Source organism: Neoarius graeffei, chromosome 7 (genome assembly GCF_027579695.1).
Source record: "Neoarius graeffei isolate fNeoGra1 chromosome 7, fNeoGra1.pri, whole genome shotgun sequence".
Classification (NCBI taxonomy): domain Eukaryota; kingdom Metazoa; phylum Chordata; class Actinopteri; order Siluriformes; family Ariidae; genus Neoarius; species Neoarius graeffei.
This window is the reverse complement of record NC_083575.1, coordinates 43,667,693-43,911,485: the sequence shown is the minus strand read 5'-3', so window position 1 is coordinate 43,911,485 and position 243,793 is coordinate 43,667,693. Positions and strand designations below refer to the sequence as shown.

At 41.1% G+C, this 243,793-nt stretch overlaps 3 protein-coding genes across 7 annotated transcripts; all 3 read right to left on the bottom strand.

Moving 5' to 3' along the window:
* Window positions 1-6,894: 6,894 nt before the first annotated feature.
* Window positions 6,895-130,518, bottom strand: atrn (attractin). 4 transcript variants are annotated; one of them, XM_060925725.1, is made up of 29 exons: window positions 130,069-130,518; window positions 123,060-123,143; window positions 106,759-106,872; window positions 105,096-105,224; window positions 95,405-95,607; window positions 86,135-86,303; window positions 85,945-86,035; window positions 85,587-85,830; window positions 82,742-82,925; window positions 82,366-82,520; window positions 70,675-70,759; window positions 69,590-69,795; window positions 68,953-69,074; window positions 68,525-68,663; window positions 66,912-67,114; window positions 66,544-66,760; window positions 65,343-65,528; window positions 64,376-64,624; window positions 60,493-60,630; window positions 60,310-60,403; window positions 58,863-58,915; window positions 55,252-55,346; window positions 54,186-54,264; window positions 53,915-54,072; window positions 40,985-41,046; window positions 37,572-37,650; window positions 23,211-23,318; window positions 9,537-9,651; window positions 6,895-9,419 (listed from the first exon to the last, which is right to left on the bottom strand). In XM_060925725.1, exons 1-29 carry the CDS (start codon window positions 130,329-130,331, stop codon window positions 9,295-9,297), a joined length of 4,149 nt encoding a protein of 1,382 aa, XP_060781708.1. In that variant the 5' UTR covers window positions 130,332-130,518; the 3' UTR covers window positions 6,895-9,294. The 4 variants fall into 4 exon arrangements, with proteins under 4 accessions (XP_060781708.1, XP_060781709.1, XP_060781711.1 ...); XM_060925726.1 differs by having other exon boundaries at window positions 66,933-67,114; XM_060925728.1 differs by lacking the exons at window positions 6,895-9,419; window positions 9,537-9,651; window positions 23,211-23,318 and adding an exon at window positions 25,198-25,795.
* A 6,213-nt stretch (window positions 130,519-136,731) lies between these two features.
* Window positions 136,732-203,299, bottom strand: eif2ak3 (eukaryotic translation initiation factor 2-alpha kinase 3). Of its 2 annotated transcripts, none has more exons than XM_060925723.1 (17): window positions 202,843-203,299; window positions 182,447-182,576; window positions 162,455-162,649; window positions 161,133-161,263; window positions 160,758-161,040; window positions 160,415-160,583; window positions 158,690-158,830; window positions 158,465-158,587; window positions 158,132-158,352; window positions 157,576-157,685; window positions 144,121-144,243; window positions 143,884-144,033; window positions 141,308-141,989; window positions 140,970-141,146; window positions 140,710-140,811; window positions 140,535-140,597; window positions 136,732-139,008 (listed from the first exon to the last, which is right to left on the bottom strand). In XM_060925723.1, exons 1-17 carry the CDS (start codon window positions 203,094-203,096, stop codon window positions 138,829-138,831), a joined length of 3,234 nt encoding a protein of 1,077 aa, XP_060781706.1. In that variant the 5' UTR covers window positions 203,097-203,299; the 3' UTR covers window positions 136,732-138,828. The 2 variants fall into 2 exon arrangements, with proteins under 2 accessions (XP_060781706.1, XP_060781707.1); XM_060925724.1 differs by having other exon boundaries at window positions 182,447-182,573.
* A 17,077-nt stretch (window positions 203,300-220,376) lies between these two features.
* LOC132888857 (ribose-5-phosphate isomerase-like) lies at window positions 220,377-237,168 on the bottom strand. The gene is made up of 9 exons (XM_060924952.1): window positions 237,054-237,168; window positions 235,820-235,864; window positions 230,910-230,965; window positions 230,759-230,818; window positions 230,505-230,569; window positions 229,851-229,919; window positions 229,379-229,520; window positions 222,883-222,982; window positions 220,377-220,474 (listed from the first exon to the last, which is right to left on the bottom strand). The coding sequence occupies exons 1-9, from the start codon at window positions 237,166-237,168 to the stop codon at window positions 220,377-220,379; spliced, it is 750 nt and encodes a 249-aa protein (XP_060780935.1).
* Between the last annotated feature and the right edge of the window lie 6,625 nt (window positions 237,169-243,793).

The following is a 243,793-nucleotide window of genomic DNA, read 5'->3' as shown; positions in this document are numbered from 1 at the left end:
AAGCGCCCCTGCCGACATGGAGGAGACCGAGGAACCTGTGGTGGACGACCCTGCAGAAAACGCAATTTCTTCCAGTAATGAAGTGCACCCCTGGCCCTACATACGTGATCACTTCAGCTTCGTAGAGAAAAGGGGTGACAGTTTCATTATGCAATGCAGATTGTGTGCCCAAGAAGACAACCATTGCGGCATACAAAAATTCGACGTCTAATCTGTGCAAGCATGTTGAGGTAAGTATTGTCATTGGCATCATAATCACGGGCGCAGATAGAGGGTGGGACTTGTCCCACCCAGATTTAAATTCACCTTGTTCGGTCCCCCCCACTTATAGGGAGGAAAAAACGTCTATGCTGTCTTTCTTTGCATAAGGCAAACCTCACGGAAAAATCAAAAGACTAATTACCATTCGGTTTATTGAGGTGCACAGCAGTGTATACATAGTTGCAACAACTCACATAAAACAAAACAAAGACTGATATTCGGTTGGTTGATCTGCGCAGACTGCACAGGTTTCGAGCTCCAGCTTGGTTGCTATGGTTACCCACAACAAGTTTGACAGGCATATCGGGGTTGGGGTTGGTTTGCTGGCAGCTTTGTCCCCCCCAGTTTTTTGTCCCCCCCAGTTTAAAAAAGGTATCTGCACCCCTGATCATAATGTTTCCTTTCCATAGTAAAACCGACAATAGGCTGGTTATATTCCAAAAATAGTGGATGGCATTGCTAATGTTGAAGTAGCAACCTGTTGGTACTGTAACATAACGGTAACTAGTCTGTTATTCGGTTGGCTAATCATGCAAGCAAGTTAGCTCGCCAACCTGACGTGATCAGTCCTCCTACCATTCTACATCCAACAGGCCAGAAAGGAATACTAAGCAAAACAAATAATGTTTGAATTGAATTGTTCAATAACACACAGTGCACACAGGCAAGCTACGAGATTTCGGTGCAACATTTCACTTTCATATTTTGTGTACAATGCTTTGTGTGTGGTCAGGGCAATGTAAACAACATGACTGTGTGTATTGACCTTTTTTGTTTGTCTCAGTTTTAATGCAGCATTATCCTAAGCATTCAATTTGATACACTTCCTTTAAATAAAACATCTGGGTTGAGATGTACATATATCCTTGTTTCCTCCTCTTTTTCATTTTTGCACAACACAATGGAGGCAGAAAACACCCATTGTTAAAAGTAACGTTTTACTTTTACTCAGAATGTTAAATGATCTACTTTTTACTTTTACTTGAGTAGATTTTTTTTTTTGTCTGGTAACTTTTTGTACTTAAGTAAAATTTCATCAGAGTAACAGTACTTGTACTTGAGTATAATATTTTAGTACTCTTTCCACCTCTGGTTAAAAGTAAGGAGGGGTGAATACTTTTAAGTATTTTTAAAAATTTCTAAATAAGTAAATAATTTATTACTTTTTTTCTGTAGTGAGTCACTTCCGAAGGAGCACACAAAACTAGCCAATTCCAATATACTTAAATTTGATGTTGCACTACAGCATAAAGAGAAATAATCACTAGGAGTGAATATTTTATAGGAGGTACCATATGTCTTATGCCCAGAGCTAAGATCATATTAACCACAACCCTAAAATCAGAAAAAGTTGGGACTGTATGGAAAATGCAAATAAAAAAAATAAGTGGTGATATCTAAATTTACTTTGACTTGTATTTCATTTCAGACAGTATGAACACAATATTTCATTTAATATACGCCATTCCTGCGTTTCAGGCCTGCAATACATTAAAAAAAAAAGTTGGGATGGGAGCAATTTTGGGCTACTAATGAGATAAAACAATTAAATAAATGATATGATTTGAAACAGGTGATGTCAGCAGGTCATTAAAATCATGATTTGGTACAAAATCAATACCCAGGAAAGGCCGTGTCTTTGAGGAGCACAGAAGGGCCAAGGATCTCCAGTTTGTCGACAAAGGTGTGAGAAAATTACTGAAATGTTTAAAAACAATGCTTCTCAAAGAAAGATAGAAAAGGATTCGGATACTTCACCCTCTACAGTACATATTACACAAGTCAAAGAATCTGGAGGAATTTCATTGCATAAAAGTGCAAGGGCACAAGACTCATTCTCATCTCATTATCTCTAGCCGCTTTATCCTTCTACAGGGTCGCAGGCAAGCTGGAGCCTATCCCAGCTGACTACGGGCGAAAGGCGGGGTACACCCTGGACAAGTCGCCAGGTCATCACAGGGCTGACACATAGACACAGACAACCATTCACACTCACATTCACACCTACGGTCAATTTAGAGTCACCAGTTAACCTAACCTGCATGTCTTTGGACTGTGGGGGAAACCGGAGCACCCGGAGGAAACCCACACGGACACGGGGAGAACATGCAAACTCCACACAGAAAGGCCCTCGCCGGCCACGGGGCTCGAACCCGGACCTTCTTGCTGTGAGGCGACAGCGCTAACCACTACACCACCGTGCCGCCCCAGGGCACAAGACTAAGCTGCACAATTATGATCGCCGATCCCTCAGATGGCACTGCATCAAGAACTGTAATTCATCTATAGCTGATATAAATCACAAGGGCTCGGGATGAGTTTTGTAAACCTTTGTCAAGCTCTACAATACAGAGTTACAATACAGAGACTTAAAACTCGACAGTGCAAGCCTTATGTTAACTGTGTCCAGAAATGCTTCATCACTTAGGGTCTTCGGTCCCAAAACATCTTTTAAGTGAAGTGAGAAGAAATGGCAACATTACAAACTGGCAAATGCTTCAGTGTCCCAACGTTTTTGAAATGTGTTGCAAGAATCAAAATTGTAATGTGTTTATTTTGAAAAAACAAAATTCATGAGGCAAAACATCAACTAATGTGCCATTGTATTGTTTTGAGTGCAATACAGCTCAAAGATGATTTACAAATTGTTTTCAGTTTTAATTTTGGTTTCAACATACCATTCCAATATTTTCTGACTGGCATTGCAAGCTTAGATGATGTGGCTGTGTGCACACCAAAAGATTTAGTGCTGTTCTTTAAAGTGGACATGCCATGGAAAACTGATTTTTTTTCCCTTTGTTTTTAAACTATGTCAACGTGATTTGGGGACGTACTGGGCCTTTAAAAGTGAACGATTACCTTCCCAGTCTGTAATGGCCATAGAAAGAAAATATGTGGAGAGAACAGGACGGTTACAAAAGTGCATGCTTCTTACATAGAATCTCCTCATTTTTTTTTTTTAAATGGTACCACCCCATTAACACATAACTGCCCAAAGCAATCCGAATAAAGACGAATGAGCCGTGCAAACTCCGCTGGAGTCAACCGCCAGTCTGCAAACAATAAGTAAAACATTCAAAATTGGGGGAAAAAAAGTCAAATCATTAAATGCTGTATTGGATATTGTAATAGATTTCTCCCTTTGGACTGAACTTTAGTTTGCTTGCATGACCAACCAAAGCCCTCAGGTAACATTAGCCAGTCAGCTAATATTAACATACTTTCCATGTCACCAAATTTAGATAAAACATGTAGCTTGATCTACGTAGTTTACTAGGCTACATTATCTGAATTGACCATAGTATTGGCATAATAAGCAACTCTGTTTTGCGAGTTTGATAAATTTGTTAGCCACCATGCACTGAGGTGAGCTTCCATAAGCACTAACATTACTGAGGGTTCTTTATTACCACTTCAAACTGTTAGCTATTATTAGTTTAGGTTAGCTTGGCAAGGGAGCTTACCCAATGTTAGGGATGAGATAATATTTACCTACAGTTTGTGTACCAGATGTATATAGTTTTGGGAATATTTGTTTATGTACACAAGCATCTGGATATCATAAAAACAACGTGAAAACTAACAAAACAACTCTGTAGGTGTGGATGACTGGCTAGCATCTTGAAATGAGAACAATCAGAGCGAAGCTACTTACATGTTTAAAGGTCCCATGGCATGAAATTTTCACTTTGAGTTTTTTTAACGTTAAAATGAGTTCCTCTGACCTTCTTAAGTCACCCCAGTGGCTAGAAAATTCATAATGTGTAAACCAAACTATGCCCAACATTTGAGAATGGCGCGTCAAAACGGCGCGTTGATAAGCTCTTCCCTTTACTACGTCAGCAAGGGAGATGATCCCCACGCCCCCCCCTCTGGATTCCCACCCACTGTATGGATTGCCCGCCCAGTTGTAGTGAGGAGACCATAGAGGACACAACATGGCATCACCTAAGCGAGCGAAACATGGAAATTGCGCTGTACATGGATGTGACAACACAGAAAAGAGTCTGTTTTTACTGCCGACGGGAGAGCCCCTGAAGACGCAGTGGCTTAATTTTATTTACTTCAATAATACGCTGTCGAGTCTACCTAAGACAGTACATGTTTGTCGGAAGCATTTTCCTGAGGAATGCTTCCACAACTTGGGATAGTACAGGGCAGGTTTTGCACATCAACTGTCACTGAAGCCTGGGTCCGTACCAAGCATCCCTGCCGCATCAGCAACAAACACCGAACAAGTAAGTGTATAACTGGTCGTTTTGCCGTGTTTTAAAATCGGTGCGTTTGCAATGGCTACATTAGCTGTGCAGCTAACTGCTTCCTGCAGTTAGCCAGGTACTCTGCGCTACCTCTGTTATAATAGCCAATCAAAACAGTTTTTACAAAGACACCCACATTCTTTTTTTTAAGTCACTCGTTCATTTTATTTGGTTTGTTTGTTCAGTGAAAACCCAAACATTTGTTGAATTTATTTTATTTCCTCGCATCGCACCTTAATGACGTCAGCGCGCGGTATTTTTCCCTGATTCTGGGCCGGGGTGTCGTGAGTGGCAGAGCAGCTCCATCACTGCGATCCATTGAAAGTCAGCCCTAGATCCAATCTTTTGTTGGGAGCCGAGGTCGCGCGGGCAGCCCTCCAGCGGCACCGGCCGCCCGTGGAGGCAGCGGTTCTCCCAGGGGCGAGTTGGGGGGAGGAAACGGCAAAGTCCCCACTCCTCCATGGTAAAACTGCTCAGTTTTACCATGGGCCTCAGGCTGAAAAAAACCCGACAAAGTCCCAGTTTTACCATGGGCTCCAGTTGTACCATTTTTTTTTTTTTTAGACAGGGCGGACGGACCAGGGCATTTGCCCACCTGGCCGTGCCCGACGAGGAGCGCTCTCGGCCGGCTTGGGAGGCAGATGGCAGCCCCTCCCCCCATGGCACGCCCCCACCCTCTACCCTTCCCCGCCTCCATGCTTCTCATTAGCAAAACGACGCACTGGGAAAAGGGCTGAAATGGGGCTTTCTTCCAGGAGGCTATATCTACGTTCCAAGGGTTCATTTCGAGAAAGGCTGCGGATATAACATCCAGAAGCCTCCATGATCCTGTTTAAAGCATCAACAAACCACCATGCCATGGGTCCTTTAATATTTAAAGGCACAGTTGCAAAATCAGCCTGCCTTATCCTATGGGGTTTTCATACCATTCTAAAATGGCAGGAGAAGGGGGAAAAAGAAGAAGAAAAAAGGCATCATCAATTTTTTTTTAAATTAGCTAATTTTACAAAAGCATTTCAAGGAGTAATATAAAATAACTGAAAAGTGTATGGCATGTCCCAGGGATGAGACTGGGACATTTAAAAAAAAATCTGAAATGTCTGCCAACTTTCCCACATATACACACATATATATATATATATATGTGTATGAATGTTTTCAAATTCAATGATTGTGGTTTAAAACGTTGATAAACTTTTATAACATTTAATAATCCCTAGTACTTATTAATCACTAATTCATAAGTAGTAATGATTAATAATCAATAATAATTACTATTACTACTAATTATTATTAGTGGTTGTTAATATTCTTATTATATTAAAAACACTGTTGTAGACGATAAGTAATAAAACAACTTTTTGTACAAATTATTTATATTGTACTATATTTAGAATTATTGTATTTTCTGGAATTCTTTTTGAGTTTTGAAATAAAGGTTTATATATTTATATTAAACTTGGTACAATAAACAAATGTTAATTATGTAAAAAAATGATGCTAATCATTATTATTATTTCCTATAAGCCCCATATTCCACCTGACTTGTGCACATGCGCGAACCCCCCGTGTTTCACTCCGGAGTGCTTGACCTCTAACGCGCGCGCGCGCGCGCCTCGTGTCCGTGAAAAGCCAGTTTCCCAGTGGGCGTGTCCCCAGCGCTGTGGTACCGGCTTTAAACACATTTGTGCGATCCAGCGCTTTTTATTGCAAACGATTCTTCTCCTTATTTTGGGGGTATCTGTCATCCCCCAACCACTTGTCGTTAAACAGACATCTTCCCATAATTATCAACGCTTTCTAGCGCCCGCGTAAGCTACCTGCGCATCTCTCACTCTTCACCACCACCACACCGCACTGAACCACACCACCTCACCACACCACACCGCCTCCACACCACACCGCACCGCCTCCAGTAGCCTCCTAGCGTTAGCTCTTGATCTACAGAATGCACAGAACGCACAGAACCAATGCTGCCCCCAAAAGGTGCGCTGGTCACTTTTAAAATTACAGTAAAATAAATAAATAAATAAATAAATAAATAAATACCCCAAACCGGATGGAGACATTTCACTCGTTCGGTCCAATATTAAATTTAATACCTCCCTTTCGAAAATTCCAGTCATTCCAAACAATTTAAGACGTTTTTAGGCCTTGAAAACCGAAAGTTGTATTTAAGACTTTTTAAGGACCCGTGGGAACCCTGGCCTCGCCTCGCGCCGACCCCCCCCGAAATTTTCTCAACGGCTTTACACGTTTCACAAAAATGACATTTTCAGCGGGAAAAACTCGGAATTCCGCGGATCCGCGGAAAATTCTCATCCCCTTTAATCAATCAATCTTATTTGCTGGTTAAAGTAAAAAGACAGGACCCTTAATTTCAGCATTTATTATAGACAAAAATTGTCTATGTACATTTATAATTACAACTTCAGTTATAATTCCCAAGATTTATTTTACTGTTTTTTTTTTTTACACATATTTGTGCTTAATTTAATGTTTGTTCATGATGACATTCGCTATCTTACATACAAAAAGAAGCTGCAGTGATATCCCACTGTAAAAGCTAGGGATACTCCACCTGTCAAGCAAGTCATTCAACAGAAATGGCATTCACATTAATGTTTATCGTTATGTTACAAAAAGAGTGCATCGGCTGCTCCATTATACACATTAAACTATAGCTCCTGATATCTACAGTGATTACTGTACAGAAAGCAGGTGGTGGGATTGAGGCGTAGGACTTGAAAAAGATCTCTTTGAGACCTGAAATAATCTATTAATTGGCTCCCAAACCAAAAGACTAGCCCCTGTTCATGTGCGTTATACACTACGTGTGTCAAGGTCAGTATGAGAGTGCTTGTCATACATAGTTTCTTACAACTTATTATATGCTGCCTAAAACTGTGGAAATGAGCTCCCATGTCACTTCCCATCAAGCGGTTATTAAAGTGGACAGTCCTGTTCTCAATAGCTCCCAAGCTACTGGTGCTACTTCATTTTGATGTTCTTAATACGTAATCCATCAACCTGAAAGGCAGTTTCCCCATTACAATCACAGCAGTTCTCAGTTGTGTGTGATTTAGCTATGAAAGGTCTTGTTTGGTTGCAGCAGTCTGATCAACCATAATATTTGTGAAAGGCCTGTGTCACGTCAATCATGGCTCAGCCATTGCAAGGGAATTGACAGGTAGGCAATTGGAGATGTATAACCAATCTCAGTTCCATTGTGCAGACTCGTCAGAACTCGTTTTTTATATATATATATATATATATATATATATATATATATATATATATATATATATATATATTAAAAAAGTGCATGACAATGTAATGCACAGAGTAATAACCAAAATGACACTTCCATGGAACAAGCAAGAGAACACAAAACACACCTGCATCTGGACATACTCTAGTGGAAAAGAATTAGGAGTTGAGATGGAATTCAAAAATCTACATGAAAAAATAAACTTCTCAATAAACTGAGATATTAGTACACTCAGGTCATGTAGAAAACTGAACAGAAATCTTACTGAATTGAGACTCTCCTCTCGACACCCTCTTATTGTTGTTCTTGCTCTACCTAAAGAGAATCTAATGGAATGAACTCAGAATAAGACATGTCTAAAAATTCATTTTAAAATAAATCAGACCAAATATGCACTTAAACATCTAACAAAAAGCCCACTGCTATACATTTCATAATGTCATATTTGTCCATTTCTCATCTGCCAATTTTGTCGACATTAAAGCTTGCTCTTTAACCCTAACGATCACAAAAGCAAACACTCACATGAGTAAATGTAATTGCAAGTACTCTACCACCGTATGTGTGCAAAACAATGTCTAAAATGGCATTTGGCATTTTGAAAAACTCTCAAAGCTGCTGGTCAGATTTAATCCTGAGGCCTTCGCCTTTACACTCTCAGCTCCCTCAGGTTCTGTTTAATTCAGAAGCTTGAATGAGGGTAAGAAATGGCATGGAGTCTCAGAAGGAATACAGAATATAGGGTTGTGGGTAGCAAGAAGAGAGGAAATCAGACCGGGAAAGGGGGAGGCCTTCTGTGAATCTAAAACACCGATAAAATACTCCTGAGAAGGAAACGGAGCAATGATCTGTGTCAGAAACTATTGAAAATGACTGAAGTGAAAAGATGAGAATAAATCAGCTGCTTTTCACAAACAGAAATGGCATGACTTAATATCACTGTGAAAATGACCCGCTCGCACATGAAACTGCACAAACACGCACCATCAAAAACCTAGAACATCATACTGCATCTAGAGCCATGATTTAAGGGACACAGACAACCCGCTTCGTGAATGACCCCCACTTGTGTTTGTTTTGGCAAGTGTTGAAAGGTAAGTGTACATATAATAGCTAGCTCTGGGTGTACGGTGCCATGGAGACCATGGTGCAGCAGTGCAGGGGAACCTCCTCCTGAGCATAAAAAGGGACTAAAATCAGAATAGTAATAAGTTAAATATCACATAGCAGATACGAGTCAGAAGTCCTATCTGCAGTCAGTCAGTTAGAGATGAGAAAGGGTTCCTGCCATTTCCCTCCGTCTATATCCGTGCATCTCTCCCTCGCCTTCTTGGGTTTCCTTCTCCATGTGGGTCCATTTCATGGCCTGGGAGTCTCAGTTCTCCAATAACACTGCATCCTTGCTCCACCTGTGAGTATATGACCCCGCCATTGGGTTGCATGTGTCCGTGGCTTAGTCCTGGCGGAGGTCAAAGCTCAGGAATCAGGGGTGAAAAGTAAAGGTCAGATGCACGTAGCTGGCTGTGCTATCGGTTGCTGCTTACGGTTGCGCAGCCCACCAGATTTCTCCTTATATCCCACACACAACTGCTGAGATACGTCCACCAGGGCACTCGCTACCGCCAGGCCTGAGACAGAGACAGGATAGAGAAAAGGGTTTACTGTAACTATGCAGCATGTTCAGCAGCACAGTTAGCCACCTGTGACAAGTACATTAAAGAGACTTGGAGACTGCGAGACCCCACCTGATTGTCCTGGAGTTGGGATGCCTCCGGGGCCTCTGGGTAATCTGATAAAGATGGACAGCACTGCTGCTTTATTCCCAAAACATGGTTCCAAAGCTATGGGCTTTGGCACTGCCTGCAGACAGGATACAAATCAAGAAGTCTGATTAATTATTAATATGACATGATCTAAGTTCTAACACTGTAGAGACTGATGCCTTGAGTCCTCGCCTTGGGAGTACATCTGGTTACAAGGGGAGAAACTGAATATTTTTTTGGGAAAAAAAAATCAATTACCAAAAGAATATATATTTTTAATTTATTTATTAAAAAAAAAAAACACACAAAAAAAAATATCCACACACAAATTGCAATCTTTTGAATTTTACTGTTGACCTTAAGAAAAGCACTTGCTATAGCTCGTGGAGAGCAGGGAACCGAAACCCCGTTCCAAATTAGACCCAAATCCAAAATGCCAAGTGCTCGGTACTTGTAAAACAGTGCACTGCAATTTCTGTTCTGCTTATTGCTTCCTAAAAAGGATAATTTATTATTCCAAACAAAAGCTGCATATCTGCAAGGACATACATAGTCACCTGCAAGGATCTGTCTATATGACTGTCTCACACCAATGCAACAGCATGTCCATATGTTTAGATATGAGCTACCGTAGCAAGCACTTCTAATGCTACAACAGTGTCAATGTTTGGTTACTACTTAAAAATATCTTTTTTTGTTATCTAAACAATTTTAGAATTGAAACAGGGAATGGATGAGAACGAGAATAAACAAACATTGAGAAGAAACAAGTTAACAGTGATGTGCAGTGTTTTTATATCTGCAATAGTTGCACTGTGCACAGAGCTGCCTACCTAAGTGGAGAAAATTTTTTTTAAATTTAAACAACGCTGTAAAACCTGTATGTTTATTGTGCATCATTTCTAAAAATGATCATTCAGTATTAAACATGTTCTGAAACCTGCCATTTGTTATAATTTGAATGAAAAATTACTTCTATTACTCATAGCCGTGTTTTTTTCTCCAGTGTTTTCAGATAAAATCAGATAAAAGCATTGTGTTACACCCCCCTCTCTCTCAGACATGCACACAGCTCATAAACATACCCTGAAATAGCTTAATACAAGTTTAATTACTGTGGTCTCTTTAGTCAGTGGGTGTGCATCTTCTGGCCAAGACTAAAAGCACATGGCCTCTTCCTCATTTGGAAGCGAAATCATCGAACAACTTCAGTCTTCCTCTTAAACACATTCCAACACTCACCCAATTTAATCATTTATTTTGCTTTTAGTCCCTATGGCTTACTCACTCTCATTCACTTACAACCCCCTCCGCTGACTGCCATCCCCCAACTGCCTCAATCTTACCTCCATCCTTTCACGTTTATCCTTCACCCCTTAAAATTGTGTCTTATTCTATTGGGGACTTTTTTTTTTTTAAACTGTAAATGCAAAAGAAAAGCCTCTCTCGTTCATTTCTTGACCCTCCCACAATGGGCACATGCACATTTCCAATTCTGGGGTCACAGTAAAACAAGAAACACTTCAGAAAATTTAATTGCACCCTTTAAAGAAACGTGTCAAGAAGTGTGTGTGTATTCTGGACTAGTGAGATTATCCAAGGCAACCAGACTGAGCCAGCAAAACACAGGGTCTGTTCAATTAACAAGGGGATATGAGCCCCTTTTACACAGCCTGTTCAAGTTGGGAATCTTATTCATTTATTCTGCCTCATGTCCTGTATACAGTGTTTGAATGTGGAATGGGGTCTGTGTTATGCTGCCTCTGAGCCGGAAGGATTGGTAGTAAGAGGGCTGGAATAGGGACAGGGGTGCAATATTTTTGACACTGTCAAAAGAAATGTCTTCTTTTAGAGACCAGCGCAAACATTTCTGTCTTTGGCGTCTAAGGTCCATGTGCCTCAAATCTCTTCCTACTTCTCTTCACTTTCTCCTCCAACATATTACTGATCCACAAGCATGTTGCTTGCACAGGTCTCTCTACTTCTCTCTTACCTTTCACTGGGATATTACACACACACACACACACACACACACACACACACTTCCCTTAAAATGGAAATTATTTAACAGAAGTGATTACATATTGTGTACAATGTTCAACTTTGCTTGTGTTTGAATATGCTAGATATGCCATCCTAGATGCTGACGCTCTGTTGTGACATCTTGCCTCTGGTTGCTGAATGCCGGCTAATAATATAAGAACACACTGGAGCAGTTTTATTTGGTTCAGTGTAAACAACCAAAGCAGGAATAGTGAGTCGTCTTCTTGATGCCAATATTGTGGAATATGTGTAAAAAGGACGAGAGAGAACACATGAACAAGTGAGAGCAGGCAGCTAGAGAAAAGCAGGAGGGAACAGAAATGAAGCCTACAGAACAGGAGGATATAGATGGGTAGAGTCATGCTTTTTGATCCTTCAGGAATAGCCTAGAAACATTACAGAACTATTTAAGAAGAAAACAGACTGCAATATTATGTACTCCTTACAACTGTAAGGTTATACAACTAATCAAACAAGGGTTCATATGGCAGGACTGAGTACATCTGCCATTCGCATGTTTTGGGACAAACAAGGTGTAACATAATAATCCCCAGGATTACTGAAGAGGGAACACTTCATTCTGGCACTACAAGCAAGAAATAAAGCTGTCCTTCCTTTTCGAATGATCCCCACTGGGTGATGGTAACAGCTTGCTTGCACATGAGCCAGACAGTATCAGACAATGCACACTTATTTGCATTTTTCTCTTTTGTGATTTAATATCATGTGGAGGAGGCTGCGTCCTGCAAAACATACCAAGAAGAGGGGAAGGAACCCTCTTGAAATCTTGGTAGAAATTTATCTCCAAAAAAAGGATGAGGAAATTTAGAAAAATGCTGAGACTCTAGCATGAAATTTTAAATGAGATAACTTGGTAATTATACAATCTGCTAAACTGATGTAAAATTATTTGAACATTTTTAGCAGACTTGTAAAGATCCAGCACACCAGGAACGTAAACAAGCAGGAGGTTTGGAAACCATCCTTTAAAAAAATAAAAATCATAGCTTAGTACTATGACATACCACACAGTTGATCATTTAGGAAGTAAATTTTGCTCATTGAGCTTGTCTTAATATACCTAATGTGTGTTAATACAGGACAATACAATGTGCTGTGTTTTACAGGAACGCCTGAAAAAAAGTACATATTTGTCGTACATGACTGACATTCCTGATGAAGAGAACAATCAGCTCCCCTTTCTCCTGGTAGACATTACAATTTAAATTGCATTACAAATATTAAAATCACCTGAATAGGTTTGAAGTAAAAGTCTTGTGTCTGGAGCTCCATCACCCCACAGAGCTTCCGTACAACCTGAATTAAACCCCTTACTCTGGTTACAGAAATTGGTTTTCCAGCATTTATACTTTTTATATAGCTTTTTATTAGGAATAACACACACTGGGGTAAGCTAACAATTTGATGATAAACCCTCTTTGGACTACTGATTTGTCAGTAGTGACTAGAATTACACTCGGCAATATCAAGAAACCACAATTATCTGTGCATTCAGTCCTACATCTTTAAAAAATAATAATAAAATTACCCCCCCCCCCCCCCACACACACCATTTCCAGAAAAGCTGGGATATTTCCAAAATGCAAATATATTTGCGTCATTAATTTGCATGACCCTTTATTTAACTGAAAAGTACAAAGAAAATATTTTCAGTAGTTTTACTGACCAACTTAATTGTCTCATCTCATTATCTCTAGCCGCTTTATCCTGTTCTACAGGGTCGCAGGCAAGCTGGAGCCTATCCCAGCTGACTACGGGCGAAAGGCGGGGTACACCCTGGACAAGTCGCCAGGTCATCACAGGGCTGACACAGACAACCACTCACACTCATTCACACCTATGGTCAATTTAGAGTCACCAGTTAACCTATCCTGCATGTCTTTGGACTGTGGGGGAAACCGGAGCACCCAGAGGAAACCCACACGGACACGGGGAGAACAAGCAAACTCCACACAGAAAGGCCCCAACTTAATTGTAATTTGTAAATATAAACAAAAAAGTTAGAATTTGATGCCTGCAACATGCAAAAAAAAAAAGGGGTTGGGACAGGGACATTATTACCATTGTATTACATCACCTTTTCTTTTATACACCACTTTTTAAACGTATGGGAATTAAGCATTCTAACTGTTGCAGTTTTGCAAAAGGAATTTTTGTTCATTCTTGCTTGATACAAGACTTCAGCTGCTCAACAGTCCATGGTCACCATTGTCTGATTCTCCTCTTTATGATGCGCCACACATTCTCAATAGGAGACAGCTCTGGACTGGCAGCAAGTCAGTCAAGCACAAGCACTCCATCTATGAAGCCAAGCAGTTTTAGCCAGTGCAGAATGAGGCCTCGCACTGTCCTGCTGAAATAAACACGGACTTCACGGAAAAAGATGTTGCCTTCTCACACATGCAACTCACCCATACTATGGGCACTGATGCCCCCCATACCATCACAGATTATGGCTTTTGCACCCTTCTCTGATAAACTGGATGGTTGTGTTCACCTTTGGCACAAGAAGTCGATGTCTGGTTTTCCTGAAAACAAGCTGAAATGTGGACTCATCTGACCACAACACGTTTCCTTTGTCTTTCGGTCCATCTGAAAGGAGTTTCTGTCCAGAAAAATTGGCAGTATCTCTGTATACAATTGATGAATGGCTCTCTCTTTGTGTAACAGTTTCAGGTTGCATTTCTGGGTACAGTGGCAGACTCTTAAGTGACAACAGTTTTCTGAAGTACTCCTGAGCCCATGTGGCTATATTTGTCACATTAGCATGACCGTTTCTCAGGCAGTGCCGCCAGAAAGCTTGAAGGTCACACACATTCAACACTGGTTTCCAACCTTGCCCTTTTGCACACCATGTCTCCGAATTCTCCGAATCTTTTTCACAATATTATGTACTGTAGATTTTGAAAGACCTAAAATCTTGCATTGAGAAAATGTTCTTTTGAACTGACTAACAATTCTCTCATGAGTCTGTGAAGATTCTCTCCTGAATTTTGGCACAAGGGAGTGAACCATGATCCATCCTTGCTTGCAAAGACTGAGCCTTTGGTGCTGCTCCTTTGATACCCAATCATGTTATCAATTAACCTGCTTATTGTGGAATCTTCCAAAATGGTGTTAACTGAATATCCTACAAATTTTTTCCATTCTTATTTTGCCTCTGTCCCAACTTTGAGTGTGCTGCAGCCATCAAATTCTAACTCCGTTTATATTTACAAAATACAAAATTATGTTGATCAGTAAAACTATTGAAAATCTTTGTCCTTTTGTCAGTTAAAGGGTTCGCATGAATTATCACAAATTTTTGCTTTTATTGCATTTTGAGAAATATCCCAACTTTTCTGGAAATGGGGTTAGTATACCAAACATTTTTAAGTCTCACTATGTTTATCTATTGACATACTCTACTGTAACTATACATTTGCACCTGTCTGTGAATACACAAATTATCAGAAAGCACTGGGTTCATATGTTGAAACACTGAAACAGGAGCAATGAACCACTTTCAAGCTTAGACCATAACAAAATGATGCAGTGATGCAGGCATATCCTGCATGAACAAACACTGCCTTTATTATAGTTTGGTTGGTTATTCAATGGGTTTTATAAAGCTGTGTGTAAACAGCTATACCTAACCCATTCTTGTGAGTTGGCCTAGTGGTTAACGTGTCAGCCTCTCGACCGAGTGTTTGATTCAAGGTTGGGTCATACCAAAGACCATCATAAAAATGGTACCCACTGCCATTTGGCAAGGCACGCGGCAATACAGATGCGAGTTGGGAGTCAATTCTCGCGGTTACCAGAGGACTGCCCTGCCCCCTCGATCTCGGCTATTCTCCTCTTAGATGATTCATCTGATTCATGTCAGACTTGGCGCACGTGAAGTCACGGGTCACCTGATTTTATACTGTGAAGGGATTTCTGCCATGTTGAACAGTGTCAGGTTGGTCTAGACGCGCTTTTGTCATGATGTCGCCCTTTGTGACGATGCTCTATATAGCACGTTAGCAGTGCTGCTAATTCACTGGCTAATTAAATATGAACTCATAACTGTATAAAGTTGACGCAAGCATGCTATTGACCATTTCCTCAGAATAAATCAGGGCTAGATATTGGCATGAGGCACCAGGCTGGCTACAGGCACTAGCTGTGGGGCTCACTAACAACCCTAGCCATGGGGCTTGCTAGCAGAGCTAGGCACGCTCAGGAACAATCAAGTTCTGATTGGGATTTGAGGTCCACACTGTTTTATGTGACAGAAAATAATATAGCCACAATGTTTTCTGTGATTATTTATCCATTTTTCCATGTTAGCATAGTTGTTTGCCCTCTCATGAGGAGTCTGTTGACCAATCAGTGGCTCTGTTCATGACTTGGCCAATCAATCAGAGACTATGTACACATTTCCAGTTAGTTTTAGCCTGGTGACTGAAATTGTCATCTATAGATATACACTTAGCCCAACAGTAACATAATAGTGGAAAAACGCATTTGGATACAATGTATATTATTATTATTCACCTAAACCAACTAATATTTGTTGTAAAAGAAAAACAGAAGGACTTCTCTTGAAAAAATGTAAACAGTTTCTGTTGTGTGTGTTGGTTAGTGACAGAATGATGTAACTGTCAGTGTAGGTCAAGGTAAACCTGTAGATGGCAGTAATGCAACACTGGATGCCACACTGAGCCGCAAAACCCAAAAGAAGAAGGTAAACCTGCGCATGCACACACATACCTCCTCTGTCTGCTTGACTGCACGAAGCGAGAGATTTCAAGCATATTATTTGCTAAAGAATCCCTCAAATTAAATAATTTCACAGCCACAGAATGGCCTGATATTTTGAGAGATTACAGACAAACATGCATCACAATGACCAAATTTCAGAGGGAACTACATTTCACCGATTTTATGAAATCAAAAGGCCGTTTAGCTTTGAACTGCACAAAATTTTAGCAATATTATTTACACCTAAACGGTGTCCTTGTAATTGATGCACAAAAACTGATGCTTCCAATGTTTAAAACTCTTGACTTTTTTGCACACATGTAAAGGCAATGTCTGATGCCTGAAACGAAATAGTACGTTACCATTATATATGGAAGTAAAGAAAATGTCAGATGCATATTTACACGCATGTAAAAGGGTTATGGTAATATTGCAGGTTACATGAACAGGTGAAGTGTAAGGATTAGGTATTCGTGGATGCAGTTATGGAGCATAATGAGATTTATGTCAAAGGTTTTCTTTTTTCCTTGTAGTTTTAATTAGGATCATGACACTGATGTTTATATTGTCTAACGACATACATGAACAGTAATATGTATATTTGTTTGCCAATACTTCAGCAAGTGATTTGGGCATGTTGTGTGGATGGGAAAAAAATGTTAAGAAAATAAATCTATGCACTTTTATAAGCAAGAGAACATCAGGGAGTTGAACCCCATTCCGGACGAGGGTTGCCATGTTTTCGGTGATTAGAATACATTAATGGTGTCGTTCATTCATTGATGTCAGGAGGCATTTCACATGCTTCCTAAAAAAGGAACTCTTAATTGTTGTGTTAATCTGGTGATCACACCAGAGGTGCTAAGGCCCTTTGTTGCTGCTTGTGGCTATATTTGTTATTATTAGGGTTACATTTATAAAACTCCTGATTCATAAACGTATATGTACTGCCATCTAGTGCTTAATTCTTTATTTAAAACAAACAAAAACGTTAAATTCAATTCCAATCCCATGTTCTCTCCGTATCTGTTTATGTGTCCTGGCTAGTTTATTCTCAAGCTATCTGACAATCATGTGGAAATGCTCAGCCAACTCATCTCTTCTATGCATTTCTGGCACTGAAGCTGTGGGCTGCTTGGTGCTGAGGCAGGTGCTACTGTACATAGCTGCACCACTTCAGATTTCTGCAGCACAAGCTCACACATTCACTGATCAATGCCAGCATGGCTATTAGTCCTTTGCTTCCCAAAAGTCCATACATTCAGTAATCTTGTAGCTGTTGGAAGATGGCAATACTGTTTCTGTATAAACCCATGTAAAATTTCTCCTGGGTACGAAAATGTTTTGCATCCTATGTGAAAAGCACATAGGACAGCAAACATTAAAACTGTAATTCACTTCCTTTCAATCTAGTACTTCTTCCATTCTATTGAGCTTCTCTGAAACATCTTAAAAGCAGAAGCTACACAAAGTGTGTGTGCCCGTGTGTGATGACACTGAGGCAGAGGGGGAAAGAAAGAACATGGAAAGAGGCAAATCTAAATTGAATCTACGCTTCAGGGCTGTCCCACTACCCTGGGAGAAAATCTGACGAGTTCCAATGAAACCGTAGCCAAGATGGAGCACATCAAAAGCACACACACACCTAATTATATTCCAGTGTGATGTAGTATTGGCATACACATACACTGAATGCTCAAATGCAGTGCCATGTACAAAACTACTGTTTTATTATTCTTTTTTTAAAAACATAAAACTCATTTCATTAGACATTAACCAAGGTGAAACTGCTGGGCTCGGTTTAAATGCTAAAATTTTCAAATGACTGACAGCAGATTCTAAACAAACTATGCACTGCATGTTAAAAATAGTCATTTACATACAATCTGAATCACATGTACATGCAGGGACTGGCATTTAATGTCGGTGTTACCATAACAACAAGCTTATGAATCCTGTCAGAATATCAAGCAGCTGATCGTGCTTCAGAATGACAGCCATGTTTTCAACTGTAGTGCTTGAGTTTTAAACGAATGTCAAATGTACTCAAATGTCTTACAAGATAGAAGGTAATTATTATTGTCTTGCAACATTCTGCTTTGAAATACTAATTTGATGCTTTTCACGTGCAGTTTGTGTATAGTCTTTAAAATAATCTCACCCATGAACTTTCCTGTTCAGGTTCAGTTTCCTTCCAGGGAGGGAGATACCAATTCAATACTGAGTCACAGTACTGATGTCAATACGAACATGAAATTCTAGATCTGTATTGGTATGAACTGAACATGTTTTTCTTTTGTTGTGCCATTAATGGGTGCTGTGTTGATAGACAATACAAATCTTTCGTATTATCCTGGAAATGTCACCATCATGGCTCCAAAGATTCACATAATTTTGCAACAAAAGTTCCAAGTCAGCATTATTACTTAGAGCATAGGTTTCCAATTCTGGTTCTGTGCTACCCGCCGTCCTGCACATTTCAGGGTTTTCGCTGCTCTAACACACCCACTTCTACTCAGCAAAGGTTGCTAATTAGCTGATTAGTTGGATCAGGTGTGCTGCGAGCAGGGAAATCTAAAATGTGTAGGACAGAAGGTACAGAGGGTTGGGAACCTTTGACTTGGAAGTTAGTAATGAACATCAGCCAGTACACAGAGCTCCAATAGCGGTACCAATTCAAAGATGAAACAAGTAGAACTCTGCGCCAATAGTGTCGATGGGGGATTGAAGAAAAACAATTCCAAACATTTGACTTTTCTGTAACGTTGACATGGTTTTGAGCCATTTCAAAATCAAATCAGTTTATCTGTTGCATCAAACATGCCAATTTCAAAAAAAGTTGGGACACGGTGTAAAACGTAAATAGAAAAAGAATGCAATGATTTACAAATCTTGGAAACCCTATGTTTCATTGAAAATGGTACAAAACAATAAATCAATTGAGAAATTTTTTTTTTTGAAAACATGCTCATTTTGACTTTGATGCCAGCAACATTTCAGAATAGTTGGGAAAGGGGCAACAAAAGACTGTAAAAAGTTGTGCAATGTTTGTTTAAAAAAAAAAAATCCACCTTATTAGCTTAATTGGCAAACTGTTCAGTAAAATGATGGGGTATAAAAAGAGCATCCCAAAAGGCTGAGTCTCTCAGAAGTAAAGATGGGAAGGAGTTCATCGCTCCTGAAAGTCTCATCTCATCTCATCTCATTATCTCTAGCCGCTTTATCCTTCTACAGGGTCGCAGGCAAGCTGGAGCCTATCCCAGCTGACTACGGGCGAAAGGCGGGGTACACCCTGGACAAGTCGCCAGGTCATCACAGGGCTGACACATAGACACAGACAACCATTCACACTCACATTCACACCTACGGTCAATTTAGAGTCACCAGTTAACCTAACCTGCATGTCTTTGGACTGTGGGGGAAACCGGAGCACCCGGAGGAAACCCACGCGGACACGGGGAGAACATGCAAACTCCACACAGAAAGGCCCTCGCCGACCCCGGGGCTCGAACCCAGGACCTTCTTGCTGTGAGGCGACAGTGCTAACCACTACACCACCGTGCCGCCCCTCCTGAAAGTCTGCATGAGCAAATAGTGCAACAATTTAAGAACAACTTTCCTCAATGCAAAGAATTTGGGAATCACATGTACAGTACATATCATTAAAAGATTCAGAGAATCTGGAGAAATCTGTGTATGCAAGGGACAAGGCCAGAAACCAACATTGGATGCCCATGATCTTTGGGCCCTCAGGCAGTACTACATTAAAAATAGACATGATTCTGCAGTAGGGTTGGGCGGTATTACGGTAAGAAGGTATCCCGAGGTATCCAAAAGTACCAACGGTATCGGTCTCATTACCGTCATTTTAAAAAAATATATAATATCTAAATAAATATGGAGTACATGAGGTCATAATATAAAATAATAAATTGAAGATCATCCCGAATAACTGTGTGATCGTATTTTCACTAATTCTATCAATTTCCTAAAGAAGTTCTCATCGCGTGCAGGGTTGTTTGTTGTTACCATGGCAACCCTGCGTGACATTTGCAGTCTGACAGAAAGCTTCGCAAGAGACTGAGAGCGGGGGTGTCATGGCTCAGATGGCTAAGGCACCGTACCATAAATCCGGGGACCCGGGTTCAATTCCGACCCGAGGTTATTTCCCGATCCCGTCTCTCTCTCTCCCCCGCTCATTTCCTGTCTCTCTATACTGTCCTATCTAAAAAAAAAAAAAAAAAAAAAAGAGACTGAGACCGCGGTTGAAAGATGGCAAGTCAAGATAACGAGTTAGTGGCAAAAAAAAATAAATACAACATGGGCAGTGTGGCAGTATTTTGGTTTCAAACCAAATGAAAAATCTAATATGTCCCCTAAGGCACACCATAGCCTGGGGTACTCCACTTCCACGAGATCTCTCCAATGAGTTGTGTTTTGAGTAGGTTACATGAGTAACAACAAGGTAAAATAATATAACGTATGACATTTGGGATGTGGGTAATAAACGTTTGAAATGTCATCTACTGAAGAAACGGAAGAAAACATCATAGCGTAAACTGTTAGGTTTCTGGTGGGAATTAGCAATGCGCTTGCTATCTTTGTTGGGTGTGTTAAACCGTATGGATTTAAGTGGAATAATTGTAAGGAGTTATGTGATCAAGACAACGTTTTAAGCAAGGTAAGGCCATTTGATTATTAATTTCCCTGCCATGGCATGACGTGGGCCCATATGATTTTGCCTTGTGCAGCTATCACGCATTTGAATTAGGTTCGCCTCATTTGCGCTGAAGAATATGGTTTATCGCGCAGTCTAAACGGACTTGGGTGTTGGTTGATTCTTTTTCTTTTTTTATTTCCCATGCTTGAAAGGGTATGATCCTGCTCATCGTGTACTTTTTTTTGATGGAGTAGGTGAAATAGTGCTGCAAATGGCGTTTCAACGCAGACATGTGTAAACGACAGTTGAATGCTATTTTCAAGATGAAGGAAGAGTTGCGTGATGCTTTGAAATATCTCTTAATCCATTCATCAATGCACAAAATTCGCTTTGCTGCTTAATCCATACCACAATGCACATAATTCGCTATGCTGCTTTTAAATAGTACATTTGAGGCATAGGCGCAGGTCTGGACAAGGTCCGCCGGTATAGGCGCACGTTACACAGTAGGCCGAAACAAAATATTATTTTTTTCTCGGTAATACCGTATACCCCGGGAAAACACAGAGACGGTTTAAAGGTATCAGAATTTGGATACCGCACAACCCTATTCTGCAGTGGAAATTGCTGCATGGACTCAGGAACATTTCTGAAAACCATAGTCTTTGAACACAGTTCATCACTGCATCCACAAATACAAGTTAAAACCAAATATAAAACAATATTCAAAAACACAGTCACCTTCTTTGGGACCAAGCTCTTTTACGATAGATTGAGATGAAGTGGAAAACTGTCCTGTGGTCTGACAAATCGAAATTTGAAGTTCTTTTTGGAAATCATGGACACCGTGTCCGCCAGGCTAAAGAGGAGAGGAACCATCCAGCTCATCAGCACACAGTTCAAAAGTCAGCATCTGTGATGGTATTTGGGGGGGGGGGGGGGGGGGGCATTAGTACACATGGCATGGATAACTTGCACATCTGGGAAAGCACCATTAATGCTGAAATGATGTATACAGGTTTTGAACCAACATGCTGCCATCCAGACAGCATCTTTTTCACAGAAGGCCTTGCTTATTTCAGCAAGATAATACCAAACCACATTCTACATGTATTACAACTGCATGGCTCTGTAGTAAAAGAGTCCAGGTGCTCAACTGGCCTGCCTGCAGTCCAGACCAGTCACCCATTAAAAACATCTGGTGCATTATGAAGCACAGAATCCAACAAAGAAGACCCCAAACTGTTGAAATTATAAACTGAAATTATTTGAAATCATGCAAGTATGGGACAACATTTCCCTTTCAAAACTACAATTACTGGTCTTCTCAGTTCCAAAACATTTACAGACTGTTGTTAAAAGTAGAATTGATGCAACACGGTAGCAAACATGCCCCGTTGTACCTTTTTTTTTTTTTAAATATGTTGCTGGCATCAAAGTCAAACTTGGCATACATTTACAATAAACACAATTTCAGTAGTTGATATATTGTGGTTGTACCATTTTCAATGAAATATAGGGTTTCCATTATTTGCAAATCATTGTATTCTGTTTTTATTTACACAACGTCCAAACTTTTTTTGAATTGGGGTTGTACAATGGTAATTCCATTCTAGATTGAATTAAATCCTAGAAACAGGTCAAACGCACGTTTTTGAGACATTTCACCAACAAGAATCTTGGATGGACAGACGGACATGCAGAAAACCCAAAAATATAATGCCTTCATTACTTGGTGGCAGAGGCATAAAGAGTGATGAGAACATCCCAACATCCACGACCATCTACACTCAGTGTCACTATCCAAACACACGTGCAGAACTTATGCAAACATTCCAAGCATTAAAGTAAATACTTTCAAAAGGATTCTATTTAACAGATTATTAAATGCATTATCCAACTTGTTCAGTCAGAAATTTAATTCCATTTGCTCTCAATTGCTTTACTCCAGTTCAATTAAGGTGTGAAGATGAAGTGTGTTGTTTAAATTGAACCATCAATTATTAGGCTGCAGGCAAACAGAGCAAGTGAGACCTGTGGGAAACAGATGATGAGTAGCTTTGAAAGAGTACAAAATGGTCACAGTGGCCGGCTGACTCAGCTGGTCAATAAAGATGTGTGATGAGGTCTAGCCTTATGAAAGATATAATTAACAACACACTCAAGCCTAGCCATAATGCCATAATCTGGAAGGTCACACGCACCTTCATGTTTCCACCAATCAAGTCAGGCGGCTCCTCATCCGTCTCCAAGGCAACATTGATGGTGGCGAATGGCCGACTGGCCATCTGCTGCATCTCTCGTAGGAGTTGCTGAGAAAGTAGAGAAAGCATAAGATAATGCAACAGACTTACAAATACACACAACAATCCCCCCACACACAACTTTGTATGCAGATAAAAGCAAGAAACAATAATGAATCAACCACTGACAGTGAAGCAAACTGCTTGGGATGTACAGAAATGGACCTTTTGAGAATTAAAATGGAACAAAATCTTGTTTCAATAATAACAAATGACAAAAAAAAGACCAAGAGGGAAAAACTGACAAACACAAAAAGAATTAAATCTTCTGAAAGCTCTGCTGTGACAACTCAGAGCTCCTTACTTTTTCACTGCCTCTTCATGCTCACAAAACACACAGTAGGATTTTAAAACTCAATACTGTGCCCTCTGATGTACAACTGAGCAGTAAAGATGAGAAACTGATGTATTGATCCAGTATCTCAACATTAGAAAGGACATTTTTGTACAGGCAATGTTTGAATATCAGAAGGGAACTTGCATTTACTCAGGCGAATGTGCCTTTCAAATTCATTTGAACTACACACAGATCAGATTTTCCTACCTGTGAAAGCCAATTTGCAGGGAGTGGGGTGGGGGGGGGGGTAATCCACCTGCGGTCACGGATGTCAGAAATTAAACCTCATGGACTGAAGTGTCAGGATTACACAAGTACTAAACTGAAGTGGTTTGGTACGGGGTCATGGATTTCAACCTGCTGTAGATTTGTATTATCGGTTCCCAGATGCAACATACTTTCAGGAAAATACAACAACTTCACTGCAATTTTATTGCCAACACATTTAATTGTTTAGCAAATATTGCATCTTGGTGTTCCATTTGGTGTGTTCGGCCAAACTACCGCTTTGTAAGCTTCTAAAAATTGTAGCCTGTGATCGGTCCAATATATCAAATCACTACTAATGACAATGTATAAACTTTAAGCTCTACAAGACATGTCAGAGCTTACTCTCTTAGCTACAGTCCGAGTCCAAAGGAGAAAGATTATTTTGCCGATAGGCAATTTTGATTCAGATATTTTTGTTTATACCGTATATAAAACATTATGCTGAAGAGAGCTGGTGTGTGTATACACACATACAAAATATATTCATGTAATATATTGATAAGCTACTGTATGTTGCATGACAAGTTTTATACATTTAGCTTGAACAAGTGAGCGTGCAGAATTATCTGCTATATTCTAAGAAAATCAGAAAAGGGAGATACGTAAAGTTTACACAAAGATGGGAGATCTCTTCCATTTCTAATTCTACTGCACTTACTTCTCTTTGATATTTATATAAAATTCATGAGCTTAGCCATGTGACTCTCAAAAACAAAGATAACCAGACGCTGGTACACATTAGCCTAGGAGTGTAAATGGATTATTTCTCTAATGATGCTTAATTTGGATCTCTAATTAATCCAACTCTGCCCCAAAGACGTCAGATTAAAGGATTTAATATTATTGCCTCATAGCAGAGAGTGAGTGCATGCAAGTGAGAGAAATAGCCTTGCATTAGGTTAACAGGAAAACTGTTAACATACACAAAGGTTCTCTGAAAACTCTAATGGTCCAAGCATATTCTGAATGTGTGCACTTATCTGTGAATAAAAGGGAATGGGGGTAGGGAAGAGAGGGATGGATGAATAATAAATAAATAAATAAATAAATAAATAAATAAAATACCCTGCCCTTGAACAAAGATGCATCCAAAAGCAAGGCTGCATATACTTAGTTTTGCATTATTTATGTATTTATTAGCACATAAAAAACATATAATACAAAATAAGTAATACATGCAGAATTATTTTTTGATATTGAAAACATAAAATAACTGACAAATGTGCAGGAAGCAATAAAACCCATAAGGGCTACTCTATGATGAGACATTCAACATTTATTTCAAAAAATATATATAAATAAAAAAGCCCACACAAATACATACAAAAGCTAAACAAAAAACCAAGGTGTGGCAAGTGTAATAAGAATGGTGACAAATGTACCGACACAGAATATGATCACGAGAACAGTTATGATGTATTATTTAAGTGATCCAGCAGGAAGAGAATGGTTAATTTCTTACATTATTTTATACGTGTGGAATTTCTAACACAAACTGGTAATTGGGTTCAACAGGAAGGACCTCTGAATCTAATTGAAAATTTAAGGCCCGGTCCCACTGCACTTACGGATGCAAAGAGGATGTAAAACGTAAAAAAATCTTTGCCATCCGTTGGAAAACGCTATGCATCCGTTGTGTACTCATTGCATACGTGCTTCATACGCTCTATCCATCGAGCATCCGCCCACTGTGATTTCATCCGCGCAAAAAGTTTTGAGCTGCACAAAACTTTTAGAACGGATGAACTTTCCGCCGTGTACGATGTAAATCCGCGACATATACGAGCAACAAACGTTCTATGCCCGTTATCATCCGTTAAACGTCTGCTGTATCCTCTCTGCATCCTCTGGGCATCCTCGCAACTCACATCCGCTGCAGCTGAAAACGGAAAGAGGGAGGAAAGATAAGGTACATGAAACGTCTATTCATCGTTAGTAGCACGGAAATAGAAAGGATGTAAGCGTATGCATCTCGTATATAAAGTATTCAAAACGGACAAAGCGTTTATATCTGGGATGTATCTCGTATATTTAGGATGTCTGGAGTATGTCTAGAGTATGTAGAAGGACACCTAGCGGACAATCGATATTTTGTATAAAAAGGGGGAGAAAATCATCTAGTAGTAGAGATGTATCGATGTAGCCGCCAGCACGTCTTTCCGCTTTATGCTGACGGCGTGCGTGCTGCATCCCTTTATATCCGCGGAGCAGACGCAATTCATACCCCCCGCATGCGCAGTGAACGGTCTGCATCCGATATACATCCGCGCAACATCCCCTTTGTTTCCGTTAGGCGTACGTGATGCATCCCCTTCATCCGCTATGCATCCGCTCTTTCTGCTATGCGTCCGCTTCTCAGTTATCACCGGTAACCCCTTCGGAGCTGTCATCCACTTCCATCCGCTTTCATCCGCTAGGCTTCCTATGAACATGCGTTTAACATCCCCGCTATATACTACCCACGTCCGTTCTTTTCCGTTCTGTTTTCGCAAATTTTCGCCAATTTTGTCCATTTCTGGAGCGGATGAAAACGGATAGAGCCACCCCCGAAATTTTGCTCGTCCGCTGTGTCCTTTTTGCATACGTTTTGTGTCCATCGGCCAGTGGGACCGGGCCTTTAGAAAAAGTTATCCTAGGAAAGGTGCGGTGGAGATTGGCTGAGATTGTATTGTAATTATAAATTTGAAAGTCGAAGTAAAATAAATTTTGAAAAACATACTGGGAGTAAGTTGTGGATAGATTGAAAAAACAACAGAATAAAAATGGTTTAAATAAAAAATGGGGAGAATATAAAGAAGTGGAACTGGCAAATCTATTGGAAAATGTTATTCTGACAAAATGTTTTTGCAGAGTAAAAATACCATTGAAGTTGCTTTTAAAGGTGTTTGCCTAAACCATACTACAATACGACATGTACGGATAAATCATTGTGTAACAGGCATGCAAACTGGTCAGGGGTGAAAAAGGTGAGAAGGGTGCATGGACACACGGCACACGCGCAAAAGTACATTTCGTAGTCTACGTTACAAAAAAAATTGCAACCAGTGACATCTTGAATTTAATACAGTACAAAATAACTTTCCATAAACGTCTTAATAAGTTACTGTTGAGTGGCCGGTAAATTGTACCATTTATTTGTCAGTGGCCGGTAAAGTTTGATATTTTGTGAAGTTAATTTTCACCCCTGTGTACAACACAGTGGGCTATTTACAAAAAGGTATATAATGCTGCCTGTCCTATCTATCTAACAGACCTACCCCAGAGGACACACCTGGCCAATCCCTGGCTGTCAATTTTCTTAAAGACACCACCTATTTGAAATCGGGGCGGATCTAGAAAAATATTTATGGGGTGGCAAGAGGGGGGCAGGAATTTGAAGGGTGGCAACGTATTACAGACATATATATACTGAATTTAATCACAGTTATCACAGTTTGACGACAAATAGTATGTACACACTACAAAAGGGCACGGGCTGCCATTTACAAACTCATACAGACAAACGTAATCTCATGCTTTTATTGTTCACGAAGAACACACATTCTCAGATGAGGTCTATACCGTTTCTGGACAGTTTTAACATAGAAAGAAAAACACCCTTTTTTTCCAGAGTCAAGAGACTCCCTGTGACCCCGCTGTGCTATGTTTTCTGTGGCTGTTAGAACTAAAATTTCAGCTAATGTTTTAACGTAGTATTGATTTTAACAAAGTTATCACGTTTTTACAATATATTTATCATGTAATAACATAACATCACGTAATTTCATGATACAAAATTATCACGTTATGATATTTTCATGTAATAACGTGAGAACACCTCATCAAGAAATAACGTGAAAATATGGTTTAACGTCCTAGGCTAGAAAATCTACCATAGTTTACTATGGTTTTACCATGGTTTTTATGTAGTAACCATGATTCTACCATGGTATCTCATGGTTATTCAAAGTACCGGTACTATGAACCAACCATAGTATTACTATGGTTCATCCATGGTAGTAACCATGGTTCTACTATGGTATTTCATGGTGATTCTAAGTACTATGAACCAACCATAGTATTACTGTGGTTTATCCATGGTACTGCAGTAGCTGTGGTAGCATCATAGTTGTATGTGTAATAGGTCATAGTAACTACGAAATTAGTTTAAAAAGGGATAGTATGGTTTTTAAAAGGATGCACTAACTGTAGTATTACCATGCTTTCGTCCAACAGTCAATGCTGTAAAGAAGGATCTCGATTAACAGCCCAGATACATTAACATTTACTTAGAACCTAAAAATTTAAGTGAACATTGAGGTAAAATGCACCATGGTTTTCATGGTTACCCAAAAAACCATGAAAACCATGAATAACTATAAACCATGGTTAGTTTTCATAGTAAAACCATGGTTAATATTCGCAGACGGCCTAGCCTAGCCTACTGTAGAACTTGGGTCGAGCAAAAACACCGAGCAAAAACATGGCTGAATCCTGAATGACTCCTATTTGTATAAATAGGGGACTACATAGGCGGCAAAACGTAGTGTTTTTCCTGCCATGGAAGTGCACTTGTATATTGAAGAGGAAGCAATTTGCATTACAGCCTTGAATGAGGATTCAAAATGGCGGCTCGGCTCAGTTTTCCCTTCCTCCTTCAGTATACAAGTGCGCTTCCATGTTTATGCAGGAGGGCTGATAGAAGTGGCGAAACATTTTACTTTTTATCGTTTCCTTCACAACTTGAATACGTTGAAACAAAAAATTATGACTAACGCCGCTTACACTAAAATATCGAGGGAAATTTGTAATAAAAACTTTACGGTTGGCAATTTCGACGTGGAAATTCTCGATCGGTCGGGTTACCGGAGACACACTTTTTTGGGCCTTACATGTATAGTTGAAACAAAAAATTCAACTAAATAACCTTCTCCAACCTGATTTTTATCCTCTCAAAATCAGCATCGCAACTATGCTAGCACTGTTCATTCATTATAATTTCATTTCTTGATAGACAGTTAATCAGCTTTTACCTCTGTCCTCCCATGTCTCCTTTCCTCGCGACTCCTGGCTCCCTCGCTTCACGCCTCTCAATTTTCCAAAACAACCAATCTCTGGCGTTATCTCGTGCTGCATTCGCCGCAGTCAGACATTGGAAATTCGCGCACGTAAATGTCAAATTGGCCGTAATTTTTCTTTGAATTCGTCGCTGCCAACTGGGGTGGCAAGGCTTTCTTTTAGAGTGGCATTTGCCACCCTATGCCACCCCGGTAGATCCGCCCATGGTTATTCACCCCCGAGCAAGCTGGAAACTGTTCCATTGGTATGTTCAGATCTAGTCGCGAGATGAGGTTGCCAGATCTCTCTATAAAAAGGTGACTTTGCGGTCTGAATCTGTGGAATATTCGTAAGCGAGGACTGGCAACCAGCAGTGGGTTGCGCACCAGCTGATCAGAACTCCAATGGAAAAGAAGCACGTGTTAGTAACTGTTTATCTCGATTGGCTGTAACCTTGTAAGTGAAATGTCTGGTAACAATAACGTTGTAGCCTGCCTACCCCCCCCCCCAAAAAAAAACCCTCTTCGGATCTACATGATTCACACAAGTGACCTATTTTGGGACCAAAACGGCGAATTTCGCCGAAAGGTGAGGAGTCTGCATATGTGGTGTAATTATAAGTCGAGAAGAATTTTTCTATTTAACACGTCTTATTCTTCTGATGACTAACATTTTTTGCCATCTTGCTGGAAACAAAAATGTTATATAATTTTTCCAAGTGAGGTTTATCTATAAGAATTCCTAGAAATTTAGTAACTGAAAATTGTTCTAAAATATTGTTTGCCGTATGTACATGAGGCCAAGTGTTTGTTTGATGGGTTCTAGGCATGAACATGTATTAACTTGTCTTTATAATTGATAACTGGTTTAAAGCTAACAATCAATTTTCATCAACTCGGCATTCATTTCAGATACTAATTTTTGTCCATCTTTAATTGTCCATCTTTAATTTGTCCATCTTTAGTATTTCCATCAATAAGAAAATATTGGAACCATCAGCAAACAAAATGAAAAATACTTTTGATGAAGTCATGTATAGGCCATTTATGTAAATGAGAAATAATAACTGCCCAAGAACTGATCCTTGCAGCACACCACAAGAAATGAACCTATAATCTGAGGGTGAGTTACTCCACGATACAAATTGTTTATCTGATAGGCAGCTTTTAAACCACAACAATTGAATTTCACCGAGGCCATAGAGAGTTTCTGTAATATGTCATTTGTATGTATCATTTCATCAGATACTCTCACACTTAACCCCACAGGTGAAACGGTGTTGGCTAGCTGGAGGGTTAGTAAGCTGATCCAATAAAAATGTACACCAAATGCATGAAAATCACCTTGAGTCTTTGTTTTTTCCTCACTGCCCCAACTCCCCAAATGTGCAGAAACTGAGAATGCATTGTGTAATGACAATCAACAGAACCCAAACCCCCTTAATCCATGCATATACTTCACAACATTTTTGTGATGTCTAAAAATCTGGCGGAAAATTTATCTGGATATTGTGCTTACAATGAGGAATGCTTGACTAAAAACACCTAAATGCTACATGTAACCTTGTGTGTGTGTGTGTGTGTGTGTGTGTGTGTGTATATATACTTTATAGTGGACAAAGTACCCAGTACAGATCCTGCTGGTCAAATGCTACTCAGATACAAGTGAAAGTTGTCCTGTCTAATTTTTACTTAAAAGTACTGAAGTACTTGCTTTAAAAAAATACTTAAAAGGTCCCTTTGCATCGTTTTTTCATTAATTGTGCGGTGGTCTCTAGTATGAATGAATGCCCTGTGAGCCGGTTTTGGTGAAAAAAAAAATGCTGTGGTTCTCCTGTTCCAGGCTGTTCTAGTTTGGTGGAGGAGTGGGTGGTGGGAGAACAACAGGATTTCAGCTCTTACTCATTAATATTCATGACATGCAAATGTGTTACCTCTGATTGGCTAACAGCAATCAGTAAACGTGTTACCTCTGATTGGCTACAGTCCCAGCACTGTGACGCTACCTCCAGTGGGTCAGAACAAGCGGATGTGGGTGCCTTTGTAAAAACTGTTTCGATTGGCTATTATGGTCTCGACATCGATGTTTTGACCAATAACAATGTAGATGTGGCAACGGGGGCGTGGCCGAGCGTCAGTCTGTGAATGGAGGGTGGAGTCAGGGAAGGCAAGTGGCAGAATCACTGCACCTGACGGGAATTAACGTGTGTCTTCCCCAGTGACTGCACCCTATAAAAGGAGAGGGAGAGCAGAGGAAGGGAGCTCTCTCCCCAACCAGAACACGTGTGTGTGTGTGTGTGTGTGTGTGTGTGTGCGCGCGCGCGCGCGAGTGAGAGAGACTGGGAGAGTGTTAAGTAAAAGCTGAAAAGCTAAAATAAAAAGAGTTTTTGAGAACTCAGTTCTGGCCTGCTGTGCTTCTGTGCTCCACCCACCACAGAGTCTTCCTACAATAGATAACACGAATTTTACATCACATTCAACGAGATTTAAACAAGACTAAAGATGGCAACTTACAAACGTGTAAACATCGTTGGAGTTAATGAAGTTTGAACAGCATGAAGGAACAAAACCCCAATCCCCCGAAATTAAAAAAAAATTCTCAACAGATTTGGCATAATATAAAAAGGTCGGAAAAAGCAGAAATCTGCCGAAAAGCGGAAAACTCTCATCCCTGCCTAGCTTGCGACCATGTCATGCATGCTAACGTGGAGAATATGAACACGCTATTTTGTAACAAAAACCTTCGAACAAAAAAGTTCATGTTTTACTTACAGCTTGTGAGCTGGTGGTCGATCGTCTTGACTACAGATCCAGGTATTAAAAACAGCCTCGAAGCAAAACCACTACTGAAGGCACCTTAGTTTGAAAAAAGGTCACTGTGGTTGAAATGATCAGAACACAGTACTAACGTTGCATTATACTTCGCTGGTGGCATTCCAAAGATAAATTCCAACCATGTTCAGACACGTTTTCAACTTGCTGTTAGGTGCTCTTCGTGAGCTACTGACGAGATGGGCTCTGCTATCTCTCCTCGCGCTTTCTTCCCGTGGGCGGTCGCAAGCCAAGGTGGGCGAGGCCATGAATACTAATTTTCGAAGTGACGTCACTTCGTAGGGCTTTTTTAGATCCGCTCATTTTTCCAACTATTTTCTTTCATAAGCTAATACAGGGAATGGGAGTAGAATTACATTTTCACATGCAGCATGCATATGCAACTCAGTGAACTATGGTATTTCAAAAAGAGCCAGTATTAAACGTTTTTGGTGGAAGGGCACCTTTAAGTATTAAAAGTACATTTTGTCAGTCAATGCATCGTTGTATTATTGCCACAAGGCTTACAAAACCTCCGTTACCAAAGACAGAAATGTGAATTCACAAAATGAACGCATGCTGTGCCATCATGATGGTTTAACATTAAGCTAGCTAGTCAGTGAAACTCCACCTGATATGCTAGCAAACTCTTTTCAAACTCAAAATCATATTCGGTAGTTAATGCTACTCGAAAAGAAAACAATGTAGAAATTTTATTTGGCAAGATTATGCTAAAACATTTCTGAAAGGACTTCAGATAAGTTAAATGTTATTCATGTTAGCGTAACTCCATTTTTACATGCTAACTAACAGTGTCCAAGTTAACTAGCTGTGTGTTAACATTAGCCGTGGACAAGGCTATGGCAACTTTGCGGGCAAATCCATAGAAAGTCATTCGACTAACCAGACTGCATGGCTATTGTAACGTTATCGCTAGCTCTAAAAGCACATACAACTTTGTTGCAAGCTTTCTCTTGGAATAAAACGTTTATATCCCTCAATATGCTTCCACAGGTTGGATGGCAAGTTTTTGTAGGCTGTGATGTGGTTCGTTTTTGGCAAACAATGCAAACGATTCAAACAAAACAAATCTTTAATCCATTCAGAAAACTGAAACATGGGTTCATGGGCCATGGGTGTGTGTGCATTCCCCAGAAGAAATGCCTCCTTCCATTCAGCCATCAACTGATCATGTTAAATTACGCTATGGAGAAACCACTGAACTTGATTTTAGCCCAAAGGTGGGCAAACTACGGCCCGCGATCCATTTTCAAAGCTGCTTCTTAGTAACGAGGACCTTGATAGAAATGTAGTGGAGTAAAAAGTATGATATTTGTCTTTCAAATGTAGTGAAGTCCCCCCCCCGAAAAAAACAAAACAAAACTCAAGTAAAAGTACAGATACTCAAAGTGTACTTAAGTAAATGTACTTCATTACTGTCCACCTCTGGGTGTGGGTGGGTTTGTTTGTTTGTACGTACGCACGGCTCAGCATAAATGAGTACACCCCCTTTGAAAAGTAACATTTTAAACAATCTCAATGAACACAAACAATTTCCAAAATGTTAGGGTGGTGCAAAAATGAGTACACCCCACACCAAAAACTACTACATCTAGTACTTTGTATGGCCTCCATGGATTTTTTAATGATAACACCAAGTCTTCTAGGCATGGAATGAACAAGTTGGCGACATTTTGCAACGTCAATCTTTTCCCATTCTTCAACAATGACCTCTTTTAGTGACTGGATGCTGGATGGAGAGTAATGCTCAACTTGTCTCTTCAGAATTCCCCATAGGTGTTCCACTGGGTTCAGATCAGGAGACATACTTGGCCACTGAATCATTTTCACCCTGTTCTTCAGAAATCCAACAGTGGCCTTAGATGTGTGTTTAGGATCATTGTCAGGTTGGAAAAGTGCACGACGACCAAGGGCACGGAGTGATGGTAGCATCTTCTCTTTCAGTATAGAGCAACACATCTGTGAATTCATGATGGCATCAATGAAATGCAGCTCCCCGACACCAGCAGCACTCATGCAGCCCCACATAAGGACACTGCCACCACCATGTTTCACTGTAGGCACCATGCATTTTTCTTTGTATTCCTCACCTTTGCGACGCCATACAGTTTTGAAGCCATCAGTTCCAAAAACATTTATCTTAGTCTCATCACTCCAGAGTATAGAGTCCCAGTAGTCTTCATCTTGGTCAGCATGGGCCCTGGCAAACTCTAGGCGGGCTTTTTTGTGCCTGGGCTTTAGGAGAGGCTTCTTTCGTGGACGGCATCCATGCATGCCATTCCTCTGCAGTGTACGCCGTATTGTGTCATGGGAAATAGTCACCCCAGTTTGGCTTTCTACTTCTTTAGATAAGTGCAGTGAACTTGCATGCCGATTTTCTTCAACCCTTCTCATCAGAAGACACTCCTGTCGAGGTGTAAGCTTCCGTGGACTACCTGGACATCTCTGTGATATGGTTGCAGTTCCACCTTTCTTAAATTTTTGGACCACTTTTGCTACAGTATTCTGACTGATAAGTAAAGCTTTGCTGATCTTCTTGTAGCCTTCACCTTTGTAGTGTAAAGAAATTATTTTCTTTGGGGAATTCTGAAGAGACAAGTTGAGCATCACTCTCCATCCAGCATCCAGTCATTAAAAGAGGTCATTGTTGAAGAATGGAAAAAGATTGATGTTGCAAAATGTCGCCAACTTGTTCATTCCATGTCTAGAAGACTTGGTGCTGCCATTAAAAATCATGGAGGCCATACAAAGTACTAGATGTAGTAGTTTTTGTTGTGGGGTGTACTCATTTTTGCACCATCCTAATTTGAGTAAAACTGAAAAATGTGTAATCTAAGTTTATATTATTAACCTTACTTTCACGTTATAAGTTAAACAAATGTTATATTAAACTTTGTCTTTTCAACATTTTGGAAATTGTTTGTGTTCATTGAGATATTGTTTAAAATGTTACTTTTCAGCACTGCGTACAACCCCGATTCCAAAAAAGTTGGGACAAAGTACAAATTGTAAATAAAAATGGAATGCGATGTGGAAGTTTCAAAATTCCATATTTTATTCAGAACAGAACATAGATGACATATCAAATGTTTAAACTGAGAAAATGTATCATTTAAAGAGAAAAATTAGGTGATTCTAAATTTCATGACAACACCACATCGCAAAAAAGTTGGGACAAGGCCATGTTTACCACTGTGAGACATCCCCTTTTCTCTTTACAACAGTCTGTAAACGTCTGGGGACTGAGGAGACAAGTTGCTCAAGTTTAGGGATAGGAATGTTAACCCATTCTTGTCTAATGTAGGATTCTAGTTGCTCAACTGTCTTAGGTCTTTTTTGTCGCATCTTTCGTTTTATGATGCGCCAAATGTTTTCTATGGGTGAAAGATCTGGACTTCAGGCTGGCCAGTTCAGTACCCGGACCCTTCTTCTACGCAGCCATGATGCTGTAATTGATACAGTATGTGGTTTGGCATTGTCATGTTGGAAAATGCAAGGTCTTCCCTGAAAGAGACGTCGTCTGGATGGGGAGCATGTGTTGCTCTAGAACCTGGATATACCTTTCAGCATTGATGGTGTCTTTCCAGATGTGTAAGCTGCCCATGCCACATGCACTAATGCAACCCCATACCATCAGAGATGCAGGCTTCTAAACTGAGCTCGATAACTCGGGTCGTCCTTCTCCTCTTTAGTCTGAATGACACGGCGTCCCTGATTTCCATAAAGAACTTCAAATTTTGATTTGTCTGACCACAGAACAGTTTTCCACTTTGCCACAGTCCATTTTAAATGAGCCTTAGCCCAGAGAAGACATCTGCGCTTCTGGATCATGTTTAGATACGGCTTCTTCTTTGAACTATAGAGTTTTAGCTGGCAACGGTGGATGGCACGGTCAATTGTGTTCACAGATAATGTTCTCTGGAAATATTCCTGAGCCCATTTTGTGATTTCCAATACAGAAGCATGCCTGTATGTGATGCAGTGCCGTCTAAGGGCCCGAAGATCACGGGCACCCAGTATGATTTTCTGGCCTTGACCCTTACGCACAGAGATTCTTCCAGATTCTCTGAATCTTTTGATGATATTATGCACTGTAGATGATATGTTCAAACTCTTTGCAATTTTACACTGTCGAACTCCTTTCTGATATTGCTCCACTGTTTGTCGGCGCAGAATTAGGGGGATTGGTGATCCTCTTCCCATCTTTACTTCTGAGAGCCGCTGCCACTCCAAGATGCTCTTTTTATACCCAGTCATGTTAATGACCTATTGCCAATTGACCTAATGAGTTGCAATTTGGTCCTCCAGCTGTTCCTTTTTTGGACCTTTAACTTTTCCAGCCTCTTATTGCCCCTGTCCCAACTTTTTTGAGATGTGTTGCTGTCATGAAATTTCAAATGAGCCAATATTTGGCATGAAATTTCAAAATGTCTCACTTTCGACATTTGATATGTTGTCTATGTTCTACTGTGAATACAATATCAGTTTTTGAGATTTGTAAATTATTGCATTCCGTTTTTATTTACAATTTGTACTTTGTCCCAACTTTTTTGGAATCGGGGTTTTATATAACACACACAAATCAACATTTATATAACACACATTTTGCTACCATCATACCAAATAAATAAAACCCCCACCCACCCCCTTTTACACATAGTTCATTGGTGCACTGCAGCCTTTTAAAAATGTTTAAAGGGAACTTGAGTACGGATACGTTACAGGGAACCGGAGTTTGAGAATCATTAGTGTTTAAATTTTCAGTCTATCATATCAAACTGAAGTTATCAACTGCTCAGTGATTGAGACCCAAATATAAACTGTTCTTACTAATTAGTCTATCCACAGAAGAACATCAACAGATTCATTAACCCATCAACTGAGGCCACAAAGACTGTAAATAGAGGCCCTGTTACCCTAGAAAGAGACCACTCTGTTGAGGATAGAAAATGTTTCATCACACAACTCCCTGTGCTGAGAAGAGAGAGGTTGCCGTAGAATGATTCAGGGAGAGTCGGGGGGGGGCTGTGAAATTCAATGTACATTTTTTTCAGACCGTCACAAAAGGGATGAGAATGGCTACAGTAAGGAGCTTGATAGTCTCCTTTTTCAGGACTGAAATGTAACTGGCTGAATGTTTAAATTTTTACGTTTAATAGCAAGTTGTTTGATGAATTTAATAGACTACTTAGAAAGACCATAAATAAGTTAATCCAGGGTGCAAGTTCTAAGTGCATCTTGGCAGTCAGCAGGTTTGAGGTAATAAAGCACTGGGCAGGAGTTAGAGGTGCACAAAGACAACATGGTGAAGATCTACGATGCATCAAGGATTTTGTTCTTGATGTTGCAGTTATAAGCATCATTTTGATCAATTTGATGAGGAAGGGAAACTGGACAGCATTACGTGAGGACAGGGGCAGGAGATGGTCTATGTCTCACTATAACTAGCCCTCTGTAGCTATCTAACCTTACACCAGTCCAAGCTACAGGTGTGATGTAACATAGGTCGACATAGGAGCCATGTTGCTACATACATGGTTTCCTAAATGCTAGGTCAGCTGGAATTTCTTACTGAGGGAGAGTTTAGCAGTAGCTCAGCATTGTTTTGTATTTGTTTAGGAAATCCATCAGTGCTCTCTATTGCGCAGGATATCAAATGTAACTTGACAGACTGTGAGACAGAAAAATTTAATTAGAAATTCATATTCTTTGGTGTGTTAAGCAGAATTGTGTAGTGTGAACAAAAACGGAGTTTATATTCAGAACAGCTGTTGCTATGGCACTAACCTCTCGTCTCCGTGATGCCCAACAACTCTGCTTGATCTTCCATACAACTGCTGCCACCAGGAGAAGAGACAGGAAACAGCTGCAGCAAAACAGGACAGAAAGAGGAAAACAAAACTAATTCTTTTCGAATCCAATACTTTCCATTATTAATGAACTGTTTTAGTACTAAATAGGACAACTAAAGATAATGTAGACAGAATATGCACAACATGAAACTTTCTATCTTCTTTCTCAAGGCCATAGGTAATATGTAAACTTTGCCTGTGCGAGACTTTGCCTCACAAAAGCTTTGTTTAAATAAATATTTGTATGCTTGTGTATTAGTTTATGTATATAGGTGTATGTGCGCGCGCACAGTTTCTCTCTTTAATAACCTATATGTTAATCTTAATGCAAACTGTTATATTTTTTCCTTTTGCCCTTTCCTAACTCATTTTTCATTTAAAGCAACCAAGGGGAGGGGAGTATGAAGGATGACAGAGTATTCACCTTGGGGGCAAAAAAACAAAAAACCTTCAGTGGCTTTTGGAGTGTATCCAGATCTGATCCACCACTTATTTGTGCAGGCTCCAGTCCCTGTAGTGGAGACTACCACTATATAAACAGGTCTGTGCCTTGATTTAGAATCCCAAGCAAAGGAATCATTGTCAATGATGGAAAGCATGCTCATACAGTCATTTGGAGTGCCAACTTGGCATGCATACCCCCTTGACAGCTGATATGGGCCACTATTGCTTGAACAAGAATTATGTGCCCTTTTAAGAAAAAGAGAATATCTTTCAGAGCCCAAAACTGCTGGGAGTTCCAAACAGTTTATACACATGGGCTGCAGGTATGAGTTCTATGCTCCATATACTGACCTGCACTCGTGAGTGGCTCCGCAGCTCTGGAGAGACACAGCTGATGTGACCACCTGCTTGAACAGGATGGTGCCCATCAGAAGTCACTGCAAGAAAAAGTCTGCTGGCCATGACATGTTTGGTCTATTTCAAAGGAAGCCACCCACAGCTGAAGCCCCATCATACATAAGCAACCAAACTGGATTGTAGCCTCAAAACACAGTCATCAGAAAAACACTGCTTGCTTGTGAGACTTAAGTTTTGCTCTGAGGGCACCACTTAAACAATTTCTCCTTCTTTTTGCAGGACAGTGCAAAATAGGTTTCAGCTAAAGCTTGAGACACTGCAATTGGCTCAGGAACTGAGAGTTTTGAGAGAAAGGAGACACTAGTGTCTGGCCAGACTGGCAGCTCACGTCCCTCAGTGATGCACTAGATAAGATGTCATTTTCTTCTTCTCACCCTGATTGGATGGAAGCATAGACAGGCTGATTCTTCTGGGCCAGAATAGATTGGGGGGGGGGGGGGGGGGCGGCTTCTGTGCAGCCATACAGTTCCTGGGATCCTAAAAAGTACAGGTGGACCCCCTGCACAAGTCTGGCAATAGGCAGTGGGCAGAGCAGACTGAACCCATCTAGGGACAGACACGTGCACTATACGGCCAAAAAGTATGTGGACACCCAAGTGTTGAAGGCCCCATTCCAAAACCATGGGTATTAATATTAAATTCTCCCTTTGGTAACAGCATCGCAAACAGAAACCAACTACATTAGAAAAAGGATTTTAAGTGACTTCCAAAAAGAGTTATTATTCTTTGTAACAATTTACCAACTCCCTATACAGTATTTGTTCCCCCCTGAAACCACAATTCTTCAGTTAGGCACAGAATGCCAGCGTTCTCTGCTGACATGTCTGCACACATCCTGCAGGTCCCTGCTTAAAGATGAGGTCATGCCAGCATCATGGTCATCAGCCCCTGAAGCATCAAGCAGGCTGCCTGGGGATGAAGGAATGAAAGCAAGCTTATGGACGTCTTCATCTAAAAAGACGACATCCAATTCCCCCAAAATTCAATGAACTCTCATCCTCCATTTCATGTGGGAATTTGTGCCAAAGCCCTCAATGAACACCTACAGGGCACTGATCTTCCCATCTTATATGGGTTGTAGTCTCCAGAATTTCTGCTCCCAACATAAACCTGATGCAGCCACAAGCAACAGGTCTTACAAACTAGTCTGAACTGCTAGTCTGTCCATCGCAAAATTTCTTCTTTGTGAAACATCAGCAGCTATTTTGGATAACAGCATCTCAGTAGCCAAAAGCTAAGCTTGCTGACTTATTTACCAAGTTGAGGTCATCATTTAAAGCTGAGCAAGTCTGCTGCTGCTGGTTTGGTAGCTTCAACTGTTAAGCTAAGCCCCCAAAGCTGCCATGTCGAGGGAGAGCATTTTGAATAAAGTGAGAAGAGGTATTTGAAAGACATAATACATCAGCTATGAAATACAGCGTACGAGTGCCTGCTTCCTGATGCATATGTTGCAAATGTCAATCAAGAAGAGTTGGCATATTGAAATAGAGGCTTCTCAGTACTATACACAGTTGTATCCCCATAGTGAAATGAATGTTGAAATGAGAACTGCCAATCCTGGCACAAAAGACTGAAAATTGGATGCAAATCAATTTTGGGAATATCACTTAACTAGGGTCAGGAAAGAGATGCCCACAAAGGGCCTAATTTTGCAGTGTAATTTAACAGGATAATTCCATTAAATCTGTTACACAGGAACACCAGCTGTAATCGCTATGATTTGAGCACCTGATTTAAGCATTTAATTCTGATCTTTAGATATTTCATGAACTTGGGGTGGGGGGAATCCAAATTCATACTAGCTTAACTAACACTACATGAATTATACATATTAAAAGCAATGGCCTTTTGAATTGTAACAGTGCAGACATTCCCCATTGTATTCTTGTGCTACAAGTACATTAAAAAAATGCTAGAAATTAAAATCAGTGATTTTTCCCAGCAGTCAGACATCTAACCAAAAAAAAAAAAGTTCTAAAAAGGTTTTTTTAAAAGCCACATACAGTTATACTGAATAAAATTCACACACACACACACACACACACACACACACACACACACACACCATGAGAGAGAGAGAGAGAGAGAGAGAGAGAAAATGAAGTGTCAGTGTAATTTATCATAGACTGACAGAACCAATGATGGAGAACCATGGTTGACCACAGTGTGTGTATTGCATAGTATACATTCAAGTACTTTTGTTGTTACTGAAGAGAGACTATGATACAAACATCTGGGAGTCTTTTACATGAATATTAAAATGCCCCCCTGAGTCCTATGCTCTTATTCTCAACCCTAGAGAAGTAGCCTGGGTATAACTAAGCACAATACCACACCCACCCACCACCGAGGAAGTGCAGATACATAGATGCGCACCCCCCAAAAAAACACAAAACACACACACTCCTGTGTTGGAGATTTTCTGTTTGGAAAGTGATTACACTGATATTCGGGGGGGGGGGGGGGGGGGGGGGGGGGGGTTCCTACCTGAAAAAGGTAACAAAGAACTGTACCAGATCCATGAAGTTACTGTGCTGGGAAAATGCAATCTGAAAGGGAAGGAGAGATAACTAGATGTTAAAACTTGCGGAAAGCCATGAGAATTGTTACATACCCACACTCATTGTGTGAACAATCCAACATTAACATTGGGCCAACATTGCCATCTGCTGACGATATTCACCACCTTAGTGTTCTCTGAACAATTACTCCTCTAAATCACTTTAGCACCGTTATCACGTACTAATCACCCCCCCCAGTGAGATTTCTATTCGAGGTAGAAAAGGAGTGGGGTGTGTTGAGAAATGCTTATTAATTTCTCTAAATAGCCATTATGGATTTCTTCAAAGATGAAAGCCCATGCATTTGCAGCATTCTCTTGCATTTGCAGTCACTATATGATTTTCTTACTAATGCAAAATACAGTATACTGATAACTCAGACAATATTTGTTTTTATTTAACAGTCACTTTAGCATGAATTGTGCTGCACAGTGTCAAAGATGTAAACCACCATCATTTATTTTATCATACATTATACTGAAATGTTTTGGCAGGAATATCAATCCAGGTTCTGTTATTTTGTACCCCGAAACAGTTAAATCACACCCATATCAAACCCAAAATCCACTCAAAGCCCCATTTGCTTTCACTTCTTAACTTAAGATGGCCTGGATTTCTTGAATGTGCTGGTGCATGCGAACAGTGTTCTGGTGAAGAGACAGATCCAATAAGATCAGTGGACTGTAGACAAACATCTTTCTCTTCTTCTACACAGGGCACAGTCTATAGCCAGCACCTGGACACCAAAAGGTAAAACCTTGGAGGTTGAGACTGGTCAAGCTTATCAGGGAGTGTTTAATTAGGGACACCAAGTACACAAACTAATTATTCCACGGTCAATGAGCAGTGCAGGAAACAGACTTGTAGAATAATGAGTCATTATGTTAATTATATTAGTGCATCTCAAACAATTAGAATATCATGAAAAAGTTAATTTGTTTTGTAATTTAATTCAAAAAGGTAAGCTTTCATATATTCTACATTCATTACATGTCAAGTGAAACATTTCAAGCCTTTTTTATGATTATGGCTTATAGCTCATGAAAATCAAAAATCCAGTTTCTCAAAATTATTAGAATATTTCCTAAGATCAATCAAAAAAGGATTTACAAAAACAAATATCCAACTTCTGAAATGCATGTTCATTTATACACCTTAATACTTGGTTGGGGCTCCTTTACTACAAATTACTGCATCAATGTGGTGTGGCATGGAGGCGATCAGCCTGTGGCACTCAAAAAAGTCAAAGTCCTTCCCATGCCATGTGGCGCATAGGGCGGCGCTGATCTCCGTTTCCGTAGCCCTTGGCCTCTCACCCATTACATAGCTAGGGTTACAGGGGGGGGGGGGGGGGGGGGGGGGCTAGTCCTCTGGTAACCACAAGAGTTTGACTCCCCACTTGCATCTGTATTGCAGCATGCCTCGCCAGACAGCAGTAGGTACCATTTTTATGATGGTCCTTGGTATGACCCAACTGCGAGTAGAACTTGCGATCTCCCATTTGAGAGGCGGACACGCTAACCACTAGGCCAACTCACGGTAGCTTGTGGCACTGTTGAGGTGTTATTGAGGCCCAGGTTGATTTGATAGCTGCCTTCAGTTCGTCTGTATTTTTGGGTCGGGGGTTTCTCATCTTCCTCTTGACAATACCCCATGGACTCTCTGTGAGGTTCAGGTCAGGTGAGTTGGGTGGCCAATCAAGCACAGTAATATGGTCAGCAAATCATTTGGTAGTAGTTTTGGCACTGTGGGCAGGTGCCAAGTCCTGCTGGAAAAGGAAATCGGCATCTCTAAAAAGGCTGTGAGCAGATGGAAGCATGAAGTGCTCCAAAATCTCCTGGTAGACTGTTGCGTTGTCCTTGGAATTAACACAGTGGACCAACACCAGCCGATGACATGGCACCCCAAATCATCACAGACTGCGGAAACTTCACACTGGGCTTTAAACACCTTGGATTCTGTGCCTCTCCACTTTTCCTCCAGACTCTAGGACCTTGATTTCCAAATGAAATGCAAAATTTACTTTCATCTGAAAAGAGGACTTTGGACCACTGAGCAACAGTCCAGTTCTCTCTCTCTCCCTCTCCTTAGCCCAGGTAAGATGCTTGACGTTGTGTCTGGTTTAGGAGTGGCTTGATATTAGGAATGCGACAGTTGTAGCCCCTTTCCTGAAGACATCTGTGCATGGTGGCTCTTGATACACTGACACCAGCTTCAGTCCACTCCTTGTGAAGCTCTCCCAAGTTCTTGAATCGACTTTTGTCAATCCTCTCAACACTGCATTCATCCATGTTGCTTGTGCACCTTTTCCAGCCAGCCTTTTCAGCAATTATCTTCTGTGGCTTACCCTCCTTGTGGAGGGTGTCAATGATCGTCTTCTGAATAACTGTCAAGTCAGCAGTCTTCCCCACGATTGTGGCTGTATGTACCAGGCTTGTAGTACTTGAGTCCAGGACTCAGACCCGAGTCCAACTTGTGCCCTAATTTTAAGGACTTGTGACTTGACTTGGACTTGAGCACTGATGACTCTGACTCGTGCATTAACTGCATTTGGACTTGTAAACTGGAGACAAGGACTGACACTTTTTTTTTCTTTATTTTTCTATAACATGCCAATCATTTGGCATATTTATATCTACATTAATTTTTATACTAATTTTGTGCAAGAGAACGCACATTCATACATCATGTTCAGGAACAAATTAACATTAATGGCACTAAAATGCCTGGAGAGAATGCTCCTAGGATTGTCCACTTCGCTTATACAGACTTCTCGTGCAGTGGGGGAGAAAAATTGCACTGCTACGTATTCCACATGTAGAGAATTATCGAGAAGACGATGGGGACAACTTTGAACTTCAATTGTCATTTGGCAAGACTCCACCCAGAGAAGTCAGTGACACCATGTTCATTGCTCTGTTGATAGCGGGGCTTGCTTGCTGACCGATGAACTAGTTAGTGTTAACCCTCTCTCATGTTATTTGCCCTGTTGATAGTGGGCGGAGCTTGCTGAGCAATGAACAGGCTTTTTATCTGTAGCCTATTGACTAAAATGGGGAAGTTAAGCAGTAACGTTTGTCCAACATAGTAGCAGAGACTGTTTTACATAAAGGCAGCGACAGCCACCGTCAAATGGTGCAGTTGGAGTCTTGCTCTTGGACTCGACTCGGATCAATAGCGGACTTAACTCAAAATTTTCTTTAATGACTTGGACTTGACCACTGGGGACTCGAGACTGGACTCAGACTCGAGGTTTAGTGACTCGACTACAAAAATGGTATGTACTGAACTAAACCAAATGATACACAGTATTTATGATGATTTACTCAAACTACAAATTAAATATTCTAATATCTTGATTTTTTTGTGCTGTAGGCCATAATTATCAAAATTAAAATAAAAAAATGCTTGAAACATTTTAGTTTACATGTAATGAGTCTAGAATATATTCAATTTACACTCTTAAATAACTGATGGAAAATATTTAACTTTTTCACGATATTCTAATTGTTTGAGATGCATGAGTAATATTTTAGTAAACTCATTACTACCAAACTTAATGCCATCATAGAAATGTTACACAGTAAAAATTAAACGTGCAAGTCAATAGCTATGACTTTTACTGCAACACATGGTATTACCGAAATCCTCTTTAAGCAACTAATCTGACTGGGAAAACTGCCATTCAGAACAAGATTACACCTTGATGGTTTCCACAGCTTGAACAATACGATAATTAGAAGTACCTATATAAAACATAATTGAAACCTAAGAAAAAAAAAAACAGGGTAACAATACAAAGAGCTGCCTATAAGTAAGCCAAACAATAAAATCATATGAGAAGAAACAACTCTAGCCTCTCCACTGCCAGATCAGGAGAAAGTCAGGACTGAAAAGCCTATTTTATTGCACTTTCACATCTGCTAATGCTCTGGATTCAAATTAAGCTACAATACTCAAGGCTACATCTTTAAGCCTGTGGCTATCAATTCTTTGCTCCCATATTTGGCTTCCTCTAAAATCAAAAGGCTCCCACTGAATCAGCCTTACTTCCTTTCTCTTCCTCCTGTTCTCGCTTTCCCTCCCCCTATTGCAGATATACAACATACGGTATGAAACAAGAGGACATATGAATGTTCTCACATAGCACAAACACACACAAAGATGCTAGACAAAAACTACAGACGGCACTGAGCCTCTGACTGCATGGGGGGGGCACAAAGAAACAGAAGGCTGGACTCTTCCTGCTGCAGAACGAGATGAAAACACTTCAACTTTCTCATCTCCCTTTCTGTGCCATCTCCTCCGATTCTCCTCCTCACCATTTCTAATGTTCTCTCTCATTCTTTCCCTCAAAAAACAAACACGTTTCTACTTAACATTTCAATTGACTCACATTCCCTTTATGTTTACCAAGGACCTTTTCAACATTAGTTTTCTAAGGCCTCATTCAGAAGAATCTTTTCTCTTTCTTTCCATAAGCTTGCCCCTTTTCCCCCCCACAAAAGCTCCTCTGTCTTACACAAGCTCACCTTCCAACTGACTTCAGCTTCTCATGATCTTGCTCATCCACATACACTCTTCCTGAGAAGTAATATCCACAATTCAGACAGTCAGGAAATATTACTGTTTCGAAATCTAGTCATCTTCAATAAGGTAAAGCCCCTGGGGGGACTAACCCACATCCTCAGGAGTTCCAGTCCCAGTACAGCAGCTCTGTGCTTGCCTCCAAAAGCAGGGGAGGAGAGGAAGAGAGGAGGAGGGAAAGGAAAGCATAGACAAATCACTTCCAGACCAGAGAGTCAGGCCATACAGAAGATGCAAATGGAGAGAAGTAAGGAGAAAGAGAGTAAAACATTATCAGGAGTCGTTCTAGAAGGGGACTATGTGGGGCACAGCCCCTCTAAAATGTATACTTGGGCCTATAGTTCACTTGGACTATACTACTACGAGTTCGCACTAGATTTACATGAAAATGACATCCATGCAAAAAGAATAAAAGCTGCTTTGTCTTTGCCGAGTTACGGAGGCAGCAGTCTGAGCATGGAAGCTCAAACTTCCCTCTCCCCAGAGGCCTCAGCCAGCTCCTCGGGAAGAACACCGAAGCATTCCCAGGCCAGCTGAGAGACATAGTCCCTCCAGCATGTCCTGGGTCTTCCCCGGGGCCTCCTCCCGGGTGGATATGCCTGGAACACCTCCCCAGGGAGGCGTCCAGGAGGCATCCGAAAGAGATGCCCGAGCCACCTCAGCTGATTCTTCTCGATGTGGAGGAGCAGCGGCTCTACTCCGAGCTCCTCCCGAGTGATTGTGCTTCTCACCCTAAGGGAATGCCCAGCCACCCTGCGAAGGAAACTCATTTCGGCCGCTTGTATCCGTGATCTTGTTCTTTTGGTCATTACCCAAAGCTCATGACCATAGGTGAGAGTCGGAACATAGATCAACCGGTAAATCGAGAGCGTCGCCTTTTGGCTCAGCTCCTTCACCATGACAGACCAGTAAAGCAACTGCATCACTACGGAGGCTGCACCGATCCGCCTGTCACTCTCACGCTCCATCCTTCCCTCACTCGTGAACAAGATCCAGAGATACTTAAACTCCTCCACTTGAGGCAGGACTTCTTCACCAACCTGGAGAGGGCAAGCCACCCTTTTCCGGTCGAGAACCATGGCCTCGGACTTGGAGGTGCCAATTCTCATCCCAGCCGCTTTACACTCGACTGCAAACCGCCCCAGTGCATGCTGAAGGTCCTGGTTTGAAGAAGCCAACAGGATATCATCATCCACAAAAAGCAGAGATGAAATCCTGTGGTTCCCAAACAGGGCTCCCTCCGGCCCCTGGCTGCACCTAGAAATTCTGTCCATAAAAATTATGAACAGAACCGGTGACAAAGAGCAGCCCTGCCGGAGTCCAACATGCACTGGGAACAGGTCTGACTTACTGCTGGCAATGCGAACCAGACTCCTACTCCGTTCGTACAGGGACCGGACAGCCCTTAGCAAAGAGCCCCGAACCCCATACTCCCGAAGCACCCCCCACAGAATACCATGAGGGACATGGTCGAATGCCTTCTCCAGATCCACAAAGCATATGTGGACTGGCTGGGCAAACTCCCATGAACCCTCGATCACCCTATGAAAAGGTATAGAGCTGGTCCAGTGTTCCACGACCAGGACGAAAACTGCATTGTTCCTCCTGGATCCGAGGTTCGACTATCGGCCAAATTCTCCTCTCCAGTACCCTGGAGTAAACCTTTCCGGGGAGGCTGAGAAGTGTGATTCCCCTCTAATTGGTGCACACTCTCCGGTCCCCTTTCTTGAAAAGAGGGACCACCACCCCAGGCTGCCACTCCAGAGGCACTGTCCCCAACCGCCACACAAATGTTGCAGAGGCGTGTCAGCCAAGACAGCCCCACAACATCCAGAGGACTTGAGATACTCAGGGCGGATCTCATCCACCCCTGGTGCCTTGCCACCGAGGAGCTTGCAAACCACCTCAGTGACTTCGGCTTGGGTAACGGACGAGTCCACCTCTGAGTCATCAGCCTCCGCTTTCTCAATGGAAGATGTGACTGTGGGATTGAGGAGATCCTTAAAAGTATTCCTTCGACCGCCCGACAATATCCCCAGTCGAGGTCAATAGCTCCCCACCCGCACTATAAACAGTGTTGGCAGAGTACTGCTTTCCCCCTCCTGAGGCGCCAGACAGTTTGCCAGAATTTCTCCGAGGCTGACCGATAGTCCTCCTCCATGGCCTCACCGAACTCCTCCCAGTTCCAAGTTTTTGCCTCCGCAACTGCTCAAGCTGTGGCATGCCTGGCCTGCCGATACCCATCAGCTGCCTCAGGAGTCCCGGAGGCCAACATGGCCCAATAGGACTCCTTCAGCTTGACAGCATCCCTTACTTCCGGTGTCCACCACCGGGTTTGGGGATTGCCACCACGACAGGCACCGGAGACCTTGCGGCCACAGCTCCGAACAGCCGGGTCAACAATGGAGGCAGAGAACATGGTCCACTCAGACTCAATGTCCCCCGCCTCCCTCGGGAGCTGGGAGAAACTCTCCCGGAGGTGGGAGTTAAAGACCTCCCTGACAGAGTGCTCGGCCAGATGTTCCCAGCAGACCCTCACCATACATTTGGGCCTGCCAGGTGTGTCCGGCTTCCTCCTCCACCAGCGGATCCAACTCACCACCAGGTGGTGATCAGTTGACAGCTCAGCCCCTCTCTTCACCCGAGTGTCCAAGACATAGGGCCGGAGATCAGATGAAATGACAACAAAGTCAATCATCGACCTCTAACCTAAGGTGTCCTGGTACCACGCGCACTTATGGACACCCCGATGCTCGAACATGGTGTTCATTATGGACAAACCGTGACTAGCACAGAAGTCCAAGAACAAAACACCACTTGGGTTCAGATCGGGGAGGCCGTTCCTCCCAATCACGCCCCTCCAGGGGTCACTGTCGTCGCCCACGTGAGCGTTGAAGTCCCCCAGTAGAACAATGGAGTCCCCAGTCTGAGCACCTCTCAGTACCTCTCCCAGGGACTCCAAGAAGGCCGAATACTCTATACTGCTATTCAGCCTGTAGGCACAAACAGCAAGAGCCCTCTCCCTGACCCGAAGGCACAGAGAGGTGACCCTCTCGTTCACTGGAGTAAAACTCCAACACATGGTGGCTGAGCTGCGGAGCTATAAACAAGCCCACACCAGCCCGCCGCTGCTCACTGTGGGCGACTCCAGAGAAGTGAGTCCAGCCCCTCTCGAGGAGCTGGGTTCTGGAGCCCAAGCTGTGTGTGGAGGTGAGCCAGACTATCTCTAGCTGGTACCTCTCAACCTCCCGCACAAGCTCAGGCTCTTTCCCCCCCCAGCGAAGTGACATTCCATGTCCCAACAGCTAGCTGCTGTGTTCGGGGATCAGGTCGTCGAGGCCCCTGCCTTCGACTGCCACCCAATCCACACTGCACCAGCCCCCTACTACTACCTCTGTGGGTGGTGAACCCACAGGAGGTCAGACCCACGTCACCGCTTCGGGCTGAGCCCGGCCACCAGGCGCTCGCATACGAGCCCCAACTCCGGGCCTGGCTCCAGGGTGGGGCCCTGGCTGCGCCATACTGGGCGATGTCACTGTCCTTGTTTTATAAATTTCCATAAGGGGTTTGGTGAACTGCTCTTGGTCTGGCCTGTCACCTAGGACCCGTTTGCCTTTGGAGACCCTAACAGGGGCATACTGCCCCAACAACATAGCTCCTAGGATCATTCAAGCACACAAACCCCTACACCACAATAAGGTGGCAGTTCTTTATATATAAAAATATAAAGCCCCAAAAGCAAGAAAGTGGTGCCTGCAGCTGCTCAGTGACAACAGAAGCCAAGATGCAGAGTTCAGTACGTTTCTGATTTTATTTGGATTTCTGTCACTGACATTTGTGTAGTGAATTTGCTAATAAACACCTGTTTGACATTAAATTATTTTTTCAACTAAAATGAATGACTAAAACTGGACTAAAACCCTTTTTAGTTGACTAAAACTAGAGCAAAACTATCAAGGATAGAATTGACTAAAATGTGACAAACTAATAAGCATTTTGTCCAAAAGACTAAGACTAAAACAATCAAAAATGGCTGCCAAAAACACTGTTTTAAAGACAAATTGTACAGACAAATTGTGGGTGCCCGTGTCACATTGTATACACAAAAACTGGAGGGCACACACACACACGTCTGCATAGAGCCGCGCGCAGACTGATGATGAAATTTACATCACATGGACCTTAGTAAACCTGTGCACACTCGCGACATGGGAGATGAGACAGGCTTTAGAGGAATATCTCATGCTAAAGCTACTGTTTAGAGTTGTTTTATTTGAAAGTTGCTGAAAATAATCTTTGTTAAGTGCCCAAGTAATCATATCAGTTTGGTGTTTGTTCTTATATTTGTGTGACCGTGCTCTCAATGTTCTCCAAAGTGGATTACTGCTTATTTGGCATGATTCGACAGTTTCTGTTATCAAACAAACTTAAGCATTGAAATAAATGTGTGAGCTAGTTCTCTTACTGAACAGATATTGTAGTAGATTACTTTTCATACTGAGCTGGAGTCTGATATAAATCAGTGTTCATTTGTTTTGGAGGAACGGCTTTAAATGAATGAAGTAAAACAAAGTCTGGCACCAGTGGTTGCTAACATTAGCTAGCTAATCTGAAAACCTCACAGTATCAAAGTTTTTTTAATCAGTTCAAGTGGAGCATCCACAAGTCCCTGTGAATGAGTTGTTCCTGCCTGCTTCTGGGACCTGAAGGCATGTTCAGACCCAGAAATTGCTACTGCATCATGTGTGGTGTCAGACTGAACAAGCAGATAATTAAAAATTAGACTACAGAATCTGGATCAGTACATGGCTTGGTAACGTCACCGATACTAATAGGGTCCTATGATTTCCGCGATGCGGAAAACACGGACGGAATCACAGAGTCTAGACATAAAAGCGGATTTTTCTGATAAACACAGAATAGCGCGGGACTCGTTCATTTTTCTTTGCCTGAAATAAATTTAATCGCCCTTTTTCTAATTTTAAGACACAAACACTGTTTCTGCCCGATTTTGTCACATCTTTCACTTTCAGTGAGTCCGGGGTTGCCTAGAGACCATATCTTGTTAACCACGTGAGTTTGTTTCCTCACTGATGCGACTGCGAGGGAAATATGTCTAAACGTACAGCCCCCGCTGCAAAACCAGCAGTTTCTAAAAAGTTACGAAATACCCAATTAACTGCCAAGCTTCGAGCAGAGCAATATCCAAACGATTATTATGCATCTGGCCAACAACTTTTCTGCAAATTCTGTCAGCATATAATTGACTGGAGCCGAAAGGACACTTGTAACGATCATTTGAAATCCAAGGTTCATCTGAAGAACAAAGCAAAATCAAGCGGGAGAGCCCTCCAAGCGTCACTGGACGTAGCGACCAAGTCACAGGATGACAGACGGGAATTCGTGGAAGATTTCGTGGCTATGTGCGCAGAGGCCGATATACCTTTAGAAAAAATGAGGAAGATACGCCCCTTTCTAGTCAAGCACTACAAACAGGGAGGTACGCTGCCTGAGAATCCAAGCAGTCTTAAGGCCAATTTATGCTGACAACCCAGTCCTCGCAGACGGCGCCGCAGATAGCGTCTGCGTAGCCCCCCCCCACCTTCGCAGACGCTCTGCGCGCACCTCCCAAAAATTGTGACCACCGCAGAAGCCTCGCAGACAGCGTCGCAGACAAGAGGGCTCTGATTGGTCCACTCTACATCCGCTGTACACGCACTTCCAAAATTAGCTCATGTTTTAAGTTGTTCAAATTCTGTAAAGCTGCTTTGCGACAATGCTTATTGATAAAAGCGCTATACAAATAAACTTGACTTGACTTCCGCTTCCTTACTTTCCCGGTTTGGTTTGTTTTCACGACCACCATTTTTAAAAACACGAGCGAAGATGGAGCAGCACAAAGAGCGGTTGATCGAGGAAGTGAGGAAGTACGTACATCTATACGACTCCAGTTCTAGTCATTATAAGTAACCGGAGGATAAACACTCCACTAACCACACCCACCAACTACTCCTAGCGATTTCGCGACTTCGCGCCCCCTTGCGTTGTGGCGGTGAATAACATCGCGCACGCCTATTACTCCCCGCTCAACGATAAATTACAACTGTCTGCGAAAAGCTATCTGCGAAAGCCTTGTCGCAAGAGCATGCAGAGGCCTTTAGACAGATCCATCTACAGTGGGTGTTCAACGAGCACATGCAGACAGTGCTACAAGAGATCCGTGATAAGAAGCTCTTTGTTGTTGCTGACGAAACGTCAGATAACCAAGACCGCACTGTCCTCAACATTGTCATAGGTGAGTAGCCCCCTACCAAACCTACCCCCTCCCCCTTTTTTAGGTAGCCTGATAAAGCATATCCCTGTCAGTTTTTTAATTATGTTACAGGTACCAAAATAATAATATAAAAATAATATTAATAACAACAACAACAACAACAACAACAACAACAACAACATCAATTGAGGTTAATGTTAAGCTATTTGCAGTTTTATTACAAAGGTGCTTATTTAGTCTAACATGTAAATTAGGCTATTTCCTAAAATGCACATAGGCCTAATTATTTTTTCCTTTGTTTCTGTTTAATTCAATAGGTACTGAAGGCAAATACTATCTGACGGATGTCATCTTCATGGACAGCTGCAACTTTTCAACATTATCACAGGCACTACTACAGTCACTTCACAGCAGTCAGATAAATTTGAATGATGTACTGGCAGTAGTCACTGACAATGCATCATACTGCCTAAAGGCCTACAAAGAAGTACTGAAAGGAGTAATGCCAAACAGCGTACATGCAACCTGCTTGTGTCACGTCATCAATTTGGTAGGAGAAACCTGGCAACACTACAGCTACTTCAGTGACGTTACAAGTCTGGTGATGTGGATCAAATCTGCCTTCTTCAAAAAGCCTGCAAGGAAAAGAAGGTGGTTGCACTTTCTGCCTGCAAAGGATGCTGTGCATGTGAAGGTTCCACCTGAACCAGGTGGAATAGCTGGTTTGAAGCGGTGCGGTTCCATGCTGAACATGTCCACCTGTACAAGGAGTTTTTCTCAGCTGAAAAGTCTTCTGCCCAGGCTGTGAAAAACATCCTTGATCTGGTGAAAACAGATGACAAGCAAGAGACCCTTCAAATGAAGCTGACATTCATCTCTGAAGGGTGTGGGAAACTGGTCAGAGCCCTGACAGTTTTGGAGGGCACCCACACTCCTACAGCAGTCTCTGCTTACAACATCATGGAAGATCTAGGCTCCTACCTAGTCAATGTCACAGCCAAAACCTATGGTTTTGGAGCGAAAACCGACGAGTTGCTCAATGAGATGTCCATTCGAAAGAAGAAAACTGTGCTGGATTACTTCATGATGCATTTCACATTGCATTTGGGAAGTTTTCAAAGCACTGGGATGTCCATCCTGCCAAACAGGTCTACAAGATGATCAGGGTGTTTGATCCTAGACAGGCTCCAGCTATGGAAAGGCAGATTGAAGCCTATGGCACCCTGTCAGCATTGAAGACCCCATCTGCAGAGCTCAGTGAGGAGTGGGCTGCTTACCACCACTGTGTCAGAAATGAAGGCCTCTCAGAATCACTGGACCTTGCTGAGTACTGGAAAGGTACAACTCAGTGCTTTCCAGAGATTGCAGCCATTGCCAAATCATACATGTATTTCCCAGTCAGCTCTGTTGACTGTGAGAGGAGCTTTAGCAAATATAAAACACTGCTCACTGACATGAGGGAATCTCTGACCGAATACAACACCAAATGCCTCAGTCCTTTACTTCAATGGCGACGTGTCAAAAAGGTGGGAGTTGCCTGGCTGCTCAAGAGATGTTTAGAATGGACAAATGAATTTTAGCTTGACAGGAGTTGATTAAGTTAAGCTGTATTAAGTTTATTAAGTTATGCTGTATAATTAAGTTGATTACAGCTTTGAGTTGTCATTACTGGGGTCTTAAGTTGTTATGCATATCTACTTTTGAATAAACAGTGGCTATAACAAATGTTTCTGTACGTGTTAAAATAAAACTGTTAATTTGACATATATGTGTTTGTGTTTGTCATTGACTTTTAGAGCTAGATATTGATTAAAATTGTAAAAATCCGAAACAACAAAAAACAAATCAGAAAAATCAGAAAACCCAAAAAAATAAAACGGAATTTGAGAAAAAATAAAACGGATTTCATAGGGCCCTATACTAATAACGGATCGGCTCAGCCACAACTCCATCTAAAAAGCCCCCTTCCCCATGGTGTCTTGCACTAATGCATACCTGTATTTTGATTGGCCAGGTGAAGTTGCTGACGTAAACAAAGAAGGTGATATTAACATTGCTCCGAAAATCAAATTTTTCATTGGAGAAACTGTCCTTGAACTCTTTAATATTGCTGCAGGAGACAATATGAACCTCTTCTCCAGACTGCGTACCAGCTGAGAGTGAAAATAAGAATTAAAATAAATTTAGAGAGAAAAAAAAATGCAACTTGAAGTTACACAAAACATACACAAAAGTTCATGATCATGCTCAATTAAGAATTTTATACCTGCAAAGCTGGTTGCCCAGGTGACGTTGAGGTTAAAGTTCTTGGAAGCATTAATGATCATGTCCAGGTCTCGATTTTGCTAAAATAAATAAATAAATAAAAAGGCCCATGCACAGAGTAATGAATAATTACTCTACATCAGTTAAGTATAATAAAAAAAGATAATTTTCTTTCTTCTTAGCACTTGCACGAACACACTAACATTTAAAAAAAAAAGAATCTAAACTACATGATGTAAAAACAGTACTTTATAAAACAAAAGAAAGGCTTCTAAATTCAAAGTTTCAATGTTTAAAACTACAACTAAATTTATAGGCCACTGCAGTGAAGGGAAGTTCAGAGAAATTAGCATGTTGCATTATTATATGCATTATTACATCATCAAACAGGCTTAGGAGTGAACTTGTCAAGAGATGCAAACATGAATAATTCACCCATTGCAATCTTGCTAGTAAGCACAAGTATGAATGAATTTTCTGACATGCATGGAGGGACAGCTTTGAGACGTTGCTTTAGTAAAGAATAATAAAGCAGAGCAGAGGTCTGCGTAAAAAGTGTAAACCACATACACTCACTGTCCACTTTATTAGGAAAATCTATACACCTGCACATTCATGCAGTTATCTAAGCAGCTAATCATGTGGCAGCAGCACAATAAATAAATAAATAAATAAATAAATAAATAAAATCTCCTGCATGTACAGGTCAAGAGCTTCAGGTAATGTTTACATCAAACAGCTGAATGAAGAAAAAGTATGAATCTCTGTGTCTTTGATCATGGAATGCATGCTGGTGGCAGAAGGGCTTTTTTAAGTATTTCAGAAACTGCTGATCTCCTAGGATTTTCACACACACGTCTCTAGCATTTACACAGAATGGTGCAAAAATAAATAATAAATAAATACACTGGCTGATTGGCTAACTGCATAAAATGTGCAGGTATACAGATGTTCTTAATAAAGTGGACAGTGAATGTATGTGAGTTAGCAATAAGCTTCATCTCTTTGTATGTGGCTGGATGCAGGCATAGTATAATGTATACAACATGAGTGAGTTAGCAGCTCACCTCGTCTGGTGTGGCTACAAAATTAATGGCAGTATAGTAGCGGTCATCCTCCTGAGTTAGGCTGAAGGTGAACTGGTAGTCTATCAGCAAAGTGTCTGTGTACAAGAGGCACAGAATGATTAGCCATGTGCATTTATTAAAGGTCAGCTTGAGATATGGAATTTAGTATGCAAGGCTGGGGGGTGTTTCCTGCCACAACCTCAAATAAATAAATAAGTTCAGGGTAGGACAGTCAGCGCCCCCTTTCTTTCAGAAGCATATTAAATTGGTACATACAAACAATTTGGTGTTCCAAAATATCAAATTGCATTATGATGAATGAAAATATCTTATAATTATATCCATGATTGCAGGATTTCATTAAAATTAATACTTTTTGAGGTGTTTTCCTTTTGCTCATACACCAACCACGGCCCAATGTTTAATCACACAAATGCAACATCAAAACTTCATAAATGGTCTGCTTCACCAGTTCTACAATGAATGCATGAGCATGAAGTGAGAGAATATTTAAGTTCAATTACCCCTCGAAAATTATCACATTCAATAAATTTTAAAACACATTTTAATCTCCATTTCAGGTCTCATTTTAAAGTCACATGGAATGGATTCATTTTAAATATTCATTAAAATAACGTTTTTGCCACGTCTGCGCGCATCCACGCGTAGTCGCTTTCTCAACGAGCAGCGCACGCGTCAAGGACTTGCATGCACCTGTCCCGGATTAGAGCGCAATCAGCGCACACTTATAAGGACGCTAAACACAGACTTTGCAAAGTAACCAGTCAGTAGACTCGTGTCTGACCTTACCGAACCTTTGTGTAGTCAAAAACTCTGATATTTGACTAACGTTTGCATATTGGATTTTGCCTTTTGTCTCTGCCTCCACTAGCCTCTCTGCATGACCCTTGCTTGTCTTTGGATTCTGCCTAATTGTTTTTATACTAAAAACACACTCTTTCAGCAATAACATCCGTCTACCGCCACTTACAGTTCTATTGAAACAATATACAAACCTTTCCAGAAGATCGGATGTCTGCACTGACTTGAGTGCCTTTTTCAGTCGCAGTATAATTGCAGGCATACACAGATGCTGAGGTGTGATTTTGACTGGGATTTTGCATGAAGAGATGAGTCTGGTAATATATAGATTTAGGCACTGCCTAAAAGCGGAGCTCCCATCTGTTTCTGGGTTGTAGAATTTTCTTATATCATAGCCAGTCTCTTTTGTTTTATTTCTTTACTGGCTAGCACTGGCCACTAGGCGGTGTGTATGACTGGTAATTACCAACACTGACCACTAGGCAGTGTGTATGACTGGTAATTACCAACACTGACCACTAGGCGGTGTGTATGAGTGGTGGTACACGTACAAACCACAAAAAAAAAAAAAAAAAAAATCATCGACTCGATGGGTTTACCATTTTTTCTTAGGTATGGTGCTCTGCTCACGCGGGCTATAATTCTGATATTTTTTGATTGGTTTTTATACTGGCTATGACTGAAAAGTTTTTCATGTGGGTGTAGCAGATGCTAAATATCATATGCGTTTTTCATTATGTTTGTTGCCATTTTGCCAAGTTGCTTTTCCGCTAAAATCACGCTGAACAACTCCCGCATGTTATCACTAGTCTCGTGGTACATCATATGGCTGTGCCCATAGCAGCTATTGTTTCTGAGCAACAGTAAACATTTTCCATCATTTGCAATGCATGAAACTTTACTGAATAAAAAAATTAAAATAAAAACCCTGCTTATAAACACTTCAGGAATTAAGCTTTTTTGATCAGCCCAATATAAATTAGCTTATTTACATTATATTTACTTTTTAGGCTGAAACAGAACAGAATTTTTTTTTTAAAAAAGGAAGTTTTCCAGTGAGCTTCAGATACATTCAAAACAGATCTGCCTGAGCACACACAGTCAGTCAATTATTCATCTCAGCCTCGACAGCCACATCCTAGCTCAGCCTAACCCTCCCAGACCCCAGGATTCAGGGCAGTGTGTGTGTTCTGGTTAAGTTTTGCAGAGATGCCTACTAGTACGGATTGGCCGTATTTTGTACGGAAAAGTTACGTAAATACGATGTTACGGCAAACAGTGTTATTCTGTACGGAATTATAATAAAGTCTTAAAAAATTCCAGTGAGTTGTTTTTAAATGTCCAAGAGACTTTTTCAATCCATGCGCGATTCACGGCTATTTATTTTTACGACAACCACACATGCTGTGTGTGACGTGCAGATTCCGCACATTTGTTCGCGCTATTTTCGATACGGTAGAATGGCCGTGCATTACACCCAGTCAAAAGGGCAATGGATACGCGCACTGCAAACTGTGTAGAACTGACATTAACATCACTCATGGTGGTCGCGATGACTGCAGGCGGTATGTCAACTACAAAAAACATATGGAGTATGCTGAAATGGCGAGTCAGGCGGAAAGTAAATCTGGGGGTATCCAGCAGTTTTTTATGAAATCTGTGGATGAAAAGACACGGAACGTGACACGTGCTGAAGCGGTGATGGTTGACCTGTGCTTGGAGTTGAACTTGCCAATTAGTGCCATGAAATGTGAGTTAAACTTATTCAGTTTCTTTTTACATGTATGATTTTTATTCACTGTAATATCAAAACACTGGCTGTACTTCTTTAATTCAAAGTCTTTTCAGTGTTGCAAGTGCAAATGTACATGTAGTATGATTAAAAACAGAATTTTATGATTAGTGTTGTTGGGATTGTGGCAAAAAAATTGATCATTCCACTGCTTTAAATACAATTATAAATGCCATTTTATTCAATGTCTCTTCTGAAGCATTATGCTGAAGTATTTATATATTGGGACATTAAGATAACAATGTCGGACTCTCTTTGGCATGAAATAAGAATTTTTATTTTATTTTATTAGAATCCGTTAACAGGTAGAACATTTTGCCAGGCAATATAATATAATACTTTTGAGGAGTTACATTCAATACCAATGATTGGTAGTCAACCGTAATGTCTGCAAACAGGAAACACTATTGTATTTATAAAAATGTGATATATTGTATGCTCTAGAAATTTGTTGAGTGGAAATTCAGTTGAGACGGCTGCTCATGTTTTGTTTCTTCAATTCACACAAAACAGTACTTTTTAATAATTTAAATGTTAAACATATTGGTATATACACCTCTTTATAATGGAAATGCGCATAAATTAATGTTACTGAAAGTCATTCCAAAATACTGAAAAATGTTTTCAAGAATACTGAAATTCAAAATTTGGGGTAGGCATCTCTGGTTTTGTGACTGTTATGTAGCTGATGTTTGTGTGTTGTTCAGCAGGTTCAAATCAGTGGCCTCCCCTTCATTACAGGAGCAGCTCAACTGATGAGTTTATCCACCTTCTACAGTTAACAGCAGTGGGATTAACCAGACTTTATGACAACAGCTTGAGGAACCCCTCTGAGGAACATCCTCTAGAGTACTCAGAACTAAAACCACCCACTCAAAAAAAAAAAATAAATAAATAAATAAAAAGGCTGGGATGGGTCATTGAGAAAATGAGTAAAAGAGCCTGGAACTTCTCCATCAGCCTGTTTTGTGTAATTGCTTCAGTTTAGTACACTCACAATAACAGGTTCCTTTTAGGGGGTTGCCCTGGTAACGATTCTCCACTTCACACCTGAGGGATAAGCAATAAAATTAACAACACAAGTAACATGTTAAATAACATGTTAAGTAATAAACTACAATTACTCAAGGCTGATATAAGAAATATATCAAGTAGAGAGAAAACAAGAGTGGAGGTACACTTGAGAATGTAGGGGAGCTGAACTCCTTCCACAGATGAGTGACAACTGTTATACACAAACACTAGTGAACAGTATTCAGAGTTAGCATCCTGGATCTGTCTTGGCAGTTTCCTAAAAGTAGTTTGACATTACACCAGTAACAGCGTTGATCTTATTAGCCATTTTCAGGAGCTGCGGTGGGGTTGCCTGGTTTTGCTTTTATATCATGATGCAAGTAGATGTGAAGCTAAGCACTGGAATGAGTCAGTCACACTGCTTCAATAAAAAAATTAATAAATAAATAATAAAAAGCTGAAGTTTATGAAACCTCTTAAGTCCACATGGTTCATTTTCCCCCACCAACAAGGTTATGCCTAACACCTATAAGTACACTGCAACCTCGCTATAACAAACTTGCTATGAATTTTTGCACATAAACCAAGTTTGTGTCCCCCACCTATAGTAAAAAGGAGTTGGAGTCTTTATAAACATTACTTTGTCATTTCTATGTGCACTGGCGCTTGGAGCATGCAGCGCCATTAGGACTGATTACACTCCTATGTACCTGTTCCGGATTAGACCACAATCTCAGCATACACTTATAAGGACTCTCTAAACATACAGACTTGACGTATATGCACTGTATCTAGTGTCTCACATTACCAGGCCTTGTATCAGTGTATTGCCTTTCTGGTTTTGACTTTGTTTTGTGTATCTGGGCTCTACCTTTCATATTTGCCTCCACTATTCTGTTTGTGCCTCGCTTGACCATTGCCCATGTCACGACCCTGCCTTTGTCTTACATTTTTGAACTGTTTGGAAATAAAATAAACACTGTCTGCAATAACAGTCCTTTGCCTGCTTACATGACACACTGAGCCATGCACGCCTCTTCTCACCAGAGACGAACAAAGCAATCAAGTCTGCAATATGGGTTAACGCCATAAAACAAAAGGCTTAACTAGCCTTGCTTAGGTGTCAATCACTAATAGTCAAGAATGGTGATCAAAGGATCGATAAAAGGACTGCTGATATAGTGACTCCGAAGGAGAAATTTGTGATAGAGAATGTGTCTAAAATTTCTCACATAGCATGACTGGTCTGACAAGTGGGTTCTTTTCAGCATTATGAACTTTTCAGTATAACGAACTATGCGGACATCCCCCAAGGAGTTTGTGATAGTGAGGTTGTAGTGTAGTTGAAGGGAACACCAAAGCTGTTTTCCTCTTGAAAGGTCCCCCCCCCCACCCTCAAGTGCTTGTGTGAGGGCTCGCATGTTACTCACTGATGGCAGCGGTCTCCTTTAATGCCCTTGGTGGTGCAGAAACACTTGCCATTGTTTGAATTACACATGCTGGCATGGCCATTACACTTGCAGGCTGCAAAAGGCACAGAGACACAGTTTGCAATCTGTTGTGTGTACAACCTCCATAGAGTTTAAAAGTGCCATCTCCCCTCAGTCACTTACGCTGACAGGTGCCCCCATTGGTTGGGTCACCATAGTAACCAGATATGCAGCTCTCACAGTGCTTGCCAGTGGTGAGATCTTCACATTTCTCACATACACTCTCATTGACACATGCACTGTGACCATTACACTGGCATGCTGTAGGAAAAGACGGAGAGCCACAGTATGAGAAACAGCACAAACGAAAGATTCAGCAACACCAAATCATGAAACATTGGGATGGTATATTGAAAGTAAAACTGAAAACAAATAATCTTTGACCTGTATTGCACTCAAAACAACAGCACACTATTTTGATGTTCTCGCACGATTCTTTCCCCCCAAAATAAACACATTTCAAGTTTGATTCTTGAAGCACATTTCAAAAGAAGTTGGGATGGTAAAGCATTTACCACTTTGTAATGTTGCCATTCCTCACAACCCTTAAAAGATGCTTAGGGACTGAAGGCACCAAGTGAAGTGTTTCGGGTGTTAATTTGTCCGATTCTTCCTACAAGCAAGTCTTAAGGTGTGCAGCAGTACAGGTTCATTTCAAAATTTACCACATTCTCTATTGGGGACAGGCACCCTCTTCTTCCACAGCCATGTCTTTGTAATGTGTTCAGAATGTAGTTTTGCATCATCTTGTTGAAATATCCCTGGAAAAGAGGTCTTCCTGAAGGCAAAATATGTTGAGATTTTGGAGCAATGTACTTTTCTGCATTAATACTGCCATCACAGAAGTGCAAGTTACCTTTGCCAGGGACACTGACAACCCCATACCATGACAGACCTAGGCTTTTGGACTTGTTGCTGATAATTTGGATGGTTCTTTTTGTCTTTGGTCCGGAGCACATGGCGTTCATTTCTTCCAAAAAAAAAAAGACCTGGAATACTGATCCATCTGACCACAATACACATTTCCACTGTGTGATGGTCCATTCCAGATACCTCAGAGCCCAGAGAAGTTGACGATGTTCTGGACACCATTAACATAAGCAGGGATGAGAATGGGACATTTAAAAAAAAAAAACTCTGAAATGTCTGCTAAGGGCAGACATAACGCACGCAAAGCGTGCATTTGGGGGGGGGGGGGGGGGGTTTCCAAAGGGGGGTGCGCCTTATATATATATATATATATATATATATATATATATATATATATATATATATATATATATAATTTTTTCAAATTCAATGATGGTTTAAAACGTTTATAAACTAAGATAACAAATATATATCGTGAGCGATAATGGAGGTAACCATAATGATATTAGATTCCTGCTGACTTTGACAATTTAAGTAAAACGTACCTTTGTGCTTTTTTGTTTTGATGTGCTCCTGGATGTTTCTAGCTCCTCTGTTTCCATAATTGATCATATCTGAGCACAGAATACACATAACCTTTCCCGGCACATCCACTTTTCGGATATGTTCCGTCAGGCACATCGTCACAGTTTGTGTCCCTATCTGCACGGTAACACTACTATCGAGCCATGCCCATCGGAAACAGTTCTTTATCCCGTTTGATTTATCGATTTCCCTGGCAGAGCCCAGGTGGGGGCCCAGGGGGCGGGAGCTAATTATTTTTGGCTATTTTTTTTTTTTTACCCCAAAGCCATTAATTTTATCAGCAAAAAGTTACAATTTATTTGGAAATAAATTCCCCTTCTTGGTGGACTACCAGGTGAAAACAATTAATATGGGACAAGAGACTTGTTTTTAATCAATTCACATTCGATGATTTCAAAAAAAAAAAAAAAAAAAATCAATGCACCTTTTAATATAAACGAGCTCTATAGTATTATATTTCTGCATTTTAGCTATTCATGTCTTTGAATACTCTAATCCTTTAAAATGAAGTGCAAACCAGAAAAAAGTTCATATAATTCTCTTAAGCTTTCTTCTGATGTTATGGTCGCAGGAGGTCTTGCATATTAAGCAGGCAACATTCAACATCACTCATCACTTCCCTTTCAACTGTTGTGTGTACTAACTTGGTTTTATCTGGACAGGATCTTGTGTAATGTAATACAGATACCATATGGTCAATCTGAAGATCAAGATGGTGATTTTGAATTAAAGAACAGGCATGTACAATTGGCATTACATATTGGAATTTTTTTTTTAAATCAAAAACCAAGTTCATCTCGGCCTAAAAAACTTGGCCAGACGCTCCCGCGCGGCACATGCCAGCAATTCCCCCCGTCCCCCTATGAAATGAGCAATAAGTAGGAGAGTTATACACGGTATCATACCTAAAATTTTATCAGAAATATAGATATGATACTACGATTCTCCCCAACATGCTACATTAGATAAGCTAACCCCATTTATAAAAGATACACACTTATATATGACGTGTATTTGATATATATTTGATATATATGATGTATATTCATACATTGTTACTTTACGGAAATCTTCAGTAAGTTTGGTCTTTTCATGCCAGCCTGTTGTAGACCTAAATATAATGCACATGAACTGACACTCCTCACCTCAACATGTCCTTTACAATCATTTAAGCCACCATGGGCAATGCTGAAATCACTGTTGCAAACAGTACATCATGCGAAACTGTCATTATTTTTTACCCTTATTAGACACGGACATTCTTTTGTGTAATCTGAGCTGAAGTGGGTTTTGTATTTTGGTTTTTTGGGGCGCGCGCGCTCTCTCTCTGCCATGCCGATCCTGTAGGCTGCACTGACTCAACTGAAAACGTCGGTCCTCAAGAAAAGGGATAAAAGCCCGCCCACACTGAAAACTGATTGGGTTACTCAGCAAAATAAGCCAATCAGGATGCTCTTTGTCTAGCATGCGCTACATGAACAGGCACACACGCAGTCTCTCTCTCGCGCGCCGTCATATGCGCACATTCTAAGATGCGCGAGGTAGACAATGTTTTGCATGCGCGCTCTTGCTCCCTTGCTCTAGATTCCGGGAGATATTCTCCAATTTGCGGGCATCAGGGAGCCGCTATCGATATGCGGGAGACTCAGGATGTCTGCGTTATAAGGTGACCACAGATAGTTAACCATACACACACACACCCCAAACACCCCCCCGAAATTTTCTCAACGGATTTACACGTTTCACAAAAATGACATTTTCAGCGGGAAAAACTCGGAATTCCGCGGATCCGCAGAAAATTCTCATCCCTGCATAAGGCTTCCTTTTTGCACAGTAAAATCTTAACTGGTATTTGTGGATGCAACTCCGTATTGTAGCGTTTGACAAAGGTTTACCAAAGTAATCCTGAGCACATGTGGTTATATCAGCTATAGATGAATGACAGTTCTTGATGCAGTGCCATCTGAGGGAACGGAGATCATAGGTGCGCAGCTTAGGCTTGCACCCTTGCACTTTATGTACCAACATTCCTTGAATCGTTTAATGATATGGACTGTAGAGGGTGAAATATCCAAATCTATTCCGATCTTTCTTCAAGGAACATTTCAATAATTATCTCACACATCTGTTGACAAACTGCAGCTCCTTGGCTCATCTTTGCTCCTCAAAAGACGAGGCTTTTCCTGGATACTGATTTTGTACGAAATAATGATGACAATCACCTGTTGACGTCATCTGTTTCAAATTACATTATCATTGAATTCTTTTACCTCATTACTAGCCCTAAAATGCCCCCGTTCCAACTTTTTTGGAATGTATGCAGGCCTGAAATGCAGGAATGGAGTGTGAATAAAATAATATAAAACACACAAATGAGATGAAAGTTGACCAGACAAAACATGAGATATCTTGGGTTCACTGTCTGCAATGAAATACAAGGTCAAAGAAAATTGGGGGTGGGGGGCACACCTCTTTAACCTGCATTTTCCATACCATCCCATTTTTTCTGATTTGGGGTTGTATGCGTGTGTGTGGGCACTGGTATCCATACCTGGACACAGGATAAAGGACCAGTTGTACTTATTCTCGTGTGGACACCAGCTCACATTCAACAGTGCTTGAGGCGCTGGTATGAGGGAAGGTCTTGAGGATGAAGGGGCATGCAGGAGGTTTTGGATTGGTCCACGGTATGAGCCTTCCATGCACTGACCTCGCCCTGTATTACTGGGGTCAGTGCACCATCCACAACCAGGTTGATCCAAACACTGAGAACATGTCCTATATCCAGAGCAATTTTCTGCTGTAGACACAAACATTCAACACGTTCCAAAAATGTGCTTTCTGTGAATGCTGCAAGGAAAATTATGAAATGTTGAAAATGTTACAAGTGGTTTAAATAGTATGGGATTCCAGACCAGCTGAAGCCATAAAAAGAGAAGAAAATCTCATCTCATCTCATTATCTCTAGCCGCTTTATCCTGTTCTACAGGGTCGCAGGCAAGCTGGAGCCTATCCCAGCTGACTACGGGCAAAAGGCGAGGTACACCCTGGACAAGTCGCCAGGTCATCACAGGGCTGACACAGACAACCATTCACACTCACATTCACACCTACGGTCAATTTAGAGTAACCAGTTAACCAGTTAACTGCATGTCTTTGGACTGTGGGGGAAACCGGAGCACCCGGAGGAAACCCACGCGGACACAGGGAGAACATGCAAACTCCGCACAGAAAGGCCCTCGCCGGCCACGGGGCTCGAACCCGGACCTTCTTGCTGTGAGGCGACAGCGCTTACCACTACACCACCGTGCCGCCTAAGAAAATCTCATTTTATATATAAATTTATTATTATTATTTTTTTAAACAGAATCCCACTTCTCGGAATGTTACAACCATGTTGTCCAAGCCTAAATCCCTAACTACCTATAAATTATTTTTTCTACCATTTATTTGGTATTATTACAGCTTGGTAACTTAATAAACTGATATCTAGTAGACAGCGGGGGATGAATACATACGTGGGCAGCTATTCATGGTGTACCATTCCATACATTGACCAAAGGGGAAGGAAGCCACATAAGTGTTGGAGTCGACACACTGCCTCATATTACTGCACCACATGCATTCGGCACCTCCACTTATACACTCGCTACAGGAGGAGCGCAGAGCACAGGGAGTTCGACACTGCTTCACACTGTGGTTGGCTAGATTACACAGAAAGAGGAGGACAAAAAGGGAGAACAGAAATATTTCCATGATGGTTTTCTGTACCTTTTTTTAGGATAATTAAAAGAATTGGGTAAGAAATTAAACATGAGCCATGCAGTTACAGGAAAGTAATCCACCCTGGGATTACTGGGTTATTTCCCTGTAACAGCATGTCCCAACATTTTATTGCTCTCACCACAGCAAACAACGATTATAATCTTTATTAATGAATGACAGTTTTTAACTGTTAATAACTACATTTAAATGTTAAACATCTGTGAGACAAGTTCATTAATTTGCATGAGCACAAATTGTTACTCTCACTCAGGATCTCTCTACTTTCTCATTATTATTCTCCTAACTTTTTTTAGGATGCCATTTCTCCCTCAGTTTTCAGCAATCGCCACCAAATTTCACATGAAAAATACCTCTGGGCTGAATCATGTTGCTATAACTTTCGGTGGTGATCCGGAATGATCCATTAAAAACAGGATTTTTTTTTCAGTCACTTATAACTGTCAATTTTGATGATTTTTCAATCAGTTTTTTTTTTTTTTAATTTTGTTTACTTTCTCACCAAGAGTCATTCTCTACCTCTTACCGTTCTAGATCTATAGGGTACAGTGACCAGGCGTCCTGGTTTGTAATGGCTAGTGCAAATAACTGTGACTTCAGTCACAGTCTATCTAGTTCCTCTTAACATTTACTTTGGAAAAATTGATCCTGAGCCTCATTCTATAAATATTAAATAAAAGGTGTCAAAAAAATGTTTTTCTTGAAATAATTTGTGAAAAAAAGTGTAATAATATATACCCATCATTTAAATTACAGCCAGAACTACTATCAGCCGTTCTCACAGAAAATTAAAGTAATACCTTTGGACTACTCAGACTTGAGCGTTCGACAATACTGGTTTAAGTGTTATTAAAATCATTGAGGCATCCGTTAGTCTATTTGTAGTTTAACATCAATAGATCAGCAAAAGATGATTTCTGGTCCAAGTGTGTTTACCTGATCTTTCACATAGGCTGCCGTTGAAGGAGTTGATGCAGGGTGCTGCCTTCAGGCCACTGGAATTGGGCTCGGCCAAGTAGCCACAAAAGCCAGCGTCACTGGGTTCTCCAGGTAACCACTGCAGCGTGGTGTTAATGAACGGGGACATGTCCTCCCAGCACCAGTACGACACATTCACCTTCCTCAGACCAACCCATGGAGTCACCAATTTGGACTACACATACGCACGCGCGCGCGCGCACACAAAAAAGTGAGGAAGCATTCATTATTTTTAAAGCATATGCCAAATATCACCAGTGAATACAAATGCCTGTGTAAACAGAAAAGGTCAAAATAATAAGCCATCAGAGATGGTAGCTGCCTACTTGATTTAGAGCCTCACTCACATGTGCATTTCTGCTCTGCAGCTCTTTGAGGACAAATTGCACCTTTTTTTGGGTAGTTAGTGAGGCCAGCACGGCATTGTGACTGCGGCAGGCCAGCTTGGCATTGTCATACGAGTCCTTAGCTGTAATAAGCTTCATACACGAGTTCCCCACCAGGTGCCAGCTTTCCCCACAGATATTCTCTATCATACAAAAACCACAGCACAGTTTCATCCTTCAGAAATGATTGGTCATATTTTTAATTGGTTAATTAGTAGTTACAATGTTTTGCTTGCTCCAGCTTTGTCTCTAAATTTCAAACTTAAGTACCTCGTCACATTACTCAAGCTCATCAGTATTAACCCTCTGGGGTCTTTGTCACCTTAGGTGACAAGTTCTATGTTTCATCTAATTTAGGTAATTTTAAAAAATATATAATATTTGGCAGTGGGCGCACAAAGTGTAAATTGTGTCACTAAGTTTATCATGCTTGTATTATAAAAACTCCAAGTTATTTATCTAAATACATGATCTATTCATTCTAAACCTGCCGAGCTTTGCCAGCAAAGCTCTCAACCCCAAAGGGTTAAAATTAGTGCTGTCAAAAATGTCGCGTTAACGCGTTAACTTGACTCAATTTTAATGCCGATAATTTTTTTATCGCGAGATTAACGCTCTGTGACATGATGTAGGTTTTTCATAAGCTTTTGAAACTGCCAGGAACTTGGAACAGAGACTTTGCTTAGAAAACCGATAGCAGCTAGACTGTAATGCTCCGCACAGCCAGAGTCCTCTGCCCCCCCCCCCCCAAGAACCAGCGCGGGCAGGGCGCGCTAGTAGAGATGGGATTTATGGCTCTTTGATGGGATCCGCATCTTTGTGATCTGTTCTTTGAAAAGAGCCGTTCAAAAGACTGGCTAATTTGGCTCTTTTTAAATATTTATTCAGTTTTAAGAAGACAGCGTCTAAAGAAGCCAGATCCCTCTGAACTGTAAACTCAATGCTATCCCAGAAATCCTTCCTGTAATATGCAAATTTGGCCACCTCTGATTGGACAGCGCGACGCATCAACAGGCAGAAAGTGTAAAAAGTACAAAATGTGTTAAGTGAGCTGAAACAGTAAAGATCAGATTCAATGCAATATTTATCAACGAACAACTTAATATAATAGTGTACTTTATATTATAATCAAGCATGTCAAGCCTACCGTCACTGTGTAACCTATCTCTCTGATTAGAGTTATAGACTAACTCAAACAGTAGATCATTTCACTCATGGTTTTCTTGCTAGCCCCGCGCCGGTGCTCGGCTTAGGTTTCACTTTGCAGTGGCTGTGTCAAGACGTGTTATGCTTTGCAATAAAAAAAAAAAAAAAAACATTGGTACAAAGCAAGCCCATTCATTTTTTTATGCTGATAAGAGAATTACAATGGTTTATGTGACAAAAATGTGCGATTAAATTGCGATTAATCACGAGTTAACTATGACTGTCGCGACATTAATCGCGATTAAATATTTTAATCGCTTGACAGCACTAGTTAAAATAAAACATTCAATTATATTTTGAAGCAGGTACAAATAAATATCATGCACTGCTGTGTATTCAGGTAGTACCAGGCAGAGCGATGCATTCCTGGTTCCTGGCTTCCCACTGGCAGTTCTGGTCAGTAGCACAGCTCTTACAGCTGGTCTTTTTATTACACACATAGGAGTGGACACCCTTAGGACACGCATCATACTCTGTTATTGCACCCTGTAGTGAATAAAAACAACCAAGTACACAGCACTGTAAATAATGGCTGATGTAAAATTTTTACTTTATTTGCTTCCTTTTCATCCCTTTATTAAACATTTTTCTTTCTTACTTTCACTCCTCCATCACTGTTACTTATTTTTTTTCCTCTCGTATCCCTGCAGCTTTTTTTTTAAACCATTCTTTTTGTATACGTCACAACAATTATGATTATTAACACCGTTCCTCCATTTCTAGTAACATGCTCTCAGAAAAGCCCTCACTGTGAACGTTAAATGTCCAATCTCACCAAGGAAGCAGTGCAGTTGTTGTGGATGGGCACACAGCGTTCAGAGCACCACTGACAACCATTGGTGTTAACTATGCAACTGTAGCAGTCAGTGTACTGGTCACACTTATCACTGCTTGCATCTGAAACACATGCCCACACAAAAATGCTTTTCAGCTAGGGTTGAAGTGATTGGAGGATTTGAATCAATGCATCAACTTAAAAGGCAAAGTCTGAAACGAATCAAAGCATTCAAACCATTGATTATACATTAATCATCATCAAAACAGGACAGACAACTGGTGTGTATATTATTATGCATCAAGAAGCTAATAAGGAGGATTTGCCCACAACTCTGACGCATAAAATAATTATTCTCTACGTCACAATATTTCGCAAATTAACAGTAGGCCTACCCCAGATTCTAAGCAAACTCCTATATCGATCAGAGGCTAGTAAATAAAACTGTACAGTATCCTATCTTTATGAATTGAAATCATTGTATCATGAAGATTACAGCCCTACTGTGCAAGCTTTTATACGCAAGATATACAAAGTAATATATATTCACATGATGTCCTAATTCACAAAACAACCAAACACTCTTCAAATACTGAGATGACCAACACACTAATGTTTAAGGTTTAGTGCTACTTACACACTCGGGGAGGGCATTTCTCTGTGTCTTGGAGTTTGCCCGTCTCCCAGGGATGGCATGTACTGGTGGTAAAATTCCACCAACACTGCACACCTGGCACAGCCGTCGCACACTCATTTTCAGTGTAAGCAGAACAGTTGGCAGGAGTGAACCTCAACATATCACTCAGCATCAAGCTGTTAAAGCCTCCATACACATACATCACCCTGACAGAGAGAGAGAGAGAGAAGTTTTATAACTGACAGCAGGCAGTTCAGTACAAGATGCGGGGGACACGCAGGACAGACTGAAATAAAAGATAACAGGGTAGGATAAAAACAGTGAAAAAGGAAAACAGATAAAAAGCCTAGGTGTTTGCTCAGATGATCAATATCTCAAGATGTGTTGAAGTGTGAAGTTCTACCTTTACAGGGAAGTGAAAAAGTTAGAGAAATGCAGCAAAAGAGATGAGTCACAAGAGCAGGATCAATTATATATCAATCATACAATCTGATCACAGAAAGCTTACATCAATATAGTGTGTCTGTACAGATACAAGAGAGAATAAACATTGTGGCGTATGACCGAGTACATGCAGCTGTGCATCTTTGCATAAACGTGCCTGTTGATCTACATTTAACTGTTTGAAGTGGGGTTGACAAGTAGCTATTTCAGGTTTTTCACTTTTATTTCCGATTAATTTGCCTAATCTGTGCTAAAGTAGATTATTGCAGGAATTACTGGATTCACTGCCATGCCTTCATAGGAAAATCCATAAAAGGTAAGAATCAAGCAACCTGCCATATCAGATGTGCTTCAGCATGACATAATACTTTCATCTACCAGATACCTCTCCCACATCATATGACAGCTACCGACTAGGGAGGGTGAAGGCCATCACATACTTCCTCCGTGGCGTGGGACACCAGCACCAGCTGCCACATCTTTTCAACTTGCTGTGGCAGCATTGGAATTCAAACTCATGATCTCTAGATGACAGGGTGAATGTTTTTCTGTTGTGCTACTCAGGCTTACACTTTCACATAAACCAGAAGCCATAAGGCTAGTTATTTGATCATCAAAACATTGACAGAGATGGGGTTTACCCGTTGAAGTAGACAGCAGAATGTCCAAAGCGGTTGACATCGTGGTAAAGTTCAGGTCTGGGCAGCACAGTCCACTCATCACATGCTGGAACAGACAGGAATGAATGATAAACAGTTAGCCATCATCAACCCCTTAATTATAAACCTACATACATCTTTAATCAAGCTGGAGGTTTTTAAAAACTTGTACAGATGGTTATGGCTGAGAAGTTGCTCCATTGCTACTGATATCACTTTCCAGTTGTGGTCAGAAGTCTACATACACTCAACATGGACATGAATGTCATAGCAATATTTGGCTTTCAATTATTTCTTTGAACTGTTCTTTTTCTGTGGCAGAATGATTATACAACATCTTTAATAAATAAATTTTTAAAAACATTGGTGCACAAGTTAATTTATTTTGGGATTTTTGACATTAACACACACACACACACACACACACACACACACACACACACACAGAGATTATTAATTCAGGGGTGAAGAGTTTCAAAATATGTCTTAACTTGCCAAGGCCTTTTAATTTCCTGTTCGTGATCATGACTGACGATAGCTGGTAGCTTCTCTGTGTCAAGATAAAAAGTGATTTGTTTGCCAATATTTACACATTACTGGGTGGTGTAACCACTTTGCCAAGGTCTGGAAGAAGACCCAAACTGTCACCGGAGACAAAATTAGTTTGGATGGTCAAGAACAACCCAGGAACTACCAAGGCATAGGACTGCCAAGAATTGGAAGCTGCTGGAACACCAGCATCGTTGTCTACAGTCAAGTGAATTTTATGTCACCATGGACTGAGAGGCTTCCATGCAAGAAGGAAGCCCCTGCTCCAAAATCAATATCTTCAAGCTCAACTAAAGTTTGTAGCTGACCATATGGATGAAGAAAAGGCCTTCTGGAGGAAAGTTTTATGGTCAGATGGGGGGGGGGGGGGGATCAAATTGTTTAGCCACAATGACTAGAGACATGCTTGCAGGAATAAAAGTTCTCAACTCTGCTACTTTGGTCACGCATCACAAATCCAGAAAAAGCAAACTACCTAGATACCTGCTTGACTGGGTGCCTGCCCACAGCCATCAGGGTGTTGGCTGTTGGTGGACAAATCTGACGCAAACTCTACAATCAGATGTGGTACTATTTTGGGGAGACAGGTGTGATTTCAAGCTGGCTTGGCATTACAAAGAGAACAGGGAAAGATTGAGACAGCGCCTCTCTACTATCAAAAACATGACCTGACCTGTAGCAAGCAAGCAGACCCCCCCACCACGAAAGCAGACAAGGACCTGACCATGAGAGGCAAGAGAAGAGACATTTAACCAAATATTTGGTGTGCTGTATGTATACTTTTGACCTTATATGTATGATTTCATAAAACACAAAATAAATTAAAAATGTGCACCAAATTATTTTTTTTCCTATTAAAAGATGCATGTTGTAGAACCATACTTCCCCAGAAAAAGGACAGTTCAAAGAAATAAAGTCCAATACAGACATGAGATTCATGTTCATGATTAGTGTATTTAAACTTCTGACACCAATAGTATATATTATAGTTTCAAATTTTTTGGTGTAGTATATAAGGCATTATAACATTAGCAAAAACCAAAACAACTCAAAGGAAATGCCTTATGGATCGTTTCTAAACTTTGCTCCAGTTCACAACTTGCAATTTCAGAAACAACTACTTCCTACTTCACAGATCCTACATGACTGAATATTGCTGCACTCCATGATTTCCCATACTGGTTTCACCACAAAGTTGGAGCCTCCATTCACTATTGCCAGCACTGGGAGAAGGTTGACTGAGGTGGGCATCCCAATAGATAACAGGAGAAAACCACTCAAGGGACAGCAAGACCATTTCAAAAGAGGAACAGAATGCATCTCCATCTTGACCATAGCATGATAACCCTTAGCAAAGAAGAGAAACTCCTAATTTATATGGCATTCACAGCATGCTTTTCCCCCCTGTACTGCTACCCCCTGGCAAACTGCTCCAAACCCTTCACAGAAACATGTACTGTATTAAATGAAATTCTGATGCACCCTGAGCATCTGGGGGAAAGAACTGCTAGACATGACACATTCACAGGCAACTTCCTGCAGAGGTGGGATGATGCATTATATGGACATGATTGTTTAACTGGGAAAGGCACCATTTGTATTTTTCATACGTGCTACATCTGGGACATGGAGAACTAAAATCGTGACAAATATCTCTACATCACTCATGAGGAAATTGATGAACTGTTTTGATAAATTTGGGTACTTTGTGAATGTGTCCATATAATAAAAAGACCATCACATGTTGGCTTGAAGATATGAAGTTTATCTTCTCATGTTGAAAAACTCGTATTTTTCATACAAAATACATGGCGGATCTGAGTGACGTTTTCTGATATTTCACGACGATGATGTCACTCCCACCAGTGTTTTCCCGCTGACTTGAGTGTTGTCAAAACGGCGAACTGGTTCAAAATTAAAATTCTTTTGACCAATCTGTGTATTCTTTTTTTTTTTTGTGGATGTGTCTATATAATATAAAAGAACATTACAAGGTGGCACGAAGATATGAAGTTTATCATCTCGTGTTGAAAAATATTTAACTCATGAAATATACATTCACCACTTGAAGATAAACTTCATTTCTTCACACCACTGTGTAATATCCTCTATATACAACTGATATGCTTGCCCTTATAGCAGTCGTACAGCTAGGTACATCGTCACACAACAGAAACTGTCATTTCTAAGTGCTCGAGTACACAATAGCATGGCTGCTTCCAATTTGCATTATACAGAGGAATTAGATGAGAACTGCTCATAAGCGGAGCAATACACCTGCTACAACTTACCAGCAAAGTGTGGGCTATTCTACCTGCTCAACTGAGCTAGAAATAAAGGCTTCACAAGTATCACACTTTTTCAGATAGGTCACCTGAGCTGGTAAGAAAAAAAAAAACTCAGCATCAAGCTACATCAGAACTTCTATGGAATGGACTATCCTCAGGCAAACTTCAAATCACAGCACTCTCATGCAAAGAACAGCCAGTCCCCTGAGGATAGGGAGAAAGTATGACTCCTGTGAAGCTGAGGTAACACTAGATGAGGTTTTTTTTTTTAAACAAAACAAAGCTAGGAGGACATCTGACACTTGGCTACACTTTCTTTTTTAAATTGTGTGTATGTGAGATACAACCCCGATTCCAAAAAAGTTGGGACAAAGTACAAATTGTAAATAAAAACGGAATGCAATAATTTACAAATCTCAAAAACTGATATTGTATTCACAATAGAACATAGACAACATATCAAATGTCGAAAGGGAGACATTTTGAAATTTCATGCCAAATATTGGCTCATTTGAAATTTCATGACAGCAACACATCTCAAAAAAGTTGGGACAGGGGCAATAAGAGGCTGGAAAAGTTAAAGGTACAAAAAAAAAAAAGGAACAGCTGGAGGACCAAATTGCAACTCATTAGGTCAATTGGCAATAGGTCATTAACATGACTGGGTATAAAAAGAGCATCTTGGAGTGGCAGCAGCTCTCAGAAGTAAAGATGGGAAGAGAATCACCAATCCCCCTAATTCTGCGCTGACAAATAATGGAGCAATATCAGAAAGGAGTTCGACAGTGTAAAATTGCAAAGAGTTTGAACATATCATCATCTACAGTGCATAATATCATCAAAAGATTCAGAGAATCTGGAAGAATCTCTGTGCGTAAGGGTCAAGGCCGGAAAAACATACTGGGTGCCTGTGATCTTCAGGCCCTTAGACGGCACTGCATCACATACAGGCATGCTTCTGTATTGGAAATCACAAAATGGGCTCAGGAATATTTCCAGAGAACATTATCTGTGAACACAATTCACCGTGCCATCCGCCGTTGCCAGCTAAAACTCTATAGTTCAAAGAAGAAGCCGTATCTAAACATGATCCAGAAGCGCAGACGTCTTCTCTGGGCCAAGGCTCATTTAAAATGGACTGTGGCAAAGTGGAAAACTGTTCTGTGGTCAGACGAATCAAAATGTGAAGTTCTTTATGGAAATCAGGGACGCCGTGTCATTCGGACTAAAGAGGAGAAGGACGACCCGAGTTGTTATCAGCGCTCAGTTCAGAAGCCTGCATCTCTGATGGTATGGGGTTGCATTAGTGCGTGTGGCATGGGCAGCTTACACATCTGGAAAGACACCATTAATGCTGAAAGGTATATCCAGCTTCTAGAGCAACATATGCTCCCATCCAGACGACGTCTCTTTCAGGGAAGACTTTGCATTTTCCAACATGACAATGCCAAACCACATACTGCATCAATTACAGCATCATGGCTGCGTAGAAGAAGGGTCCAGGTACTGAACTGGCCAGCCTGCAGTCCAGATCTTTCACCCATAGAAAACATTTGGCGCATCATAAAACGGAAGATACGACAAAAAAGACCTAAGACAGTTGAGCAACTAGAATCCTACATGAGACAAGAATGGGTTAACATTCCTATCCCTAAACTTGAGCAACTTGTCTCCTCAGTCCCCAGACGTTTACAGACTGTTGTAAAAAGAAAAGGGGATGTCTCACAGTGGTAAACATAGCCTTGTCCCAACTTTTTTGAGATGCGTTGTTGTCATGAAATTTAAAATCACCTAATTTTTCTCTTTAAATGATACATTTTCTCAGTTTAAACATTTGATATGTCATCTATGTTCTATTCTGAATAAAATATGGAATTTTGAAACTGCCACATCATTGCATTCCGTTTTTATTTACAATTTGTACTTTGTCCCAACTTTTTTGGAATCGGGGTTGTACACACACACACACACACACACACACACACACACATACATACACACACTAATATATACACACACACACACACACACACACACACGGCTGGCTGGCTCAGTGGGGCAGCTCGAATGCCAACTTTGCGGTCGATTTTATATTTTATATATATAGTTTCAAAATCGACCGCAAAGTTGGCATTCGAGCTGCCCCACTGAGCCAGCCAGCCCTGAGTGCGTAACATCACAGCAGGAACCGGTTTTAAGGCCGAGGCCTTTTACAGCTATAGACCAAAGTCACAAATAATGTATCGTGAAAGTAAGAAATCCCGTTACCGACTTGCTCAACTAAGACTGATTTGACTTCATTGATTGTGGGTTGACTCTCATTAAAACAGGATAGGCGTTATAACTTATGCAAAATACATGTACATGCATTTTCACTGATAAAACGTAAAAGGCTAATTAAATAATCAGATGAACTGAGAATCGTATTCTGAAGCAAATTAAATAATCTTATACCGGTAACTTAAATACACAATACAAGTTACAGGTATTAATCTAAATGCAGGTAAACGACGTGTTTTTTTTTTTTTTTTTTATCCAAATGAGAGTCGGAGCTTACCCGTCTGTGTTCTCTAGGGTTGCCACCCGTCCCGTAAAATACGGAATCATCCTTTATTTGGCAATTAAATCTTGTGTCCCGTATTGAACCGATACGGGACGCGATTTGTTCCGTATTTTCATAAATATGTCCAATGCACATGTCTGTCTCACACATATCAACACTAAATCTAACAATAATTAACAAAATAAAATAGGAAATACTACATTGCGGGATCTACCCAGGACACAAACCCCTCCACTCTGTCACGCTCTGTGCGTCTGTGCCTGGCTGCCTGCGTCACTGCGTGTGGCGCTGTCACGGTTGCCTAGAGACAGACAACACACACCGGCGTTGCTCAAAAAACCCAGGCCTTTTAAAAATGTCTACTGCACCCGGGACTCCACCACGTCCTCAAAAGCATAAACGCTTACAAGAATACAGACATGAGTGGGAAGAGGCACATCCTTGGCTGGACAGCGTGAATGGAGACGACTACAGAGCAAACTGTAAAGTCTGTCGGCGAGTGTTCTCAGTGGCGTACGGTGGGCTGTCTTACATTAGACAGCATTCGTCAGGAGAGCAACACTGCAGATATGTAAGAACACAGAAGACACAAGCGTCAGTGTCACAGTTCTTTATACCCCAATCATCTCCTGAGAGTGATGCGGTATGGGACATTATCTTATGATTGTCGTTTGTTTGACTGATTGTTTGAATTAATGATCATTCATCCGTCCGACTGGATGTGTTAAAAAGGATGACCGAGTTGATCCACAAATCAATCTCTCACCAAATCTCAACACCTCACTCACTCACACACAGGAACCCTGTCTTCCACACTCACCCCGCCCCCTCGCTTTCTCATCCAACCACATACTTGCCCGTACCATACACATTCACTGACAATCAGAAAACACACATTACTCTTATTCTTATTATTATTAGCACACAACATTCACATTATAATAGTAACAAATAAATACATACATTTCCTAGATTAAAAATTTTATTAGTGTGGTTTACTTTAACTGTTTGGATGACATGACTTCATTTCAAGTCATAAGACAGACAGCAGACAAATACTGTTCAATTTAATAAAGAGATTGTCATCCCACCCCTCCCCTCTACGTTACCGCAGCTGAGGTGACACAGGTGTACCACACCATCAGGCACAACCTCAACTACAATAGTGCTGACTGTGCACATAAACGGAATCAAAAGATTCTACCAGATTCAAAGATTTTTTTTTTTAACAATGACTATAGGGAGAACAAAGGCAGAGGCAGTGGTTAAAGACGTTAAATGATATTAAGTTCTCAATATATTTAGATTATATTTTAAAAGTTCATTGTTGCCCACTTGTACATTATACATTTTTACAGCATTGGCAATAAAGCATTTCAAGCTTTAAGTATGAGTAATTGCTTTCTTGATCACCTCTTTACTAAAAACACCTACAAAATAAAACATACCACTGCTGCGGGCACCCCACGGGAGTCGTGCCCGTGGTGGTCATGGCCCCAAGGAGCCGTGGTGGGGGTCCCTTATTTTCATTTCTGAATCATGGCAACCCTAGTGTTCTCGCTTCTTGAAGGCCGATCTTGTGGCAGATTGTTTTGAAACAATCTGAATTTCAGCTGTTCATTCAGTTCTCCGTTCATTCACTTCTTCCACGTGAGGGCAAGAGAGCAGCAATATCCAGTTTAGACATAAGACAGCTGCTCCACTCATTCACTTTTCTTCATACTGTGCATTACACCATTACTGCTGGGCTCAGGCAATTACTAAAACCCGGGACGGAACGGGAGGTCACTGGTTTTAGCAACAACTGCAGGGAGGTCACTGCCCGAGCGATATGTCCCGTTCCATCCCGGGTTTTAGCAACAACTGCAGGGAGGTCACTGCCTGAGCGATATGTCCCGTTCCATCCCGGGTTTTAGCAACAACTGCAGGGAGGTCACTGCCCGAGCGATATGTCCCGTTCCATCCCGGGTTTTAGCAACAACTGCAGGGAGGTCACTGCCTGAGCGATATGTCCCGTTCCATCCCGGGTTTTAGCAACAACTGCAGGGAGGTCACTGCCTGAGCGATATGTCCCGTTCCATCCCGGGTTTTAGCAACAACTGCAGGGAGGTCACTGCCTGAGCGATATGTCCCGTTCCATCCCGGGTTTTAGCAACAACTGCGGGGAGGTCACTGCCTGAGCGATATGTCCCGTTCCATCCCGGGTTTTAGCAACAACTGCAGGGAGGTCACTGCCTGAGCGATATGTCCCGTTCCATCCCGGGTTTTAGCAACAACTGCGGGGAGGTCACTGCCCGAGCGATATGTCCCGTTCCATCCCGGGTTTTAGCAACAACTACGGGGAGGTCACTGCCTGAGCGATATGTCCCGTCCCAGGTTTTAGCAACAACCCTCGGCTCACTCCAGGAGGACTGGTGCAACTGAACTCTTTCCTTTTAAAAAATAAATACTTTCCTTTTCTTGTAGTTTTCTTTAATTGTTGGTACTGCACCCTCTTTCAATATGGGCTTATAGCCAACGCTCCTCAACAGATCAGAGGTTTCAGTAAAATGTGCAGAGCAGAGGAGAGACCACTTCATAGGCGCCCAATGTGCCCGTGAACTTCTCGCAAAACGCATCCAAATCTTTGCAGTTTGAACCTTCTTGGGCCATGAATGCAACGTAAATCCACCTTCGGTCATGTTGCTGCACCGGCCAGCAGCACATCTACATGGCATGGCGATAAATTAGCTCAAAATGGAGGATCGGAGTTGCAGTCAGCTCTGTATTTTAGTATAGCGGAAGTGGCGATGAGACCGATAGACTTCCTGTTGTGACGTTATGGACATCAAGGTCATTCGCTCAGCCCACTACCTATATAAAATCACTTTAATCGTAAAAATTACTACATTATTAGATTTATTGTTAACGCTTAAAACCATTCCTGTGTCATTCTTGAGGTTTCAAGGCATTTATAAACAAAAGCAAGGCCATGGCTCTGCGTACATGCTTTAAGGTTATCTCAGGACAAATAAATAAATCTTACCCGAAGATGTACAACCCCGATTCCAAAAAAATTAGAACAAAGTACAAATTGTAAATAAAAACGGAATGCAATGATGTGGAAGTTTCAAAATTCAATATTTTATTCAGAATAGAACATAGATGACATATCAAATGTTTAAACTGAGAAAATGTATCATTTAAAGAGAAAAATTAGGTGATTTTAAATTTCATGACAACAACGCATCTCAAAAAAGTTGGGACAAGGCCATGTTTACCACTGTGAGACATCCCCTTTTCTTTTTACAACAGTCTGTAAACGTCTGGGGACTGAGGAGACAAGTTGCTCAAGTTTAGGGATAGGAATGTTAACCCATTCTTGCCTAATGTAGGATTCTAGTTGCTCAACTGTCTTAGGTCTTTTTTGTCGTATCTTCCGTTTTATGATGCGCCAAATGTTTTCTATGGGTGAAAGATCTGGACTGCAGGCTGGCCAGTTCAGTACCCGGACCCTTCTTCTACGCAGCCATGATGCTGTAATTGATGCAGTATGTGGTTTGGCATTGTCATGTTGGAAAATGCAAGGTCTTCCCTGAAAGAGACGTCGATTGGATGGGAGCATATGTTGCTCTAGAAGCTGGATATACCTTTCAGCATTAATGGTGTCTTTCCAGATGTGTAAGCTGCCCATGCCACACGCACTAATGCAACCCCATACCATCAGAGATGCAGGCTTCTGAACTGAGCGCTGATAACAACTTGGGTCATTCTTCTCCTCTTTAGTCCGAATGACACGGCGTCCCTGATTTCCATAAAGAACTTCACATTTTGATTCGTCTGACCACAGAACAGTTTTCCTCTTTGCCACAGTCCATTTTAAATGAGCCTTGGCCCAGAGAAGACGTCTGCGCTTCTGGATCATGTTTAGATACGGCTTCTTCTTTGAACTATAGAGTTTTAGCTGGCAACGGCGGATGGCACGGTGAATTGTGTTCACAGATAATGTTCTCTGGAAATATTCCTGAGCCCATTTTGTGATTTCCAATACAGAAGCATGCCTGTATGTGATGCAGTGCCATCTAAGGGCCCGAAGATCACGGGCACCCAGTATGGTTTTCTGGCCTTGACCCTTACGCACAGAGATTCTTCCAGATTCTCTGAATCTTTTGATGATATTATGCACTGTAGATGATATGTTCAAACTCTTTGCAATTTTACACTGTCGAACTCCTATCTGATATTGCTCCACTATTTGTCGGCGCAGAATTAGGGGGATTGGTGATCCTCTTCCCATCTTTACTTCTGAGAGCCGCTGCCACTCCAAGATGCTCTTTTTATACCCAGTCATGTTAATGACCTATTGCCAATTGACCTAATGAGTTGCAAGTTGGTCCTCCAGCTGTTCCTTTTTTGTACCTTTAACTTTCCCAGCCTCTTATTGCCCCTGTCCCAACTTTTTTGAGATGTGTTGCTGTCATGAAATTTCAAATGAGCCAATATTTGGCATGAAATTTCAAAATGTCTCACTTTCGACATTTGATATGTTGTCTATGTTCTACTGTGAATACAATATCAGTTTTTCACATCACATCACATTATCTCTAGCCGCTTTATCCTTCTACAGGGTCGCAGGCAAGCTGGAGCCTATCCCAGCTGACTACGGGCGAAAGGCGGGGTACACCCTGGACAAGTCGCCAGGTCATCACAGGGCTGACACATAGACACAGACAACCATTCACACTCACATTCACACCTACGGTCAATTTAGAGTCACCAGTTAACCTAACCTGCATGTCTTTGGACTGTGGGGGAAACCGGAGCACCCGGAGGAAACCCACGCGGACACGGGGAGAACATGCAAACTCCGCACAGAAAGGCCCTTGCCGGCCCCGGGGCTCGAACCCAGGACCTTCTTGCTGTGAGGCGACAGCGCTAACCACTACACCACCGTGCCGCCCAATATCAGTTTTTGAGATTTGTAAATTATTGCATTCCGTTTTTATTTACAATTTGTACTTTGTCCCAACTTTTTTGGAATCAGGGCTGTATAATTTTTAGCTATATATCGAGTGAATATAATTTAAAAACATTTTTGATGTCCTGTGCATATGACATGGGCCATGACTGCAAAAATCACTAGAGAGGTCATTATTCTTGTTAACAGAATAGACAGCCTATAAAATGCTTTGGATATCTAAATGAGAAGCTAACAATTCACCCGAATACACCAGCATCATTGACAGACTTGATCCTGACACTTACAAAATTAAATCCAGGACCCTAACAAGTGAGAAAACAGTGAGATGTACAAAGGAGGAGGGCATTCTTCAGGGGTCTTTGTGGTTTCATATCTTAATACAAGTTGCCCTCTGCTGGAGATTCTGGGAGTCACAGCCCTAAAGGTATGCTATTCCTGAATATACCAAACTGTGACCAGGATGGATGGATGGATATATATACATTTTTTTCAGCTTAAAAATAACATCTGCTGCCTATGCATGATTAATGCTTCTAAGGAGTCTGAAATGAGTAAAAAGTGGGAAATCAGATGTCCAATTAAAATGAATGATTTAAAAAAAAAAAAAAAACCCACTTATAAAGGATTAAATTGTGAACCCCAAAGGTAGTCGTTTATCCTCATTTGAGTCAATTAATTGTTATATTTGATTATAAAAGTAATTACTAAAATCCAGCCTGGAAGACAGCATTTCAAAACAGGCTATTTAAATACATCATTATTACCCATCTCAGACATGTGCTGATTTGGGAGCTTTTCATTCTATAAGTCACTGACATGAGAGATAGTGTTATGACAATTGAATGGACTTTAATTACATCAATAATTCCTCCCTCTTTCCCCACAAGAAAAATTCTCCTGCCGAGTACATGACAATCATCCCAGGAAAAGCATGTGTGGGTGTTTTAACCAATTATATGTTGGCATCTGTGAATGGGAATTTCATAAATGAAAAGGATCTCTACATTGGAAGTTTTATTTTTAACGCACATCTGAAAGATTAGATCTAATTATTCACAGATGGTGAAACATTACTCAGTGTATCCTTGACACCTCCATAAATCTTATGAGTCATGCAATTCATCATTTGGCCTGGTATCAAACATGACAAGAGGTTAATGACATGGTCAAACAAAACCTGAGACCGTCATAAAATTAAGAAGTGGCAACAAAAAACACTTCACTCTGTACACTGAGCCTAAAACAAAAGCAAGAACGGTTCTCTTCTTAATACTGGTTACTGCCAATAATGACTCCTTGCCGACATTACTCACCCAGGTTGTAGGCCATGAAGTCAGAAGAGAAACACTTGGCACCGTAACTCATGGATGTGTCGTTGTGGGTGTTTCCGCCAAATACTAGCAAGTTCCCACCTACTAGCACAGCTGTGTGGAGGTAGCGATAAGACCCACTGTCCCTCAGAATTGACCTGAAATCAGTGTTACATCACTGCATAAACCAGAGGCACAGAGGGATACATTTCCACATGTAATCACAGATCTTGACACACACACACACACACACACACTTCATACTAATCATTTACTTAACTGAAGCTATTGTGATCACTGATCAAGGTGAATATATTGCAAAATAAATGAGGCCAGGACAATTCGGTACAATAATGGGTTTTGTTTTCCGTCTGCTCACCACATGCTATTGTTGATTTCGTAGCGGTACAGGTCACCAGCCAGGCCATACTTTGTGGCATTGAAGGCCTTGTAGCCACCATGGATGTAGATAGAATGTGTTTGAGGGTCATAGACACTACTGTGGCCATAGCCCCCATGAACTAGTGCTCCATTCCTCTCCAAAATACTCCACCTGTTCTTCCCTGTATTCAGAAAGAGGTCGACAAATCAAGTCAATTCAGAGGAGCTAAACCTAGTCGTTTTCTTATTTGTTTTAAATATATGTATATATTTTTTTAAATCATACATCTGTAAGTCAGCGCAAATCTGTAAAGCAACGTCAGCATTTTTGTCCCAATCTCTGAGACATCTGTAGTGTGTACACAATTATCATGCACAACCATTTGGACAGCTTTCTTTGTACTGAGAAAGCAACTGAATACTTGGTCCAGTCAGGGTTGCTGCAGAGTTTTGAAAAATCTAATTTAATGCTTTTAAACAGCTTAAGACCTGGCCAACTGAAAATTTAGTGCGTCAAGACCAGAATGAAACCAAAATAAATTCACGTGGGTCACCCTGCAATAATCCTTCACATGGTCAAATTGAGATTTTCCACTGCAAGTTCTCAAGCTAAAATGCGTTTCCCTTTTTCATATAAAAAGTATCTCAAACAGAAGTAAAGTTCCAGCATTTTAAAGTCCTCCAAAAGTGAAATGAATTTCAAATTCACTCAAATATGCCCTGCTGATCTCTACATGTATATCTACTTCGGGAAAAACAACAATTCTGACAGACTAAAGAATTTTAAGGTTACAGTATTATCAGTATCGCCTACATTAGGCTCTTTTACCAGAGCTAAAAGGCACTTGCATCATTTGACTGACCAGAGCGTCATTATTTCTTCACTCTGTTCGCACAAACATCAGTGGGGCAGTAATTGCTATTAATTCAGACAGCTCTGTTTGCTAGATTTCTTTTATTAAAAGTCTTTTTTTAGGCCACTTAAACATTTTAAAACTTTGCAGTCCTATGTACAGTGTGTAAGCACTCTTCATTTTGATCATGTGATGGTTCAAGGAGCATCACAGGATTTTTTGGAAGCCAGTATCTGATTACAAACTGTTTTAATTAAATCCCATTTCCCTACAGTATGTAACCATGAAAAAACTTGATCAAACTGAGAAAAATCACCTTTAGCTAGCGAAGATTTAAAATGTCTCTAGGCAGACTGCATTTACCACTGCGTTTGTTAAACTGGCTCTTTACCAAAGTAATGTATGAAGACAGATGCCAAAGCAAGGTTAGAAAATTCTTTAGTAACTTAATTTCAAAAAGTTTGAAAATTCAGCTCTAGTGACTTTCAAGTTTACCTCAAATATGGCACTGATGGAGTGTGCCATCAGGGAAGAAAAAGTCCATTGATGTGATAACCTGGTCATTCAGGTTCAACTGACTTCATTTTATTACCACACAACACTGTGGAGCCTCAACTTGACCAAATGAAGCAACCCCAGATCATAACACTGCGTCCAGAGGCTTTACAGTGTCCATGACTGTGTATAGTGGCATATGGAAATGCTTTTACTTTCACTACAAGTCACATTTTTACTGTCAATTTTTTTTTTTAATTATTCAGCTTCAAGTGGGCAGCACGGTGGTGTAGTGGTTAGCGCTGTCGCCTCACAGCAAGAAGGTCCTGGGTTCGAGCCCCGGGGCCGGCGAGGGCCTTTCTGTGCGGAGTTTGCATGTTCTCCCCGTGTCCGTGTGGGTTTCCTCCGGGTGCTCCGGTTTCCCCCACAGTCCAAAGACATGCAGGTTAGGTTAACTGGTGACTCTAAATTGGCCGTAGGTGTGAATGTGAGTGTGAATGGTTGTCTGTGTCTATGTGTCAGCCCTGTGATGACCTGGCGATTTGTCCAGGGTGTACCCCGCCTTTCGCCCATAGTCAGCTGGGATAGGCTCCAGCTTGCCTGCGACCCTGTAGAAGGATAAAGCGGCTAGAGATAATGAGATGAGATGAGATGAGATGAGATGAGATGAGATGAGCTTCAAGTGTTTAAGTGATCTCCAATCATGGTCAGTCAAGAATTTTTTTCTGACCACATTTTTCTGCCAAGTTGACAATTCACCACTATCCTTCTCGGTTTTAAAAATGCATTCAACAGTTTTTAGCCCAATTCCAGTAATTTCAGCAAACTAGGTAACATCTTTTCCAGGACCACAGGATACGACTTCTGGCTGTTCAAGAAATGAGAAGCTACTCACTGCATCAGTTTGGGTTAAAATAATTGTTGCCAGCTGAAACACAATCACTGCAGTAATTATCCAATCAAAGGCTCTTATGTATTTGCTTATTTAAATCCAAATAGCGACTTTTTTTTTGGGCCAGGCACTACATGATGCTGCTTAACAGGCTACAATTATCTAGCATGACTGTTAGCATAACGCTTGGGCTTCTTAAGATTTCCTGTGACATTCATGTGCTTTAATCTCCACTGCACCTGAAATGTCAACACATTTTGCATCCAACATCAACACAACTGCATGCTGGTACCAACTACTTCCAGTATTCAGCAAGCCTTCCATTCTTTTCTCAGTACTGAAAAACAATCTGACATTACTGTGAAATATGCTGAAATTACTGTTCATGATAATTGCAGTTACACTACAGATGTAGATGAGATTTTAAAAATGAATAAAAATTAAGGGGGGGGGGCGGCACACACAACCCACATTGGAATACCAACTTTTTGTCTGATTCTAAATGAGGGATTGTCAAAGTACTTTATTTAGAACAGATAAAAGTATTTGAAATGTGAATTTACTTAATAGAAGAAATATTAGAAAATGGGTGGGCTGCTAACCAATGTCGTACTGCTGCACTTGGCTGATGTATCCATAGAGAGGGCAGTGACCGAAGATGACGAGCATAACTGGCTCATCAGGCTGGATGTGAACAATGTGAGCAGAGTGGCCCACCACTGCGTACTGCTCTTTAGCTTGTGGGTTCAGCAGCTCCCATGATTGATTCCTTATGTGAAACACCCACAGCTCAGCTGTCACGTTCCCCGTGGAATCCATCTTCCCACCATACATATAAATCTTATCCTGAGAGAAATCATACACACAAAAAAAATTGAATTTCTATGTGTAAAAAGTTTTCAGCGTGTTTATTAGTATGTATAGTACATCCTGCATAAATAAGCACGCGCGCGCACACACCTTGTGCACAGCCAGAGAATGACCATAGCGTGCAGTAACAGAGTTGGCTGAACGATTCAGAGACATCCAGCTCTGAGAGGTGAGATTGAATCTAAGAGAGAGTGTTTTTAAAAAAATATATATAATAATAAAGAGCATGCCATACACAGTTATATGTAAAGGTCTTGTGTTTTTGTACATGGAGACTCACGCTATCACCATCTGGTACTTTGTGTAGTTGAACATGTGACCACCGATCACCCACATGACATCTTCATGCACCACAGCCTTATGGGATGCCCGTGCCAGGCTGTGTCCACTGAACTCCACAAGTGTCCAAAAGGAAACATTAGCAGGTACTGACACTGAACAATCAGGGCCTGAAACACACACACACACACACACACACACACACACACACACACCCTTCAGTATGCAAAACATTGCTCAACTTGCATCTTTCTACTACAGCGTAGGAAAGAGGTTGATAAAAATATTTAAAAAAAAAAAAAAAAAAAGTCAGGCCCAATCAAGAGTCCATCATTAACTGGATCTAAAAACAAGAGTCTAAACCAAAAGATGCTCATAAAATTATTACACATCATTAAGATATACACAGATGCCCAGTTTTGAGTTCCACAAAACTTTTTTAGGGACATGAGAGTAGCAATAATATAGCTTCAGGTTTCAATGCACTATTTTGAGTTTACTTCCCCCCCCCCATTTTTCTTTACTCTATGGAAACCATTACACTCTTAGTATCCATACATGCAACAGCAAACAGAGTACATAGAAGAGGAGAAAAAAAATAATGAGTGAGACAGAATGAGGAGCCACTCTGCCTATAGCCCATGGAGTAAATGATATTTATTGGAAACTTTTCTGGGTCACAAGCTGCAGAACACTGAAGATGGCAGTTAACTGGTAACCTTTATGCACAAGTATGACGAAACACTGGACTGTACCACTAATCACAAATTACTCCTAAAATAAACCAAAAGAACAGCCTTTTTCTCCCTTCCCCCATCTCTCACACGTCTTTTTTTTTTTGCTCTGTTGGCACTGTAGGCAGCTGACAACAGATTTCTAAAAGGCTATCAAAAATGCCAAGTCAGCTTTATCTATATAGCACTTTAACAACCCTTGCTGACAATAATGCATTACATAGATCATAAAATCATGACATGAAAAGGCATAAAAAACAAAACATACATCATACATAGTCTGCTCTGTGATCTATTCAATTCTCTTTACGGAAATGGAGATACATACCGATACGTTAATATTAAGTCACAATATGATTGAAAAAAAAAAAAAAAAGACATAAAACCAATATGATAAAAGTTGTGTCTTTTAGTGTTTTATATCTCTTAGTGCTGCAAGATCAACATATCTCTCCTCCCTAATAGAAGATAAAAATAATCTGAGATTCCTATTTAAATACTGTAGCAAAATTAACCAGGAATAAGTCCACTATAGACACATGCACACTTGTAGTATGTAGTAGCAAAGACTTCATAAATTTTTTTAATGGCAAAATTAAAAATCTCATTATCTCTAGCCGCTTTATCCTGTTCTACAGGGTCGCAGGCAAGCTGGAGCCTATCCCAGCTGACTACGGGCGAAAGGCGGGGTACACCCTGGACAAGTAAAATTGAAAATATCCGACAAAAATTTAAGGTCAGACAATGTAAGGTGGCCCTGTAGTTAACAATATAACCATCAGATCAGTAATTAGTGTGTTTTACTCCCCTTAGAGAAACTGAATTACTTTCATTAATCTCTGCATCAAAATCCTCAAGTTGTGAACTAGATCCCTTACCTACACGTCTATTCAAACAATTTTTGTTTCTTCATGTGCAGCAATAAAAGGCCTCGGGGTGATTATTGACCTCAGTCTTTCATTCGAAACTCACATCAATAACATTACCCGGATAGCTTTCCTTCATCTCAGAAATATTGCTAAGATAAGAAATTTAATGTCACTACACGATGCAGAAAAACTAGCTCATGCTTTTATCATCTCCAGGTTGGATTACTGTAATGCCTTACTGTCTGGATGTTCCAATAAGTGCAGAAACAAGCTCCAGTTAGTTCAAAATGCAGCAGCAAGAGTCCTTATTGGAACTAGAAAATATGATCGCAATCACCCCTGTCTTATCCACACCGCATTGGCTCCCAATCAAATTTTGTATTGATAAAATACTACCACTGACCTTTAAAGCACTGAATGGTCTCGCACCACAGTACCTGAGCAAGCTTCTGGTCCTTTATGACCCGCCATGCCTACTTAGATCAAAAGGTGCAGGCTATCTGCTGGTACCTCGGATAGTGAAGGCTACATCAGGGAGCAGAGCCTTTTCTTACAAAGCCCCACATTTATGGAACAGCCTTCCAAGTAGTGTTCGGGAATCAGACACAGTCTCAGCGTTTAAATCTAGGCTGAAAACATGTTTAGTCAAGCCTTTTGTTAATGGTGTTTATGAGGTAAAGGAGTAGATCTGGAGGGTCCTCAGACAGAGTGTTTTGGTAAACTGGGATGTATGGATGCTGTCAGTCCCCACTCGCTTGCTCACTCGAGTTTGTTGACGGTGTAGTGGCTGCTGCTTTATGTCCCGGGGCTCCCTCATGCCGGTGTTACCTTCTGGCTCTCCCCTTTTAGTTATGCTGTCATAGTTACTTGCCGGAGTCCCTGCTTGTACGCAGTGCAATATGTATACTGTTCCTACTTATTCAGGTGGCATTGGGCATACCGAATAACCTGCGTTTTCTCTCTTCTCCCCTCAATCTGTCCTTCTGAGTTACAGGTCAATCCTGAGATCGAGATGCTGACCTCTTCTGCTCCTCAGACCTGCCTGATCCATCCTGGTGCCCTGTGTCTGGTTGGAGCCTCATCACATCACTCCTGTGGAGGACGGCCCCATGAGGACAGTTGAAAGTCACACTTGGAAGACGCTCTGGACGTTTACAGTAATGCTTTTATAGCTGAGGACTACAGTTGACTTGCTAACTTTAGGACTGCAGTTGTCATGAACAGTTTTGCACTCAAGTTTCCATTAATGAAGAGTTATAACATCAACAAAACTGACTTCATGTTAAAACTGTTAATGTTATAGTCATGTCTGTTGTTGCCCAAACGAGGATGGGTTCCCTTTTGAGTCTGGTTCCTCTTGAGGTTTCTTCCTCGTTGTTTGAGGGAGTTTTTCCTTGCCACTGTCGCCACAGGCGTGCTCATTGGGGATAGATTAGGGATAAGATGAGCTCATGTTTTAAGTCGTTCAAATTCTGTAAAGCTGCTTTGCGACAATGTTTATTGTTAAAAGCGCTATACAAATAAATGACTTGACTACTGGATCAAAATATGATCAAACCAATATAATAAAAAAGGCATAAAACCAACATACATACACACACTGCTCTGTAATATATTAAAACAGAGGCGTTTTAAAGTGTAGATTTAAAATAGAACACCTAATGTGCAATGGTAAGCTACTCCAGAGATTTGGTTGCCACTGTGAATGCACAGTTGCTCTGTTTTCAACTGTGACCTTGGAGTGGACAGAAGAAGCTGGACAGAGAGCCTCAGGGATCTTGATGCAAGATGTGGACTTGGCAAATCGGAAATTTACTGTAAGAAATCTAACCCATGCAGGGCTTTAAAAGGAATACTAAAAGTCTTAAACCAAATCCTATACTGAACTGAGAGCCAAAGGCAGGAAGCCAAAACTGGAGTAACATGGTCTTTATTTTTTGCACCAATTAAAAATTGTGCAGCAGCATTTTGGACCAACTATAGGCTGGCTAAACACGACTGACTGACCCCAATGTACAGTGAGTTACAGTAATCTAAATGAGGTCAAATAAAAGAAGGAACAAGTTTTCCCCCCGTCCTGGGGAGAGAGATGTGGCTTAATTTTTGAAGACGCTACTCTAAACATCAGCATTTGTTTATCAACTTTAAATTCAGAGTTAAAAAAAAAAAAAAAAGTGTTCTGGAATAACATCCAACATTTTTAGACAGAGAAACCAGGTTTTCCCAAAATACTTTATTAGTTTAGAAGGACCAAATAAAATTACTTCAGATTTGATGTTTTTAAACATCCAACTTTTGATGTCATCCAGACAATCATGACAGAGACTGGATCATTAGGTTGCAAGGGTAAATATCTGTGTATCATCAGGATAACAATGAAAACCAAAATGTTATGCTTCTGAATCTCCCAAAGGGAGCAAATACGTGGTGGTGGTGGGGGAGCCACAAAACACAGGCCCCAGAATACACCCCTGGGATCATCTACATTTGATAGTAGCCACAGAAGAAAATAACTAACTCTAAGTGAAAAAGTCCACTCTGAAGTAAGAAAAACCAATTTAGCGCTGCTCTTTGAATTCCAACACTATATTTCAAACATGCCATCAACACATCATGGTGTACAGTGTCTGCGGCTGCACTGAGGTCTAAAAATGGCACAATTACACTGCAAAAAGTTATATCTTCGCAAGTGAAAATATCTTGAATAGTTGAAACGATCTAGCATTTCTGATTAGAAGAATACAAGACACCAATTCTGAGATCATTAAACCTAGTTCTAGATTGCAACCAACTTATTCGAAGATGTCTTATCAAGTAAAAATATCTGTCCATGCAGCAAGATAATTTCACTAGTATCAAGTAATTTTCTCCTCAAATTCAGTTTTTAATTTTTTGCAGTGTACCAGAGTCAGCAGCAGGCAGGAAATCACATTTTACCTTCAAAAGGGCAGACAGAGCTGTGAAATGCCCCCAATACAAATAATAACTGAAAGGCTTCAAATATTATTTGTATTCAGGAATAGCACAGGCTGAAAATAGACAACTTTAAAGAAGAATGATAGTTTTGAAATAAGTCAGAAATTGCTGCAATCCATGCGATCAAGTTGTTTTTTTTTGTTGTTTTTTTTAAAGGGGTTGAACAGCATGTTTAAAATATGAAGGAGCTACGCACTGAGAAATGAATAATAGATAAAACGCTAACCTGCAGGACTTCAAACATTTCTTTAAAAAGTTCTGAAAGGATTACATCAAGGGACGACGTAGGTTTCATGTAGGAGCCGATATCTGTTAGGACAGACAGTGTGACAGGTTCAAAGCAAGTAAAAAGTACCTTTGCATGTCTGATTGTCTGTCTGTCTGAGAGAGAGAGCAAAGTCCATAAGAGGGCTGACAAAATAAGACCTACTGTTTTCCATCAAGTTAATAATGAAACTCGTTCCTCAGTGCTAGATTCAGAACTAGCTACTGCAAAAGGGTTATGAACTAAAGTGTTTGCCCAGGCATCTTTAAACTGTCCAGCTGGAGAAGGAGTTAATACTGCAGAAAGGATGGCCTCGGGCTCCAACGATAGTTGGTTGACAAAGCAATGTGAAATTTAAAGTTATAACATATCCGCCTATACTCTCCTTACACCTGAAATGGGGATACTTGTTAATACTTTTGTTGCATTTTGGTTTTTGGGCTATACGTTCTGGATCATCAGTCGCAATCTTTTTTTAAAAATGGTAAAAATCACAAGCAGGGAACAAGTCAATACCACGCAAGCTTTTGCTGCATGGGGTGAAACAGCAACCTGTAATTTCCCACCTACAATTGGTAACATCTAACAAATACATCCTCAGATTTAAATCTGAAACTTGTCAACTTGGTGCACTCTTCTCAACTACCAGTTCCTTCAAGTCAAATCAACATGGCTGTGCACACTGAACTGTAAAGCCCTGTTCTCCACTTATTTACATTTAAAGCATTAGGCAGACTCCCTCATATAGAGCAACTTACAGAAGTGCTTTGAAGTCTTCAGCAATAAAGCCATCCTGATACTGGTTCACTTGGACACAGACTAAGAATACCATCAGTCTAAAACTCTGCTGGGCATGTAATATAGTAAAGAAAAGCACAAATACGTTTTTTATAACTCTAATGTTGATTATTACCTTCTCAAATCAGTGTTTACCATCAATGGTACAGATTTTAAAAGTACTGTGTGTGTTAAAAGGTCATAGGCAACAGTTTTAAAAGTACTGTGTGTTAAAAGGTCATAGGCAACAGTTTTAATTTTATGCACATTTGAAACTTTACATGTTAAAAAACCCTCTGTAATTTTCTTCTGGTCCCAAGAAGTATTGTTAATAAGTAATAATTAAAATAAGTTAGCGCGGATTGTGGCAAATTGCTGTTCAGCTATTTTCGTGACCACTCGGCGGCGCGTGACGTCATTTAAGACAAACAAACCGCTTGAGTTGAGTCCACTTCCGTTTACTTGCATTGCTGTTCGGCTTGAGTGCAGACGTGCATTCAGGAATTTCCAAAGAAAAACCCCATGCCTTATTGTTGTGCAGTGAACTGTAACAATGGGACCGGTTCAGGAAGAAGTTTTTATCTTTTTCCTAAAAGAGGCGGCGCGAGCGGGTTGGCTTTTTCCGAAAGAGGCGGCGCGAGCGGGCTGGCTTTTTCCAAAAGCGGAGAAGAGGCAGCGCGAGCGGGCTGGCTTTTTCCGAAAGCGGAGAAGAGGCGGAGAGAGTGGGTTGTGTGCATGAAGCCAGAGGATTGTTTTTTTTCCCGGAAGAGGAGACGAGGCAGAGAGAGTGGATTGTGCGCATGAAGCCAGAGGGTTGGCTTTTTCTGGAAGAGGAGACGAGGCAGAGAGAGTGGATTGTGCGTGTGAAACAAAATCAAGCAGTCAAAGAAGAAACAGAGCAGCAACGCTCAAGCAAAAAGGAGAAGATTGGAGGTAAACATTTTTACTTTTGCTTGCAATGGACAAGTCAAGAATCCCAGTCTGTTTGGCTTAAATGATGTCACGATGACGGTCCCCTGGCGGTGAAATTGCGCACAAGTGAGATGTAAAAAAGCCTTCGGAAATTGGGCAAAACAATATATTTTAACCGTTTTATTCAATTTTATGGTGCAAATTAGACACCAGGAAGATTGAATTCGCTTTTTGGGTCGTTTTTCTAGACAATAAAGTTGATATTCTACATTTCACCTCCGACCATTAAGCACGTTCACTCAATTCACGATTCAATTCGAGTCACAATATTGGGTTCTTATCAATTTAAATATTCCTTTTGTTAAATTTAGATAACCTTTTGTTTCATTTTCCTAATAAGCAACAATATTTACTCACATTTGTAATGGTTGGAGTAAAATATAATAACCCATGGGCGGCACGGTGGTGTAGTGATTAGCGCTGTCGCCTCACAGCAAGAAGGTCCAGGTTCGAGCCCCGTGGCCAGCGAGGGCCTTTCTGTGTGGAGTTTGCATGTTCTCCCCATGGGTTTCCTCCGGGTGCTCCGGTTTCCCCCACAGTCCAAAGACATGCAGGTTAGGCTAACTGGTGACTCTAAATTGACCGTAGGTGTGAATGGTTGTCTATGTGTCAGCCCTGTGATGACCTGGCGACTTGTCCAGGGTGTACCCCGCCTTTCGCCCGTAGTTAGCTGGGATACGCTCCAGCTTGCCTGTGACCCTATAGAACAGGATAAAGCGGCTAGAGATGATGAGATGAGATGAGATAATAACCCATCACCTAAAATACTCCTTTTACTAAAAATTAAAAACATTAATTACAAATAGGCCTTTTCTTAATAACCATTTATGAAGATTTGTGAAGGTAGTCGTCAGGTATAAACAGAAAACAATGACCTCCTTTTCATCCCTTTAGCTTTCAGGAGTCTGTATAAAGAAAGCGCCCATTTCTTGTTAAACCTGCTTGGACAGTCATGCAGCTCTTTCCCATTTCAGATGTTTTGTGTGCGTGTGTGTGTGTGTGTGTGTGTGTGTGTGTGTGTGTGTGTGTGTGCGCGCGCAGCATTAGAGCTGTGTTACTTCCACCTCAGGCGAAGGTCCATGTATGCCTGTTAATGTGTTATTGTACCTCTGCTGTCTAATCAATTCAATGACAGATAGGAACAACTAAGATTATGTAGCTTAAATAATCACGATTCATTTTTGTGCTGTTTCATTGATTTGAAGCGTCAAATTTGTATTGATTTATCATCACACGATGTATTGTTACATGCCTATTGTCTGTATATAAATGGAGCTAAAGCCAATACAGCTATAAACTAATTTAACACTCAACTATGGTTAGCTGGATAGCTTGTGGCTAACATTACTTGCCATTATCTGCTGCTGTTGCTATACTGCAATTTCAATTCACAAATGTTGCATGAATCTCTGAAGTTCACTATAGTAGAATACTACCAGTAGCCACTCAGGCCTGTAAACATGCAGCTAAACTAGATTTTTATGAATTTTATGTGCTCTTACAGAACAAACGATACACACAATGGTAGCGTCCATGTGCCCCACCCACTTTACAGTGCCAAGGTGGGAAAATGACATTACTACACTTGGCAAATTTCCACTTACAAGGCACTATCAACGTAGCATTGGTACGGGCAGATATGTACTGGCATTTAAAAATAAATAAATAAATAAAATTCCCCACCCCCAACCACTGACTAAAATAGCTTTTCAGAGCAAGGTCAGATCACTAGACTAAAAATAGAATTTGGTATTTAAAATTATTAGCAGTTTTGTTTAAAGAAGTCAGAGGCAAGCAAACTTGATATTTTAGTGAGTCTGGCAACAGACTCTGGGAGGGAGTCCAAGATTTGTCAGTTGTAAGGCAAATGGCCTCATCCTATTAAAATAGGTAGTTTTTGGTTGCATTAGTGAAGAAAGGTACTAGACTCTGCTAAAGGTCTGACTTGTGAGACCACAGCTGGGCTAATATTTCAACATCCCCCAGAAAGTAGCTTTAAAGAAAAGAAAAAGGAAGCAAGCATGCATGCATACATGCATACATACATAAAGCAAGCTATAGAACTTAATGAGAGTAATAGCACAGACCCACACAAATTAGAAAAAAAAATAAATTCTAATTTGTTGGGGGGGGGGGGGGGGTTTATATCTGAGCAGCATAAGAGAGCACTTTTCAGATTAAAAAAAAAAAAAAAAAAAAACGTTGGCGACTGGGTTTTGCTGCAAAATTAAGAAGTGAGTGTGACAGTCAGTCAAAGTGTCCGGAAGAACTGTGGCTGGTTCTGCAAGATGCTCAGTAAAACCTACAGCTCATTTCCTTATAAAATTGCACTCATTGTACATACCTGAGACTTTTTTTTAAATAAAGCAGAGTCACCAAATATTGACCGTTTCATTTATTATGGCTAACTGCTGTTTATAGTATTTCTTTAATGTTGAAACATTTAATTTAAGCCTTTTTTTTTTTTTTATCTACAGCACTTCTTTACACGTCCCTAAGACTTTTGCACAGTACTATATGCGCACATACTATATGAGAGTCATGAGCAAGCTGACACTTCACTGAACTGCAGTAATGGAACCTACCATTAACTCAAGTGTAATGAAACTAGTTCCATTTTGCCCATTTTCTGGGAATATTATTGTTTCATTTGCTGATGCATGCAGAAAAAGGCCCACCTTGCCAGCCAGGGTTGCAGAGGCACCGTTTATCACTGATTTGGCACCGACCTCGCACGGGATAGCCACAGTTCGAGGCACAGTAGGGAACATCACAGGCATCGCCGTTCCAGCCCTCCTCACACTCACACTGCACCACGTCACTGGAGTTAGCCAGACGACACACACCGCGGCCTGAGCAGTTATTAGGACACATATTTATCCTAAAGAATGGAAAAGGTGGGGTGAAAAAGACAAACACAGTATTAATCAGTAGATTGCAGTTAACAAACGGTTCACAATATTTTAGCAGTGCATTTCTCTTTGTGTGAGTGCAAGTAGTCACCACCTAAAAACTCGTATCTACACTAATCTATTAAAGGCTTGGATCTGAAAAGTGCTCAGAGTACTACATTATTCTGTAGGAAGCTACTCGATCTACAGAACACATAAGACCTTGCATATTTGTTCAGAGCAAGAGCATCCATTTATCCTTTCAATCCACAACTACTACATAACACAGGCTGTGAATTTCAGTTCCATTATGAGCTTGGAAAATGTTTAGCTTGCTAATGAATTACCTTAGAGAACTTAGCTGTCATATTAGTGATTTACTGAATTGTTAAATATCATTAGTTTCAGCTGAGAAATAAAAACGCTGTGCTAGGCTGCTAAATTTAAGCTGCATTTAAACCTAAGCTGGCATTACTGCTGCCCCATTAGTAGGCAACTCACTCTCCTCTAGAGCTGAACAGAGCTCATGGTGTGTGCGCGCATCTGTGTGTAAGAGAGGGAGAGAGAACCAGACAAGCTGTTTGATGTCCTTCAGTAAGCCTTGTTTTGTGTGTGCATAATGGAGGAGCATCTGATAGGTGCATGCATGAACGTGTGCATGTAGAGTGTATGCAGAGTGAATGAGTGTATGCAGAGGTTCTGTTTGATGTTCTTTTGATATTGCGCGCCGTTGTGCTCCTTTGAGAAAAAGGAGGCCCACCATGAATACAGTCACTATAGAAACTGCACCAATAAGCACCAGAACTCGGCATCATCAACCACTCTAAACCAAGAGGCCAAATCCATCAAAGCTATGGTCCTTTCTGAAAGTACTGGAACAGCAAGGCCAATTCTGTTTCTGCTATACAGTGAAGACATTTGGGTTTGAGATCAAAAGACGCAGAAGAGACAATGGATCAGAATTTCAGCTTTCATTTCCTGATATTTGCATCTAGTGGTGTTAAACAAATTAGAACATGGCACCTTGATGGCAGAGCACCCAGTGTTTAAATGAGCAAAAGTAGTAACAGCTTGCCTTAAAAGTAAATAACACTCATTCTATCCACGTTCACTGGATATGAGCAATTGGGTGCTCTGATTGGCTACTCTACTACTAGGACATCAGCTCCTATACATAGTTTGCACATGACGTCACAGAGTCGGGGATTCCCTAGTGGCGGTCATCTTGTGGGTCAAGCTTACCGTACGGGTGACTGAGCACACATTGTAACGCGCGAGTACAAAGTCTTCAAAAGACCCCAAGCAGGCTATTTAAAGCTAACAATGGTGCACACCTGTTGTATTCACGGCTGTCATAATAGGTCAGATGATGACGTCAAGCGGAGCCTTTATGGAATTCCCACTGTACGGGAGCACGAAGGTGAGCAAACAAAGAAACTCAGCATACAAAGGAGAAATCTATGGCTTGCGAGAATCAACCGCAAGGATTATCAGCCTTCCAAACACAGCAAAGTCTGCTCCGATCATTTTATAAGTGGTAAGTTGTTTAAATAAACAATCAATTGTGTTTAAGTTTGTTTTTGGAAACCAAAACATCGTGTAAACAATCTCTGGAGAATGCCTAACTGGAACCGCTGAGTGTACGTTTACATTGTAATGTACACTTAATATCGCTCATTTGTCACATTTCTATTTGAAACTTGTCACTTCACTCATGCAAGGGTCATTTTTGAAAAACATTTTAGGTCTATTCTGTATGATTTGATTTGTGTTTAATCAACTTATTACGGTTGCATAACATTCAACAGTCTATTTAATGCTAGAATATATAAAGTTGTATATATCAGACAGCCTTTAAAGTTTGATGAAGTCAGTTTCAGGTTTTGGAGCAGGCTTTGGCAGTTTCAGGCTTTGGCAGCCCTGCATAGTCACTTGAAAATGCATCTTTGTCCACTTCGTAGGGGTCAATTCCCCCAATCAAGGCCAGTTTGGCTGCATACCGTTGTCGTGAGATGTTGTCTAATGTATCTAGATACTTCTGTTTGCTTGATTTTGCCGACATTGATCTTTATTTTAGAAAACTGACTATATAACTTTATAAATTCGTCTGAGATAACGTAGCCGGTAATGGCGATGGTTCGTTTTGTTTGACCCACAAGATGGCGGCTGGAGGGCTTTCCCTGGAATGCCGTGACGTCAGTGAAAACTATGTATACCGTGAGTAGAGAAAAACAAAATGGCAGCGCATGTTGCTGAATCAACCGAGGACAAAATAAAAACACCTTTTTATTTTTCAAGAACCATTATAGCATTTTTCACAAATTGCTACGGTCATTTTGCCAGTGTGTTTACATTCTGAGCGGAAATGATTGTCAGACATGTCATATGAAAAAGTTATCAAATTTGCAAAAAATAAAAATGCTCCATTTCTCAAAATCCAGTGAATTTGGATAAAATAAAACCGTTATCCCACTCAATCTCGCTGTATACAGCTTATAACCAACTCGGCGCTATACGTGCTTCATCGGCCATCAGCTCACGTACAACTCGATTTCGTGGAATAACTTAAATATTTGGTTGCATATCCCTTGTTTGCAATAACTGCATCAGGCACATGACCAACTGACATCACTAAACTGTTACCTTCTGCTTTTATTATACTTTTCCAGACTTGTATTGCAGCTTCTTTCAGTTGGTGTGGGTTTTCACGCTTCAGTGTTCTCTTCAGGAGATGAAATGCCTGGTCAATTGAGTTAAGGTCTGGTGACTGACTTGGCCTGTCTAAAACCTTCCACTCCCCCCAGTGAAGTCCTTTGTTGTGTTGGCAGTGAGTTTCTGCAGGCAGAATGTTTCTGTCGATGTCCAAATTCACTCTGCTGCTACAACAGCAAATCCTTAATATTCATTGTTGATATACATTGTTGGACATCAAAAGTGAAGATTAAGGATTTCCTTGGCTGACATGCTTGATGTCGAGTTGTGAGTACACTAGCGGGTTCTTTCTTTTTCAGGACAGTCCAAATTGTTGTATTGGCCATCCCCAATGCTTGTGCAATTAATCTGATTGATTTTCCCCTTTGTCTCAGCTTCAAAATGGTTTGCTTTTCTCCCATAGTCAGCGCTCTGTTCTTCATGATGGTTTATCCATTCCAGCAACAAATGCATTCTTTCACAAGAAAAAAAAAAAAAAAACTCAGGGGTCAAACCATGAGTAGATATTCAGAGCTACTAACTTAAATAATTTAACTAAAAAACAGGGAATACCTGGGCAACAAGAAACACCCGTCAGTCATATGTTCCAATATTCTGGAAAAATAGGTGGCTTCAAACAAAAAGTGCCATGTTCAAAAGGAGATACGCAGAGCCTTTATTTTTAAATAAATTTGAGTGGATTAGTATCTCCATCCTTGACTCTTGTACACTGCATAAATGGGAATTAAAAAACAAAAAACAAAAAAAAAAAAAAACACCGCAAAGTTGGTATTCGAGCTTCCCCGCTGAGCCAGCCAGCCTCGAGTGTGTGACGTCACAGTGGTAACCGGTTTTAAGGCCGAGGCCTTTTACAGCTATAGACCAGTCATATAAATAAAAATTTACGGTCAAAGTAAGAAATACCGTTACCGACTTGCTCAACTAAGACGGATTTGACTTCATTGATTGTGGGTTGATTCTCATTAAAGCAGGAGAGGTGTTATAACTTATGCAACATACATGTACATGCATGCATTTTCACTGATAAAACGTAAAAGGCTAATTAAATAATCAGATGAACTGAGACAATCACATTCTGAAGCAAATTAAATCTTATACCGGTAACTTAAATATGCAATACAAGTTACATGTATTAATCTAAATGCAGGTAAACAATGTGTTTATCCAAATGAGAGTCGGAGCTTACCCGTCTGTGTTCTCGCTTATTGAAGGCCGATTGTTTTGAAACAATCTGACTTCAGTTGTTCATTCACTTCTTCCACGTGAGAACAAGAGAGCAGCAATATCCAGTTTAGACATGACACAGCTGCTCCACTCATTCACTTTTCTTCATACTGTGCATTATGCCATTACTGCTGGGCTCAGGCAATTACTAAAACCCGGGACGGAACGGGATGTCACCGTTTTTAGCAACAACTGCGGGGAGGTCACTGCCCGAGCGATATGTCCCGTCCCAGGTTTTAGCAACAACCCTCGGCTCACTCCAGGAGGACTGGTGCAACTGAACTCTCTTTCCTTTAAAAAATAAATAAATAACTTTCCTTATCTTGTAGTTTTCTTTAATTGTTGGTACTGCACCCTCTTTCAATATGGGCTTATAGCCAACGCTCCACTCAGAGGTTTCGTACAAGTCTTCCGTAAAATGTGCAGAGCAGAGGAGAGACCACTTCATAGGCACCCAATGTGCCCGTGAACTTCTTGCAAAACACGTCCAAATCTTTGCAGTTTGAACATTTTTGGGCCATGAATGCAACGCAAATCCACACAGCAAATTCCTCAGTGTTGAATTAACACCCAGAGTGTTTATATTGGTCCAATATAAACACTCTGGGTGTTAATTCAACACTGGGGAATTTGCTGTGCACCTTCTGTCATGTTGCTGCACTGGCCAGCAACACATCTACATGGCATGGTGATAAATTAGCTCAAAATGGAGGATCGGAGTTGCAGTCAGGTCTGTGTTTTAGTATAGCAGAAATGGCGAGGAGACCAATAGCCTTCCTGCTGTGACGTTACAGACGTCAAGGTCATTCACTCAGCCCGCTACCTATATGAATCACTTTAATCGTAAAAATTACTATAGATTTATTGTTAACGCGCAAAACTATTCCTGTGCCATTCTTGAGGTCTCAAGGCATTTATAAACAAAAGCGAGGCCATGGTTCTGCGTATATGCTTTCTAGCTGCTTAACACATCTAGATGTAAATACAAGGAAATGAAAGCTTAAATTCTAACCCATCATCATCTATTCATCTTTTGATTTCAAACTGAAATGTATTCAGTGTCTAACAAAAACAAGAACTGGCCTTGCTATTCCAATATTTTCAGAGGGCACTGTATCCATGTACCCCCTCTCTCCAAACCACCAAAGTGTGGGACAAGGCCACAAACTTAAACTATTTCAAATCATGGTTTTCCCCAAAGCGTTTTAGCGTATCGGGCCCGATACGCTTGCTCTGCCTGCCGATACGCTTAGTCGCTTTAGTTAAAATCCGATACGCTTAGATTTATACAGATACGTTAAATTTCCTACCCACAAGTAACTAGATACGTAGGAGAGCAAATAACAGATACATTTACATACTGATTGATATTTGTGTTAAACAAGCGGTCTTTTTTCCAATGTTTGTGTTGATTCTGTCAAAGTAATATGTCCGTGTGGTATGATGTAAACAAACTAATCTGTTGGCTACGTCAAGATCACGTGTTCAAACCGTCCAATAAAAACATCGAAAGAAAACGTCAGACACCCCGGAAGTTTCCGATTCATTATAAGCGATCTCATTGGCTGCCGATGTTGTCCCGCGCCAGACGGACAAAGCTGACTGACTTTAATAAGCTAGGAGAAGACTCGCTGGACAAATTAATCCACATCAGCATGGATGACAGCGAGATGGACTATGAGAGGGTTGCCCAACATTGGGCCAAGCAAAAGCCAAGGAGAATTAATCTGCTTTAAAGGAGTAGAAAACTGAATTCATTAGTTTGGGTTTGCAGAAAGATTATGTACTTATAAACACTCTCACGAAGTGAAGTTGTCCAAATGTGTCAAATATAGCATAATTTCAAATAATAATCATCAGCATTTTTGGCAGTGTGATGTCACTGGGATCCATTTAACAAAAGAAGGCTCCGGATTATTCTTTTGTTAAAGGCTCACAGTGACATCACACTGCCAAATATGCTTATCATTATTATTCGAAATTAGGCTACATTTGACACTTAATCTCTTCATGAATGTTTTTATAAATACATAATCTTTCTGCAAACTTAAATGTATGAATGAATTAAGTTTTCTTTTCCTTTAAATATATGTTTTAATCTTAATCTAGTCCATTTAATAAAAGTGCCAAAATTTAAACTTTATAATATGCAGTTGCCTTACTTTTCTTTTCAGTGCATCTTAGTTATACATATATTATGGTAATTGCATCAGAAACATTCTAAATCATTACAGTTATAGTAATACAGCAACTTATTTTAAGGTGGCAGGTCTTAGGTTCAGATCCCTTTGTGATCAACAGGAGGTCATGATGATCGATTCTCTTCATTGGATTGCATAAGATGGAGCAAACCACTGTTCATATTTTCATGCACATTTTTGTTACAACAATACTTGATCATAGGTAATTAAGGGATCCCCGTAGATTTTCAAATCTATCGTATACCTCAGGAATCTATAACAAAACAGTTTAACTTGCATGTTGAACTTTAAGGTGAAATTTCAAATGTGTATACATTAATACTATTTAGGTCAGAAATCATTGAAGCACTGTTAAAATCTATCCTATAATCATGTATCTAAAACCTCTCAGAGACCCTGAAAATGCACCAGAGAGCATCTATTTTCAAAAAATTTTCCGGGGGGGCATGCCCCCAGACCCCCCCCCTAGTTTCGCTTTGCGCTGTTGGCACTCAGTTGTCTATGTTTTATCATGCCAGAATTTAGGGCTTTAATTTTTTTCTGGGGAAAACACTGCAAATGAGCTAAAACCCATTAGCCATCAAACATACTGGCGCCCTCATCAGTAGGTGAAGGCAATACTTAGGGGTTATAGTGCAGCAGAGTCCTGTACTTAAGAGAAAGGCATCAACCCGATTTTTGATGGCTTGACAGTATGACGTCTGTGTACCACCACAGGGAACCCAACCATAAGTGCAAGGCAACATGTCTCATAAATGCTTGCCCACAGGACGACAAAAATTTGTCTCTTTATTTACATAAGCCTGGTCACAACCGGCCGTACGTGCTCCTACGGCCGGTCTACGTGCAAAAAACGCAAGAAACGCACGGAAGGTGCGCGTGATGTGCTGATTTTCGAGCCGTAGACTGGCCGCAGAGGTTCTTTGTCATGTCAAAACAAACTCTACGGGCGCTTATGTTTTTTTCAGGTTGCAAGACAAACTTACAGCCAACGTGCCGATTTGGGAAACGCCAAAAATCATATGTCCGGTTGTGACCTAGGCTATAAGATAGATGGGTTTTTATCCTGCGGTTATTTTTTAAGGTTTTTTTTTTTTTTACTAACAAATTTTACAGACAGTTTCATTTTTACATCAGAAATTTTCACAACAGTTTCATATAAAACTAATTAAACAGCTTTATTAGTCCACTAGATTGTTGGACAATTGACAGCTTGTCATGCAAGGGTGATGGATGTAATCGCAGGAAGAGTTTTATTGAAAATACGCAAGCAAACAGATCCAAAAATGTAGAGACAAAGGCAGAGTCGAAAAACAGGCAGTGGTCAAGTGGCTGTGCACTCCTATTATTCTATACAGGTTGATTTTGTGCCCTTGCAAATATGTTGCTCACACACTCAAGATCTCCACTTAAATAAAATAAATAAATTTTTAAAAATACATACAGTGCCTTGCAGAAGTATTCATACCCCTTGAACTTTTTCATATTTTTCCACCTTACAACCACAAACTTAAAATCTCAATTAAAAAAAACTTGATAGACCAACACAGAGTAGCACATAATTGTGAAGTGAAACGAAAATGATAAATGGTCTTCAAAATTTTAAACAAATAAAAATCTGAAAAATGTGGTGTGCATTAGTATTCAGCCCCCTGTACTCTGATACCTCTAAATACAATCCAGTGCAATCAATTGCCTTCAGAAGTCATCTAATTAGTTAATAGAGTCCTACTGTGTGTAATTTACTCTCAGCATAAATACATTTGTTCTGTGAAGGCCTCAGTGGTTTGTTAGAGAACACTGAAGAACAAACAGCATCATGAAGACCAAAGAACTCACCAGACAGGTCAGGGATAAAGTTCTGGAGAAGTTTAAAGCAGGGTTAGGTTATAAAAAAAATATCCCAAGCTCTGAACATCTCAAGAAGCACTGTTCATTCCATCATTCAAAAATGGAAAAAGTATGGCACAACTGCAAACCTACCAAGACATAGCCGTCCACCTAAACTGACGGAGCAAGCAAGGAGAGCACTGGTCAGAGAAGCAGCCAAGAGGTCCATGATCACTCTGGAGGAGCTGCAGAAATCCACAGCTCAGGTGGGAGAATCTGTGCACAGGACAACTACAAGTCGTACACTCCACAAATCTGGCCTTTTTTGGAAGAGTGGCAAGAAGAAAGCCATTGTTGAAAGACAGGCATAAGAAGCCATGTAGGGGACACAGCAAACATGTGGAAGAAGGTGCTTTGGTCAGATGAGACCAAAGTTGAACTTTTTGGCCTAAATGCAAAGCGCTATGTGTGGCGGAAAACTAACACTGCTCATCACCCTGCACACACCATCCCCACTGTGAAACATGGTGGTGGCAGCATCATGCTATGGGGATGCTTTTCTTCAGCAGGGACAGGGAAGCTGGTCAGAGTTGATGGGAAGATGGATGGAGCTAAATACAGGGCAATCCTGGAAGAAAACCTGTTGGAGGCTGCAAAAGACCCGAGACTGGGAAGGAGATTCACCTTCCAGCAAGACAGACAGTGACCCTAAACATACAGCCAGAGCTACAATGGAATGGTTTAGATCAAAGAAAATCCATGTGTTAGAATGGCCCAGTCAAAGTCCAGACCTAAATCCCATTGAGCATCTGTGGCAAGACTTGAAAATTGCTGTTCACAGACACTCTCCATCCAATCTGGCTGAGCTTGAGCCATTTTGCAAAGAAGAATGGGCAAAAATTTCAGTGTCTAGATGTGCAAAGCTGGTAGAGACATACCACAAAAGACTTGCAGCTGTAATTGCAGCAAAAGGTGGCTCTACAAAGGATTGACACAGGGGGGCTGAATACTAATGCACACCACATTTCAGATTTTTATTTGTTTAAAATTTTGAAGACCCTTTATCATTTTAATTTCACTTCACAATTATGTGCTACTCTGTGTTGGTCTATCACACAAAATCTCAATAAAAAAAAAACTTAAGTTCGTGGTTGTAAGGTGGAAAAATGTGAAAAAGTTCAAGGGGTATGAATACTTTTGCAAGGCACTGTACAATTTATATAACAGATTTTCTATACACGTGTGTGTATAGAAAATCATATATAACACACACACACGTTTTTCTACACATGTACATCTCTCTCTCATTCATATATTATATCTAAAAAACAAATTTTCTATACTGGTTTCATGCAGACACGAAAAGATGACTGATCTGTCTGTTACTTATTAGCTGTAGAAATGAGCTTTAATCTTCAAAAAGTCATTGGTTAATTTAGAAGCAAAACTTTTGCTTTATATCACAAGTGACAAACTGCTCACGTGTGTCGAGAGCTGCCTATTCAGCTCACCTGTAGGAGATGTTGAAGCCAGTGAGATTGTAGGCTGCATCGCTGAAGAAGTGGAGGAGAGCATATCCAGATTCAGCCACCACCTCTGGAACTGTTTCATTGCTGTAGTGCTCAGGAACAATCAGACCACTACAACATGAGAGCAATAATGTTATTTTCCACATCAACATCTATGTGCACAAAAATATAAGCAGTCCTAAATTATGTGCCTCTTGAACCTGCCTCTGAGGTCAAGCTTTTCACACCATTCTGGATCAATTCAAGTGTTTTGTATGAAAATCCCAGGAGATCAACAGTTTCTGAAATTCTCAAACCAGCCTTTCTGCTATCAACAGCCATGCCACAGTCAAAGTCACAGAGATCACATTTTTCCGCCATTCTGACGTTTACTGTAAAAATTAACTGAAGCTGAAACGGTATCTGCATGATTTTTTTGCACTGTGCTGCTGCCAAATGATTTTGTGCTGCAAACAGGAAAATTTCCCCATTGTGGGATAGTAAAGGTCTTATCTTATAAGATCATGAACGTGCAGGTATTCCAAGTGGACAGTGAGTGTATAATAAATAGAAAGCCATTATACAGTGGTGCTTGAAAGTTTGTGAATCCTTTAGAATTTTCTACATTTCTGCATAAATATGACCTAAAACATCATCAGATTTTCACACGAGTCCTAAAAGTAGATAAAGAGAACCCAGTTAAACAAATGAGACAAAAACATTATATTATGGGCTAAAATTCCTCCAAGCCGGTGTGCAGGACTGATCAACAGTTACCGGAAATGTTTAGTTGCAGTTATTGCTGCACAAGGGGGTCACACCAGATACTGAAAGCAAAGGTTCACATACTTTTGCCACTCACATATGTAATATTGGATCATTTTCCTCAATAAATAAATGACCAATATAATAGTTTTGTCTCATTTATTTAACTGGGTTCTGTTTATCTACTTTTAGGACTTGTGTGAAAATCTGATGATGTTTTAGGTCATATTTATGCAGGAATATAGAACATTTGAAAGGGTTCACAAACTTTCAAACACCACTGTAGATTCTAACGGCATGTGTAAAACAAATAAAAATACAGTATATTCCTGTATGAAATTAAACAACAACATTTATGTGGGTCAAATTCTGTCACAGACATTATTCTGTATAAATAAATAAAACAATTTTAGCTGATAATGAAAAAGCGTCCAAGTGCAATCATCTGCATAATTATTAGCATCCATGGTAAAGATGGGGTTTTAAAAAAAAGCTACGGAAAAATGTCTGTGGTTAATTAGTAATTAATTCTCACACTGAAAGGTGATGGTTGTTAAATGTTTTGGCAAAAGATTGTCATTTTCTTAAAAGAGAGATTTAAGTCGCTTAAAAGTTAGTTTTCTTTCACATTTTCAGTAAAAGATTAAGCTAATGAAGGTGTCTTTTCATAAGCTTTTTAAAAATCTGTCAATGGTGCCAGTAATTCAGGAACTGACTGTAAATACAAGCAGTATGTGCATGCATGTGCATAAGAGAAATAATGGCTTCTCTAGTTCCATATTTAAAGCACATCATTGATCTGCTGGTCATTACTGAGTGCTTGTTTATTTGGTTATGGCTTCTTCACACAGACAGGCCGATGGAAACACCCACAGCCATTTACACAAATAACCCACAGTACCTGAATGCAGCCAGTAGAGGAGAGTATATGGAGTCTCCATCGTATACATATAGGTGATCCCAGCTGCACTCGGTGCCAAAGTGATCAAAGCGCAGCCTCAAAATAGAGTTTGACCTACAAACACACAAAAGCAGACAGTAAAGGGTTTTTTTAGTTTGTGCGCGGTACTTTTATGAAATACTGCATACAATATAGGCCTAGTGAGACTTTACTGATTTATAGAAAATGTTCAATAGCTGAATGCTTTCAGATGAAAAACCTGAGCTCTAGCAAGTTGCTGATCCCACTCCTGCTTACAAACTTCACTTCATATACAGTACCAGCCAAAGGTTTGGATACACCTAATTCAATTAATTAAAATGGGGGAAAAAAAACAAAAACAAAACATTAAGACACCTCATGTCTTAAAGTAAAGATTGATTTCATTTCTCTTTACTTAGTTGAGCGGTTCTTGACATAATATGGATTACTACAGTTGTGGAATAGGACTATTTATTGCACTTTTATTATTTACTGTTTGATCTCAAACACATTAAGGCAGCAAGAAATTGCACTAATTAACTTTTGATGAGGCAAAAGCTGGTTAAGATAAAAGTGTGCAAAGCATTAAGGTAAACTGTGGCTACTTAGAATCTAAAATACATTTTTGGAACTTTTTTCCAACTTTGGTTTAGGCCACATCAATTTAATTAGTTGGTTCTCAGATTTTTTTCAGGAAAAATATGAAGTGAGCGGGCGAAATTAAAAAAAAAAAAAAATGCTCTGATGGTAAAATTAGCAGTGGAAATAGGCCAAACAATACAGGCAAACCAGTAAACAGATAGGCTAAATAAACAATTGAATTACAGTCAACTGAACATCTACAATGCACAGAAAAAAAAAGATTTGACCAGGAGTAGGCTACTTCACAAGTCTTTAAAGAAAGTGAAAGGGGCAATTTGATTGGTTTTCGACGTCACGTGATCTCGCATCACGTGACCTTTCCTGTTGGCCGGTGTTTGATTTCGATTTTTCTTCTTCATTTTGCATTTTCTTCAAGCGGCGATTCCGAGAACCAACTAATCAAATTGGTGTGGCCTTACCACAATTCCACATATTTTCCTACGTTATTTCATAGTTTTGATGTCTTCAGTATTGTTCTACAATGTAGAAAATAGTCAAAATTCAGAAAAAAGCATGAATAAGTAGCTAGGTGTCCAAACTTTTGACTGGGCCTGTATGTTTTGGGGTACCAACATTACAAATTTTTCACTGTAGAAGAAAAATACATTTTGCTCCCCCCCCAACATTATTCTGTTTGTCCCTTGTACTATACTTTCATTTGAGCAAAAAGTTAACACAGGAGATGCGACATGTTTTAATAACGTTGGTCGCTGAGGTCTCAACATGCTGTATGATTTTGGCCCTATATGGTTACAAGGGAACGCTAGACTGCTTTTAGCTTTGATTACATTTGCCACGGCATTGTTTCAATGTCTTTATGCAACTTCACAACATTTATTTCCATCCAGAGTGACACTAATATTTTGCCGAGATCTTATGACGATGGGAGAGCTGAACCACTCAAGTCTTCTCTAGCACATCCCCAAAATTTTCTATTAGGTTAAGGTCAGGACACTGTGGTGGCCAACTCCTGTGTGAAAATGGTTCTTCATACTCCCTGTACTACTCTCACAATTTAAGTCTTAAATTCATGGTTGTGCCATCAGGAAAGAAAACATCCATTGATGTGATAAGGCCAAATTAAAAAAAATAAGTGTGTTTCCGGTAACCCGACCGACCGAGAATTTCGGCGGCGAAATTGCCGACCGTAAAGTTATTATTACAAATTTCCCTCGATATTTTAGTGTAAACGGCGTTAGTTTGTCATAATTTTTTGTTTCAACGCATTCAACTTGTGAAAGAAACGATAAGTAAAATGTTTCGCCACTTCTATCAGCCCTCCTGCATAAACATGGAAGCGCACTTGTATACTGAAGGAGGAAGGGAAAACTGAGCCGAGGTGCCATTTTGAATCCTCATTCACGGCTGTAATGCAAATTGCTTCCTCTTCAGTATACAAGTGCACTTCCATGGCAGGGAAAAACACTACATTTTGCCACCTATGTAGTCCCCTATTTATACAAATAGGAGTCATTCAGGATTCAGCCATGTTTTTGCTTGGTGTTTTTGCTCGACCCAAGTTCTACAGTAGGCTAGGCCGTCTGCTTTTAATGGAAGTAGCCTAGGACGTTATTTTCACATTATTTCTTGATAAGGTGTTTTGTTATTACATGAAAATATCATGAAATAACGTGATAATTTTGTATCATGAAATTACGTGATGTTATTACATGATAAATATATTGTAAAAACGTGATAACTTTGTTAACAATATCTTTTCACGTAATTACTTGATTCTAAGCCAATTTTTTTTTTGAGTGTGGCAGCAATCCGCTTCCGTAGATCATAACTCGAACTCTTGCAATATTTTTTTTATTCGTTTAAAGATTTAAAACACTTATTTTATGATGTGTGGTATAAAGGATTCTGTGCCAAAATACTATTTTGTAAGATGTTTACTTGTGTTAATTTTTTCAAACAAAATTAAAAAAAAAAAAAAAAAAAAAAAAAACACTTTCCTACCTACCGACCTTATTTTAGTATTTCATGTTACCTGAAACACACCATCTTTTTTTTTTTTTTGGCCTAACCTGGTTATTTCAGGTTCAGCTGACTTCATTTTATTGCCACAATGTTGCTGAGCCTCGACCTAACCAACGGAAGCAACCCTGGATCACAACACTGCCTGGTGCTGATCATCTCCTGGTGGCACGGTGGTGTAAGCACAGTCACCTCACAGCAAGAAGGTTCTGGGTTCGAACCCAGCGGCCGGCGAGGGCCTTCCTGTGTGGAATTTGTATGTTCTCCCCGTGTCTGCATGGGTTTCCTCCGGGTGCTCCGGTTTCCCCCACAGTTCAAAAAGACAGGCGGTTAGGTTAATATGGGACGGCCTTGGGCTGAGGTGCCCTTGAGTGAGGCACCAAACTCCCGACTGCTCCCCAGGCACTGTTAGCATGGCTGCCCACTGCTCTGGGTATGTGTGTGCTCACTGTTCATGTGTGTGTTCACTGCTTCAGATGGGTTAAATGCAGAGATGAAATTTCACAAGTGTGTGATGAATAAAGGTGTGCTTTCTTTCTTTCTTTTCCTCTCACTTGGATTACTAACAACCCTCTCCTTGTCGGCCTCCCAGCATATGCCACCAGAACCCTGCAGCTCATCCAGAACGCTGCAGCCTGACTGGACTACAACCTCCCTTGTTCCTCCCACACCACCCCTCTGCTCGCTGCCCTTCTCTGGCTATCTGTCGCAGCTCACATCAAAATTTAAGACGCTGGTGCTAGCTTATTAGGCAGTCAAGGGGTCAGGTCCAGCATACCTCCAGAGACTGATCTGACCCTTCATGCCAGCCAGATCCCCAGGTTCCACTGCTAGTGGTCACCACCTCCTCTCCTGCCCAGCCCACTCAAGACTGTTGTCGATCCTGGCTCCCTGTGGGTGGAATGAGCATCCCATTGAGGTCAGAACTGCTAACTCCCTGACCAGCTTCAAGCACAGACTGAAGACACACCTCTTCAGGCTGTACCTTTCCCCTGCTTCCCTGTCCACTGTGTAAGCATGTAGCCATCTTAGCAGTCTTGACCAATCCAAGCTGTGTACTGGCTGGCCTGGTCATGATAACTTCGTGTTAACCGCTGGGGCTTGATTTTTCTCCATTTTAGTTGTACTTTGTCCGCTCATTTGTATCGTTGGCTTGTTTTCCTTGGCTGTTTCCTGATTGCTGCTACTTTAACACAGTGTAATATTCTGTTATTCTGTCACTTGTTCATTTGGCATGAGAACTTGATTGTCTCGAAGTTCAGCACTTCTTGTACCTGACTTTTGCACTTGTACATCGCTCTGGATAAGGGCATCTGCAAAATGCCTGTAATGTCTCCAGAGGCTTGTACAGTGACCACTATGCATGATGGATGCATTGCTTCATGTGCATCCCTTCTTACCCCAAACACACCCATTGCTCTGGAACAGGGTAAATATGGACTCAGACCAAATGACCTTTTTCCCTTGCTTCAGAGTCCAATCTTTATGCTCCCAAGCAAACTGAAGCCCTTTCTTCAGATTAGCCTCACAAACAAGTGCTGTTCTTTATGGCCAAACAGCTGTTTAGTCACAATCCTGTGGTGTTCTCATCATATTGCAAGTGTGGAAATACTCTTACTTTCACTATTAAATACAGCCGTGAGCTCTACTGTTGAGTTTTTACCAGATTTTGGCCAAAGTGTCCGGTAGCGGCACAGCGATGAAAGTAGTTAGCACTGTCGCCTCACAGCAAGAAGGTTCTGGGTTCGAGCCCAGCGGCCGACGAGGACCTTTCTGTGGGGAGTTTACATGTTCTCCCCATGTTTGCGTGGGTTTCCTCCAGGTGCTCCAGTTTCCCCCACAGTTCAAAGATGTGCAGTTAGGTTACCATGGGACGGCCTTGGGCTGAAGTGCCCAAGAGTGGTTTCGCGCAAGTATGCAGTGGCTTTGCTCTCCTATGACGAACTAAATTTCATTGTACATTTGTGCACTGACAATAAAGGCATTCTATTCTATTCAAGTGTTTAGATCATCTCCGATCACAGTCAGTCAATATTTTTTCTGATCACATTTCTTCCATGAATTTGACGGTTCACAACCATACTTCCAGGTTTTAATAATGCGTTGGTCAGTTCTTCACCCAATTCCAGTAATGTCAATCTCCTTAGTTGTTTTCTTTACCTGATGCAGGCCAATAATTTGACCCTTCTGAAACACAGTAACATCTTTTCCACAACCACAGGATATGTCTTTGGACATCTTTAAGAAACAAAAAACTACTGACTGCATCAGTTAGGGTTAAAAGAATTGGAGCCAGCTGGACCATTAATCACTACAGTAATTATCCAATCAAAGGTTCTTAAGTATTTTCTTATTTAAATCCAAATGGTGACTTTTTAGCCAGGTAGCACATATACACACACACACTTCTAACCAATATACAACTTCACCACTAAATTACAGCAAGAATCACAAACTTGGTTGATTTTATTTGCCTTCTCTTCACTTTCAGCTTAATCAAACAAAAGTTTTTAGTTTTGCATCAAGTAAAATGTGGCCAACTCCATTACAGTTCTACTGTTAAAGTAGACCTGTGACCGAGTCCTCAAGTGGTACTTCTACTAGGCACTTTCAGACCAAACAGTTATAGGGACTTTGAGAGGAACTACCCAATGGGGACCTCCTCCGAGAAATACATACTTTCAAGGGCTTTTTCAGGCCTTGAAAGTACGTAGTTCACTTACTTCACTCATGGATCCTCTTGTGCTAGGAGAGTACCTACCCTGAAGTACTAGCTTTAAAAATTTTATTAAATTAACAAAAAACACCCCCCACACACACACACCTCAAAACGATGTTCTGAGAACTACCACTGTCCTCAGTTCCTGCATTGGGAGCACACAAAAACAGGGGAACGTCCTCAAACAGTTCTAAGAACTATGAAAAAGTTCCTCCAGTCCAAAGGTGTCTATAGATGTGGAGAACTTTGTTACCACACCAAACCTAACATTTTCCTCTTCAAGACAGACACGCTCTCAGTCAATGCAACAAGCAACATGTACTCTGACCCCATCCCTTCCTCAAACACATTTTTCCAATTATATTAAAACTACTTAGAACCTGTAAAAAGGGAATATGATCCAACCATCAAGACATAATGTAGAACTACATGTAGCCAACGCCCTCCTATGTTGCAGAAGTATGCGTGTGCATGCGTGCGCTTATACCTACACACAGGTGACTTCATTAGCGTAGGACAGGAGAGACCAAACAAAACAGAAAAACAAAGACAAAAGAAGGAAAAACAAACACACTGCTCAGGAATTTATTAGCTATGACACTGAACAAGATGAGTGCTGTTAGGTCAAGTGTGAGAAAAGCAGTGAGCATATAGAAGTGGTATGGAAGAGAGGCACATCATGGCACTAAAAAAAGTGAGCGTTTCAATGTCTTATCATAAAAGCAGTTTTTATTGAGATTACTTTTTAATCTTAAGCAACCACAAACAAAAACTGAGATGTACCTTTACCCTGTTACATTTGTCTGTTTTTCCACCACATTTTTTCTGTGGCTGAATAGCAAATGGCATGTACGATGTAGTGTATAGCATCACTATATTGTATCCTAGGCAGGGCTGCACCAGATTTTTGAAATAAGATAAGATTCACAGGGTTTTTTTTTGCCTTCGATTTTTCTTCACCCACATGATTCTAACAAAAAGCTTTGTCCAATCTGTTAAAGAACAATATACATATTTATTAAAGTACTTTACTGTTGCCGAATGTACCTACATTTTCCTAGTACATGTCGCTATTTAGCATAAATTAATAGTCCTATCAGGGTACCAAAAGCACTCAAAGTTAAAAGGAAACCAGTAATATTAATAGTTGGTTAAATACTTTGTTGTTGTTTCTGTCCTTCTGCCATCTATAACTTAAGTTGCTTGGTCTTGCTAAACTGGATCTGTGTGTAACACGTCACTGAACAGTTTAACAATACAGCACATAAATCCATGACTCACTCAGCCAAGTCAATCATATCATACATCAAGTCATTAGATCTACATTTATTTTGTACAACTTTGTTCCCTTTAACTGCAAGTAGACATTTGGGCCATTTATTTAACCCCCCCCCCCCACACACACACACACCTCACAGGACACTTTGGCCAAAATCTAAAAACTTAACTAATCGATAAAGCTAGCATAAACATACCTACTTGCATCTTACAGCAATGATGCAGTGGACTGGATATTGGGATTTCCTGGTTTGAATACTGAGGAAATTATATACAGTACCAGTCAAAAGTTTGGACACCCCTACTCATTCATTGTTTTTTTTTTTTTCTATTTTGACCATTTTCTACATACAATACTGAAGGCATCAAAACTATCAAATAACATATTGCTTATGTATGGAATTATGTGGTAAACAAAAAAAAAATCAATCATATTTCAGATTCTTCAAAGTAGCCACCGTTTACCTTGATGCTTTGCACACCATTGGCATCATCTTAACCAGCTTCATGAGGCAGTCACCTGGAACGCTTTTCAGTTAACAGGTGCCTCATCACAAAGTTAATTAGTGCAATTTCTTGCCACTTTAATGCTTTTGAACTCAAACAGTAGATAGTAAATAATTAAAAAAACACAGTAAATAGCCCTATTCCACAACTACAGTAATCCATACGTCAAGAACTGCTCAACTTAGGCCCTGTCCACACGGCAACGGATTCAGGTGAATCCGATAAAATTGTTTATCGTTTCGGCCTGGCGTCCACACGGCACCGGCGTTTTGGGTGCTCCAAAACGAAATCTTTTGAGAACGGGTTCCAGAGCAGAAAGATCTGGCAACGGCGCCGTTGCGAAGTCGTCTGGATGAGAAGAACGGATTTGTTTACGATGACGTCACAACCACATGTGCTTCATGCCGGGTAGAAGTGTAACGAACTCGATGCGAGTTGTCAACAAATCCTATAACTTGGTTCATGAAACGCGCTTACAAAATATTTTCACTGTGAATATTTATTATGTAATGGTGCAGAGAGAGAGAGAGAGAGAGAGAGAGAGAGAGAGAGAGAGAGAGTCAATCCCGCCAGCAAAAATAGGGAAAAAAAGGATCGATCTCACCTCTTCAGATGTTGGTTTAAGTCCTACAATACATTCCTCAAAAAGGGCGTAGAAGAACAAATTAATCCATCAACGTGTAGCATTCAATTTATTCCGGACCATTAAAGACGCCGCCTTCCACGTAGAATCATACGTCATCCTCGCCACCATATTGGATGGGTCAAAGCGGAGAATAAAGATGCCTCATTCATGTGCTGCGTTTAACTGTACCAACAGGTTTACCGTCCAAATGAGATCACATGGGATTACCTTTCACAGGTGAGACTGGAAAAATACTTTTCATTGTATTTGGTCATTATAACGTAATTTTACGAACAGATTTTTCTGACTTTGTGGCTAATATGAAGTCTCGCGCATAATAGTTTATGCGCATGCGTCCTTACTACTTCTATTGTTCTAGTGTCTCCGAAGGGACCGTCTTACAGCGCCCCAGAGGTGTGGCATGTGTATTGCATCGTTTTCAGCAAGCGTTGCGTTGCCATATGGACCTGATATTTTACTGATCCGTTGCCCATGTGGATGCGATATTTTTTTTAATAACATCTCGTTGCCGTTGTCGTGTGGATGTAGCCTAAGATAAACCAGGGGTTTTCAAAGTGTGGGAGAGTCAGCCCCCCCTCAGAGAGCAAATAAACAACAGCACCCCCCCCTTACAATTTTTGTTGTTGCTATACTTAATGTTCCATTCGTATTTAAAAAAATGGTTGTTGTACACATTTAAAAATTTTTTTCTTTTACACATTTAAAACATCTGTGCTTTTTTAAAACTTTTTTTTACACATTTTAAACATCTGCTTTTTAAAACCTTTTTACACATTTTAAACATCTGTGCTTTTTTAAAACCTCTTTTGTACACATTTTAAACATCTGTGCTTTTTAAAACTTCTTTTGTACACATTTTAAACATCTGTGCTTTACAAAAAAAAAAAAAAACACTTGTTTTACACATATTAAACATCTCATAGCATCGATAGCTAGCACCTCTTGGCAGACAACACACTGTGGCAGTGGAGCATCTTCAGATCCAGTCCATGAAAATCCAAACTTTAAATAATCGTGGTCATACTTCCTTCTTTTTTTGCTTGGCCCAGACTCCATCTCCTCACTCACTGTAGGTACTAAAAATTGATCCTCCTCCCCCCTCTGCCCCCTGCCACAGATTCTGCTCGCACACACCCCTTCAGTATCTGATGTGTCATCCTCACAGTCCCCCCCCCCCCCCCCCCCAACACACACACACACACACACACACACATCTCATCGTTCATTAACACACTGAACTCAGGGACCGCACATCTCACTTTACCTCGCTTATTTGCACTATTCCACACTACCTCATGTTAACAGCTGCTAGTTTGTTTATACTGCTTATTTCATGTTTACCTGCTATACCTCAATTGCCCTTGACTGTTTGGTTATTTGAACCAATTTATGTGTGTGTGTGATTATATTATATATGAGTGTTTAGTCTACGTCTAGTTTATATCTAGAGTGTTTATACTGTTTATATTGTCTGAGTGTTTGGTCTGTGTGTAGTTCTTATCTAGTGTTTACACTGTTTATTTATACTGTTTATATTGTCTGTCTGAGTATTTGGTCTGTGTGTAGTTCTTATCTAGTGTTTACACTGTTTATTTATACTGTTTATATTGTTTGTCTGAGTGTTTAGTCTATGTCTAGTTCCTATCTAGAGTGTTTATACTGTTTATATTATTGTTTTTTTTCAATTATTCTATTTTTATTTATTGCATTGCCTGTTTGCACCATGGGTCAGAGAGGACTGATATTTCATCTGTGCTGTATGTCGAGCATGTATAGCATATTTGACAAAGTTGACTTGACTTTGTCTCTGGCAAAGGCTAGCTGAAGTTCGCCAAATGTCCGCAATAGTAATTTATTCTGGTTTATTTTTCCTCACGTTGCGCCCCCCCCCCCCCCGAAGAACTCTGGTGCCCCCTAGGGGAGGCGCGCCCCACACTTTGAAAAGCCCCGAGATAAACGACATCCATCATTACTTTAAGACAAAGTGTCTTAATTAATAAAGAAAACCACTGAAATTGGTGTATACAAACTTTTGCCTGGTACTTTATATTAGGGGTGGATGCAAAATTAGTAAAAAAAAAAAAGTACATCCAGAGAGCAATTATAGGTCTTTCAAAAATACAAGACAAATAATTGAAGCTAGCAACACACATCTTCCATAATGCTCGCTAGAAATGTTACGTTATTGTTATTATTAACCTGTGTGTTAATGACATTACTAGCCATCTTTAGTAATAACTACAGGAGTGAAGACAAGTGTTTACCATCAGACATTAACCAGTTCTCCGACCTCAGTTCATTTCCTTTTCCTGGACATTTGTAGGTACATTGTATTTTGTTTTTTAGTTACAACATTGGGGACATTGTTCAACTGAACGCAGAGGTGCTGCCCAGCAGAAAACTATACATTCTTCTGTCAGCTGAACAAAGTTAGATAAACATGTCCCATCTAGGCAACTTCTCAGTACAAATATGATAACCTTATGAAGCTCTACATAAAAGCATTTGAAATTATGAATGTTAACTAGCAAGTGAAGCCTGTAAAGGTCTCAGTTAGCACACCAATTTTACTGATAGTTTGTTACTTAGTGGAGAGGAAATGGGTGCTGCATAGATGGAGCAACTTAGACCAACCGTGTCCGAAACCACTCACTCTAACTACTCCGTACTCACTATATAGGGAATTACTATATAGAGGACTATATAGTGAGCCCAGTGGTAAATGAAAAAAACACTTTGACACTATTCCACTGCACCATTGTTTACGTCATTACTGTCGCACAATTAATGTGCCAGATCAGTTGGCTGGTGGGCTTCAAAATAATAAATGCATGCATGTATTTTTGTGATAAATACATATTATACTGAGTGCATTTTCCACATTAATACATAATATATAGATTTAGGCACTGCCTAAAAGCAGAGCTCCCATCTGTTTCTGGGTTGTAGAATTTTCTTATATCATAGCCAGTCTCTCTTGTATTATTTCTTTACTGGCTAGCACTGGCCACTAGGCGGTGTGTATGACTGGTAATTACTAATACCCTGTCCACACTAGGGATTTTGTACCGATACGATACTACTTTCGTGCCGCAACACCTGTCCACACTAGCAACTATACCGGTACTGTAGCGGTATAACTGTATCGGTACGAAACCCACAAATGTATGGGTTTCGTACCGGTACAGTAACGGTACTGTAGCGCTTCGCTGTAGTGTGGACAGATGAAGAGGTTCTGTATTGATACAAATATAATGCGCATGCACAAAGTCACACACCTCAATCGATGTCTTCGCTGAATAAAATAGTGAAGAACGGAGATTCGTTTTCTTTGTTTCTTTCTCAACTGCCTCGCGCGTTTTATACGATTCGACTGAATAAATGACCACCAGAAATACAGACTGTACACTGACAACAAAAAGCACACGTTGTTTCATCCGCCATATTCTCAGAAGGAAGTTACTCGGTAACCACGGAAACATTTCGCGCATGCGCATTTCAGCTACCGTGAAAGAAAACCGCAAGCATTTCTCGCTAGTGTGGACAGATGCACTAAACTGTACCGGTATACTTTGTATCGATACAGTTATACCACTTTCGTACCGGTATATATGTGAACACAGCATAACACTGGCCACGAGGCGGTGTGTATGGCTGGTAATTACTAACACTGGCCACTAGGCGGTGTGTATGACTGGTAATTACTAACACTGGCCACTAGGCGGTGTGTATGACTGGTAATTACTAACACTGGCCACTAGGCGGTGTGTATGACTGGTAATTACTAACACTGGCCACGAGGCGGTGTGTATGACTGGTAATTACTAACACTGGCCACGAGGCGGTGTGTATGACTGGTAATTACTAACACTGGCCACTAGGCGGTGTGTATGACTGGTAATTACTAACACTGGCCACGAGGCGGTGTGTATGACTGGTAATTACTAACACTGGCCACGAGGCGGTGTGTATGACTGGTAATTACTAACACTGGCCACGAGGCGGTGTGTATGACTGGTAATTACTAACACTGGCCACTAGGCGGTGTGTATGACTGGTAATTACTAACACTGGCCACGAGGCGGTGTGTATGACTGGTAATTACTAACACTGGCCACGAGGCGGTGTGTATGACTGGTAATTACTAACACTGGCCACGAGGCGGTGTGTATGACTGGTAATTACTAACACTGGCCACGAGGCGGTGTGTATGACTGGTAATTACTAACACTGGCCACGAGGCGGTGTGTATGACTGGTAATTACTAACACTGGCCACTAGGCGGTGTGTATGACTGGTAATTACTAACACTGGCCACTAGGCGGTGTGTATGACTGGTAATTACTAACACTGGCCACTAGGCGGTGTGTATGACTGGTAATTACTAACACTGGCCACGAGGCGGTGTGTATGACTAATTACTAACACTGGCCACGAGGCGGTGTGTATGACTGTAATTACTAACACTGGCCACTAGGCGGTGTGTATGACTGGTAATTACTAACACTGGCCACGAGGCGGTGTGTATGACTGGTAATTACTAACACTGGCCACGAGGCGGTGTGTATGACTGGTAATTACTAACACTGGCCACGAGGCGGTGTGTATGACTGGTAATTACTAACACTGGCCACGAGGCGGTGTGTATGACTGTAATTACTAACACTGGCCACTAGGCGGTGTGTATGACTGGTAATTACTAACACTGGCCACGAGGCGGTGTGTATGACTGTAATTACTAACACTGGCCACTAGGCGGTGTGTATGACTGGTAATTACTAACACTGGCCACGAGGCGGTGTGTATGACTGTAATTACTAACACTGGCCACTAGGCGGTGTGTATGACTGGTAATTACTAACACTGGCCACGAGGCGGTGTATGACTGGTAATTACTAACACTGGCCACTAGGCGGTGTGTATGACTGTAATTACTAACACTGGCCACGAGGCGGTGTGTATGGCTGGTAATTACTAACACTGGCCACGAGGCGGTGTGTATGACTGGTAATTACTAACACTGGCCACGAGGCGGTGTGTATGACTGGTAATTACTAACACTGGCCACGAGGCGGTGTGTATGACTAATTACTAACACTGGCCACGAGGCGGTGTGTATGACTGTAATTACTAACACTGGCCACTAGGCGGTATGTATGACTGGTAATTACTAACACTGGCCACTAGGCGGTGTGTATGACTGGTAATTACTAACACTGGCCACTAGGCGGTGTGTATGACTGGTAATTACTAACACTGGCCACTAGGCGGTGTGTATGACTGGTAATTACTAACACTGGCCACGAGGCGGTGTGTATGACTGGTAATTACTAACACTGGCCACGAGGCGGTGTGTATGACTGGTAATTACTAACACTGGCCACTAGGCGGTGTGTATGACTGGTAATTACTAACACTGGCCACGAGGCGGTGTGTATGACTGTAATTACTAACACTGGCCACTAGGCGGTGTGTATGACTGGTAATTACTAACACTGGCCACGAGGCGGTGTGTATGACTGGTAATTACTAACACTGGCCACTAGGCGGTGTGTATGACTAATTACTAACACTGGCCACGAGGCGGTGTGTATGACTGGTAATTACTAACACTGGCCACTAGGCGGTGTGTATGACTGGTAATTACTAACACTGGCCACGAGGCGGTGTGTATGGCTGGTAATTACTAACACTGGCCACGAGGCGGTGTGTATGACTGGTAATTACTAACACTGGCCACGAGGCGGTGTGTATGACTGGTAATTACTAACACTGGCCACGAGGCGGTGTGTATGGCTGGTAATTACTAACACTGGCCACTAGGCGGTGTGTATGGGTTTTCTAGAGCATTTTGGCAATTTCCTAAACACGCCATCAGGAAAAACCGAGCTATACACCAGACATCGTTTTTAACCTCTAGCGACGAAGCTCTCACGTAACATAAATAATTCAAACTTTTCTGGTCAGTCCAAAAAATGGACTCTTCAGTTCATCCGCCATCTTTAGAATCCCAACCTGCATTACTGGCGGTCTGCGTTTTTTAACACGCTGTTTGGTTGTCATGGAAACTTCATATGAAGCATTTGGTTGTCAAATTCAATAAAATTGATACTACGAATAAGTATTTTGTCTAACATACTGGCTGACTGTTTAAAATTCGTTACTTGTATTATCCTGGTTCACAAAAGACAATGAAAACATAAAAAAAAACAGCAATTTTAAAGAAAAGGTCTGAACTGATTTCTATCAATGCAATAAGCTAGAAGTAACCAAGTTGACGGAAAATAAAATTAAAATATTTCATGTTTATTATACTTCTCAGGTTATAAACCTGCTTGAAATCTTTTTACGCAGTTTTCACGGCATCAACCCTTCAGTCCTCTTGAGGGAACTATAGTTTCGCCCGACATTTTCAATGCGCGCAGTAACTGAAGGTGGTTTGAGTTAACTTTAGTATGACGGAAAATTTTGATGACAAGAAACTGCTTACCTGAAACTCCATTAAACTTATAAAAATAAATAAACTTACAAAATAATAATAATAATAATCATCGACTCGATGGGGGGGCGGCACGGTGGTGTAGTGGTTAGCGCTGTTGCCTCACAGCAAGAAGGTCCGGGTTCGAGCCCCGTGGCCGGCGAGGGCCTTTCTGTGCGGAGTTTGCACATTCTCCCCGTGTCCGCGTGGGTTTCCCCCACAGTCCAAAGACATGCAGGTTAGGTTAACTGGTGACTCTAAATTGACCGTAGGTGTGAACGTGAGTGTGAATGGTTGTCTATGTGTCAGCCCTGTGATGACCTGGCGACTTGTCCAGGGTGTACCCCGCCTTTCGCCCGTAGTCAGCTGGGATAGGCTCCAGCTTGCCTGCGACCCTGTAGAACAGGATAAAGCGGCTAGAGATAATGAGAAGAGATTGACTCGATGGGTTTACCATTTTTTCTTAGGTATGGTGCTCCGCTGGGAGCTCCGCTACAAAGTACTGTGTGTCTGCTGCATCTTTCAGTCCTTTTAAATCAAGGCTGAATACTTGCTTCTTTGCCGCTGCCTTTTATTAAATCAAATTTGAGGCTTTTGATTCGATTTCTTTCAGTGCAACTGCAATGCATGATGGGATATATTGCTTGGTTAGTGACCATCGGTTGTACACTACTTTTCATGATGCATTGTGGGATACTTTGAGTGCACTATATAGGGTGTAATAATTCTCACTATACATTCAGACAGCACTACAAAATGGCAAACTCACTATATAGCGAGTAGGGAGTGATTTCAGACACAGGGCAAAATTATCAATCCAAACTGCCTGTAAAAAAACACCATCTTCAGTTGGAAACATGTCCGGTGCAGTCGTATGCACAACACGAAAAGCTGTTCAGAAAACCAATTCTGGCTTGCATTTAAAAATCCAAGTTTTTTTCGTTTGTTTTTTTCGGGACCTCTCAATACCACTGTGCTTTGTTACTGGGAACGTGTTAGAGGAAGATGTGAGAGTGAGATCCTGATTGGTTGCTCAGTATGGATTCCCAATACTTGAATATGTATTGGTTTACGGCATGCTGGGTATTATCACTTTCACTAGTTTGGTGGGTCAAAAAAAGGATAAATCAAAAATTCTGTGAAAGCTCAGACAGTAAACCATAAAACTCCATGTAACTGAATATTACATACCATGATGACCAAACCCAAAAAAAAAAAACATTACATTCTAGTTTTATCCTGAAAACTCTTGTCCTTTAAAATTTCAAATGTTGTTTCTCCCCTTTTTTCCTTTGCGGACTCTCACTTCATGTACACATGAGGACAAGTGGCACAATGTCTACAACGTCTCCACCAATAAGAAGGAATAGCACTGCTCGGTTTTATGCAATGCTTGCTCAAGTGCAGATGCTGCAGAACAGACACTGAAAGAAACTGAGATTGAGAGGTTAAAAGGATTTCTGTACAGCCCTAATCCTACGCTGAGCATATGAAATGCAGAGGAGATACCATTTTTAAAAATACAAATTTTAAATCAGCGCAATGCAATAATCTTCCACTCAATGCCGACCCTGTTCTTTAGATCATTTACTTTCAGTGCCACTGCGTTGTTAACCTGTATGACGTGAAACAGTGGGTGACTGGATGAGGTATCAGAGTTAAGAGTATGAATGAGCAAGTGTTAATGTGTGTAAGGTGTAATGTTTAACTTGGTAGATTGTACAGGTGGTTTGGGCATGTCTGGTCCAACAAGCATTCGCTCCATTTAATCTAACAGACAGCCCCCGTCCTTGAGGCTCACAGATTTTTTCCTTCATGATCTTAATTCTTGACTATCAAATTATTTACTTGATCAGGGTCAATCTATATTTTGCCTTTTTTCTTTTATTTATTTATTTATTTATTTATATTTAATGGTTTCAGAGATCACTCAAAAGTATTCATACCCACTGTCTCATAGCTGCATATGCAGTATGTGGGCGTATCCAGTAAATAAATAAAAATAAATAAATAAAAAAAGCGTAACTCACTGTCCCTCTATGAGCCATGTGCACTTGGTTTTGTGTTTGTAGTGCCCCGGACCGTCTGTCAGGTAACCAGAAGGTCCAGTTAGCCTGTGAACACATCAGAAACACACACAGTAAACACACCCAAGAGGTCAGACCAAAAACATTACACAGAACAACGAGCAAAGTTCAGCTGAAAATGACCTGCTGTGTAATTTACACCACAGCAGCACTCCTTTGAGAACACTCTGGAAGAAGAGAAATGCACAATACACTTTACTGTTCCAAGGTTGCTCAGTAAGAAGATAAACTTGATATATGCCAGTCATTTATCACAGTACAAAGAGCAATTACATGTTGACAAGTGTGTGTTATGGTAGAACAACCCCCCCCCAAAAAAAGTGGGTACAAAGTCCTCAGAGTCAATAAAATAAACAGACATTTTCCTTTTGTTACAATCATTTTTAGACTATACATAGGTGATACAAAATGCTGTTTATCTACAACTTGGACACGTTTCTGAGATCTCACCTGACAAAAGTCCTGGTTTTAAATCGCAAATCAAATGATGCCCTGGTTAAATTCAAAGCTGATTATCTCCTTAAACTCATTTGTGCGGTGTGTGAAAAAGCCAGATCTCTCTGCACATGTGGTGTTCGTATTTTGCTTGCATGAAACGTCCACCACACTGAAATTAACACACCAGCTTTGTGGCAAGCTATGATGCACCTCCTTCTCCATACCCAAATTTCCAGTTGTCTTCATCAGTGGCTATGCTTAAGCCTCGGTCACAACCGGCCGTACGTGCTCCTACGGCCGGTCTACGTGCAAGAAATGCACGGAGGGCGCGCGTGTGGCGTGCTGATTTTCGAGCTGTAGACTGGCCGCAGACCGGCCGCAGAGGTTCGTCATGTCAAACAAACTCTACGGGCGCTTACGTTTTTTTCAGGTTGCAAGACAAACTTACAGCCAACGCGCGTCTTTCTCCATGAACAAAAAAAAACGCAGCGATTTGGGAAACGCCAAAAATCGCACAGCCAAAAAAAAATCGTACGTCCGGTTGCGACCTAGGCTTTACATATAAAAGACTCCTCACTAATCCAAATGAAATCATTCGACTGCAGATTCTGAATGAACCTTTTACACTTAAAATGCACGTTCCTATCCGATTACTCCATTAATTAACCGGATAAATGTTAGTATACTTGATTACTTTAGTCATCAATAGTTGCAGTCCTCACAGAACGTATACACTGATTCAAACAGTAAAAAAGTTATCTTCTGTTTAATCAATTATAAAAAGGGATTACCCAGCTCGTTCAACTGAATAGTTATTTCATTCAGATTGGTTTCAAATCAGTCAGTTTCCAATATTAAGGTGTTTCCATGAATGTTTTTATTCCAGGTGCAACCTTAAGGCTGATTTATACTTCATAGAATCTACGCTGCAGGTACAGCACTGACACTCGCACAGAGTGAAGCAGTTATACTGGCACGTAAAGGCAGTGTGGTGCCATGGTTAGCATTGTCGCTTCACAGCAAGAAGGTTCCGAGTTCGAACGACCGATGGGGGCCTTTCAGTGAGGAGTTTGCATGTTCTCCCCATGCCTGTGTGGGTTTCCTCCGGGTGCTCTGGTTTCCTCCCCACAGTCCAAAAACATGCGGTTGGGTTAAATGGCTACTCTAAATTGCCCATAGGTGTGAATGTGTGTGAACAGTTGAGAGGGGAAAACCTCTATAATAATCCAGTAGAAGAGAACGGGAAATCACTTCTGTAATTCTTCCACAGAAACTCATGGCTGGAGCTGTCAGGTCACTGCAGTGATATGCCAGATAGATAGAAAGTTAGCATGCCCTTTAAGAGGTGCTGTCACATGAAACACACCAGGATTTACTTGCACTGAGTGGAAAAAAAAAAAAGTTTGTTTCACTGTAGGACTGTTTTAGTCCTACAGTGAAACAAACTTTTTTTTTCCAGCCATGAGTTTCTGTGGAAGAATTACAGAAGTGATTTCCCGTCAGAAAGTAACAAAATGTTAAAAACAATTTTACTGGTGGAAAAACCTCATGTGGCTCATTATAAACCAAGTGAATTCTCACCGAAAGCATTTTTGAAGTGTTTTAACACACATGTACAGTGCCTTGCAAAAGTATTCATACCCCTTGAACTTTTTCATATTTTTCCACCTTACAACCACAAACTTAAGGTTTTTTTTTACTGAGATTTTATGTGATAGACCAACACAGAGTAGCACATAATTGTGAAGTGAAACGAAAATGATAAATGGTCTTCAAAATTTTAAACAAATAAAAATCTGAAAAATGTGGTGTGCATTAGTATTCAGCCCCCTGTACTCTGATACCTCTAAATACAATCCAGTGCAATCAACTGCCTTCAGAAGTCATCTAATTAGTTAATAGAGTCCTACTGTGTGTAATTTACTCTCAGCATAAATACACTTGTTCTGTGAAGGCCTCAGTGGTTTGTTAGAGAACACTGAAGAACAAACAGCATCATGAAGACCAAAGAACTCACCAGACAGGTCAGGGATAAAGTTCTGGAGAAGTTTAAAGCAGGGTTAGGTTATAAAAAAAAAATATCCCAAGCTCTGAACATCTCAAGAAGCACTGTTCATTCCATCATTCAAAAATGGAAAAAGTATGGCACAACTGCAAACCTACCAAGACATGGCCGTCCACCTAAACTGACAGAGCGAGCAAGGAGAGCACTGGTCAGAGAAGCAGCCAAGAGGCCCATGATCACTCTGGAGGAGCTGCAGAAATCCACAGCTCAGATGGGAGAATCTGTGCACAGGACAACTACAAGTCGTACACTCCACAAATCTGGCCTTTTTGGAAGAGTGGCAAGAAGAAAGACATTGTTGAAAGACAGGCATAAGAAGCCATGTAGGGGACACAGCAAACATGTGGAAGAAGGTGCTTTGGTCAGATGAGACCAAAGTTGAACTTTTTGGCCTAAATGCAAAGCGCTATGTGTGGCGGAAAACTAACACTGCTCATCACCCTGCACACACCATCCCCACTGTGAAACATGGTGGTGGCAGCATCATGCTATGGGGATGCTTTTCTTCAGCAGGGACAGGGAAGCTGGTCAGAGTTGATGGGAAGATGGATGGAGCTAAATACAGGGCAATCCTGGAAGAAAACCTGTTGGAGGCTGCAAAAGACTTGAGACTGGGAAGGAGATTCACCTTCCAGCAAGACAGTGACCCTAAACATACAGCCAGAGCTACAATAGAATGGTTTAGATCAAAGAATATCCATGCGTTAGAATGGCCCAGTCAAAGTCCAGACCTAAATCCCATTGAGCATCTGTGGCAAGACTTGAAAATTGCTGTTCACAGACGCTCTCCATCCAATCTGGCTGAGCTTGAGCTATTTTGCAAAGAAGAATGGGCAAAAATTTCAGTGTCTAGATGTGCAAAGCTGGTAGAGACATACCACAAAGGACTTGCAGCTGTAATTGCAGCAAAAGGTGGCTCTACAAAGGATTGACTCAGGGGGGCTGAATACTAATGCACACCACATTTTTCAGATTTTTATTTGTTTAAAATTTAAGACCATTTACCATTTTCGTTTCACTTCACAATTATGTGCTACTCTATGTTGGTCTATCACATAAAATTTCAATTAAAAAAAAAAAACTTAAATTCGTGGTTGTAAGGTGGAAAAATGTGAAAAAAAGTTCAAGGGGTATGAATACTTTTGCAAGGCACTGTATTCAGCAGTATGAGCAGCTCAAAGCATTTCAGTGTAACTAGTGTTTAAATCCACAATTCTCTCCATCATCTGACTGAACTTGGCCATTATAACGAACGCTATAGAAGAACCTGGCGACCCATTTGCGTGTTCCACCATCCAGCCGCACTACCATTACTGCAGTGGCAAGCCGTAGTGTCTGCTGCTGCCTGCTGACAGTGACATCATGGGTAGCTGGATTGATGACGTTAGACGTTCGGTAGTGGCCCCAGGTACTGATGAAGGTATGTTATATGGATGGCAATCTTAATGTTATTCAAATTTTACATATTAGTTAGATGTTGATTACAACAATAGCCAAAAACAGAGAAAGAGAGAAAAAAAAAAAACACTTAACCATCCACCACATGAGCGGCCACATCACACAAGTGATGAAGTGTAATATACTGTACATATGTCACTGTCCTAGCAAGTACAAGCATTTAACCATTACAGATCAGTCACCTTATTAAAAAACAAATTTGTTTTATCTGAATAGGTATTCAAGGTTATTTCATTAACTGATTGGTATGTGATAAGCCACTTCTGGTGAACATCTTGGTCTTCTGCATGCCCAGGGAATCGATGTAAAGTGTACGGTCTCAAACAGGGGCACTCATCAAGTAACGGCTTGTATATTTCATATTCAGGTCCTGCGCCACAGTTGAAGTTTGTCACTACTGAGAACTGAAGCAGTTCTTCCTGATTTCCTCGAAAAAGGCGTCGGTGACAAAAGTAACATTACATGGAAAGTAATGGTAAAAGTAGAAAATCATTCACTTCTGAGGACTACTTGCATTAACATGCACACGCATTGTAGCCGCAGCAATGGTGACTTGTTTACTTCCAGTACTTCCCCAGATTCATTTACAGAGCCTTACACTTTATACATTTATATGAACACAATTTGAATCCAGACTTTTGAAAACAAGGAAGTTTGCAGATATCGTGGCCAAGGAAGAGGACCACAGCAGAGGTTTACTGCCTTGCCAGAACAGAAAGCTAGCTGCTATGTCGCATCAAATTCCGCAAGTTGAGGTACTTTGGTCACATGATGAGGAAACCACATGACACCATCAAAAGGAGCACAATGACAGGTCTTGTTGAAGGCAATAGACAATATGGAAGACCTCGCATATGCTGGCATGACAACATCCAGGCATGGATTGGCTTATCAGGAGCAAATTGATCAGCAGCTATAAGAGATAGAGGGCGTTGGACAGCATTAACTCATCCTTGTAGCCTACCATTGCAAAGCAACGATAGCGTACTGACTTGGCAGTATTATGATAGTAGATTTCTGATAGTAGATTTTCATTGAGAAGCAGCAGCAGCAGGCAGAAATATGATGCTACCAAGTGGCTCAAGCACAGTTGTTGCGGTCTGCATCACTGTGAAGTGAAGCGACATTTCTGGGGAGTTGCAAATCAGGCTACAGCTTAGGCTATTCTTTGCAGATTTTATGCAGAAGTATAAATCAGCCTTTAGCCAGCTTTGTTGAGCCTCTACCCTGTAGTTTGGTGTTTTCCCCACCTTTACATCACCAAGGACCAGAATATTACTTCTCTATAGATACAAGCTCATACTTAACAGTATTCATTATTATTATATTTTTAAAAAAAAATCCATCTAGCCCTGAGAATGGCTCAGAAGAGCAATGAGATGTCACCGCTGTCTTAAATAAGCTTAAAGATCTGAGGCACAGGCAATTAACTAAATGCAACCACAGCAACAAAGAGCAACATGACCAAATGGAACAAGAATAAATCCTTGCTACGAGCACTCACATTTCACTCACAATGGACATGAGTTAACAGTGCAACAGGAAATTAGTAGGAATGTGTGTTTCATCTATTTAAGGCCACTCAGAGGAAGGAGACTGAGCATGTATGTGTGTGTGTTGGAGACAGACAGATAGGCTTCTGTCGTGCTCCGAAACGGGCAACAAAAGCTGCGCATTTATTTACAGCCAACTCCACTCAGCAGTAATTTGGTTATGGAATTCTGAACCTGGCAATAGATCAGGGACCTAGGGACATATTAATAATAAAAAAAAAAAAAAAAGAGCATACAGGCTTATTCTTCACTTTTAGTACAGGATACACACCCTCCCTCTATCTTTTCAACGGCCCACTTTCAGTGAGAATAACGACATTTATATAATGCTATTAATGGCTGATGTCTGAGGAAAGGGGAATGTCAGCCATTACCAAAATGAGCCAACATCACTCACGGCTTCATGCATACACATGAACGGTAGGACTGGAGCTGTTTTTGGCAATGCCGCAAATTTCTTTACTTTAAAAATTCAGTTATACATACAAATACTTTCATGATATGCATTTGCACCTTAATGCATCTTTACAGACTATCAAAATAAAATAAGCTTTCGATGAAAAGTCATAAGAAGCTGCTAACTGGACAGATAAGGAGGAGATGATTTGGGCCTGCGAGTATAGTCGTCCACACCATAAAAAGCATTCATAAATGCCTGTCCTTTAAGCCCACCAAAACCCAGTATCTGTCCTCAGTCAGGGCAGCGCTGTCTCAGTGAGTGAGCCACAGGCTTGAGCTGAACTGAACTCACTCTACTTACACACACACACACAAAACTTAGACACCCCAGCCAACCTCAGACCTTTAAACAAAAACACTGTCTCCAGCCATCAATAAGCTCTCAGCATCCCTGGCCACCCTGGAGCTCTCCCTACAATACACATTTCATTCTCAATACAACTAATCGAACACATGAGCACTAACAAGCAGCCTTTCCAGCTTTCATCATGGGCTTATAGACATGACCGCCAGATGTGATTACGATCAAAACAGCAGCAGCAGCAGACAATCTGGTGTCGGAGTCCTCAGTACTTTGACAACTGACAGAAGCACAACTGTTGCTGACAATCCCAACACACACACACACTCACTCTCTCTCTCCTGGAGTTGATACATGAGGTCCATTTTACTGTCAACCCTGATTAGGATCCAACACAAGACCAAGATTAGAAGATTAGTCCGCATTCAGGAAACGTGCCAGTGATGTTACACCTACTGCTCCGTAAACAGTGTGTATACAATCAATACACCGCTTATATAAACCTCACCGGACAGCACCATTCTTCTCGTCTGTCCTCAAGACAAAGTTTGAATCTGACACTAATGTTAGCTGTGTAATAAAACTACACAGAGCCCAGTCGCCCCTCAGCGCTCCTCTACTTCAGTGTTGGGGCGCTTTAAAGCGCTCTCCCAGTTCTCCCAGCGCTCGCGCTCTCACCTGAAGCGGCCGCCGCAGTGTTGGCACTGCTCCTCTACCCAGCCCGGCTCACACACACAGCTGCCGCTAGCCGGGTCGCACCAGCCGTTCACACACGGCTTGTCGCACTCTTTAGCTTCAGCAGCAGACAGTCCAACGAGTCCTCCAAAAGCAGCAGAAATGAGGATAAAAGTCCGCCATTGTGGACCGCGGAGGCCCGACCGAGCCAGGCCGAACAACACGCTCCTTCTCCGGCCAAGGGCCCCGCGAACCTCTCCGGCCATTCGTATTCACTAAAAATGGCTTATACGGTTGCTGGAGAAGCCGCTGTTATTATCACTGGACGGCTGTTCTTATCCTAAATGACGAGAAAACCCGTTTTCTAGCGCTGCTGGCGTCTGCAATAACCGTCTCACCAGACTTTTATCTCCGCTCTCCATTTACATCTTAGCGATGCTTATCGCTGCGGTATTGAGACGCAGCCGGAAATGACGACGTTAAGGAGAGATGCGGAAGTCCAAAGTTGCCTAAGAGAAAAGCCTACATCCCAAATCACACTCTACAGCACAAACTATCAAGTCACCACCATTTGCGGACTATTTTGACATCCTATTTAGTACTCCAGTATGCGGTTCGGGACGTGGCTAAAGTTTCAATGAGTTGTTACTCGCTGACAAGGAGAGAGAGCAAAGAATCATCCGGGGTTTTTTTTGTAAAATAAGGCAAGACATATCGTGACTTTTCGGTGTCATATAAATTTCTTCTTTATACGGTTTTAAAATAATTAAAATTTCTGCTACGGTTCGTCCTCGAGGATACCAAACATTTGTGTTTGGTATCAGCAGAAGCCCGTTTTTTTCTGTTGCTTAACAAATGCAGAAATAATTAAGCGAATCAAAAAAGTGTTAGTAATGAAATTACATTTATGACTTCTAAATCGACGGAAAACAAACGTTTTAATCATCCTCAAAAATGGGAATAATTTCACTGGGAAAATATTTGCTCAGTAGCTGATGTTTTCGTCGTGTTAAGAAACTATGATGCAACTGGAAGTGAATTAATTTGTCATTTTGATGTGGCATTTTGCTCTAAATGTGGTTCATATGAAAACTGGCTCTATCCTTGTGCTGTGTAACTATTTTCTGGATTCCAGCATTTTGCTCATTTGAAATGAATCAGTGACTAATAGATTAAAGTGCAGAAAGTCAGCTTTCACAGTTTGTGTACACTCCTGTTTCTTTACAAACTGAACTGGCCGGAGTTTCCCAAAAATATCGCAGCACAAAGATCATGGTTAAATGGTAGAGCGAGCAGCACAATGAACTCTCTCTCTCTCCTAGTTAAGATGCTCTTAGTGTTAAGAAGCTTTTGGGAAACCCACCCCCAGATCAGTTCTCGGGCATTTCTGGATTAACTACGTCTCACTTATACCTGAGTTTACTGTAAGAACAACTGAGACTGAATTTGCTTTGCTTTTGTATTCTGGTGCTTTTTGTCTCAGTATTAGGACAAAAGCAGATTAAATAAATTTAGTGTCTCTGATTTATCAAAACAGACCTAATTATTAAAGAGTCACATAGACGTGGATTTTTACTTATCTCATTATCTCTAGCCGCTTTATCCTTCTACAGGGTCGCAGGCAAGCTGGAGCCTATCCCAGCTGACTACGGGCGAAAGGCGGGGTACACCCTGGACAAGTCGCCAGGTCATCACAGGGCTAACACAGAGACACAGACAACCATTCACACTCACACCTACGGTCAATTTAGAGTCACCAGTTAACCTAACCTGCATGTCTTTGGACTGTGGGGGAAACCGGAGCACCCGGAGGAAACCCACACGCGGACACGGGGAGAATATGCAAACTCCGCACAGAAAGGCCCTCGCCGGCCACAGGGCTCGAACCCGGACCTTCTTGCTGTGAGGCGACAGCGCTAACCACTACACCACTGTGCCGCCCGCATTTTTACTTATTTTTATTTATTTGATCCAGTTGATCGAAAACTGGAGAACATGGGGGCCATTATTTACAGCTATGGCGCAGAGAGGTTTGGGGTAAAACCCATGACGCAGAGGCAGCGGATAAGCTCCATAAACCAGGCGAAGTCCAGGAGGCAGCGGGAAATTGATAGGCTGGTGAAGGAAAGAAGACAACTGAGAAAGCAGTGGAGGAAGGCTACAGAGATGGAGAGAGTGGGACTGGATGACCTGCAGGCTGGGATAAAACCGTGATTGACAAGTCTGCGAAGGTCTGAGCACCTCAGGCGGCAACGTAAGAGGAAAGAAAGATCAAGGACCCCTTTCTATACTGACCCCTACTGCTTTGTAAAGGGCATCTTTGACAAAGAAAGGATTGGGAGCCTGAAAGCACCGATTAAAGACCTGGAAGAGCACCTGAGGAAGACCTACTCTGATGAGCGAAGGTATGAGTCAGTTACCATCCCGGACAAAATGCCACCAATTCATGCACCTGAACACCAGATGGATGTCAGGCCCCCCACATGGAGCGAAGTGGAAAAGGTCGTGAGGCAGGCAAGATCAGCATCAGCACCTGGACCCAATGGTATCCCTTACCGGTTTTACAAGAACGCTCCTGAAGTTCTCAAGTACCTCTGGAAACTAATGAAGGTGGCCTGGCAGAAGGGAGTGATTCCAAAGGCATGGAGAAGGGCAGGAGGAATTCTGATCCCTAAAGAAAAGGACTCTGCAACCATGAGTCAATTCTGCCAGATCAGCCTCCTGAACATAGAGGGAAAGATATTCTTCAGAGTCTTGGCCCAACGGCTCTCTTCATACCTGCAAAGGAACAACTTCATTGATGCAGAAGGCTGGGATCCAGGGGTTCTCAGGATGCATGGAGCATGCCAATATGATCTGGCATCAGATACAATCTGCCAAGAAAGAGCATAGAGACCTGCATGTGATCTTTCTAGACCTTGCAAATGCCTTTGGGTCAGTCCCTCACAACATCTTGTGGATAGCCTTCAGTTACTTTGGGGTACCAGAGCACATCACAAAATTGGTCAAGGGCTACTTTCAGGATCTCCAGTTTTGTATAACGGTTGAAAACACCACCACTGCCTGGCAACATCTGGAAATTGGCATCATGGCAGGCTGCACAATTTCACCGTTGGCCTTCATCATGGCTATGGAACTAATAATACGGGCATCTCGTTGGGTGGTGGGAGGTGAGAGGACCAAGAGTGGCCTGCGTCTTCCACCAGTAAGAGCCTACATGGACAACATGACCATCATTACAACAACAAAACCTTGCACCAGACGATTGCTCCACAAACTCCAAGAAAACATCGAATGGGCAAGAATGCAATTCAAACCAAGCAAGTCATGCAGCATCTCCATCGTGGAAGGCCAACTAAGAGGCGAGCGATTTTACATCAGCGAGGAACCAATTCCAACAGTCCTCGAGAAGCCCATTAAGAGCCTTGGGCGATGGTATAATGCAGACCTCAAAGACACTCAGCAACTTCAGCAGGATGTGGCTAATGGCCTTAAGCAAATTGACAACACTGCACTGCCAGGGAAGCTGAAGCTGTGGTGTTACCAGTTTGGGCTGCTACCCAGGCTGCTGTGGCCTTTGACCATGTACGAGGTTTCACTTAGCCATGCCAATCGCTTGGAAAGGCTAGTGAACACGTATGTGAGGAAATGGCTTGGGCTTCCGAAGTGCGTCAGCAGTGTTGGACTGTACTGTAAAGGAGCCCCGTCACTGCCTATCTCAAGTCTGGTGGAAGATTTTAAGTGTGCGAAGGTGAGGCTGGACATGTCCCTTGCCGACTCCCGGGACCCCATGGTAAGAGGTGCCGCTCCTACCCTAGCAACTGGGAGGAAGTGGACCCCTGCCACAGCAGTGCTACAGGCCAAATCTGCCCTCCTGCACCGGGACGTAGTGGGCCACGTCCAACAAGGAAGAGCAGGATTTGGCCTTGGAGCTATGACACCTCTCTGGCAGAAGGCATCTATAACTGAGTGTCGCACTTTGGTGGTGGAGGAAGTGCGACGACAGGAAGAAGCAGCCAGATGCTCCAAAGCTGTGGCACAAGCCAAACAGGGCCGCTGGATGAGGTGGGAGGGGGTTGAGAGGAAGAAACTAACATGGAGCGAGCTTTGGGGCATGGAGTCCAACCGGTTGAGTTTCATCATCCGAGCTACATATGATGTCCTACCCTCTCCCACTAATCTGCACCTGTGGCTTGGAAAGGACCCATCTTGCCCCCTGTGTACAACCCCTGCAACACTCAAACACATTCTGGTTGGCTGCAAGACTAGCCTCACTCAAGGCAGATACACTTGGAGACATAACCAAGTTCTCAAGTGTTTGGCCAACAAACTTGAGTGCAAGAGAGTAGCAACTAACAGCAAGCTCGTCAGCATCCAGAATGCGCACAGTCACCAGCCATTGTTTGTGCGGGAGGGCGATAAGCGTGGGGGGGGGCCCTCAAGCGTGCATCTGTCCCCATTGAATGCAGCTAGGGACTGGCAGATGAGAGTGGATCTAGACCAGAGGCTCATCTTCCCTCCAGAGATTGCAATAACAACCCTTCGTCCAGACATCGTCCTCTGGTCTAATTCCTGCTGGCTCGCCTACATCATTGAGCTAACAGTTCCCTGGGAGGATGCCCTTGAAGAAGCCTTTGAGCGCAAGAAGCTGCGTTATTCAGACCTTGCAGCTGAGGCAGAGGACAAAGGTTGGAAGATAAGGGTGCGTCCAGTGGAGGTGGGCTGCAGGGGCTTTGTAGCAAGCACAACAGCAAAGCTCCTTAGGGAGATTGGAGTCAGGGGGCAGGCGCACAGACAAGCCATCAAAGAACTGGCCAACACTGCAGAGAGAACAAGCCATTGGTTATGGCTGAAGAGAGGCGATACCATCTGGGCTGCTAGGAACAGCTAGCAGCGGGACACACACCCAGGCCTGATCAACCTGTGGTGGGCCTGCCTCAGCAGAGGGTGTATTGTGATAAGTGGCCGAAACACCCGGTGACACTCAGGTACACAACTGACGATGTGTCCCGCTGTAAAAGCTGTGTTGCACCCACCCGTCCTACAAATGGTGCAAATACTAGGGATATGTAACATCAAGTCCTTTCATTGAATCATGAATCTATTTAAAGTGATGAAGTTTAGCCAGATGCTTTTCTGCTGCAAGATTATGACTGGGCAGTTGTGACTATTATTTAAAACAAAGACTTCTTTCACAAATAATCACTCAGACAAGTAATGGCAAGACAACGCCATCCTGTGTCTCCTTTTTTGGATATACCGGTACAAGTTGTATTGGAGGTGGCACGGTGGTGTAGTGGTTAGCGCTGTCACCTCACAGCAAGAATGTCCAGGTTCGAGTCCCGTGGCCGGCGAGGGCCTTTCTGTGCGGAGTTTGCATGTTCTCCCCGTGTCCGCGTGGGTTTCCTCCGGGTGCTCCGGTTTCCCCCACAGTCCAAAGACATGCAGGTTAGGTTAACTGGCGACTCTAAATTGACCGTAGGTGTGAATGTGTGTGTGAATGGTTGTCTGTGTGTCAGCCCTGTGATGACCTGGCGACTTGTCCAGGGTGTACCCCGCCTTTCACCCGTAGTCAGCTGGGATAGGCTCCAGCTTGCCTGCGATCCTGTAGAACAGGATAAAGCGGCTACAGATAATGAGATGAGAAGTTGTATTGGATGCCCTTTTTTTTTGGAGGGGGAGGGAGAGAGAAACCGATGGGGTTATAGGGAAACAAATTTATAAATAACTAACTAAATTTGTTGAAATAAAGACCCAAGTTTGTTTATGGTCATATAGGAATTCAATTTTTACTCGTGTTTGGTTTAAATAAATGGTTTATTTACCCGTACAATTCCTGCAAGGAAATAAAGTTGTCTGTTGGCAATGGAAGAAAGATTATGGCATAAACACAGCTCAACTATAACATTAAAACCACACACCTAATATTGTGTAGGGTCCTCTTGTACTGCCAAAACATCTTTGACCTGCTGAGGCACAGATTCAACAAGAGCTCTGAAGGTGATCCATTCTGTGAAAGAAAATATGATTTCATCCAACCAGGCCACCTTCTTCCACACTTCCAGCGATGGACAGGGCTCAACACAGGCACTCAGACCAGTCTGAGGTTACATAGCTCCATCAGTAGCAAGCTGTGATGCACTGTGTTTTCTGACAGCTTTCTATCATAGCCAGCATTAACTTTTTCAGCAGTCTGGGTTACAGTTGCGTTCATGTGGGATCGGACCAGACGGACCGACCTTTGCTCCTCACACTCACATCAGCGAGCCTTGGATGCTAATGACCCTGGTTCACTGGTTGTCCTTCCTTGGCCCACCTTTTGATAAGTACTAACCACTGCATACTGGGAACACTCCACAAAACCTGATGCTTTGGAGATACTTTGGCATTCATCCAGCCATCACAACCTGGCCCTTTTCAAAGCAACTCCGATCCGTACACTTGCCCATTTTTCCTGCTTCCAGCACATCAACTTCGAGAACTGACTGTTCACTTGCTGCCAAACATACTCGCCCTTGAAAGGTACCATTGTATTAAAAATAATCAAAGACTTAATCTGCCAGTGATTTTAATGTTATAGTTGACTGGTATAGAACTTGACATTTTTTTTTATTATTTAAAAAAAAAAAAAAAGTATTAGTGGGGGTTTTCTTCCCCATGCATCAAAATATCTTGCAAAACATTTGCTTTACAGGAACAAAGTTTCAGCTACTGTTGGCGCTTCCCAGTTAACATTTGAGTCGTAGATAGCTGTACACATTAGTCATAGCTGTAGAGTTAAGCTATTAGTTTTACTAGAAAGGCAGCATTAAAAACCTTGAAATAGTAAAATTAAAAAAAAAATGTTTTTACCAAAGTTCATAGAATATTTATTCAATTTTGACTTGTAAGAAGTCACAATATTTCAACACACTCCACAGTATGAAGTGCATTTATACATCACCAACCCAAAAGGATTGATTCTGCAAAGAACATAAATTAAAAAAAAAAAAAAAAGAACATATTTACAAGGACAAAAAGAGAACGGATTGTGCCCGAAGATTACAGGTCAGGAAAACTGACAGAGCACTGAACCAGAACAGGAATCGTTACAGGAAAAAAGTCAGAATAGCAAAGGCAATGCCATCTGAAACAGAACATATACTGAAATTATTGAATTACAGTGACATTAATGAAAAATTCAAGTCTGTACTTGGTCAATGCAATTATTAGCATGAACTCGTCACAGTTGTGGACGGAGGAACAGCCTAAATCATGATAAAATCTTGTTCAATGGCCACATACTGAAAGAAAATTAAAGGATTCACTGTCTTCCACTGGCATGCTGATGAAAAAAGTAAACAAACACTGTAGCAGAGCTCAAGCTCATGAGGAAACTCAAAGGCGATATAATGAGGGTGAAACAGGTCCTGAAGCCGGTCTTGTTAAAAGGTCTGTATGAATGTGATTAACAATGACAGGTCATTACCGGATATCCTTTCTGCACTAGTCTAATCATTTAGAGATCTGTGCTCACCCGCTCACTCATTAACCCACCCACCTTCTACAGACAGCAAACAAACAAGACTACTCACATATCTATAAAGAGCCATTCTGCCTCCACTCCCAAGGTCTGAGCTTATATCTCAAGATTTTATCACAACAAATCTTAAGGTGACAATGTATGCAGAAATAGTCAGAGAAAAATATAATTCCCACCTATCAAAAAATCCTTTATGGAAATAAACCTATAAAACAGTGATTCTCAATGGGTGCATGCTACACATGTGGATGAAGTTTCCAGTCAGTCAATATCATTTGGGCATCCTAAAGAATATTAATTTTGAGGGAAAACCCGTTTTGGCATTAATGAAAAAGTATTACACACCATCTTTACACCTATAGTTTCAAAAAATCTCTCTTTGATGATTCTAATCATTTTGTCAGAAAGCAAAAATCATACAAACATTTGCGTATTCCTTTCAGCACTAAAAGAAGTTGGTAGAATTGTCTACTATTCCATTACTAAGGCAGATAAACAGTCCTCATGTGCCAGTGAAAGGCTCCTGTGCTTAACAAACCATGTTCAGTTTCCATCATGCACCATTAACAAGTTTCTCACACTCTTTTGGAGTTTAGGTCTATTTACAACAGAAATGAGAAAAGTGACAGAGCCTGACAAATTATGTAGCTTTAGAACATAGGAAGCAAGTCCTGTGCAACTTCCTATTTAAAAAAAAAAAAAGAAGTGGCCAGCATTCCAAACAGCTCAATCAGCTTTCCTTCATTCAGCACTGCAAAATGATTCATTTCCACAACGATAAATCCATGAGTGTGCGCGTGGTATGGAAGAGCAATTGAGGTAAAGATGATCATGAGTCCATCATGGAGCTTCAGAATCAGAGCTGATCCACGAGGAGTCAAGCAGTTCGGTTAGCGTTATCTCCCCTGAGTGAATGTCTTCAACTATTGTAACTTGGAAAGGATGGGAGAATGCCATGAGGCTGACCTCGACAGTGAGGGGGAGGAAAAAGAAAAGAAAAAAGAAGAAAAAAAAAGTCAAGTCAATGCAGCGAGGCAGGTGAGGCAAGAGGCAGAGACACTGTGGGTAGGCATCTGTGTGTGGGTTTGTGCTTGAAATGGAATGACTGAAGCTAAAATGCCTCCTGTTTTCTACTGATAAAAGACTGAGACGATAGTGTGTGCTTAGACTGTAAAATCGGTTCACTTCCAACTGAGGTGCTGAGAAAGGGTCCGAGAGCCCTCAGTGGGCGTGTCTTTGTTTTAACTGGAGTTGGATATCTGTCGTGATGGTCGGCCTGTGGATGAGGCGCTGTATGTTCGCGAGCGCTGCCTGATTCTGCAGGGCACCTCAAGCTCCTGAAACAGTGGCGTCTCTGTGATCTCTGATGCTTCGGGTCGCTCAGCAGGAACACGAGAGAGCATCGAGCGCACCATCTGAGCCTGAAACATACAGAAATAAATTAAAATCAGTAAAAGAGTGCTCGGTACTGCATATGCAGCTGAAACGGAGACTGCTCTAAAACCATTATGCCATTTTTCAGTAACCTTTTTAGGGAAGTAAAAAAAAAAAAAAAAAACCTTGTGTAATTATGGACACCAGAAAGTACCCAATTGGTTAAGTGATACAAAAAGGTCAAGTTTTAACCCCATGTGCAGGTGGTGAAGTGGTAACAAAAAGGAACGAGTTAAAGAGAGGAGGCCATGGTGACTATGATTTAGATCATCCTCCTGAATGAGGCACCAAGTTTTCCTTAATTTTTACACAATGTTGACTTGCCTAATGCTGGTAATTTAACTCATCCATTTGGTCTCCTATGGTCATTCCTTGAACTCCTGTTTAACCAGTCAGTATTACTGACTGCTGTAATTTCCATCCCAAAAGTTATTTGGCCATAAGATGTGAGCAGTGGTAGCTTAGATGTTGGACTACTGACTGGAATGTTGAGAGATCAAATCCCAACTCAAGTGATCAATTTTAAAAAGATAAACACAAGTTACTCTGGATATGCTACAAGAGTAATTTAAAAAAACAACAACACCCCTTTCAACCTAGTTCTATAGTGGGAATTATGAGATAAGAACTATAGCACAAGCCTGTGGAAAACAGGGAAGTCACTGTGGCAGAAAAGGGTTTTACATGGTTACAGAATCAGACTGAGTCATATTTAAGCTGTTCTGCACTTTTACAGTTTTCTTCCTCTACACCTGTGATTCAATCAGATAAGGCCAAGGAAGGAAAACAGTAATCTTTGTCAAGCAGAGATTCATGAAAATCATTTTTAACAAATAAATGAAGGGTGATTGAGTAATCAGCTATAAACAAACAGCTAAAATCCTGACACACGTTTCAGTTTATACAGATCCAAATTTGTGGGGTTTTTTTTTTTTATAATATAAATAAAAATACACACACTGTGAAACATCTATCCAGCAGAGGGCAGCTTTCAATTTACAATCCAGCCATCCATCCATTATCTGTGACCGCTACAGGGCTGACACATAGAGACAAACAACCATTCACACTCACACCTACTGTCAATTTAGAGCTACCAACCAGCCTAACCTGCATGTTTTTGGACTGTGGGGGGGAAAACAGGAACACCCGGAAGAAACCCACACAGACACGGGGAGAACATGCAAACTCCACACAGAAAGGCCCCCGTCGGCCACCGGGCTCCAACCTAGAATCTTCTTGCTGTGAGGCAACAGTGCTAACCACTACACCACCGTGCCGCCCTCAATTTACAATACAAACCCTAAATTAAATTGGGTCTCTGTAGAATATATTTAAACAAAGTATGCTTTAATTATACTAAAGGGGTGATATTAAGGATGTCAGAATGATGAGTTAGATGATAAATGCCAAGACTCCACCCATGTGCCTTCCCCCCCATCTTTCCCTTTCATCTTTCTACGCTTTGCGCAAAAGAACAAACCTCTGCACTCGGACACAAAAACGCACTTACCTCTAGAACGTTGTTTTTATAGAAGGACATGGGAAACTGTAGCTCCCGAACCTCGGTGAGAGTCTAAAAGAACCAAAGTATATATTCAATTTTATGAAATATTTTTCAATTAAGCAGAGACTGAGGTTGACGTTAACCTGAATTTGAACCAGGATGAGTGCATGACTGTTCTTACTGTGACTCTCTCCATCTGTGTGCGGAATGGGCAGAGCAGCTCAAACAGGATCAACCCCAGAGAATAAATATCCACTTTATGAGAGTACGAGTTCCCGGACAACTGTGCACGCACCCAAAAAAAAAATACCAGACCATTTAGCATGCAGTTTAGCATGAGGATATGGTTTTTCAACAAAAGACTTCAATGTTCCTCTGTAAGTCTCTCTGGATAATAGTGTCTGCTTAATGCTGTAACTGTAAATCTGCCTGCACACTCACCTGTTCTGGGCTCATGTAGAGTTTAGTGCCCACCTGGCCAGTGTGGCGGGCGTAAACTGGCATCGGGGTGAGGGTGTTCATTTCCTCATCATCGTCTTCCTCCTGATCCATAGCCGTCACCAGCCCAAAGTCCCCAACTTTCACCACATCATCCAGTGTGAAGAAGATATTAGAGGGCTGACAGACAAAAGAAAAGGAGAGAGTGCAAGACACAAAAAGGCAGAGAGAGAGAGAGAGAGAGAGAGAGAGAGAGAGAGAGAGAGAGAGAGTTATTCTTCAGAGCTACAAATTTAGTAGTCAACATTTAATACAATGTACACACAATAAGCAAGTCCTACCTTCAGGTCTCGATGCATAAGTCCCTTGCTGTGGATGAAGTCGACAGCCTCTGCGATCTGCAAAAAGATTGCGAGACACTGCGAGTGCTCTCTGAGCTCAGGCTGAGAGCGCTGTGCCATCCAGTCCTTCAGGTTCTCCTTCCTGCATAGCTGCATCTGGATGTACAGGTAGACTTTGGGTGTCAAGGCCAGCCGTGGAGCAGGAGTTTGTGTTGGCAGCTTCAGAGATGTTGGCCGAGGAGGAGAGAAAGAGAACGGGCCTGAGGAAGCAGTGGGGTGAGATCTGGAACCCGAGTGAGAGGAGGGTCTCATCTGAACCGGTGTGGAATGGCTGAGCTCTGCATCGTCGTCATGCTGATCGCAACCAGAGTCTTCAAAAACGATGTCAAAGGAAGAAGAGGTGCAGTCATTATGGGTCACTGTGCGGGGAGGACACAGCTCAAAGGAATGTGGCGATCCTGAGAGTTCCAGGTCGGGGTCAACATCGACACGGCTGTCCTGATTCGACATCATGCTGTCTAGACCCAAGCCATCCATGCATGTGTGATCCTGAGCAAGTGCACCAACATTTCCACCAGCAACACACTTGCACCGCAAATCCAGAGGAGAGGGAGTGGAAACGGGCACCTTTACAGAGAACGCCTCCATGTGGTCAGGAGAGCTGAGCAGCCAATCAGTAGCACTGACAAAACACAAAGATTAGTCACGTAATGTTCCCTGAAGTATCCCTGACTGTATGATGTTATGCTATTAAAATATTCCAAAAGCAGAATAGTACATTTTTAAAAGCACAGGAAATTGCTAAACAATGGCGTTTGCCCTCAAATATGCCAGGAATTTTTCAATATGCATAATGTAGAACTTGGAACTACCTTCTTCCATCCCACAGATAGCTGCTAATTAACAGCCAGTAAATTGTTACTGGTCAATATAGCATCTGAAGCGGAGTTATATTCTCAACAACTTATTTAGCAGTAGCCATATCTATTTAAAATAAATAAAAAAGTACCACAACTATTATGATTGCTTATCACTAATATTTGGTAATGTAGCAAGCAGGATTGGTATTAAAGTCTTCAGGTCTGTTAAAACTGTGGAGCCTATTTTCCATCACCACCAAGGCCTGGTCTCTGCTACAGCATTAACCTGTATTTGCACAAGGATTATGGGTAAAGCGTGGCATGCAGAGACACGCCAACTCGCTTCCTGTCAGAGCACAAACACGTCATGCATATGTGCGGTGATTTGTGCCAGTCAGTCTTAAAGTGAAAGCTTATTAGTTGGCAAGGTGGCGTGCCTGGTCGTGTGTTCGTGTTCCCCAAACCCTTTCTTAAATTGCAGCCGGTTAAAAGAACAGCTTGCAACAGAAACAAATGACAAGAGTGCTCCGAGAGCACAATATACCCTGCTGGCAACGGTGCTATAAATCTGGTAAAATGCGACTGAATTGAACAAAATTGCAATATGCGTATTACTGACAAAGAATCCTGTCAAGTTTCGTGAAATTTCTCCAAAAATTGTGAGAGGAGTTGATTTCAGAATGAAAACACACTCATGAAATTGTCAGAAGATAAATTTTGTTAATCAATGGCTGCAACTCTGGTAAAACATGACCGAATTTAACAAAATTACAATATGCGCATTACTGACATATAACAAAGAATCCTGCCAAGTTTCGTGAAATTCCTCCAAAAATTGAGAGAGGAGTTTCAGAAGGTGAGCACCCTTTCCAGGACGGATGGACATCGCCACGACATAATCCCCCTTCGGGCCTTTCGGCCAGCAGGGGATAAAAACGTGTTGCATTAGCCATATTCACGCTTAAATTTCTCCTCTATGATAAAACTCATGCACAGAACAGTAGTATAAATAAACAGCACAAGGACGTAGAACAGGTTTCCCCTACGTTTCATGTTTGCTACACACACACTGCAATATGATTACATTATTATGTAATGGATTTGTGATTTATATACAGAAATCTACAATCATGATAGCGTTACATGTGAATATAAAAGGCAAAATTTTATAGCGGATGTAGTTTAATTCCATCAGACCACACGGTTTACTTTCTTTGGCTTTGAATGGACTTCCAATAAGACACAATGTAGGTGAAGTAAATCAGAGCACCTGGATTAAAGAAAAATCTAAAGCATCAGTCACTGTGATGAACAGAATCGTGGACTTAAACACTGGTTAAAGTGAAGTACAGTCAACACTAAAGCCACCTGATCCTGCTTAATACAGAAGACTTGAAAATGCTTACTCCCTTCTTGTGGCCTCAATTTTGAAATTCTGGTTTGTTTCATGCAACAATGCCCCTTAGGGGACATGCTCATGTTAAGTGCAAATATGAAGAAGACTTCAACTTGCGCGAGTGTCCGCATGCACATCCCTGCATAAACAGCCTAACACAAATATATACAATCAGCCCTCACTGAGTGAATATCCAACCCTCTTAAAATATAAGGGTGCTTTAATGATAGTTTTATAGCTCATTTACTAATTTAGAAGTAAATTCTTCAATAAACTTGCTCATCTTATGTGAAGTCTTCTGGCTTTTATGTTAATTGTACCTGGCATCTTTAAGCCAGCGCCGATCCATTTCCTCCTGCCAGCCCTGAGGTGGGCTCTCCTGCCAAGCGTTGAAGTAACGGATGATACCTGGGTGCTCCAGTTTAGCCAAGGCCTTGACCTCCCGCATCACCTTTTCACGGGCCACTTCCCTGCACAAACAAACAAATATTTAAATACATGTTGTACGCATAGTGTGTAGATTTGCATACTGCACTGTAGATGCCGTCAGTGGTTACCTGTTGGGTAAGCGGATCCTCTTGATGGCATAATTGCAGTCGTCTACTTTGTTCCGTGCCTCAAACACGACCCCAAAGCCACCTCGCCCTAAACACTGCACTGGTTCAAAGTCTGTCAGGTACCTGCAACACAGAGCCACAAAAGGGCCACAGCTGTCATCCAGATGAAAACATCTTCAACATTCCAACACGGACAGATTATCTAAGGGCAAAAATGGTTAATCTTTTGTAACATGGGTGTTCCTGGGCTGCTTTATATGGAGTATGCATTTACAAACCGTATGAGGCTGCTTTCACACAAAGAATATTTTATTAATATAAAAAGTAGCAGAATGTGGCCACTTTTAATTAAAAAAAAAAAAAAAAAAACCCTCAGGTACCCTATGGGTAACATGTGGCAACTGCTTATAAATAAAACATTTTTTCTGATACCATGTCCATACAGTTAATACAGCATATATACATGTTATCAATTCTACTCGCCTCATCTCTTACCGTATACGCATCACCAAGCTGTGAGCAGTATCAGGGCTTGTAGTATTTTGGTTACCAATTTTGTTTACTGTGTTTTGTTCAAAATACAGTGCTGTGAACTATATCCATTTTCAAAATAGTAAGAAAGTACTTGTTCATGAATTGTCTTAGATGCATTATTTAGTACTAATGAGCACATTTTGTTTCACAAGTGTAAAGACTCTAAAGTGAATAGCAGAAGTTTGATATTGGCTTCTCAATACAGCCGCCAAAAAGCTTTTTTTTTTTTTTAAAAAAAACCCTTACAAAACCTTTCATTTGACCTTTCAGAAGGACCAAACAAAAGCTGTAATAATCAAAAGGTAAATTTTCTTAAAATAAACACCACTTGATATCGAATCCGTAGTCTTGGTGAACCACGAAGTAAATTTCGTTTATCTTTTTATCTGCCGATTATCTTCTGATACTATGAAGTTATAACAAGATTTCTCTTTTCTTTTCTGGTTCTGATTGGTTCCAACGTTTATCAAGAAACAGAACAGGTAATCGAACTTGCTCAGGATAAATGCTGACTGGTTACAAAGTTTTGCTATTGTTACACTCATTCTTACAATACGATGACATAGTGGCTTCGCCACTTGTTCTTGTGTACCTTTGATAACACGAGATCAACTGTTCATAATGAGAGATCACGATTCGCCATTCTGGTGATTGTAATGCTTACGCATATGCACAGTGCACTAGTGTTACACTAATTCTTACATCATGATGACATAGTGGCTACTGCCTCGCTTCGCTTCTATGAGGCAGTAGCCACAAAAAGTGCTGCTGTCCTAGTGTTCCCCCCCCCAATTCATCATCACAAAGAATTTCCAAAAGCTGAATCTGCTGAATCAGAATTCCAGTGGAGCAAAAGGTCTGCATAAACTGTCTAGTTGACTGTTTAAAGAGACAGTCTGGAAGACTCCAGAAAGTGATATAATGACTTCTAGAAGTTTCTGATTGACCGACTGTCATAATTAGGAGTGCAACTTGGGCTGTAAGAGAGCTGATTTTTACAGTCAGTATTTTTTTGTCCTTGATACCATGGGATAATCCAAGCAACTCCGAGCCAAAACCTCAGGGGAAAAAACATGAACCTCCACAAGTCCGGTTCCTCTTTAGGAGCAATTTCTAAAACAACTGTAGGTACCGGGGCGGCACGGTGGTATAGTGGTTAGCACTGTCGCCTCACAGCAAGAAGGTCCGGGTTCGAGCCCCGTGGCCGGCGAGGGCCTTTCTGTGTGGAGTTTGCATGTTCTCCCCGTGTCCGCGTGGGTTTCCTCCGGGTGCTCCAGTTTCCCCCACAGTCCAAAGACATGCAGGTTAGATTAACTGGTGACTCTAAATTGACCGTAGGTGTGAATGTGAGTGTGAATGGTTGTCTGTGTCTATGTGTCAGCCCTGTGATGTCCTGGTGACTTGTCCAGGGTGTACCCCGCCTTTTGCCCGTAGTCAGCTGGGATAGGCTCCAGCTTGCCTGCGACCCTGTAGAAGGATAAAGCAGCTAGAGATAATGAGATGAGAACTGTAGGTACCATAAGCATCTATACATACAAATGTAAGCAAATCTAAAGATCTTGGGACCATACAGACACCAAGTCATTCAGGACAGAAGCACAGATTAACTCCCAAGGATGAACGAAGTTTGGTCTGAAAGGTTCAACTGAACTGCAAGACAACAAAAGAACTGGTGGAAGAATTGCAGGAATCAGATTCAAAAGTATGTACATCCATCATTAAGACAGTCGTACATCACCATGACCTGAAAGGCTGTTGTGCAAGGAAGAAGCCCCTCTGGCTTTTTGTGCCAGTCTTGGCAAAGTCTGCAGGTGATCACCAGACTTCTGGAGGAGCATTCACTGGTTAGATGAAACAAAAATTGAACTGTTTGGCCACAATGATCAGCATATGGAGGACACATGGGGAGGCTTTTAATCTGAAGATCATCCCAAAATGTAAAGCATGGAGGTGGCAGCATCATGTTGTGGGGGTGTTCTGCTGGAAAAGGAACTGGTGCACTTCAGATAATAGATGGCATTATAAGAAAGTGATCAACTATAAATAAATACTGGAGCAAAATCAAGACATCAGTAAGAAAGTTAAAATTTGGTCACAACTGTCTTCCAGCAGGACAGTGATCATAATCCTACCTCTAACGTTGCAACAAAATGGCTTAAAGACAAAAGTGAAAAGTACTGCAGTGGCCATCACAATCCCCTGATCTGAATCCCATCGAAAACATGTGTACTGTGGATTGAACCGAAAAGGCATGTCTGAGCAAGGAGGCCCACAAACTGGACGGTGTTAAACCAGTTCTGTCGAGAGTATTGAGAGAAGCTTGTGGAAGGCTAATATCATGGATCAATCCTAGTCTCTGGTGGCATGTAGTGGTCTAAACCCTGTTTAGTGGCAAAAGCACTGCAGGCAAGCGGTCCTCGTCATATTTAGGCATTTAATATAAAAATGTTGAAAGGGGGAACCTATTAAAAAAAAAAAAATTATATATATATATATATATATATATATATATATATATATATATATATATATATATATATATATATATATATCGCACTTTAATAATCGTAATTATGGACTTCGGGGTTTTCGATATGGAGTAGATGCGCATTAGGGGAGCTCCACCTCGACTTCATCTGCCTCGCGCATAAGACATTTAATCATTCATGGCTCGACATTAACGGTTGTCCGCTTGTCCGGGACAAGTGATCCTTTATGTCGGACAAGTTCATCGTCTCAGTTACTTGTCCGATTGGACAAGTGCCAAAATACGCCGATATTCGGGTTACATATCAAATTTATCAGTTTATTCACATGATTTCCAAAGCATCTCACTCGACATATTGTTTTGATGAATCGCCGGATGTTTCTCTTCGGAAAGAGCGATGTGCGCATGCGCAATATTCCGCTTGCGAAACCGGCCAATACCGCTTCGTGTATGTGAGCTGAAAAGTAAACGGTAGTTTACCAGACCCTCCAGGATTTCGCGATGTTGCAATCTGCAACTTCAACGCAAATTCAACCAATCCCCGCAAATTCAGGGCGGTGTTGCAATTATATCCAATTACCGCAACTTTCCCGCAAATTTGACCAATCATTGGCGTCGTCTTGAGGGGACATCGACAAACTACTTTCCGCCTTACTTCCGTGTTTCCATTCAAGAGAAGCAGCATGTGCGAGTCAGTGTTTATGTAGGCTTAAATTCTGTTACTGAAAGTGTGTTATGTTTACAGTGAAGGACTGTGTGCACTTTACATTATTTTTTACTTAATACAAGAAATTAATGGATGCCAACATTTTTGCCAAAATGGGATTTTATTTTCCATTGTTTCAGCATCATACTGTGAGATTCTGTTCAAATTGTTTTTGTTTTTTCTTCTATGAAGCCTGAGCCATTTATTTTATTAGTTTATAATTATTGTTTAATTTAGTATTCAGGAGAGACTGCCTGCACACACTACTAGTATTAATAGTTTTTTTTTCTTACATGAAAGCTGAGGCATTTATATTATATTTTAAGGTAACTTCATGTTGTGCTGTGAGGTTCTCTTTTGAACCAACAGGTGCATTTGGATAAGTAAAGCCTAGTTTTCTGCATTTTTGTAGTCCTGGTAATCTTTTATATTGGTAAAGTTGTTTATAGGACCATTTCTCAGTGTCTTTGTTTTTTAATCAATAGTTTTTTAGTAATAACTTAATATTTAACATATCACTCAATTTTGATCACAAAAAGAGAAAATCAACAATTTCTCGCAACTTTCACTTCCTCCCACAATGTAATCGCAACAGAAACCTAAAAAACACCGCAACTTTCATCGCAACCATTGAATACCATACAGGAGCCACACTGAATAATTAGACAACAACAATTCATCAGTGGAGGATATATATTCAAAGTTAATAACTTAAAAATGAAAATATATATAATTTCCTGGTTTTCAATTTCTCATAAATTAATGATTGATGGAATCCAATTTTTTTCTGCAGTGAATACATTTTTGTGTTAAAGTAATTCTGGTGAAATTAGTTTATTACAAATAGTTTGTGGTTTTTTTTCTCAAATTTTTCTTTGGACAAGTCAACTTCACATTCGGACAAGTAAATTTCCTTTCAACTTGCCCGACAGGACAAATGGTTTCAAAAGTTAATGTAGAGCCCTGTCATTATTTCATGTGCCTGAAGTGAACGATAACATCTTAGTTGAGATGAAGAAAACTGGTAAAGGAAAGAAGCAAGACAAATGTCCCGGGGAGGACAATTTTGGCGACCACTGTGCCATGCTAACAGACACGTGTGAAACTAACACTAACATAGCTAGCTCCCCAGCTCGTACTACCATTGGAAACATCCTGACAGCCATAAAAACACTGGGCAACAGGGTCAACATGAGGCTCACTGAGCTCAACGGCGTTATCTCGGACTTTAAAGTTGCCCTAACCGAAGTCAGCGAGCGGGTGTCATCTACTGAGGCCGCCACCGAGTCACACAAGAGGCGACTAGAGCAGTGGTTTTCAAAGTGGGGGCCGCCAGGGGGCGCTAGGGGGGCCTCAGAAAGTTGGCGGGACAATAACAAAATTGCGAAAAAAAATATGTACTTTTTAAAAATAATTATTAAATGTATTGCAATTAGTTTAATCATTATTATAAAATATAATTATTAATAATACATCATATCGAAACGTTGTTTGCCATGCTCATCTCTCCGATTGCCTGTGATGTTGCGGTTTGCGCCATTTATCAAGCTGCTTTGCTCCTCGAGCTAGCATATTGCTAGCGCAAAATGGACAGGTTTTTGAAGAAGAGACCGAAGGAACAAACCAACAGCCCTGCTGTGGAGGACACTGCTGCGAAAAAAACTAAGAAGTCCTGGCCAACTAAAATCCGAAAATATGAGGCAGCATACATTAAGTATGGCTTTACAGCCATACAGAAAAATGGCCATGATTGCCCGAAATGCGTCCTCTGTCTGGAGACCCTGTCAAACGAGTGCTTAAAACCTTCGAAACTTCAGCGTCACTTGGTACAAAAACATCAAACAGATGCCGAAAAAACAGTAGATTTCTTCAGACGCAAAGAAGAGCATTTAGTCAGGCAATCTGCTGCATTCACCCAGCAAGCTACTGTCCCTGAGCCGCCCCTGAAGGCATCATTTTTAGCCTCGTACCACATTGCTCGTGCTAAAAAACCTCACTCAATTGGAGAAGATTTGATTTTACCAGCCACCAAAGACATTGTCTGAGAATTGCTTGGTGAGGATGCTGACAAAAAAAAAACAAACAAACAAACAAAAAAAAACGATGCTGTCCCACTCTCTGATAACACCGTGAGCTGACAGATTGGCTCGCAAGAGAGAAAGCTCCTCTACGATACAATGGGCACCTGTTGTACATTTTTCCAGATCTCACCTCGGCCACAATGAAGAAACGTCAGGCTTATCAAGCCATCAGCGAGAAGTGCAGGGGTAAGTCGATCCGGTGTGGATTCCGACACCCAGCGCGGTTTGTGATCACGGTCAATAACAACACCGGCACGTTTACCGCCCAGCCAATGCCCAAGAGTTCCTGAGTCGTGAGGCTGAGGGATGGGACGCAGCCGCCGGCGCTACTGTAAGCCGGGAAACCGACTAATATCCTGGACACATTATGTGATAAATGCTGCCACGCTAAAGGATGGTACAAGTTAACGTTGTTTAACAAAGACTGCCAGTTCATAGGATATGCCCATGTTTAGTTTGGGTGAGGACTAAGTTTTATTTTCTTCTTAATGCTTGTTTGTGAAGCGGGGTATCTTGTCTCCCCTGTTTGGAGAGAGATGGATAGCTACACCACTAGTCTGGGCCACCAGCTGGTCCCCAAGTCTAGTTTTAACTTAAGGTTAGGGGTATGGAAGCACTGCTCCTGTGTTTATAGGGAGGGGTTGTGTATTTGTTATGGGGTGTTTTTTCAGCACATCTGTCAGTTTAAATTTATTGAGTATGCCCTGCCACAATTATGGAAAATGTTATATATTACACACACAATAGATATTTTCTATGTTGGTTGATTTGCATGGACACAGCAATGGTAAAGTTAAAATAACTAGCTGGAATGTTAGAGGGATGAATAGCCCACTGAAAAGAGGGAAGATGTATGCACATTTACGGGCACTTAAATCTGACATATATTTTCTCCAGGAGACACACATTAAGAAAACAGCAGCAAAAATACTTTGCCCCTCGTGGGCTTCTCAGGTCAATCAGTCGAACTTCAATTAAAAAAAAAAAAAAATCTAGAGGCGTTGCAGTTATGATAAGAAAAAAAATATACCATTTATCCACTCAAACGATTTCAGACCAGAGGGGCAGGTATGCGAGAGTTAGTGGGACTCTGAACTCCACACCGTTAATATTAATAAATGTATACGGGCCCAATTTTGACGACCCTCTTTTTTTCAGAACCTTTACAATGCTTTGCCAAATTTGTCAGATTCAAACGCAATTATGGGTGGCGATTTTAAGTACGTTTTAGATCATGTTCTCGATCGACAGCACTCCCAAACCAGCGTATTTAGAAACAGTGGTACACTCAACAATCTTATGCAGTCTTATAATTTGGTGGATATTTGGAGGCTTCTCCACCCCACCACAAAGGATTTTTCTTATTTTTCCACAGTACATAAATCCTACTCCAGGATTGATTTCTTTTTGATGGATTCTAAGCTGCTACAGCCGGTAGTTGACTGCACGTACCATAATATACTGATATCAGATCACACTCCTGTCTTGTTAAGTCTTGACTTGAATCACAAGAGATTATACATAGCTGGCGTTTGAATAATACACTATTAAAAGACGAAGAATTTCGTACCTATCTCTCTGGTAAAATAGAACTACATTTAAGCACCAATGATACGGGCGATGTAGATGATTCCACTCTGTGGGAGGCCATGCAGGCTGTCCTTAGAGGCCATATAATATCGTATGCGACAGAGAGAAAAAAAAAAAAAAAAAAAAAAGATTAACGGAAATGGATGATCAATTGACCAAGCTAGAAGCTTCATACAAAACTGAACGTAAAATAGAAGTACTTAATAAAATAACTGCGCTACGGTATGAATGTAATTCTATAACATCAAAAAACATAAAAATTTCTAGTACAAGTCAGACAGAGATATTTTGAGCTTGGCGACAAGCCGCACAGATTATTAGCCCGCCAGCTGAGGTAAATACAGGCTTCCAGAGCCACACATTGTACCAAATCTGAGAGAGGTACCTTGCATATGGACCCAGTGAAGATCAATGAATGTTTTGCTGATTTCTATGCTAATGTCTACCAGTCACAGGGTGACCTAGATTTTCAAGCTTTCAATGCATTTTTTGAGAATCTGGACTTACCCAAATTATCATTGGACTCGGCTGATATGCTAGATAAAGACCTCAATCTGGATGAGATTACGCAGGTTATCTCTTCCTTCCCCAATAACAAGGCGCCAGGTCCAGATGGTTTTAACATAGAATTTTTCAAAAAAAATTTGGCTCCAAGTTGTCACCTCTGCTCTTACGGATGTTCAATCACACAGTGCTGACCTCGGATTTGCCTCCTACCTTATACAAAGCTAATATTTCGCTAATCCCACAGCCAGATCGTGACCCTCAGATGGTGTCATCATATCGCCCAATTTCGTTATTATCCATCTAAACCAAAATTCTCTGAAAAATTCTGGCCAATAGACTTAAAGAATGTATATGCGCCATCATACATCCAGATCAAACTGGCTTTATGCCCGATCGACATATGTATTTCAATCTACACCGCCTTTTCAACATACTATATGCCAAGCATTCAGGAGAGGCGGTTGTTATTTCACTGGATGCACAAGGCGCATTTGATCAAGTAGAGTGGCCTTACATGATGTCAGTGCTCAAAAAATTTGGATTTGGACCTTCCTTCATGAAATGGATTGAAATAATTTATTCACGACCGACCACATCAGTTATTACTAATCAGAATATCTCCCCTCCATTTGCAGTTCATCGTGGGACCCGTCAAGGTTGCCCCCTCTCCGCCTTTTTGTTCGCGATTATCATTGAACCATTCGCTGCTAGTGTCAGACAGAGCCCTTTGATCTCTCCCATCAACGTGTTTGGTTATAAACGTTATCTTTCGCTATATGCGGATGACATTCTCTTGTACATTTCCCAGCCGCAAGCATCAATACCTCCTCTCCTGACTCTCATTAATAAGTTTGACAGTCTCTCAGGATTTTCTATCAACTGGGAGAAAAGCGAACTTATGCCAGTCTCCGCTGTAGTTAACAAGGCATATTTGCAATCCATTCCATTTAAGAAACCCTACAAAGCTTTTACATATTTAGGAGTGACTGTCACCAAAAACCCAAATGATCTTCTCCGATTAAACTGGCAAAGCAAAATTGAGCAAGTCAAAACCAATATTGAGTTTTGGAAAACCCTCCCAATATCCATGGCTGGGAAGATGAATGCAATCAAGATGATCGTATTGCCCCGCTCTCTCCATCTTTTCAGTCCATTCCATGTTTTATTGCACAATCACACTTCAAGCAGTTAGATTCTATTATACCTTTCATCTGGAGTTATAAAACTGTTAGAATCTCTAAAAAAAACACCTATCAAAGCCAAAGGACATGGGAGGTTTTGCTTTACCGAATTTTAAGTTGTATTATTGGGCTGCAAACCTAACTATTCTTGCGTGGTGGAAGAAGGACCCTCCTTCTGAGGCAGACTCCTGCCCTGCATGGTTGTGTACGGAAAGAATGCTTTGCAAAAAAACTTCATTATTGGCTCTTCTTAACAGTCCCACTACTGTTAAAAAGGCATGCTTTAATAACAGTTTTGGAATTGGCAACACCATAAGAATCTGGAAGCAGATAAAAACATTACATAGAGGCTCCAAAAACCTATTTGGACACCCCAATATGTAAGAACCATTCCTTTTTACCAGGTCTGACTGATAGTGTTGTCCTCCTCTGGAAACGGAAAGGCATTTGCAACATAGGTGACCTATACATTAACGGCATTTTTGCCTCATACCCATAACTTGTAGCCAAATATGACATTCCTAAATCTGGCCTTTTTTGATACTTTCAAATTCGAAATTATGTCAGGACACATTTACCCAACTTTGAAATTCTGGTAGCGCATGAGGCCCTTGAGGCAACAAACAAATTTGACCCTGCTGCTAAAGGGGCAGTTTCGTTCTTTTACTGGATCTTGCACAACAATACTCCATTGAACACGGCAAGTATTACGCAGGCATGGAAAGATGAGCTGAATGCAAAATTGGAAGATGACGTATGGGACGAATGTTTAAAAAGTATACATGATTGCTCTGTGAATGTCAGGCATTGCCTTATGCAGTTTAAGACATTACATAGACTATTATTCCAGAGAAAAACTGCAAGGTTTCTTTCCTGATGTTTCACCCATTTGCAACAGATGCAAGTCTATGACTGGTAACCTAGTACACTCTTTTTGGTTATGTAGTAAACTGTACCAGGGCTTTGAACCGGTTCAAGGAACGAAAACGAAAACCGGGAACTTTTTCTATTTCACATGGAACAGAAACGAAACCAGAAACTTTATTATTTTTTATGTTCCGGAACAGAAACGCTTATTAAAAATAATTGTAACCGGTTAATACCGGTTTTTATTTCGTTCCTCAAAGTTTCTGTAGCCTACAAATAGTCATTCTTCTCCTGCGCAAGTTTCTATGACCCGCTGGGGTTCACTTCCTGTGTGACGTTCGCTGACTGAATGGAGAGAGCGGGAAGGTGGACTACTATCACGTCTCCATTACTAAGTGTCTGAGCAAAGAAGAGCCTGAACGATGCAACCTCCCTATTGGCTGTTTGTAAAAATGTATCAGTTGTTGCCCTTCCCACGGGAATCATCGCGGGCTCGAGAGACGAGACCTGACGAGTTAGTTCGTTGGTAGCAGAACAAAATGTCTGGACACAAATCGGGTTTTCAGAAAAGGAAAGAAAATAAACGGAGGGTCGAAAATACAAAAAAGGAGGCAGAAAATGCAAAACGAGTTTTAAGGTAGGACAAATGGTTACTTTTCTGAGGCAGCCCGCCGTGGCTGCCTGCAGGCTTATTTATTATAGCCCATTTAGTTAAAATAGTTGATCTAAAATGTTTATAGTTATAGTTATGTGATGGTTGTCCTGATTTAGACTGGTGTTTTTTTTTTTTTTGGGGGGGGGGGGGGGGGGGGGGGGTGTTGCGCGATGTTGCACCCGGGTCCAGATTAGGGCAGAATCGGCCCTGGCTACATTTCAGGTGTAGTTTGTTTTATGTATGTATGTACTTGCATAGATGTGTACTTGGTCTTCCAATATGGCGCCTAACAAAATCTCGCGGCGCGGTGACGTCATGCGGTAGCCCTCTATAGGGCCTGACTAGCCTTTGGTAACACACTAAACGAATTATCTTTCATTTTTGGCACTTTTTCTGTTTGTGTAGATGGGAAGACATACTGAGAATCCAAATCGCCAACATTTGAAATAATAATTGTTTTGAATTATTTCTTGTCTTATTTAACGAAGGTTGTAATAGAATTAGCCTACATTTGGCTTAAGCTGGATGAGACAGAGACATAATTTTATAGCCATTTGTTAAACAGCTGACAGGGAACGTAATTAACCGTTCCGGGAACGAAATTTTTTTGTTCTAACCGGTTCGGGAACGTCTATTTAATGGTGGAACCCAAAACCGGAAACGTTAAAATTCCGTTTCTGTTCGGAACGAACCAATAGGAAAAAAATTCCGGTTCAAAGCCCTGAACTGTACACATACTGGAAAAGTATTTTTCATTGCTTCTCTATGGCTTATGGGAAATGTTGGAAGCCTGATCCGCTTGTAGCCATTCTCGGGGCAACTACCCCTTTGTCTTCTGCCAATAAATATGAGAAAAAGGCTATCCTGTTTGGAACTGCGATTGCAAAGAAGTTAATCCTCTGGGTGTGGAGGTCGGACATTGCACCCACGTACGATCTGTGGTTGAGAGAAATGGCAAATATGCTTCATCTGGAGAGACTGAGACTTTATAATGAAGACAGGGGAGACGTGTTTAAAAAGATGTGGGACCCTGTACTGCAATTGTTTCAACAAAAGGACTAATGTGTTGATCACTGCGAAACACCTTGATGTGTGTAATTCTCATTTTATTATTCACTTTGTACAGTTTTTTTTTTAAATATGTATGTTTAGTTTATTATCATAACTGTGGCCTGGTTATTTCTTTACATGATGAGCTGATCCTGTTCATGTTTTGTTTGTTAGTTTTGGGGTGGGGGGAGGGTCTTTTTTCTTTTATCTGTTCGTCCTGTGTTCTTTTTCCATTTTGAAAAGCAATAAACACGTATTTAAAAAATGAAAATTATTATTATTATTATTATTAAATATTTAAGGTAATATTAAATACTAGTGCTGTCAAAAATGTCGCGTCATTAACGCGTTAACTTGACTCAATTTTAACGGCGATAATTTTTTTATCGCGAGATTAACGCTCTGTGACATGATGTAGGTTTTTCATAAGCTTTTGAAACTGCCAGGAACTTGGAACAGAGACTTTGCTTAGAAAAACGATAGCAGCTAGTCTGTAATGCCACGCCCTGCACAGCCAGAGTCCTCTGCCCTCCTCCCCCAAAGAACCAGCGAGGGCAGGGCGCGCTAGTAGAGATGGGATTTATGGCTCTTTGATGGGATCCGCATCTTTGTGATCCGTTCTTTGAAAAGAGCCGTTCAAAAGACTGGCTCATTTGGCTCTTTTTAAATATTTATTCAGTTTTAAGAAGACAGCATCTAAAGAAGCCAGATCCCTCTTAACTGTAAACTCAGTGCTATCCCAGAAATCCTTCCTGTAATATGCAAATTTGGCCGCCTCTGATTGGACAGCGCGACGCATCAACAGGCAGAAAGTGTAAAAGTACAAAATGTGTTAAGTGAGCTGAAACAGTAAAGATCAGATTCAATGCAATATTTATCAACGAACAACTTAAAGTTAATATAATAGTGTACTTTATATTATAATCAAGCATGTCAAGCCTACCGTCACTGTGTAACCTGTCTCTCTGAGTTGCAGACTAACTCAAGCAGTAGATCACTTCACTCATAGTTCTTTTGCCAGCCCCGGTGTTCGGCTTAGGTTTCACTTTGCAGTGGCTGTGTCAAGACGTGTTATGCTTTGCAATACAAAGCAAGCCCATTCACGTTTTTATGCTGATAAGAGAATTACAATGGTTTTTCATGTGACAAAAATGTGCGATTAAATTGCGATTAATCGCGAGTTAACTATGACAGTCGCGACATTAATCGCGATTAAATATTGTAATCGCTTGACAGCACTATTAAATACTAATATTAAATCTTTTCAGTATTAATTTAACATTGTTTAATATCAATATTTAATTTAATATTTAATTACATTTATAATAATAATAATTTAACCTGTCCCAGCTAAGATCTGGTGGTAGCATTATTGTTACTGTGTACAAGTAACATGAGCTGCTTTTTTCACATCAACCCAGAACTTTTTGTGCCTAGTGTGAAAGCAGCCAGAGTGATGAACAGTAAGCAAGCAGCAGGGTGTATACAGTCTGGAAATAGAAGGACCAGCTGTTGAAAAACTGACATTCCTGCCATTACTTCTCGAAAGCTTGCCATCAGAAACTCAAGCAGCACTCCAAAATTGCACAAGGGTGTGTTCTTGTATTCCGTGGCATGTGTGGCTAAGTGTGTTCTACTTCGTGTGGACGTTGTAGCTTTGCCACTATAATGACACCAGCATTTTCATCAAGCTAGAAAAAGCCTAAACTAGGAGGTCCACGTCTGCATTGAGGTTAACGTCCTAAATGTGTCAAAGCTTGCTAAAATATCACTTCATTACTTCGCACAGCTTTTACCTGGACACGTATTCACTGGGCCGAGTGTCTGTTACTGCCTCCCTGGGTTCAGAGACGTCCAGCTCAAACTTGGTGTCTGTCTGACATTGTGTCTCAGACTCCTTCCGCTGCTGCAGTTAAACCAAGAAAAACAAACAATCTTAGCCACTTTTAATCTGATTGAAGTGTTTACCAGAGGGGGTGCAGTAATTTAATTTGTAAGAGATTCCGCTGGCTGATTTGGACAGGATAAAGTGCCGGAGTAATTTAAATTGCTACAAATTGCCTGGATGAGCAGGTTAGTGTTATACAACAGACTCAAGACACAGTCACATGCCTTTATCTATTACAAGGTTTAGTTATTACATTACTGGGAGATCAATTCAAACTACTACCGAATTCTCTATGCAGTGAAGTACAGGAGATATTTGCTTGAATAGACTGCTTTATCAGACATCCATGATTTATACTGAATTATAAAATCATGGATTACATTAGTAAGTCATTAAAATTAGTAATTAAAAACCTAATCCAGCTCAATTTCATGCAAATATGTCATCGGTCATTCCCATCTTACCCGTATGTACGCTGTGTGTGGATGGAAGAACTTGCGAACGATGTACGTGGTAGCCGCAATACAAAAGATGATGGTGCCCAAGATCTCCTTCCACCATGGCAGAAGTAGCACTGGGTCCTTCCTCCTCATCCCTCCAGCCTCACCTGTCTGTAACACGCTCACTGCAGTCACCTCTCTCCGACCACGGTATCGTGTACTGTATGGGAAGTAGTACCCATTATCTGCAGTGGGGGAAATTATACACAGCAACATTAGTCATTAAGCCTTGGAAACAAGACGAACAGTCTGATTCTGGATGTTAGGGGAGGAAAAAAAAGGAAAAAAAAGCCTAACCATGAGGATATTGCAGTATAGATAGAGCGCCATTGCTGTACTCCTCATAGGAGAATTTGTCATTGTTCAGACACTTATCAAACTCTTCTGTCCCCACGAGTGCTGGAGTGCGAGAAGGAGAGTCTGGGATAGAACAACATTGTAAATAATTATCTTAGCATAGCCATTTAGCACACTACAAACCATAAGTCGGTATTAAAAAAAAAAAAAAGTGTTCGAACGTACGGATGAGAGGCTTCCATTTGACAGTAGGAGGAGGAATGATGTCTTGGCTGGAGTGGTGGCTATCCAGGGCTTTGGGCGTTGATGGGAACTTCTCAGTCATTCGAACTGAAGACTGTAAATACAACTGACCTTGAAACATCCCTGTAAGTAGAAACACACAGAACAAGAGTTAAATAACCCTTTCTACTAGTGCATCTCAAAAAATTAGAATACCATGAAAAAATTCCTTTTTTTCATAATTTAATTCAAAAAAGTAAACTTTCATATATTCTATACTCATTACATGTAAAGTGAAATATTTAAAGCCTTTTTTGTTTTAAATTTTGATGATTATGGCTTATAGCTCATGAAAATCAGAAATCCACTATCTCAAATTATTAGAATATTCCCTAAGATCAATCAAAAAAAGGATTTACAATACAGAAATGTCCAACTTCTGAAAAGTATATTCATTTATACACTCAATACTTGGTTGGGGCTCCTTTACCATGAATTACTGTATCAATGCGGTGTGGCATGGAGGTGATCAGTCTGTGGCACTGCTGAGGTGTTATTGAAGCCCAGGTTGCTTTGATAGTGGCCTTCAGCGTATCTGTATTTTTGGGTCGGGTGTTTCTCATCTTCCTCTTGACAATACCCCATAGATTCTCTGTGGGGTTCAGGTCAGGCAAGTTGGCTGGCCAATCAAACACAGTAATATCATGGTCAGCAAACCATTTGGTAGTAGTTTTGGCACTGTGGGTAGGTGCTAAGTCCTGCTGGAAAAGGAAATCAGCATCTCCAAAAAGCTTGTCAGCAGATGAAAGCATGAAGTGCTCTAAAATCTCCTGGTAGATGGCTGTGTTGACTTTGGACTTGATAAAATACAGTGGACCAACACCAGCAGATGACATGGCACCCTAAATTATCACAGACTGTGGAAACTTCACACTGGGCTTCAAACACCTTGGATTCTGTGCCTCTCCACTCTTCTTCCAGACTCTAGAACCATGATTTTCAAATTAAATGCAAAATGTACTTTCATCTGAAAAGAGGACTTTGGACCACTGAGCAAGTCCATTTCTTTCTCTCCTTAGCCCAGATAAGACACTTCTGACATTGTCTCTGGCTCAGGAGTAGCTTGATATTAGGAATGCGAAAGTTGTATCCCCTTTCTTGAAGATGTCTGTTCGTGATGGCTCTTGATACACTGACACCAGCCTCAGTCCACTCCTTGTGAAGCTCTCCCAAGTTCTTGAATCAACTTTTCTTGACAATCCTCTCAAGACTGCGGCCATCCCTGTTGCTTGTGCACCTTTTCCAGCCACCCTTTTCAGCAATGACCTTTTGTGGCTTACCCTCCTTGTGGAGGGCATCAGTGATCATCTTCTGGACAACAGTCAAGTCAGCAGTCTTCCCCATGATTGTGGTTGTGTGTACTGAACTAGCCCGAGAGATACACTGTGTTCATACTGTTTTGCTCAAACTCAAAATGAAATATTCTAATATTTTGAGAGGATTTTTTTTAAATGTTTTTGTACTGTATGCCATACTGATTAAAATTAAAATAGAAAAATGCTTGAAACACTTTAGTTTATGTGTAATGAGTCTATAATATATAACATTTTCACTTTCTTAAATAACTGATGGAAAATATTGAACTTTTTCACAATATTCTAATTTTTTGAGATGTACTAGTATATCTCTCTCGGTCACACACAAACACACACTTTATGCATACATTACCTAGATAAATACTCGACTCCGTGGCTCCACGTGCCTCCTCCATGAGGTCATCGTCCTCTTCCTGAATCTCACTCTCTGGCTGGACGGTGTAAGAGGTGTCATCAAACAGACTGATGGGGGTCACCTTTCCCCCTCCAACCAACCAGGCGGAGGCAATGGGTGTGCAGAACTACAGTGAAGGGACACAGTTGTCACCTGTCATTTTTCTTTCTCAGCATATCCATACACTCCCACTCCTGTCTAAGCAGAGGCACGTCCTTATTTGCTAGTAAAACAAAGTCTGATCTTGGAATCTGACTGTATCCCAGGGAGGAAGATTAAAGCCAAAAATCCAAGAGCTCACCTGATGCTCCCAGATGAGCTGTCCTCCTGGTCCACTGCTAAAAGCCATAACCTTCCAGTCTGGAATAGACACTTTGATCACCAGGTCCAGGCCTTCTGTCTGTAGGTGTGCGTTAGCGTGGTTCTGACTGTGCGCTTCTGTTTCCTCCAGGATCACACGTGGGCTGTCACGTTGCAGTTCATGCCAAGCCTCCTTATTTGGAGTTTCCCCTTCCAAAAACCCAAGCTGAGTCTCAGTCTCTGGAACAAACTTCAGCTGAAAGTTTCCCACACTGAAGTTCCACCTGACAGACACAGACAAAGGGTCAATAGTGTCAAACATTAACTGCACGAGCCGCAGTGTCTCTTCAGGTGAACGGACAGGGAAATGACCTACTTCTCAAAGCCGCTGCGAGGGGTCACAGCTCTAACGGTTTTCTGTGTTCTCTGCAGCAACAGCATGTCCTCTGGCTCCGTCTCTTCCTCTCCCCAATGACTGCAGCCCACAGTCGAACAGATATACTTCAGCTACAGAGAGCGAGAGAATAAAATAAAATTAAATAAATAAGAATAAAAAAACGTAAAAGGGAGGAGGGAGAGAGAATGAATCAGTATTGCTGAAACAAACTGGATGAATGCTTGATACTCTTCTCTTTAAGGAGCTCATTTTGATTTGATTTGCATTCAGGCTGCCACAGTACAATAATAAAATGATTTTATAGCCTACATTATGTTTTTTCCCCACCCCAGTGTAATCGCTCGCATTTATTAAGGCACATCATTTCCATCCTTCAGGAAACACAATAGCATAAGGCTGTCGGACCAAATTTCACTATTTCAATACTATGCAAGGGATAATGTACAGCAAGGTGGTCATTATTGTGAAATAAACCCCAACAGAGTGATGCAGGACTTGCATCACCCTAAAGGGTTTTATTTTGCAATAATGACTGGCTCACTGTACATCATGCTTATCGCATGGTTACTTATTAATAAAATCAATAAATCAGACAATATTCATTTTAAAATGATTTTTGCACTTCTGTTAACGACATGTTCCATAGCAGTGGTGTGTTCTACAGAAATAATGGACCACAGAATATCGTAACCAACCGATCAAAATTCAGTATTCAACAAAATCGTGTAATCGTTCAACTTAAACATTTTAAATGTTGCTTTTTATTTTAAGTCCTTGATATACGCTTAACTCCCATCTCCAGTCAAAACTGGCTGGGGGATCACAGTCCTCTGTCGATCAGTGTAACACGAGCCAATCATGGCCTTCTGAGTGTTCATGTATGTGGAAGGCGATAGATCGCACTTTCCTCCAAGTGTGTTCAGCTGCCCTGTGATGTGCAGTGGCTAGCTTCACATACATCAGAGGAAGCATGAGCTTTTTACCAACCAGGGAGAGTGAGAGCCATCATGTGATAGGGGAGAGCTAGTTAGTGGGTGGGAATTGGCAACCTGATTTAAAACCTAATTAGAAAATGATTACAAGTCATGAAAGTTCTAAGGGAAATTGGACACGCCTAGCTATTTATTTTTCATTAGAAATGTTTGAAAGTGTTGCAATTTAAAAATAAATAAATAAATAAAATACAAATATCATTTTGCATAAGCCTACACAAAAGTGTCCAACGATGACATTTTGTCATAAGGAGAATGGAATCGCAATAAATATCAATTGTTTTCCCCATCCTAACTGCACGAGTGTACCTTGCCACTGTAGATTCCCAGGCCGTAAGTGGTGAGAGATTTTCCTCCAACCAGCACGGTGTCCTCTCCAACACGGTAAGAAGAATCGAGCAGGGATTCCACACTGAAAGGGACGGCCTCCATGCTCTCCCTGTCCCTGTTCCACTGAAACAAAGCTCCATCCAGAGATGGGATGAACATCTTACTCCCAAACACCTGAAGAGGGACAAACATATGGGGTCAGCAGACATGTCCAACTATACACTATTTATTTTGATGTTACATATCGAACATTACACAGTCACTCAGATCAGAGACGTCCATTCGAAACCGTACCTTCAGACTAAACAAAAGGGGACATCCCAATTTCAGCTTTGGTTCTTTGAAGACAAAGACCACCACAGGGCCTAGAAGATGTAGTACCCACTTTCAGGCCAGTGTTTTGCAGACAGTTACTTTACACTACATTCTAGTTGAAGGCAATGTGTACTTCTGAAACACCAGTCTTTACAAACAATTTGAAAAGTAACATGATTTTAGGAAGAATTACTCCTATAAATGAGTAATGAATGTTCTAAAATAAACAGGTTTGCTTCTAAAATACAGGACAATCACTGGTTAAAAGATTTACTTTATCTCATCTCATTATCTCTAGCCGCTTTATCCTTCTACAGGGTCGCAGGCAAGCTGGAGCCTATCCCAGCTGACTACGGGCGAAAGGCAGGGTACACCCTGGACAAGTCGCCAGGTCATCACAGGGCTGACACATAGACACAGACAACCATTCACACTCACATTCACACCTACGGTCAATTTAGAGTCACCAGTTAACCTAACCTGCATGTCTTTGGACTGTGGGGGAAACCGGAGCACCCGGAGGAAACCCACGCGGACACGGGGAGAACATGCAAACTCCACACAGAAAGGCCCTCGCCGGCCCCGGGGCTCGAACCCAGGACCTTCTTGCTGTGAGGCGACAGCGCTAACCACTACACCACCGTGCCGCCCAGATTTACTTTATAAATTTAAAAAAAAAAAAAAAAAAAACCACCACACACACACACACACACAACAGAATGACGCTTTAAATCCAGCGAGTTCTGTGAAGTTTTCTGCCTGAGGTCCTGACACTGTTCCAGAACTGACATGGTGCTGATAGGCAGAACACTGATAGATAAATCAAGGCCTCGGTACACACTGACCTGGACCAGAGGTTTAAGAAATAAACAGGCTTTGTTGTTTTAGCGAGCTAACACATGAATTACCGAGATTTATAAATCTCATAAATAATTTATAAATAGGGCTAATTCTTTAGAGGCTAAACTCACAAACCTTGATCTTAAAACACAGTAACACACACACACACACACACCTGGTCATGCTTAATCCGACCTTGACACTGACTTGCCTCAATGTTCACCTGAAACCCTCAGTTGCGAGAGAGAAAGCAGCTTGTAGTGACTAACCGCTGATCTCATCGTCCCCTGGCCCAGCTAATCACAGGAACAATGAGGGATGAATAATTACGATTCGACATCTGTAGATATAGTAGGCAAGAGGTTTAAAACTGTGTGTGTGTGTGGGGAGATGACTCATTTATTTGCTGCACCAATTTAATCCAGCATGTGATCCAGGACTGTGATCACCTGCTCCAATAGTCATCTATTCAGCTACAGCTTAAATAAATGCTGTATGTAACTTTTTCCAATTAGAAAATCAAGAACTATTTCAGCAGGGTGGGCGAGAACCACCACACCACTCTATATGGCATTTTTCTATTGCAAGTTGCCCTGAAAAGCCTTTAATATATCAAAGACAAGCTGCCAGGTTACATTTCAAGAGTTTCACACTTGTACATCTTAAAAAAAAAAAATGCAGACACAGGAACCACATTTCAGAGGTTTACTAATTAGCTTGTTACACTGAAAGTACAGTTAGCCAAATGACCAGCATTCTGTGGAATTTGTAGTCAAACTGTCTCTGCTTGCCTGACCAGGGCTCGACATTAACTACTGCCCGATTGCCCGGGGCGAGTGAAACATGCATTCGAGCAAGTGGGATATGTCCCCGACATGCCCAAGTTGGAATGAGCATATATATATTACAAATTAGCACCACAAAAATGTGGCTTTATGATCTTTTATTTCAGCTCCTAAAAGCAGCCCTCACTACGTATCCACCTTTAGGTCTTGGCTGTTTTCTTAGTCTCAGTTTTATTTCCTGCTCTGCAAGTTATTTTATATAACCCCGCTGTTGTAGTATGGCACGCGTACTGTTTATAGACCCCTTGTGCATGACGTCACGCATCATGTGATAATTACAGCTGGGGTCCGACAGACACCATCTTTCATGCAAGCAAGGCTTAATCTGGCGGCACGGTGGTGTAGTGGTTAGCGCTGCCGCCTCACAGCAAGAAGGTCCTGGGTTCGAGCCCCGGGGCCGGCGAGGGCCTTTCTGTGCGGAGTTTGCATGTTCTCTCCGTGTCCGCGTGGGTTTCCTCCGGGTGCTCCGGTTTCCCCCACAGTCCAAAGACATGCAGGTTAGGTTAACTGGTGACTCTAAATTGACCGTAGGTGTGAATGTGAGTGTGAATGTGAGTGTGAATGGTTGTCTGTGTCTCTGTGTCAGCCCTGTGATGACCTGGCGACTTGTCCAGGGTGTACCCCGCCTTTCACCCGTAGTCAGCTGGGATAGGCTCCAGCTTGCCTGCGACCCTGTAGAAGGATAAAGCGGCTAGAGATAATGCTAGAGGCTTAATCTGTCTTCGATATGGTTCATTTTTGCTTGTTCAAACAGAAATAGGTAAACGGCATGACCGTCTCCCCGCGATCAAGAAAAATGTTAACAAATAGAAGCAAATGCTTCAAGAACAACGAGGAAGTGAGTGGTTAAAGAATATGAGGAGAGGAGCACAGCCTGAAAACTCCAGAGAAATTCACAATTGTATTCCAGAAATTCATGAATATATTTTACAAAAACAAAGTCTGAAATGAGTACAGTATGGAAAGGAGATTCTTAAGCAAACTCATTTCTTTTTCCTGCTCGCATTTGCTCCTTCATGAAAGTGTTTGATTTTCTTAAAGGTGAAGCCGCTTCCTTATTCGACACAGAAAACCCAGATGGGTTTCAAACAACTCTGGCATAAAAAAAAAACTCAACAAGGAGCGACATGCGCGATAAATCCTGAAAGAACAGAACAGATTAAGAGCAGAGAGAGCTGGAGCTTTGTTTGTGTTATCAGAGGAAGGCAGTCCTGTGCAAAATATTTATATATCGGGGTTTGTCATCATCTACCTCTAGGTTTATTTATAAATTAAAAAAAAAAAAAAAACCACTCTGTGTCCAGACAGCTGCGCTGATTCAGATAGAGGTTGCCAGGGCTGTATAAAAACACCCACAACCTACAAACAATTCAAACACTATCCTGTCATGACGCAGCGCGGGTTTTTTTTTTTTTTAAACCTAGAGGTGGATGATATAAAAAAAAAATATATAAATATCGACGTGTTACCAGTTTTCAGGGATAAGAGTTTAGATAAATGTAACAGTTAAAAGAAGTGTAGAGATGTTGATAATCATGCACCAAGTGAAACACCAATTAGTTCTCAACTTATGCATAAAACAACAAAAACACTTGGAAAATATCTGCAGCTGGGGGCAGCCATTTTCTAAATATGTAAATTGTGGGATCACGTGGGAATGTCGTCACCAGTTTTCATGGATTCACGTCATTCTTTAAAGTTCAGTCATCTACGGTGTATCTGGTGGGCCATGTCACTGTTAAACATGTTTTAGGAACAGAAGAAACAAATCACGAACAAATGAACAACAAAAACTGTTTATTCAGAAAATAAAAAAAAAAAATCACATGCAAATCACGTGAAAATACAACTGGATATCGTCTGGCAAGTTCCTTTACAGCTCGACACTGAATGACTGCAAGTTTCATTCCTCATCAATTGGCTTGTATGGCAAACCATGACACGGACAGTAAAACTTAGAATGCCTCCTCACTACACAGACATTGCAGCAGTATATGAGGTGGGTCCGGTGATTACAGCCCTCGTAATCACACTTTGCCTGTTTTTCTGACACTCTATTATCCTTCACATCACAGAATGCATTGGCTAGTGCAGTAGGAGAGTAGGATCTGTACTTGTGTCTTTTCAAGGCAGGACAGTCCTGCAACAATAAGTAGATAAGGGTTAGGGCTTCTTTGAAAATAAAAATTCAACATGAAAGAAGGACATTGACAACAAATGGTGTTAAAGTGATAAAACTGACATAATAGACATGTCCTATCTGGGCATCCGTAGAAAGAAAAAAAAAAATGCATGGGCACTTCCTGTGGACCATGTGCTTTTGTTGTTATGGACTTTCTCAATGGAAGCAGATGACATGTGAGCCGCTCTGTTCTCATCTCATCTTCTCTAGCCACTTTACCCTTCTACAGGGTCGCAGGCAAGCTGGAGCCTATCCCAGCTGACTACGGGCGAAAGGCGGGGTACACCCTGGACAAGTCGCCAGGTCATCACAGGGCTGACACATAGACACAGACAACCATTCACACATTCACACCTACGGTCAATTTAGAGTCACCAGTTAACCTAACCTGCATGTCTTTGGACTGTGGGGGAAACCGGAGCACCCGGAGGAAACCCACGCGGACACGGGGAGAACATGCAAACTCCACACAGAAAGGCCCTCGCCGGCCACGGGGCTCGAACCCAGGACCTTCTTGCTGTGAGGCGACAGTGCTAACCACTATACCACCGTGCCGCCCCGCTCTGTTCCAAGTTATCAAATATTTATTTATATACATATAAACACACATTTTATATATATATATATATATATATATATATATATATATATATATATATATATATATATATATATACACACACACACACACATACATACACACATACAAAAATTTTTTTTTTGTGAAAAGTTATAACAAATTGAAGCTATAGGCAAAATTATATTAAATACCATTGTATTTCAATACCTGACTTAACACGATGCGGAACATTTTTCCTAAAATGACGTCTGCCAGACCACAGCTGTCAAAATGACCCCTGATGTCGGTTGACTGAACGTGCATGCGCGAGAGAAAAAAAAAAAAAAAAAAAAAGCGAAACGGAAATTCCACGAAAACAGGTAACGGCATGTTATTCTCAAACACAGTACTGTTCAAAAAGTCTTGGCACCCTATTGTTTTCTTCATACAAACGTTATAGCGGAGCCCCACAGGCACAGAGTGTGGATACATAAAGAAACCTATCGAGTTATTTTCTGATTGTTTCGGTCCTGCGCGCCGCCTAGTGGCCAGTGTCAGTAACTGCCAGTCCTACGCGCCGCCTAGTGGCCAGTGTCAGTAACTGCCAGTCCTACGCGCCGCCTAGTGGCCAGTGTTAGCCGGTAAAGAAATAAAATAAAACAAAAGAGGCTGGCTATGATCTGAAAATTATACAACCCAGAAACAGATGGGAGCTCTGCTTTTAGGCAGTGCCTAAATCTATATATTAGAGTTCTATTTTATGATTTCTACATTATCGAGTAATGAACCTACAGTCAGAGAGTTCTACACAAACACGCTGAACTTTACAACAGCTGCATGCATGTGAAAGGCAAATAAATTGACTAAGGCAGGAAAAAATATTTTGGATAAAATTGTCCATTACAAGTAAAAAGTAACCAATAACCAAACTTAATCAGACTTAATCAATAACCAAAACTTCAACTCAATGTGTGATGATCATTTTATGTTGCAATTCACAACTATTCTATGGTTTTCCTAAAAATAAATAAATAAATAAATAAATAATATATAAAAAATACATTTTAATTAATTAATAATAAATAAATAAAAGTAGTACTCATAAAATAGGGGGCAAGTGATAATATTGGGGGGGGGGGGGGGCAAGTGGGTTTAAAAGTTAACATCGAGCCCTGCTGACCATTTCACAAATCAGTGCTTGTTTGGTTGCAATTTTAAATTGACTTTAACATGTGCTTTCTTCTTCGCGTCACGTTTATTACCAAACTTGATAAAGACGAGAGTTTGCTCTGCCCTGGGTGCAGATTTCTTTGTTGTTGTCCCAGATCCACCCTGACCAAACTCGAGCTAAATCATATCGCTACACCTGCATAACTGTGATGGTCACATTGATGTCCAAAGTACAATTTTGATTTTCAAAACATGTTATACTGTGGCGACTACAAATCAAAGCAGCAGATAATTACAGCCTCAGAAAACATTTTGATTAAGTTGTGAATACCTGAACTGCTCCTTGAATGTGTATTAATTTTCCCACTTATAACTAGCAAAATAAAGGAGCAGGGTATGAAACAACTAATGCTGAACAAGAATGTTATACATGAATAAGATAAGATATTTCTAACAGAGGTCTCGGGTCACCTATATCTCCAAAAGCTATGTTTGCCATGCTGTACTCCTGATTTGCATCCATACGTAGGAAGACTAATCCACTGAATTCTACTAGTTCCCCTTTTAAGTGGTACAAATGGGTGCATTTACAAATAATTCAACAAAATGGTGAACCATGTGATCAAATTTCTATTAAAAAAAAAAAAGTAAAGGGGGCGCTATGGCTCAGTCGACTAAGGCGCCATACCATAAATCCGGGGACCCGGGTTCGATTCCGACCCGAGGTCATTTCCCGATCCCTCCCCGTCTCTCTCTCCAGCTCATTTCCTGTCTCTACACTGTCCTATCCAATAAAGGTGAAAAAAGGCCCCCCCCCCAAAATAAATAAATAAATAAATAATAATAATAATAATAAGCACCACCACCACCCATTCCCTCCCCCCACAGGCTGTTAAATTACAGTTTTCTCCATTTTATAAATACAAAGCTCTTCATAAGTTGAAGGAAACAAAGCAACTAAAAGTTCAAACTGACCAACCAGAACTCTGGCATGCAGGCTGCTGCAGGTCTCCTTACAACCATGTGTGAAAAATACTAAAACGAATAATTATAACCTCAGACTTTATTAACCCAAACTGCACTTTAAGCTCACAACAGCACCCCTTATGCAGTGAGTAAAAGCACAGAAACAGTTTAATCAGCTCAACAATCATCACTGTCAAAATTAGTCTATTTAAAAAAACCAGACCATTAATTTGGAGCACAAAATTAGTGAATTAGGTGTCACGAGCTTCATGAGTCACTACACAGGAAAAGCAGTTAATTATATGCCTGAATTAAATGCTCAATTATTTCCTTCAGCTGGAGCCTCTCTCTGTGTGTGTGTGTGTGTGTGTGTGTGTGTGAGAAATAAGTCAGTGGGTTAGCATGCATAACAGGACTCACCCATAGGCTAAATACATTGATTGTATCGGCCTATTTAAATACAACATGAAAAAGGACTGATAGTAACAGGATTTACAACGTTGTAGTTTTGGAAAGGTTTTGAGTGTTTGACACCTTGCATAACTCGAGTCCCTTGTGAAACATTTTACTTTCGTTCAAAGCTGAATTTTCTGGTTGTACTGGTAGAAACAGATTACAGACCTTACCCTCCAACTTCAGTGCCAAGTTTCAATGTTATCTCCCTTCAGACTTTAAAGTCCAGACACACCGTGCATTCCACCAACACTCTTCAGCGCACTCTACAACACAGCACGTTACAATTCCAAATCTGTCTGACTGTGAATAAAGCACTTGGGTATTGACCAACCTCACCAACTCACAATTTAGGACCATCTTATCTGACCTACTAGTTCAGAACCTGACGCTCATGAGGTATCTATTCCAGGCTTGTCAAAGATTCCCTTGTGCACAATAAGTATTTAATTTCTTGAGTTTACAAAACAGGAAAATATGCCTTTTTTTAAACCATTATGAACATTAAACACAGTCAGGCTTACGTGCAGATCAAGCCGCACGCACAAGTACACACTTAAGAGCTGTCCTACCTGAGGTAAATCTTAAATATGGGGTAAATGCCAGTGTTGTAGTCGAGTCACTAAAACCTTGAGTCCCCAGTGTTCAAGTCCTATAAAAAATTCGAGTCGAGTCCAAAAAGAAGACTCTAACCGCACCACTTGACGGTGGCTGTTTTAGCACCATTAACATTAGTTTGTTCCTGAACATGACGTATGAACAGGTGAATGTGCTTCTCTTTGTCAGGGTGTGCAAAGTATTCTGTCAGAGATGGTTGGGAGACGGATGTAAGTGCAGAAGGTGTGTTTATTAATACAAGTGAAGACAGGTAAACAATCCAGAACGGCAGGCAAAATTGTAAAATGGTGAAAACAGGCAATAGGTCGAGCGAGGCACAAACAGGCTATCAGACTCAGCAGAATCAAAGATGAGAAACAGGGAATCAGGGATCAGGAAACCAAAACAAGGAAATAAGGCTCGGCAACATGTCAGCAATGCAACTCAATACTTCGCAAAGTAAGTGCGTTTTCACAGTCTTTATATAGGCATACTGATTACACCTTAACCCTGTGCAAGTCATGCACCCGAGAGGCTATCTGATGCATGCGCCAAAACGCGCAGGTGTGACACTCTTGCACAAAATTAGTATAAAAATTAATGTAGATATAAAATATCTTATGCCAAATTATTATGGCACATTACAAAAAAAAAAGTCCTCGTCTTCAATTTACGAGTCCGAATGCAGTTAATGCATGAGTCCAAGACCAAGTCATCGGTGCTCAAGTCCAAGTCAAGTCACGAATCCTTAAAATTAGGGCACGAGTCGGATTGGAGTCCTAGTCCTGGACTCAAGTACTACAAGCCTAGTAAATGCTCTGTGCAAAGATAAATAAATTTCACATTCTATACGATATGGTGGTGTCCCGATACAAAAAATAAATAAATAAATAAATAAATACATAAAAAAAACACCTGTTCAATACAGCAAAAATAAGCACTGTCTGACTATATGACCTCGATTTCCATTTCAATTCACTAAAAGCAAATCATTAGAAATGCTAATAAACTTAAAATGACAGCGACTCAGACTCTTGGCACCATATAATGAAAATAAAGCTGTGCATTACACTGTAATAAAATTAACCAAGGCCTACATTAGCTCTTTGGTCAAGTTTTGACTGCTGTGACTCAAGGAGTCGTTTTGTTTCACATCCTTAAAGATTTGAGGGAAATCTTCCAGTTCCTGCTCACTGATGAATGCAGCCATTGCTGCTTTTCCCAAGCCAATATGTTAAGTGTGCTAGCATCATAGCTTGTGAAAAACAGCATTCTACAGAGATGCGTTTAATTCCCTGGAGCCTATCCTGATTCCACTTGCCTCTCAAATGGAAACTACTATTTAGATTATTACACCTTACATAATATAAAACTGTAATTTATTAGAAGAATAGCCTACTTTATGCAAATTGTTGCATGTAAAACTATATGGCCAAAAGTATGTGAACACCTGCCCATCACGCTCGTGTACTTGCTGAACATTCTATTCCAGATTTAGTCCCGAGACCCTTTGCTGTTATAGTAACCTCCACTCTTGTAGGAAGGATTTTCACTCGATTTTGGAGTATGACTGTGGGGATTTGCTCATTCAGCCTGAAGAGCATCAGTGAAGTAAGGCACTGATGTTTGACAAAAGCCTGGGGCTCAGTTTGTCCCAGAAGCTCAGTGGGGTTGTGGTCAAGGCTCTGTGCAGGACACTAAGGTTCTTTCATTCCAACTTGGCAAACCATATCTTCCTGGACCCCACTTTGAGGACAGGGGCATCGTCATGCTGGAACAGATTTGGGCCTTTTAAGCCACTTTTACACAGGCAGCGAGAATAAAGTTGTGCCCGCTTTCCTTCATGTTTACACGCTCAGTCTCCATTCGTGGCAAACCAGAGGTTAGACAGGTAAACAAGTGTGCATGTGCAAATCAGTGATCAGAAGCTTGTTTTTAACTTACTTTATTGTCCTCTCACTGCTTGTTTCTGTTTAAATGCTCTGTGATTCAGTGGTAAATCGGTTCACTGGGGCCCAATTTCTACAAATTCAACTGGGTATCTGCATTTCCTCACAACTGAACGAAGGTAAGAACTTTTAGTCATCACCACAATTGGCTTGGGAACCGCTTGACTCCATTGTTTACAGGTGGAGAAGTTTGACAAGGAAAAGCACTTGGGAATAACTGACCACTGAATTTGCCGCAATGCGGTCTTGTCCGGATGATAAATGACCCAGATGAATGCTACCACGCACGCGTAAGCTCTCCTACATGCCACCAATTGTTTAGACAGTAAGCAGGAACAAGATGCTCCAGAACAAGTTGCACCACCTCAAAGTGGAGCAAGTTGCACCAACCGGTGTTAAATTATTCTGGAACAAAATCGTGTTTAGACGGACAGTCGCGCCGAGACAACTTGTTCTGGTGCCAGTGCAGTTGGAAAGGCAGCTTTAGTTCCAGTGAAGGGAAATTGTGAAGTTACAGCATTTAAAGAGACATTCTAGACAATTATATGCCAACAGTTTGGGGAAGAACCATATAGGAGCATGATGGTCAGTTGTCTGAACTTTTGGCTATATAGTGTAGATTTTTGTATAGACATATAGATGACAACAGATTTTTATTCCTTCCATTCAATCAATTATATCAACTAACAGGATAATACCAAGACTACACAATACTGATCATCGAGATATTAAAATTAAGCAGCTCCCAAAAAGAAAGTGTAATTGAAAGGATAAAGGCCAGAACATGTGCACATTAAGGTGGGTGTGCACGCCCATGCAGGGTGGATGACATCATCCCACACATAAGGCATTATCTCATCCTAAAATCCGCTCAGCATGACTCACACCACAACAGTGGCATTCCTCCATCCACCTCCACCCCCCACTCTCTCTCTCTCTCTCTACTTTGTCTCCCCTCCCTCTGCCCCATCACTTCTCCTGCGCTCTCTTGTTGTGACAGCATGATTGTGCAGACAGTTCTGTTTACTGCAAGTCTCTCCTGGTGCCATGCTGTGCTATAGGTGAGTGCTCCGTGCCTGCACCATGGAGAGGACCAATCAGAGAGGGGCAGGCCGCTCTAATCACCGAGCAGACTGCCTCAGCCAATCACAGTGGCTGCTTGTGTGATACTCAGGGGGGAAAGAAGCTCACAGCCAATGGTAGGGCTCTTTCCACAGCAACCAGGCATTTGAGGTTACCGCCAAAGGAGTCTATGTGTGAGAGAGAATGATATGAACTCCAAGGAGAGCTCACACAAATGCACTGACCGAGCAAAAAAATATTTCCAAATGCACAAACATGTATGACCAGCTGTGTAAACACATTTTTATGAACAAGTGTGCGCGCGCGCGCACACACACACACACACACACACACACACACAAAAAAAAAAAAAAAAAGGCTCCCAGAAGAACAAACTGTTATAAAAGTCTCCTGGATTTTGTCCGGCTTGTTTGGACCATGCGTATATGTATACACAGTGCCCTCCACAGTTATTGACACCCCTTGTAAAAGAGGAGTAAAAAAGGATGGGGGGGGGGGGGGGGGGACAGAAATCCACCCTTTGGTGAAGTAGCTTCATCTCACACTGAAAAGAGAAAAATCTGACCTTTAATTGAAATAAATTTATTTATTCAGAGAAAAACAAATCCCTCATGAAAAAAATTATTTTCACCAAAAACACATGTGCCACTATTATTGGCACCCCTGCATTTCACACTTTGTACTGTACAACCTCCCTTTGCTAGTAAAACAGCACCGAGTCTCTCCTATAACATTTTATAAGGTTGGAGATACAGAACAGGGCATCGGAGACCCTTCCTCTTCACAAAATCTCTCCAGATCAGCCAGGGTCCCAGGCTCTCTCTTGTGTGCTCTCTCTCTCTCTCTCTTTCTCTCCTCTTCAACTCACCCCACATGTTTTCAATGGGGTTCAGGTCAGGCCATTATTAAAAAATGTTCTGTTTCTGGTCCACCGGCCAGGTGAGTGCCGTTTGCGTGGTTGAAATTTTTTTTTTTTTTTAAACGCCGGTTTTGACATTTTTTTCGGGTTTGTAAATCTAAAATCGAACTTGACATTTACGCATTCCCAGGGCTTTCCACTAAGGCTCATACTAGCCAGCCATGACAAATAAGTTGCCGGGGGGGGGAGTAAACACAAAAACTCCTGTGCACGCAGTTCCCAGGATTAAATGTATTTTCCACAGACCATTTATTTATTCACTTGACTCAAATACAAAGTAAAATGGCAGTAAATCTTTTCTTTTCTTGCGTATTGCATCATGAGGCGTTCCTGGCTTGTAAATCTCTTATTTTCAGTGCATGACACATTCACGCAACTGAGCATGCTATGAATTAACAACGACAACGGTCTGCAGTGGTGGCTGCACAATTAAACACTCAGCGAACATTTCTCCATTTGTGTATGAAAATACACTCCAACGACTCAGTTTGGTTTCATTTACAACCAACGGTGCCTTTTGATGCCAGCACGTAATTGAACGAGAGAAGACTGGTTTACCGGAGACAAAATAAGCGTCATCTCTGCTTCCGTTCCCTCCGACACACTACTGCCTCCGCCGAGCGCGCGCGCACTCTGAACTGAATCAGCTCTGCACATGCGCCGTGCGGCACAAAAAAATGGCAGCCACCATGAAGGAAGGAGAGCCGGAGTTTTCAAACATTTGCTTAAGTGTGAAATTGCAAAATGGTATTGTAGCGAACAACAAAATAGTAAAGATTCAGTAAAACAAATCATTCAGTGATCATTTTAATAGTGTAATTTCATCCAAACTAGGCCTAACAGTCGATTTAGAACTACAAAAAGTCCGTGTGTCGGACATTTTAAGTACCTTTGTAAAAGTTTTGCAAATGTTGCAGTCAGCATTTAAAATGCTAACTTAAAGGTTTTGTACAAAGTTTCAGTAGATTAAACTGTCATTTTATTAATTGTGTCTGCTTTTGTAATAAAAAAAGTACTGAAAGAAAAAAGCAAACAGCATTGCGATTTCTTATCCATCCATAAAAAAAAAAATCCCTCCCTACCAAATGAAAATTTTTTTGCTCACCCGGTGGACAGGAAACGGATTTTTTTTTTTTAAGGATGGCCTCAGGGGACTGAGATGGCCATGGGAGAAGCTTGATTCTGTGGTCAGCTGACCATTTCAGTGTTGATTCTGACATATGGTTTGGATATTTGTCCTGCTGGAAGATCCAATGATGACCCAGTTTTAGTTTCCTGCCAGAGGCAGCCAGATTCTGATTTAAAAATGTCTTGGTATTTCATGGAGTCCATCATGCTCTGTACCCTAACAGGGCCTTTGGAGGAAAAACAGCCCCAAAACATCACAGAACTTCCACCATTATTTTACAGTTTGGATCGAGTTCTTTTCATTATAGCCATCCTTCTATTTACACCAAACCCACCTTGAGGTGTTTATTGCCAAAAAGCTTCATTTTTGTTACATCAGATCAGACAACATGGTTCCAGTCAAAGTTGCAGTCATGTTTCGCAAACTTCAGGTGCTTATGTTTGTGGTTAATGGACAGATGATGTTTTTTCCCTTTCATACCCTTCAAGTAATCTGTTGACATGGAGGTGGCGTCTGATGGTGGTTTTGGAGACCTCAAGATTTTACTTTTTTTTTTTGTGTGTGTGTGTGTGTGTGTGTGTGTGTGTGTGTGTGTGTGTATATTTCACCAACTTTGAATATACTTTTTTTTGTATATCTTTGGGGATTTTTTTTTTTTTTTGCCCCTTACCTACCTCCTCACTGTATGTGGGAGCAAAATAAATGTGCGTCCTCTTCCAGGAGAGTTTGCAACAGTTCCAGTTGGTGTCCACTTTTTTTTTTTTTAATTATTGCCCTAACAGTACAAATGGGTATTTTCAAGTGAGTAACCTGACTTATGAAGGTCAATAAACTTCTCCCTCGTTTGGTTTGTGTTCTCTCTTCTCTTTCCCATGCTGATGGATGACTAAGGGAATTTGGTCTCTGTGTCACCTCATATTTGTCCCCCAGTTAAATCAGGAAGTCATGGATTACAGCTTGAAAATGTACAGTTTAAAAGGAACACTTGGTTGCATTGTGTTAGCCATCATTTCCAGGGGTGTCAGTAATAGTGGCACGTGTTTGTTGAAAAATAATTATTGATAAGGGATTTGATTTTCTCTGAATACATTTCAATTAAAAAGGTTGGATTTTTCTCCCCCCCAGTGTTAGATGAAGCTACGTCACCAAAAGGTGGAGTTTTCCCTAATCTTTAAAAGGGTGCCAATAACTGTGGAGGGCACCACGCGCACACCTGCCAAAAAGAACTTCCCCCAAGCTAGATCTCAATTTCAAGTGAATACTGTTCTGCTTGTGTACAGTGATGCTTGAAAGTTTGTGAACCCTTTAGAATTTTCTATATTTCTGCATAAATGTGACCTAAAACATCATCAGATTTTCACACAAGTCCTAAAAGTAGATAAAGAGAACCCAGTTAAACAAATGAGACAAAAATATTATACTTGGTCATTTATTTATTGAGGAAAATGATCCAATATTGCATATCTGTCAGTGGCAAAAGTATGTGAACCTTTGCTTTCAGTATCTGGAGTTGACCCCCTTGTGCAGCAATAACTGCAACTAAACGTTTGTGGTAACTGTTGATCAGTCCTGCACACCGGCTTGGAGGAATTTTAGCCCATTCCTCCATACAGAACAGCTTCAACTCTGGGATGTTGGTGGGTTTCCTCACATGAACTGCTCGCATCAGGTCCTTCCACAACATTTTGATTGGATTAAGGTCAGGACTTTGACTTGGCCATTCCAAAACATTCACTTGAGTCTTCTTTAACCATTCTTTGGTAGAACGACTTGTGTGCTTAGGGTCACTGACTATGTTTACATGCACATCCAAATCGAGCTGCTGTCGGTAATCGAGCTGAAGGTCCCAGCAGGGTGCCAGAGAAATCCAATCGTACATGCACACAATGAAATCGGGCTATTGTGTGAGGTACATTGTGCACCCGAGCCACAGGTGGCGCTACACGCCCCATCGTGTTGGTACACTTCCGGTTGTCGTCATGAAGAAGAGCTATTCAAGAGTGTAAACAAAGTTATCAGTTCCGTGTTCTCCATTGCGTGTTTTTCTCCCGTCCATGAATTTTAATATATTCAACTCCTTAAGCTGAATGAGCATGAACTCTGTCTCCTCATTGCTCCAGAAGTGCACGTTTCTGCTTGCCTGTGGCAGTGGGGGCGTGGTCAAGTGCCGGTCTGTGACAGGAGGGCGGAGCCAGGGAAGGTGAGTGGCAGAATCACTACACCTGACGGTAATTAACCTGCGTTTGTGTGTCTTCCCAGTAACCGCGCCCTATTTAAGGAGGCAGAGGGAGAGCAGAGGGGACAGCTCATCCCGGGACTAGAACACAGCGCGCGCGCGCGTTTTTCTCTCAAGAATATAAGTAGGCTGTTAAACTGAAAAGTCTGACAATAAAAAGCTTATTAGTACCAGAAGCTTTGTCCTGCCGTCCTCTGTGCTCCACCCACACTTCAGAGAGCTCTACATCGCCATTTTCTCTTCTTCGTTTGTTCCTCCTGACCTCTTCTGCTGCTCGCTACTACTGTTGTCATGCCGACCGAGGCTGTTGTGTTTCCCGCTTGTGGTCTCGTCACTCGTCACTTCCGGAAGGGGCAGTAAGTAGCTCGACTACTAGCTCGATAGGGTATACATGCACTAAGTAGCTCGGCAGAAATCGCATAATCTAGGTCGTGTAGCTCGATTCCGAGAAATCAAGTTCGGTTCAATTTCAGCCGAATTAAGGTGTATACATGGCATTTTGAACTTCGATTTCAGTCGAGCAACGGCAGAAATTCGATTCTCTCTATGTACATGTAAACACACTGATTGTCTTGCTGCATGACCCACCTTCTCTTGAGATTCAGGCCCTGTCCACACGGCAACGGATTCAGGTGACTCCGATACAATTGCTTATCGTTTAGGCCTGGCGTCCACACGGCACCGGCGTTTTGGGTGCCCAAAACGCAATCTTTTTGAGAACGGGTTCCAGAGTGGAAAGATCTGGCAACGTTGTCGTTGTGAAGTCGTCTGGATGAGTAGAATGGATTTGTTTACGATGACGTCACAACCACATGACTGTGAGTGCTTCACGCCGGGTAGAAGTGTAACGAATATCACCAGGATATCACCAGGAAAAAGCCTTACAGAGCACTAGTGAGAATGAAACACGAGCTTGGATATTATTATTATTATTATTATTATGTTCAGTGTTAGTTCACAGTAGTAATGCAAGAAGCAGAATAGTGACAGTAATAGTGAAGCAAAAACATGCAATTGTACAAACACTGCTGCTCTACAGCAAAATATTCATTTATGAAATGGTCTGATTCTTAACACCAGTAGTGCCAATGATCTCATTGCGATGCGATGCGAGTTGTCAACAAATCCTATAACTTGGTTCATGAAACGCGCTTACATAATATTTTCACTGTGAATATTTATTGTGTAATGGTGCAAAGTGAGAGAGAGAGAGAGAGAGACTCTGCCCTTAGGGCAGAGTCAATCCCGCCAGCAAAAATAGGGGAAAAAAGGAGCGATCTCACCTCTTCAGATGTTGGTTTTAGTCCTACAGTACATTCCTCAAAAAGGGCATAGAGGAGCAAATTAATCCATTAACGTGTAGTATTCAATTTATTCCGGACCATTAAAGACGCCGCCTTCCGCGTAGAATCATACGTCATCCTCGCCGCCATATTGGAAAGGTCAAAGCGGAGAATAAAGATTAGCTGCGTTTAACTGTACCAACAGGTTTGCCGTCCAAACGAGATCACATGGGATTACCTTTCACAGGTGAGACTGGAAAAATACTTTTCATTGTATTTGGTCATTATAATGTAATTTTACGAACAGATTTTCCTGACTTTGTGGCTAATATGAAGTCTCGCGCATAATAGTTTATGCGCATGCGTCCTTACTTCTTCTGTTGTCCTGGTGTCTCCGAAGGGACCGTCTTACAGCGCCCCTAGAGGTGTGGCATGTGTATTGCATCGTTTTCAGCAAGCGTTGCGTTGCCATATGGACCTGATATTTTACTGATCGTTGCCCATTTGGACGCAATATATTTTTAAATAACATCTCGTTGCCGTTGTGTGGATGTAGCCTCAGTTCATGGACAGATGTCCTGACAGTTTCCTTTAGAATTCGCTGGTATAATTCAGAATTCATTGTTCCATCAATGATGGCAAGCCATCCTGGCCCAGATGCAACAAAACAGGCCCAAACCATGATACTACCACCATCATGTTTCACAGATGGGATTCTTATGCTGGAATGCAGCGTTTTCCTTTCTCTAAACATAACGCTTCTCATTTAAACCAAAAGTTCTATTTTGGTCTCATCTGTCCACAAAACATTTTTCCAATAGCCTTCTGGCTTGTCCACATGATCTTTAGCAAACTTCAGATGAGCAGCAATGTTCTTTTTGGAGAGCAGTGGCTTTCTCCTTGCAACCCTGCCAAGCACACCATTGTTGTTCAGTGTTCTCCTGATGGTGGACTCATGAACATGAACATTAGCCAATGTGAGAGAGGCCTTCAGTTGTTTAGAAGTTACCCTGGGGTCCTTTGTAACCTCACCGACTATTACACGCCTTGCTCTTGGAGTGATCTTTGTTGGTCAACTACTCCTGGGGAGGGTAACGATGGTCTTGAATTTCCTCCATTTGTACACAATCTGTCTGACTGTGGATTGGTGGAGCCCAAACTCTTTAGAGATGGTTTTGTAAGCTTTTCCAGCCTGATGAGCATCAACAACGCTTTTTTTTCTAAGGTCCTCAGAAATCTCCTTTGCTCATGCCATGATACACTTCCATAAACATGTGTTGTGAAAATCAGACTTTGATAGATCCCTGTTCTTTAAATAAAACAGGGTGCCCACTCACACCGGATTGTCATTCCACTGATTGAAAACACCCAACTCTAATTTCACCTTCAAATTAACTGCTAATCCTAGATGTTCACAAACTTTTGCCACTCACAGATGTGTAATATTGGATCATTTTCCTCAATAAATAAATGACCGAGTATAATATTCTTGTCTCATGTGTTTAACTGGGTTCTCTTTATCTACTTTTAGGACTTGTGTGAAAATCTGATGATGTTTTAGGTCATATTTATGCAGAAATATAGAAAATTCTAAAGGGTTCACAAACTTTCAAGCACCACTGTATATATCAGATTCAGACCCAAACTGTGGGCCATGTGTGTTTCTGTTGGATTACAAACATCAACACAAAACGCAGATGTACAGTTTAGCAATGCTTTTGTACAGAGAGCTTTATTATAGGCTTTTTGGCCTAAAGACACAAACATGGTGTGTATATTATATATATATATATATATATATATATATATATATATATATATATATATATATATATGTATGTGTGTGAGAGAGAGAGACACTTGATGTGGTGAAGTTGTAAACAAACTGTCCAAGACGATCACTGATATCTTTTCATTACATTGTTAACTTTTAATAACTACAAACTAATTTTTTTGTATTTAGTCAAATGTTCACATTTCAGTTTTCAGTGTTAGACTTCATTTTTATAAATAATTTTTATATAAATAATATTTATATTTAGAAGAAAAAAAGAAACCTCAAGCCATTAAATGAAGAATCGTGGATCAGGTATTCTTTTAATACAAAACTACAGTTTCTCTGACAGCTTGTGAGCAAATCTAGTGGTGTGTATAGTGACATTTGTCATATTACCTACCGTGAAGTGTAGTTATGTGGTATAAACAGGACCAGTCAAAATTTTGGACACCCCTACTTATTCATAGGTTTTTCTGTATTTCCACTATTTTCTGCATTGTAGAACAATACTGAATGCATCAAAAAACTCAAACATATGGAACCTATGTAGAATTGTGATAATACCTTTAAAATATGAAAAACATTGTTTTAGATTCTTCAAAGTAGCCAGCATTTACCTTGACACTTTGCACTCTACTGGCATCATCTTAAAGGAGAACTGAAGTCATTTTTAAAACTTGCTTTATTTCTTAATTAACGCGTTATTCAATTACATTTTCAGTTTTAGTAACCTTATATCGTGACTCGTATTGGCAACTAATTGCAATTAAATATTATACTTATCGGCCTATTCGGTTTTTAGCCATGCTGAATGTAGTTCGTTTGGTCCACAGCAGACGTCGCTTATCCACACGATCTTCATGAGACTTGTGCGAGACTTCGAAACGTGAAGTGTCAGCGCCGCCATTTTGAAAACTGTTTTCCAAACTAAATATTGCACAAAAACAAGTTTAAAATGACGATTACTGCCTACTTTTTTCAAACTTTCCTGATTGCTATCAAAACAAACAAAACTTCCGGCTTGATTACGTCAGCCTTCGAAAGAGGGCGCACGTGTCTTTTGACAACATTGGCAGATGTTGGCCACTTTGATTTCCGCTGTACGTTTTACTTCCGTCCTACGAGGTCTCGCACAGGTCTCAACCAATCTCGTTTACGGCCATTGCTTTGACATATGGACTGATCTATTACACAGCATGTTTCAAACACTCTTAACTTGCTATAGCAGTGACAAAATAGCTGTCAGAAATGCATTCCTATATTTAATAAAATGAGAAATAGAATTTTGATGAAAAAAAAATTGCCTTCAGTTCTCCTTTAACCAGTCTCATGAGGTAGTCACCTGGAATGCTTTTCAATTAACAGGTGTGCCTTGTCAAAAGTTAATTAGTGCAATTTCTTGCCTTCTTAATGCATTTAAGATCAAACAGTAAATAATAAAAACAGTAAATAGCCCCAGTCCACTGTAGTAATCCATATTATGTCAAGAACCACTCAATGAAGTAAAGAGAAATGACATCCATCATTAAGAAATGAAGTGTCTTAAAAAGAAAAGCCACTGAATTAGGAGGTGTGTGCAAGCTTTTGACTGGGACTGTACGTGTGTGAATGTACTTTAAATAATGGCACACGAGTGTTCGCAGATTATGCATACTTGTTTGCTCGTACCTCTGGTTTGCTGAGGCTGGATGACAGCAGGCAGCCAGAGCCCACGTCCAAGTCCCACTGCTTGCGCCCATGATTCAGAGGATCCAGAGCTGCAATCCGCCCATCCAGAGTACTGATGATCACCAAGCTTCTGTCAGAGATTTGTGACAAAATAGCATTATGTTAAAGCATTTTAATGAAGAACTCATGTTTTGTGATTAGGAGTTTAAACCCCAGACATTTTAAATCAATGACTGTTGTAATCTGATTTAAAAGCAAATCTGTCCAATTCTATTCACTTTGGCACGACAGATTTATTTCATGAACCATCTTGGATGTTTTTCATCATAATAATCAGTATCTGATATTATACAGTTCACTTATACAGTTCACAGTTAATTATTCAGTTTTAATTCACCAGTTAAAATACTTTATTAATGTTGATTATGATTCACCAAGACAGCAGAAATTTTCAGGGGGGTGTTGGGTTTACACACAATGAATTTTCAATAACACTACATTATTGTCGTCGACCCCCCCACCACACTACTTCAGTCATCTCAGTTCAGATTGTGGTGAATCAATATGAAAAAGACAGACTGCGAAGTTCACGGACTCACAGAGTAACCTCAGGAAATAATGAAATAAAACTATTGCTTTATCCACATCCCACTCAACAGCTTTCAAATTTGGGGAAAAAAAGTGTCCGATTCCACAATAAGTGCTTGGTATGGTTGCGGTAGAGTGAACAGAAAAAAAAAAATCTTCCTTAGGACACAAGGAGCGCTTGAGGGAAGAGGAAGGAGGAGGGCTTTGAAGTCCACTCTGACAGAGTTACGCTTCACACTGCACATCAGCACTGATGGTGTCCGCTGATAAGGGCACCTCAGTTCCCATGAATTCTCTCCATTACTGCAGGCTAAGACTGTTTGTTTTACTACCTCCTCCTCCGGTGAGATTCAAGAGTGTAAAACGGTTCAGCTCATCACTCCTGATTGGCTGGTAGTGCCCTCCAAAAATATTTGGACTGATTGGTTGTTGCTAAGCAGTGGGTGCTGGTAGGATGAATGAAGACACTGCACTGGCTACACCCCTCGGTGACTGAGCATCAGAGTTTATCAGTGAGCGCAACAGAGCACGAATATCATTACCTAGAGGAGTTCAAAAAGAAGGAGTATTGATCAAATCACTTTTCCTCATGAAATGATTTAACAACATTTTGTCCATTAAACTAATAGTAGACTGCTAAAAGGAGAAGGGGGGGAGTAAAGGGAGAGAAATGAAAAACAGAAAGGAGTCCTTATAGAACTGGGTAACGGTTGATTTTTGTGAAGAATGAGAAGAAAGCAAGAAAAGAACTAGCACTAGATCAGTACCCTTGCCTGTTACCTACTAGCAGTTTTTTTTATTATGTAGAAAGTCACACAGAATAATTCACTAACTTTTGAGAGCCACCATTTAAAATTTTAAGCCTTTTTTTTAAACTGCAAACCTGCTAAACCTGAATCCAACATGTTGAGAAGTTTCTAAGCAGTAATCATCATCATCATGAAACTCAGCAGTGGTAAAACTTCTCCAAAACATGAGACCAAAAGAGGAAGAGATGGTCTTCATGGGTGCTTTAAACTCTCACAGTACACACTGCTCTTTGCCTTCTACTCCTCGAGTACACATTCCTTTAATAGCCACAGCTTTTCTCAAAGCCAAAACACACACGAGAGAACACAACCCCCCCCCCCCCCCCCCCACACACACACACACCCTACCTGACAAAAAGAGACCTTACCAAAGCAAAAAACACAGATGCTCAAACTCGCACAGTATCTGAGGTATTTAGACCAATCACAGGTGTGCTCTCTAGCCCAACACCCAATCACAACTCAGCTGCATAACACGATGTCCAATCAGAATGCAGTGTCATAAAAATGATTAGCCAATGCATAGAGAGCTCTCACTGTAACCATGCAACAGCGAGCAGCAGCCACCGTCCCACTGTGAGCTGTCAAGTCCCCCCACACACACACACGAGAATGAAAATCCAGCAGCAGTAGGAGCACATGGGGAAGTTGTGGATGTGAAGCCACACCCCTGCAGAGAAGCAGCGCTGCTCAAAACACTACAGGGAGTCAAAGTGGGTGCAAGAAATTTGGGGCACCAAAGCCTAAAGGTCTCTGAGATCTAAAGAAGAAAAGATAAGTACAAAAGCGCACACACACACACACACACACACACAATATACATAATGCAATGCAGCACAAAACTATATGAGGTGTGTATGTATCCATCAGCTCGGAGTCAAACAGGTCCTTTGCATCTATACTCTATATCTTCCTTCTGACAGTACAGACACCCACCCGGCTATATCCGACACATTTCCATTGTGCTGAAGAAGAAATATTTCAGCACTTTCAGCAGTTTTTCTGCATGGACACCAGCCAAGTGTGAAAACTCTACTATACCAGACCTCCATTATCCTGAGGACGTCTGAAGATAAATCCTGTACATCCATCTACACCCACAGGTACGAAGGTGCATCACATGTTGCACAGACTCAGAGCTAAGGTGATGAAATTCATATATGATCGATTTATGCAGCTCCAACTAAAAGCCAGACAGCATTCAATAATGATTACAATAAGTACTTGGCTGTCAAACTCAATTTTGTGAAGGAATGAGGTTTTGTGGTCATCAAGTTTTACTGCATGTATTGATTAGGATGTGCAGTCAATACACGTGTCCAAACATGGATCCTCTCATCGCAGTTCATGTCACGTACAACTAAACAACCACACCCAAACTGGGAGCCACTGCAATCTGCAGTGCACAAACAGTCTCATGAAAGTGACCAGATGGTCATCGGTACTCAGACACACACTTAAAATATACCCACGGCTTTTTCCTCTCTTCCACATTACTGCCAAATTGACATGATACAAAGATTTATTCCTGTGCTACAACAATGAGCCACAAAAAGACATAATGGAAACCCTTTGAAGCCAAGCACCCTCATTCATCCTCTCATCTATCTAACCCCAATCCATAATCATCATCATGTCATTTCACTCATCCTCTCTCCTTCTCTCTCTGAACTCACAGGCACTGAAATCAAAACTCCATGGTATGGCGCTCTGCTCCTCTTATTGGTCAAGGACCGGCCTTGATCTGGGCAGCTGATTTGTTGTTGCTAAGCAGTAAGAAACCAAAACGAAGGAGAGAGTGCTGGGTCCTAATGCTCACAGCTTTCCATCACGATGTCTTTTTTCACAGCTTTAAAGATCTGCCTGACAGTCTCTCCCTGTTTTTCCATCCCCTTCTCCCAACCGTTTTCATGCTCTCCACCCACTGCAGCACTGCAGCAGGGCGGGTCCTCCGCAAAGTCTCAAGTAGTCGTTCTGAAATTATCAATAAACAAATAAGGGAACTTTGAAATAAGTCATAAATTCAGGCCAAGGAGCGTCTTCGCTCGCTTTTGGAATCTGAAAGCAAAGCAGTGAAGACTCCTAATAATTAAAACAAACTCCTCAAGTCATGAGTGAGGAACATGTCCACAGTGCAAGCTCAAATTGGGGGGGGGGGGGATATCTGATCATAGCCTCAAAAGAATTAACATGCCTTTAAAACACTGTCATACCTTTCCTTTAAAGGCACATTAATATCTTGATGCAGCTGGGACACTTAAGTTATTAAATATTTAAATTGTCCATGCAGTGAGAAGAAAATGGTAAGAACAATTGTTCAGATTTGCAAAATGAGTTATAAAATGTTACTCGGGTTGGTGTTCACCCTACATGCAAAACAAATTTCACTGGCTTCTAAACAACTGTTAAAACCGAGAGAAATCCTGTGGTGCTCGTTCATCATCTAACTCCGGGGTTCTCAGACACTCAGCCAGGGACTCTTTTCATTTGAACTGTAATAACAAGTGCACAGACTCCCTAAGCACAGATATCCAACTAGTCAAATATTAGGCTCATTCTTTAAACACGTACAATATGTTGGAGCCATAGACCTTCAGCTGTTATTAGATTTAAATTGACGATGGGTTTAGGTAGTTAAGTTACTGAGGTTTTATGATTTCCATCACTATAATGAAACATCATATAATAAACACCCACCATTTATGCTTCACAGACCTCTAAGAGACATTTAAGGAACCTCCACTAATTTCAGGTATGTGAAACCGCTAATTTGCTAAAGAATATTAGTGTATTATGGCTTGCTGCCATTTATAACGTGATGTATGTAAATTTAATCACCACATCCGCCAAAATCACAGAGCTATAATCATATCCTACAGCTTCAGAAGAAGTACTTCATTTGCACAACAGACATAAGACAATAAACCATGCACATGGACTCAGCGGTCTCCTTTCCTGCGCCTCTCTCTCCCTTTGCACCCAACTCAAATTCTGAGCACTTTCTCCTTCCAACCTTCTCATTGGCTAACAAGTTTCCAAGCTCGAGGCTTCTGGTTGGCTGTTGCTAAGCAGTAGGCAGCTGGAGCTAGATGTCTGCCATGGTGTGTGCCAGGCAGGCAGAAGAGAGAGCTGTAACAGCAAGTGTGTGTGTGTGTGTGTGTGTGTGTGTGTGTGTGTGTGTGTGTGTGTCAGTCAGATAGGGCACCTCAAGTCTTACTTCTACAAAAGGTCTCCCAGGAATCGCCACTAGTCCAAAAATACACTCAATCAGGCCAAGCTGAGCTACACACTTCAGCATAGTTATTACACACACACACACACACACACACACACACACACACACACACACACGTAAACAAAAGTCAATATGATGAATTATTGATTTGCAGTTACAACTCCATCATTATGGGAATTAGGTTTTAATCCATGACCAAACAAGTACACCTCAAAACACAGCTCAAATACAGCAGTATCTGATACTTCATTGAAAAACAGGTTTCTTCTGGGACCCGCTAAGGAGAGAGGAAAAAAAAAAAAAAAACCCAACTCACACCTGACATTACAGCAGTTTCCTTTCTGCTACTTCCACAAACACACAAGGTCCTGTGTTTGATTTAGCACCTCTAAGCTACACACACGGTCACAGGTTCTGGTGTTGTAGAGCAGAGCTTAAACAAAGAAAAGAAACGGGGTGAAAGTAAACTCTGGTGTTTAAAATCCTACAGTGTTATCAGAGCACAGAATGTTCTGCAGTAAAGCAGTACAAGTAGGCAGCGCCGGCAGAAAATCACTCTCGTATAATCTCACTGTTCTATATACAGCAGGTTAGTTAAAGATTAACCAAAATGTGATTACCCGGATCCTGACATTCAAATTTATTGACTCTTATTTGTTTTAGAGAGAACAAGCCAAAATGTTCTCTTCTAGAGCCCAAACATGAAACGAAATAACCATAATCTGTACAGCTAATCAACACAAACTGTGTTTAAATAAAAATGTTACATGCATGTTGTCTGATCGAGCAGCACTGACACAGTTGTTGATCTTTGTTGAGGCTCACACAAGGGAAATTAGTGGTCTTTCCTTTCCTTCTACTACTCGCCATATAACTGATTTTTGTACCACTGCTCGCTCTAAACTGCACTGAGCATCTTGAAGACAGACATTCATGACAAAGTGGTGCTCTACTATATTTGCTTTTGTAGTATAGTATGCACAAGTCTCCCGGGTTTCTGGGTTAGATCCCCGCTTGCTAGTCAGCCAGGCTGTGCATTGCCGAAACAGTCCCAGGAGAACACCATCCCCCAGTTAAGCTGTTCCATGTCTCGGGAAAGGCCTGCGGGTGTTGATTCTTAGGAACTGAGCACAATAGGCTGGCTGCTCTATGTTACTGGTTTCATCAAGGTATTAAAAACACAGGCACTTAGAATGCACACGTACCGATAATCAAATAAGCATTCAGTTTTGTGTTTAATCTTACTATATTGTATTTGAAAGTGATACAAGGAGTGAAAACTGCAATAAAGGAGCAAACATGGGATACACAGGTGTATGAATTTGTCATTTTTAAAATGTGTGACAGTCTGGGTTGCAGGTGTGTAGGGGACTAATACATTAGGATAAACACACAGCTCAGGGAATTCTGAAGGAATCGGAGTAAATGTGTGCCATGTACAACATCATTGCCACAAGTAGTTTACCAAAAAAAAAAAAAAAAAAAAAGACATGGATTACTCAAACCCAAGCCCTAACATGTAGTGCAATTTCTCCATGATATGTACTTCCAACTGGCTGTCTCAGGATTAGGCAGGGACGATATAATGAAAATATTGTACCACTATACACCAAGACATTTACAATTACAGCTGCATCCAAAATGGATACATAAAGGATATTACACAGTGGCACGAAGATATGAAGAAGTTCATCTTCAAGTGGTGAATCTATATTTCACAAGTGAGCGAAGTGAATGAGTGAAAGTATTTTGAACACGAGAAGATAAACTTCAAGTCTTCACACCACTGTGGAATGTTCGTTATATTATATGGACACAGCCACCAAAAAGCCCTTGCAAATTAATCAAAAGAATTTTAAAATTTTGAACCAGTTCGCAGGAAAAAAAAAAAAAAAAGTGACATCGGAGTGACCCATCAGAAATGATTATACATACGGGCCACTTTTTTCCATGGAATAAAAACATGCATTCTATTCCATTCTAGTGGGTTTATTTATAGCATACAATATTGTTATATCGTTCATCTTCCATTAGGGATGACCGTTTGACCGATGGTTGACCGAATCAACGTCAACCGGTTAATTTTTTTTTAGTTGTCGGTTTAAAAAAAAATAAAAATAGTTTTGAAGCTGCCGATTTTGGAGCGGAGAACCTGGAATTCTGTCTCGTAAACGCTTGGGGCATGCCATGCGGTGTAAGGACGACAGCTGACAAATCAGAAACACCCATTCAGTCATGTCCCACCCTCCCGCCCCAGTTGAAGACAGCTGCCACTCAGCGAAAGAAAAGTCTCAGTGTTGGATTACATTTTACTCCGATGTTAACCAGGTACGCAACATCAAGGAAATTCTTGACTATCAAAGAAACAAGAACACGGCGCATGAATGAAGTCGATGGTTGATTAGTCTGGTGAATATTAATGTCAACGTAATAATAATACACAAGATCTGAACTAAAACCTGGTTACTCACTGATGTTACTTGGCATCAGACAGTTGCTATATTAGGCTACGTTTACACTAGACCGTATCTGTCTCGTTTTCTTCGCGGACGCACTGTCCGTTTACATTAACCCCCCTGAAAAAGCGGGGAAACGGGAATCCGCCAGCGTCCACGTATTCAATCTAGATCGTATCAGCTCCGGTGCTGTGTAAACATTGAGAATACGCGAATACGCTGTGCTGAGCTCTAGCTGGCGTCTCATTGGACAACGTCACTGTGACATCCACCTTCCTGATTCGCTGGCGTTGGTCATGTGACGCGACTGCTGAAAAACGGCGCAGACTTCCGCCTTGTATCACCTTTCATTAAAGAGTATAAAAGTATGAAAATACTGCAAATACTGATGCAAATACTGCCCATTGTGTAGTTATGATTGTCTTTAGGCTTGCCATCCTTCCACTTGCAAGTAATAAGTGATCTGCGCTGGGATCTCACACACAGCGGCTCAGTCCCGAATCGTGGCTTGTTCACTTCACTCGCGCGCTCTGTGAGCTGCGCAGGGCCGGAGTGCGCACCCTCCAGAGGGCACTCGCTGTTCAGGGCGGAGTGATTTGGAGCGCAGGATGCCTGCGGAGCCGAGCGTATCCGCGTATTGGTGTTGCTGTGTGCACGGCTAACGGTTTTAGTGTCAACGCGAATCGTTTTAAGAACGTTAATCTGATGATCCGCTGATTCGACGTAATGTAAACGTAGCCTTAGCTTAGTGGCTAATCAGCTCAGCTATCCCATTCCCAATGGCTGTGCACAATTAGCAGCCATGTAACCGTAATATCAGTAGCTGGAAAACAATTGCAGTATGAGGTCTGTGTTTCACGTCGAAGAAAAGTGCCTAGTAGGGTTGGGCGGTATTACGGTAAGAAGGTATCCCGAGGTATCCAAAAGTACCAACGGTATCGGTCTCATTACCGTCATTTTAAAAAAATATATAATATCTAAATAAATATGGAGTACATGAGGTCATAATATAAAATAATAAATTGAAGATCATCCCGAATAACTGTGTGATCGTATTTTCACTAATTCTATCAATTTCCTAAAGAAGTTCTCATCGCGTGCAGGGTTGTTTATGTCGTTACCATGGCAACCCTGCGTGACATTTGGAGTCTGACAGAAAGCTTCGCAAGAGACTGAGACCGGGGGTGTCATGGCTCAGATGGCTAAGGCACCGTACCATAAATCCGGGGACCCGGGTTCGATTCCGACCCGAGGTTATTTCCCGATCCCGTCTCTCTCTCCCCCGCTCATTTCCTGTCTCTCTATACTGTCCTATCTAAAAAAAAAAAAAAAAAAAAAAAAAAGACTGAGACCGCGGTTGAAAGATGGCAAGTCAAGATAACGAGTTAGTGGCAAAAAAAAAAAAATACAACATCGGCAGTGTGGCAGCATTTTGGTTTCAAACCAAACGAAAAATCTAATATGTCCCCTAAGGCACACCATAGCCTGGGGTACTCCACTTCCACGAGATCTCTCCAATGAGTTGTGTTTTGAGTAGGTTACATGAGTAACAACAAGGTAAAATAATATAACGTATGACATTTGGGATGTGGGTAATAAACGTTTGAAATGTCATCTACTGAAAAAACGGAAGAAAACATCGTAGCGTAAACTGTTCGGTTTCTGGTGGGAATTAGCAATGCGCTTGCTATCTTTGTTGGGTGTGTTAAACCGTATGGATTTAAGTGGAATAATTGTAAGGAGTTATGTGATCAAGACAACGTTTTAAGCAAGGTAAGGCCATTTGATTATTAATTTCCCCGCCATGGCATGACGTGGGCCCATATGATTTTGCCTTGTGCAGCTATCACGCATTTGAATTAGGTTCGCCTCATTTGCGCTGAAGAATATGGTTTATCGCGCAGTCTAAACGGACTTGGGTGTTGGTTGATTCTTTTTCTTTTTTTTTTTTATTTCCCATGCTTGAAAGGGTATGATCCTGCTCATCGTGCACTTTTTTTTGATGGAGTAGGTGAAATAGTGCTGCAAATGGCGTTTCAACGCAGACGTGTAAACGACAGTTGAATGCTATTTTCAAGATGAAGGAAGAGTTGCGTGATGCTTTGAAATATCTCTTAATCCATTCATCAATGCACAAAATTCGCTTTGCTGCTTAATCCATACCACAATGCACACAATTCGCTATGCTGCTTTTAAATAGTACATTTGAGGCATAGGCGCACGTTACACAGTAGGCCGAAACAAAATATTTTTTTCTCGGTAATACCGTATACCCCGGGAAAACACAGACAGTTTAAAGGTATCAAAATTTGGATACCGCCCAACCCTAGTGCCTAGTCCGTAGCAGTATGCAAGATCAACACAGCCTACTGCAGTTATTAGCACTGACTGTATTTGTGAAAAATAAAAAAGTATCAGGCTAGACTTTTTGGCTTACAAATTACTATTCTGTTTGGATTTTTTTAATTATTATTAGAAGGCACATCGAGTTTAGTCCTGCCTTGGCCAGTGCATTCTGAAAGTATGTTTTGGTCTGTAGCCAACAATGCATGTTATTGCAGATCATCTCTCTCCACACAAACTAAAGGCGCAGATTCCGACTTTTGGAGGGAAGGGGAGAGAATGAAATGACAGCGGTGTCTGGAGGGGAGTGACAAACGCAGCTTTTATGTCTGTGAGCCAAGTCGGTGACTGCTTCAGAGCAACTTCAATACCATGCAGTAATGGCGTGTTGATATTGGTAACGGCGTTATAACGATTGTAGCTAATTAATTAGATTACCCGGTGTTATAACAGCCTTTATTTTAACACCGTTATTCCCATCACTGAATGTTATGTACTTCTTCTAGCACTTGACTTTATTTTCAACGCCATCATGGCCAACTGAAACGGTCTCTAAGCTGGAGCCATTTGTCCTCTGCTCCAATACAAACCCCTCGACATCAGTGCCGCATTTGACTAAATGTTTCGCGCTGTAGAAAAGGTAAATGTGAGTGGAGGGCAGCGACTGGGACTGAATATGCGGATGCTCGCGGTTAGATTTAGAATAGATTCTAATAATTCCAATTCTAGAATTTTAAACTCATAGGTTAACCAACTTTAACCGGCTAATGAGGCTTGGTGGTCGGTCAAGATTTTTTTTAGTTTTCGCCATCCCTATCCTCCATATATTACACCACTCTACCCAATGGAGAAGGAGCATGCAATATTGTCATAAGATTGCATATCAAGACAACACAACATCAAGTCAGGGCTTCTGCAAAGATCCAGTGACAAAACTTTGCTGCTGCGCACAATCATTTCTTTGTCAGCCGGGAAAGAGAGAAGACAAGGCTATTCCAGTGCTAATCCAGTCATTAGCTATGCTATAATCAAAGCACTAAAACTAAAAACTAAAACCAAAAGACGCGCAGAACACCCGAAAAGCTACCAGAACTTCATTATATATTCTTCACACATATTTACAAGAGAAAACCATATCAACGGACATCGAAAAACTGGAAAAAAAAAAAAAAAAAAAAAGACACATCGGAGATGTAAAAGTTCCATGTTAGTGAGTGACTGACAGTTTGTAAACAAACATCGCTGTGAGGTTTGCTTCATTAAAAGCATAAGATTTTGAAAGAATTTTGGCTGCCAGGTCGCTCCATTGTGTATAGTTGTCGATGTTGATTTTAAAAGTAACTAAGTAAATTACAATTGGGAAATCAATACTTAAGTCTGAGTGAAAAATGCTGTGGCAAGTGTGCACGGAAGAAGAGTATGGAGACAGAAACCTTGGTTCCTGGGCCATTAGCCTGTACTAGTGATGAACCCTACACCGGCTGGAAGGTGACTTCACTGCCGCACGAACAGTGCCAACTTGTGGGTAAGCTAGCGTTGGCCTTCAAGAATGCTGATATGAAGAGATAGATAATACTAATATTGGCTGGCTTTTTTTCGTAGTCTTCAACTCGTTCAATATCATGCTCGCTGAATGGAATATATCTGATATACTGTACCACTCAATGCCAGTCAATATTATTTAAAATGTCACTCAGATCCATGACATATTTCATATGAAAAATGCAAGTTTTTCAACACAAAGATAAACTTCATATCTTCAAGCAAACGTGTGACTTTCATTTTATTATATAGGACACATTCACAAACAAAGTACCCAAATTTATCAAAACGATTCATCGATTTCCTCATAAGTGACATAGAGATTTAGGTCATGGTTTTGGTTCTCCATGTCTCGGATGTAGCTCATATGAAAAATACAAGTGGCACATTTCTAAAAAAAAAAAAAGTCTATGTACGACAATATGTTCTTGCAAACAAACTGCCAGCAAAAGATAAATTTATATACATGATCTCATTAGGATATTCATGTATGGTGGCAAGGAAAAAAGTAAGTGAACCCTTTAGGATTACCTGCATTTATACATAAATTTATCTTAAAATACAGTCTGATCTTCATCGAAGTCACGATAAAATAAACTTAACACAATTATAATCCATCATGTCTTTACTGAACACAACCAATAAACATTCACAGGGTTGGTGGAAAAAGTAAGTGATAGTAAGTGAAAGGCAGCAATAACCTCAAACAAGCACTTCCAGTAGTTGTGGATCACACATGCACAACATTCAGGAGAAATTTTGGACCATTCCTCCTTACAGAACTGAGTCAGCTCAGCCTTATTCTTAGGATGTTTGGTATGAACAACTCTATAGGGTTGAATGTCTGAGCTCTGATTGGGCTGCCCCAAGAGGTGAATTTTCCTTTTTTTTTTTAAATAAGAAAAAAAGAATTAAAAAAAAAAAAAAAACACATTTTTTAAAAATTCTCTTGTACATTTACTTGAATGTTTAGGGTCATTGTCCTGCTGCATCACCCAGTTTCTACAGCCACCTTGGAATTATCTTGTCGGATACCTTGATAAACTTGGGAATTGATTTTCCCCCTAAATAATGGCAAGCTGTCCAGGCCCTGAGGCAGCAAAGCAGCCCCAAATCATGATGCTCTCTCCACTACAGGGATGATTGTTTTCTATGTGCCACTTTTATGCAATACATAGTAGTGTTGTAGTACTTGAGACCAGTCTTGATCTCAAGACCACTTTTTGAATGTCTCAATCATTGACCACAATTTTACTCGGTCTCGTCTTCGTCTCAAACTCAGGAGTTTATTTCAAAGCTGGTCAAGACCACAACTGTAGGGATTTCACTACATTGCCTGTGTATTGTCCAATTTATTTGTTAACATCACTACTGTGATTGGGTGTAAATCTCCCTGCTTCAAATGCAACCAATAACATGACTCCTTGCAAATTCAGAATTTTCGTTACTGTTAATGGCCTTCACCCCCACCCCTTCATATCCACTGGTCTGGTCCTAACTCGGTCTCACCCTGCTTTGGGTCTTGACTTGGTTTCAACCCCTCAAAGTCTTTGTCTTGTCTCTGTCTCAATACACTCTGGTCTTAGTCATGACTTGGTCTCAGTTTCGGTGGTCTTGACTGCAACAATTCAACCTTCATGTCATCAGTCCACAAAATATTTTCTCAGTAGCACTGTGGAGCACAAGTGTGCTCTTTGGGAACCTTCAGGCATGCAGCAATGTTTTTTTTTTTTGAGAACAGTGGCTTCCTCACGCTATGGACACTCTGCCTGTTCAAGATTTTGCGTATGGTCAACTCATGAAGAGACACAAGTGCATCTCAAAACAATTAGAATATCATGAAAAATTCAATATTTTCCATCAGTTATTTAAGAAAGTGAACACTTAATATAGTCGAGACTCATTACACAAACTAAAATGTTTCAAAAGAATTCTATTTTAAATTTTGATAACTGGCCTACAGCACACCAAAAAAAAAAAAAAAAACCCACAACCCAGAATATTTAACCATGTATCTCTGTCTAGTTCAGTACACACAACCACAATCATGGGGAAGACTGCTGACTTGACAGTTGTTCAGAAGACGATCACCGACACCCTCCACAAGGAGGGCAAGCCACAGAAGGTCACTGCTGAAAAAGGCTGGCTGGAAAAGGTGCACAAGCAACAGGGATGGCCACAGCCTTGAGAGGATAGCCAAGAAAAGTCGATTCAAGAACTTGGGAGAGCTTCACAAGGCGTGGACTGAGGCTGGTGTCAGTGCATCAAGAGCCACCACACACGGATGTCTTCAGGAAAGGGGATACAACTGCCACATTCCTAATATCAAGCCACTCCTGAACCAGAGACAACGTCAGAAGTGTCTTACCTGGGCTAAGGAGAGAAAGAACTGGACTGTTGCTCAGTGGTCCAAAGTTCTCTTTTCATATGAAAGTAAATTTTGCATTTCATTTGGAAATCAAGGTCTTAGAGTTTGGAGGAAGAGTGGAGAGGGACAGAACCAAAGGTGTTTGAAGTCCAGTGTGAAGTTTCCGCAGTCTCTGATGATTTGGGGTGCCATGTCATCAGCTGGCGTTTGATCAAGTCCAAAGTCAACACAGCCATCTACCAGGAGATTTTAGGAGTACTTTATGCTTCCATCTGCTCACAAGCTTTATGGAGATGCCAATTTCCTTTTCCAGCAGGACTTAGCACCTGCCCACAGTGCCAAAACTACTACCAAATGGTTTTCTGACCATTGTATTACTGTGCTTGATTGGCCAGCCAACTCACCTGACCTACTTGAACCCCACAGAGAATTTATGGGCTATTGTCAAGAGGAAGATGAGAAACACCTGACCCAAAAATACAGATGAACTGAAGGCCGCTATCAAAGCCACTTGGACTTCAATAAAACCTCAGCAGTGCCACAGGCTGACTGTGAGTTGGCCTAGTGATTAGTGTCCCCGCCTCTCAACCAGGAGATTGCGAGCGCTACTTGCGTTCGGGGCATACCAAAGACTACCATAAAAATGGTACCTACTGCCACCTGGCAAGGCATGCTGAAATACAGATGCAAGGAGGGAGTCAAATTCTTGCAGTTACCAGAGGACTGGCCCCCCACTGTAACTCTAGCTAATATAATAGGCAAGAGGCAGAGGGCTATTGAAACAGAGATCGGCACCACACTCGTATGCCTCAAGAGCTGGTTAGTAATGGGAGATGAGACTGACTGGGAAGACCAGATCCTGGCGCAGGAGGGGCATTGACTTGACTGCCACAGGCTGATCGCCTCCACTCCATGCCACATTGATGCAGTAATTTGTGGTTTAAGAGCGTAAATAATGTGAAATTTCATAAACATAGCAAAGTTTACCTTTTTGAATTAAATGACAAAAAATGAATTTTTTCCATGACCTAATTATTTGAGAGGCACTAGTATCTTGTTCAAATGATTCCTTCAAGCCTTTAGCAGTTACTCTAGGGTTCTCCTTTACCTCGTTGAAGATTCTGTGTTGAGCTTTTGGAGTAATCTTGGCTGGGCGCCCACGTCTTAGGTGGGGTTTACATTAGACCGTATCAGCGGATCATCAGATTAATGTTTTTAAAACAATTAGTGTGCACACAGCAACACCAATACACGGATACGCTCGGCTCCGCAGGCATCCTGCGCTCCAAATCACTCCGCCCTGAACAGCGAGTGCCTTCTGGAGGGTGCGCACTCTGGCCCTGCGCAGCTCACAGAGCACGTGAGTGAAGTGCACGAGCCACGATTCGGGACTGAGCCGCTGTGTGTGTGATCCCAGCGCATATCACTTACCACTTTCAAGTGGAAGGATGGCAAGCGTAAAGACAATCATAACTACACAATGGGCAGTATTTGCATCAGTATTTGCAGTATTTTCATACTTTTATACTCTTTAATGAAAGGTGATACAAGGCGGAAGTCCACGCCGTTTTTCAGCAGTCGCGTCACATGACCAACGCCAGCGAATCAGGAAGGTGGATGTCACAGTGACGTTGTCCAATGACGACGCCAGCTAGAGCTCAGCACAGCGTATCCGCGTATCTCAATGTTTACACAGCACCGGACCAGACACGATCTAGATTGAATACGTGGACCCTGGCAGATTCCCGTTTCCCGGCGTTTCCAGGCGGTTTAATGTAAACGGACAGTGCATCCGCGAAGAAAACGAGACAGATACGGTCTAATGTAAACTTGGCCTTAGGAGACTCGCCACAGTACTAAATCATCTCGTTTGTCTAACTACAGACTGATTAATATCTAAACTCACCAAGATGGCTTTGTAACCCTTTCCAGCTTTATGCAAAATCAACAATTCTTGATCTTGGGTCTTTTGAGATCTCTTTTGTGAGGCATGGTTCACATCAGCAGATGCTTCTTGTGAATAGCAAACTACAAATGTCTGAGTGTCAAAGTAGCTCGAACCCACATCTCCAAACTCCAAATTAAAGTTTGTGTTCATTGAGTCAACTTCAGGTTTGCTAACTCCTGACTCCAATTAGCTTTTCTTGAAGTCATTAGCCTAGCTGTTCACATCCTGTTTCCAAAATACACTGTGAATGTTTGAATGATGTATTCGATATGGACAAGAACAAAGCAATTATGTGTTATTACTTAAAACAAATTGTGTTTGTTCATTATATTAACACAGATCAGACCATATTTTAAGATAAAAATTAATACATAAATGCATGTAATTCCAAAGGCTTCACTTCATTTATTGACACTATGTATCTGTCTATAGCGACATTTTTTTCACAATATTATACTGCCTTATTGCCCTGCCTTATATAGCATATCTAGTTGTGAACTCGGGTGGCATGGTGTAGTGGTTAGCGCTGTTGCCTCACAGCAAGAAGGTCCAGGTTCGAGTCCCGTGGCCGGCGAGGGCCTTTCTGTGTGGAGTTTGCATGTTCTCCCCGTGTCCGCGTGGGTTTCCTCTGGGTGCTCCGGTTTCCCCCACAGTCCAAAGACATGCAGGTTAGATTAACTGGTGACTCTAAATTGACCGTAGGTGTGAATGTGAATGGTTGTCTGTGTCTATGTGTCAGCCCTGTGATGACCTGGCGACTTGTCCAGGGTGTACCCTGCCTTTCGCCCGTAGTCAGCTGGGATAGGCTCCAGCTTGCCTGCGACCCTGTAGAACAGGATAAAGCAGCTAGAGATAATGAGATGAGTTGTGAACTCCATCAATAGCCCAATATGAAAAAGTAAATGTCTCAGGAAACAAGTCAGGATATTTCTCAAAGCCAGTCTACCTGACTAAACAAAACATTGATGGGATATAGCAAAATACAGCACTTATCACATGTACTGTACAAGTTCATTTCCATGAAACCCTTTTCCTTCTTCCTTTTTTTCCCCACCATGTCTTAATTTTATATTTGTTTCTCCCGCTCCACAACTGCTTGTTATTAATATATTACATGGTCATGCCACCTAGCTAGATTAGCTTTGTAGCCATTTTCTAGGTGGCATTATACCCAGTATACGTAAAGTTTTTCTTTTCTCTCCTTTTGTATTTTGTGTGTGTGATATGAAATACCCAATACAATAGTTTATCCTAGCTTGTTATGAAGCTGTGCTTGGGGTGTATCATCAGCCGTGACACACTGCTCCTGGAATAGAAAGGTTTAAGGGGACGAGTAGTGGAAGCTTAATGGTGCCAGGGGTTGAACTGATGACCTTCTGATTAGAAGGTTAATTTCTTTAACCAAATGTGCCATCACTGTTCAATATAATAGTGTTCAGCACCTCAACCCCTTTGTTTGAATTTGAGCATTCATTGAAGGACAACACAAACTTCAGCATGCTCTTTGGAAACAAGCCATCCTCCACTCCTGCTCCTACCACCCACAGATCCCCTCCATATAGTTTTTATGAGCTGCGGAGTCAGTGTTAGAGAGAAAAGATTGATCCCGTAAGGATGCAAGTATGGCTTTGAACATCAGCAGAAAGAGACTATACATTCGCACTTCTTAGATCACATGGCATGATACTGGGGGGGAAGGAGGACCTTTAAACTAGTTCTTAACAGCTTAATATAATGACAAAGTAAAGCAAGTTCTTAATGATGTATAAAAACTTGTGCTGTCTGAGAAATCACATATCGAGCATCTTTATTTCAAGTAAATTAGACGGGGGGGGGGGGACCACTCCTCCTCTCTTCTTCCATCTTAGCTGACAGATCAGCCCTAACCTGGAAGTGACCAGCGAGAAAGAATACTCTTCATTCAAACAAATACTGACCCAGGTTTGCAACTGCAAAACCTGGAACAATTAGCATGTTGACATGCACACCAATATTCCACCATTATTCAAAATATGACAATATTGGGAATTTGATGTGGGTCAAGTAAACAGCATATTCCATTCGGATATACCGAATTTGGCCTTATTACGAATTTTCTGATGAAGACGTGTGAGATATGCGGAGATTATTCTAGTTTTAAGAGCATTCTTTGGACATGTATACAGCGCGTTTAGGCCATCTGTCTCAATTGGCATTTTTACAGCAGTTTGTGACACACACCTGCTTGCCAGTTTATGGCCAGTTCTGTGCGTTGTACACAAACCAAAGAGAATCAGAGCATGTGCAGCTGCATGTAAACGGGAATGTTAGCAGAATGTTCATTTTCATTAGACATGTAAACAGCTTGGTAGGTACATTGTCCTTTACCGAATAAGGGCAAAAACCAGAATAATTTTGTGCATGTAAACATAGTGAATGATGGAAGCTTGTTTCACTACACAGATTTATCACATACAACCTTTTAACCTGTGCTTCCATTTAATTAGGTTAACATGGGGCAGCCATGGCCTGAGTTTAGGCTGAAGTGCCCTTGAGCAAGGGCGCCTAACCCACAACTGCTCCCCAGGCGCTGTAACATAGCTGCCCACTGCTCTGGGTATGGATGTGTGCTCATTGCTCACTTGTGTGCACATGTATGTGTCCACTGCTTCAGATGGGTTAAATTTTACTGTGTGCTTAAGGCTATGTTTGAGTGTATGCGTGACAAATGCTTCTTGGCTTGTTCTTTACATGCTTTCCCCTACCTCTACCCAACACTGCAGGCACGCTATCCTGTTCAGCCTAAGACATTCTACCAGACTGGCCAGTTTGCACCGAAAAGAAAAATACCACCCCGGGTAAGTTTTATTACTTGCTTACACACTGCCGAGTTTTGCTACGGTTTGAATACTCGAAATGTAAGCACTAAGTCACAAATTTTAAAAAATGTTAATTATTTGAGATATTAAAAAAAAGCAATTGTGAAATATTAACTCACTGTTGTGAAACGTAAAAGTCACAGTTGTGCGATAGTGACTAAACTGCGAGGGCCGAAAATCACAGTTGTGTGAAAATAACTTAATTCACAACTGCGACATAGAAGCTCACAAATGTGAGACAAATCTGCATAATAATATCTTCTCACACATAGTGAGGGGGGGAAGCTTCCATAAACAATTCATAAAAATAAAGAGGAACGATGCCTCTAAAACAGACTTTGCTCACTGCTATTTGCACTTTCAGCATAACTGCCTAGGAAAGGAAAAGCAATATTTGTAATCAGAAACAAATGCTATTTGTAGATGCCTTACCACCTGTAACCATTTCCTCATCTTCATATTTTATCACCTCTAACTGTGGCCTTGGGATGAACAAAACACAAACCCTTCCACCGAAATAGCCTGCTCTGCCTGCTGCATGTTGATGAAGTTAACACCACACCCTCTGTATGCTTCAGTGGACAGTAAATGTGCCAAACTGAACTAAACCAGGATTCGACAGAAACCCAGTAAAGGGAAGGAAACGAGCGGAGGAGAAATGAGAAGTAACGTGCCCTTGTTCTTTGGGTCTCTTTTGATATCTGTGTACCAGCAGCATGAGTGAAGTAGCACATGAACAGGTGCACAAGTTATATCAACCTAATGACGACACCAACACACAAAATTATTCGGTTTGGTTCGACAAAACTAGGCAGGATTGGTTTTGCTTTTATCATCGGAAGCTTTTTGCTGAGTTGTTGACACAGGATGCATTTTAGGATTCATCAGTGCAGATTCAGGACGCACCACACCCTCTTCTAATGTCATTAACATTAAAGTATGGAAAAAGTTGATCAAGTGGATGAATTAAAAAAAAAAAAAACTGGAGGAGAAAAAAAAAAAAAAACTTGTTCCTGGGCATGTTTCCATACACTCGCAATAAGGTTCTTTAGGGTTCACTGAATAACCAAGAGTTCTTGGTATCCTACTTGACTCTGTATTTAATAAAAGTGTGTGTGTGGGATTTACACAGGACTTTGGGATTCCCCCAGAAGAACAGAAACACAGTTGAGTGTGTGAGATTATATCCAACAGTTATATTCACCAAATAATATACTTATACTGTTTATATTGTTTGTTTTTTCAATTATTCTATTTTTATTTATTACATTGCCTGTTTGCAGCATGGGTCAGAGAGGACTGATATTTCATCTGTGCCGTATGTCGAGCATGTATAGCATATTTGACAATAATAAAAGTTGACTTGACTTGATAATCGACTAGTAAAGCTAAATAAATGTTTCAAGTGTCGGGAACTATTGTTCAGGTAGCTTTATCTGGACACAACCTATAGTGTCTTATCTCTCAAACAAAAAACAAAGCTAACCGGTTTTTTTTTTTAATCATGCTTTTAATTTCTTCATGTTTAGGAGCACATCCTCTAAACAAAACTGACTTCTACATGATTTTTCATTAACTCTGACCTGATTTGGAGCTTTGTGTTGCCTGTAAACAGGACATACAGAGAGAGTTCAGCCACTACACACTAGTATTACTAATAGTAATTAATGTAAACACGGTAAAGAACGCAGTTACAGTCGAGTTAAACATGTTTACAACCCAGTTAGGATCACCAACAGCCGAATAATTCATTTTAGTAGGGTTTTTTTTTTTTAATTCATGTTATTGGTTTAGGAGTACATTTGCACTAGTTTAGTGGAGATGTACGAGCCCGGATTGAAAACCCGAACTAAAACCTCGGCAGTGTTTCTGACAGGAGGGTCACGACATTAACGGCTTTATTTTCCTAAAAACAGGGGGGAGGGAGGCTCGACGGAGTCCGTACGGTAACCTGGATATTATACCATATAACGGTGTTGAATTAACCTTGTAGTGGTTATATCTGAGTAATGCAGTGTAGTGTTTTCGTCACCGACAGACTGTGGGCTGCTGCGTTAGCGGTCATGAGGAGAGAGTGAGCTAACATTAGCTCAGCTTCTGCAGCTCCGCGCGCTCGCGAACAAACTTCCGGGAAGTTAACGTCGTTGTTGGTCGTTTCAGCATGATCTCTATTCACGCACAGAAGATTAAAGCTGACCGGATGAGGATCAGGAAGCGTGAAGGACCTGGTGGTTCGTGAGGTTTGTTACCTGGCGTGTTGCTGGAAGTTTGTGTCGTTGTCTCCCGCAGGATCCTCATTGTCTCCAGCCGGACTGTTCTCGTCGTCCTCCACCGTGGCGTCCCCGATGCTGCTCTCCAGCCCGCGCTCCATCACCGTGTCCGCGGTCTCCAGCTCCGCCCGGGACAGAGAGTTAAACTGCACAGTCCTCACACTCACAGCGCTCAACATCAACAACAGCACAAGGGATATTCCCACGCTGCCAAAGCGAAGCCCCCTTTCCATTGGGACAAGTGACACATCAGTACACAAGCAATCCCATAACCGAAAATGTGAAATCGATTAAAAAAATAATAACACTTTAAAATAGCTTTGTACCCCTTACAAAACAAATCTAAACATTTTCCAGTAACTCTTCTTTCCCGTTTCTTGGCGTAAACAGACAAGTAGCCGAGGCACCATGTTATTGGCGTACTCGCTGCAGTCGGCGGTGCCTTAGTAACGGCCCGCCCACTCCGTATCCAAACACTGATTGGACACGCAAAATGGGCTGCTGCGCCTAAAGCGGAACTCCGCGCTTCGATAGCTGCACGTGTGCGTCAATCCGCACTAGCGCGTCTACTAAGCAGAATCTGATTGGGTGATACAAATGTCAGTCTATCAAAATGCCCGCCCACCAAACAGACAATATTATTGGTTGCTTTGCTGTCAGTCGAGCCTGAAGAAGCGGGTCAGAGCCGAACAGAGGAAAGGAAAAGACGACGGCGGATCTGTTCTTAAAGAAAAGGGAATGATTGGACCGGAGAAATCGGCGAGTTGACATTCGCCGTGAAAGGCGCACAGGAGAAAGTGGTTGTGTCTATATTCTGTCAATCAAACGAGTCGTCTCAGCTGTTGAAAGAGGGGCGGGGCTAAAGCTGATGAGATAATGGGAGAGAAAAGTGTGCGGATGGAAAGAGCGACGTGGCCACTTGTTTACGGACACAAGTTTGACGTTTCCTTTTCCGGCTCTTTGAAACATAAGAGTTCGTTTCGTCAGCACTCGTGTGTACCACGAAATAAGCGCCTAATGAGTTTTAGAAACGCTCACAAAAATAACGAAAAAAGTCTCGTTCTCAATTATGTTTGTACCTTCATGAAATTAGTTTCACTTGGGATTTCTGAACAAATCGGTGCTGCGACACTTTTTTTAACAAGTGAGGAAGTAAACCGTGTAGTGAATAAACTATAATTGAAAGTTTTCTACAGACACAGCTTTAGAAAGTGCTTTAGTGTAAATACGGGCTTTAAACAGGCTTTGCAATTCACACACAACTTGTGCTGCCCTCTTGTGGCTATTTGACGGAAAAACATCCATCATAAGCAACAAACTTATAACAATGATTGTATTTATTTATTTATTTTTTTAGAGACCAGTCAGTCCTGCTTATTTCAACAGTGCTCTTTTAATATATTTAGATTCAGTCAAGAGAATAACAATTTATTGTTCTGGTCACACATCAAAACCATAACATCACAGTAATATTAGTAACAAAATTTCCAAAATAAAGCTGGTGTGTAAAATACTCATCTCATTATCTCTAGCTGCTTTATCCTGTTCTAGAGGGTCGCAGGCAAGCTGGAGCCTATCCCAGCTGACTACGGGCGAAAGGCAGGGTACACCCTGGACAAGTCGCCAGGTCATCACAGGGCTGACACATCGACACAGACAACCATTCACGCTCACATTCACACCTACGGTCAATTTAGAGCCACCAATTAACCTAACCTGCATGTCTTTGGACTGTGGGGGAAACCGGAGCGCCCGGAGGAAACCCACGTGGACACGGGGAGAACATGCAAACTCCACACAGAAAGGCCCTCGCCGGCCACGGGGCTCGAACCCAGACCTTCTTGCTGTGAGGCGACAGCGCGAACCACTACACCACCGTGTAAAATACTACGCTGTCAAATTCATAATGCCCATTCCAGGTGTTCAAAGGAACATCTGTTTTAATACTACACATGGCTGAGTATGTGCGAAGGTAAGGCCTGATGGAGTGGGCCAGTTAAATGGTACACTAAATCCCTGATAGTTTTGTCTACAGGTACATTAAAGTTGACAAACAAAACCCAAACTTGGTTCACTGGCATGTGGTTCATCCTGAAACACGAGCGTCTACAAACTGTAAACTACTCAAGCTACACAAATGTGAGAACAACTTATTTAAAAAAAGGTTTTAGGTCACAACAGATTGCAGAAAATGATTCCACTGCGAACTGAACAAATATACATGCAAGTTGGTGTATTGGTATATATTCATTAAATCGTATTGGCTTGCATTGTAACCTTATATTAGCAGATGCATGTTATCCTTTGGTTAAATTAAAAAAAAAATAAAGTTGAAAATAGGCAACAACTTTGACAAAATGATTTAAATGATACATGAGGCACAGAGATCAGTGTGTAAGAAACACGAGAGGTATTTTCCCAGATGTTCAGTGAAAAAAAAAAATCATTTAGTTACACTTTGCTTAACTTGTCGAGTTGTTAAGACTGCTCTACATCTTGTCCGAAGGCCAGGAGGATTCTAAATGTGAAACTGTTCTCAAACTGTGATAGTAACAGGATGAAAAACAAATTTTAAACTTACATGATTGAATAGTGTGTATAATTTAACATACACCTACATGAGATTATAGGGAATGTTCTAGTGGTGTACTGCTTTCAGGGTATCTGCACATTTTTTGATCTACAAATTTAATGACTTAAGACCTTTAAGACCTCCAAGAATAAAAATTAAGACCATTACCATGGCAAAAATATGAAATCAACTACACTCTAGGCTGTTCAGTTTAACAAAGCACATTTGTATTTGAGCAACAGTGCAAATAGTCAGTGAGTATTTACCAACATAAAGTGCATATCAGGCAACTGCCTTCTCAATACCACAAAACAATATTGCTGTAAATAACGTACAAAACAGTAGGTAAATAAATGAAAGTGCAAATGACAAGTAAAACACAGAGTCCAAAAAAATAGAGTAAAAATAAGCGTACAAGAGTCCAAAAAACATTGTCTTGCACAATTTTTACTGTTGATCCATTAAGTATCTCAGTTCAGTAGCCTTCTTTTCAATGTCAGCATTTAGGACCACCAACTGCTCTCTCTTTTCCTTGGCTCGTCATCTCAGGGTGTTTGACTTTATTATTAGTGTTGCCATTTTGGTGCCAGCAGAATTCTCTGCTGCTTCTGCCATGTGGTCAGCATCCTTTCAGAGACTCTCACATACACCTTCCAATGATCTCTTCCTTTCGAGTTCCTCAAGTTCCTCCACCACATTCTCCTTTTCTTTTGGTCATCTTTTTCTTTTTTAATTCTCTCTTCATCCAGACATGCTCTGTACCTGGTGCGTGCTGTGGCACAGTAACTGACCATCTCTTTGGTCAGAGGCACTTTGGTCACTCCTCCGCACTCTGACATGGTCGCATATAAGCCTCTGTGCAATGATTGCTTCCTCGGTTATGTTGCAGGTCTCCACCTCTTTGTTGAAAACCCACGTTCAACTTCAGCAAATTTTTTGCAGAATGTCCAGAGGTCAGGATAAGACCCACTCACTTTCTGCTGTAAAAATACATCAACTCTGGATTCCTCTGAAGGACATGAAGTCCAAACCTTTGGCCTCACCATACAGGAGATTTTCGAACTGCTGAGATATTACATCACCTGTAATTAGATTTGATGCAGAAGAACAATGCCAACACATAGCATTACAATTAGAATAGGAAAGTAATTCGTAACCCAATAATCCCATGATACCAGAAATGTGCAATCAAATCTCTGGGTTTATGTTGACTAGGCTAATACTTCAAACCAAAAGAGTTGGTCTTAGTGTTAAAAGCCACGTGTTAACAATATTCATATTGATAAAATAGAAAACCATAATTTAACATTCCATTCTTATTCCTATAGTTTACCAACAGATATCCCACCTGCCAACTGTTTGTCCTACACAAACTTCTGGAGGAGTGCTTTTATTTTCTGCAGTCAGTCATCTGGGTTTGAGTGCATTTTCTTTGGGTCCAAACATCATATTGTGCACGATGGAATACTTCAGAGGGCACTTATCCACAGCCTTCTTACAGATGTTCAAAAGTACAATCTGGCAGTCTTTTCTGAACTAAAAGCACACCAAGATCACTTACTCTGCCTTTGATCCCTGACAAAACATGGCTTGTCAAATTTCCAGGATCTCTCTAAACACTAAGCAGAAGGTTAACATTTCCTCAACTGTACATATCAAAAAAGCTCACTCCAAGTTCCACATATTCACACATTTGTTTGACATTTCTATCTCAAGATATCAATGGATTTACAGGAAGTCCCACCTTGATGACAGCTGCTGCACTCATTCCAATGTCCACTTCCTTTGGACTGAGCCAGAGTTTTTGATCTGTGACATCAAGCCTGACTATATGGAGTGAGAGGCAGGGCATCTCGCTTGATAAAGCATTTAAGGAGATTCTGAAAATAAAATTCAATTCAGTTAATTTGTGCGTGTTTGACAGCTTATTTATTGTTGTTACTGTTGTTGTGAATAATTACCCAGATCAAATTTTCCAAGTCCTCCCAAGGAAAGGGCATCATGGGAACATCTGTCTGATATTTAGCCAGAAATGGTTGAAAGGCTTGTGATATGGCCATGAAAAAAAAATGAAATTTAGCCAGCAGAAGGGGATCTATTTGGGCTTCACAAGTGCTGTCAAAAGATGTCCCTGGGTTCTTCACCTTCTTTGACTTCACAAGGTCCACATATTTCACAATGGAGGGCCAGACCTGTAATGCTCTTTCAACAGCTGGCAAATTTTCCAACCACCTATGGCCACAGAAAGGCAAGGGGAATGTTGAGGATGTTGCAGAAGTGAAGTCTTCTCTGCTGGCTGGTGCACAGTGGAAGAGAAAATGCAGTGCTTTACAATTTCTCAATTGCCAAGACACATTTCTTGAAAGCTGCTCTCCTTTTCTCTAAATTGTGAACACAAAACCCAATTTTCAAGCTACATTCACAAAACCTCAGACTCTTCTTGCAAAACCAAACTTTCACCTCAAAACAGTTCAACCCGTGCTCAAAACTGAACCATGTTGTCAAATCATGCCCCGAGTCAATCAAAATTAAAAACACTACTGAGCAGTCACTAAACACTACATAGAAAAATAGAAAACACAATGCTCAGGACATGAAGCTGGAGAAATAAATGTGTATTGTTCACTGTAGGCTAAATGCATGTTGCAAAACAAAACTGCATTTAGCACTTGTACAAAAAGACAAAAAACAGAAATCTTGTTTTTACAAGTACTACATGTAAATGCACAAGCAGAAATCTTGTGCATTTGCCACTTGTGTACAGTAAGCCCATGTAAAAATAAATTATAAAAATATACAAATAAGTGCATTACTCAGCCACAGCATCATGTCTCCATACTGGGTCAGGCCACAGGACTTCATCCACATCACAGGCCACATTTTGTCTGGCCAGGCAACGGGGGGGGGGAATGGCATGCCGTATCCAGGCTTGGCATGCTTCCACACCTATGTCACCACAGGCAAGTTCCATGGCTTGCAGGAGATTTACCCTGGTGTAAGGTTGGCATTCATATACCTTCCACCACCATGAGAAGAATTCCTCAAAGGGGTTTAGGAAAGGGGAGTACGGTGGAAGGCAAAGATTGATAAAACCTTGGTTCATATTGAACCACCCTCCAACCTGGAGGGCTCTGTGAAAACTCACATTGTCCCAAAAAAATAGATGGGATGCTCATCCTGCTGCCCTAACAGAGCATCTCGCATGTGATTGAGGAAAATGAGGAGCTGGTGAGTGTTGTAGGGCCCCAGGTTGGCATGATGGTGGACAACCCCATGATTGCTGATGGCAGCACATAATGTGACATTGCCACCACACTGCCCAGGGACACCAACAATGGCCCGATGGCCAATCACATTACGGCCTCTCCTTCTGGTGAGATTAAACCCAGCTTCATCCATGTAGATGTATTCATGGGGTCTTTCCTTTTTTTTTTTTTTTTAATTTGTCTTTTTTCACAGACAGCAAAAAAAAAAAAAAATTAACATTTGCATCATTGCAAATACAATAGTCTTGTATCAATAAGCAGTAGCTCTCTGTTCTTTTACAGTATGAACATTCACAAAACAGACATAGGAAAACTTACAACAAACAAATTATAATAATTAAAAAAAAAACCACAACAAGAACAAAACAAGTGCCTACAAACATAAATAACAATTAACATTGACCTCTACTCATACAGAACAGGATACATATATACAATTACACAGTCATGTTCTCTATATAGCTCAAAAAAGGCCCCCAGATCTGGTTAAATAGTTCTTCTTTGCCCCTGACATTGAAAGTAACACGCTCATATAAGGCAATTTTTGTCAGTAGCTCAGTCCATTCCTTAAATGAGCAAGATGTGGATGATTTCCAGTGTCTTAGAATAATACGGCATCCTGATACAGTTGCCAAGCGTACCCACAACTTGTATCTTTTGGTTATATTTATGTTTTCTGGTAGCAAACCAAAAATACATAAATCCGGTGACATAGTAAGATTACATTGAAGAATAGAACTTAAAAGATTCACAATCCCATTCCAGAGAACAATATTCTTTTCACATTCATACAGCATATGAATCAAAGTCCCAGTATCTTTCTGGCATTTCCAACATGTATCATTATCCATTAGTTTCAGTTTGGCTAGTTTACTCGGGGTCCAATATTTTCTGTGGAGCAATTTGTACTGAATGAGCTGAGATTGTGTTTCCTGTGAGCAAGTATACCAAGACTCAACCAACCATTTCCATGCATCTTCTAAAATTGGAATGCCTAAATCTCTTTCCCAACACAACCTTAATCCCTCTAATTTGGGGGTTCGTGCCTCTCTGATAAGATGGTAGAAAGTAGATGCTTTTTTAAAACCAGGTTTCATTAATACCTCCTGAAAGCCAGATGGCAGGTCTGGGGCAGATTTCAATTTAGCTCTAATACAATGTGAAAAGTTGTAAATACTTCCAATATTCTTTTTGATCAAGGTTAAATTCTTGTTTGATTTCAATAAATGATTTAATACCCCTGTCAGTAAAAACGTCCCCCAATAGATTTATACCAGACTTGGACCACGTTTCCCACATAAATGTTTTTTTATCAATTAGCAATTTTTTATTGAACCAAACTGACGCTTTGGATGAAAGAAAAGGACGAATATTAATAAGTTGGTAAGCCCTTGACCATGTTTCTTGTGCAAAAGCTAAAACGGGGTCATCAAAGGGTGTTCGCCTACCATTCTGGGTGAGAAAGGCCTCTAATGTAGTCGGGGCCACAAGCCCTTCCTCCATGTTTACCCATGAAGGCCTCTGATTTGGAAATGTATAGAGCTTATACATCTTCGCTAATTGAGAGAGAGAGAATGCATAGTGGTACCAGTCCATCTTAGACAGGGCCAAACCACCCCTTATTTTGGCAGCATATAGTTTAGACCTGCTAAGCGCCGGTTTTTTGCCTACCCATACAAAGTCTTCCACAATATTGTTGTAAAGTTTAAACAGGCCTTGTGGAAAGGTCAAAGGTAGCATATACATAATATACTGAATCTTGGGGGAAATAATCATCTTAACTAAGTTAATTCTGCCTAATAAAGATTAATTTTTGACCAATTCTGCAGAAGAGCTTTAATATTTTGTATAACAGGATTGATATTTACCTGCATTATTTTATCTAAGCCAGGGGTTAATTTAATCCCCAGGTAGGTCATACCCATAGGCATCCATTTAAATTGCCATGGGCCCCTAATGGCAGGGGGACACATTTTGGAAAGAGGCATAGCCTCTGACTTTGTCCAATTAATGGTATAACCAGATATCTCAGAAAATGAGTCAATTATTGAGGACATAGCCGCCACGTCAGGATTACTTGAGATCAAAAGAATGTCATCAGCGTACAAAAAGTTTTTGTTCTTCTCGCCCCATATTTACGCCTTGGATATGTTTGCAATCGCGTAATGCGATTGCAAGGGGTTCAAGAAACAAAGCAAAAATCAGTGGCGATAAAGGTGAGCCCTGTCTAGTACCTCGACTGAGATTAAAGGATGGTGACATTATCCCGTTCGTAAGAACCGTAGCCATAGGGTCAGTGTATACTAACTTCAACCACTGCATAAAAGACTGTCCAAACCCAAATTTTCTTAAAGTGTAAAATAGAAAGGCATATTCTACTTTATCGAATGCCTTCTGGGCATCTAGGGAGAAAGCAACAACAGGATCTGGGTCATTCCTGCATTTCCAAATTATGTGTAATATCCTCCGCAGGTTATCAGCTGAACATCTATGTTTAACAAAACCCACTTGATCCACATGTACCAAATTAGGAAGCACTTTCTCAAGCCTAATTGCAAGGAACTTAGAAATAATTTTTTCATCCACATTAATTAATGAAATTGGACGATAGTTACCACAATATTGAGGGTCTTTCCCTTTCTTGTGTAATAACTGCTGATCTCATGCTAGGTGGTAGTCTACCCCTCTCCAAAGCGTCTGTATATACTGCTAGTAACCTAGGAGCCAGTTCTTCTACAAAAATCCTATAGAAATCTGATGGAAATCCATCATTACCAGGTGACTTGCCTAACCTGAGACTTTTGATAGCCTTTTTTATTTCAGTTATGGAAATCTCTTCTAGATCCGCTTTCTGCTCGCTCGTCAAAGTAGGTGTTTTAATTAAAGAAAAGAATTCTGATAATCTTGGTTCTTCTATATGTCCATTAGAGGTATATAGGTCTCTATAAAACTTAGTAAACACCTCATTAATCTCCCTCTTATCAGTGGTCAATGTATTATTATCCTCATTGAAAATTGAAGGAATTAAGTTATTAGACTGTATTTGACGTACTCTATGTGCAAGTAATTTGCCAGTTTTCTCACCCTGTTCAAAATATTTCTGATTCAAACAGAACATGGCGTGTTCAACTTTCTTCTGTAATATACTATTTAGATTAAATTTCAGTTTAATTAATTTATTCCATATTTCCTCACTTGGGTGTGACATGTGTTGTTTTTCAAGAGCCTTAATGTCCTTTTCCAACCTCAGTATTTCCTCCCTCTGAGCCTTTTTCATCAAAGAGCCATATTGAATAAGACAGCCTCTTATATAGGCTTTAAAAGCATCCCAGGTGAGACCAACATCCTCAATAGAGCCTTCATTGCATTCCCAAAATTCTTTAATTTTCAACCTTATATATTCACAATAGCTCTTATTATGTAAAAGTGAACTATTAAGGCGCCACCTAGGTGAGGGTGGAACTTTTCCCCTACTAGACAAGAGAAGTTCAACTGGGGCGTGGTCAGTTACAACAATGTTACCAATAGATGACCCAATAGTCTGGCCCACCAAGGAGCGAGATATAAGGAAATAATCTATCCTAGAATATGTGGAATGTGGATGGGAGAAAAATGTGTAGTCTCGTTCTTGTGGATGAAGCACTCTCCATATATCCACTAAGGCCAGCTCATCTGACACCACATCCAAAGCAGCACACGTGGGATCATGTACTGGTCTGGGTTTTGAAGACTTGTCTAGAAATACATCCCTGACCTGGTTGAAGTCCCCTCCAATAATAATATCTGTATTCCCAATATTACGTATTGAATTACAAATTTTGTGAAAGAAGTCAGGTTGAGGAGAGTTAGGGGCATAAATATTCACCACAGTCATCTTCTGACCTTCTAGCGCAGCATCCAAAATCACCCATCTACCATCTTTATCAGCATAATGTTTGAAAACCTGGAAGTCTAAATTTTTTTTAACCAGTATAACCACCCCTCTTTTCCTACTGTTGAATGTACTGAAATACACCTGGCCCACCCAGTCTCTTAAGTTTTAAAGATTCCTCCTCATCAAGATGTGTCTCCTGAATGAGAGCAATATCTGTCTTTTTCTGCTTTAAATAAGTCAAAATTTTCTTCCTTTTAACTACAATATGACATCCCGCTATGTTCCATGAAACCATTTTACATATTGTCATAAAGCCATATAGCCCATATTATACTAGCACAGACCCTTATAATTACCTTCTGTTTAACCCATAGTAAAGCAGTACACCATTTTTGATATAACCCAGAGGTCAATATAAATTCAACAATGAAAAATAGTAGGCACATCAAAAGAAAAACAAAAAACACAAAAGACAAACACCGTTGGGTAGAACTAAACCCAACATAACACACGCGTAGCAGGTCCGTAGCACTCATTGGTCCCATTTGGCCACCCTCTCACTCGTTCCTCCCCACCCCCTCTATTAGACTATATCAAAATGAAAACGCCGTAAAGTTATAGTTCAGCTTACAGCTCTGATAAAAAAAAAAAAAAAAAAACTTGAAATGCTCCTCAAACATTTCCAAGCCCATATGCTTTACATTTCCCTCTCATAAGAATAAGTAGGCTACATTTATCCCATTAATATGCCAGTAGGCTATGTGAATCATGTTACCTGTCATTATAAGTGATTAAATTAGACTGTATTAAACAGTTTCCTCATTTTCTGAAGGCTGGTCGCTGTCATCCACATCTTCGATTGTCAAAAGCCCACTGATGAATCTTTTTGCCTCTGCTGGACTGGAGAACTCGTGTTGTTTGTTGTTCACGGAGAATGTCATGACGGCTGGAAAGCGCAGCGTGTAGAGAATCTTGCGCTGCTTCAGCAAGGCACTAATGTTTGGGCGTCGGGAGAAGCCCTCCAGAACCGTCAGTTTTTCTTGCAGGCGGCGATTCTGTTTCTCCAACTCTCTCCTAGTTGTATTCGCTTTAGCCTCCTCGTCCTCCAGGCAGGAAATTCTCGTTTCGGCTTCATCCATCCTACCGCCAAGAGTTGCCACAGTTTCATTAAGACTCTCAATACCACCCTTCACAGCAGTCATGTCGTTAGCTAACTGCTCCAGAATCGCTCTTATGGCAGTCAGTTCACCAGCAACATTGCCTTTCGTAGGATTTTTCGATTCAACAGGTGGTTCCGCCATCTTAGAGGTTTTAACCGGCGAACTTTGTGAAGGTTTCCCTCGAGAAGCAGTAGGCTGATTCCGTGTAAAATAGTGACTTCTATTACTCATCACACTGTAGTAAAGCTTATTAATTCAATATAATGTAAAACTATCGACGTCATATGAATATTATCGAGGGTTTGAGGAAATCCGAGCTCCGCTCCTGTTTAGGCAGCCATCCTGGGCGGGTGTACCACGTGACTCCCAATTTCTTCATGGGGTCTTTCCATTGCATCCAGTTAAAAAAAACCCTCTGTAGAAATTGATATAGTTTTGTAAGTGATACAGAAAGTGATTTAGGCCACTACAGTAAATCACTACTTAGAGTAATCAACATTGAATGTGTCTGGATATATACCAACCTGTACATACTGAAATCTTTTCTCTTTGACTCCGAGTTGCAATCAAAGGGCACTCTGTACAGCTGTTTCATGCGCAGTCTGTTGCGCTTGAGGACACGATCAACATTAGAGAGGCTAACACTGTTGATACCCTCAAAATTTACATGGCCCTCAATGATCTTCTGCTCAGTTTCACTCAGTTTAACAGCGTTGTTCTTACAAACCATATCAACAATTAGGGTCTCTTGGTGTGGGGAGAACATACCTGTCCTCCCACCCCCATGTGGCAGTCTTTCAATTCTACAAAAAGAGAACATGCAGTTACAAAAAATATACATGGAATACTAGGCCTACAAACAGTTAGACCAACCCTCCATTACAATACTACAGTACATTTGTACAGTGATGTACTGAAACATATTTACTTAAAGTATACTGTGGTACAGTATGTAGTATGTCATACAGTAATTGCTGCCAACATTTACATACTGTACTATAATGTCAAAAAAGGTAATTACCTGTTCTCTTCTCTAAATCTTCGGATTATGGTGGACACAGTGAATCTACTAATGTTTGGTTGTACCCTTTCTCCAGCCTCCCTCATGCTCATACTATGGACAAGAACATGGTCAATCACAGTAGCTCTGATTTCATCAGATATTACTGTCCTTTGTCTTCACTAACCACCTCAACCTCCACTCACACAGCTGCTTCCTCTCAGATTTCTATCCATTGTAGGGCCTCACAAACCAGTGCTCTCTGAACTGGCTTATATGTTACCTCACATCATTAGCCAAATGTGTGATCAATTTTGAGTTGTTGTGTTCAAGTGGTGACACCGGTGCTTTAATTGTGTTTGACTTTTGTCACCTGTGCTCACCATTATGCAGCACGGGTGCATCACAATGAAAATGTGTTGGCAAGTTGTGTCTAAACAGGTGAAAAGTGCTTATGGTTTTGCCAAAAGAGTGATTGATTCAATCAGTGGGTTCAGGCAACTGAGCATTTGGTTCAGACAATAGGGTTTAGTGTTTTAGCAATTGAGAAAAACTGCAAGCACTTTTTCCACCAACCGCGGTTCAAAACCACTCTTAAACGCATTACGAAGGGTATATAGACCACAGCTTCCAACAATTTGAATTTGTGTTCCAGCAAATTGCTCAGCATGCTCTTTTTGCAGGAGTTCCACAAATTTCCAATTAACAGAGGGTCCATCCATTGACAAGGAGAGCATATTCCTGAGATTTAGTTCCTTTGTACATTCCTGAAATAATGAAAAATACAAACATTATAAAAACAGCCAACTTATTCCTAAAGCAATGATACCCAGAGCACTTTATTAAGATATGTATGTCAAATATTTAAATAAAGTTTAGTTTACTGTAAGATAAGGTGTGCAAAGACATAAACATATACAGAAGAATTGCTTCATGCCCCCCCCCCCCCCCACCCAACAGCACCAGCCCCCCACCCCTGCCTACCACCAGACAGCCCCCTCACAGTACACACAGTACAGGTAGTCGTCGACTTACGACCTATGCGATTTAGACCGATCGACTTTGCGACTGTCTGGTTATGACTGGTAAGTGTTTCACAGCTGAGCTAGCTGAGCGTATGACAGTTTCCGCCCCAGCTCCCGGCAGTGCCTCTCGCCACGTACAACAGTTTCCGCCCCAGCTCCCGGCAGTGCCTCTCGCCACGTACAACAGTTTCCGCCCCAGCTCCAGGCACATGCGCAGTCTCTCTCGCGCTCCCTCGCGCACTTCATCATACAGTTTCCACCCCAGCTCCTGGTTTTTGAAACGAGCAAATGCTCCCGCCAGCCCGAGCGCTGCAACAGCTGATGATGACGTAGACGACCCACAGCCAAGCACCAGTGATGCCAGCGGTCACTAAATTTTGTATTTTGCTATGTTTTACATTTGTGTTTCAAGCTAAAATGTTTTCTATTTTTCACACCTGTATTTCGTATTTTTTGTTTTGCACATATTAAACGAATTGTACTGTACGCAGTGTAGTATGTAGTGTTTAACTTAAACCAAATAATGAGCCAAGGTAATGAAATAAGAAAATGTTGATAAAATAAGACTTTAAGATGATTACAATATCATTACACATCACAATATACTTACGTTCATTTAACATAGGCTGACTTACGACCAGATCGGTTTATGACCGGTCAGTCGTAACCAAACACAGTCGTAAGTCGATGACTACCTGTATTTATATGCAGGTGACCATAAAAACTCCTTGAATCCTTGAGTATGCTTATAATTTAGAACATGGAAACATTCAAAATAACTATGGGGATATACTATTCAATTAAGAACCAGCTGGCTTAATTCCAACATCATGGTAGGAAAGCTGGGTAGCTTTTGCAGCTTAGTCACTAGGGGTCACATTTATCCATTAGAGGTCCTAAACCAAAACCAACTGTTGCGAATTTGCTTGCCAATAAATATTATTATCCCATTTAAACACATTAAACACATTTTAAATCATGTGTTTGTCTTAATTTGTTAGGTTGTTGAATGGCTTACCTTAAAGTTCTCCAGTAAGTCTTCAGCAGTGGAGTGGCCCATATTACTGTGACCCCAGATACCAGGACTGCACTCGAGAACCATTCTCGTCATTTGCCCAATACCTGACGTGCAAATCCAGTTGTTTGCTTTTGGTGGTCCTGTTCATGCTTTCGTCAAACATGACAACGAAGCTCCCTTTTTATGTACAGAGCAAGTCCAAATCGAGCAAGATAACTGGTTTTGTCCTTGCTACAACTAAATGTTTTTGCACATTCCGAGTCAGAAAACATTGCCCTGAAGACGGTACTCATGTCTTCGTTGGACGTATAGGAGTGATGTTGGCTAACCGTTTGCAAAACCCACAGCATTTCGGCCTTCGTTGTAGTAGTTGGGGAGAACGTACTGAAGGCATTACTTGTACGGGGTCCCGAAGACACCAAAGTGGACATAACATTAGTGTTTGCATTTGCAGTAGATACCGGTGCCACAAACATCTGAATGGGGACAGCTGTTGTCTGATTGTCGGCATAGAGCTTATGCTTCTCCCCTTTCATATGTGCATCAAGGGCTTTTTTTTTTTTACAAAGTCTGCACCACGCTTTGTACTCCATCGTTTTTTGTAACCAGCCGCTATACTTTTCATCCTCGAACCAGTTATCGTTAAACCTGCATTTGCCCATCTTGCCGCGGTTCGTGTCTGAAATAGCCACTCTGAAACACTTCTTTGTCTATTTCTATGACGTGCATATAGGCCTACAGGGAAAACACTGCCCTCGAAATAGTGTGTGATGCCTGTGCTATAGGCACACATTTCTTTTACTGTCTGGTTAGATAGGGACGTGCACTGGTGAAATAGCATGAAAAATAGTCTCTCTGGACATCAATATCTTTATTTCTTTCCGCCCAGATGAAATTTAATGCCACTCTTCGAAAATTACCGAAATTTAATACGTTTTAAGACCTTAAAAACCATACATTGTATTTAAGACTTTTTAAGGATCCGCGGATCCTGTTAATTTTAAAAGTAACTAATTAAATTACAATTGGGAAATCAATACTTAAGTCTGAGTGAAAAATGCTGTGGCAAGTGTGCATGGAAGAAGAGTGTGGAGACAGAAACCTTGGTTTCTGGGTCATTAGTCTGTGCTAGTGATGAACCCTACACCATCTGGAAGGTGACTTCACTGCCGCACGAACAGTGCCAACTTGTGGGTAAGCTAGCGTTGGCCTTCAAGAATGCTGATATGAAGAGAGAGAGAATACTAATATTGGCTGGCTTTTTTTCGTAGTCTTCAACTCGTTCAATATCATGCTCGCTGAATGGAATATACCTGATATACCACTCAATGCCAGTCAATATTATTTAAAATGTCACTCAGATCCATGACGTATTTCATATGAAAAATGCAAGTTTTTCAACACAAAAAGATAAATTTCATATCTTCAAGCAAACGTGTAACTTTCATTTTATTATACAGACACATTCACAAAGTACCCAAATTTATCAAAATGATTCATCGATTTCCTCACAAGTGACATATAGAGATTTAGGTCATGGTTTTGGTTCTCCATGTCCCGGATGTAGCTCATATGAAAAATACAAGTGGCACATTTCCCAGTAAAACACTCAGGTCCATATGAATACATTCCATGATGTACAGGTTTGCTAACAATTTAACAGCAATACAGCAGTGCTGGCTTTTTTAAAAGCTATTCAATACTTTATTCAATGTTACAAATACACAAAACATGTTTAAATATATGGTCAGTTTAAAAAAAAAAAATCACTTCACTATTTAAAATACAAAATTATCAAATGAGCCACCATCAGTTTATAGTTTTTTTTTTTATTAAAATTAAAAAAAAACCTATAAATAATAAATAAATAACTCAAATGTCAAATGATCTACTTTTGAGAAATCATTATCACAATACTGATGCATCACATCATCCAGGCCTATGGCACGTGTCCAGTAAGAGCAGGTGATGCGGAAGAAGAAAAAAAAAGGGAAAAAAACCCCACACAGTTCTTAAAAAGACATTTCTATGATACACAATATGTATGACAATATGTGCTTGCAAACAAACTGCCAGCAAAAGATAAATTTATATACATGAGCTCATTAAGACGCTCATGTACAGTGGCAAGGAAAAAGTAAGTGAACCCTTTGGGATTACCTGCATTTATACATAAATTTATCTTAAAATACGGTCTGATCTTCATCGAAGTCACAATAAAATAAACACAATTATAATCCATCATGTCTTTACTGAACACAACCAATAAACATTCACAGGGTTGGTGGAAAAAGTAAGTGATAGTAAGTGAAAGGCAGCAATAACCTCAAACAAGCACTTCCAGTAGTTGTGGATCACACATGCACAACATTCAGGAGAAATTTTGGACCATTCCTCCTTACAGAACTGAGTCAGCTCAGCTTTATTCTTAGGATGTTTGGTATGAACAACTCTATAGGGTTAAACGTCTGAGCTCTGATTGGGCTGCCCCAAGAGGTGAATTTTCCTTTTTTTAAAATAATAAGAAAAAAAGAATTAAAAAAAACAATTTTTAAAAAATTCTCTCGTACATTTACTTGAATGTTTAGGGTCATTGTCCTGCTGCATCACCCAGTTTCTACAGCTACCTTAGCATTATCTTGTCGGATACCTTAATAAACTTGGGAATTGATTTTCCCCCCTAAATAATGGCAAGCTGTCCAGGCCCTGAGGCAGCAAAGCAGCCCCAAGTCATGATGCTCTCTCCACTACAGGGATGATTGTTTTCTATGTGCCACTTTTATACAATACATAGTAGTGTTGTAGTACTTGAGACCAGTCTTGATCTCAAGACCACTTTTTGAATGTCTCAATCATTGACCACAATTTTACTCAGTCTTGTCTTCGTCTCAAACTCAGGAGTTTATTTCAAAGCTGGTCAAGACCACAACTGTAGGGATTTCACTACATTGCCTGTGTATTGTCCAATTTATTTGTTAACATCACTACTGTGATTGGGTGTAAAACTCCCTGCTTCAAATGCAACCAATAACATGACTCCTTGCAAATTCAGAATTTTCGTTACTGTTAATGGCCTTCACCCCCACCCCTTCATATCTACTGGTCTGGTCCTGGTCTTGACTCAGTCTCACCCTGCTTTGGGTCTTGACTTGGTCTCAGTTTCAGTGGTCTTGACTGCAACAATTCAACCTTCATGTCATCAGTCCACAAAATATTTTCTCAGTAGCACTGTGGAGCACAAGTGTGCTCTTTGGGAACCTTCAGGCATGCAGCAATGTTTTTTTTTTTTTTGAGAACAGTGGCTTCCTCGTGTTATGGACACTCTGCCTGTTCAAGGTTTTGCATATGGTCAACTCATGAAGAGACACAAGTGCATCTCAAAACAATTAGAATATCATGAAAAGTTCAATATTTTCCATCAGTTATTTAAGAAAGTGAAAATTTAATATAGTTTTAAGATTATAGGGAATGTTCTAGTGGTGTACTGCTTTTTGTTTGTGTGCGTGCGCACATGCATGTACACGCACGCTTGTGTGTTGCACTGGCACTTGATGTGTCAAGGACAGAAAAGAATAGAGTTTTGTTTCTTCAAGTTCCTTTAGTTCATTGGAGCATCTCTGACCTTCACACTTCCATCCTCCATCCCAAAGTAAACTCTCTCAGCCATTCCCACAAACAGTCCGGTCTCCACAACACCTACAGGGAGATAAAACAAGTCACTGGATCTGTCTGCAATTCAAACAGAGAGAAGAAGCACCCACTAACTGCACTCTGGTTTCCTTTGCTTGCAATTTAGTTCCTCCATTTGATGATGCAACAAACAAAATGTGCAGATGGTAGAAATGGGCTAGGCTGCTAATAAATGGCCTGAAGTGGAGGGTTTTTTTGGTTTGTTTTTTGTAGAACCCTGAACAGTACTGATGTTGGAAGTTTGAATTTATGTTGCTATCTGAGAAGGACCACAAAAACGGGGGGGGGGGGGGGGGGGGGGGGGGGGGATGCACAGAACTGTGCTGTGTCCCAGTCTCTAGGTGCTGATGAATCCACTGGATTTGAGGATATTCTTAACGATCCTGCACAGTGTGACCCTCACATTATGACAGAGTATAAACTTAGTCTGTGCAAGTGCTCTTGATTATAAAAAAACATTGACTTACAAAGTATGATAGCTCTGATATTTGGTGACTGTTGGGACTTTTTGTTTATGTAAACTGGCTTCACGGTCACATTCCATAACAATAGCATGGTGTAATAAATGTTAATGGGATGAACCAATCTCTCAATGGTAATTTTTTTTTTAAATGTCTTTGGAAGAGAAACTAAGTACAGTATATACACTAAGCATCCATTATCCAATCAGTACAAATTACCAAGTTCTCACTCACACAAAAACACAGCCCACATCACCCCCCAGCCTCTCTCAGCAACACTGCCTACTGGTCCTGTCCTGGACAAAATTCAGAATACTGCTTCTCACCTTTAAAGCTCAGCATAACCTGGCTCCCCTCGACCTCCATGAACTCCTGACCACCTACTCTCCCGCTCATTTTCTCATGTCCTCTTCCTGTAACTAACTTACAATCCCATGCACCAGACTATCCACACTGGGGAGGGAGGTCCTTCAGTGCCAGGGCCTCCAAACTCTGGAATTCTCTCACTCTCTGGCTGTTGGTCTTTCTCAACCTACAAATCAGATTTAAAGACTTTTTCCATGAATACTTCTCTTCCTCCTCCGTTTAGCAGTTTCTTTTCTCCTGTAACGCGACCTTAGGTCTGCAAAAGGCGCTATATAAAACATTATACATAGGGGCCACTTTTTTCATGGAATAAAAACATGTATTCTATTCCCTTCTAGTGGGTTTATTGATGGCATGCAACATTGTTAACATATCGCTTATCCTCCATGTATTACACCACTCTCCCCAATGGAGAATGAGCATGCAATATTGTTATAATAATGCATGTTGTCAAGACAACATGACGTTATACGTCAGAGCCCACGCGAAGATCCAATGACAAAAAAATTTTCTGCTGCACACGCACACAATCATTTCTTTGTCAGCTGAGAACGAGAGAAGATGAGGCTATTCCAGTGCTAGGTTTAAGCACTAAATAAATAAACTGAAACTAAAAGATGCGCTGAACACCTGAAAGGCTACCAAAATTTCATTATATATTCTTCATGCATATTTACAAGGGAGAAACATACCAACGGACATCAAAAAACTGGAAAAGAGACATCGGACATGTAAAACTTCTGCACTAGTGAGCGACTGGGACAGTTTGTAAACAAAACACAGCCACGAGGTTTGCTTCGTTAAAAGTGGAAGATTGAGAGAATTTTGGCTGCCAGGTCGCGTCGAAGTAAATTACACAGGGGAAATGAAGACTTAAGTCGGAGTGAAAAATACTGTGGCGAGTGTGCATGGAAGAGTCGTCTTGGGACAGAAGCCTTAGTTTCTTGGTTGTTAGCTTGTGCTACTGATGAAAGCTACAGCGTTGGCCTTCAAGAATGCGGATATGAAGAGTGTGTGTGTGTATGTATAATAATATTGGCTGGCTTTTTCTCATGGTCTATCAGATATAGTCCATTCAACTAGCATGATACAGAACTTGTCTTCGACTCGCTGAAGATCATGCTAGCTGAATGGAATACATCTGATAGAGCACTCAAAGCCAGCCAATATTGTTATTACTACTACTGGATACACTACATACATTGTACCTAGGTTTGAACCAAAGAGCTGGCTTGAAAAGCTGGCTTGTGTGTGTAATAGCATTTTATGCCTATGAGGAGATTCCATGCCAGACAGTACAACCATAATGGTGTTCCGATAGGTGACAGCAAGTTACTGATGGATGTTTTTTTCAGCCTTCCTATCTAATATCAATGTTATCCTTACTGCAAAAAAGTGTCCTCTGCTCTTTTTTTTTTTTAATTGAAAAAACTTTGTGCAGTTCTAAGTCCTATCATGATGGACATATTTTTCAGACACAACACGTAACCACTGAAGAACAGAGAATCAAGGAGGTCCTTTAGTTAGAGGTATTAAGAAGCACCCAGTACACAGTGGGTTCAAACAGAGAGGTACTGCTGAACTGACCTGGGATCATTTTGATGGCAGTGTTGACTTCTTTCCAGTTCTGAGCACGTTCAAACTTCCAGTCGAGGATGAAGTTGCTGTTATCGGTCACTACAGGGCCCTAAAGCAGTGACAGTGCATAGAGAGAATGGCACTTATCACACTTGTGGTGCACAGTGAATTGGGGGATGCAGCTCTTACCTGCAAACAATTTATTCAACACTATTCTTCAGTTTTTGGTCAGAATCCATGGCCATAATTGGATAAAGGGCAGATGAAACATGCTTCCAAATTAAATAATTGTACGTTTTATTTTCTTAACATTAGTGATGGGTGCACTGCTGTTCTTTTACCACACACACACACCAAAAAGACTTGACACTTCTTACAAAATGTACTGATTTCTCTGCATTAGGAAACATCAAACCAAGTGGCATGCATTTTGATACACAATATAGTGGTGCTTGAAAGTTTGTGAACCCTTTAAAATGATCTACAATTTCTGCATAAATATGACCTCAAATATCAGAGTTTCACACAAGTTCTGAAAGAGAACCCAATTAAACAAATTGGAGGGGAAAGGAAAAAAAGGGACATGGTCATTTATTTACGAGAGAGAACTAACAGGAACGCCAGTAGCATCCCTCAAACCACCAGTGTAAGAAATAATCCCAGAAAGAAATAAATCAAAGATAGTGGAGGAATTACGATCAGAAAAATGTCATTAAAAAAAAAATTTCAAGTCCAGGCACTGGAGGTAGACTTGGAAAAATAAAAAGGCCTTTATTTCACTGGGCTAGAGTCATATATTTAAAAATCACGCCAACATGTATCGGTTTGCTCCTTCTTCAGGTTGTGAAGTGTTCTTACACCCTGAAGGTGCAAGATAATACACGCTGGTGTGACTTAAAAAAAACAAAACAACCCCCCCCCCCCCCACTCTAATCCAGTGAAATAACGGCCTTTTATGACATTTTTCTGAGCATAGTTATTCTACTATCTCATTTATTTATTGAGGAAAAAAAATCAGTGAGTGGGAAAAGTATGTGAACTTCTAGAATTAGAATTAGCAGTTAATTTGAAGGTGAAATTAGAGTCAGGTGTTTTCAATCAATTTGGGGGGGGGGTGATACTCTTCAGGCTGGAAAAGGTTAGAAAATCTCCAGAGTTTAGCTTTCACCAGCTCGTAGTCAGACAGTTGGAAGGAATTATGACATTTTTAACATCAGTTGGGTGGCGACTGATCGCAGGTGGACGCAGGCGTTTTGCGTCAAATCCTTCATCGTGGTCAGATGTATTGCAAGACAGAGTTTTTAAGCTGAAATTAACCAGTCGGAAGCAGACATCGCGCACAGAAGCCATTTTATATTAAAAAATAATAATAAAATGTTAAAAACTGATAAAAAGAGAGGGGCCGTAAGACTGCTCGCAGGTTGTTGTAAACTATTTGAAGGAGCAGCCTGCGTCGACCTGTGATGCATCGCAGCCATCTCTAAAGACTTGTCTTCCCCTGCGTCAGGCTGCATCTAGCTGCCACTACTTGCTTCAACCTGCAATTGGTAGCTCAAGCATTGCACGACCGCCTGCCTCTACATGTGTCAACTTGCCATTTGCACCAATTAGAAGCGAATCGCAGCTGAAATGAGAACAGATTGTGATCCACTTGCATCAACCTGCCTCTACTAAAGACCCTCTGCAACACTGCCATTATCTGAGTCGTCGTGTGTCGACGCAAGACCAGTCTTGCATCTACCTGCGATTTTATTATTACAGGTAGACGCAAGCAGTTGAAAACTAGTTGCAGCCTGCCGTCTGACCTGGGCAGAAGACCACCATTACCCTCCCCAGGAGTGGTCAACCAAAGATCACCCCAAGAGCAAAGCATGTGATAGTCAGCGAGGTCAAAGGAACCCAGGGTAACTTCTAAGCAACTAAAGGGTTCTTACTTTGGCTAATGCTAATGTTAAGGAGTCTGGGTCAGGACAGCTTGCCATCATTGTTAGAACCATTAATTATTCCAGCAAATATCAAGAAACCTGTGTGTGAACTGAATCTCAAGAGGAAGTGGGTCATGCTGCAAGACATCAACCCTACATGTACAAATTATTTCTACCAAAAAATGGTTAAAAGAAAATTAAAGTTTTGGAAGGGCCAAGCCAAAGTCCTGATCTTAAGCGGGAGAGTTGGAGTCTCTGTATACACAGGCAAACAATCCAAAATGGCAGGCGAGACCAAAAATACAGGCAAAAGGGTCGGTCGAGGCGCAAACAGCACATCAAAGGCTAAGCGAGGACAAGAACGAGAAACAGGCACAAGGATCGTGAAACAGGAAATCAAGACAACGGGTAAAAAGGCTCGGTAATGCGTCTCGTAATACTTTGCGATGCAAATGCATCAGCACAGTCCTTAAATCGGCAAACACATACTAGTTCCTTAATTGAGCTCAGCTGCGCCTTGTTCACGGCACACGCGCAGCCCGAGACGCGCTTTCAGGTGCACGCGCCACAGTGCGCAGGACTGACACTCCCTCACTGATGAAGCTACAAATCTCAAAATTAATCTAAATTGGAATGATATGGCGATCTGGCCGCCGTGTAAACAGTTTTCAAAATGTCAGCACCGACACGTCACGTTTGAAGTCTCGCACAAGTCTCGTGAAGATCACGCAGATAAGTGACGCCTGCCGTGAACCATACAAAGTACATTCAACACGGCTAAAAACCAAAAAGGTCGATAAGTGTAATATAATATGCCAATACGAGTCACGATATAAGGTTAATAAAACCGAAAACGTAATTGAATAACACGTTAAGAAATAAAGCAAGTTTAAAAATGACTTCAGTTCCCCTTTAATCCAATAGAAGTGTGTGAGCAGTTCATGTGAGGAAGCATCCCACCAGCATCCCAGAGCTGAAGCCGTTTCTGTGCAGAGGACTGGGCTGAAATTCCTCCAAGTTGATGTGCAGCACAGCCCTGTGATGATCTGGCGACTTGTCCAGGGTGTACCCCGCCTTTCGCCCGTAGTCAGCTGGGATAGGCTCCAGCTTGCCTGCGACCCTGTAGAAGAATAAAGCGGCTAGAGATAATGAGATGAGATGAGATGATGTGCAGCACTGATCAACAGTTACTCAGAACATTAAAGCTCATAGGCAACGGTTTTCAATTTATGCACATTTGAAACTTTATCTGTTAAAAAACCCTCTGTAATTTTCTTCTGGTCCCAAGAAGTATTGTTAATAAGTAATAATTAAAATAAGTTAGTGCGGATCGCGGCAAATTTCTGTTCGGCTATTTTCGTGATGTCATTCAGGACAAACAAACCGCTTGAGTTGAGTCCACTTCCGTTTACTTGCATTGACGTTCGGCTTGAATGCAGACGTGCGTTCAGGAATTTCCAAAGAAAAAACCCATGCCTTATTGCTGTACAGTGAACTGTAACAACGGGACCAGTTCAGGAAGAAGTTTTTACCTTTTTCCGGAAGAGGAGACGAGGCGGAGAGAGTGGATTGTGTATGTGAAACCAAAATCAAAACAGTCAAAGAAGAAACAGAGCAGCAACGCTCAAGCAAAAAGGAAAAGATTGGAGGTAAACATTTTTACTTTTGCTTGCAATGGACAAATCAGGAATCCTGAGGGATCCTGTACAATCATTGTGGAAATGAGACAAAGGGATATTTCCTCGCTTAGAGAAGGCTATAAATAGTATAATGCCACGGATGGCAGGCTAATGTGGCCTACCGGCGCACTGTCCAGTAATCGTTACCTATATCCACTAGGGAGGGAGGTTTAATTATTCTTCAAAAGGGCTCTTATTTAGTATTACGACAAAAGTAGGAATTTATCATAACTACCAGGATAAATTGTTTGGGCGCGAGTCTTGTTGAGGTCTGGGGTCACCGCGATCAGAGTCGGCCGAGTCGCTGTCCGATTCCGAGGCCGCACGGTCAAACCAGTGAGCCACGTTCACCGATTGCTTCGCAACGGCCATAGGTTCATACATCTATGGTTTCACCTCTCGATATTCAGTTTGGAGACTTCCTACTTCAAAATCACTATCGCTTTCAGACATTTTACACAACCTCTCACAGCCAAAGTCCGTACACGTGCACTCGGTTCGCAAGTAAACACAGAGCTGCTCCCGGTCTGTTTGGCTTGAATGATGTCACGACGACGGTCCCCTGGCGGTGATAGTGCGCATAAGTGAGATGTAAACAAACCTTCGGAACTTGCGCAAACCAGTAAATTTTAACTGTTTTATTCAATTTTAGGGTGCAAATTAGACACCAGGAAAACTGAACTTGCTTTTTGGGTCGTTCTTCAATCTAGACAATAAAGTTGATATTCTACATTCCACCTCTGACAATTAAGTTATTATTGCACAAGGGTTTGGGTCATGCCAGATACTGAAAGCAAAGGTTCACATACTTTTGCACTCACTGATGTGATTTTGGATCATTTTCCTCAATAAATAAATGACCAAGTATAATAGACTTGTCTCATTTGTTTATGTGGGTTTTCTACATCTACTTTGAGGAATTGTGAGAAAATCTGAGAGTCAGATTCATGCAGAAACAGAGAAAATTCAAGAGTTCACAAAATTTCAAACAAACACCACTGTACGTGTCCCAGAACAGCTGGCAGGAAATCTTTCAATTACTCGAAGCTGGACAGGCATGTTTCGGGTCTGACGTATGGATATATATTTTTTTAAAATCTTACACTACATTAGGTACGAAGGCGAGTGTGAACACACATCACATGGTAAGTATGAACAGTGGTCGAGTTGTAAAATCAAACCGGGGGGATGGTGAAATTTTTAGTCGCATGTCGACCCATTGGTCGGTCCGTCGGTGGGAAACTGGTTTGCTTTTAGGAGGGTTTGCACACAACATAGGTCTGTGGACCTTGTTCATTTACCAGACATACGGTATTTTGTGCTGATAAAGTGTGTAGTACACACTGTGTACCCTTTTTATTGTTGTAAAAAAAAACATAATACACTGGTATTTTACTGTAAAACATGCACAGTGTGCATGTCATGTGTCATATTTAGTCAGTCTCCTGGCTGACATACCTACCACATTCTCCATATTAGGGTGAAATGCAGATGACAAATTTGAAGTGTAACTTCATAGTCATGGTAGGCTCCTTTTAAATCGTTTGGTAAATAATTTATTAAAACCTCAGCAGGCAATGTAAATGAACAACTGAATCTTTTCATATCAAGTCAATAGAATTTTTATTCAAAGTTGAACATTGGGAACATTGAGTTAAATACAGAGGTAGGTAGGTAACCAATAAGCTAAAACAAGCAACAGTAAATCAGACTAAACTTCCTAAAAGATGTTTGAGGCATTATGCATTTTTTTTCCTTTTTGTTATTATTGTGTTTATTCTTATAACGTTGATTCCCGCTGTTATCTAGGTCACGTGACAGCTTAATGTTGATGGTTACCAAGGAGCTGCCTTGGATACTTTGATACTTTGCTTCGATACATACCAGCACTTTGATACATACTGGATACAAGCTAGCAAAATGAGTTAAAAGCAGGCATCTTTGGAAAGTTTCTTTGGAAAGGGGAAAAGGCTCATTGAGGAGACAGAAGAGCCTATGACGAAGAAAAAGAAAGCTGCATTTTAGCAGACACTTTATCGAGTCCTACACCAATCCTGCTCTGCCTTACATGTTGTGACCGGCTCTCTAATGAGGCAATGAAGCCTTCAAAACTGCTAGTGTTGTTTATTTTAGCCTTCCTGTCTTGAATAACACTTTTTGTTGCCTGAAGAATAACAAATGAACGTCCAGGCTGATTAAATTAATGGCCTTATACAAGAAATCAAAGCTAACATGAACCTGAGTAAGCTATCGATAGCTGGCTAGACTCCAAACTAACATTCATTATGATAGCTGTGTTGTTATCCGCTGCCCACAAATTAGGCTCCATATCGGTAACTTTACAGCATGATAGTGGGCTCACAGGAAGTGTGACTGATATTCGTAACTCTTGACTTACCTCCTGAAATGTTTTTTCTTGCGATCTTAAATCCGAACTTGCTTAGGTCTTGCTGTCCACTCCGCTTGGCCATGATGCTGCAATCCGCTGCTGTCACTGACGCCGAATGAAATAAAAAAATAACGGAACCCCGACTGAATGTCACCTCCTCAAACGCTTCGCTTGCGCGTGCCCTCTCTCGCGGTAGCTTATTGTATGCTCAGTTTCAGCAAAGCTGCGTGGAATGGCATTTCTAATTCCAATGGTAATAGAAGTAATGTCCACATTTATTGATAAAATTGCTCAAGGGAAGGGAGGGGGGATGCCCGTTTTAGAGGGGGGATGATTTTGACCATTTTTTATTCCAGGGTGGATGGCATCCCCCCCATCCCCCCTCAACTCGAGTACAGAGTATGAACCAGGATTTAATCAGCACTTGTCTGTGAACCAGATCACAGTGAGGAAAATACTGCTCTCTCATTCACAAGGCACTACATGATTCTGATCACTGTGCACCGTCTCACCGCTTTACTGACCGCCATCCTCAGCACAGCTTCCCCACCAAAGCGCCGGGTGATGGCCCTGGACACGGGCACGTACGCCATAGGAACCACTTCCACCGGCACGCCTTTCTTCCACTGCTGCCCCAGTGCCTTTGAATCCTTCCTGTCCACACAGGAAATGAGTAATCACACACTGCTCAGCACCACTTTGTATGGATTAAAGATATCAGCACCCAGGGGCTTTATATACAGTATACAGGAACAAATATGAACATGTCTTGTATGGATATTATCCGTCAGTATAAAGGAGTTTACGTTTTGTGTTTTGTTTGGCTTTAAGGTTTTTGCTTATTCAGTTTAAAACTAAGCTGTAGTTTCCTTCCAACACTCAGCAACACTGACTGTATGACTGATCTATTGTATTGATTAGCACAATAAATACTGTAGCTTATGGTTTACGTTAATTTCCTGAGAGAAAGCGTCGCTTGTTTACCTGAAGTCAGCAATGACGACGAAGTGTTTGGCACAGCCAGCTACGATTTTCTCCTGAGTCAAGCATCCTCTGAAGTTTGGGAAAGCGAGGGAGGAAGAGAAAGTTATTTTGGTATCAAAACAGCTTTAGGATACAGATAGAACACCCAAATGGTTGTATAAAATGCAAATTCCAGGACTTTCAGAAAGTTTTCAAGCACTAGAATGCGGTTCTCAAGAAGTAGATAAAGGATGACTCATTTTCCAGCCAGGCTACATTACACTCCTGGCATCATGAATTATTTCATTACACCATTTCATTACCTGATTAAATAATTCATGTAATGTGGGTGTCATATGCAAGACGTATGCGCGTGTGTAGACGTCGAGTTGCTGATGGATTTTTAAAATAGCTTGTGTGCAAAAACATTGGGATTTTTCCCCCCTTCTTAAAATTAGCGACTATATTAATATACTGTGTATACACACACACACACACACACACACACCTTTATTTTAAGTACTTTTCAAGTGGTTCTTCACAGCCTCAAACAATTTAAGAACCATCTTAACTGACAGGTTTACCCTTTTTTTTTTAACCTTTTATGAATGTTTGCATCCATCAAAATAACTAACAGGAATATCTGCAGCCAACAGATGATCTCATGCTCCTTACCCGCCTCCTTTAATAAGAGTAAGTGAATCATCCACTTCATCAGCTCCATCGATCGCTACGTCCAGCTAAGGGACACATACACGCTTTCTTAATCCGTTTCATTCGAAACTTAAAAAAAATACATGTCGATATTTACACTGATTTGTAGCAGCGTTTTAATGCATTTTGCCCAACAGAGGTTCAGCTTATCTGCAGTGCATGAGACATGTTTGTGTAAACTTGGTGCTATCAAGCCTGGGTTGTGATCAACTCACATCTGGGTGTCTGTCTAAATCGGAGAGAGACAGGCCATGCTGCAGAATCAGCTGCCGAGCCTGAGGCAAAGAGGAGACAGCCAATTCATTATTTGAAGGTATTACAAACGTTAGTATTACATCTGCTTCAAAGTCATTTTTATGCACTCACCTGGAATGACGTAGGAACGCACACAATGTTCAACTTCTCCTGGCGTATTCTCTCAGCTAGCACAAAAAAAAAAATTATATATGAAAACTCTTCAGTGGGAATAATTGATGACTTGGGTATAATGTTGCGTTGTAAGTGGTAACTTGCAAGTCGGAACAATGTCATTTCCCACCACGGTACGTTCGATGTGTAACATGTTAAAAGGATGAAGCTACAGTCACACTACAGCTTGCGATGGGTTACCGATGAAAATGAGGTGTTTGATGGCGAAGCTTCCCTGAGCTTCGGGAAGTATTCCCAAACCCGTCTGCGAGTATTCGCCGCTTAGTTTGCTGACAAAAATACCGCCACCAAATTTCAATGCATGCACTGAAATTTTTCACAATATTTTTGGCCACTCACGAGGTGGAGACACACCAAAAAAAAACAACTCACGAAGCTTGGAGAATATTCACTGAGCATCACATGATTGGTGGCGATGCAAAAAAAACAAAACAAAAAACCAACCAAACAAAAAACTTGTCGCCGCCAAGTATTTGCAAACCCATCGCGGGCTGTAGCGTGACCAGGGCCTAAATGGACTCGCATGCGTATGTAAAGCTCATAAAACTGTACTTGTTCAGTTACAGGCCTGAGTGGGTACTGGTACTCATCTCATCTCATTATCTCTAGCTGCTTTATCCTTCTACAGGGTCGCAGGCAAGCTGGAGCCTATCCCAGCTGACTACGGGCGAAAGGCGGGGTACACCCTGGACAAGTCGCCAGTACTGGTACTGCGAACTTCAAACATTCAGGAAACATTTTGGACTAAATTGCAGTACAGCAATAATAATCTATCAAGCAGACAATAGAGTGTAACTTAGCAATAAGTTCGCTGGCCATCATCAGTGATAATTCTAATGTTGTTGAGAATCTTCTGAAAAGAGTAATTAGCACGGTCAGGTGTACAGATTTAACCAAGCACCGTTACATGTCTGGACATTAAAGAAGAACTGAAGGCAAATTTATCATCAGAATTCTATTTCTCATTTTATTAAATATAGGAATGCATTTTTGATCGCTATTTTGTCACTGCTATAGCAAGTTAAGAGTGTTTGAAACATGATATGTAATAGATCAGTCCATATGTCAAAGCAATGGCCGTAAACGAGATTCGTTGAGACCTGTGCGAGACTTCGTAGGACGGAAGTAAAACGTACAGCGGAAATCAAAGTGACAACATCTGCCAACGTTGTCAAAATACGCGCGCGCCCTCTTTCGAATGCTGATGTAATCAAGCCGAAAGTTTTGTTTGTTTTGATAGCAATCAAGAAAGTTTGAAAACAGTAGGCAGTAATCATCGTTTAAATTCGTTTTTGTGCAATATTTCATTTGGAAAACAGTTTTCAAAATGGTGGCACTGACACCTGGCTGACACTTCACGTTTCCAAGTCTCGCACAAGTCTCGTGAAGATCGCGCAGATAAGCGATGCCCACCGCAGACCAAACGAATGAAATTCAACATGGCTAAAAACCGAGTAGGCCGATGGTACATACACACAAATGGAAATGTGTTCCTTGAATGTGTGTAATTGTTGGTCTTTAACATTCTTAAGTCAGAGAAGCTCCCTCGCTCATACAATCACTCAGGCCTGAGATTCCCAAAAGCATTGCAGCACAAAGATAATCGTGAAATAGTAGCGTGAGCAGCACAATGAACACTCACGCTCCCTCTCTCCTAGTTAAGCAGCTCTTAGCATTAAGAGGCTTTTGGGAAACCCAACCCAGGTTTGTTATTGGTTTAGTGGTCACTTCATGTGTCCTCATGCCCGTGTTGCATTCTGGCGCTCCCTTTTAGTTTTTCAGTCATACAGAAATGCTATACAAATAAAACAATTCTCATCAACGTTCTAAATAAAATAAAATCAATCCCACTTTTTAGAAACAGTGTTTGGGCATCTGATCTTTGTAGCAATTACTTTTTTGTAAAAAAAAAAAACCTTGGACAGCATCAAGTCTTTCAAAAGTGAAGCCACCACAGATGTAGTGCCCCTGCTGGCTGGCGGCAGTATAATGTAACTCCACCATCCCCCTGTTTTTCAATGACAGTCTATTTTCCATGTCATTTTTCTCATCTGAACAGTCTTTCCATCTACAGTGTCTAATCCAAACCATGAGTTTTCCCCATGCTGATATGTGTACTTTAAGTTTCCCTCAGATATTAGTTTTTAAAACATTCAACTCTATTGTAAGATGATGTGGATATACTTGGGAATGGAGCGAGTGACCACTTCTGCTACGCTCTGAACCTTGGTACTGGGAGAAGGGGCCAGGCCTACCAAATACGTAGGTGTACCTGGGCGACTTTCGTCCCTACTGCAACTTGGAGTCCAAATTTGACAACATGGCAGAGGAATTTTGGCTTCATTTCTATTGAATTCTTGGGTTTCAATCACATGACTTTTCTTAGCGAATTCACCTTCAGTAAGGCCGCTGGTGGTCAAGCAAACCAAAATAGCTGCCGTAGTGCAAACAACTAGTGATAAATTATCAGAGTACGCTCGTAATCTAGAAGCCACTGCTGTCTTTAGATATATTCAAAAGATCGCTATGTGCAATGGAATTGACCCCTACAGTCTGGGAAAGAAGGATTTGTCATACGATCTCAAAAACTACCCTTCAGTCGAGTTCCCCGGCATCTCGAACTATCTGGTGTTGCAGACATCCTTCTACACCGCAAAACAGATGAAAGCATGGAAAAGTATGGAGGCTTACAACTTTTTTGTATGTGGCTGGGTAAAGGACCTCGGTATCAAGTCGCTGTCAAATGAATCCTGTATTGTTTTTTCCCGTCTAAGTTTTTTAAGCTTTTTGTTCACGTCTTTACAACGAAGCGCTGCAAGTTGAAGTGTAATCAACCAAACTGTTTGTTTCTCACGTGTGTCGGCTCTCATCTCTCAGGTAAATCATTCACAAAGATAATTAGAAACTCCTTTAAAGACCTGGATCTTAATTAAACAAGAAGAAGTGATCAAGGCGCATTGTAACTGTATGGCTGGGTAAGAATTTTGTCGTGACCTTCATGCATATGGACTATTATTCATGGTTGTTTTGATCATGCGCACTTGCTGAAAGACTTGTTGAAAAGACCACTAGGATACACTGTTAAAGAAAGCTAGACACGCGTTGTTTTCAGTATGGCGGCCACTGAGTGAGGAGTAAACAAACAAACAGCTGGGGACTTTAGCGCTTCATGACTTTATAAAAAAAAAGTACTGTAAAATAACGATATGTAGAAAGAAAAGTACTTGGAAAACACTAAGGACATAGCTGAGAGGGTTATACAAACCTTTCACCAAGTGATCACTGCAAATTCGAGCATGCTTCAACTCAACTCCCTTCGATTTCAGTGACAGGTTCGAAAGCCACTTTTCTCGATGTCTTTTTGTGAAATACTGTGTTTGTTCACCCTTTTTTATTAGTTCACGGGGAACCCTGAAGAAACTTATCAGTTTCACAGTTTGATCGATTCAAACAACCTAAAACAATGCAAGCATAAGCCATTTTTCATGCGAGCAATGCACCTTCTTTGTACAGATGCTTTGTCAACTGAGCTTTGGTTGACCACCAGCTAAAGTTTATAATTAATAATGAGGCAGATGTGACGTCACATGAAACCCAAGAATGGGAGGGCATGGAGCCACTGTGTATTTTTTTTTTTCTTAAACAGCCATTGTTTAACAGTAACAGAGTCGACTCTCTGCAAGATTATATTGCAATGCTTTGCAAATCATCTAATGCAGCATGGTGTCTTTTCACATTCAGGACTGTGCCATGTCAGCATTACACACCTTCACAGCATAAACTAACTCATCAGCTTATCAGACTGGACAATCTGATCATTGTTTTTATTCTCTGACATTATTTCAGACAAAATAATGCACTTTAAAAAAAAAGATCGTTTTGTTAATAAAATCAATTAAGTACTTATTTAATTGACTACGAATTTAGATATGATGATTAGAAACGGTGGGAGTCCCACATGCTTCTTTCCCTCTTTCTGCTGACTGGATCATTATTCCTCATCCCTCTCCAAAGCCCCGCCCCCTGTCCCGGATTGGTTGGTAGCTCGTGCTCAGCGGCCCGCCACTGCCTGCTTTATCCAATACTATTTGTAGAGGGCGGGGCTGTCAGGAATACAGGTGTGAAAAAGATTCCTAAACCTGCATCTTTTCAGACAGAAGCGACGCGTGACCGAGTGTTAGCCGCACTGCTAGTGCTAGCGGGGTCTAGAACAGCTATCATGGCTGCGATCAGTGCAGTTACATTTCATGACTAAGAAGAAAAAAAGTGTGAATCTAAGAGTTGTGTGGAACATTATTCTTGCTTCTGGAAAGCGTAAATAACGTAAAGGTTGGTGTTTGAAGACCAAACTCATCATCATGTTGGAGCTGAACTCGGAGTTACAGAACTAATGAACACTAGACAACTCATCAACTCTGGAATGTGGAGTCCGGGTGCACGCGCCCAGGCGGATGTTTACTACAACAGGAAACACTACCTGAGTGGAAGAAGATAAACAAACTACACTGTAAAAAGCTGTACAATGCCACTGTACAACTGTGGCACACTGTCTTAAAATGTATACTGTATCCTTAACTCAGGTGCAATATATGTATATAGGAATCATTGTATATAAAATCACTTCATTTTGCTTTTAGTTGTTATTGAACTTATGTCAAATTATTTAATTTATTTTTTCAGAAGATTTTGATCTATTTTTAGACATGTTTACTTCTCTGGTTTAGGAGCTTGGTAGTACATTTGAATTTCCCTTCGAGGGATTAATAAAGTGATTCTGATTCTAAACAGTGCAGAGTTCAGGCACAGCAGCAGTGTTGCTAACACAACACACACAATCTCTCTCTCACCTGGATGTGGTTGTCCACAGCAGCGTAAGCAGCCAGTTTCCCCGCCTCTTCAGCCATCACAGTGCTGCTCTGGCTTCACACGCACAATCCACTCTCTCTGCCTCGTCTCCTCTTCCGGAAAGAAACAACCCTCTGGCTTCACGCGCACAATCCACCCACTCCGCCTCTTCTCCTTTTTCGGAAAAAGCCAACCCTCTCGCTCCGCCTCTTCTCCTTTTTCAGAAAAAGCCTCTTCTCCTCTCTCGGAAAAAGGTAAAAACTTCTTCCTGAACCGGTCCCGTTGTTAGTTCACTGCACAACAATAATCAGACCCTCCAGGATCTATCTGCGCAGTGGCATGCACAGATAGACACGAGGTGGTGCTCAAGCACCTGCCCCTATGCCCTCTGTCCAAAAAAGTGCCCTTTTGAATTTTTTTTTTTTTTACAGTTTACTGAGGCCAATGTCGACATGATCTTTTAGAAAAGCCGCGGCATTAAAAGCGTGTGTGAAAATAATGTCCCGATGTGTGCCCCCTCCGCACACACACCGGACCTCTGTCTCTCTTGCTCTGTCACGTGAACAAGCATGCAGTGCATTCAATGTGAGGTTGCAGCAGCATAGCGTCCTGGAAGCCACGGCCTTATCGTAGCGCAGACAACACATCGGGCAGTCAGTCAGCTCTTCCCCTGCCCCACCAGCCAGCTAACACATGAATCGAGTGAAAATGTATTGTTTGCCCTCTAAGCCCAAGCTGTAATTATTTTGTCGTGAAGTAGCCCGTCGCATACAGAAACAACTGCACATAAGTATTATATTTTTTGCTAGACCATTTTCAGATTTAGGAAAACAAAAATTTATTTTTCTATTTTGTTCAACTAGAGATTCCTGGCAAAGTCAAAAAGCCTTGATGTAATAAATTAAGTGGTTGTTTTACACCTTTAAAAACTAAAACGGGTCAGCGGCGACCCGAACACAAGAGGAGGGATAAATCTCAGACTTTTATAATAAGGTGTTCCACATGTGCAAAAAAGTGCCCTTTTTTCCCCCCAGAGCACTTGCCCCCCAAAATGTCTGTGCAAGCCACTGGGCACGCGGGAACATATTTTAGGTCAGGGGTGCTGCATATTAAGTAGCCTAGTTAATGGGGGTCATGGGTGTTTTATATATATATATATATATATATATATATATATATATATATATATATATATATATATATATGCGCCGTTATAATGCACTTTAAGATTGATACCTTGACATCGCTGCAGCGCGGTACCCAACGTTCCATAATCTCCATGTAACGCATGTAAGCAGAACCAACCTGTGATTTTTGGCTGATATGTCTGAAGACTCCGAAGAAGCTCCATTCCTGAGGCACATTAACTGAATATTTTCCATCATTAACAGATTGTTTTAACTACATGGTGACGGAAAGATATAAAGACTAACTATTATTTTAACATATCCTGAAGCATTGGCGCTGGAACCAGTTTTAAAGTGATGTAAGAATAAGCGGGGGTTCGGAGGTTTCTCCCCCGAGAAAATTTTTAATGTTGTAGAGGCTAGATAGCGGGTTTTGCACAATTTTAGACAGAAAGAGAAGGGTCTTACTATGCTACCAGAAAACATGTTCTCATATCAGTTAGGCTCATACATGTCAACCTTTGGTCAATCAAACCTGTATAACCAACCTCCAAAATCCTTATTTCCCTTATAAAATCCTTATAAGATGCAAATTAAGATAATTTACCTAAAATTTGAATGATAATTAACAATGATATATCCCTGTTACTTTTTATTCAATATTAATAACAATAAACCTTCAGAATGAATACAAAGCTCCAATGTTTGACAAAAACACAAAGTGTCACTCTAATGTTCTGAATTGTACTCCATGACAACTTTTTTAGCAGTCTGCACCAATACCTCACTAGGCTGCATGTCACAGCAAGTGTCTGTGTTGCTCTTACACTACAGTAGGCCAGGTCAGTGTGTCTGCATTCAGCTTCTTTCTGCTCTCTGTGTGTATCTTCCTGACTTGAGAGAAAACTCTCTCACAGTCAGCATTACTGTGGGGTAAACAGAGCACTGCCTAACTTGAACGAAAACGCCCACCACCTTGTGTTTTCTGTCTTTTCCAGTTGTTGGCATATCAGTTTTTGAGCGCGCAAATACTGTCATCAGTGGCTGATTTTGCCTTTGGCTTGCATTCCGCTGATGTAGTTTCGATTTGAAATGTTCTTTCACATCATACACTCCCGATGCTGCAACTTTGATGTCACGCACACACAGTGTGCAGTGTGTGTATTCTTCGTTTTTGGAGGCTGCCGGTTGGATTATGCCATTGAAAAGGTCCTTCCATTCAGGGAGAAACCTACCGCTGTATTGTGTTTTGAATTTCTTTGCCGGAGTGCCCGTTCAGAATCTTTTCAGTTGCTATTGAAAGTCGCTCAAGTGGAAATACGCTTTTCAAACAAAATGTTACTTCACGGTTGGCGGTGTGCGCATGATCAGAAGCAGAACGAAGTCTCGCTACCACAAGATAACGCACGATTTCATAAGACTCTTTACTGGCTGTGTTGCACAGATGGACGGCGGTGGAGCAGACAGAGAGCCGGAAAACTTCTTCCTCCAAAAACACTTTTTATTTTTTCTATTTTCAAAACTTTTCTTAAAATAGTGCAAATATTTACAGTGCACCAACTAAAGGTTCAAATTGCCAAAAAGAAAACTATACAAACAAAATAAGAAAACACAAAAATAAAGAGGCTTCAGGTTTGCCAGACTAAATTAAAAAGACCCTGACCATAGTCAGCCAAACCACAGTACCTTCAAACAAGACGCTCCAACCACAACTGAGGCTCTGGAGCTACTGCAGAGCTTACATACCCGCAGCCCCGCCCACAGTTGAGCCCAAATTGCAAAATTAATCAATCAACTAAATAATGACATCCTAAATACAAAATAACAATTTAAAAAAAAACAAACACAAAATATACAAACATCCAAAATAATTTTCTTAACCAAAAACCCTTCAGTGCATAGTAAAATACATGTTTCCCCAACACCAGAAAAACACCCCCATTAAAATAGTCCGTTCTATCAAACACCCGCGAAACCCCTCCATAACAAGCCAATGGTACAGTCCCTCGGTTTCTCACAACAAACAGGAAGTATGTGGAGTTCGCGTGATGAGTTACTAAAAACTATTTTGCGTTATAAAAATGCTAGAACTAAATAAACTTGATGTTAGAAATAACCGGTTTGTACGTGTGTTTCCTAGACCATAGACAATGCTTAACAGATGGGAGATGAAAATACTTAGAAATGTGTGACGCGTTTTACATTTGAGTGGAGCCAAACAAATGTTACTAGAATGCCGGTAGGCCTTTCCCTGCACTCGTAACAAATGCTGCTCTCGTTAGAAACTATGGCAAACGGTGGAGTATGAAATGCTTGAAAACCAGTAATATCCATACAGAAAACAGTAATGGAAATGAAGTGCAACTCACAGCGACAGGTCAGCCAAGATGTTTGAACGTTGCCGGCAGATTGCTGCCTGTGCGCTTGCGTGAGAGATGTGTGTGTGTGTGAAGGTGTGTGTGCGCGAGCGTCACGGCTCACTCCGTGACAGGCTGTCTGTGCTTTCTGTGGTGTACAGTACGTTTGTAAATGTTATGTGCTCTTTTATCATCGTGGGAATTGATTATAGCTCTAAATAAATATTGAAGTTTTTTTAAAGAATCCGTATAACTTTATTTGTACACCCGTATACTACGTTTATTGAATCAAATCTGTATAAAATACGGACATTCCGTATAGGTTGACATGTATGTAGGCTGTGAAAACCATGCAGGCGAAATTAGTAATGATTTAAAATGTTTCATCCCTGCTCAGTAGGGGTGCGCAGCACCCTCAGTACTCCAGTAGAGGGCGCTGCAGCGCCCTCAGCACCCCACTTCCCACACCTTTGATCCCTTTGGGAGGGTTCCCTCAGGGAAATTAAGATTCCAGCAGCATCATTACAGATAAACAGAAAAAAGAAATAGAGAAAAAACTTCTAGATAAATTAAAATAAATAATTACATATACAAATACAAAAAAAATAAGATATGAGGAAGGGGGGGAGAGAGAGGAGGGGGAAAAAGGGAAAAGGGGGGGCAGCAGGAGAGATATTGCACTTTATATTGCACATTGTCTGGTATTGCTTATTGTTAGGCTAGGCTACTGCTCCTTCCCATCCTCTGCCGTCCTGTTACCCCTCCTCCCCCCCAGAGAGGAGTTGTACAGTCTGATGGTGTGAGGGACAAAGGAGTTTTTGAGTCTGTTCGTCCTGCACTTGGGAAGGAGCATTCTGTCACTGAACAGGCTCCTCTGGTTGCTGATGACGGTGTGCAGAGGGTGACTGGCATTGTCCATGATGTTCAATAATTTGTCCATAGTCCTCTTCTCTGCCACTGTCACCAGAGAGTCCAGCTTTATGCCGACCACAGAGCCGGCCCGACTGATCAGTTTGTCCAGCCTGGATGTGTCCTTCTTGGATGTGCTGCCCTCCCCAGCACACCACGGTGCAAAACAGGACACTGGCGACCACAGACTGATAGAACATCCACAGGAGTTTCCTGCAGATGTTAAAGGACCACAGCCTCCTAAGGAAGTATAGCTTGCTCTGTCCCTTCCTGTACAAGTGATTGGTGTTGCAAGTCCAGTCCAGCTTGCTGTCCAGCCACAGCCCGAGGTACTTGTAGGAATCCAAAGTCTCCACCTCGACTCCCTCAATCAGAACCGGTCGTGACCTTGGTCTGGACCTCCCAAAGTCAATGACCAGCTCCTTGGTCTTCGAGGTGTGGAGCTGCAGATGGTTCCTGTTGCACCACACAGCAAAGTCCCTCACCAGGCTCCTATACTCCTCCTCTCTGTTGTCACTGATACACCCAATGATGGCTGTGTCATCGGCAAACTTCTGAATGTGACACAGCTCCGAGTTGTAGCAGAATTCCGCGGTGTACAGGGTGAAGAGAAGAGGGGCCAGCACCGTGCCCTGGGGTGCTCCGGTGCTGCTAATTACAGTGTCAGACGTGATGTCCTTCAGCCTGACGTACTGCGGCCTGTCAGTGAGGTAGCTGGAGATCCAGGTGACCAGGCAGTGGTCCACTCGCATCCTGTTCAGTCTGTCCTGAAGCAAAAGGGGCTGGCTGGTGTTGAAGGCACTCGAGAAGTCCAAGAAGAGGATCCTCACTGTGCCATTTCCATTTTCAATTGGGCGAGGTTCTGATGCATGGCTGAAATGATAAAAACAGTGGATCCCAATTAATTGCAAACCATTTGAAATTTATACAATTAAAGAGTTTTTGAATTGTTCATATTGTTCTATCAATTACTATAGGTTATGGGATTCATGTATCAGGCATGAGAGAGCTCAGAGTGAAAAATCTGAAATAATACTCGTCTTGAATTTTAACAATGAAAGGGAAGTCTTAAATCAGATTTTGAGCTGAAAAATCTCATGCCTGAATATTGTATACATACAGAGACCCACAGAAAATAACACAAGTGATGCTTTAGAAGAGTGTTTATAATTTCTTAAAAATAGTCACAGTGAAAGTATTATTGGATTGCATCAAATGTGTTTTCCTTCTGTAAGCTCATGTAAAAATACAGAGAACTTGAATATCATATATACATTAAATTTTAATAAGATTTAACCAAAATAGTAACAACTCAATAAAATAAATACTGCACTGTCTTAGTACGACTAAAATGCATCTCTCTCACTAAACACTTTCCAACAGAATGTTTAAAAAGCACTAGAAATCCTATCAAAATCCTGTCGGAATGCATCAAAGGAATTTGCTCATTTGCAAACTTTCAAAGTTTTCAAACAAAATTTAAAAATGACACTATAAATACTACCATACTATCAAAACATACTCCACAAAGAAATTCACTCGAATGCAAAATTTTAGTACGACCAAAATACACTCACGAGTAATCTTTCACTTTAAACCTCAAAACTCTATCAAAATCAATCATTTTCCAGATAATTCACTTGTAAACTTTCACACTACCACACGATTCAAATACTGTACACTCGTCAAACAAATTCGATAGTTACAGCCACCCGACCCAGCATTAAAAATTTTCCAACTGAAATAAATTTGTGAGACCCGGATGTAAACATACAGTCTGGCTAGTTGAACATTTGCTTATCCATGGAAATTCATTCTCCCATGCAACCTGGTATTTGCATTCATATTTTTGCCATTTGGTATTTGGTTTAGTGGCTATGATGAATGACCGCTTGTAAAAAAACGTCGGACAGCCTGGGTGAATCCTACATTACGAAAGTGACTGTCGTTCTGTTTGTTGATTGGTTAAAAATCAGTTGACGTCAGCAGTGTTTCTCATATGATGCTGATTGGACATAATCGGGAGTATTTTTAACTTGGCGGCAGGGATTTCCCAAAACCGGGAGATTATCCAGTTTTTAACAAATATGATCAGGAGGCGGGAGACGGAGGCTAAAATCGGGAGCCTCCCACCGAATCAGGAGGGTTGGCAAGTATGTTACTGAACGCACATCTGCACTCAAGCCGAACGGCAATGCAAGTAAACGGAAGTGGACTCAACTCAAGCAGTTTATTTGGCTTAAATGACATCACGCGCCGAGTCGTCACGAAAATAGCTGACAGAAATTTGCCACGATCCGCGCTAACTTATTTTGATTATTTCTTATTAACAATACTTCTTGGGACCAGAAGAAAATTACAGAGGGTTTTTTAACATATAAAGTTTCAAATGTGCGTAAAATTAAAACCGTTGCCTATGAGCTTTAAAGGGGAACTGAAGTCATTTTTAAACTTGCTTTATTTCTTAATGTGTTGTTATTCGGACTTGGAGCTGCTAGCCGTTAGACTGCGGCCATATTATCTGCTGAGGGAGTTCAGTCACGTGATCACCATCTGTGTTTACATCCCTCCGAGGGCAGACACAGCCACTGCATGTGAGAGGATTCACTCTGTCACAGCAAGGCTGCAGACACAGCACCCTGAGGCATTTATGATCATTTCTGGGGACTTTAATCATGCTACTTTGGACTCTACTTTGGCTGCTTTTTACCAGGCTGTGGATTGTCCAACAAGGAACAACAGGACGATTGACTTGCTATATGCTAATGTGAGGGATGCATACAGAGTCACACCCCTCCCCCCACTAGGGAAGTCTGACCACAACCTGGTTCTTCTACAGTCGAAGTACACCCTCCTGGTTCAAAGGCAGCCTGCAACAACTAGCTCCATCAGGAGGTGGTCCCCTGAAATGGAAGATGCCCTCAGAGACTGCTATGACATCATGGACTGGGATGTGCTGCTTAGCCCACACTGTGAGGACATAGAGGGGCTGACACACTGTCTGACGGATTACCTTAACTTCTGTGCAGACGTGGTCTCCCCCGCTAAGACTGTGGCCCTGTCCACACGGCAACGGATTCAGGTGAATCTGATAAAATTGTTTATCGTTTCGGCCTGGCATCCACACGGCACCGGCGTTTTGGGTGCCCCAAAACGAAATCTTTTGAGAACGGGTTCCAGAGTGAAAAAATCTGGCAACGGAGCTGTCACCAAGTTTTAGTATTGTCCGTGACCAGACAATTGTACAGGTGTGGTGGCAAGCAGTGAGCAGACAGACAAAGTTTAAGTTTCAATAAATTCTTATTATTTAAAGTTAACAGTAGATGCACCTGTAATTCAAAAACATTAAAATGACAATCCATGCAAGAAATCCTGGAAATCCTGCTGGGAAATCCTGGTCGGTCGCGCCTCTCTTCCTCCTCGCTGAACCCCTATAAATAGGAAGAAAACCACGCCTACCCCACCTGTCCCCCAATCAGTCTTTTTCGCATTTATAATAGAGTAATTGACTTTGTCATTGTCTGATCATAAGGAACACCTGTGAGTTGTTAGTTTCAGGCCACACACTAAATTAGATCACACA

Bases quoted from the DNA above. Each gene is read 5' to 3' on its own strand.
- eif2ak3 (XM_060925723.1), bottom strand. From the start codon at position 203,096: ATGGAAAGGGGGCTTCGCTTTGGCAGCGTGGGAATATCCCTTGTGCTG. The intron at 161,041-161,132 runs GTAGGTCATTTC...TGTGTCTGTCAG, and splicing joins CCTCGCAGCGGCTTTGAGAA to GTGGAACTTCAGTGTGGGAA. The intron at 144,034-144,120 runs GTAACCACTGAC...TTGTTTGTGCAG, and splicing joins AGGATCCGCTTACCCAACAG to GGAAGTGGCCCGTGAAAAGG.
- atrn (XM_060925725.1), bottom strand. From the start codon at position 130,331: ATGGCCGGAGAGGTTCGCGGGGCCCTTGGCCGGAGAAGGAGCGTGTTG. The intron at 67,115-68,524 runs GTACTACCTGAA...TTTGTATGATAG, and splicing joins GGAATGCATCGCTCTGCCTG to AGAATATCTGTGGGGAAAGC. The intron at 37,651-40,984 runs GTAGGAACCCCC...GTTTTGCTGCAG, and splicing joins TTCTTTGTTACCTTTTTCAG to CTGTTTCCTGTCTCTTCTCC.
- LOC132888857 (XM_060924952.1), bottom strand. From the start codon at position 237,168: ATGGAGCTTCTTCGGAGTCTTCAGACATATCAGCCAAAAATCACAGGT. The intron at 229,920-230,504 runs GTAAGGAGCATG...CCCAAACTTCAG, and splicing joins ACTCTTATTAAAGGAGGCGG to AGGATGCTTGACTCAGGAGA. The intron at 220,475-222,882 runs GTCAGTTCAGCA...ATCTCCCTGTAG, and splicing joins TGCCATCAAAATGATCCCAG to GTGTTGTGGAGACCGGACTG.